This window comes from Rhinichthys klamathensis, unplaced genomic scaffold (assembly GCF_029890125.1).
Source record: "Rhinichthys klamathensis goyatoka isolate OS25496 unplaced genomic scaffold, OSU_Roscu_1.1 h1tg000111l_1, whole genome shotgun sequence".
Classification (NCBI taxonomy): Eukaryota; Metazoa; Chordata; class Actinopteri; order Cypriniformes; family Leuciscidae; genus Rhinichthys; species Rhinichthys klamathensis.
Genome location: NW_026606649.1, coordinates 11,348,879 through 11,637,236, shown reverse-complemented (window position 1 = coordinate 11,637,236; position 288,358 = coordinate 11,348,879). Strand labels below are relative to the sequence as shown.

Sequence of the window (288,358 nt, the reverse complement as noted above, 5' to 3'; positions counted from 1 at the left end):
TCACTATACAGCCTACAAGACAAGGCTACATTATGTTTACAGAAGTCACCCTAGGTCTTATGCTCAACTCATTTAAATCAACCAAGATATTGGGGTATCCCAAATGATCAAATATCAACAGAAAATATGACCCATGTTTACACTAGACAAGATGGACATTTGCACACGTCAATCAGAAAAGCAACATGTAGACGTTCTAACAGTATTCACTTCTAACAGAAAACAAAACTAACTTTCTCATTTAAACTGTGTCTTTCACGAAAGACTCAAGACAACTGCTTGCCTAGTCCGATTTATCAATAAAAGCCATTAATGACTTAAACACATTTCAAATGTTGGGGGAAGGCAGTTGCGACTGGTTGCCATGGTGATGCATTATAAATGCTGTTACTGTTTCTGTCTTGTTAGAGGTTTCATCCATAGCAACATCATGAGTGACATCCACTCAACTACATTCATTAAATCTCAAAATGATTTAAAAAAAAAAAACAAGTCGTGAACTGCAGCTAAAGCAGATAAATCTAAATAAAGATGTTTTTCTTCTCTATATTCATAACAAGATTCTTAATGTGTCAAACACTTAATGTTTATGTCAAAACCACATAAATAGCCTCAAGTATAAACTGAAATTGCCTCCATAGGGCTGGGCGGTATGATGATAAATATCGTTTCCACGGTATAAAATGTCTATCGTTAGAGATTTTGCAATATCGTGGTATGTAAATATATGTGTATTTTTTAAATCCAGGGGAATCATGATCAGACTCTCCTAAAAGAGGCTTAGCCTCCTATCCATTAATCTCTAGTGACAACGACATCCCTGCTAAATTCAATAGAGAAAAACAACAAATGAGTAAAAATGTAATAAACTTAAGTTTATCAAATCTGGAAGAAAAAAAACATTTAGTGGGGGGGAAAGTGAAAGCAAGTGTAAATGCTAAATATGAAAAACAAATGTATATTTTGTACTCTTATAAAATACATTTCTGAAAAACTGTGTTCTATTCAATTGAAAGCAATTTATTTCAAATGTATTGCACAGCTTTTTAATTGGGGCAGCAAGATATTATAGATATGACAGAACAAGACAATAACAAGGTTATTAAAAATAATCTTTCGGTGTGCAAAACTATCATAATATGAAAGGCTCCCACACAGAGCAGCACACATCGCTTATGCGCATCCCAGAAGGACATGTTTAAAGCTGTGACAGTTGCTTTGAAAAGTTTGAAAAGTGCAGGTCCCAAAGAGTCAAGAGAAGAGATATTGTGCACACAGCTCCTAGTGCATCCCTTTATATCTTTATAAGTTCATTAGCTTTATTTCTTCACAGTTTTAAATTCCAGTCACTGCGCGCGTGATGCCAATTCATGGTCCTCTCTACTCCAGTGTTGTGATCTATCAGATACCCGGGAGAGTGAATATCATTTAGAAAGAGCAATAATGCCATTACAAAGTTGGTAAGAGCCAGGATATTATTTTATATAACTTCGATTGTGTTTGGCTGAAAGAAGAAAGTCATATACACCTAGGATCGTTGAGGGTGAGTAAATTATGGGATAACTTTCTTTTTTGGGTCAACTATTCTTTTAAACACCTCACACAAGCACTTGTTAACGCAAGCGTCTTGTTGTTGTGGTCTCCGGTGTTTTGCCATTGTTCCATCTCTTCCATTTATTTTTTGCCTGTGAAACAACAATTGAGCCACTTTGTAGATAAACTAATTACTGTAAATAAGCAATGAGTAGGCCTGCACGCAGTAGGAAAAATCAGACTGAGTGGGTACAGTACGTGCATACTATACTAATGATGAAATTAATTTAAGTCACATGCACTGTTCACATACCATAGCACAAACTGGGGACTGAGGACCCCATGGGAGTTATATGGGGTCCGTGGAAAAGTTTAGAGAAAAGAAGTGTAAAAAATATAAAGAAACTAATATTTAAAAAGATTAAACTAATTAAACAAATAGATTTGATTAAAATAAATATTTTTAACTTAAATAAAAATACATAATTAAAATAAATAACATTATAAAATATAAATTTAAATAAATACATTTTGATTTAAATAATACGTACAATAGTGCAGTACGGATAATTAAAAAAACGCAACATAGCCTAATTTTACTGACAGGTTACAATATTTTTTTTTCCTTCACATTATAAATTAGGTCTTTATACACATAAATATATAGCTGCATTTTTTAATTTTAGGATGGTGTCCCTCGCATGAAGATGAATATATTCGGGGGTCCATAGCCTTTGGAAGATTGAAAACCCCTGCTCTAACATACACATAATACCGAAGTATACTAGTTTAGACTTAAAGTTCTGGCCCATTTACAGGGTTTCTTCTACAGTGTGACATTCAACATAATATATAATGAATAAAAGCCCACAATATAATCATATAAGGTACATTAACATCGCTTACAAAAAAATACCATAACCACTGGTTTGGCCAAAATAAAAGTTACTGGAATATTTAGTATTAGCCACCACTCTCAATATCACCATTATAAATTATTCTTATAATGTTTGTGTAAGCCCATATGTATTTTGTATGATTTTACAATAGTAAGAACATGACTAGTAATATTTGCAAAGGACAACTAAAACAGCATTTTAAAGGCTGTCCAAAAACAAATCCCCACCAACATGAATTTTAAAGAGCACAATCCAATGATTTAGTAAAAAGCACAGTCCTGCTTCTCTGTTTAAAACATTAAAGCCAGAGCAGTGTACTTCACATCAGATGCAGATTAGGGATAGCAGTGATGGCCATTTGGCAAAGCCTGTAAAATAATCTCTACGCAACATGAAGCAACGCTGGCGAACAGGAGCTGCGTAGATTATTTTACACGCTTTGCCAACTGGTCGTGAGGGCACAGAACAGCTCTCCACAAAAACACTAATGTTGTCCATCTAACTATACAAAAGCTCCGGCATCTGATATAAAAAGCGGTGTATTATAAACCCGATGAATGGTCTGTTTTGACTTGTTAACTCGCTGCTTGTAACCGCGGCCTCCATGTTTCGTGTTGGGAGGAGGGGGCAGACATATACATTTCATAATATACATAACTTCACGATTACATATCACATCTGACAAGTGCATTAATCTAGGCATGGATTAGATAAATCGGAATAGGCGACAAACACAAATAGCGAAATAAACTATCCGTATAATTGATGCTGCGGGTTTGACTAAAGGATTTAATAGCGAGAACAAAACAAAATGGCGGCGGCGAAGTGAGGCCAGAGCTACAAGCACATTAGCATCGGGATTTGTGACGATTTAACAACACAGGCTTCTTCTGGAATTCGAGTTCTTGGGTTTTAAAGTGCGACTTAATATATTTCTAACCAAACGAGTCAACCGGATCCTTGTTTCTAAACCAAAACAATGCACTTTTCTGACATGCAGTTTCAGTCAATGCACGTCTTATAACGTTAACGTTACATTTCTTCAACCTAGGCGTAACGTTACTAATCCAACTCAACGTTAAAATAACACTTACTTAAACAGTCTAAATGAAAACTTCACACCCACATAACTTTAAAAACGATATATGGTAAATCTTCAACAGGATGTGTGACACACACAAGCTTGCATGCTAACGTTAGCCGACACCGACCGAGGAAAAGCAGGACAGCTGGACCACACCACTACGACCACAAACACCTCTATAATAAAACCTCTTTAATGCACTCGATTGGTCATTAGACACAGCTACTAACCTGGTCTTGTTCCGACTTGTCTCGAGGTAGTATCGTAGAGTTATTAGCAATAATCGTGTACTAGCTAACGTTAGCACAAGCTCTTACAAAAGCTCAAAACAGGATTATGAGTTGAAGAGATCTGATGAGGATTGCTGAGGACGGATGTGTGCAGTGAATCTTACTTGTACTCCTTTTTCTTTTTTCCACAAAATAAATGAAAAAGGAAAATAAAATAATATTGCGGGGGGTCGATCCGTCACTATTAGAGCCGTCAACGGCTTCTGAGGATGGTAGCGCAGAGAGGGGCGGATGCGCGCATAGTGGGCGGGGTTAAATTAACATAATACGTTCCGAACAGGCCTATTGGCCAATCAAATCATATATGTTAAACTACAATTTACATTTATGTAAGCGCCTCTCTCAATGATAGAGGTGCGCTATGAATGGCTGTGAGGATAAAGCTTGCACGAACAGGTGAAACTTGATATCTTCTTAGTCAATACAATTATATTTATTATATGATTCACTTCGCTCTACACGCTGGAAGCAAAACCTTGCTGTTCATATAGAGGTGTAAACAGTTAGATTAAAAATTATCATGCTTTTGAAAGAGTACCGTGGTAGTACCATGGTATTCGGGTAATTTAGATTACCATTGCTATTGTTTATGACTATGGTAACTGTTCAGTAACATGGTAAATATTAAACTATAGTAGCCTATCACCATGGTACTTTTAAAAATATATTAAAAGAAAAAACAGCATTTATTGAAAATAGAATTATTGCATTGTATATGTCTTTACTGCCACTTTCAATCAGTTTAATGCAGTCTAGCTGAATAAAAGTATTAATTTCTTTCCAAAAAGTTTTACTGGGCCCAAACCTTTGAATGATATTGTAAAAATGCAAATGATCTTAAATGTGTAATCTTGAGTATAACGGTGCTTGAATTGTAATAAATACAGGTGATGATGCATAATGTAAATGGTGTCTAAACACACTAATAAAAGCAAATTGTTTACTTGTTTGTTGTGTGACTCAAACAAATGGTATGAAACATTGCTATGCATTTGGTAATTCATTTAAATATTTGAACAAAAAGCCATTTAAGCCAGTGCTTATGTCCTAATCACAACAAAACACACCTTTGATTTGACATTGAGATCCAGTGCATGCTTCATTGATTTCAGAAAAACCAACACTAATCCACCAAAGACATCAAAAATGCCAGGTGGGTCATACTCAAGCAGCAGTTCTTTCAGCACTGATGAATAACAAGAAAACTTACCAACCAGTCTTTGCAATTAATTTATTCGAAAAGAAGTGTGAGAAAATTTTGTTTACAGATCACATTCTGACACTATGGTCCATACCTTAGCTATCTCATACAATTTATAGTTTATTTAACTAATTTATAAGTCCATATCACAAGATAATGTCATGACATAAGATCAATGGTAGATTATGTAACTGCTCTGTGTCTCTGAGCATCTGCAGTTTAAATTGATTTGTGGCTGTCATCATATTTTCCAGATGTGCATTGTACAATGTTTGCATTGTACAATTTGTACATTGTACAAAATAAACTCTGCTATGAAATTTTGCATTTTTTAGTCACTTCTTTCAACATTACTTTTAAATGACAGTAATTAAGTGCTATTGCTAAGTGCTAAATTCCACTAAAAAGAAAACCTTAAGGGAATATATAGGCTATATACTGCAGTCAAGTTTGGAATAATTAAAATGTTTTGAAAGAAGTCTATTATGCCCACCATGGCTACATTTATTTGAAAACAGTTAAAACAGTAATATTGTGAAATCCTATTACAATTGAAATGACTATTTTCTACTTGAATTAGGGCTGTCAATAGATTACAATTTTTAATCACGATTAATCACACCCTTTTGTGAGATTAATCGCATTATCGTGTAATTAAGCATACATCATTTATCTTGTTTAATGCATTTATTTTGTCATCGTTTGCTATATCCAGAAAAGCAAACTATCATTGAACGGTGATTCTCACAAAACTTTCCAAAAAAAGGACACTTGGAGTATCCAAAAGAACACCAAATAATTGATATAAGGAGTCCATATAATTCATAAATGTATGCACACCAAAGCACCCATGAATTATTATTATGTTTTTTTCAGAATTCAGTACACGTGTACTGTAAACTGTTTAACGGTAAAAAAAAATCTCTAGAGGCAAAGCATGAGAAAAAAATTGTTTGCTTGCTAACAGCATGTGATACCAACCTCAGCAGGTGCCAGATAATCATGTAAATTAACCTAAAATGCTCACAAGGTGACAGATCTGTATCTTTAACAATCATAATATTAGTCATTCTTCTAATAGCCTACAGTAAATCCCTCTATTTATTTTAATGTAGGCCTACCTTATTAATATGGCATTCAATGTCCCGTTTGGGTGAACGTGATTTCACCAAGTACCACATGTTCCTGGATCAACATCTTTGTTGATCCTGGATCAACTTTCCAATCAACCAATCAGATTTGAGGGACAAGCTTACAGTTTATGTCAAGTTTAGGCTTAGAACCAGGGTTAAGTACTTAAACATCAGTGCTAATTCACCTTTCATTACCCTCTGATTTTAGGGAAAAGTTATGGGTAGGGTTAGGTTTAGGGGTAGGGATTGTGTAAGGACTTCATTTTGGGACAGGAATGTTGATCCAGGAGGACCATGTCTTTTACTTGGCAAAATCACGGTGACCGTCATGTTTGACGGCTGTTAGTTCTGGTAGGTATAGGCTATATGTTTCATGAGGTATATATTTATTTAATTGTGAGATTTATTGTAGCTCTATTATGATGTATTAGTATGGCATTTGTCTTCATGTGAAGACAAATGCTTTTATTTTTTCTTATTGAGATGTGCAAAATCGTTGTAACATGGACAACCTGTCACATGCTAGGCTTATCACGATCTGATTTATCCTCTGGCTTATCCACTGATAGTGGAGCGTAAAGTCCAGCTCCCTCTCTCTGGATGTCTAGCTGCCCCTCTAGATGTAATTTGGCTGTAATGGGTGGAGCTAGAAGGTCCTATAACTCTATCTCTCCCCCCATTAGATCCACAGAGGTGGAGCTGGACTAGGTCAAGCTCCACCCAAGACGTCCAGAGAGGGGGAGCTAGACATCATTTGTCTCTGCAGTGAGCACCACTTGTGTAACATTCATGTTATGCAAATGCTTACTGATAGTGGCACCTGGTGGCAGAAGTTGCATGTTTAACATGATAACATGATTTTAGCACATCATGATTTTAGCTGCTTTAAAACAATGTGCACTGTGAAAAACACTGTAAGGACGTTTCATTAAAATTGTTCTCACAATGTTTTATGCAAGCATTCCAAAGACATTCAGCAAATGTCATAAAGAAGTTCCAAGAATGTTGTTCTAAGAACGTTTTCTCTCAGTATTATGAGAATGTTCATCAAGTAAAAAAAAAAAACCCATCAAGACAGTTTTCTCTCAGCATTATACGAGAACGTATATAATGTTATAAGAACGTTCCAAAAACGCTATTTTAAAAAACATTTTGTTCTAAAATTGACATAACACATGTTAGTGAAAGTTGTGGGATCTTCCCTGTAAGGTAAGAAATAAAGGCCAATTAAACTTAAAATATAGGCTATACATCTCATGTGTTCCTTCGCTTTATGTTTTTCATCACAACAACATAATAGGCACAAAAGAGATAATCCAACAATGTCATAAATCAGTAAAAGCAAAAATCCGGTTCTGCAACCTAGAAAAGCTTGTGTGGCTCTATATCTGGCATACAATAAATCTATAAGACAGATAAAAAACAGTCAGGATATGACAGGTGAGTAGAGGCAAGGGAAGACAAATGACAGGGATTTTAGTTTTATTAAAAATCAGCATTTTTTTAGTTAAGAAAAAAAAATTAGCCCATCAATGCCTTTCTTCATTGGTCACTGACACTGTACAAGTCAATTTTCACAAAGGAGATGGACTCAAAATAGTCTTTCTGGCCTTTCTCAAAGATGACATAGATGTATTTCTGATCCTCAGTTTCCTTGCCTTTAAGTGATGTCATACAGGAGTATCCACTTGGCCCGGCCCAGATCTTCAGAGTATCTGTCACCCATGATTTACCGTGATTCAGAGACCAGCGAAGAGTGAGGTTCACTCCTAGAGAAAACAACAATCACAGTTGCTTATAGGCATATTTACAAGCATAAATACACTATCATATATGCTTCTCTCTTATGGCATACACAAAACCACAGACATCAAAACGATAGAAAGAAATATTATAGAATCAATGTATGTGTAAGTATGTAGTGATATATATTGGGGACAGGGAGACTAATTGGCTGATATTCAGCAATTATGAGATCATCATATCAGCCAAAAGCTCTGCCTGATTGACAAATGAACAAAAAGATGATCCATTTCTGCTAATTCTACCAAGTCTTGTCATGGATGGTCCAATTTTGGTCTACAAATGGTCTACATTGAACAATATTCACTTGCTATATAGATGGAGAAAAATCCTAGAATTTAAAAATCCTTAATTTCTTTACGGCTGAGGAAAGAAAGACATATACATCTTGGATTGCTCTGGAGTGGGAAAATAATCAGGATATTTTTTGTATGAACTATTCCTTTAATTTCTGATATCATCATGCTCACTGCTTTTAGAGTTGGCTGGGTTGGTGAAGTAGAGCACTCCTTCCTTCTCTAAAGCTCCAGCTGCAACAGCAGGATCTTCCAGTGTGTGATCAAACACCAGCTCCTCTACCGGCAGAGACTCTCCTCCATCCAGACTGCGGGCAACCATACGACAACGGCAGTGATAGTTTTTATTGTTACGCACATTGATCACGATGCTGCCGTCATCCAGCTCCACTGGCTTTGATGAAACACAAGACAGAAGTTCTTAGAAGATTTTCTAAATTCTTCTGATTCACAGAAGTTTGTATGTAGTTTGTAAGTACATAGTTTACAAGTTCTTCATACCTGACACTCATCTGGGTCAAAGTCAAGGTTTTTCTTGGGCTGGTTGTATGGAATACTCTTCAGTTCAGCTCCGTATCTCCATGTGTTTCCATGATCATCACTCAGGATACAAAACACTCCGTCTCCAGCGATGCTGCCGTGGCCACACACCACCAGACGGCCAATAGCAGGTGGATGATGTTTCTGTTGGCACCATTAACAAAACATGGTAAGAGATCTTAAATAATCATTTAATGAATCTCTATGACTGGAAGAAATGTCAAATTCAGATTTGAATGAGTATTTTCCATAGTCTGTTCATTTGGTATCAGTTATTTTTAATAAACTCACTATTAAGCAGAAAGAAAAAACTAAATAAACAAAACAAAATAGGATGCTTTTTGTCATGTAGACTAGGTGTGGTTCAGTATCTTGGTGTTGATGCTAAATTGATAGTTTGATACAAACAGACCACTGATTTTGCATGATGGATTTGCACAACATGTAATGGAGACATAGATAATAATAATACTAATTGATATAAATATATGCATGATGACATTTGTTGGCAGATAAGGGCCAGCTTTAATCAAGCAGGGATTAACAACAAACTAACAACAAACTATTGATTATATAAATTATATATGTCAAATATATGCAACTGAGCATCTGTTCATGTAATCAGAGATGTCCTCTTCACTTAAATATTAACTTTCACGCATCACTCACACTGCCTCTACTCCCAGGCTGCATTGAATAGCAGCACTTAAACTGAAATAAAAAAAATTACAGCAAAAAATAAATATTATATAAATAAAAATGACAAAAAGCACATAATAAAATTATAATAAAATAATAAAAAGCTATTTAAAAATCATAAATTATATATTATATGAATAGTACTAAAATAACACTGACACATTGTTGTAGATACCAACACTCAAAAAAAGTATTAGTCTGATTTCAAGATTTTCGAACAAGTTGCCATTAAAATTAATTGAGTATTTTTACATGGTGTACATATTATGAATTTAGAATAAATGTAAAGTATTAAATAAAAAAATAAAAAATAATTTCAAGTAAAACTTTTAAGACTTAATGAAATAACTAAATTCACGAGTTTTAAACCACACTTCTTGGTAAATGGCAAAGCGGAAACATGTGCTGGAATCAATTAACTCATTTTATATCTAGCAAAGTTATGCATTTTAAATTAATATTTTTTTATTTAAATATACATTTTTGTTTAAACTATTTTGAGTGTGTTGGTATCATATCGCTTTATATTTTTGGTACTTTTTGTACTGGTATACATCACCACTGAAGTTGCTGCGTCCGAAATCGCACACTGTAGTTTGAAACTTTCTTTGCAACCATTAAAAAATTATATTCTATACAGTATCCGCCCTGTTGTCACTGTCATGGGACTTAACGGCGTCAGTTATGTTGCTTCACTGCCATTCACAAATCTCCTCCTGTGGCCTCATGAGATATTAAAGATATTAAAGTGTGCATTAAAGAAAGCACACTTTAGAATCTCGATAGAAGTAGTCGGTCACCTGGGTACTTTTCGCCTACAGTTTTTTTTTATTCTATGTATTCAGACAAATTACTCTTGTTGGCGTACTGTTTTTCTCATACTATATACTAGGGAAGTATTCGATTTAGGACGCAGTGAGAAGTTATCTGACTAAAGGCCAATTCACACTGCACTGACAGACGCCAAACAATGGCAACAGACACTTCATTTGGTTTGTCCGATCAGCTGCTGACGTTGGTCAAGGCTTGTTTTCATCGACTAAACATGTGTCCAATGTCAGTGTCTGTCGGTGAAGTGTGAATTGGCCTTAAAGGTCACATTAGCGAAGTTTCAGCAAAATTCTGCAGACAAAAATGGTCCATTGTCTATTGTCAATAGTGTAGAGATGCACAAAACACAGCTCACACAGAGGTCACTTTCAAACCAAGCAGCTTTCTGTTGGTCAACATGATGAATTTGAATGACCATCTTAAACCTGATGCGAAATCTGTGAGGGGAAATTTTTCGCACTTACATGAAATTCCAAAGCGTGTAAATTCCTATTGAAATGACTGTTTCCTCGAACAATGATTAATGTGACCACAATTTAAAAGGCCAGCCAAAATATGATGCCGGTAGTCAAAATATGGCTAAAATGTGAGACTATGGGAAGTGTAAGTGAAGAACCCAGAGATGAGTGTACATCTAAGTCAACACCTGTATACCGAAGCCAGGTCCAGGAGCAAAACTCTGGAGCCCCAGTTGAGGGTTGAGGTTTCGTGGGGCGCTCCAGGTGAACCCGTCATCCAGGCTCTGCACCATCATGGTGCTGGAGGGGTTGCAATGGTGACGGTGGAAGCACAACGAGTAGATGAGTATTACAGCACCAGTTTCCTCATCCACAACTACCGAACCTAAGTTCAGCCCATCTGCTAGAGAACCATCGTCCACTATGAATGAGGTTGGAGACCAGGTGGCACCTGAGAAAGTGTCAGTAGAAAGTGATAGTTTGAGAAGAAAAGGAGAATGAAAACCAAAATCTTACATGTCTTTCGGTTCAGATCATCAAGTGAGTTACTAAACTGGATCCTACTGTGAACTCAATGTGACACACCTCTGTCTGTGGACCGTCTTAAAGCTATGAACTTGGCTCCGATGTCTTTGGAGGACATCTTCCGAGCCTCTGCAAAAGCCAGCAGACTCCCCTGAGAAGTGAAGGTGAGCAGGGGAATCCTGTAGGTGTGAACTTCTCCAGTTTGACCACCGACCCAGAGCAGCTGCTCATCAGCGACAGCAGGATTGATCTGTTCATGTAAAAAGAAAAAAACTCAAAAGGAAAAAGGTGAGGCTAGTTGTGGCGCTTTTTACTCCAGTGAACATTTCTCAGTGAAGCTTACTGTTGAAAGACAGGTTCTGTGAAGGCAATGACGTTTGACTAAGATATAGAACCTTTCTACCATTTTTGCTCAGGAAAATATTCAGATCATTGAACATCAGAATTCACAAATATTTCCCTCATTTAAGACAATTTTGAACAAAGTGGTCAACTACACAATACACAAAATCACTGCTAGATAAAACAAATATTTGTGGAAGCTCGTTCCCAACAGGGTTAAATAAATATATACAATAAATAAATAGGCTACATACATACACTAGGCCTACTTACTTTTTATCTCACATTTCTTTCTCGCAATCCCGAGTTTATAACTCGCAACTCGGACTACGTGGACTTTTAACACAGATTTAGTTTTCCATAACATAGATCACAATTAAACTTCCCTTTGTTACAAAACTGTCACAATTGCCAAATTAATCTACATGTGTTGTATTTTGGTTTAATTATTGAAATGTTTGTTCGCGACGCGTGATGTTTTGTCATTAATAATCGTCATTATCATGATAAACAAAATCGTTTACCTTACCTTTTCATTTCGCGCAAATGAACACAGTAACGTTACCGTCAGAAGCAAAATCCGCAAAAGAGTCCGATGCATGACGGCAACTGTTGTCAATGTGCACTATTGTAATTCTATAATAATATTTTACCTTCAGGCTCAGGGTTATAGCCTAAATTACAAGCGCGCGTACGTAGCATACTACGAGTCTGTCAGACCGCCCGATGAATTAAAAGACATGAGAACCGGCTTAACAGACCGGTTCACTTTGCTGAGTGACATGACATTTAAAATCATGACGCAGCCATCACTTGACTAACTTAGCTTGGACACCAGATAGACAGGCCTACTTAATGTCAAAATATGGAAAATATTGGCAAATTTAACCATTTATAACCTTATTTCGCAGATAGGCCTACACAAGTAAACATTGGACCTTTTCTTTTTCTGGTATTAGCTACTAATAGCATAAAATTAGGGAAATTATTATTATTTATCCATGCCATCATGCCTGTGACAGAAAATATGCTGCCTTTTAAGTCAAAATAAATTTTACTGTAGGCTATTTTTAATAAATGTGGCGTTGGTGAGTAAGAGAAATCGTACAGATTTGAAACTTTTGAATGGTATTAAATACCTGTGTATTTTTCTCTTTTTCTTGTGTAACACACACACACACACACACACACACACACACACACACGGCAAGGCAAGTTTATTTATAGCACATTTTTTATACACTAGGAATTTCAAAGAAAGGAAACAGAAAGGAATTAAAATAATCACAAAATAAAAGCAAGGAAAATTAAAACAGTTATAAAATGAATTAAAAGAGTAAAATGATGATACATAGATTAACTTAAACACCGGTGTATCATATTTTCCACAACACCCAGTTTTACTCTGAGATTTTCCCATGGTGATTACACTGTGTCTGTGGTGTTCTTTCGGCGCACCTAAGAAATCTATTGGACGTCTCCGATTTCCCCCTAAAATCGGACATGAGCTCTAGGACTGACTCACGAGTCACGGGGTAACCTCGGGTTCACTGCCTCATCAGTCGCACCCCTAAACCAATTAGTTCGGAAGCTCTAGGAATGGAATCAATCCAGTCCGCACCCCACAGAACCTCGAGTTTAATCACGTCAAACGCACTCCACCAGACCCAGGCCATCATCATGGTTTCATCTCTCTTACCCAATTCTCAGTGCCATTTGAGTTCTGTTTAGAATAAAAAGAAGGAATGCAAAATAAAATACAGGGTAGGCCTAATCAGTCGGACGTAACAGTGGCACAGTACTCATTCAGTAAATGCACAGCTAAACAGATGTGTTTTGAGTCTGGATTTGAATGTGACTACTGTAGGAGCACATCTGATCTCCTCTGGAAACTGGTTCCAGCTGTGGCTCGCACAGTAGCTAAAAGCGGACTCACCATGCGTAGTGTGAACCCTTGGTATTTCTAGCTGATGTGATCCTGATGATCTGAGTGATCTGTTAGGTTTATATTTAGTGAGCATATCTGCAATGTATTGAGGTCCTAGGCCATTGAGTGATTTATATACCAATAATAATACTTTAAAATCAATCCTAAATGTAACTGGGAGCCAATGTAGAGAACTGAGGACTAGTGTGATATGTTCATATTTTCTGGTTCTGCTCAGAATCCTGGCAGCAGCGTTCTGTATGAGCTGCAACTGTCTTATGGTCTTTTCGGGAAGGTCAGTGAGGAGACCATTACAATAGTCCACCCTGCTGGTAATGAAAGCATGAACAAGATTTTCTAAGTCTTGTCTGGAAGAAAAACATCTAATTCTTGCAATATTTTTGAGATAATAGTATGCGGATTTGCTTATTGCTTTGACATGACTACTGAATAAGGTCTCATAAGGTCTGACTCCAGAATCACACAGAGATTCCTGACTTGATTTTTAGTTGTTTGACCCCTAGCGTCAAGGTATGCGTTCACCTTCAGATCTTCATTTTTGTTTCCAAACACACACACACACACACACACACACACACACACACACACACACACACACACACACCCCTCTAGGAGCTGAGGACAGGTGGAGGGAGCAAGGTACCATATAATTAAATGATACATTTGTGTTGAGATTGAGAACATTTTAGCGATCATCTGAATAATTTCAAGGTGGAAATGTTGCTATCTTAAAACATAATGGCAGACAAAGCTGTATTATTATGTGTTTTATATGATGAGAATTACAATTAAACAATGAGTTACTGTATCAAAATAGAAAAATTTATTGAACAATGAAAGATGTCCCTGTGCAATCCAGCAAATCAAGTGAAAAGTCAAATGTGTTAATATCAAATGTAAAACAGCAAAAGCCTTTTGGGTGACTTTCAAAATGTAATATTTGCTTACATTAGGATGTTACCTAAATAAATGGCTTTCATTTAAAAATACATTATCTGGGGCCACAAAAGGGCCAGACTAGGTAAACAAAACCATATAACCGAAATAAAATCAATTACATAGTTAGATATAAAATGGGTTTTCTGACTTCACAGCTGTACAATGTGGAGAAAAAATACTGCTTGCTTAGAGGTTTCTATATCTGTCTCAAACCCTTATCAATTTAAGGAAAACCAGGGACTGGAGAAACAACACATTGTAATTAAATCACATTTCTGTATTTAAAGGTACACTATGTAACTTTTGGCACTCTAGCAGGTTAATAAACAAAACTGCACGCATCTTGTTGAACAACATTGTAGCCGGAGCTACTTCTCTCTGTTTATGTGTATGATGAGTCAAGCAGGTACTGGGCTACTTGTCTGATGTCGTGTCGCCTGGTCTAAAAAGCTCAGACGTTAAACCCTTATTGTAGGAGTACTGCAGGGATACATGATAAGACAAAAACACAGTTTGGAATTTGGATTCACGATGTACTTGCTCATATGAATTTTGAACAAAAAGTTACACAGTGTACCTTTAAAACATTATTTTAAGACTTGCAAATCAATCAGTGTTGAACAGTAGAAAACAACCATTTTAAGATTGTTGTAGCTTCATGAAGATTCACTCCAGTCACATTATTGTAAACCCCATTTAAAACAAATCTTTAAAAGAAGAATACATCATTGTATTGATGATGTATCATCAATAAAATGAAGCAGGATGTCTTGATTCTTTCTGGAGTGGAATTTAAATCAAAGCAGTGAATCTGACAGAATAATCCCAAATGTGATGTAGAGAAATGTAAAAATGATTTTGCATTAGGCTGATATCTTGATTTTCTCAAAAAAGTCCTTTTTAAAAGTCTTAAATATCCCTTTTCTTTCTTCACCTGTAAACTATTTTCCTCCATATAGATGAATTTTGGCAAAAGAGATGGTCTCATAGTAATCTTTATGGCCCTTTTCATAAACAACGAAGATGTATTTGTTGTCTTCTGGAGAATCCCCCTTGAATGACGTCATAGTCGAATAACCGCTTGGCCCCGCCCAGATCTGGACTGCCTCCTTTTCCCATGACTTCCCATCAGTGAAAGACCAGCGAAGAGTTAGATTGACTCCTGTGCAAAAAAACAAACAAACAGAAATTACGGTTCCATAAAGATTTAACTATGATATTTCTAAGTAAGACTTTGTGAACTGCTCTTCCTCACTGTGCTGAGAGTTGGAAGGGTTGGTGAAGTACATCACTCCTTGTTTCTGCAGGGCACCGGCTGCAACGACAGGGTCAATCAGCGTTTTGTCAAATACCAGCTCCTCCACAGGTAGAGACTCTCCTCCGTCCAAACTCCGCACTATTATTCGACAGCGGCAGTGGTAGTTGTTCTGGTTGCGTACATTGATGACTATGCTTCCGTCCTCTAGTTCCACTGGCTGTTAAGGCAGACGTAAGGGAGGGGAATGTGTCAAGTCAAACGAAAGGTCAAGTAGTACAGCTGTTTAATATCAAGCCTACACTGTAAAAAATGTGTGTAAGTTTTACAGAAAAAAAGAATAGAGTACAGTACAGTAAAAACCTGTTAATTGGTTAACTATAAGCTGCAATACCATATACAGTGAAAAACTGTAAATGGTTTAACATTGCATTATATCGTCGCTGTCGGGCAGTAACCTTGTACGTCTAAATCCACTACTTTTCAGGAAATGGAAAAAAAACAACTTTTTTTTTTTTAAACAATTAAACATGGTGTTGTCAAGGTTGATATTGTGGCTTTATATATGGTCCGACACTTGCAAGTGTAATTATATTAATAACATTTGACCAAAATCAAGCTCGAGTGGAGTTACAAGGTTTTTTGACCAGCGAATGTTGGATGTATGCATTCTGTTCATCATTATATAACGTCTCATCTAAAACAATGAGTGCATCGCATTACGTTTTCATCAACTTACAGGTTATATAGTTTATTGTAGCTATGTGGATGTTTTTTTGGTGAAAAACAGTAAAATGACACTCCTCGAAGTCCCTGCTTGACACATCACATATGATTACATTTTATTTAAATAGTTTTTTTTATTTTTTTTATCAGTACATTAGGGTGTTTTTTTGTATTTTTTATTTTTTTTCATTTCAATAATTTGCATTTTAAAATAAACTTCTAGATGTAGTGTAGTCTAATGTAGTTTCTAAATGTTCAGTAGTTGTAACAGATGACACAATGTACAGTAGTAGGCTAATAGTGGTGCTAATTAAATGATAAAAAGCAGTTGAAATGCTGTACAAAAAAAACCCCATTCATCAGTTTAACTACCCAATTATATGTAATATCTAATTAATTTAACTTACAGTGGAATGTTTTCCTCGTCATATCGCGATTTCGGGGCACGTGAGTTCCTGAACATGATGGGATACAATTGGCCTCAAATACTGGCCCGAAGCGATATTCAAGAAAGTGTGGGTTTAGTGTGCGTTAAGGGCACTGAGCTTTGGCATTTTAATGCCTGAGACAGTCTTGGGCACTTACTTCCTGTTTTGTGCATGTGCTCTTAAGTGGCCAAGAACGCAAGTGTAGGTATTTGGACTGGCCCAATATTAGTAGTCAGTCTCACTTTTAATAGCAGCGGTTCTGAACCAGGGGGCCTTAGGAAACTTCCAAGGGGCCTTAAGATGACTTAAAAATATTTAAAACAAGACAAAAATGAGCATTATAATAGGCTAAATCAACTAAAAATCAAGATATTTCTTTAATTTACCTCCCTCAACATAATGAATATAATTTTTTCTAGTTATGCCAAGCTCTAAATATTTAATGGGGTAGAAATTATAAGTACAACATATATTTTTTTAAATCCTTATGCTAAAATCATTATCCAGTAAATCACAAACAACTGGAAAAGTTTTGTTGAAAAAATATTTTTGTGGAACATGGGAGGTCTTGGAGTCAAAAAGCTTAAGAACCACTGACTTTTAGGGCTTCAATGGCTCAAAAAGAGTCATTTAAAAGCAGAAAGTCTGACATTCTCCATTTCTTAACATGCTAGCCAAGAAATGACTCAACAACATTCAAATGGTCGGATTCAATTAAATCCTCTAATTATCATATAGTAACACTTCAGTGATATATATTTATACAGTGTATTGAGATAAAGTAGTGTAATATTACCTGACACTCATCTGGGTTGAAGTCCAGTTCTTGTTTAGGCTGATTGTAAGGGATGCTCTTCAGAGCAGCTCCATATCTCCAGGATTTACCATGATCATCACTCAGGATACAGAAGACCCCATCACCAGCAATGGAACCGTGGCCACACACCACCAGACGGCCCACATTGGGTGGATAACGTTTCTGTGAACACAGGCATGTGATGAACTAAAAGCATATAAACTGCTCTTGGGGAGAAAAAAACAGGAAAAAAGGCCACGTGAGATTATTAGTTTTCCTTTACAAACCAATGAATCCACATACACAATAAAATGTAGTTTTATATAACCTGAGAAGTCATAACCGCATCATAAACAACAGGAAGTCTTAAAGTCATGTTTCGTTTGAAGGAGGAACAGAAAGCAGACAGCGCTAACCACACCTGTATTCCAAAGCCAGGCCCTGGAGCAAAGCTCTTCACCCCCAGCTCAATGGACAGGTTTCGTGGGGCGCTCCAGGTGAACCCGTCATCCAGGCTCTGCACCATCATGGTGCTGGAGGGGTTGCAATGGTAACGGTGAAAACACAGAGCATAGATGAGTATCACAGCACCAGTCTCCTCATCCACAACCACAGAACCAAGACTCAGCCCATCTGCTAGAGAACCATCGTCCACAATGAATGAGGTGGGAGACCAGGTGGCACCTGAGAAATACAAGAAAGAGATTGGAATTCAATTCCATCTAAAGCAATAGCCATTTATCACTCAATTTATAAAGCATTTCAGGAGTGAGCCTGTGAAAGTGGATGATCCACCTCTGTCTGTGGAGCGTCTCAAAGCGATGAACTTCGCCCCGACGTCACTGGAAGACATTTTCCTGGCCTCAGTGAACACCAGCAGACTACCACGTAATGTGAAGGTTAGCAGAGGGATCCTGTAAGTGTTGACCTGACCGGCTCCACCGCCGACCCATAGCAACTGCTCCTCATATATCAGTGGGTCAATCTGTGGGAAGCATGTAGAATTACACAAATAAAGCAAAGGGATGAAGAAATCAGATAAAAACTGATCTTTAAACTTTTTTCACGTGACCTTTTCAGTAACTATTATTTCTAGAAGATTAACAATAATAAATAATTAGAAAATAAATAAAGCCCCTAAAAATGAACTACTTTACTAGTTCGTTCACAGTATCTCTGTAAAGATGTGTATGCAACAAATAAACTAGGTTCATTTGGTAAAATGAGTAGATGTATATATGTGGCTGACTGTTTGTCTGTTTGGGATGTAAAATATTTTTTACATAGATTTCGACTGGGATTAAGATACAAAAATAAAGGAAAGATTTACTAGATCTGTATGAAAAATGTCAATATAACTATGTTTCATGAGTTCTCTTACCTAGCACAACAGGACAGTGCAATTGAAAACACACATTTTTTTCTTAGTGACATTCACAGTGCTTACAGTCATGCACCACTGCAACATAAATCTTAAATTATACTTCAGTCTGCATAATGTAATAGTCGAACAAATGAACAGAGTGTACAGAACAGGACACAATCATGTGACAGTCATGTCATGTACTGTATTTACCTGAGACTTGTCCGCAAGCGCACCGGAAAGCACTGCTATCCCAAGAACAATCCCAAATTGTCGAATAAAATCCATTGAAACGATTAAGGCAGCGACAAGAGCAGATAGCTCATGAAGAGATAATTTCTTGATTATGCTATTTATTTATTTTAATAACGCTTGTGAATCCTGAAGTATCGAAACATGACAACAACGGACTACTCAGTACTCACATCCTCAACCATACAGTCATGTGACTGATCTCAGGGTTGCCAGGTCTGCATAATAAAACCAATCAAAATCGCTTCAGCCCACGGCCGCTGATTTGGCAACACTCCTTCCACTGCGAGACGTCAGAATCACATGCCAGACCTATTTACATAAGGAAAAATAGGACCATGAGCATATTCTATTTGATTACATTTGATCATTCAATGCTATACATGTGTTTGGTTCATTTGGAGCTGAAAACCTATGATTTATATGTAGCATACTGCAGCAGCAGAGAGACCACTTCCGTTGATCATTACAGGATGAAACTTGGGGTAGGATGTTGTTTGGCTGTCTGTACAATTATGATTTGCGTTATAGAATAAATGGCATTAGATGATGAATAAAAAGTAGCCGATACCTTGATCTGTGTTAACAGCATGACAAAAACAGTTGATTCTACTAATTTATGTGTAAGATATCAGAGGTCCTTGGGATTGTTTAAAGAACACATTGCTTTTAAATAATTTAAATAAAATTACATTTTATAATGTCTCCCAGAATATTACTTACAATATTACTACATATTATTAAACAAAAATTTGATTTAATTATAAAGGATTTCTAATAGGAATATTATATTATAACCTATTTATTTTTATTTTCTATTTATCACCTTGTACATTGTTTGTTGTGCTACAAATTTGAATCACGTTTAATATATTATAGAATAATTATTTAATAACCATTATAATGTTACACACATAGATGTAAACTCATGTACATTAGTACACCTGATTTGCTGTGCAAATTTAGATGCAATTTTCAACTAAGCCTGTTGATGGCATTAGTGTGCTGGAAAAATGTATTTTCATGTACAGCCATTACTTAGATTTACATGTTTCCTAAGATGTTTGAGATCAATTTTGTATTAATTGGAATTTCTTTACATTTTTGACTAATTTTAGGGATTTCCCCCCAATTTTATTAAGGTATGAACTGGAATGGTGATCTGGGGAAAGTTGTCACACATTTTACTCCATTGAATATTTCCCAGGGAAGTTTATTTTCTGACCTTAAAGTACTGGCTGAAATAAATAAATGAATTAATAAATAAATACATAACTTCATTGCAATAGCCCCCTAATGGTATAGTATGGTATTTTTACACATGGGGTAAGTTGTCACAAAAGTAAAAAATAGTGTTCACTTAAACAGTTATTACAAAAATATGATAATGTGCTTATTTAGCACAGTTCTGAACCAGGCGTATGAAACCATATAAAACCACTGCTAGAGAACATTGCCAATGGGACTTTGACTCAAAACCGGTTTTGTTTGTTTTCTACAAACTCAATGACCAGCACCAGTTTTGACAGCAGTAAATACATGTGAAAACCACAACATCATTATGGCATGTGTCTTTATTTCCTGGGCTCACTCTTATTCAAGCACAAGCACACACATTTCAGCATCGGCCTGTGAAATTGTGTGTACATTCCTGCAGTCATGTGTTCAGACTGAGCTGAGTCACAAGCTGAGAGAAAAGTAAATGACAGAAAATAGAGAGATAGAGGAAGAGCACAAGGGGGAGGGTTTAAAATCAGTTTTGCATTCACATAAAGAGGAAGACACACTCACAGAGAGTGAAAGAGAAAGAGAGCGGTTAAAAGACTACAAGAGGAGCCTGATAGAAATATTAGGAAGAAGAACAAATTTATATGAAGAGCTAAATAAATGAGTTAAAAACAGTGGGAGGAGCCTAATAAGAAAAAAGAACAAAGGTTGTGGCAACAGCAGGCATGACTGAGAAGAAATAGAGGCAGACACAATGAAGATATGGACTTGCTGTCAGATGCACACTGTTCTTCAGCAGTAAAACGTGTTTGCTGTATTAGATAAGGAGCAAGGGTGAGTGAGAATGAGACGGAGGGATCATTTTCAGGGTAATCTCATTCTGTATAATATCTATTTGTCTTTGCATTTTCTTCAGCTTGTAGGAGTCAGCTACAGTGGAGTCAGCTGTGAACGCTGTTGTGTGTTTACAGGTTTGTTGAAATTGCTGTAAAACCATCTTGATTTGTGTTCCCTAAGTCACAATGGTAAAACATTGACAGCTCTCTGAAGCAGTATCTCTGTAATGTATGCAAAGGTTAATGCACATTGATGCATATTGTGTACATGCATAAAGACACTTCTTGCCATCACTTACAATAACTTAAAAGGACATGCAGAATTTTATGAAACTGGTTAAGAAATGCTATCCGTTTTCTTTAACGTTGAGAAACCCTAACATCTTCCTTACTTTCTTGTATACGAAACTCTAAAAACAGAAGTTGACGGCAAGATTGGAGTTTCCTGTTCTTAAACAGGCAGTGCACTGTGCTAAAAGCATCGACTGAAACAAGCTGCCCTGACTAAAGGTTTGTCATCATGCTCTTTGTCATTTTTTTGGCTTTTTATGAAGTTTGAACACTCCTTTTGAATCTCCTTTCTGAGTGCAAGATCTCATTTGAATGACATCAACTATTTAGAATTATGAAACTACTGAATACATTTACATAACAGTAAACATAATGTAGCTTTTCTTAGTTACATTTCACATTATCTTGACCTTCATTACTAACATTATTAATTTGTGGTGCTTGTGGAGGCAAGCATCACTATTATTACTCCAGATACTAAGAGTTAATTACTGTGATAAAAACCCAAAGATATCGAGGCCACGAAACAAAGTCGGCACCGCATAAAAATTCACCTTATCTGTTTTCTACAGTAAACTCAGGTTTAAGATCTTATTGTGAGCAATTCAAGTGTAAGTTCAATTCGACTGCAATTGTTTCATCAAAATGTCATAGCTGGACCTTACAGTGAAAATGACAGACTTCTCTCTGATGACATAAGCAGGTCTTCTCCAATCATTTAGTCCACTTAAAGACCCACTCCGATGAAAATAATGTTTTTCTAGGAGTTAAAGGGGTCATATAATGCCATTTTTGTACAAGCTAATATGATTCTTTAGGGTCTAAATTAAAAGTTTGTAATATACTTTAATTAAACATTCTCATTAGTATTGTAAGAAAACACTTATTTTACCTGGTCAAAAACAGCTCTGTTTTCAGCACGCCGTTTCAGTGCATATGACTTTAAATGATAATGAGCTTTGCTCACCCCGCCTCTCTGTTCTGCGCATACACCGTTTGTAACACATTAACACAATATCCATAACGCGTTGTTCATTATAAACGTGGGATTATGAATTATATTGAGAACGTTGTACATAGAAAACATGCTGTAATGTACCCTGAGTGTAAACCGACGCATTCATCGTGAAGCGTGCAGCTGGCGATTTGCAAAGATTAATATAAATATTAATATAAAGATTAATAAAATGTTACACTCACTTTAGTTCTTCTGAAGGTTCAGCAGGAAGACGAATAGGTTCCGATCCTTTATTCAGGTGCAGCTTCTCAGCAAAACCAGCTTTACACTGATCCTCGTTTATAAAGCAGTCCACTGAGAAATGATTCGGCAAACATGAGAGCATTGACGTTGCTCGTGGGGAATATTCCCTTCGAAAACAAACACAGCCGCTGCGTCTTCAGCGGTTCGGATTTAGGAACATTAAAATGACTGCTGTGTTCGTTATTGCACCCAAGAACAGAACACCACAATCGCTTAGACGCCATTCTGCTCATAGACAGTGCTCCAGCATATCAACAATGCCGGTCCGCGCCGCGCAGACTATGATTGACAGGACGAGCGAGGGCGGGTCTGTGTTGAAACACTCCAGTCAATCAACAATCGCGGGAGGGGCGTCCGTTTTATTGACGTCACAAAAACGAACGGCTCAATTTGAGGCAGGGGAAAACATATAAGGAGATTAAAACAAAAACACTGGATGGATTTTTATCATTATATGATGGTTGTGTACAGGCACTGCCAACACACATTTCAGTACAATCAACTTGTAAAAGTGCATGTACCATTATATGACCCCTTTAACATGTTCTTGTGGCATTTTTCTGATGTTAGAGGGACATATCTTGAGAAAAATAAGCTCAAAGTTGTATTTCTGAGTATTTCTACATTCAAATGGCTGTGAATCAGTAGCCGGCTAAAATAGACTGGAGTTGTGACGTAGTAACTCCACTGGGCGTCTCCACACGCGACGTCTTGGAGTGAAATAATGATCGGTGATCGGTGATAACTTTGATTAACTTCGGATAATAATAATTAACGTGTATATAATACTGTTGCCCCACCGGTATTGGGGGTGTAAGCTAGCGGGAGAGACAGAGCTCTCAGCAACGGGCAGGGGGAGGGTCATTTTCGTGCCAACGGCTCCGCCCACAACGCAGAGGCGAATTGCTAAAGAGCTACTGCCGCTCTGCTGAAGCGAAGTCCCAGAAAACGGCACAGGTTTTGTGATTTTGGCTAAAAATGGCATAATCATAATTTAAAGACCACTGGGAATGTTTAAAAATAGCTCAAAATATGATCGGAGTGGGACTTTAAAGCAGCACTAAGTAGGAATTCCGTTTTTGTCAAACAGCGACCCCTAGAGTCTCTGTGGAGTACTTGTACTGTCGTGAATAGCACTCACGCAGAGATGGCTCGCACTCACGACCGGATCCCCTCCCCCTGTACACCGGTACCTGTTCAGTAGGATGGACGCTGTAACGAGTGGAAATAAGGTATGGCCCCTTTAAAGTCCCCATGAATTCAAAATTGACCATACTTACTTTGTTTGCCTAAATTGATCGTTTTGTGGTGAACAATTCATCCATGCAAGTCAATCCACACAAAAAAAATTTTTGGCTTCGTAATCTTTAATCAAAATCTGAAATGTCCCCTCCCCTCTGCGTTGGAGGACCTTGCCTGATGACGTAGGTTTCACGGTTTGGGCGTCTTCTTAACATCCATAATCACGCCCCTCCAACTGACAGTAGACAGGCTGAATGAAAACACCTACTTTTCTAGATCCAATCAGGTGCTAGTTGGGAAAAAAGCCACGCCCACCATTTTGCCTCATTTAGTATTCCGTTTCTCTCGGAAATACGTCAAAACACTGGAGAAAAGTCGTTTGCAACTTCCGGTTCACGGGGACTTTAAGAGCTGCGCGCGCCCTGTTTAATTGTTGGCAGTCTGTATTGTATGTGCGCCTCGAACACCACATGTATACGGCGCCGGGTTATTTCAGTTTGATGCTCATTTTATCAGAATTTTATCAGATCTGTTTTTTGCCGTAAAGCAATTCGTGACCTCGCGAAACCTGATATCACACGATACTTCCTAATACTGAGGCCGGCGGCTCGCCGGCCCAAAGTTGCAAGGGTGGTTTTGCGGCTCACAGGCACCAGGGGGGTGCGAGACGACCACCATTCAACATGAAATCAGTAATATAAACATTACAATGACTCCAAAGCTGTTCGGTTAAGGTAAAAAAGTTACTTCCCTAAACTCACAATCATCTGCCTCCACTTTTGAGTGCAACTTTTGAGTTCCTTAAGCGCTCATTTGAAATAGTTAGTCAAATTTTACTTTTATACATTCTAAAATTGATGGTTCCATGAAGAAACTTTAACATCCATGAAACCTTTCCATTCCACAAAAAGTTATTTATGGAAAAAAATTCTTCATATTATTAAAATGTTGTTCACACTAAGTTATTTTAAGAACTGTTCACTGAAAGGTTCTTTGAGGAACCAAAAGTGCAGGTTCTTTTGTAGCATCGCTGAAAACCCCCTTATGGAATCTTTATTTTTAAGAGTGTTTGCAACTTAGATTCGGTTGCTGTGAGAAAGTGTTAATATTTTGGTGCACGTGTTTTCCAGCAGGTTCTGACAGTGACCGTCACCATGGAGGAGAGGGAGCGGCAGTGTAATGTAGAGGAAAGAAGTGATGTTGAATCCCCCACAGGACAGTCAGCCATGGCAGAAGAGCGAAGAAGAACATCCACATGGAGGAATGGTACATATTGCCCTGTTTCTCTCTCTGCCTGTCCTCTTTCAGTATTAATAAAAAAACAGCTAACTGAAATCATCAAACAGTGTGACTGCAGTGTGATTTTTACCATGTGGTTTATTGCCCTGAAGGACACGATGGTGAGATGCTTGGGTAACACTTTATTTTTATGGTCCCTTTTGAACATTCTATACTGACTATAAGTAACTTTGCAACTACTTGTCTAACCCTACCAGTCTACTAATACTCTACTAACGCTCTAATGAGAGTTAGTAGACATGTAGGTGCAACTTTACTTATAGTCAACAGAATGTGTTGAAGGACCAATCAAAATAAAGTGAAACTAATGCTTGTGATGCTCTAATGACTCATAACATGTCATACTGTAGATGCTTCTGTAAGACCACAGGAATTAGAAATATGTTTTCTCCTTTAAATAGGCTACAAAACTTTTTTTTTTCAATTCTTAAATCCAGTGCAAATTGTCCCTGACAAAAAGAGACACTGGAGTATTAAAGACTGGATTTCAGATTTAAACTGTTTAATTGACCTCACTGGATGTCTTTCTGTCAGGTCAGTGTGTGGCATCTGTGTCCACTTCCTCTTGGTTGACTCCCACGTTTGACTTTTCACACTGCAGGAGTCTTTTGGAAACCAATGGCTTTCAGGCTAGTAAATTTCCAGCATGCAAAAAAAAAAAAAAATTCATACGCATTTCTAAATGAATGTACTTATTTCCATGTTGTATTTTGATGTTAAATCTATTCCAGATTCCAGCAGAAGATTTTGAAGGTCCACTTCATTTAGCGCTGGACCATCCGTCCGTCAAAAGATACCTGCTTTTCAACTCCAATTTTTTTAATTTCATCCTGGCACCAGTAAGAAATCCCTTTATAAATCACTGTAGTTCACACTCATTCCACCACCGAGCAAAGTCAATATGGCTAAAACTCACAGAACCTGTTTAGTACAGGCCCGGTTCATATTTCACTCCAAAATCAAAAGAAAAACAGTGAGTTAGACTTTATTTCAAGGTGTCTGTGTTACAGTATAATTATGCATTTAAGTACTGAGTAATAATAATTAACTACATGTACTTACTAGGGTTAGGGTTTGAGGTTGCACTTTATTTTACAGTACAGGTACTTAGTGTACTTACTGGGTAATAAAAGGTAACTACAGGGGTAAGGGTTAGATTTAGGGGTAGGTTCAAGCCAAGGTTAGTTATAACCTAATTATTGCAATTACTATAATAAGTAGCCTATATAGCTAGTATGTATACATGAGGAACAATAAAATAAAGTGCCACTCGGTTTGATTTAGGGTTAGTTGCATGTAATCATGCATAATTTATAGAACAGTAACTACATGTAACGTGTAACAATGACACTGTAAAATAAAGTGCTACCAAACAATGTTATTAGAAATCATATTTTTCTTAAAGAAATTAAGATATATTAGATAAACTACATTTAAATAAATAGCAAACTGTAAATGTTTCGTGAATTGTTAAGCATTATCATTGCGGTATTGTATTATCACACCAATAATAATAACTATAAAGATAACAATAACGAGATAACTATTAGCGTCCACAACAGTTACTGTTCTGTTTTTATGACTGTTCGCATGCTGCAGTTTTGTCAAAGTCATTTGGATTCTGATTGGCTATCAATAGCCGCTTTTACGGTTCCAGTTGTGTTTACACTTGAGCCTGGCACGGCATGGAACGTTTACAAACCGTTTTCGTCTTAGAATTCTCGGCACGGCTGTCTTGACGACTCAGAATTGGTAACTGGTCTATTGCCTGGCTACCCCCTTAAACATTGTTTTTAGATTTTTCAGTTTTTTTAGAAGTAATACTGCAGTTTTTGTTACATGTAGAAAAATACCGTTTTTGGACACAATATTCCAGTATAGCTGGAGTACAACTGCAGTTTTACTGCAATACAACTGAAGTAGTACTTCAATAATACTGCAATATAACTGCAGTATTTCTGATATGAAGTAGTACTACAATAATACTGTAATATAACTGCGGTATTACTGCAATGAAGAATACTACAATAATACTGCAATATAACTGCGGTAGTACTGCAATACATAATACAACTAAAGTACAATTACAATACTACCAAAATGCAATACTAATAAAATGGTGTACAATACCATCGAAATACAACCAGAATATCCAGAATAAGTTTTATTTTCACACATCTGCAATATAATGAATTAAGGTACAAAATAACAGTGAATGTCTCAAACTGCAATGCAAGAAATAATGTGATTTTACTTTCTTTTTTTTTACTTCAAATAACAGGCTGAGAGTAAGACAATGTATTTAAAGTGTTTATTTACAAATCATGCATATATCTTCCCACACATTATTCAGAGAGGTTGCGTTTTTTGAACAGCTTATTCTCATATTCCACTTGGTTCTTTTAACTGCCTTCATCTCAGATGTGGAAACACTATGTTGGATGTAATCTGGAAAAACAAACAAACAAAAAGAATCAGAGACACTCTTGAATCTGCAAATGAATCTCTTAAAATTAAAGGAACACGCCACCGTTTTTTGAAATAGGGGTTATTCTATGGAGTTAATATTGTGCCATAATTAAACAAACAAATCCAGCATTTTGCAAACAAACTCGATCTGCTTTGCAACTCGACTAGCAAACAAACAGAAAGCAATGTGCAAGTACAAAGGTCAATTTGAGCGAGAATTAAACATTTTTATTTTATCTGATTAAACAGTACAGCTTAAAGTCTCTTTAACTGTACCGACCCCCCCAGAAATCATGCTCTTTACAAGCTTGTCATTTACCTGATCACCTTTCACTGTTTTCCACAATTACAAATCAGTAAAGAGATGAAATTACCGGGCAGGAATTTAGGAAACTTAAAGGAAATACTGTTTTGCTTGTTATGTGTCTGTTGCAGTTGTTGTATCTGGTGCTGTGGTGTGCTGTGTACTCGACCCTTCACATGTACCTTGGAGGCAGCACAGCGAACATCTGGGTACTCTGTCTGTGTGTCAGTCTGTTGTCCATAATCCTCACCGCTGCCATCATCCTCATCTTCCACTACAGCAACAAAGAGGTGGGATGTCACATGATAGATCAGGGTCTGATGACATCACTCTTTCTTGTTAGGTCTAATTCAGTCATTTTTGAGAATAAACCTGTATTCTTTTTTTAATGCATATTAACAGGTGTTTGTGTATCTGTTGCAGATCAACATGAACACAGATGTGCGTTTGGTGGGGGTTAATGAGCACATGGTCAGGAACGGGCTGCTGTTGGGAGTGGCCGACTGGGTGCATAAATGCAGAGGAAAACTGCAGGTAATTGATAATCAGTTCCTCTTACCTTCCACAATAAAACTTTTATTGTCACCCAACTCGAAAAGTCAAAGTTTAAAGACAATTCTGATGATCATTCTGACAAGACTTGCAGACAGCATGAGCCTAGATACAGTATACACAGTAGACACGCATTATATTAAGAACAGGAGCAGTGTTGATTGTGCAATGAACTTTGTACACATTTTGTGCTCTGGGGCAGCATGGGAAATTTAAAGCATTAAACGGAAGTTGTGACCTTCTTGCTTATTGTTTATTGTGACACAGTATATCCGTGTGAAATGGCTTCTCGAAAAAAGATAAAATGTCCATCGGTAATTGATTGGATCATTGGATCCTTGGTTTGCTATCGATGTGATGTCGTGTGAGTGACAGGTTGTCCCGTCCTCATGCCAGTAAACACATCATCAGAGAAGAGTTTTTTGCTGTAAGTGGAAGGGGAAGTTATTTTGATTAAAGATAACAAGCGCAAATTAATTAAAAAAAATAATGTGCATGAATCTATTAATAAATACTGCAATATTTCACAAAAAACAAGAATGGTCAGTCTTGATTTTGTGGTGACATTAAAGGGTTCATCAATTTTACTCATCAGTAAAATTCATCATTTACTCACCGCATGTTGTTCCTGTATGTCTTTCTTTCTTTTGCAAAATGTTTTTTTTTTTTTTCTCATACACTGGAAGTCAATGGTGACCAAAATACTTTTGGTTACCAGCATTCTTTGACATATCTTCTTTTATGTTCCACAGAACAATGAAATTCATACAGGTTTAGAACGACATGAGGGTGTATAAATGATGACAGGATTTTTTATTTTTAAATGAACTAAACCTTTAAAATACAATATTAAGAATCAACTCCACAACTACCAGCATCCTTTGCTCTTGATTTTCTCGCACTAGTTTTTGTTTGGAAGTAAAAAAGAAAGAAAAATGAACTTCAAATGAACACTTCCATTAAGTTTTGACCAAAATTATGTAAATGCATATTACATTGTTATTACAATGTTTGAATTTATAAGCAAGATTTTCAGAAATTGGTTATTAATCGTTAACTGTTTATAAGTATGAGAGTATAAGAGACTTTAAGCTGTACTGTTTAATCAGATAACTGAATACCTTCCTGGGTTGCATCTTTATCTTGTTTATTTCCTTCTGTAGTCTATGTGATGGAACTGATAAGGTTTAAAGTCACGAACAAACTTGTTTAACTGCTGTTTTGCTTGATCCTTCTTTCTTTCTCCAGCTCTTCTGTGTATACTGGGACTTGTCCCCGTGTCTGAATTGTCTGGTGGAAGCACTTGATGACATGAGTTTTGTCAGGGATCAAGTACAGGTTGGCTTGCTTTTGTTTATTGATTTGTTATTATGTTGATGCTTCTTGGCCCTACAGAAAGTAATAATCAATAAAAAATAATAATTTGTAATTCAAATATAATGGTAGATCAAACAATTGTAGAGTCAAGATTAAATTCAAATGCTGCAGGATACATATTCACACTGTAAAAATGATATGATCAATAAGTAATAAAAACAATGTTTTTACATTGCTTTAACACATCAAAATAAGTTAAGCAATTTTCAACTGTTTTTTATAAGTTATACAAGATTACAAGATACAAGAAGTCAGTTGAAATGACTTAAACATCCACGTTTATTGTACTTCAACAGTTTATGGGTTGTTTAGTCTAACTCTGATAGGAACAAGGGAATTATGAGAGAACAGGGTTATTATAGAACAAAAACTATTAAAACATTTTAGACACAAAATAAATGTTACCCAAAATAAGATACACAATTTGTAAACATCTTTTATTTCAGATAGACACTAAGTGTATCTCACAAAGTTCCCATTTTACCCTACAGAACAAACTCAAGAAAAGAATGTCCCACCTAGTTCTAGTGACTGAGGTCGCGACCCTGGATCCCGAGGATGGATTACAGGACGAGGAGGTTCCAGAAGAAGAGCGCCCCCTGCTGGTGGAGGGACGAGAGAGAAGTTCATCAACCAGTCAAAGGGAGGACTCTAAACTCACAAAACACTTCAGCTTGATGCCTGATGCCACTCTCTCAAATCAGGTGAAAATAAGTATAATTAATATGAATAATAAATCAGTCAATGTCACTATATTCTTTCCAGTGGCGGTTTGAGAGGGAATTAGGCCGAAAATGGAAATTGATCAAACCTGCTCAACTCACATTTTTACAGTAGAAGATTATAGTATGTTTACTATTTTTAAAATAGAAAATTATATATCGGTAACACTTTACAATAAGGTCTCATTTGTTAACATCAGTTAATGTATTAACTAACATTAACTAACCATATGCAGAACATTTGTTATGGTATTTATTAATCTTTGATAATATTAGTTCATACAAATCCAGCTGTTCATTGTTTGTTCATTTCATGTTAGTTCACAGTGCATTAACTAATGTTAACAAATACAACTTTTGATTTTAATAATGTATTAGTAAATGCTGAAATGAACACTAACTAAGATAAATAAATGCTGTAGAAGTGCAATTCATTGTTAGTTCATGTTAACTAAAGTTGAAACCTTATTGTAAAGTGTTACCCATATATCTATATATTATATATCATATGCTTCCATGTAAGGAAGCACAATAATCTTTCTAATCATCAACCCAGCATAGACTCAGTATAGGAAAATGAATGGGACAAATCATGCAGGTCACCTGCAGTTTGAGAGCCTCCCTCTTATAATGTATTTGATCTTTATTGGTTATTTATAAGAAAATATTCCATCATTTGCATAACCAGTTTGCTCAATTTATGCATCATCGGATACATATAAGACTCCTCTCTCATTCCTGCAGTGATTCAAACTCACCTAAGATATGATTAAAAATACATCGTGATTCATTCTATGCAACTTTATTATTCTGTTATAAAAGTGTATTAATTAGAATAGTATTATATTTAGAAAAAGCTTCTCTTGCCTCCTCTGATGGATCACCATTGAGTATTACTTTGAATCTACAACAATTAAAGTAAAAAATATGTGTAATGGTTTTCTTCAGGATATTGCTTACCAGCTCCTGATGACCTACGGTGCACTTTATGTCAGACTGCTAGTCTCAAACAAGCTTCCTGCTCCTTCCCGGCGGCCTTCAGCTGCAGGGAAAAATCATTGCACATCATCTCTGTGTTTGTGTGAGTATGTGGAGTTAAAGGTCCTGCAGTAGATGGAACATGACAATCAAATCTCACATTAAAAAGTATTAGTCATCTTCTGTGGGATGATTATTTTGCTGTCAATTATGATATAGCCACAGACTGTTCTTGCTGCTCTTGAAACTGTCATGATTTCATCTGTGTATCGAAATATATATTTGTTTCCTGACTTATTGTGGGTCTCTATGTGATTCCATATGCTCATCAGGTGTGAAAGGATGAAGTAAGAATTTATTCCTTTCTCTTCCATGTTAAGTTTTTGTATTAACCAGTCAAACTGATAAGCCATCACACTGGTACAAAATGTAGTACCACATAGTTTTGTATTTTATGTGTATTTTTTATTACTGACTTGCGGTTCTTTATACAGTAAGATTCTGATTATCACTGTCACGACCGGATGCAAAGGAACAAGCGATAAAAGCTTTCTCCTCCACTTTCATCAACATGGATTTCGGAAAAATTTCACGCGGGGGGTCCTGATCACCCTGTCTGAGTTTATTCTGCGATAACAACCGGCTGGATGCACATTATCCCGCTTATTACACAGCTACTTGTCACATAAGTAAATAATTAGACATATGACTCGAAATATTTCATTAGCTCTTTTTAACACAAAGCTTCCGCGAAGAAGACGGTTGCTAGCAAGCTATGCGCAAACTATATGAACATTTAAGGGATTCAGTACAGTCATACCACTTATTACACGGTATTTTACCACATCAATAATTATGGGGATAAGAGATATTGATTTGAGATGAAAATGTTTAAAAATCGTACATGTTTATTATCTTATTATCCATTACAGTGTACAAAACAATCGTCGCAAAATGGCGATAGCTGTGTTTGTATGAAACAAGAGAGAGCGAGTCTGTGATACCGGATGACATAATTAAATAACTGTACACAAAATATTGATTTGAGTTTTAATATTTTATTAGCTCACCAAACGCAAAACTTCCACAAGGAAGTTCTAGCAAGTGTAAAGCACCGTCTTCAGTTACCAGGGGATAACATACCGCTAAATGGCTCGCTTGACCAATCAGAATCAAGTATTCCACAGAACATTAGTTAACTACATTATTTAACATAAACCAACAATGGAAAAACACTTAATCTCAGCTAATGTTAAATTCAACATTCACTAATACAATGTTAAAATAATTCAAATTGAATGGGCCTGAGCTAACATGAATGAACAGTTTTATTTTTTTAACTAACGTTAAAACATATTAAATATTGTAACAAATGTATTGTTCATTGTTAATGCACTAACTATAATGTTATTGTAAAGTGTTACCATTGTATCAATTGATTGGATAGTGAAAAGTGCCTCTATAAGTAGTTGGAGGGGTGGGGCTAGAAATAAGAAGAATTGATGATGTCAGTCACATAGGAAAGTTTAGTTATTACATTCTGATAAAAAATTACAAAGACAAAATTAGTTTTTTTCCACTAATGAACATGTATTTAAGTAAATAGGGTCAGTTTTGATTTCATGTTTATTTTTATCTGAGATTTGCCGTAATCTGTTTTATAGAAATATGTTAAACATGAAATATGCTGTGATTTTGCAGCATTTTCTCTTTCAGTGTAGACAGAGAAATGACTTGTCACTGAAAACTTGTCATGCCTAGTTAGGGCACTGAGTAAAGTGCAGGTCTTACATAAGTCTCTGGTGAGGGGAGGACAGTGAGAGCAGAGAGGAGAGCCACTGTGGAAGAGATAGGAAATGACAGTAATGGTGTCAACATGAATCAACCAGGGAGTCAGTGAATCTACACTGCACAGCTCAAAGCTTGGCACAAGTCCTACATGGGTATGCAATCCTAACCAACAGAGCACAGAGCAGCACTGCACCGTGAGGGACGTGTACATCAGATGTAGTTGTCCAACAGAGGTTGTTAATCAGCCTTGATGGAGCTGTGGAGGTGATTTGTGGGTGAGTACACGGACGCAGTATGGGTGACACAAACACGCCGCGAGGGTCAGAGAAGAAGAGGCAAAACTGTGTGGTGGAAGACGGCAGGCCTGCAGTGTTAAACGATTACTGAAACGATGGGTCTCTTTGGGAGGCTAAACGACCATCTGTGATCCTACCGACACAGTCTGGCCTGCTTCCTTCTAACTTGATTCATCTCTCCTCTCTCCCACCTCTTTCCATTTTGGATGAATCTCGTGAAACCTGTCAAGATATGAATCCAGGTCATATTTCACCCCAAAATTAAAAGAAGGACTTAAAAATCAAGAAGCCTATATTTTTAGGCAGTGTTATTTAGTATTATTGATATGCTTTTGTAATATTTATTTATACTTTGAATTAGTTTTTGTTTTTATATTTTCAGTTTTAATTTTAGTTTAAGTTTTAGTCATTTTGTTATGTACTTTTCTATTTAGGTTTAATGTATTTTTTTTTCAGTTTTACTTTTAGTAATTTTAGTACTTTAACAACTTATTTATTTCAGTTATTTACTAATGTAACATTGCTCATTTCGTTTAAGTTTGTCATCTATCTTATCAGCTTTATTTCAATTAATGAAAAATGATTTTTAACTGTTTTAGTTAACAATAACAACACTGTTTTAGAACCATTAATAATGATGATTAAAAAATATTTTAGACAAAATGAATTAGATGTAATGTATTAGGATCTATATCCATTCGAATATCTAATGAGAATCACCTTTGAGAATAATGGTAAAAACTCAAAATTAAAATTTACATAAAAAACTCATTTTGGTCATACATTCTAAAATATTCGGGGTTGTTTCAACCCATGTTTGGATCAAATATGGGAAAACCCAACCGTTGGGTTTAAATTTTATTTATAAATTTAAACCAATGGTTGGGTAAGTCCATTTTTGATCCAAACATGACGACAACAACAACAAAGAAATAAAAAAGAACTTTAATTATTTCCTCAACAAAAATATTTTTCCCACATTTCCCAAAACATATAAAGTAACATGATAATATAAAGAAGTTATATCAGTAGCCTAATAAGAGCTAGTTTTTTGTTTCGTTTTTTACATGGAGCGGGTCACCTCATGGGAGCTGCCATTTTGAGATCACGTGACCAACCGAATTCTACTCCCTTTTCCCCCCTGCTATTTCATGGAATAAATTAATCCTGAATAAACTAATCGTGGCTGACTGCAAAAAGTACATTTGGCATTGGTAACTGAAAAGCTTTTGATTTTACATTGTGCATCCACACCACCAGGTGTCAGTATAAACCCAGGACGACTGCCATATCGGTCAGTGCTGCATACAAATAATGAGTAAAACTTAAATGAGGGGAAATATGAGTTGGATATGTTTTCATTTAGCACTTTTCTGATCCCTCTCTTGCCCTTTAATTTCTATTATATTATTCTATAATATTTTCTATCCTGTGCAGCCAGGCACAGTCATGCTGATGCTTTCTGATAGCTATCTTCACTCCCTCACTTTGATGGCCGAGCATCATATTGAATTTGATCCACAGAATGACGTCCCCTACAGATTGAGAAGAGCTGCAGCCCCTGGGCAATTATTGCACACCACATAATGGATACAATATGTAAATGAGAGCATTTTATGAGGCACTGGCGCCCTCCTATCAGTTTATCAGTTGTGTGATGTGGAGTTATACTGCAGCTCTAGTGACACAAGGGAAAAAGATTCAGAGATGGAGAGAAAAAACAGGGCAACTATAAATAGCACCTCTGAGACAAAGAGAAAGGCCAAACACGAGAGAGAGAGGGAGAGAAAACGCTACACAATCGATTCTTGCACAACCAGGTATTCCTCTTTAATTCAAATCACTGGATTCATACACTGCAAATCAATGATTGGTCTCATTAAAGAGCAAATCTCACACACAAATAAAAAAAACATGTCTGGGTCACAATTCACACGACTATATCCATATTCAATGGACTAAAAATAAAATAACCTTTTCTTTTTGTTTTGCATAAAGAAAATGAAGCATGATTCAGGGAATATTGAGTTTTTTTTTGCATTGCAACATTATTTTCAATGACAATACAGCTAAGTTTTGCCAAAATTCTGAGGAATTCCCATTATTTTCAATGGTGATTCTCATTAGATTTGCATCTCGGCAAGAATTTTTTTTTTTTTAAATGTTTTTAATTTTTTTTACAGTGATGGGGGAAATGTGTAACTGGCATTAAAATAATGAAAAAAATTAGACTGGTCCTAAATAAGCTTCATTCTATTTATGAGTATTATAATATCATATTTCATTTTGTTGACTTGAGGAGAAATATGACCAGGACATGTTTTTGACAGGATTCGTGAGATTCACAGAAGAATAAACCTCTAGAAGCACACAAATACAAGGTTGCGGCTATTTAAGCTTGAGGCTATTTTGAATAAACCATCTGCCAAATTTACAAGCTTAGAGAAACGGTGTGCAGTAACTATTGGCAATCAGATTTCAGTGGCCATGTTTATAACAATAAAGCATTAGCTTTATATCACAACTGTGAAAAAGCATATTGCTGGTCTAATTATAAACAGGAGCTAGTTTCACATCAACTGTACAGTGTTTGCACAACTTTAAAACACCAAAATAAAATGTTTTGGACAAGCTTGTCTTATTAACAGACAGGATTTCTATTGAAACTATGCTCTCTCTTAGTTAGAAAATGAGGGCCATATTTTTAGACATAGCCCATATAAATATGACCATATGCAATCACACCTCTAACAGGTATAAACGATACATCTGAAGTCATTCAACAAACAGTTCAGCAAAACACTTGCAGTGCTGCAAGGCATTTGTTCAAAAATAGATCAGAAAGATATTAGAAATCGATTAAAGAGAGCAGGAAAAGAAAGATATGATGCAGTTCAAATTACACAAGCAAAAAAAAAAAAATAATAATCTTAAAATTGAGTGGCATGGTAGAAGAGGGCAGAAAGTGCTCAAAATGGATGCAAAATATGATTTCCTTCCGTCTTTCCTAATTAATCATGGGACACATTCATTTATCAAAATTGGCTGTTCTCTTTCTTATATTTCACTGAGACAATAAGCAATTTTTACTCTCGTCACAACTGTCAAGCCTGCAAATGTAGAAATTCTTTATGCACAAATGAAAATACCATACACTGAATCAATCCAAAAAAACGAAAATACTTTTACTTTCACCCTGTTCAAAACCTTTATGATTTTTTTCCCCCATGGAATACAACAGGAGAAATTGATCAGATCCCGGCTACAGGGATGACATTTGTTTTTTTGTAGGCCAACCCGGAAGTTAGCATTACACTGGTTCCTTCGACAAAAACCCAATAGGATTTTCCCATTGGCTTTTGGATTATTGCAGAAAATAAGGCCTTTGACTAACAAAAGTTTATGATTCTTACACGTTCTGTTCATCATGATAATCTTCACAAATAAACACCACTTTTATGAAGTTTGAAGTGTAAATACAATCTGCAGAAATCAAAAGAACTAAACCACAGTCGCATGACTTCAACGTCACCATCACCAAGCTTCCAGTCTCTTTCAGTCTTTGTATGAAAACATTTCTCTGAAAGTTTGAGTTATAATAGTCTGCAAGAGCGCGATTATAAATACAACGAGGCTTTGAAAGTGGACTAGTGAGTAAAATGAGTTCACCTGTTCGGCTGATGACGTTTAATGTCCCCGACAACCTCTGTGGTCCCATTTAGACACTTGTTGGCAACCGCCTTTTACAAGACAAGTAAAAGCTTTAAAAATCACAAGAGGGTTTTACTGATGCATTTTATATCATATAATAAAAGATGAAAACCTCTTGAGCTTGTGTTCACCACAGACCTTATTTCAAGCATTTAACAAAAAATCCATTGACTTCGGGAAGATGGAACCGGAAGTGCTAAAATGCAACTCGTTTCTGGGTTTGGCCTGTCATCCCTGCACCCCTCTATTACAGCAAATGTGGACTGGGGATATCAAGCTCCAAAAAAAAGTCATACAGGTTTTTGGAACAACATGAGGGTGTGTTGTAAATGATGACAGGATTTTCATTTTGGGGGTTTTTCTTGTTTGAAAATAAAGAGTTTGACAGATCACACAGTCAGTCAGTGAATGGCACGAATGGATGCATTTTGAAAGCAGTAAGAGATAAATTCCCATATTAGAGTCTTACAAATCCAAAACATTGCATCCATGTTTCAGTATAATATATGTAGGAACACTCTAGGATTGTTTGATTCTTTTTGTTCAACCAAACCATTGTGCTAAATGTGTTTATCTAACAAACTACAGCTAACTGACAGCAGCATGTGAGGAGTTTCAATGAGGTCAGAATTGAAGCAAGTTACACTTTCATCTACAAAGAAGTGAGACAAACTAGCCACTTGCTTACTGAGCATAAAAGTGCATATTACCACATGCTTCTTTAAAATATGCCAGCTGAGCAATCATCTGTGATGATGATGATTGACTGTTATCTAGGAAAGATAACTAAATATTTCAGCACAACAGTTAGACCTATGATTACATATTTCAATAAATACAGAATTATCAGTTTAATACACAAATTAATAATTTAGTGTTTAAACAATAAATAATACACTGGATCACAACAGAGAAATGTCATGTCTTCCCTAAATGAAGAGCCAGTTTACAAAAGTAAGTAATGAAGCAATAATTTCACCCTATAATACATTCTTTCAACATCTCTGAACTGGATTTCTTGAAGAACGGTTTGCAACAAGACACTTGGGAACACTTAGGCCCGAGGCGTACGCTACGCAAGTACATGAACGCAAATGCTTTTAGCTATTTTCACATGTCGCTGCACTGCAAAATATATCAGCAATTCAAAATGATACATATTGCATTCTCCGTGTTGCCACAAGAGGAGCTATACATGAGCATAAACTGTCTTTTTCTTCGTCAATTTAACAGTTTGAAGAAAGTCCTGCTGAGGCGGTTTATTAAAGTTAGTTATTTTTTTTATGGCGGGCTACCACAATAACACCACATGCGGTAAAACTATTGTCAAAGTTGCAGTGTGTCAATTCTGTGCCATTAGCTGCAATAAAACAGGTACTCTCGTCTCGATAATCGGTTAGTCATGCCCCAAAGTCACACTATTGGTTAAGCCAATGTTGCTATTTAGGGATTCTAAAATGAACAGACTGCATTTCCATTTTGTGCCACTAGTAGAGCAAAGATTTTACCTTGCAGCTTTAAATAGCTATGCAAATTGCAACAACCAATAAAATGGTGGCCTAAACAGGAATAAACTGAATTTTTGGTTACGGCCAAAATAGTTTTGGAGGGCTGAAATCATTGACTGAGAATGAACAGACTGCATTTCCATTTTGTGCCACTATTAGCACAAAAATGTAACATTGCAGCTTTAAATAGCGATGAAATTTTCAACAACCAAAAAATTTGACCTAAACGGCAATAAATATAATTTTTGGTTACGGCCAAAATAGTTTTGGAGGGCTGAAATCATTGACTGAAACATTTAAAGCTTTTCAGATGAAGCGTTTTGACTGTGTCAGCATCTATATTGTGCACACGATGTGGAAAATCTACAACAGGTAACAGTGTAGGCACATTTCACCATGAGCAGAAATTATGCTAGAATAGCAAAATGTAATATGAGTAACAATTACCTAAGTTTAATTGCCCAAACTTTATCTGGATTCCGTTTTTCAGCTAAATGAAAACTTTAATTTAGGTTTTGGTGTTTCGGTGCATCACTAGCTTTAAATATGTACAACAGAACCGCATGCTGCCATGTGTTAGCCAAGCCTTTGCATCTGTGTTTGTGTACTGCGTAGAGTATATTACTGGCCTTAGGTTTAAGAAAAGAAACCACTGAGTGAACAATACTGATATACACTCTTCTGAACTACACCATAGAAGTTCCTTTGGGTAAATGACATCTGAAATTCTAGTTCTATTATATTGGAACTTATTTCCAATAATCAAGTAGTCTTTTTGGATTTGAATTTCAAAACTTAGAGCCAGATTTACTAGACAGGACAAATTAGCATGAGATCGCAATTCCAGAAAAGCGCAGATGGGAGTGGAAAGTTCTTAGCGTGATCTACTGACGACATGCAAATGAAAGAAGATAGATGCAGCCGGATCATTTCCATAATGACCAACGCAATCTACCAAGAGCAGCGCAAATTAGCACCTGGTTTAAGACATGCTTTTTTTTGGGGCCGTTAAATAATGGCGCAAATACCAGTAAATTAACTAGCGCAAACCTTAGTAAATCACCTTGCATGATTAATTTAAATACTCTCCTCCCATAAATGTATCTTCTTAAAAGGGTAACTACTACAAATTCATATACAATTAGGTAAGCCGCAAAAAGAACCCTGCCCATGCCTTTTCAACGCTAATTTTTCACTGCGTGTCTTTAATAAATCCTGACAGTAGATTTTTTAACGCCAAAAGAGGGTTTGCACTGATGCAAGTCGTTAGTAAATCTGGCCCTTAGTTTATAGAAAACACAATTTATTCACATTTTCAGTGACTAAATTAGTCAGTTCAACCTACAAAGTAATATATTATCTTTCTTTTTAAACAGATAAATGGCACAAATAAAATACGGAATGTTTTGAATGTCAAAAAACACAATTAATAATACCAAAATTATGTTCTTGTAATACTTGTTGTGTGTTTCTTTTAAAAAGTAATATTTTTGGCAAATTTTAAGAGCAAACAATAACACATCTGTCCTGACTCAAGTCTTCAGTACACTATATTTTTAAACTACTGATCTAACACAGGCTTTTGTTTAGGAGAAGCAGGAAGTGTTCAGGTAGGTTAATGTGAGTGTGAGCACGCTTACAACATGGTAGACGTTTTGTGTTTCCCATGTTCTGATTTACCATACTGCTGATCTCTCTTGTAACTAATACATGGGCAAATGGCTGTAATGTCGTATTTTTGACTGCAGATTAGGATGTGGTGGCTTGAGAAGTCAGAACTGTGCTGTGTGAGAGAAAAAGCAGAATACCGACTGGAATGTTGGCCAGGGGTCTGTAGGGCAGGTTGAGGGGGTGCGTCCCTGCACTACGGTCTCTAGGGCTCCCAGTCGTCATCATGATGCTGAGAGGCGATGATGACCACAACGGTGAGTATGGTGCACAGCACGATGGAGGCGATTCCCACCGCCAGACTGATGAAGGAGAAGTTACGTGCCTCGCGTGAAGCAATCTCTGCCGTAACCATGTCGCCCCGAGCAACAGCAGTACGCACCTAAACAAAAAAAACAAAAAAAACGTATTTAGTTGATATCTAGATGAAACAGATAAAAGACCTCTTCGTACCAAGTCTGAAATTAATTCGAATTGTTTGATGCTAAAAAAAGGTAACATTTTATTTTAATGTGTCCTTGAAACACATTACATGTATTTACTATAGTAATAACTATAAATTAGGCATAATTACATGCAACCCTAGCCCTATAAGTAGTACATGTAGTTAATTAATATTACTCAGTACTTGTATATAGATATTAGGGTTAGTAGAATAAGTTGACATGTATTTGCAAAGTTACTTATATAGTCAGCAGAATGTCTGTTGAAGGACCATCAAAATAAAGTGTTAGCAGATGTTAAAGGGGTCATGAAATAAGAAATCAAATTTTCTTTGAGTTTTTGACATATAAGAGGTCATCATACTATATGAACATCCTGTAAGTACGTAAACTAAAACCTTCCTTGTCAATCCAAGGCAGCTTGGACTGCTTTTATTGTAACCAAGCCCAGTGTACGACTCGTTGTGAAATGTGCCTATCTAATAAATAGGTGAAAGACCGCCTCTGCAGAAGAAAATCAACGCATACCTCATCATTGCAACTTTGGCCCCGCCCACTGGTGTGTTAGTGAGATAAGAGAGAAGAAAGATGCAGGATCACTCCATTACCTTACAAAGGATCCTAATGCTAGGAATGGGGTTATTTATTTTCAACAATGTTATTGTCTCAGTTGAGCATTATTTAGGCTATTTGTATTCGGTACATTTAACAGGATTATTTGGTAAATCAGTCGCAATTTCGGCACAGGCTTTGCAAACAGACTTTTACAATATGGACTAGACAGTATTGTCACAACATGTAAGTAACTGTTTTAATTCTAATGCCTGATCTGTGACCAGTGATTTCTGATATGTAATGATTCATGTACAGTCAGATCGTCTTTGTCTATGTGTCAATAAATCAAACCAGAGACTAAATGGTCAACTTCACATTGTTTCTCTAAGTAGGATGAAAATAATCTGTTATTTAAACTATTAAATGATACATAGAAAGCAATCAAAGAACGCTCCCTTTACAATCGCTGGAACTGTCAATCAAACAGTGAACTGAGTTCTGGACTCTCGCCAAAACTCCCATTATAAGTTATAACAAAGTCCCTTTTGTCTATAGTATTTGGTTATAATCAACAAATCTCTTATTTACATTGTGTTTGCTCTGTTAGTTATGATGAAAGCTTTCGTGAGAGTGCAGAAATCGAGTTCACTGCATTCATGTGCTCAACGTGTCTGTGATCGGCTACAATGCTCATCACTGCAACCTTTCATGCCACAATCTAAATGCCATAGATCTAAATATAATGCTAATAATCAACACTTTTGTGCTAAAGGTTTTCGATAGAGTTCCACAGGTAATACCAGCTATTTCATATGCAAAGATGTTAGCCAATCACAGCAGTAGGCGTTTACACTGAAGTCTCACAGCAGAGCGTTCAAATCAGAGGGCTAAAATCAGGGTAGGAAAATGCCTTTTATTTCTCAATTATGACAACTTTTGATGTAAAAAACATACTAACATTATAAGTTGCACCCCAGGAAACATTATAAAACAATAAAACAATGCAGTTCATGACTCCTTTAAGCAGACAGTCTACTAATACTCTAATGACTGGTAGTTGACATGTAGTTGTAATGAAAGTGTAATAACATGTTACCTATTATACCAGCTTGGTTCAAACGACAGAGGTGTGGCCACGTTATTACGGTTTCTGGGAAAGAGTCGCGACTAGCTAGTTAATTTCTCCAACGATGCATTTTATTAGTTAAGCAGTGAGTTATGTGAATGGGAAACACACCCCTGTTTAGTTGCATCTTGCTTGTGTGAACATCCAATGCAAAACAGAAATGATATCTTGCCTTACTGTCATCAGAGCTCTGTCCGGGGTCATTTACCTGCACAGCTTTGATGATGGCGATTATTCCTGTGGGCCAGAAGCAGCAGACAGTGGTGAGGACAGCGATGGGCAGATAGTCGTGAGGAGGACGACGAGACTCCATGAGAGCAATGCCATTTGGCATATGCATGGCCATCTGGCCGGGAGCAACACCTGGATGAGGTGCACCGTTAGGCATGTAAGGCTGTGCCTGAGAAGAGGAAACAGACAGGTTACGGAAACTGGTGCACAGTTGAGGTGCATAATTTCTATATTTTCTGATTCAGAAAAAGATCTGATCTCTTTGTAGGTCATGCAGGGTTCATCCACTGGCAGGTGGATTGAAATAATATAAAAAATGTTTGGACCTTGAATATTTTTACTCTATCACAATAGAACTGTGTTGAAATGAGCTGAAATAGGGCTGCAAAATCACACATAGTGTGATTATCAATAGTGTGCAAAAGGCTGACATTTATTTCATAATTGCATAATTACCAATATTTTTGTGGACAGTTGTTAGAATTTCACAAGATTAATCAACTAAACATAAATATTAGTATTATAACTTTACTATTGTAGTGTAAAATAACATTTAGTGTAAAATTATTATAATTATTATATTTTTTATTATTTTTACAGTACAATTGTATTACTACAACAGTAATATATTTCTTGTCTTAATTTTTTTATTATCACATTTTTATTATTAACATTTTGCAGGTCAAAACACAATCGCAATATACAGTATGACAATTTATTTACAATATAATTATTTGGCCAATTTGCAAATTGGCTAAGCTGAAATAATTTATTTGGAGCTAAAATAAGATTGAAATAAGTAACATAATCAAAGTTCATTTGTTCTAAATGCATACAGCAATGTACAGTAAAGAGAGAGTACACTTAAAATAGTATATATTTGCTGTTATCTAGTGAAATCCCTTTATGGTAATACTATATTATTTTACATACACTATATTACATTTTTAAAATTCACACATATTGGCAGACAAACGATATTGTCCTGATATATCTTGCATCTTATCTCTGCTGGTCTTGAATTGAATTTTTACTGCAAAGATTCAAATCCCATTTCACATAATATTAAATATATAAAGATCCAGCTTATGGCTATTAAAATAATGCAAAAAATTTTTACCATAAATAAATAAATTACTCCAATAAATTACCATATTACTGTAAAATTCTTTTTCTTCTGTATTGTGATGTACACCAGACCAGAGTGTAACGGATTATCAAAAAAAGTAGAAATGCAGGAGGGGGACTTGGTGTTCTCTATTTTAAGATGTGGGTTTTGCTCTCAAAAGTGGTGATGAACGTGAGCTTGCAAGGGTTTAACTGGACTTAATGATTGGAAGAGTATGATTGGCATACGTCACCAGAAAGAAGTCTGTCTTTTCACCAGAAATTGAGTAATGACATTTTGATTAAACATTATGATTATGAGGTCAACAATCTTCCAATGCCTGCATTTAGATTGCAATTTTCATTTCATGCCGACTCAAAATAATACCTTATGAGATGAATCCTCACTCACCCCTGTGCCTATGGGATAGACGGGCACGTAGGCCGTGCAGGGCTGCAGTTGTAGGGGGTATCCTGTATGTAAATAGCCCACGGGAGGATGAGGGACGGTGCCTACTGGTCCGTGCGTCTGCACCGGGTATCCGTTTGGAGCTCCCTGGGGCCCGAGGGTGCCGCAGTGGAACTGGGTTTCCTGCAGGTACCCATCTGATCCAGGAGGGGGAGGGGGAGGGGGGTAATTCGGCTGTTGGCCACAGCCAGGTGGAGGAGGATGTGGGGGCATGTTGGGGTCCTGGTTGGGGAGGTAGGGAGGTGGAGCCATCTGCATCATCGGCTGAGACATGGCCTGCCTCCCTGCTGCCTCCTCCAATCCTGAGCCATGACAGATTGACAGTCATGCAACACAAATAAAGAGTGTCAGACAGTAAGATTGCATTCTACGTGTGACATGAATTTAAGTCATATAGTTTCTTTGGATTAAATAATCTGCTAAATGACTAAAGTAAAATTAAAATTTTAATATGAAATCATCCAAACCAAACCGACCAGCTACGTGGTGAATCTCAACATTACAAACTTTGATTTGAAGCAAAAAAAGTATATGAAAAATTGGACTAAAAGACAAAGGTACTGCACTTAAAGGCTTTAATGAGGGAAAAACTACAATCCCATGAAGCATTGTGAATTACATATTAAAATTGAAAACTGAATATAAAAAACTGACAGAGCAATATAGAATTATTCATTTAAAGTCAATGATTATCTCTATAAAAACCAATATATTTAAGTTTATTGCAAAATATACATATATATAAATAGTTAGGTAGCCTATTTTGAGAGCATGGCGAGACTGAGCATGTTTGGCACAATTTGTTCGCCAGGACTCTTTGATTGGTAAAGATTATGCAGAACCATTAATAATGCCAATAATTTCGCCAGGAATTCCACTATTAAACATGATTCTTTAAAAAATTTGTTGAATTAATGCAAACTGATGACTTCAATAAAAATGTATACCATCAGTTAACAACCACCGAGCTCACAACAGGTCTGTCTTATAAGTTATCTTTGAAAATCAATTTCCATATAGAGAAAATGAATACGATTTTTACTTTCTGATGTCAACTGATGCATGCTTTAACTATTTATACTTTCTCCAATTCCTCAAATTGGATTCAACCTGGAATATTCCTTTACAGTAAAGATTGAATAAGATTTACACCAGCTTGTGTCACCCAAGAGAGTTTCCAGTGTGTGTGTTGCTATGCGCGAAATCATTATGTAATCCACAATGCCAGCAGCATATAGTTCAGGTCTTCAGGATGGTATAGGGGGATTTCAGGCATTGCAATTCATATTTAATTAGTTGGAAGAGAGAAAAAAATGCACAAGGATGCATATTTAATGCATCATTTTCTGAGCATATTTAAATATTGTTGTCTGTGTCCTCCTTACTGTCCAACATCCTACAGATTAAGCATACAAAACAATTAATATGAATCATTAATATAATTTCATTCTTTGTCTATGGGTTGACAAAGAGGTGAGACGGATGTAGGCTACAGCTTTTATTAGCTAAGACAGTGATTCAATACCCTGAAATTAGATTTTTGATCGCAAGAAAGATTATTGATAATCCAAAGGTTTTTTTTTATATCTAAACCATAAAATCACGTTACAGTTTTAAGTGAATTTATAACGGCACTCCATCTCACAGCACGGTGTATCACGGACCCAAGGGACCTGCTGACTGAAATAGGGCCCTACAGCCTCATACAACACCCTTTAACAACACTTACTTTGTGCCTATTCTCTCATTTGATTAAACTCAAGAGAGCCTATATTTGTAGCTATATGTGGCCTATATGTTCAACACGACATTATACACCAGCGAATAGCTAACGGACACAACGACTGTTTCAAATAGCGAGCTGCCTACTCAGACAGCATTTATGGGGATCATCCGCTAGGTATAAGTAAGGGTTGATTCGACATTTGATGTCAGAATGTTATAATAACGCTCAGCACATTATTATAATGGGCAAAACTGCAGCACGCGACAAAAGACATTAACGTTTCGCGCTTTTGATGCTTATGTAGGCACCTCACTAGGATTTGACACAGTCTGAATAGCCTATGCATATATGGTATAATAGATTAAATAAGAATTAACAGAAAAAGAATGCATACTATTTATGAATGGTCATTTAATAGCCCTTTAATATGGCATTGTCTCGCACTCATTTTTATAAATAGCCTTTGATTTAAATCAGTATTCCAGCTGCATGAATTCATTTAGTTAGCTGCGATGTGACCAAATACATAAAATAGACATTTTACCGTGTTTTTCCGACGACATCGTGTTTATTTGTCCGTTTCGACGATGTTCAGTTTGTTCCTCCAGTAATAAAAACCCAAATCCAACCAGTAACGTTACTGTCTTTGTGTCAGATCACAACAGACGATGCTGATGATGTCTTTCCAGGCTAATTATAATGCATCTTCAGATGATAGCTAATACTGATGTATGCAGTGTAAAGGCTGGGTTTATCTGGGTGTAAAAGCCTCTGTATGTCTGTTGCTGTTTTTTTTTCCACGGTCACACTGCAACATCCAGAGCATCAGCAGCAGCAGAAAAACAGGTTTCAACTAACGCATCTAGTTACACTGTATTAACCAGAGCGTCTTAAAGAGACAGCAGCAGAACCACACTACACCATCCATGCCGCACACATCATATAATTAACTTCAAGAAAACTAAAACTAATAAAGAGCATTTAAAACAGATGTACAAAAAATAAAAAGAACGCTTTTCGAATAATATTGTTACCATGGTAACGGTTTCCGCCAAACTACCATAATACTATTTGTTACAATAAATCTGTGGTATCTTGGCATTAGCTACCATTGACTTTAAAATAATACAATCTCACATTGTTTAAAGGAGATCCCATATTAATTTATGATGGTTTTACCATTGTATAATAAAAATCTAATCTTTTATGTTTTGTGAAATTTAGCACTAGACTCACAAAAAACTGTTTTATTTGGAATGAAACGTTAAGCTATATTGATTGCTACAGTCACAATTGAGATTTATTTGTGAAATATGCATAATGGCTCTATCATAAACAGTTAATGTATTGAAAGCAGAAGAATACAGAAGTTGATGTAAAATTCTTGAGATAATTTGAAATTCAAAAAGTTATCAAATATTGAGGATTTGGAGGACCGAATGTAAAAGTTTACGAATCATTCATTGGAAAAAAAAAAAAACACATTGATCATTCTCTTATCTGAATATTGGTGTATAAATCCATAAATGTAAAAAATCTTCCATATCTATGGTGGTAACATCCCTGATTCATCTTAAAACTAATCATGAATTTTGTTTATTTATTTTTTTACAATATTCAATGATAAAAGGTGGATGCAGAGGGAGCAAAATGTAGAGCATCAAAAACATATAAAGAAAAGTCCTGCATGACAAAAGTAAAATGAAAAAAAAAATCAGACCAAATCTCAGAATAGCAAAAATAAAAGCAGTCATTTTTAAAATGATCACAAAGCAAAAGTTTCTATTTCTATTTTTCTGACAATATGGATGAAACCAGTGTTTCAGATACAGCTAATTTTATTGCTGTATAATCACTTACAGTTCATAACTGGTGTCAACCTCCATTTCATATTGAGATTACAACTTTGGTCAGGAGTGAGGAGTGTATCACTTCTTCACTCATACATGCATACTCAACTCATTGTAAACATGCACTCAATAATTCAAGTACAGATTCTTAGGTCCATATTCTGTACACTCTCTTTTACATCACACTCATCAACACACAAAAACATTCTGCCTCCTCCTGTCTCTCAGTGTGTGTAGAGTGAGGCAGTGAACACAATGTCTCTGCGTATGGCCAGTGAGGCTCTTTCCATCTTGCTGCCCAGGACGGAGTCGCCTACAATGCGAGCAGCCTGTCTCACTTCCTTCAGGACCTCGTCCAACCTCTGGATACAGCGCACGATCGTCCCCTCCTGCACATCTGTCAGCGCGGCAATCTCAGCAAATGGCTACCAAACAAAAAAAAAACACCATCAAAAAGAGGTATAAAATTGTCTCTGTCTAAATATGAATGAATATAGCTTATCTTTGATCAGACTTTCATATCATTGCATTACATAGATCTACATGTTTGTACAAATTTTTATTATAAGATAGATTACGCTAAATTAATTAGTATGTCTGTATGTTAATGTATGTGTCGGAGTAAAAAAAAAAAAAAAAAACTTTTAATAATATATATATACAGGTATATATATATATGTGTGTGTGTGTGTGTGTGTGTACATGTAGGCCATGTTTGTTTGTGTGGGAGTAAATAAATATCATTTCTTTATTTGTTTTAAGGTCAGTGCTCACCATGCCTCTTGCCCAGCAATACACAACCTCAGTCAGGCCAAACTTGAACTGGGCCACAAAGTCTTCAGCAGTTTGACCTATCCCACAATCCCTCTGCAGCTCCCCAATACGTTGTGCTACACAGAGTACTTGATTGATGCCCTAGAAAAGCAAGATAATAAGAGAATAATGAGATACATTATATTAAATATTATATAATGTTTTATTACATACACTACCATTCAAAAGTTTGGGGTCAGAACGAATTATTATTATTTTTTTCAGGAATTAACACTTTCATTCAGCAAGGACGCATCAATTATTAACCCTATTAATTGATTGAAAGGGCTAAAATGTGTATAGTTTTGTATATTATTCATAGTGAGATCTCTTAGTATAGCACTGCGTCAGTCTGTTTTGTCCTGTGCTCCACTCTTGTCTCCATCTGATGTCTAAGTGCTTACACAACTAGAGCAAGGCAGGCAATGTAGTCATGCAGTCAAACTGTGGCTACATTACCTGTACGCCCTCACCTCACAGCGTTTCAACAGCAAGAGCATTTTCACAGCGGTTTACAAGCCACTGTGAACTATAAAACTCTTGTGTGCTTTCCAGTCTAGTGTCATGACTTATTCACTGTCCCTTTAAAGCAATTCCATGTTTCTGGGCCGTTCGACAACACACACCGGCATGTTCATCTGCGACTGCATCCTTTGCGAAAGGCATAAAGCAAAGAGGCCAGGTCGCATCCATTAGATTCTTATGCACATCTCTTGGGTGTTGAGCTCACAGAGCTGTACAAATTTACATCCATCCATAAACATGATGACAAGCGTATCGGATGCGTTATATTCTAATGGATGTGGGCTCAAATAAAATGCTTGAAGCGTTTTAGATGAGCATAATGAATTAGGTTACTTGTGTGATTCATACAATTTCCTCAGCTTTTAATCTGTGGCTTGAACAAGTTTTAAATGTTACATTGGCTTTCAAGTGCCCCTATTATGCTTTTTCAGATATTACATTTCATGTAGAATGTTATACAGCTGTTTGTGAATGTAAAAGGTCTGCAAAGTTTCAAAAGATCAAAGTGGACAATAAATAAGAGTTTTGCCTCCTAAAAGAAAGAAATGATTCTGAACTGCCAGAAACAAGTCGTAAATAATTCCAGTCTTTCTTCCTGCACAAACCTAAGTAGGTCTTCAACAAATTAGCATAATGCCAGCCAGCCTATGGTCTTCATTAGCTGCATGCGAACAATGTCTACTTTGACCCGCCTTTGAACACTGTAGTTGTAGTTGAGGCCTGCAAAACTTTGGTTTGCGTTGACGACGCTGTCATTACTGTTCGTATCTCTGTATAGAAGTGCTAAGGAAGCCTCTAGAACTGAAATTCATATATGATAATGGGCATTCGTTTCCAACACTTGCTGTAAGTGGTAGACCAATCACAAAAGACTGGGCCATCTGACCAATCAGAGCAGAGTAGGCTCTCAGAAAGGCGGGGTTTAGAGAGACTGAATAAGAAAATGTATGCATTTTTTCAAATCCTTTAAAATAGCATAATATGCTATTAAATGTATTACAATGATATTTTTGATTTAAATTTAGTACATTTATTTTCCAGTCCTGGGATCAAAATGTGAACTATTTCCGGGTTTTTCCTTGACCGTGGGAATGCGGCTGTGAGCAGAGAACTGCATTACCTCCTGTAGCGTGTTGGTGATGTGCGGGTCTATCTGGGTGTTTTGTGTGAAGATGAGGCAGGACAGCAGGGCGGCGCTCTCCTCAGGTGCGAGAGGACTCAGAGTGTTCTCAAACAGGAGTTCAGTCAGTAACAGCTCATGACTGCTGATCTGACACGCCACACGTCCTTTCAGCTGAACCGCCCCAGTGCTGTCCACATACTGCAGAGCTTCCAACACCTGGGAATACAGTGCTATACTGTTATCACTGACTGTTTCAGACATTTAATGGTGATATTTAACACAATAAACCAGGTGAACACAGAATAGCACAAAATTTCAATGACTATCAGTATTGGCTAGTATTAATGTTTTAAATGATCAATTCTAGTCTGATTAAGAATACTGGATGCAAATGATATTAGATTTTTATTTATTTATTATTAAACAGTTTACACAATTCTGTCCCAGGTTTTAAAAGCAATTCGCTGTTATCTTTTTTTTAAATTGTACAAATAATAGGGGTTTATGCCAGATTTAACTTGAAACTTCAAGGTATAGTTCACCCAAAAATGAAAATACGGTAATTTATTTAATCACTCTCTTGTCGTTCTAAAGTTGCAAGACTTTCATTCATATTCAAAAGATATTTTTAATGAAACCTGAGAGATTTCTGTCCCTCCATTGAAAGTGAATCCCATCAAAACTTTGACGCTTCAAAAAAAAAAAAAAAAATCAATAAAGAGAACGTAAAAGTAATCCATAAGGCTCCTGAAGAGACATGATCATTTTATATGATGAACAGATTTAATACAGGTTTTTATTTACATAAAAACTTTGATCAAAGCATATACATCAGGGCTTAACACTAGGGATTTTTTTCTACTGGCCAGTGGTTTGAATTTTTACTTGCCCTGCAAAAATGTTCACTAGCCCTGCCACAAAGTGAGTAATAAATAATTAAAACAATTATTATTGTTTTCATTGTTTTTGACTCATTTAACCTTGTATTCTGATGAATAAGATACAGATACCAGTAAACCTTTACAAATCTCATTTCCAATTTCGATACCAAAGCAAAACTACCTAGCAAAACCCACCTAGCAAAACTAGCCTAACTAATACATTTCAAACATTATTAAAGACAAGTAAACAGTCAGAAAAAGAAAAAAAAACTACAAGCAATAGCACAAAAATTTCAAGTGCAAGAAGATGCGAAAGAGAACGCAATTCAGTATTTACACGCTGTCTGAGAGGCGTGAAAATCACTTAAATACTTTAATTGACGTGACATAAAAATGTGCAAATAATAAACTTTTATGGTGACGCAGCACTGCGCAATCGGGACAGTGACAATTCCTTCTATGTCCCAAGCGTCTTTCACATTGGCCCTGGGGGCATTGGGCACTACCGGGCGGGCAGTCCTTATTGTTGAGCCCTGTACATAGCGCACCACATTATATGTGAATAAAAGCCTAAATTAAATAATATTGATGACAGAATTTAAATTTTTGTGTGAACTATACAGTACTATACAGTTGCTTTAAGCCTAAAATAAATGCTATAAAAAAGGTTATTGGCAGTTATTGCTAATTAATAGACTTTTCATAACTTTTTTTAATTAGTGAAACATGTCTTTATGACTATATATGAAACTCTTGTTAATAATTTCAAAACTGTTTGTAAAAGAATGTATTACTTTGCTACTGAAATCTATACGTAGACATGCAGTAGAACGACTAGGTGGACTGCAGGTGAACTGACCTTGATTCTCTGATGGTACTCAGGCAACAGTGTCAGGGACTGATCAGACACCAGGAACAGAAGCTGATCAAGCTCTTCTTGTACACTCATCCTCTCCTGTACACGCGCAAACTGAGCAAGATATTCACAGAGAGAGAGAATATGAAAACTACTCCATCATCAGCACACTGCAGAAGGTCTTCTGGAAGTGATTACTGAGAGCTAATGAGACACATCCTTATTCCGCCCTACCAGTCACACTCAATAAATGAGAGTCTGTGCACTTGGGAGAGTTGCTGTGCCAAATTACTAAATATGGATGGGAAAATACAGGACACATTTGGATTATAAATGACATTTTTCCTTGTGTCTGCACAGTGGATTTTGACCTAAAACAGCAGGAAAAACACTACCAAACAAAGGTTTGGGGTCTGTGAGATTTTCTTATGTTTTTGAAATTAGTCTCTTATGCTCACCAAAGCTGCATTTATTTGATCGAAAACACAGTAAAAACAGAAATATTGTGAAACATTATTACAATTTAAAAGAACCGTTTTCCGTTTGAAAAGAATATTTCAAAATGTCGTTTTTTTCTGAGTTTACAGCATCATTACTCCAGTCTTCAGTGTCACACGATCCTTCATAAATCATTCTAATATGATGCTTTGCGGCTCAAGAAACATTTGTGAAAATAGTTGTGCTGCTTAATATTTTTATGGAAACCCTGATATTGAACAGAAAGTTCAAACGAACAGCATTCATTTGAAATAGAAACATTTTGTAACATTATAAAAGTCTTTAATGTCACATCAATTTAATGTTTCCTTGCTGAATACAAGTATTCATTTCTTTCAAAAGAAGAAAAAAATCTTGCTGACCCCAAACATTGGAGAGTAGTGTATGAATGTGACGCATAAGTATGATAAACAGACAGACCTGTTCAGTGAAAGTGGGCGAGTGGATACAGTGGAAGTCCTTTAGACAGTCCTGTAACACTCGTTGCCTCATCACTCCCTCCACCACATCCACACCCTTCAGGTGCAGGTCATTCACGGGGTCAAAGGTCGTAATGCCCCTGGGATTGGCTTCCGCCAATCGCAAGAGCTCTTGAGTTGCTGTAGAAATAGCCTGACCTGGTGGATCAAGTCTAGGAAGGGAATTTTCATTTATTCAAAGCCACAGTTCAACAAATGCAAATTCGCTAACAGATTTGAGCCAGACACACACCTGAAGCGTGGCTGCTGTCTTTTATTGTAGTTGTCGATGATTCTCTCTGGAATGACCTTGAGGGTTTTGGTTGTGATGGCAGAGATGTCCTGCAACTTCAGTTTCTGCACCGTATGACTGCAGGGTCCTACACACAGATACACTATATATTAAAAAATTTCAACAAAAGATGTTGAAAAAGTAGGTGTGGTGTTCATGAAGACACCGGTGGTGATTTTTCTGTGTGTGTGATGTGATGCTGTGTGTGTCTGCTTACCCTCTGGAATAAACAGTGCAGTGCTGTAGATGGGAAGTAAGACTTTATTAGACTGATCATCACCCGCCGACTCCTCATTTCCCTTCTCACAGATAATGAGAGCGGTGAATGTACGATTTACTGCATCACTGGACACCTATGGGAGGAGATGCGAGGAAAGTGGAGAGAAAGAGAGAGGAAAAAAAAAATAGGGGAGAGTGAGGTGAGATGTGCAACTTTTGACTTCATTTTTCCTCTCGAAAATACACTACTGTAAGTTTTTTTTTTACTTTAAAGAAATTAATGCTTTTATTCAGCAAGGATGCATTCAATTACTGTCAAAAGTGACAGCAAAGACATTTATAATGTTACAAAAGATTATTATTTTAAGTAAATGCTGTTCTTTTAAACATTCAATTCATCAATGAATCCTGGAAAAAAAAAATCACGATTTAGGCAGCACAACTGTTTCTACTGCCTTTTAAGACTTTATATTAACGTACACATATTCTAACAGAAGAGATTAGAACAGCCCCTACTCTGTGTTTTCAAGTCTCTGTTAAAAACCTACCTGTTTTCTTTAGTATATTGATCTCTTCTCTAAGGTTAGTTTTACCATTTTATATTTAAGTTTGATACTGTTTTGCCACTCCTGTATTTCCATTCTATATTTGAGTCTGATAATGCTTTGCTACTCCTGTTCAACTACTTTATATTTGAATCTGATGCCGTTTTGCCACTCCTGTTTTTACATTCTATATTTGGGTCTGACACTGCTTTGCTACTCCTGTTTTACTATTTTATATTTGAGTCTGATACTGTTTTGTCACTCCGGTTTTAAGGTTTCGCTTAGCTTTGCTGCTCTTATTTGAGCTTTATGTGTTGTTATGCAGGTCTTACTATCTTTTAATCTGGTTGTGCTGTAAAGCAATTTGGTCAGCCTAGTGGCTGTTGTAAATGTGCAATACAAGTAAAGTGAACTTGACCTTGATATTCAATATTAATTAGTTGCTTTTTAGCATGCATATTACTAGCATACTGGCTGTTTATTTGTACGTATAAAGCACATATTAATGCCTTATTCTGTATGATCCTATTCTACAACTAACAGACCATTAACACAGTTTTCCTTCAATAAACTCCTAATTACTGCTTATTGGTAATAAGTAAAGCAGTGTTACCAGAAAATCTTACCCATCGCAAACTTTTGAATGGTAGTGTAAGTAAGTGGCTCATCTTACCCCACTCACCCCTACTGAATACGTGAAAGTGTCAATGGCCATTGCTGCAGATCTGTGTTTATGTTGTTTATGACATTGAGTAAAATGTGTTCATTATGCTATCACACACCTGTAGAATGACTCCCAGGGCATTGTGATGCTGGCTGTTGTTCACCATCACCACCCTCCCCACAGACAGGGCTTTGAGTCCATTTACTGACTCCAGCACAGCTCGCTGCCACACACACACACACACACAGAACGACATGAGTTTGCTGTCAGTAATGTGTATATTACAAACAGAAAAATGATTTACAAGAAATAAATGGTGAAAACTAACATTATTGCCAAACAGTGATAGATAAATTCTGACTAGTTCTGCTGAGAACTGGTAAGGGGAAAATAATCATATTTGCCATAAAAAAAATAAAATAAATACAAATCAAATTTGATAATTCACTAAATAAATAAAATATTTTATAAATGCAACAAATTAATAAAACTTAAAGTGAATTAAATGAATATACTACATGAATAACAAATAATAATTATTATATGAATACATTTTAAATAGTATATAGTTAGAAACAATAATTTGTCAACATTAAAAACAAATTTGGATAATACTTGTAAATCTTTCTTGACTGAAGTGGTCTGTTGGTCCTGAAAGCACTTGATTGGTCTGACTGCTCTTAATTTTTTATAATAAAAAAAATAATATTAATAATAATACAACAAATAAAAAAAGATATAACTTTAATAAATTCTATAAACCTAATACACCACATTTTTATGGCGGCTACAGTGTTATTAATATTTATTTACATTTGTTGTTTAAGCTAGCTAAATATTACCATAATGGCTGTCGTTTGAAAATAAATAAATAAATAAATAAAATGTAAACAATTTACATTTTATAATCTAATCATTTTAATTAAATCATGTAATATACATTTAAATCGTATAATCTTAATTTAACAATTTAACATCATAAATTCACCGAAATGCTGTGAATCTAATATCTGTGTGTGTGCAGCTCTGTGATAGTGTGGTATACAAGTACACTGGTACGTGTGTATGTGTGTGTGTGTGTACCTGCAGGGTCTCTGTGGTGATGCGCAGCTCTGTGATGGTGTGGTAATATGACAGTAAATCAGATAACTGCCCCTCTGTGTCCAGCGGAGGGAGAGAGGAGAGCGCGTTTCTCAGCTCAGTTATTCTCTTCTCATGAGTCTGAGAAACATAAAGACAGAAATTACTTGGCTAACCGAAAGATTTTCAAAACATTTCATCACATATATCAGCCTTTTTGTAAAATTGAATTACTGGGGCATGCAAACCCCACAGACATTTCATCGTCACCCAGGGGCTGGAGGGATATGAGGCCGTTTACCTGCGTATCCCTGTGGTTCTCAGAAAAGCTCCTCCTCATCATGTCGGTAACCCTAAGGGCCTCCACACGCAGCAGATTTAGGATCATTGTGTAGGTCAGTCTGAACTGAGACTGCAGCACTGTCGGTTTCCCCTGACACAGGAAAATAGCATACATTATTGCCATCTCTCTGTGCTCTTGAATATTGAACTAATTATCCATTAGCTTTGATTAATTCATTGACTGCCAATATTTGAGATATTTTTAAAGGGTGTGTCATACAAACAAATAAACTAATAACTGGCTTCAAAATATGACAAATAATAGACCACAATGTAAGGGTGTGTACACATCGTGCCTCTTTGTAAATGGAGTTGACATTCAGAGAAGGTCCAATCACGAGCGGCCCTTGACAACACACAGATTACTGGCCCATCTGAGAAAACCTGCACTGATACTCATCCTGCACAGACTGGGTCAAACTCATTTTGGTTTGTTGTTTTATTAACCCGTTTATTATTTGCTAAACCAACTAGATCATTATATTTTCAGAAGATCTGCCTATGAAAAACTCATCGCCATGATGCAAGGATGATGTTGTTGATTCCCAGGATATACAGAAGCACATAAAAGAACTAAAACTTTAAAATTTAAATGAAAACTGAAAATATACAAATAAAAGTGAATTCAAAATAATAAATACTAGAATATTATATACATAGATTATATTATAATATTTATACTATAGGACTATAATAAAATCACACTGGTTCATAACTTAAAGTATTAAAAAACACTAAAAATCAGCTCTGAAGTCTGTGGGTGCCATGTGGAGAGCAAAATGACAACAGTACTAGTGAACCCTGGTGAGTTTTGTGCTGGAATGACAGTGTATATCGAGTCAATAAACCAGGTTCAGGGGTTAATAGACTGAACAGCAGTGATTGGACACAAAGAGGTTAAAACAGCTCCAGCAGAATGGACACTCTAATGAAGAAGAGCCCATTCACTCACACTCGATCCACAAGAGGATGACAGAAGTGCACTCACAGGCTGCATAACTCTAAAAAAAGACCCAGGACATTTGTATTTGGCTCCAGATTGAACAATCAGACTGCGGTTCACAAAGAGGAGCTGGGATATCTCATCAGATCATAGAAAAACCTAGTGGAATTTTGGGGGTTTTTTAAAGTAAAAAAAAAGGGGGGGAAATTACCAGCTATGGCCAAAATAACATGTGACACTTTACACAGTCTTCTCACATTTTTTTCAGACAAATGTAAAAAGAATCATCAGCAGTGAGGCCTCGGACACGACCTGAAGGTGTTTAATGCAGAGTGCAGTACTGACCAGCATCATGGCGTGGAGGTCTCCCATTTCATGAACTCCAGCCTTACAGAGAATGATGACGGTCCCTGTAGCATCCAAACCTCTTCTGCCAGCACGACCTGCCATCTGAATATACTCACCTACACACACGCACACATTTATATAGATCAACTGGAACCAGTAAGATTTTTGGCATTGTGACAATATTTCTATGACAATTAACCAACAATTAAAACAATCATAAATTTAGTACAACAAATACTATCATTAGAATTTTAGAAGTCAGTAAGATTGTTTTAAAAATAAATTAATACTTTGTTCAGCAAGGATGAATTAAATTGATCAAAAGTGACAGTAAAGTATTTTTTTTTAAAGTTCATTTGAACTTTTTATTCATCAGAGAATCCTGGAAAAAAGTTTCCACAAAAATATTAAAGGGATACTCCACTTTTTTTGGAAATAGGCTCATTTTACAACTCCCCCAGAGTTGAACAGAGCTGAACGTACCATGAGTGCAGCAGGCGTAATGATGACGCAGCGCCTGAAAATAGTTCCGTTGTGTTGACGGAAGGTGGCCTATTTTCAGGCGCTGCGTCATATCATTACGCCTGCTGCACTCATGGTACGACAGTAAAGTTTCTTGATTATTACGCAGGAATGAGAGTATAGTTCCTAGCCATATCAGCCTAGAAAATCGCAACTTTACATTTTCCGTCGGTCTTGGTGCACGATGTAACTACAGAAGAGTCAAAATATCGAAACTCTTTGGTCATTTTTTTTTTTAGAAATGCTAATGGTCTTGTCCACTTCAATGATGTATGCTAAGCTATGCTAAAAGTGGTACCGCCAGAACCGGAGATCGGCTGAATGGATTCAAAAACGGTAAAACTCAACAGTTTAACTCTGGGGGAGTTGTAAAATGAGCCTATTTCCAAAAAAAGTGGAGTATCCCTTTAAGCAGCAATTAGCGGCAGTTCTGGCAGGTCACGTTAGTCAAGCTTGCATCAGCTGACTCTCAGCTGATCCACGTCTACCTATAGGAATACGACGCCTATCACTGTATCCATATATAAGCTCCTTCAGTATTATCAGCAGGTAATTAGCTCAGGAGCTAATTACCCTCCTCCATCTCCAGCTCCTCCTCTCGCCCAGTCAGGATTTGGCATTCTGATTCCCCTTGAATCAGAATAAATTCTCCAATTATGCTGTACTTTAAAATCTTGAATTAATGATGTCTGGCATACATTCATGTTGGTTCTGTTCCGTTTACCCTAAGAGCATGCTGCTCTCCATGCTAGGCATGCAGGGAGTTATTGCCCAGAACAGAACCATACCGCCAATCCAAACTGTATGCTAATTGCCAATCGTATTTGACAAAAGTGGTCTAGACAGAACGGTTTTCGACATTGATAATAATAAGAAATGTTAATATATATTAGAATGATTTCTGAAGGATCATGTGACACTGAAGACTGGAATAATGGCTACTACTAAAATTCAGCTTTGCCATCACAAGAATAAATTACATTTTACAATACATTAAAATAGAAAACTAATATTTCACAATATTACTGATCAAATAAGTATATGCAGCCTTAGTGAGCATTTTACCCTTATTTAAAAAAATTCTGAAGAAATCTCACTGACGCAAAACTTTTGAACGGTAGTGAATCTTTCACAATTAAATAATATATCTTCGTTTTTTGCATTACAGTAATGAGAATGTTTGTTGAACATTACAATAGGTTACTGAGAGGGAGTCATGAACATTACAGTGCAAAACATCTTCATATTCCTAACAAAAGCTTAATTTTCTTTCATTAAAATATAATTAAACAAATTTCTTTCTTTTGATTTGGGGGTGAAACATGACCATGTCCTTGATACGTTTTGTAACATTTTCCCAAATATTTCATGAATATTTTGTGTCTTCGACGCAAACAGGACCATGTACTCTCAAATGTGTGCTTTGACTTTAAAAGAGGCCAGCAATACTCTCTCTCTCTCTTCCCTTTTTTATACACACTATTATTAGAAGAGATTTGAACAAACTCAAGCATCTCTCACACACACATCAAAGGCCTCCTGCTGTGTTTCCCTAGACTCACTGCAGTCCAGTCACATCTGCACTACCTCAGCATAATTAATCTGCTCGTTCATTAGAGATGGCTAACTCATCAAACACCTGGCCATTGGCAGCGCCTGTCTGCCTGTAGAGTCTCTGCCAACAAGTATCTTTTTATAATGTCTATTATTATGATAATACAAAATAATTATCATTTTAAATTAGAATAACTGCAACAGGCATGCCAAGGTGATGCAAGTGAGGGTATATTTGGACATTAACATCTAACGACAGGCACATCATTGTTTATAAGGCAGTAAAGGAGATGTGTTTTTACCGGGTAGCAGGTTTCTGAAACCTGTGCCGTCGTGTTTGCGGATGCTGTCGAACACAACGGTTCTGGCGGGCATGTTCACACCCATGGCAAACGTCTCTGTAGCAAACAGCACCTAAAGAGTGGACAGCTGCAAGTCACCAACTCTCTCCTTAATCTGATTTCTTTAATCAAATAAAGCTTGTATTAAACAAGTCCATAAGACAAACCTTTACTAAACCTTTGGAGAAGAGCATCTCAATAACCTCCTTCAGGATTGGCAGGATGCCGCTGTGATGAACACCAATCCCTCTCTTTAGCAAATCACGCATCAACAGGATCTGTGATGACAAAATTACACTGATATACACCATAACTGTATTAAAATTACTTTGAAGGTTTCATTATACACATAAGTATCATGGTGGATGTTGACAAGGCCAATTCAATTTTTTTTTTATTTAGCAATTTTTTATATCATCTACCTAGTTATTATTAATAACTGCACCACTCTTTTTTTTTAATTTACCAAGAATTTTGTAAAACAGGATAATGCATATTTTTCTGTGAATTTTTCAAATACATTTGAAAAAAATATTCAATTAGAGTTTATATTAGGTGTCTTAATATTTACTTAGAGAAGAAATATTGTTAGGTACAATGTTCTTCATGTGTTAATGTTGTAATGTAAAACACTTTTGCTATTGATCTGGGATCTGGGTAAATTTAGGGACAGGTTTTGTGGTACGGTTAGGTTTAAGGTACAGCTGTAAATACATGCAGGTATTTTTTAAATATAAGTACAATGTAAAACATGTATCTATTAAATGATTCATTTAAATGTTATTACAGCTAAAGACACTTAATATAAAGTGGGTCTAATTAAACATTCAAATTGAAAACAACTAATGATTTCACAATATTGGTGTTTTTACTTAATTTTTTATCAAATCTTCTTTCACAAACATTAAGAAATCTTACCAACACCAAACATTTAAATGCTAGACAAGTACATAATTTATCAGTAATAGGAATGGGATTTTTTACATTGCAGTTTACATGTTACTGAAAGGGTCATGTACAAAACATCTTACGTTTCCTCAAAAAAATAAGCTTGATTTCGTAAAATAAAATGTAATTTTTCATTCAAATCTTTCTTTTGATGTCAGGTTAAACATTTATGTTTAAATTATTTTTTTTTGTGTAAATTAAGTGTCGATTCAATTTCAGCATTTCTTTTTGTTATCAATAAATCAGCATTACATCGACCATTAGCCACCTTGTTTTCCAGATATCTGCATTATCCAATGGAAATCTCTTGGTGGACCGCTACTCTGGACCCAAATCTCATGTACCTGCGGTAACTGCCGATCGGCTCCTCTCAGCCTCGTCAGGCTCTTCTGGAGGAACGAGTGTATCTCGCTCTTCTCTATGGAGCTGGTGAGGTCCAGAGAGTTCAAAGAGCGGGCGTTTTCATCACAGCGTGTCCGAGAGAATGTGAACGCCACAACTGGAGTCTGCTGCCTCTGAGACAGATAGTTCAGCAGCGTCTGCCACACTGATCGATCCTGACGGAGCAATGGGAGGATGCAGAAAACATCATAAAAACACTGTTTTTGGAAATAGAGACCTGTTATGTTAGATAATTGACTTAAAAGGAAATGACTAAAGGTACAGACACTGACCTGACTGGCTGTTGTGTTGTGCTGTGATACGTTCTTTGAGCCAAAAGACTGCGCATGTTTACTTGTGCGTTCCTTCTTGGCGTCCACTGCGGCATAGTAGCTGAAAAACAAAACATTTGTTTCAATTGAAATGAATTCACAGGAGCCCTTTGCTATAATTTTGCAACACTTTCTTCAAAAGTTCATCTAAAATGATAGTCTAAAAACGTTCATCTAAGTTTCTTCAGGTAAAGACAATCATCATTTAGTATTATACACCATATTCAACACTGTTTCTGACTTGTATTTACTAAATAAATACATTTGAGTTGATATTTTATCGTAATTACAGATTAAGATTAAGCTAAAAATAGTCCATTACAATGTAGAAATCAATCAATCAACCAAGCAACTAGATGAACATTCCAAACACATTACAATATTAATTGATTTATTATTATTAATAATAATCTGAAATTGAAGTTTACACTCTCTATTTTAAGTTATCTTTAATGTACTTGAATTTATGACCTCTGCATATCAGCACAGCTTACTGTCTTTTTAATATGGCCAGGCCAAGTTACTGAATAACTGAATATTGGTATTTTTAAATGACCCATTTTTGCAGCCAAGTTTCAATAAATGATCTGGGTAGACTAGGAAAGAAGCTTTGTGTAGTGAAAGTTTAAAAGATTCCAATTTCCAATCAATGCAAATATTTTACTTTCTAAAGAAATCTGAAAATGTATCACAGTTTCTACAAAAATATTAGGCAACACTGCCAGCAAAACTGTTTTCAACACTGATAATAATAAAAAAAGTGTTTCTTGAGTAGCGAATCAACATATTAGAATGATTTCTAGAAGGATCATGTGACACTGAAGACTGGAGTAGTGGCTGCTGAAAATTGATCTTTCCCTTTATTTACAGAAATAAACACTATCAAAATAACCGCCCAGGAATATACCCTTTAGTGAGGAAGTTTCCAGAGGGGTCCAGCAACAGGAAGAGCTCTTTCTGAGTCTTGGTGCTGTTGCCGGTGTAGAGATGGTGCTCTAGAGGAACAGGCCTCTTAATTGTGCTGATCACATAGATGTGCCGTTTCTTGATTCGCCTGAGGAAAGAGAAAGCACACTAAAACTATATGATCTATACAATTTTAAAAGCAGGGTAAAATTCAGTTTCATGGCTTTAAGAATATACACACACCCGATCCATTCACTGAACTCCACTGAGTTAGGCACCGTGGCACTCAGCAGGATGATGCTAACATGTTCTGGCAACATGATGAGCACTTCCTCCCACACCACTCCTCTCTGAGAAACAACAACAGCATATGAGATCTGAATGCAGTAAAGAGAAAAGCAAAACTGAACTAGATTTTTTTTGGTGAATTCATCACCTCTGCATCATTGATATAGTGAACCTCATCAAAAATGACCCATTCCAGATCTCGAATGACCTCTGACCCGTTATAGAGCATAGATCTGTTAGGAGGAAGACATACCGATTGACAAAGATAGTCAAAAAATTCATTCACATGACAAACTAAGAATTATAAGTAACTGACATGAAGGCTTTCTATTGTATAATCACCTCAAAATTTCAGTGGTCATGATGAGACAAGAGGCTTCAGGATTCAGCTGGACATCTCCAGTCAAAAGTCCCACGTCACCGAACGTGTTCTTGAAGTCCCGGAACTTCTGATTGGACAAGGCCTTAATGGGGGATGTGTAAATGGTCCTGTCAGGAGGAACAGCCATATTAGTGAGGGCCATAAATATAATGTCACAGTAAGGCAAGTTTAGATGTAGCACATTTCATACACAAGGGTAATTCAAAAAGAGCTTTATATCAACATGATTAAACAAATTATCACAATTGAAAATAAATGAAAATTGATTTAAAATGTACACTTCCTTTCAAAAGTTTGTAGGTACACTTTTTAAAAAATATATTTTTTTAATGAAATTAATACTTTTATTAACCAAGGGTTCATTTAATTGATCAAAAGTGACTGCAAAAGACATTTATTATGTTGCAAAAGATTTCTATTTCAAACAAATGCTGTTCTTTTGAACTTTCCATTCATCAAAGAATGATGTTTCCACGAAAATATTACACAGCAGATTTCAGAAATGATCAGCAAATCAGAAAAGATTTCTAAAAGCAGCTGGAAATTCAGCTTCGCCATCACATGAATATATTACATTTAAAAATATATTCAAATAGAAAACAGTTATTTTAAATTGTAATAATATTTCACAATATTACTTTTTTTTTTTTTACTGTATTTCAAATCAAATAAATGCAGCCTTGGTCAGCATAAGAGACTTCTTTCAAAAAACATAAAAAAGGAAAGTTATGCAATCAGTAGACATTGGGTCTCACATACACACCTGGTCATGTGTTTCTGGGAAAGTGCAATTGCGTATTCAGCCACCACGGTCTTGCCAGCTGAGGTGTGGGCCGCAACAAAGACTGAGTCATGAGCTTCGAGTCGGAGAATAGCCTGCTTCTGAAACACGTCCAGCTCAAAGGGATACTGAGAATGGGGCAGGAATTGAGAAAAAACAACCCAAATAAACAAACCTTTGTTTCAGTGAAATCTTAAAGGGGTCATATAATGGTAGTATATGCACTTTTTCAAAATGAGTGTTTTCTTACAATACTAATGAGAATTTTTAATTAAAGTATATTACAAACTTTTCATTTAGACCCTAAAGAATCAAATAAACTTGTATGAAAATGGCATTATATGACCCCTTTAAATATCATGTGCATATACTGAGTTCTGACCTTGAAGGCTGGATTAGGGATACGTTTGTAGAAGTCGTCACAGGGTGAGGTGATATCCACAGGAATGGCCCATTTTTTATTGTCTCCCTTGTCTTCCTCCTGAGGTTTCTTCTTTTGTTCAGTCAGACTTACAGTGTTCGCTGGAGGCTGAGAAGGAGTGTTGCTCGAATCCTGAGGAGAACATATCTTTAAAATGACTAAACAAACACAACTATGGGTTGGGTTCTTAAGAATCATTTCTCAAAGTTATACACACTTTAATTCCCAGGTCCTCCAGGCTGTTAGTTCTGGGAAGTTTAACGGTCTCCTCTTTTTGTGACGCTCCTTCTTTCTCCTCTGGCAGAGCGTCAAGGACATCATCAAATGTCGACAGGAGTGACAGCAGGTTCACCTCACTCTTCATGGTTCTGGCTTCTAAAGAGATTAAAAGAGCACAGTTTTGGATTGAAATGCACAACCTAAAGTGGGATGATGACATGGTACTACACATGGGGAGAACAATAATGAAACCAGACCTTTGTCACTGAAGTCCATACCAGCCTTCAGCCCTGGAGGAACCGTCAACAAATCTAAGACAAGAAACAAACACAGTTCACAGTTTATTTTTCTGTCTCTCTCACACTCACAAATGATTGTGTACTGAGAAAAACAAAACAGATGAGATCACCAACCTTTCTCAAAGTCAATGTCTTCTTCCAGCTCTGACTTTTTCTTAATCTGCTCTAACGTTAGTTCCTCCATTCCGCCTGTACAAGGGACAGCAGAGTTTAAAAACAGGATCTTTTTTAAACAGAATTATGAGACATTTATTTAAATATGAACCCCCGCACCTGGCAGAAAAGGATAGTTTGTGTTACTCCCTCTCAGGCTCTCTGACGGAGGTCCGGGCTGTCTTTGTAATGAGAGAGAATTTTTTGCAGACAACCCCGTGTCCTCTAATAACACCTGACATAATGAAAAAACAACAACAACAATTATAATACATTATGAAAAGTTGCAAGAACATTTTCTGTGATTTCGGGCAAACAGCAAAAATAATGATTGCTTTCCATTGACAGCTTTCCATTGGCTGGGCAAACAAATAGCCCCGCCTCAAACTGACACCCCTGGTTGATTGAGAAGATGTTGGGACATTCAAATAAACAAAGTATTATTTTAAAGAAATAAAAATTTCTTTGCAAAATCAACCTAGTGTTATTTTATCAGGATTATTCTGTTCATTTATAAATATATACATTTAGTTTTATTTTAAGTTTAAGTTTTAGTAATTTTGTTAGGTGCTTTTGTGCTTTATAATAGTTTTTGGATTTGTATTAAAATATTTTTTTAATTAGCTTTACAATAAAGTTCCATTTGATAACATTAATTAACCACATTAATGAACATGGACATAAATAAAACACTTCTAAAGCATGTATTAATCTTATTTAATGTTAATTTCAATATTTACTTATACATTATTAAAATAAAAAATGATATCTGCTCATATTATTTAATGGACCTGAGTTCTGTTTTTTTATTAACAAACATTAACAAAGATTAAGGAAAACTGTAACAAATGTTTTGCTCAATGTTCATTAATGTAAGATAAAGAATTATTAAACTAACGTTAAGTAACGAGACTTAATTGTAAAGTGTTACCATTTTATATTTATTTCAGTGTTACCATTTTATATTTATTTCAGTGTTACCATTTTATATTTATTTCAGTTTTAGTAATTTTACTACAACATTACTCATTTTTGTAAGTTTTAAGTTACTAAGTTTTACTTTTTTTATTTCAGCTTTATTTCAATTAACCTAAATTATTTTTATATAGTTTTAGTTGCCAATAACAAACTATCTTTTAATATTAAGCTGGAATAGGAAAATAAACACAATGTAGTAGATGTTTTCCCGTGTTACCTCAGTGAAATCCAGCAGCATACCGGTGGTGGGATCTCTGACCACAGACAGGCCAGAGTGCAGTGGAGACAGGGAGCAGTGCAGGAGAGAGTCCACCTCTTTGTCCCTCTTACTTATCCTAAAGGACACATTTGTAATAGGCAAAACTAATTAAAGATATGAAATACATGTTACAAAGACAAGCGCTATCTTTTGAATACGTCTCATTTCATACTTAAGGAACTTGTGGAAGGCATCATCTACATCATGTACTGGGAGCCAAGCAGGATCTCGCAGAAAACGCTTTTCTACCTCTGTTTTTAAGTCCAGACAAGTAGGAGGAAGCCCATGAGGGAGCTGAAAAAGATTAAAGAATGTAAAACAGCATGAATACAAAAAGTGTTACTTAAATATAAATATTAGCTCACACACATGTGTTATTATTTTAGTATTAATAAATGACTAACTGTGCTGTGTGGAGGCAAGGGTTTGTTTTTGGGCAGTGGGTGTGTGATGAGCTCAAATCTCCCTGAGCAGCCCATCTCAAGCAGAGACAGGGGCAAATCATTAGGACCAACTGGGGGCAAATCTACAGACAGAAGAAAACAGCAGTTCATCAGTACCGCTGCAATTAGAGGCAAATGCAAAGACTACAATCTAGGGCCATATTACTGTCAGATGATGTAGTTTACAATATAGTTGCTGAGCTGGCTGTAATATGAGCGACTTATGACACAAAGCAGGTAAATGCTGAGCTGGCTGCTGGTGATATTATTATACTGCGACAGGAAATCACGCAGAATTACAAATAAAAACAGTACTGTTATATATTTCATACCTATTTTGTCCATGTTACCCTGCAGTTCTTCAGTAAAGTTTCAGTCCTGCAGGAAGCTGCGCAGAACTAAAGGGACGGAAGTTTTTTTTTTTTTATTAATATTATTTCTATTTAGTATTTTTCAACATAACGGTCTATGTGCGTGATATAAAATAAATTTCCGTTTTTAACACATTTAAAATGGGTAAAATAAAAAAATAGGTATGGACATTTTTGTTTTGTTTTGACTGGATCCTCGGAAGATAGTAGATGACGTCACATTCGCGCGCCGAATAAGGAAAACTGCAGACGTTCATTCTTATAAATTCATCCTTCGAATTCACGGTAATTAAATATAAAGTAGCGTCTTTTATGCAGTTTACATTTTTTTAATGAAAACTGTTAAAAGCCTTATGTAACGGAAACATCGATAACGTGTTAAGGTGATGCATTGACTGGAAAGGACATCTGTTGTAACATATTACTGTTGTTATTCTCTCTTCAGATCCATCGAAATGGCGATATTTCCCAGCTCACTAACAGAAGATGAGGAAGCATTGCAGAAGAAATATGCCAAATTAAAGAAAAAGGTGAAAAACTATAGTTACTGTTTTCAATATACCAATTTTCTGTAACCAAAAATTGCTCAAGTCAAGTCACATTGTCACATTTATTTATATAGCGCTTGCTGCGCTTTAGACAATACAAACAGTTTCAAAGTAGATTCACAGTAAAAAAAAAAAAACAGTGTTGTGTTAATGTTGCAAAATGTATCAGTCATGAAGCATTTTCAGCTGTAAAACATCTCTGCAGAGGACAATAATGTAATTTTTTAGCTCAAGTCAGTTGATTCAATGTTGTGTCAATTATACAGTAGTCAACATTTGAAGTGGAACAAAACCTTTCATCAAAGTTACATGATTTTGAACAATATCCGTTCTTGTCTTAGGACAACTTTGATTAACTTTTTTGAACCACTTCAAATGTTGACTACTCTGTGTATATATACAGTCATGTGAAAAAGAAAGAACACCCTTTTGAATTCTATGGTTTTACGTATCAGGGCATATAAAAAAAAATCTGGTATTTAAATGAGGTAAATACAACCTCAGATGAACAGCAGCACATGACATATTACACTTTGTCATTGTTTATTTAAGAAAAATAAAGCCAAAATGGCTCATATAATAATGAGCAAGACAAAATACTACTGAAGTCCAATTTCACCATATAAGAAAAAAAAAACATGCATCGGTAAATCATAGTTATGGCATACTAATTCATAATTATGACGTTTATCACATAAAAAGTCATAACTATGACTCATAATTATGACTTAGGATGTCACCATTTTTTATTACTTTTGTTATAATTATGACTTTTACCAAAGCATGATTATTTTTCTTGCGTTGCGGAAATCGGCTTCCATAAAATACTCATATATGCATGTATGTGATATATAAACTATCCATTTTACATGTTATTTTGTCTACCTTTATTTCACTTTATGTAGAAAAAGGCCCTAATGGCTCTGAAGAAACAGAGCTCCACAAATCAGACGAGTCAGACAGGACTGAAGCGCAGTAAGTAAATCTGTGGATCTCTGGAATTTCCAGATGAAATCAGTGCTCTACGAATGATCTCGCTGTCTCTGTTAAGCTTTGTCAGATCAGCCAGTGGTGGACACAGCGACAGCAACAGAGCAAGCGAAAATGCTGATCAAGTCTGGAGCCATCAGTGCCATCAAATCAGAAAACAAGAACTCAGGCTTCAAGCGCTCCAGAACACTCGAGGGTAAACTTAAAGTAAGATGCTTTTTTTTAACCTCATTAATGTCATACTTTTTCTGTCATACATAGCTATTTATGGAGTTTCTTTATTTCCCAGGATCCTGAGAAAGGTCCTGCTCCAGCATTCCTACCATTTCAAAGGAGCGTCTCTACAGATGAGGAGCCTCCTGATGTAATGTTGGTTTACACTGTAGAAATGATCTACTCACGGCTGTACATTTCAGTGATTTATTAGCCACAGCATCAAGCAGAGCCCCTTTAACTGTGGTAAAATGGCCGTAACGCACTTCCTTATGTGGCTTACAGCTTTTATAAAGTGGTGGCAACAGTTGTTCTAACTCTAATTGATGGACCTATTGATGGAAATAAATGTTGTGATGTTATTTCCACAAGATCTTGCATTGATCTTGTATCTCTGTAAAGTCTCCTCCAGCACGACTTTCAAATAATTTAAGGTCTGGACTCAGAGGTGCCAATTCATGTGTAAAAATGATTCTTCATGCTCTCTCCCAACCATTCTTTCACAGTTTGAGCCTGATGAATCTTGACATTGTCTTCCTGGAATATGGCCATAATGTGTCTTCATACAGTTTAAGAAATTAAAAGCTACACACTAACATCAGTTAGGGTTAGAAGAACTGTTGCCAAACATATGAAATGCTTCAAAGATAATAATCACTGCAGTAATGATCCAATCAAGTCTATGCATTGCTATGTCTTAAGCATTTGCCTATTTAATTCTAAACAGTGACTTTTTTTGCCCGTTGGATGTGTCCGTAAACTTGACTTTACATAATGTTGTTTCTTCTCGCTGTAGTCTGCTAAACGGGCCCACAGGAAATCCCTGTATGAGAGGTGAGACTGTCAGACTCAGTGTAAAGAATAATATAAACCATCATAGAAAGTCGAATATTAGACTGTTTTTTTCTGTCCCACAGTTTTGTTCCTGGAGATCGATCTCGTGATGATGAGGGAGGGATGTTGATTCGAGATCCTGAGCGGGATCGGGAAAGAGAGGTAGACTGGGAGAAAGATCGAGACAGAGACCGGGACAGAGAGAGGGACCGTGAAAGAGGCCGGGAGAGAGATCGGGATAGTGAACGAGACAGGAGCCGGGATAGAGAAAGGGACAGAGACAGGGACAAAGATCGTGACAGGGACAGAGAACGAGACCGAGAACGAGACAGAGAGCGGGACGGACCCTACAGACGTAAGTGAATCTGTGAAACAGTAAGTTGATTTAAAATAATTCATATTGTTGTATTGCAATGTTTATTCATATTTCATGGATATGCGTTTTGTAATACTTAATGATAATAAGCTTTGTTCTGTTGAAAATCTGGAAGTCTAATTATTTTCTGTAATGTTGTTCAGGGTCAGACTCATATCCAGAGCGCAGAGGGGTGCGCAAAGGAAACACAGTGTATGTATACGGCACAGGTTTAGTGGAAGACAGTTTGCGCTCAGCCTTTGCTCAGCATGGCAACATCATCGACCTTTCAATGGACTCACCACGCAAGTACGATTGTTTTCTGATCCTATTGGACATTTGGAAAGGGAGGAACCTACTCACTTGATTGTCTATAGAAAAGCGTATAGGATTGATTTGGTTGAAACAGGAATAAATTGAGCCAGGATCTAGTATATTTTGTAATTTTAGACATCACTAGGAATTAGTGATGTCTAGTGACTTATAATTAAAACTAGGAGTTTTAATTCTAAGTTTTATCTTTTGTAATGGTAGATTTACAGGGATACACAAGAACACTACCATTCAAAAGTTTGGGGTCAGTAAGATTTTTTTTTTAATTTAAGGCTAAAAACACAATTTAAAAAATACAGTAAAAACAATAATTTTGTCAAATATTATTACAATTTAAAAGAACTGTTTTCTATTTGAATATATAGTAAAACGTAATTGATTTCTGTGATGGCAAAGCTGAATTTTCAGCATCATTACTGTCTTCAGTCAAATGATTCTTCAGAAAATTATTCAAATATGCTGATTTACTGCTCAAGAAACATTTTTATTATTATCAATGTTGAAAACAGCTGTGCCTATTAATTCTTTTTGTGGAAACTGATACATTTTTTTCAGGATTTTTGTGACAAATAGAAAGTTCAAAACGGCAATTATTTGAAATAGAAATCTTTTGTATCCTCATAAACGTCTTTACTGTCACTTTTGATCAATTTATTGTATCCTTGCCAAAAGTATAATTTCTTTAAAAAAAAAATCGTACTAACCCCAAACTTGTCTGGGAAAACAAAATATTATTATTATTTTTCCCTCTGTCTCTTACCAGTTGTGCCTTTGTGACCTTTGAGAAGATGGAATCAGCAGACCAAGCTGTGGCAGAGGTCAGTGGTCCAATCTCTTTATGGGGCCACTTTCTACACTATTGTAGCATCATATTTTTATATTTACAATGCATTTTCTCTGACCCTAAATTCAACATGTTTTTGCTGCTTTAAGACTTCCATATGTAAATAACCTCAGTTATGACAGGCTAATCACTTCACATGTAGTCGTTCACTTCGCATGTGGTCAATAAGGACTAGTCGTTATCCATATTTGTTTTGGTAATCCATACTTGATTCTATACTTGCCGTATACAAGGCCATAGCAGAAAAAATATTTTGTCTATCCAAATTGTGACCTTTATATATTACTTTTTTTTTTTAAATATTTCTATTTAGCTTTAATTTGTTTTATTTCAGTTTTAATAATTTTAGTATATCAACTTCTATTTCAGCTTTATTTCAATTACCGAAAATTAATTTGAATAGTTCTGGTACATTCGAAGCCGACCACACAAGTGATACTACTTGTGAGCACTCGCCTACAGTCATGCAAGCTCTAATGGTCAAGGTTTGCAGCTTAGCATCCATAAATAGTCTGATGTGGACTGTGGAGCTTTGTATTGTGTATATTCAAGCTTAGTCTACATTGTACATCAACATTCCTGTATTACAAATGCACAAGGGAAATCCTGTTTTCTGTTATATGACCCTTTACAGGCATTAGGATTTAACACCTTTATTTATTCACTTAAAGAAACCCTTTTTCCACTCTTTCTGCCTCTCAGCTGAATGGCACTACTGTGGGTGACGTCAACATCAAAGTCAGCATTGCCAGGAAGCAGCCCATGCTTGATGCCGCCACAGGGAAATCTGTCTGGGCCTCTCTTGGTAAATGAGGACATTTCACAGGGAAAAACTGTCAAGGAGACTGAGTGTTGCACACTTGACTAACCCATTTCTCCTTTTCTATCTCCATCCTTCACAGCTGTGCAGAACAGTGCCAAGGGCTCGTACAGAGACAAACGGAGCCAGGTCGTCTACAACGAAGATTTCCTTTGAAAACAGTTGTTTAGCACATGCTAAATTTCTAAAGAGGTCCACTTAGATTGTCTACTTAAAGCAGACATTTTGTTTTTCATAGAAGTGACAAAGTAAATCTTACTTTTCTGTCATTTTCTTAAGTAATTATCATGATGTTTGAGCATGTTTACTGCTCAGTGTCTCTGGACATTTAGCTCAGTTATGGTTTATGTTGTTGTGTTCAATAAATCAATCAAACGTCTACGTGTGGAGCGACACTTAACAATCTGAACAAACTAACAAATTATTACCTCAGTGAAACAACAGGCCGACACTATAAGCTTCTTTTCAGTTTTTCAGGTGACATCAAGTGAATCTGTGCTTAGTATGGATAGCTGTGTATATGAATAATAACCGATTTACTGCAGTCCTCTGCTGTGTGGAACAAGCTCTTCCCCGCAACAATCCACAACATTAGATGCTATTGATGAAATGAGCTCTCAGACATTGCAGTGCTCTGGTTTTGCCTAAAGGGAAACAGAATACAAATACAGAGGCATGCACTGTTATATAAACGCTGTTTAGCATTTCACAACTAGTTGGCAGGAACTGAAAAAGGGAATAGCAATGGGTTGTTTCAACTTTCCCATCCTGTTTACGGCAATGTTTAAGATGATCTCAATTGTGACGAGATATGGTGAGATTGCCAGCGTTGGGCGGCTACATGAATGGTATTAGAAATATTTTTTTAGACAGCTGCATATACAAACTGACAAAAACATGGCCTTTCTATTCATAAAGGAGTGGGGAATGACCGGATATCATTCAATGTGGAGGGGGACAGTATCCCAGAAATGGTAGAGAAGCATATTTGAAGCTTAGAGAAAGCCTACACAGTAGATTATTTGGATAAACACATGGCAGGGTTGGTGTTGAAGCAACTGAAAGAGGCCTGGATAAGATAGATCATTGTTTCACACTGTACTGGTTGCTAAAGATGTATGAGGAGGTTAAGACAGTTGCAATGACAAAGATGGATAGCAAGGCTAACAATTACAGCAGAAAGTCGCTTGGCTTACTACGTTGTCTTTCAGACGTAGCACTGTCTAGAAGAAATGTATAACAGTTATCACTTTGGGATACAAACAGGAGAAGTCACATCTGGAGCTACAGAAATCATCAGATCAGTCAGTAAGAGGTGGCCAGGCTTGCATCAGAACTGGACATGCTTTAAAAGCGGAAGGGATTGTGAACCAGTCGGTTTCAAGGCTGAAGTATCAAGAGATTGTTGGAAGAACCCAGATAGGAAGAGCAGGCTGTGAACTGGAATATAGCGTTCAAATGTTGGACAGCAGCCTCTAGGAAGCAGAGGAAACGAATGGTGGTTGACTGGATATACTGAAAAAAAAAGAAGAATATTCTGTTATCATATCCTCATGTCATTCCAAACCTGTATGACTAATTTTATTCTGTGGCACATAAGGTATTTTGAGAAATATCTCGTGTTTTTTTTTTTTTTTTTTCATTCAATGGAAGTCAATGGTGACCAAAGCTGTTTGGTTTTTGTATTCCGCAGATTAAATTCATAGATGTCTGTAATGTAATGAGGGCGAGTAAATAATAAAATTACACACTTCGCCTTTAAGGTGACCGGCAATGTAAAATGAATTCACAGCAAGAGAAAAACAGTTGGAACAAAAGCTTTTTATTAAGGCTTTCATGGATTGGCGACATACAGACACTAAAATTGCACTACAGCAAAAATAACAAACACGTTTTCTTACTTTCCTTATCACGCACAGTACTAATTCATGAACATTTTGTTTGTATTAAACATGTTTATCACTCTTACAAGTAAGAGATATGCTAGACCTTCCCTTGGTGTCCATTATTGTCTGCTCACTTGTAGTAAGTGACCTTTAACCCATAAAGAGAAACAGAAAACCGTAGTATTTGTGCTCTTGTGTGGTATAAACAGATAGTTCACCCAAAAATAGAAATTCTGTCAATATTTCAAAATATAAGAGTGTTGAGGTTCAAACAATATTGGACCTTGTTGATTTTAAATGTTTGGACAAATAAAAAAAACACCAGGACACTTTTCAAAATATCTTCTATGCTTCACAGAAAAAAGTAATTGAGGTTTAGAACATAAGGCAGGGGTCTCCAACACGTCACTCATGGCCTGATTTAAAGGGGTAGTTCACCCAAAAAATTTAAATTCTGTCATCATTTACTCACCCTCAAGTTGTTCCAAACCTGTATGAATTTCTTTCTTCTCCTGAACATAAAAGTTTGAGTAACCAAAGAGTTGATGGGCCCCGTTGACTTTCATAGTATTTTTTTCCTCCATAATATGGAAGTCAATGGAGCCCATCAAACCTGTTTGGTTACAACTTGAGGGTGAGTAAATGATGACAGAATTTTCATTTTTGGGTGAACTATCCCTTTAAGGTAGCTCGCCAAGACGTAGTCCTTTTTATCCAATCAGACTGAGCTAATAGTGTCCCACCCCCTCCAATGGATATGAAGTATTTGACATATCAGCCGTGAAGATTATTTATTTATTTATGAACATGTAATATAAAAGAATAAAAACCAACAAAAGAAATAAACCTTATTGGGACATTGAAGATTCAATCAGCATCATCATGCTCATATGGCAACAAGGCTTGTTTACATCAGGATGAGTAAGAAGAAATCTTCATTCAGAAAAAAACAGAAAAAAACACTATTTTCATGGATTGTTAATTTGAGAGTTATGATACATTCTTTGAGAGATTTAAGTATTGAATAACATGAGTAGCTCTCAGCCACTTTAATTTTTAAAAACTAGCTCTCAAATGAAATAAGGTTGGAGACGCCTGACAAGGAAATTGTAGAATTTCATTTTTGGGTAAACTGTCCCTATAAGTGAATATAAAGGCCAATTCACACTGCACTGATAAGCCCCGTTCACACTACAAGCGACTTTGTCGCTGCATGTCGCCAGTGGCTGGCGATGAGGTCGCTAGTGGGAGTTCCCACTACTGGTTGCCTTTATGAATGACATCCAATGATGTGGAGAAGGATCACACGCGCTCCGCTCCTATTGGTTGTCGCTCCCGAAAGTCGCTCCTCATTTGCATAAAGTTAAACAGATCTCAACTTTGTCGCGTCGCCAGACACGCCCCATCCGGTCGCCAACGGTCGCCGGAAATCGCCCACTCCCCATTGAAATGAATGGTATTGTGTCGCTTTGTCGCTTGTAGTGTGAACGAGGCTATAGACGGCGACCAACACAGGCAATCCCCCAGATGACAGTACGTCCCTTCTCAGACATTCTGCTACCCGACAAATGCTAATTAAACATGCCAAACAAGTGCCGACCAATACCAACAATGGCAAAACCCAGAGAAGTGTCTGTTGCCCTTGGTCAGTGTCAAATGTGCAGTGGCAATTGGTCTTAACAAGGGCACTATCATTTTGTTTCTCCAGGCTAAAGAGCAAATGCTTTGGCAGTGTTTGGCCTGCACAATGACAATTCGAAATCATTTTGAAGCAACCATAAAGTTTTTATATATTGATTACGAAGACAAACATTTTTTTTCTAATGTGCACTGATAAATTATGCACAATAAGCCTACAAACGTGTATTAAGAAACAAAACAAGGTTAATTTTGATTTCATTGTAACAACCCACACTACCGATGATAAAATGTGATCTAAACTCCACCCCCAACACTGCCCTCATTGTTTCGCTGCATCTCCAGGTAGTTTTGGGCTGTGGTCCTTCCGTGTTGCTCCTTTAGGTGGCGGCGTAGAGCAGGCTTGTGGGCAAAGCTGACGTGGCAGTATGCGCACACGTGCGGGCGCTCCCCGCTGTGCAGGTTCATGTGGTCGCACAGTGTTGACTTCTGAGTGAAGGTCTTGTGGCACAGGGGGCAGCAGTGGAGCTTTGAAGAGCCGCGATGGACGATCATGTGGCGGTTGAGGTTACTGGAGTGGCTGAAGTTCTTCCCACAGCATGGACACACATATAGCCTGTGTGTCGACAGGGAATGCATGGCTAAATCCTGTGTTGAGGAAAACGCTAATCCGCAATGCTCACACACTACTGGTCCTGTTACGCATGACGTGGATCCCACCACTGCCACGGACTCGTCAGCAGCTCCACGCTCATTCGAAGGCGCCCCGACTCCCATTGCTTCTTCCCCGCTGGAAGCTTCCACACCGAAATGTGCAGGAGCTCCATCGGAGCCGATCTCTACTCCTTGTCCCTCTCCAGCCCTGTAGTCAACGCGGAGGGTACCGTCGGCAAGATGTTGATTGGACAGGTAATTGGCCCCAAAGTCCGCTCCAAAACTACCCATGATCTCATCTGGGGTTGGAAAGCGCCAAGCTTCCTGATAGTTACCCAAGAGCTTGCGGTCCTTGAAGGTGTACCGCTTTCTGTGTTTAAAGCCTCTTCCTCTGCCTCCCCTGTGCTCTCCGTTGCGTCGTTTCCACATGCGGCCCGGCCCTCGGAGGCCGTTACCTTTGGCTCGCCCCTCCATATTGGGCTCATCTATGCCTGTGTCCAGCTGACAGTGGTCGTCTAATACAACAACAGCTTCTCTGTCTTCCTCCCCAGCACCGGGGGACTTCTCTGGGTCTTGATGTTCATCATTGATGTGCACCTGAAAGATGTCACTTTCATGCCCGTCCTCTCCCTCGAAGTGGACAGATCCATCTGATCCTCTAATCTGTCATGGTGAAAACATAAATTAGTTGAACTTGTTAGACGCAAACGAGCAAGCTGCCAAAATAAGAGCTGATCTTGATTAGGGAAGTTCAAACTGACAGCAATGTAGCAACCAAAAGTAATTAATTTTAGCAATTTGATGCGACATATCTGTTGCAATAAGTCTTTATGCAAATATATGCAACTGAGCAGTTATGCGGCTACCACATATGGCTGAGCTTTATTGTGAACATACACAATTTGTCATGATTTTGCTGGGGCGAGGCAGAATTAAGGAACATTGCAATAATTTTAATGTGGTTTTTATTTAGCCATTAAGTTTTCCAGAAGGCCATTATACAAATGTCAGATTCTTTATTTTCTCAAAACTCTAGTAATATGTGGTTTTAATAGTGTCTCTATTTAAAGCGGACATATTAAGCCCTTAAAGTCTTGGTTTTGTTTTTTGGGGTCTACTAGAATGTCTACTAGTTTTTATGCTTAAACGTTCAAAAAACATTATTTTTCACATATTTTACGTTATTGCAGTACCTCTCTTCCAAGTCTATCAGTAATGCTGTTTAGTTCCCATCTCTATGAAGCCCCTCCATAAGAAAAGCACAATGTGCTCTGATTGGTTGGCTGGACTAGTGTGTTGTGATTAGTTAAGCGCTTCGAGCGTGTTTTGGAAATGTCACGCCCCGTACCATAACCGTGAGTTTAAACACACAACCAACGCAACTCAACCAGATCTTGCTCCTTTTTTGGTATTATTGAAAAATTCTGAAGAATTCCAAAAAAAAACTATTTTTTGCTCAAAAATGTTCACGGAAATCACTGCATGGCATTTTTCAGTGACAAAATCATGGAAACATGTTTCATATTCGACTATCCATCAACAGGGACGAATACTACAAACACCAATATCAATACTTGACAAATTCTAGTAATAGGGCTGTCAATGTGAAAGGTCCCTCTGTATTTTCCTTTGAGATTAAGACGACATCAAATCTACATCTTAAAATCCTAAAATGCAAGCACATGCATTTGATTTGATCTATTAGCTTCTGAATCAAATCCAGCAGATATTTACATGGTGTATGGTCAAATCACTGACATCTTTGAGAGGGATGTTGGAGAGTTCAGCATCTGCAGCCTGGAGCTCCTTTCCTGAACTGTGCGGATGCAGCGATGCAGTATCAGAAGGAGATGAAATAGATCCCAGTGAATGGGTACTTCCACTGACAATCACTGGCATAGACTGAGGGTCTTCTGATTTCACAGTCTAAATAGATTGTAAGAGTAATAGACAATGAATGAACAAGAACAAAGTGGAAATGGAGGGAGGGAGTGAGAAAGAATTTCAATGTTGCACTATGTTTTTGTATTACAATAAGTTTTTATATAGATAGTTCAGCCAAAAATAAAAATTCTGTTATCATTTACTCTCATGTCGACCCTCGTGTCATTCCAATTCTGTTATCATTTACTCTCATGTCGACCCTCATGTCATTCCAATTCTGTTATCATTTACTCTCATGTTGACCCTCATGTCATTCCCTCATGTCAATCCAAACATCTCTAGCAGTTGCCTTTTTTTTATTGAATCAAACAATCACCATGGGCTGTCAAGCTCAAACAAAAAGTATAAAAGTGGTCATTTCAGTTGTATTGTTTGTTGTATTTATTCAGTTGTATGGTTTCAGTTTTCTGACACCATACAAGAACTACTGCAGACAGTAGTTGAAGCTTTTGCACCGGATGAGTATTATAGTTCCTATAATATTGGCGGAAGGACCAGCTTTTTGGCGTGTTCACAGAGCAGGAACTGGGAACGATTTTTTAGCTCCTACCCAGCACAATAGCAACTGACAGTGACGTTGGCCGAACACATGCCATACGAAACGTCGCCGGCACCCGGCGTTTTTGAAAAAGCTGTGAAAACACAGTTTATAATATACTTACTCCACGAACTAACTACACGAACATAGAAAACAGCGATAGATAGCATTTACCTGTCGCCTTTGTCTGCGGCATTGTGTTTTGTTCTCAAGAAATGTAGCACTGTAAGTTGTCGTAGGTTCTCTTACGAGAGTATCTCTCGTACTGCGTAATATCTTACGCTATCGGGAAAACCTCTTTTCCTCGAGATATTGAAGCCAAAAATTATCCTTAATTTTGAATCAATGTAAAACGCGTTGCGACAGCATGCAGACATAGGCAAGGCGGCTCGCGTGCCTATTGGCTGACCTGTGGCAACAGCAGCAGCCTATCGAGAGAGGTGCTTCGCGCCCATTTACGTCACGTCCCGCCAGAATAGGCGTGGCCTTGGCCTATAAATATAGCTCGACAGGCTGATACAAACTGATTTTCATCTCTTCAGCGAAGCTACACGCATCGCTGGATCCGGAGTGAGAAGCCGCGCCGTTGATGCAAGCCTTCAGCGGGACGAGCCCTTGAGCCTGAAGTCGCTGGCCTTCACCTCGCCGCCTTCAGCCGCCGTACCTGCTGCGCTTTCCAGCGTACTATATATCCTTTACTCTGCTCTGTGTGTATGTGTGTGTGTGCTCGCCCCGCGACTCACACATCTATCATCTAAAAGAGGCGCGTCTTTTTAAAGATGCCATCCTCCTGTGGCTCGTGCCGAGCCACACTCAGCGACGGGGACCGCCATGTGATGCGTTCCTGCCTGGGAGAGGATCATGCAGCTCTCGCGCTCGCCGACGGCCGCTGCCCTCACTGCGAGCTATTGCCTACGGTGACTCTGAGGACTCGCCTGGCATCCTTCAGCGAAACTGTACTTCCACCCGCTACAGTGGCACGCCGTAAAACGCCGTACTAAGCGGGTCCCCGAGCCTTCTCCAGCCCGTGAAAGCTCGCCAGTTCGCCCGCCAGCTTCACCAGCTTCACTCGAGTCGCTCACTGACGGATAACGGCCGCCGCGCGCCGCCGCTTCCGCCATTAATGACGACGAGATAGCTGCATCTGTAGAGGAGACCTGCTGCTCTATCCTGGCGTCGGACAGTGAGGACTGGGCGAGCTCTGTGGACCTCCCCCTTCTGTCCACGAGTCGTCAGGGAAACGGGCCAGCATCAAGACCTAAAACCGCGGCTAGCTTTTTTTACGTTATAAGAAATCTACCCCGCCCCCCATGGGCGTGCGTCACCGGCAAAATCATAATAATAATAATAATTCATCACATTTATATAGCGCTTTTCTGGACACTCAAAGCGCTTCACATAGAAGGGGGGAATCTCCTCAACCACCACCAATGTGCAGCATCCACCTGGATGATGCGACGGCAGCCATATTGCGCCAGAACGCCCACCACACACCAGCTTACTGGTGGAGAGGAGACAGAGTGATGAAGCCAATTGGTATATATATATGGGGATGATTAGGAGGCCATGAAGGACAGAGGCCACTGGGCAAATTTGGCAAATTTGGCCAAGATGCCGGGGTTACAGTGAGGACTGGACGAGCTCTGTGGACCTCCCCCTTCTGTCCACGAGTCGTCAGGGAAACGGGCCAGCATCAAGACCTAAAACCGCGGCTAGCTTTCTTTACGTTATAAGAAATCTACCCCGCCCCCCATGGGCGTGCGTCACCGGCAAAATAATAATAATAATAATAATTCATCACATTTATATAGCGCTTTTCTGGACACTCAAAGCGCTTCACATAGAAGGGGGGAATCTCCTCAACCACCACCAATGTGCAGCATCCACCTGGATGATGCGACGGCAGCCATATTGCGCCAGAACACCCACCACACACCAGCTTACTGGTGGAGAGGAGACAGAGTGATGAAGCCAATTGGTATATATATATGGGGATGATTAGGAGGCCATGAAGGACAGAGGCCACTGGGCAAATTTGGCAAATTTGGCCAGGATGCCGGGGTTACAGTGAGGACTGGGCGAGCTCTGTGGACCTCCCCCTTCTGTCCACGAGTCGTCAGGGAAACGGGCCAGCATCAAGACCTAAAACCGCGGCTAGCTTTCTTTACGTTATAAGAAATCTACCCCGCCCCCCATGGGCGTGCGTCACCGGCAAAATAATAATAATAATAATAATTCATCACATTTATATAGCGCTTTTCTGGACACTCAAAGCGCTTCACATAGAAGGGGGGAATCTCCTCAACCACCACCAATGTGCAGCATCCACCTGGATGATGCGACGGCAGCCATATTGCGCCAGAACGCCCACCACACACCAGCTTACTGGTGGAGAGGAGACAGAGTGATGAAGCCAATTGGTATATATATATGGGGATGATTAGGAGGCCATGAAGGACAGAGGCCACTGGGCAAATTTGGCCAGGATGCCGGGGTTACACCCCTACTCTTTCGAAAGACATCCTGGGATTTTTTGTGACCACAGAGAGTCAGGACCTCGGTTTAACGTCTCATCCGAAGGACGGTGCTCAATTTACAGTATAGTGTCCCCGTCACTACACTGGGGCGTTATGACCCACACAGACCACAGGGTGAGCGCCCCCTGCTGGCCTCACTAACACCTCTTCCAGCAGCAACCTGGTTTTCTCAGAAGGTCTCCCATCCAGGTACTAACCAGGCTCAGCCCTGCTTAGCTTCAGTGGGCAACCAGTCTTGGGCTACAGGGTGATATGGCTGCTGGCATATGAGGAAAAAATGAGGAAAGAGTGTGTTTTAGTCCCGCCGAGGCCGGACTAATCTCCATTTCTCAAACATTTCTCAGCTCCTCTTAGTTTGAGCGGCTGAAAATGTCAATATTCCAGCAATTAGCCTGTTGTACAGCACGCACACCTGCAAAGAAACGCCGACACACACAAAACTGTGATGACGTTCTCTTATCTGCTTCGCTAATGTAGTTCTCCCCTGTGGCTCAGTGGCGGAGCCCGAAGCCTTCGCGCGAGAGACCCGTGTTCGATCCCGGCTCTTGCAGCGGATAAAAATCTACTCAGACCCATTTTAGATCTGCGACAGCTGAACAGAGCAATTGTGAAGCGCCAGATCAAAATGCTTACAACCAGGAAAATCCTTGCGCAAGTTCGCCAAGAGGACTGGTTTATGTCAATAGATCTGAAAGACGCCTATTTCCGAATACAAATAGCGTCCCATCACAGGCGATTCTTGAGATTCGCCTTCGAGGACCAGGCATATCAATACAGAGTCCTGCCGTTCGGCCTGTCCCTAGCACCCCGTACATTCACGAAGTGCATGGACGCGGCTCTCGCACCCCTGAGACTTCGGGGCATGCGAGTTTTGAACTACTTGGACGATTGGCTGATTCTAGCTCGATCACACTCAGAGCTCATAGAACACAGGGCCACATTACTTGAACACCTCGAGAATCTGGGCCTCACAGTCAATTGGGCAAAAAGCTTGCTGTCTCCCAGTCAGAAAATTTCTTTTCTGGGAACAGTGCTGGACTCGCTATCCATGACAGCACGCCTGTCACCGGAGCGCGGACTAGACATTCAGCGCGTCGCGAAATCCTTCCACCACGGCTCTATAGTCCCGCTCAAAAGGTTTCAGAAAATGCTGGGCCTAATGATCTTAGCAGCCTCTGTACTTCAGCTGGGCCCACTGCAGATGTGGCTGAAAGCCCGAGTTCCGCCCCGGGCATGGACCACTGGTCTGTTTCGCCTCAGGGTCGATCTAAAGTGCGTTTCAGCTCTGGAACCTTGGAAAGTAACCGACTGGTATCAGTCAGGTGTGAGTCTGGGGACCTCCTCGAGTGTGAAGGTGGTGTCCACGGACGCCTCCACCTCGGGATGGGGAGCGCTGCTCGAGGGCAGACCGTTCGCTGGCCTGTGGTCAGAACGGGAAAAGCTCCTTCACATAAACTGCTTGGAAATGATACCAGTCGACAAAGCGCTACGCCGCTTCTGTCCCCAGATAAAAGGTCACCACGTCTTGGTCCGGTCGGACAACATGTTAGTGGTGGCGTACATAAATCACCAGGGCGGCATCAGGTCCCGAAACCTTTACAGGCTGACGGAACGCCTCCTGGTCTGGGCTCAGCACAACCTGCTCTCGCTGAGAGCAGCGCATGTGCCTGGTCACCTGAATGTGGGACCAGACAGACTGTCCAGAAACAATGTCCCAGCAGGGGAATGGTCGCTGCACCCGCAGACGGTCCAACTGCTGTGGGAAACGTTCGGCAGAGCGCAGGTGGACCTGTTCGCGTCCCAAGAAAACGCTCACTGTCTGAACTTTTTCTCTAAGAGCAGGGATGCGCTGGCCCACGTATGGCCCCGCTGCCCCCTCTATGCTTTTCCGCCCGTTTCGCTCCTGCCTCAAGTGTTGGAACGAATCAGGGAAAACGGATGCCCAGTGCTGCTCGTGGCTCCGCTCTGGACGAACCAGATCTGGTTCCCAGTCCTGATGCGGCTGACCAGCATCCGCCCCGTGGCCTATACCGGTGAGGAGAGACCTCCTCTCTCAGGCAAAGGGCTCGATTTGGCATCCTCGCCCGTATTTGTGGTCCCTACGTGCGTGGGCCATCAATGGGTACCCGCTTACCTCCTGGAAGGAGTGTTAAACACGATCTCGCAGGCCAGAGCCCCGTCTACTAGACGGCTCTATTCCTCGAAATGGTCGGTGTTCTCTGCCTGGTGTCAAGGCTTTTCACCCGTAGACTGCGGGGTTACGGAAGTACTCTCCTTCCTTCAGGAGCTGCTGGATAAGGGCAGGACCCCTTCCACGCTCAAAGTGTACGTGGCGGCCATAGCGGCGTTTGCAAAACCGACGTCTTGCCAGTCACTGGGGAAAAACGACCTGGTCGTGCGATTCCTCAGGGGAGCTCGGAGGCTGAATCCTCCCAGACCCCCTTCAGTCCCTGCGTGGGACCTTTCTACAGTTTTGGAAGCCATGAAAGGTGCCCCATTCGAGCCAATCCATTTGTCAAACATGAAACAGCTGTCTTTCAAAATGGTGTTTCTTATGGCTCTCGGTTCAGTGAAGCGCGTAGGGGACTTACAAGCGCTTTCAGTAAGCGCGTCATGTATGGAGTTTGGGCCCAATGACTCAAAAGTCATACTCAAACCAAGGCACGGATACGTGCCCAAATCCCTCAACACACCGTTCAGGGCCCAGGTTATTTCCCTGTGTGCCCTCCCGGTTCATGATGAGGAGGAGGATGCGAGTCTCCTCTGCCCTGTCAGGGCACTGAGAGCTTACGTGTCCCGCTCGTCTGTCTTCAGACAGACCGAGCAGCTCTTTGTTTTGTTTGGCGGACGCTCCAGGGGACTGGCCGCATCAAAACCGAGACTATCCGGATGGATAGTCGATGCCATAGCGCTGGCTTACACTTCTAAAGGCCTGCAGTGTCCTTTGGGTGTCAGAGCACACTCCACGAGAGGCGTGGCCTCGTCGTGGGCGTGGTCGAGTGGGATTTCCTTACAAGATATCTGTATGGCGGCAGGCTGGGCCTCGCCGTCTACATTTATAAGGTTCTATAACCTAGAGGTTCCCGCCTTACAGGCCAAGCTGCTGTCGGTCTAGAATTCAGTACTATCTGCCCCGCTGTGCTGTTTTTGCTTGTGTATCGTTCACTGATCTATAAAACAGCTCCATGGGTGTTGAATAACCCGTACTGTCACCCAGTTCAGGCTGAACACGTTCACCTTGTCTGTGTGAAACATTGCTAACATAACTAGCTCCTGTAGGATGCTATTTCATGGGGAATGATGCTTGCAGCCTCTCTTCTCCGACTCTCTGTGAGTCTATGGTGATTATGCACTATATGAGCCCAGGGCTACTGCCCTTGGGACTTTGGTGTCGGATCCCAGTAAGCACGGCGTGTTGCATTGTGTTCCCCATAGTGTAAGATATTACGCAGTACGAGAGATACTCTCGTAAGAGAACGTACTCGGTCACTAACGTAACCTCGGTTCTCTCTAGAGAGGGAACGAGTACTGCGTATCTTGCCGTGCATACAACAGCTCTGGTTCGCTTCAGCGATGAAAACCAGTTTGTATCAGCCTGTCGAGCTATATTTATAGGCCAAGGCCACGCCTATTCTGGCGGGCGCGAAGCACCCCCATTGGGTATCACGTCACGCAGGGCCTCTCTCGATAGGCTGCTGCTGTTGCCACAGGTCAGCCAATAGGCACGCGAGCCGCCTTGCCTATGTCTGCATGCTGTCGCAACGCGTTTTACATTGGTTCAAAATTAAGGATAATTTTTGGCTTCAATATCTCGAGGAAAAGAGGTTTTCCTGATAGCGTAAGATATTACGCAGTACTCGTTCCCTCTCTAAAGAGAAGCGAGGTTACGTTAGTAACCGAGTACGATATTTAGTCTCTTAGCCCTCCTTTTTCCTTTTCAATCACATAACTTATACATCTACATTCTATCTCCGATATCACAAAGCCCACAGCACACAACAAAATTACAGCTCAGATCACGTGTCCTCCATTCTCCAGTAGTTGACCTTGAATGGCTTACGGCACTTCAGAGTTCCTACTGCCGGTGCGAATGCAACCAGGAAAATGGAGCTAGGGGAATATTTAGTCATTGGAGGACTTCCCTGGTGGCTAGTTCCTATAACTGAGTTCCTATAACTACCAGGTGCGAAAGCCACTATTGTCAAATACTAACATCCTAAATTTCAGTCAGTTTCTTACACAAAACTAAGACTTAGATAACAAATCTCTATTCGTATGAACCCCTTTTACTAGTCCTTTTTATAGCATGACAGCCTCTGGTCTTTTGCAGAGATTTTGAGAAGCATTTTGTCTGTTAGAGCTCAGAGTGACTCAGCAGATGATCTAGAATGTGACAAAACGTCTGGTCTTCAATCAGCCAAAGAGGATCCACGTCACACCCCTCCTGATCTCACTGCACTGGCTCCCAGTTGAGGCCAGAATCAAATTTAAGGTTTTGGTGCTGGCTTTCAGGACTGCCACTGGAACAACACCTTCCAACCTCAATTCACTGTTGCAAGTGTGTGCACCCACCCGCCAGCTACGGTCACTGAATGAGTGCCGCCTTCTTGTTTCCTGACAACAAGGCACAAAGTCACTCTCCAAAACCTTCACTCTCACTGATCCTCTCTGGTGGAATGAGCTGCAAACCTCCACCCGAGGCACTGAGAACATCACAACTGTCAAGAAACAGCTGAAGACACCTCTTTTACAAGCATTTAACCACTTCACAAACTTTAACCAATGCACTTAGGCCCTGTTTATACCTAATATTAAGATGCGGTTTGGTCGATCAGATCACAAGTGGACGAGGGAGATACATTCCTGTTTACACCTGGTGTTTTAATCCTTCTATTTTGTCCACTTTCGACCACTTCTGTCCTGAGTTGTTCGAGGGGAGGGGTCTTTTATCTTTCGATCTAATGGACAAAATAAGCTGCAGCACTTATCATATGAACGCGAAAGGAGACGACTGAAAAACATACGGAGAGCAGCAGCTTCTGTTTCTGCTCTGAAAGCCGCAAGACCACTGCGCGAATGCGGTGAGTGTGTGTTACAAATCAGGAATGGTGAAGGAAAGATGTTTTTCGTCTTCAAATCAAACTTCAGCCGACAAAGTTTAAATCCCGTTTGGCTAGCGCGCTTCCCATAATGTTAGGTCAGTAGGCAGAAAGTAGGCACAAAAGTCTTTTGTGGAACACATACGACACAATCACCGTCTACACCACGAAAGCAGTCCGGTCAAATGCATTTTCGACTACCACTGGAAGTGGTCGAAAGAAGACAAGATCAAAACTTTTTAGACCCCGTTTACACCTGTATTTAGCGATAGGATTGATGAAAACGCTTCTTAATACCAGGTCTAAATGGGGCCTTGCACACACACAAAAAATTATCTTAGTTTTATTATCTTCTCTGCATTTCTCCCCTGCTCTATCTTGTTTCCTAATCTAGCTTGCTAATAAACCTGGGATTGTATACTTTAAATATTGTTGTCTCTGTGACTAATTGCTTACGTTCCTCTATTGTAAGTTGCTTTGCATAAACGTGTCTTCTATGTAAATGTACAGAAAAGATTGTCTCCTCCAAGCCAGGATTTTTATTTCTGGATGAACTATTTCATTAAGAAGAAACAAGGTCTGTAATAGTGTTTGAGTTTGGAATACTCACAATTGGGCTGCGACTCCGGGGCTGCATGTACTGGCTCAGGGCTCCTCTGCATTTCTCCACCACATGCTCCATCTGCAGGTAGCTGGCAGCGGTCAGGTAGTTCACAATTTCTCTGGCACTGAACTGCAGCATCCCTGTGTAACAGGACTGGAGGAGTTCACATACTACCGTTGAGCTGTGCAACATCGACACCTGCTGAACAGAGAGAGCATTAGTTGACAGGATTGCAAAGAAGCGGTAGTAGCGCCGGATCTTTTCTTCCATATAGTGATCCATATACATCCGAATGGTATGGAAAAAAATGTAAGGCAGGGAGCTGGTTCTATTTATTGTTTGTTGTATGAATGGAGGCAGATCTAAATGTGAGCTTGCAGTCCAGTCGATTGTAAGCAAGGGATGGGTTTAATTGAACTAAATGGTTGAAAAATGTCGGCATACATCACCAGTAAGATGTCTGTTGTTTCCTTGGAAAATCGTGTGCATTTAGAAAATAGATAGGGTGAATTTTCAGTTCATGCCAACTTTAAAGGTGTGTAAATTCTGCATCACTAGCAATGCCAAACGGAATGCGCCTTTGGCTAAGCCACACCCTAGAATGTAGATTGACCAATCACAGCCCAGCCAAGAACGAGCTTCCACATAGGTCCGACACTTTTACACAGCGCTTCATTGACTTTAACACAGGCGTCTCATATTGTTGGTCTCGACAGGCTATTACCGTCGTAGTTTTATCAAAAATATAGTTAAACGTTGTGCCTGGGGCATTTGTAACACAGATACGCGTTTCCCAGAGAGGTTGGAGGGGGGTGTCCGTTTTTTTCCCTTCCCAAAACCGAAGTCAAATCCTGACAAGTGTCGTCTAGCTCACGCTGCTAATAAATACAACTTTATACTCGCGTGGTCCGTTTGCTTTGTAATAACGATTATAGAAGTGAATAGAGACCTACCCAGCTTTGCATGAACAGTGTTGCTCCTTGATATTGTTAGTCCCAGCCTCCGTCTCAATTAGTAGGATATGCGGTGGTTATTTTTTTTACTGTGACCGGTATGCTTTTGCCTCTATTTGGATGCCTTGTTGTTCCTTGCGTTTCACCTGTATGTCGTGATAGCCTTCGAACGTATATTGCAGCCCATTTTGCCTACTTCTATCGGACACTTTATTTGCTGCTTTATAAAAGTTTGATAAAATTTCAGCAGGATGAGCTGTCACAGCATAAGCCATGTTGATACCAGAGCCCAGATGAAGTTTGTTTGTCGGACGTAGCAACAGTTACTAAGGGGGGCGGGGCTTAGCCAAATGCGAATTGCATAAATATAGATTGATTTCAAACATGTTTCCTGACACTTCCCTAGCCCAAAGTCATGCCACTGATTAAGCCAAATTTGCTGTGTTTTGATGCAGTAATGTTTTGATAGCACCTGAGCCAAGAAATATGTACATTTTAGCTTAACCCAACCAGTCTATCAATGAAGCAGCTATTACACCTAAATCAAAATGAAAAAGTATTGAAATAGGTTTAATGAGTAAAGGATATTTTATATTCAGAAATGAGACGTGTCCTTGGATGGGTGGATGGAAAGAATGTCATCAAAATAATTGTATGCTAACTGGTGGCACACTAATTTAGTAGATCCACTACATAAAAAGTAAAATGGATCAAATCAACACTAATGATACAGAAGAAAGATCAAATGGTTCGCTTCTGATGACCCTCTAACTTAGTAATTCTGATCGTATGAGAAGCTGTTCACCTGTAGCTCTGATGAGGGGTTCAGGAGAAACTGGTCCCTGAGAAATGCAGAGCAAGCAGCCAGCACGACCTTATGACCCCTGAACATGCGCCTGCCTCCCGCCACGATGGTGACGTCACAGAAGTGCTGCTGTGCCCGCAGGGAGTTCATGTTACTCAGGGTGTTGTCTCCATGCCCGGGCAAACGGAAACTCACCACATCCACATTCATGTTTTTCTACAGGAAGCTAAAGGGGGAAAAAAAAAACACACATTTACTTGATATGCAGTATTTTATATAAATACAAACAAAACAAATATCCACACTTATAAATGAATTATCACAGTATCCTGTTACTGCTAATAAATTAACTAAGGGATTTCCATCAAACAGTAAAAAGCTTTCTGGATAATTCTGTTATTTTGGTAACACTTTATTTTAAGGTGACGTAGTTACACGTTACTACATGTTCTTACTATAGTATTAACAGTAAGTTATGCATAATTACAAGTCACTAACCCTAAACCAAACATTAGCCCTAACTCTATAGTAAGTACATGTTGTTAATCAATATTACCCAGTAGCTTACTTATTTGTTACTACGTCACCTTAAAATAAAGTTTAACTGTTTTTTTTGTGACACTGAAGTTAAGTTACTATACAAGTAAATATTTAATTTAACATACAAAATACGCATCAGAAACAACATGTCTATGAATATTCTCATAACGCCATTCATTCATATTTAGAACAAAGCAGCAGCACAATTGATCATTGTTATTGCATGTGTATTACATTGTTGTAAAGTAGCTAACACTGTGTATCGTCTTTTGTTCAGACAAACTGTCTAACACAGTCTTCACTACACTACAAACTAATATGATAAATAACATGAACTTACTTGACAGTGATTTATTGAGAAGAAATCAATAATACAGAACACAAACACATTTATGGTGTCTGGTGATCAATCCAGCTTCATCCACATCACTGGAATAGCGAAAACATCAAACTAAAACACTCAAACTGAACTCGTTTACAAAAGTCTGTTGTTTTTCTGTGTCTAAGTTCGGTCATACCTACTATATATTTTCTATTTTGCTCCGTGTGTTTTAAACAGCTAAAACGTTAACACCTAAAATTCGCTGAAATGAAGTCAGAAAACTAAACAGGAAATTTCGCACCCTAAAGACGATTTTCAAAATAAAAGCCCACGTAGACAACAGACACGATCTTGGCGACGTAACGCTTAATATGGCGGCTGTGTTCAAGAGCCAACCGCTTGTTTGTTTACTCTACTACAACGTGCATGCGCATGAGCTTAAATCACATTGTTGTTTATATTTTAGCCATATGTAGTTGGTTTGACGACTTGTATCCTTTGTATTTGAACTTAAAATTCAGTAAGCATTTTCCTGCTGTCTGTGAGTTTAGTATCAAAAGGCCTATCTTTGTTTTACGTGGTAATAATTTGCATACAATGGGTAACCACATGGAGGCGCTATGAATTCAGGATGGACCTTGAAGGGTGGGAAAAAGAGATATTTGCAAACAGACAGAGAAATAATTAAAGTGAATATAAAACAGAAACATTTCAAAGCCACCGGAAAGAATTGGAATCTCAGTATAATGTTTTACATGGATGGAAGAACACGGCTGATTGAAGACTAGAAAACAGAGACCATCTCATAAACTCTGATGTTTGTGTCTCAGCTCTGTTAATAGTAATTGCATTAATAAGAAGCAGAACAAGCACTTTACTAGTAGAATTTATTAAACATGTTTTCATAATGAATCCATCAGTTACAGTGGTTGAATTACACCTCAATGACTCAAAAGCAAACAATACCAAGATTATGAGCAATAGTCTTAAGCAGTGTGGTTTTTCACCAGAACTGTAGATGTTAGAGACTGATAAGGAAAAGATTGATATACTATTAAAGACAACTGATGTAATGTCTCACAAATTGTTCCATTGAAATCATGGGTGCGTAGCTACTGAATATTTCATAATGACCACAGTAATCATAAATCCCACTGTAATGTTGAGGCATATATTCTCTTAATCAAACAAGATGAGAAAGAAGATTAAACAGTATTTAAAACACTGTCAGGAACAAGACCAAAACACAATTAATATTGATAATATGTCATTTAACACACTTCAAACCATCGCACCCTGGAAATACAATGATGCAGTTCATAATCTAGGGTAATGAAATCCATATTCATCCAACCCTGTGATGGAAGAATGTGATTAGTAACATCACTTCGATTGATCAATAACTCAACCAGAAAGTGCTAAAGCTATGATGTTGTAAACTACACTGTACAGTACAATGACACTCATATTTATATATATTCGTAATTTCTTTCCAATGTACAGTTTACACATCAGATTTACACAGGTAAACATCAAACGTACAGGATTTAATTATTAGTGTTGTGTTTCCATCCAGTCATTTTAATTCCAAGTGGTACTGCATATTCTTTTCATCTTCACACACAAAGCAAATGGATAAAATATGCCCCAATTGAATTTGATGAAACTGGCATTTGCAATATCCTGTTGAAATTTTTCCCAAATGACAGTCACTGAAGCTTGTATTATCATTTGCAGAAGATTACAAAACACAGATATAAAGGCATCAAAATCTACATTCTTTTTCTACATTAAACCAAACTGATAACCATTCAGTTCTAAATGTAGTAATGAGTTCAAAAGGAAGACCTTAAAGTAATCCATTTGCCACAAAAAAAAAAAACCTTGCTAAATATGTTTAAGTTTGTCAAAATGAAAGGAAATTGGTGGGTTAAAGGTAAGACATTTCAAAATGCACCATCATGCAAGTGAACATTAAGAAAATGACAATTTTATTCTGATTCTGTTCATGAAGCCACCTGTCTAAATAATTGAATCAAAAGCGAATACCTTTTCAATTGTCAGTATAGTTTAAGTGAATTCAATCAAAAGTGTGAGCCAATTTGACAGGTAATCTGAAGTCTATTTCCGTCTAATGAACTGCCACTGAACTGGTAACATTGAAGAGGAGTGCAATCAAAGAGCCATTAAAGAGTGACTTTTTTCTATACGTGTCATATCTGTTAGTGTTCATTGGTCCACGAAGAGACATAAAGAAGTCATACAGGAAAGTGCTGTTCACATTTTTTTCTGTAAACTCATAAAGAAAGTGCTTAATACTTCTCTCTCCCCCTAGTGTGGCCCCACAGCTGTCTAATTTGATCATTTATGAGGGACACAAAACCATAAACATGCTGGCAGAACAAAAGGAAACCACATTAAAACCCAAACTGCCACTGCAAAGAACAACTAAAAATAACCAATGCATAAGGCTGATTTCGGGACAGATATGAGAGGACAGAAATGGTAATAACCAATTGATGAGCCACTGATGCATCATGTAACATTCACTTGCATAGCAATCTAATCAGAATAGACCTTCATTGGTCTATCAACCCATAGACTGGGCCAATGGGCACAGGTCTGGTGTACAATATCATAAAGCAGAAACTCTAGAGCCAAAACAAGAACTCGAATTTCACAACGAGTCAATTTAGATTGATCTCCAAAAAGTAACAACACAACAGCTTTGAAATAAGATGCTATGTTCACAATGCACTTACAGGCTGGAGATCTTGTGCAACCCATGAGCAATTTTGAACTGATGAAACTAAACTAGTAAGGAAATTTGGACACCATGTCCAATGATTCAATGGAAATTTGTAGTGCGACAGTAAGTGTTGTGAAATTATAAGGTAATACAGGCTGGTAATACAGTTTTTTTATAGGAGCAGGAAACAGGGATACTTGCTCTGCTGAAGAAGTTTAAGGACAGTGTGGAGAGCAGGTTAATAAAAACTTTTGGAGGAAAATGAAGAGGAAACAAGAGAGCAGAAAGAATGAGGTCTGTGTATTCAATCCATCTTCTCTTTTTGGACCAGTTTCGGTGCGTCAACAAACTCTCGTCCATTGACCACGATGACAGCGGCCGTAAGAGCACTGGCCATTCCCCAGAATAACACGTATGCCAGGGTCTCTGTCCAAGTGTCACCTGATAGAGAGTACAGATCCATTATTATTCACAAACTACTTTACTACTGTATTCGAACTCAAACTTTCTGGGAAAATGGTAATTATTTAAATGAGGAATATTGCAACGTGTACATTCCCGGAAGGAAACTCAAGACTATAATCGAGGCGTTTCAGGGAGTTCGGAAACAGTGCTTACTGATATACTGAATAACTCCCCGACCCTTTGCATTGACTTTGTGCTTTGTAACATTGCAGCTCAAACAGTAACATGACACACACGAAAAAAGCACAATAGGACCCCTTTAAAGAGGCTTTTTTATTATTTATGATATCAGCCTGGTTAAAATGAATTTTAATTGAGAAATTAAAAACATGCTCATCACTGAAGAGGCGTATTTAAGTCACTGCATGTATAAATCTTAAATGCATCTTAAATGGATTACCTTTTTGAATAAATTAATGTATCTGGACATAAAACAATTAGGGTCAAGGTCATTGACCCTACTGCTTTATTTCACATTGCATTATAATGACCTTACCAGCCATTAGGAGACAGATGATGCACATGGAGAAAGCCACCACCATAATAACAGGAAGCTGCGGAAGGAATTACAGAGAAATAGCAACATAAAATATGCAGGAAATGACCAGCAGCTGGTGGTGTTGAATTATAAATGTTAGGACTGCCTGAAGCAGCTTGGACTAAATTTTTCTCTTTCTATTCATCATGGTATTGACCTCTTTTAATTCGTATTCTCTTACAAGCAGAATGCACAAAGCACTGACCAAGAGGAACTTCCAGTCCTTCTGCGCGTGCAGAGGCGTCAAGCCATCAGTTTCATCCACTGTATAGTTTCCAAGGAAGAGATCGATGGAGTCCTGTGGGCAAAGTCAATTACTTAAAATTCACCACAGCAAACTGGGTCTGATTGAAAGACATAAAGACAAAGATGTCATACGCACTTGTCTGAACCCGTCTGAGAAATTGTTCTTGTAATAACGGATCATTGAGTTCCAGCCGTCCATTACCAAGCCCCAATGAGTCCTCTTCCCGGTTCTGAGGTCAAAGGTGAAGGTTACAACGGTAGACGTACACAACTGCAGATATTCTAAAAGGAGTCTGGGACGAGTACCTGGTGAAGTCAGTTTTCAGGGCTCCTGTTCCTGCATACTGTTTAGCACAGGCATTGGCATTGTCTGCCCACGCTGAGAGAAAGAGTAAATGAAAAAATAACTTGCTTAATTTACGGTCGATAACAGGAGAATTTGTGTGTATTGAAGTCATTTCTAGAAATATAAACACACCGTTCTTATAAATCTTCTCAAAATCAGCCTGTTCGTCAATCCTCTGGCCTACATGGAGGACACCCATCCTCTGAAATGACATGCAGCTCAAGGTGAGGAGGTACACATAATGACAAACCAATTGTCAACCACATTATGGATCCATTTCACTGATATCTAAATGTTTGCAAGCGATCATGACTGCACAATAGAGCGTTTACACCAGAGTTTCCGCTAGAAAAAAATGGTGCCGGTCAAAGTGACCGGCAGAGGTTTCGTTTAACGGACATTTTGATGATATGCCGGTCAAATATCGCCTCTTAATTAGTCAAGTTGAGGAAAACTGGAGGCAGGCTATGTAACTTAAAAAATGACATAATCAGGCGGTATAGAATGCAACATGTTATTATTAGCCTAACTTTCAAATAGACGAAAAAAACATGAACGTCTGATTGGCGTCAATTAACACCAATTGTTTTTTACTATGGTTTCACACACATTCACTTTTTGAAACATTGAGGCACGGATGTACCTAATACAAATAAATAACTAGCTAACTAGTTAACATCTCGAGTTAACTAGCAGATCATTCATTTAGTTCGCTATTAAATAAGAGATCTAGCGCTAAAATCAGTTGTTTTTTAAATCAAGCTGAGCGCTCGTGTCCGCTGCTATCAGTTGCATGGACGACGCGCTGCGGGAGTTGCGCAATCTTCACTCGGACGCGCGTTTCAATCTATCGCCGTTGCGGAGAGTCTACACAGGCGAAGCACTGCTACTTGGGCGCAGAGATATCACGCAACACCTGAAATAAAGCTTGCCACAAAGAACCGGCGAAAGTAGGCTAATGATTATGCATGAAACATTTAAATTGTTGATAAATTGATAAAGTTGACGATGCAGACTCGCCATCTTCGCAGTAGTGAACGCGCCTAGAGAGAGAAATGCACACTTCATGAATAAATTCTTATTTTTTAATCCAGGCAAATTTGTTGATGAAACATTGATTAAAATGAAGATACAATTTATACAAAACGAAATAAACTTTAAAGAAAGGCTTTCTACAAAACAAAACTAAATAAGTGGTCAAAATCATGTCTGACCAATTCCAAATGTTTTCCGATATATATCTTATGATCCTATCTTACTCATCTCATGCGGTTCCCTTTTCATATAGCCTAATCAACATAGATGAAATAAAAAAATAATGACATTATATTATTTATAAAAATGAAACGTATATTTAAGTTTTTTAACTTATAATAAGCGTCACACCGCTCCGCTTTGCTCACATGCTCTGGTGTGTAGCCTTAATGCATGTGTGCGTGCATGTGGTGGAGGGGTGCGATTTTCGAATAATAATCAACCCAACGATCTTCGAATATTATTTTTGCTTGAAAATTTCGTTTTGTATAAATTGTATATTAATTTTAATCAATGTTTCATCAACAAATTTTCCTGGATTATTAAATAAGAAGCAAATATAGTGGACAATAGGCTAATCAGGACACGGAGGCGTCGGCGCGTGCACACTTCTCTCTATAGGCGCGTTCACTACTGCGAAGATGGCGAGTCTGCATCGTCAACTTTATCAATTTATCAACTTTATCAATAATATCAATGGACCTGGCCATATTTGAAACGTCTCACTCAATCGTTCGTTGTTTAGGTCTAGGCCTATATTACAGCCGTTCTAGGCGTGCGCTTTATTTGAAATGCAGCATGCGATGTTGTTTAATAACTTTCAAACGGTAGAGCCTGTTCCTATAACATAGCCAAAGGTCGGTGTATTTTTTCTTTATACATTTTAGGCTTATTCTCAAATTCATATTGTGTTAGGGGGGCGGGATTATTACGCAATTTTAATCGGACAATTTGACCGGAGAGATTTAATTTTGTCGGACATTTCATTTTTTTCCCGGCCAATGTCCGGTAATTACCGGACAACGGAAACCCTGGTTTACACATCCTCAAAAGACATGACGCATCAAGTTTCTAGTAAGTTTCTTTCACTGACAGAAAATCCTGCACAAAGCCACAAAAATCAGTCAGATTTCTCAAGTGCGTAAGTGTCCTCAATTGCATCACACCTAGTTAGGACGAGGCTATTTGTGATGCGGTCTCTCACCTGTAGCTGGCTCTGAAGGGAGCGTCTGGCCAGCAGGCTCTGAATGACGTTGGTGCGGTCCAGGCAGTCCATACAGTTACTGCGGAAGGTTCCAGACTGCTCGGACGACACCTTCCCGTCTGAGCTCACCATAAAGTACCTGCAGAATCAACATTCAAGAACCAGATCAAAGCGAGCCAGTGACGACATCAGAGACCACAGTCCTGATTAAATGACTTGCATATTTACACATCAGACTTTCCATCCTCTCTTCACAGACATATAGTCTTTATGTCATCTCCAAAAGCTTCTTATGTAATATTTCCTATACAAATTTATAGGAAATGACAGTACAGAAATAAATACAAACCCAAACTCTTCTTGCATATCAGAAACTGCATCAACGAGAATCTGGAGGCGATGCCATCTCATCTTACTGCACTCTTTGTGAAAGTCAAAGGCTATGTACCTCAAATGAAACACAAGTGTCACTACACAGTTAAATACAAGAGGCAAATAGAAAGATCTGATATGATCATAATATATCTGCTTTTAAGTAAAGCTCAGACAAGTAAAAAAGAAGTAAAAACATTTATAAATGTTACAAAAGATTTCTATTTTAAATAAATGCGTTTCTATTAATCAAAGAACCCTGGAAAAAATGTATCAGGGTTTCCACAAAAATATTAAGTAGCACAACTGTTTTCAACATTGATGATAATAAGAAATGTTTCTTGAACAGTAAATCAGCATATTAGAATGATTTCTGAAGCATCATGTAACTGGAGACTGGAGTAATGATGCTGAAAATTCAGTTTTGCCATCACAGGAATACATTAAAGTATATTAAAATAGAAAACAGCTTTTTTTAATTGTAATAATATTCCAAAATACTACTGTTTTTACAGTGTTTTGGTCAAAGAGCACACTTCTCCTCAACAAGATGAATGGTTTGAGGCATGTGATTTGAGTTATCTGACATAGTGTAATACTTAGTTTTAAGGGTTTGTCAAAAACCCAAATCCTAGAATGAGCAATTGCCTTAATTGCCAAACACGACTAAAGATGCATCTGTAGGCATAAAAAAAAAAACTGTTTAAGTACTTGATGAGTCCGTTTTCCATGCCGTTGACCATTTTGGCGAAGGCCTGTTCAAGGGGCAGCTCAGATCCTTTCTGATTCACCTACAGACAAAGCAATTATCTTAAGCTTTGTGACCAATGGCTACAATTTTCTGAAATATTCTACCACAAGAAAAATGTAAGAATTTATTTACCAAATTTAGAATCACTTGTTTGCCATAAATGAGAACCTGTGATTCAAAATGCCTCCTGAATCCATCCATCTGCAACCAGATAAGATAGACACGATAGATAGACACGATAGATAGATAGATAGACACGACAGACAGACAGATAGATGATAGATGTGGTCTCACATGATTGGTTTCGGTGCTTATAGACACGATAGATAGATAGATAGACACGACAGACAGACAGATAGATGATAGATGTGGTCTCACATGATTGGTTTCGGTGCTTATCTGTGGCTTGGGCTTGTACCTCAGGTTGGGTCTTTGAGACCAAAAAAAGGGCATGGAGCCTCGAGTCTGTGTAAGAGGAGAGTGAAAGAGCATAATTGGGGTGAATTTTGAGAGGTCAACAACAAATATCCTTCTAATAGAGGCCAACAGTAATTTCAACCAACCTGCACAAAGGACGCCCTGCCATTATTGTACTGGACTATCTGTTCTGTCTCAACGAAGTTAGCAGCATGTCCTTCAGAGTCAATGCCTGGGGTGCAAGGGAAAATTATAATATCTGCAGTAAAGACAACTGTGTGCATATGTATAAATGCTTGAATATATCTGACCTCTGACATAATATCGGACCCCTGCTCTAAAACAGCTCCGTCTAGAGATGAGGATCCACTGAAACACCTTCCCATTGATGCAGCATGGCTTCATCACAATAACTGAAGCGATGGGTTAAGCCTCAATATCACGTGGTTTTACAACTAATGTGTCATTTAGCTGACAGTTATATCCAAAGCAACTTACAGTGCAAATGACAGGTGCAATCCCCTTGCTAAATAAAATTTATTTGTAGAATATGGATTTTAAACTAATCATGTCCAATTATTTTTCTTTATCCACACAGTCAAGGCAAAATAAAGAGAGCAACTTAACCATGAACAACGTTGTTAAAATGCACCTTAAAGGATACATCCATGGATGACAGGAAATGCAAATTTATGCAGCTGAAAAGGGGAACCAGTGAATAAGCATGTATGGTTTTCTCATATGTTTAATGTTTTATGTATTAGGAACATTTTTATACCTCAGGCTGTGAGACGATTTCTCTTAAAAGGTTTCCATTCCACACGAACCTCTGGTCTGCCTATGTGGAGAGACAAGAGAGAAGACCAAACTAAACAACTTCCAGAGATCATCTGAGAAGTTATTGTCATTTTGCAGGATGTAAGACATGATGAACAATGCAACCAAATATGCTCAGGAAGTTGGAACGCACCAAACTTGAACTTTATCAAAAAATCCAGACACAAAAGCACAAAATCTGGCTTTGAAAACAAAACATGAGGGAAAACAGTGTGTGCCCGCATGTCAGCAAGTGTTCTTGTAAAACAAGAGCTTTGCAAATCTAGTTTACAAAGAGACGGCACATCTCCTGTGACGGCCCTTTATTGTAAATTAGGAATGCGGTTTGAGTCAATGAGCTGACCAGACCACCTGCACCCTGCTGTGCTCTATTTCTCTCTCTGCCACTGAAACCTCAAACAGCTCTGTCTCTCTTCTGCCATCATCACTCGCTCTCATCTGCAGTCTTTCCTCTGCTCACCCTCTCTAACAGGCTCATCTCCTGGAAGTCCGGGCTGGTGTTGGACAGGCGCTGTTGGGTGTGGGTCAGGTCATAGTCCGTGCAGAAGTAGAAACCGTCTGTATTGAGTACACTGCTAATCATAGTCAGAAATGACTTGTTGTCTTGCATCTGTGAGAAGGAAACAGCCATTGAATAAGATTATAGGCAATACATGATACGAACAGAAATAAGACTAGGGTTGTTGTTTTATTATTTAATTAATTGGGGCATTTTGGCAATTTTATTCATGGAAAAAGTAAAGAAATTACAGGACATAATGGAGAGAAGATGGGGGTGAGCAATAATTAACTTGACAATAAAACCTAGCAATATAACCAAAAGTAAACCTTACAATTATGGTAAATAATGATATATAGATTTATGTTATCAAAAAATGTCTGTTAAAATTAACTACTAAAAAGACCTTTTGAAAATGTCCAAATTATTTAAAGGTACACTTTTGAAAATTAATATTATGATTTATAATTGTTTTTCTGTTTGAACAGTTGCAGATGAAACAAAGATAAAGTATAAAGATAAAGTAAATACAAACATAAAGTATTATTTTTATGAATATATTATGCAATAATAATAATTAAATACATTGATAATATTTTAATTCTATTTGTATGTATTTTGATTTTATTATTAAGGCAAGAGACCCCAGGTGAATAGGGTAAAAAAAATATTTATAGATAAATCACCAAACTTCCCCGGTTAATTGATAACATTAAGAATTGCAACAAAAAAATTGTATTACAAGTTTTCTGAAATGTTAAGTTTAAATATGCAAATGAGGCACTCACTATCTGATTAAATATGCACTAATTTGCATACATTTCTAGAACAAAAATCTGAACATTGGATGAAGTCAGGTTAAAAAAATGGACATATTAGACATATTAGAGTAAAGGTTTTTAGAGAGAGGATTTTGGATATCACTTTATATCACAGAAAATACTGTCAACAGCCAGAATTTTTATATATATATATAGGAATAAAATGTTGTATAAAATCAGGAAAATTATATAAACCCCTCTGTAAAAACCTTCAGAATATAGATAGGAAAAAACCTGTAAAGTTTGGTGTTATGTAAGTTCTGCTGAAGTGGAACATTCTGACTCAGATTAGGAGAAAATACTCATTTTGAGAAAACAGCCTTTAAAGATATTGACAGGTCCATGAAAACTGTGTTTTTGCCTGTAGTGTCTCGCCTTAAATTATACATTTAAAAAATCATTATTTATGATACAACTAATAATTATCAATAATACTAATAATAATAAAACAATTGTTTATATTATTAATGTATCATTCATATAATTGAATGATACTATTTTGTCTGTTTCTCTCTTTTCAGCTAATTTTTTTTTTTTTTTTTGCCCAAATTCATGAAAAAAAAAAGATTGTGCTAAATTTATAATAGACAATTGGCAAATTTGTGTCACAATATAATGTGGGACAAATCTGAACTTGCATCTCTCTCATAAACACTTAATGGCCCGGTTTCACAGACAGGGTTTAGATTAAGCCAGGATTAGGCCTTAGTTCAATAAGGATATTTAAGTAGCTTTTATAAACATGCCTTAAAAAGCAAGCAAGAAAAAAACACTACTGGTGTGCATCTAGAGACAAAACAATGGCACTGACATATTTTAAGATATATTATTGCAAGTTGCTTTCAGTTAAAACAGCTCAAACATACATTTTAGTCTTGTCTGTGAAACCGGGGGAATGTGTCTGGAGCAGATCTAACTGCTAAGCCATGACTTTGACAAAGAAAAGGAGTTTGTCATGTTCAAAGTCTGTTGAAAGTTTTGTAGTTGAGGTTTATGCATATATTCAAATCATGCATGTTCACAAGTTAATCTGCTCCAGTGCATAACACAGCACTCACGGCAATATTACTTTGGCACAACTCATTCATTCTTACTGAAAACAAGCTTTGCTAAATGTGCAGGTGCCAAAACTATGCTCTAGGCCAATGGCAAGACTTCAAGTCTGTGCATATCCCTTCTGCGGTCAGTGATCACTAGCCAAAGTTCTGACTCTGGGAATGGGGTGGAATAGGAACGACCTGCATTGAGTCCTCCTCCCAGAAGAACATAGTCAGCAGAACCTTTTGCAGTTATTAAATTCTGCTCATCTCTGTGCCCACAGAGTTAATATTGAAATGCAATTCATTATCAAAATTTCACAATATTTAACATATATCATTATGTAGACAATTCATGCATGGAATAAAAATTAGGGTGAGCAACAGATTAGTAAACGTGTGGCACCTTCATCTCAGTGTCTTATTAGTGAGGCTAGAATCATACTTTGGATGCAAACAACGATGAGAATGCAAAACGTCCTTGCATTTTCTTATTAAATTGTGGTCTGGCACATTTTGAGACAAAACAATGCAATTAAACCGTCGCTAGAAGCATTCACTGCAGACTCAAACTCTCCATTGCCCTTACTTTACTCTCCTGAAGGTTCAGAGGTGTTTGGAGTACTTTATCGGTCTAGTTAGTCCACTTGCAGTCAAGCCTTCCAGGCACTTTTTCAACTCTAGCAGGAAACATTTCCTGTGCCCATTGCTGGTCTACTCACCGGCTGTATCCAAGGCCAGCATTTCAGCCGAAGTCTTAGCCTTGCTAAATAATGCAGCAAGTATACAACACTGTAATGAGATATCACTGAGCTCTGAGCGTGGGCTCAAATGAAAAATTTACTGTACGACTACGAGTACATCCCGCTTTCACAAACTGGGGCTGCATCTGCTGCGTTGTTATCACAGCACTTCTGAGTAAACTATAAATAGAAAAAAGGCTAAAAAATCATAGCAGGAAATCTTTGGTTATGACTTAGAGATGTACTGGGAAACTCATCAAACAACAATTGACATTTAGAGCCCACTTTCTATTCAAGGTGTCACAAACATCAGCATTAGACTGTGAAAGTTGACGTTAGGGACTTTGATGACCTGAATGTCTGTGAGGTGCAAAATGGTCTTCTTATAAGAAATCACATCAAACTCCACCGCTTTCCATACAGTGTGGCCAAACAGGTCGCCCACTTTCCTCTTCCGAGTGATGACTATGAGGTACATCCCTGAAGAAGCCAAAAAAAGTCATGCGTCACGGTAAGCAAACATGTACGTGATACAATTAACGTTCCGAATTCTATGTGGAACATTATAATATGGGACCTACCAGCCACAAGGCGAACAGTTCCCATGATTCCACAAATGGGCCTGGTTACGCCTGATGGGGGGATGTCCTTAATACCTTCAAGAAGAAAAAACATTAATGCACCATACAAATAACAGTAACCCATTTTGCAGATTGGGGAGATTCAAAAAGTCCTATTACGCTTTTTTCAACTTTCTTTAGTGTGTAATGTTGCTGTTTGAGCATGAAAAAGGTCTGCAAAGTTACAAAACACAAAGTCACTCCAAAGGGAGTTATTCAGTATATCAGTAATCACTGTTTCTGAACTCCCTGAAATGACTCGACTGTAGTCTTGAGTTTTTTTCTGGGAATATACATGTCACAATATCCCTGATTTAAATCATTTCCACACAATTCATGCACAAAAATTCAGGCCTGGTTAATTTGCATTAGTAATGAGTTGAAACTCGTGTGTGTGACATTTCCGAAATTCGAAGTGGTTGACCAATCACAACATACATTGCACTTTTCAAAAGAGGGGCTTTATAGAAACAGGAACTAAACAGAGCGTTACAGAGGTGCTGCAACAATGTAAAATATGTGAAAAATAATGGGGGTTTTTAACATTTAAACATGAAAACCTAATCTAATAGACCTCAAAATCAAGACATTGAAATTATAGGCATAATAGGTCCCCTTTAATATACTTCTCTGCTCCAGCATGAGGAAGTAACAGCGCTGTGCTCTGCAATTTCTGGGATACACCTTTAACAAAGCAACTACCTTAAATGTAAAATGTCACAGTGACAGTGATGATAAAAAGTCACTTTGCAGGGAGGTCAAGATTAAAACAGAGAACTATGACAAAATCCAAATAGCTTCCATAACTTTTAATCAATGCCAGTACACTTTGAAAGGTCTGATTCTCTTGCAAGTTGAAGCTCTTCATAAATGTCAGATCACAGCAGCCCATACTATAAATCTTCCACTGTACTTTTTTACATGGTCAGAGAAATGACGTGCTTAACCTTCAGAAAATGTTCATCGCCAACCTCAGGAAGACAATCTACATTTTATATGAGCTGTTTATTTTTGCTATTCACTTTTAGTAATCCTGTTATTGAAATTTGGGACATTTTGAAATATAGTTTAAACACCCTAGTTTGGTAGTTTGCCAATTGTTTAGCAATAGATAATAGTTTGGGGTTGGCAAGATGTTTTTGAAAGAAGTCTCTTATGCTCAGCAAGGCGGCATTTATTTGATCAAAATACAGTAAAAACTGTAATATTGTGAAATAACACTTGACATGTACATAAATTCTGAGACTTTTAGACAATTTTTTGATTTGATATCTAATATGATAATTTCTCATGCTGGGCTAATTTTATATAAGACAAAGTTGATCAAACATTTCCAGTAGTTGTCCAGTAAAACATTTGTGCTTTATGCTTTAAAAAAAAAAGATAGGACACCAAAGAGCCTTATAACACAATGGGTCATTTGTATAAAAAATGTAATGGAATACAAAGTATTTAGACTGGCTTCCAATCCTATTAGTCATCAAACCGTACCTGCAAGGGTCATCTCGGTGGACACCCTATCAATAACCAACACGTCATTAGCTCCATCATCACAAGCCTCAATGTAGAACTTCTCAGGTGTTGCATGCCTATGAAAAGCAGAAAAGACAAGAAAAATCAGCAATCGTGTTCTATTTTTTAAGCGCAACTATTTCTGATTAAACTGAGAGCAGCACGTCTATTCTGAGTCTTTTCTCATTGTGCTGGTAAACACATATATTTTACCTATATAAAATAAGGGGTCAGGGTTTGGCTGGTTAGCATGTGGAAGTTAGCTAGTATCTGCATTCTGGTAGGAAATCGCAAGATTATTGAAAATGTGCTAAACAGTACTGAGTGAAGACAAACAACACTGAGAAGCTTTTGACTGGTGATAATATCAACAAGACGAAACATCGTCGGAAAGATCAAGTTAATCTCATCTCAGACCATCTGGAGAGACCAGATTATCAGCAGTGTCATAAATCAGAAATGAAATACTTTTAAAGAGATGAGATATCTCATCTCTTTATGCAAGTTTCCACAGTGTGATGAGTTTGAGAATCTGTTTCAGTAACACATCCTATGTGTGTGTCCCACTTTTATGGCTGGAGTCTTCCTTCCTTGCCAGAATGCTGAGCAAACAATTTCTGTGCATCACTTAACGTGTCTGCAACGAGGGAGGCATCCTGTGCTTGGACGGTTAACTTCTGCCTTATTAACCATTAGTGCATAATACGACTGAGAAATTTGTCTCAAGTTCAAAACTTAGGCTACTTGATGGCTGGGTTTGTTTAGATGACACATGGTTACACAACAACTTGGTATTTTTATCATTCTCAGAGACAATTGATCAGGTAACGCAAGTAAAAGCAACAGATTTTTTTGTTTGTTTGTTTTTTGTCAGAGTTGCTGAAAAGTTGCATCACTTATAGAACTGTGTCTAGGGTTATACTTTATTTAAAGGTGATGTAGTTACACGGTACTACATGTACTTACTATAGTAATTACAGTAAATTATGCATAATTACAAGCAACTAACCCTAAACCAAACCATAACCCTAGCCGCAACTCTATAGTAAGTACATGTAGTTAATTTATATTACTAATACTAAGTAATTTATACTAAGTATTTGAGAGAGTAGAATGTAACTACATCACCTTAAAATAAAGTGTAACCGTGTCTCGTGTCTGTATATGACAAAACACAGCCATTATGAATCATAGAAAACATTCAATACAAAATATACACAATGAATCCTGTATTGTGTATATTTTGTATTGTGTACATTCTGTATCATGTGTCTATTTTAATTTGTATTGTTTTGTATATTTCATGTACATGTCATGCCTTGTAAAGTGCACTGTCTGAAGTACGTACCAAAGACTTTCACCCACCACTACACTTCTTTGTTTTGGTGGTGAGAGAATAAAGGTGATTTGATTTGATTTGAAGGTGAATCAAAATGGGTAATGAGTCTAAACAGTGATTATGGTGCAAGGGTTAATGTCATTATAATTTTTCTGTAATACCACTGGCAATGTTCTTTTTATTATGCAAGAGGCCATGCATAAGACTCAAAGGCTTACTGTACATCTAAACAAAAGTAGGCTATACAATAATAAGGGCAAATTTCATAATTAAAGCTGATGCAAACAATCATTTATATTTTGGTGTTTAGGACGGATAATGGTGAACCTAAAAGACTGTAAAGAACATGTCTGGGTCACAACAGCAAATAAAATAAATACATTAAATAAATAATTAATAATTAAATCAAATAAATAACTACTATCAATATTTTTTGAACAATACATTTAAATTATTTTGCATTGTAACATTATTATGACAATTAAGCACATTTTATCATTACTATAAAAAATAATTCATTATAAAAGCAATTTTAAAAAGATATATTATTTAAATTGTGAAACATACATAAATACAAATCATGGTAGTATTTTATTATGAAATGTACAGAAATACACATGGTAGTATTTTGTTATCTTAAAATAATATATATATATATATATATATATATATATATATATATATATATATATATATATATATATATATATATATATATGTTATCTTAAAATAATATATATATATATATATTTTTTTTTTAATCGGCATGAAACAAAAGTTGCAATAGTCTTTTCTTTCCTATTGTGACGTGAAACAGCTTCTCAGACAAGAAAAAATGTTTTGTCCGGGACTTAACATTGCCCATCGGGAATTGGTTTGCTATAGCTGTCTCATGTGATTGACAGGCTGTCCCACCCTTGCACCAGTAAACACATCATCAGAGAACTGAAGAGATGTCGTTGTCGGGACTGGAAGGGGAAGTTATTTTGATTAAAGATTATAAGGGCACATGAATTATAATAATAATAATAATAATAATAGTGCATAGATAAATCATTTGATGAATACGGCAATCTTCCATAAATACAGGAATTGTCAAGTTTGATTTCATGGTGACTTTAAAGTACATAGAGACTCTTATGGGCCAAATTATGTTTCTGACATACTGGTTTTATTGAAGGAAAAAAAATCTGTGCCCATATAAGATGATTTTCATTTCAATTGTCATGAAAATAATATCCTTGTGGAAAAAAAGGAAAAACATGTTCAGATACTCAGTAACTCACAATACAGACAGACCACTGTAACTTATATCAGTGTCTGATAACCAACCAACTGTCATGTTGATGTTAAAGGTGTGGGCTAGTGACATTCCATTCAGGTTTACTACCCTTTCAATGGTGCCTGCAGTTTCACCCCTTAAATAAAGCACAATCTTAACAGTGTAGATAAGTCATACTAGATATTTATATACATATCTAATGGTTCTCAATGGCTTTTTCAAATATAATGTAATATTTCAAACAAATAATAGATGTCATACTGTACAAAAAAAAGTGTATAGCAGGAATTGACTGAAAAGGATCAACTGTTCAACAGCAGCTTTACACAAATGCAGCACTGAAACAGATCACTGTGCTTCAGTGCATTTTAAGCAGTCAAAAATGAGCAACGTAGTCTACATCTAACTTGCACTCTCACACATGTATGAGAACAGGTGCTGTCCAGACTCACCACAGTCTCATAATAAAACCAGTGAGCTGCCTAGACAGCATTTGGCGCATCACAGGTGTGTTGAATTGGCTAAATGCAGTGAAAAGGTTCGGCTCGAGCGTTTTGTCTAGACAGGCAGCTCATTGGGTTTTGATACACAGCCAATCTGAACTGTCTCTGAACGGCTTAAGCCTGTACAGCTTCCACAACAACATAAAACTGCCCTGTACAGACAACCACACACACTGACAGCGCACACAGACGCTGTCATTTAACAAGCTGACATTCATTAAAGTGAAACTAAGCACTGTATGGGTTTATATATGTCGCTGTGCTCGAATAAAAGTTTCAACTTACAGGTTGAACCTCTCGTAGGCGGTCGCCATCTTCACTTCCGGGTTTGGTCAATCCGACGTGACGTATATGTGGGAGTGGTGACCGGAAGTTGCGGCTTCCGGTTCAGACGTCACGGTGCAGGTTGCCTCATTTGCACCTAAAGTAAAGATCCTAGAGTTCGTATTGGTCTCATTTTATGTACTATTAGGTATGTATATGAAAGATATATATATATATATCTTTCAGTGCTTAGTTTGTTTTTAAGCTTTTTATTTTGCAGTGAATTCTTCATATTCAAGACTCATACTAAAGTATTGTTAGTTGAAATGTCTCAAACATTCCGAAGCCCATTTCTCCCACACACACACACACGCACAAATTATTCATGAGAAAGCCCTGACATAAAAAGTTGACAGTAGCCAATGAGATACTATAGGCGTCACAGTTATGACAAATTATTAAATAAAAGTAAGAATTATTAGATAAAGCATCATATTTATGGAATAAAAAGTTGACATAATATAGTTTAATATATAATATAATATGACATAAAAAGTCAAAATTATTACATAACCTACTAAATCATAATATGAGAAATTCAAATTTGACATAAAAAGTCGAAACAATTAGATTAAATCATAATTGTGACAAAGTCAACTATCTCATAATTTTGACTTAGTATGTCATTATTTTGACATTTTATCTCATAATTATGACTTTTTATGATAAATTATGTACCAAAACACGATTTGTTTTCTTATGTAGCTTCCATAGTCTCAATAAGCACAACACATATCTAAGACATTGTGATCTCATTTTAGTTTAATTAATTATTTTATTTTTATTTCGAATATAATATTTGTCTTTGTTTTAATGCAGTGCTTACAGTTATGTGTTTAAATAAATAAATAAAATCCAATCCAAACTTAACACAAGTGGACACTTTTAAAAAACACAAAATGGGAAGAACAAAAAAATATATCATAAAAACAGTGTCTCCCACAAGTAAATACACATTTACACACATGTAGTATTGTGCAATGTACTGTATATGAAAATGCAAGTGTAAAGGTGATGATACACGGGGCAACCTTTTGAGCAATGTTGCTGTCAACGGGCTACAATGATCGAATAATTAATAACACAGGGCCCAAGACCGATCTAAAGAATCCAGATAGAAATTTGTTGCCCATCTTCAATGGGAAAGCCCCCAAGGAACATTGCCTGGCAACATTGCTCAAAAAAGTTGTCCCGTGTTCAGCAGACTTTAAGCAGGTGCGGATTGTTGGAAGGTCACCTGTGTGTTGTGTGTGTATGCTTTCCATAGCTATAAAAATTGAACAATCATTAAAAAAAAATCCCAGTCCATGAAATATTTAAGGAGTGTGATTATGCATATGACATAGTCCCCCACCCACAAACCCAACCCAAAGATGAATCAGGAGGCAAGGGTAACCCCCAACTCAGAAAGCTAAGTGTAAAAGAGGAAACCTAGTTTCACCTGCAAAGGAACCCACAACAGGATGTTTCCATCATTGCATCCACTGATTAGCACTTGTATAAGATTACATGATCGAATCAAAGATATATCATGTACAGTGCCGTTTAAAAGTTTTGGGCCAGTAAGATTTTCATACTTTTATTCAGCAAGGCTGCATTATATTCTTTAAAAGTGACAGCAAATGCATTTATAATGTTACAAAAGATGATGTAAAGATGAAAATAAGTGCTATTCTTTTGAACTTTTTACATCAAGAATCCTGAAATAAATGTATCACAGTTTACACAAAATATTAAGTAGCACAACTGTTTTCAACATTGATAATAATAAGAAATGTTTTTGAGCAACAAATCAGTATATTAGAATGATTACTGAAGGATCATGTGTCTTGAGACTTGAGTGCTGACAATTCAGCTTTGACATCACATCACAGGAATAGATTGCATTTTTAAATATATATTAGAATAGAAATCAGTTGTTTTATTTTGTAACAATAGCCTATATCAAACAATTGTTCAATTTAATCAAATAAATGCAGCCTTGGTCAGCAGAGATTTGTTAAAAAACAAAAAAGTCTCACATCATGCAAGACTATACCTCTATATGGAGTTAATTTCGTGCCAAAATTAAACAAACAAATCCAGCATTTTGCAAACAAACTCGACCTGCTTTGGAAAGGAAAACTCGACTTGCAAACAAACAGAAAGCTATAATTAATAATATCTAATTAACCTTTTTGCGGTTTTCTTTTGCAAAATGTTTATTACATATCTAGACAGAAATCAACATTAGCACTTAGTAGCACTTCACTCTCTCTAGGATAAGGGAATCTATAAGCTGAAAGCTCTGCCATCATATGTTGCTTTTTACATTTTCTACATCGGATGCATGCGAAATGACTAAATTAATTAATATGTCTACACTGAATGGGTCTATTTCTTTCGTTCTCCATAAATTAATGAGAACATTTCATTTAATTGATAAGAGGGTTTCATTTGTCTTTCCAAAATAATAATTTGGCCACTGCATACAGTACGTCACAGGCAAGTTAAGAAACAATTGTATATTGTTTGTTTTGTTCATTCATTATTTTATTACATTAACAGTTAAGCTGACTGAATTCCAACTAAATAAATACAAGTAAATAAAGACCCTCCTTTCAATTAAATGAAATGTTCTCAGTCATTTATGGAGAACGAAAGAAATAGACTCGTTCAGTAAATGTAACGTTTTTACAAAAATTTAAAAAAGCAACATATGATGGCAGAGCTTTCAGCTTATAGATTCCCCTATCCTAGAGAGAGTGAAGTGCTACTAAGTGCTAATGTGGATTTCTGTCTAGTAATAAACATTTTGCAAAAGAAGACCTCAAAAAGGTTAATTATAGATAAAGTAAGAGAGAAAAACACCTGTTCACATGTCATTTTCCACAGCTGTAGGCAAAGGCAAGCATGCATTTCAAATCAGTGCTTCTCCTGGGAGACTAGCGCTAAATTAATCCCCAATCTTAGCGCCATCTACTGTTTTAGAAGAGGAAGTTGCTCAACTGCATTTGTGAGAAAATCTGCCTGGACACATTTGTGAGAAAATCGAGCCGAGAGATCTCATAAAAAGCCAAGTGTCTCACAATCATAACAGACAGATATGCATTTATGCACTAGATTTGGTATTTGTTCAAAGGTTACATGCAATTTGTAGGATGGTTTGTATTTATTTGTTAAATATTATCTAGGCTCATTTATTTATATTTGCAAAACACAATGCATATGTGTTACTCCACTGCATTTTCGCTCAAATTGACCTTTGTACTTACACATTGCTTTCTGTTTGTTTGCGAGTCGAGTTTTTCTTTGCAAAGCAGATCGAGTTTGTTTGCAAAATGCTGGATTTGTTTGTTTAATTATGGCACAATATTAACTCCATAAAATTTCCCCGCAATGGCCAACTCCCAGTCTCAATTTCTGATTGAGTCAATCAAGGCTGTTTCTATACAATCAGCGTCGAGTACAAACTCGAGTACAGACGACTTCAAACAATGGTGCTTCTGCAAATGATTAATCAAAACAGAGTCTTTAAAACACCACACATAATCTTATGATCAAGCAAACGCTTTCAGCATAAAATATTAAAACGTACCACATTTTTATTCCCCTGCGCTGTTGAAACGCATTGCTAACTCGCTCAATTGGCTCGACACTCTCCAAATTATGTCACAATATATAGACGACATTGCTGACGATATTGCAACCTGACCTAATCCTTCATTTGCCACAAGAAGAACGGACCCAACCGAAAACAGCATGGCCTCACCTGCTATACTGATGTTATGCCTTGAGCAGAAGCAGCAAAGTCTCGAGGCTCACACCAGCTGATTTCTCTATCTGGTGAGCCTAACGGACTTCCCCGATCGCTCCCTGTGCGCTTTCTTTTTAGCCAGCTTGAATGAGCTTACAAAGCTAGTGGAAATCCTACCCTGCAACAAATTTTATTGGTTAAGGTTACAGTGATGGGTAGGTTTAGGGATCAGTGTTTGGTGTAGGCAATCAGTACAGTGATTGACATGACCAATGAAATCTTTAGATTCGGCTGCAGGGCGGGATTTCCGCCGAACTGGTTTGGGGAAAAAAATTACACGTCGCCACCTCTAGCCTCTGTGCCCATCGCTCCACCTCGGCCTGTTGACACATCGGCTCCACCCTGGCTCCTCCCTCCCTCGGCTCCACCGGAAACCATTGGCCATACGGCTCTACCGGGCTCCCTTGTCCCTCCTGCTCCACCTTGATCAGACATCGTCCTGCTTGCACCTTTGGCTTCGTCTGGCTCCGCCCTCCTCCCCATGGCTCTGCCTCCATCCTCTGTCCCGCTGTCTCTGCCTCTGTCCTCTGGTTATCCGACTCCACCTCGGATGCTCGTCGGCACGGCTACACCTCGGTCTCCAGTGCCATCCGTCTTGCGTGGGCTTATTGGCCGGTCAGCTCCACCAGGGTCTCCATCTGTGGCGTCATCTCCGTCGGTTGTCCCCAGGGTGCCTTCCATCAAGTCGGCACCATGGCTACTCTCGCCCTGGGGCCTCATCCTGGCTGGTCCCTGGCTTAACATCTGGCTCCTGGCTTCCTCTTGGCTCCTCCCACCATCCACTCCTCCATGGACTGTTTTTGTTTTTGCCTTGGAATCTTTGTTTTTTGTCAGCTCCACGCCCTTCTCCAGTCAAGTCAAGTCAAGTCATCTTCATTTATATAGCGCTTTTAACAATGTAGATTGTTCCAAAGCTGCTTTACAGTGATAATAGGAAATTAAAGTAACAGATTGTTTTGGCTTTATGACAGCTCCAGAATAAAGTTATTTTCCAGCTAAAGTTAGTTTTAATTGATTCACTCACGTCGCAACGATCATTAGTTATTAACTTAGGGGCCGCTAACACGACACCGTTTTAACAGAAAACTCTTAAGTTCTCTCTACGCAAACTTTAAAAACACGAACCTGTGAGAACGCTGATGGCGTGCACATGCGTATTAAGAGTTCATTCTATAGGGATGCGCGTTTGAATATATGTGCGCAGGCATGTAGTTCTTCCCTAAAAAACCAACCCTCAACAAACTACTCGTCTGGCCTTAAAATTTATAATACAGAATTTTAGCGCTTCGGCGTAGCCACGTGAACCGGAATTATCCCGACAACGATTATCTGTACAGAGGTAAAGGGAAAGAGGCCTTCACAGAGAGGGACTAGATGACACTTCAGGACTGCGTTGCCATCGCGTCCAGGCGCAGGTCCTTCATCAGATCTGGATACGGCCTGGATCCGGCGGACTGGGGTAAACCTCGGGATAAACAGAGAGACTAATATTAGCGTAGATGCCATTCTTCTTATGATGTAACGACTCGAGTACATCAGGATTTATGGGAAGTGTTCCTGGTTCCGGCTGACCTAATCTATGCAGCCTAACATTGAATTATAGAAGTCTATAGTGTGTTATGTGTATGCTAGGTCAAAGAGATGTGTTTTTAGTCTAGCTTTGAACTAACAGAGTGTGTCTGCTTCCCGGACAATGTTAGGAAGACTGTTCCAAAGTTTTGGTGCTAAATAGGAAAAGGATCTACCGCCTGCAGTCGATTTTGATATTCTAGGTATTATCAACTGGCCGGAATTTTGAGATCGTAATAGACGTGAAGGACTATAATGCATTAAGAGCTCGCTCAAGTACTGGGGAGAAAACATTTAGTGCTTTGTAAGTAATTAGCAATATTTTAAAATTTATACAATGTTTAGGGAGCCAATGCATTGTTGACAGAACCGGGCTATGGTCATACTTCCTGGTTCTGGTAAGAACTCGAGCTGCTGCGTTTTGTTTATTGTAATTTGTTTATTAAGCGTGCAGGGCAACCACCCAGTAGAGCATTACAATAATCTAGCCTTGATGTCATGAACGCATGAACTAATTGTTCCACATTCGTCAATGAGAGCATATGACATAATTCTTTAGATGGAAAAATGCGGTTTTACAGATACTATTCAAGTGACTTTCAAATGAAAGATTGTTATCAAAGATTGCTTCTCCAGAGCCCCCTTCCTCCTCAGTTGGACTATTTACGCTGCGAGGACGCGCCTTTTTAGGAGGGGGCGTACTGTTGCATGTGTGGTCTGTCTCCTATGTTTCATTGTGTTTTTGCTTTAGTCCTATGACCTAGTTTTCCCCGGTCTGTCTAATTATTTCACCAGTGCCCTGTTAATTTGCTAAGTTCCTTTGTTTGCTTTGTATACAACCCCATTTCCAGAAAAGTTGGGACATATTGTAAAATGCAATAAAATTCACAATCTGCAAAGTATACTAGTGCAATGTTTCTTTACAATAATTGGCACTTGATTTAGGTTTAATATTATGTTTAATGCAATGACATGATCAATGATAAAGAGATTTCCGCCAATACCTGTCAGATCAGCATGCAATCTAAGGAAGTTTTATTTTATGAGATTAGTCAGATGAGTGTTAGATTAGTCAGATGTCTGAATTCCCCTTATCTTTCAACACCCCAGCCCATCAGTGTCAGACTCTGCAAACAAATATGTGGGAGTTGCATGAAGAGATGTCAGTTTATCCCATGATGCTGCAAATGGAGGAAGCTGGGGGTCACATTGTGTTGTTACACCAAGCATGGCTTTTTTCATGAAAGCTGCCGTAATGTCGTTATTCCAGGGGTGAGCATGGCATCCCATGACCAAACTTTTTAATCTGTATTTTAATTTCCCAGTTTCACTTCCTTTAAGGAAGCTAACAATATCTTTTAATGTTATAATTGGGGAGAATGTAATTTCAGGGGAATCTTTTATCTTTTATATGTGCTGTGACTGAATCACAAGTTTATTGTAAATATCCCGTTGCCTGAGATGCACTTTTAAATACTGATAGAGAGATCAAATTAAAAGATACACCTATCTGTATATCAATAAATTCATAAATCAAATTAAGAGTTATGTGACCCAGTCCCAGGCCGAAAGAAGAACTGTTTTTTCAGTTCAGTACTTACACTGAAATGTGACCACAGAGATTTAATACACTATTTTTAAACGTCCTACTTTTAAGTTCTCCATATTCAGTAGAAGCCTACGTATCTTTCACATCTTTACACCCTCTCATGCGGTATAAAACTTGCATCATTTTGCCCATCAGAGTCAATACACTGGAAATGAAATACATTTCTTTCTTGACACAAAGTGGTTGGTATTATGGCCTATAGTTTCGCATAATTAAACCCACATACACCTGTATTGTTTGAGTAAAGATGGCAAGGGCCAAAACTTGTTTTAGTGCTCTAAATGCAAAATAGCATATTATTTTTGATGCTGTTCACTTTATTTAAACTATTTATTTTAATTTAACACCATTGTATCAGGTTTCTGATTCAACTGTGATTGCTTCATGTTCAATTGACTTGAAATGGTTACTCTTTGACTTAAAGGGTTAGTTCACCCCAAAATGAAAATGCTGTCAGCAATTACTCACCCTCATGTTGTTCCAACGCCGTAAGACTTTCGTTCATCTTCGGAACACAAATTAAGATATTTTTGATTAAATCAGAGAGCTGGATCACTCCTCCATAGGCTTCTTAAGGGATCGAAACTTGCCAGCCCAGAAAAGTTTAAGACATCGTTAAAATAGTCCAAGTGACTAGTGGCACAATCTTAAGTTTATCAAGCGACGAGAATACTTTTTGTGCGCAAAAAACAAACAAAAATGACGACTTTATTCAACTATTCATTTCATTCTCTGTGGGCCGCGAGATTTCACGTAGTGGAACTGCGCAACGCTTCTGTGTTGTACGTCACAAGTAGACTCACCATTGGCCGACGCTGGTCATGTGTGTGATGCGTGTGACGTACAACCTAGAAGCGCTGCGCAGTTCCACTATGTGAAATCTCACAGCCCAGAGAAGGAAATGAATAGTTGAATAAAGTCGTTATTTTTGTTTGTTTTTTGCGCACAAGCCTATGGAGTTTTGATCCAGCTCTCAGATTTAATCAAAAATATCTTAACTTGTGTTGCGAAGATGAACGAAAGTCTTACGGGGTTGGAACAACATGAGGGTGAGTAATTACTGACAGAATTTTCATTTTGGGGGTGAACTAACCCTTTAACTTGACGTTTACATTTTGAAATAACATGTTTCAATCAAGTAACCCAATCAAAAAGGACTTTCACGTCCCATCAAGCTTTGCACGGAGCTGAATTGGGAGAGTAAATGTTAAATAAAGTGTTATTTTATGCATTTAGCAAGATGAGAAAATTGAGAGACTTGTTAAAGGGATAGTTCACCCAAAAATGAAAATTAGCCCACGATTTATAGTCACCCTGAAGTCATACACTTCGTTACTCTGTTGGTGTAAGTCGACGCGTATGGCTGTCTGCCGGAAGTTAGTTATTTTAGTCGATAAACTTTAAATATGGATATTTTTCTTACACGAACACATCGCTTCGCTTCAGAAGGCCTTTATTAACCCCCCAGAGCCGTTTCAAACACTGATGGACTTCCAAAATCATATACCCATTCACTCCCATTATAAGGTTTGGAAGAGCCAGGACATTTTTTATATAGGCTAACTCCGATTGTATTCGTCTGAAAGAAGAATATCATATACACCTAGGATGGCTTCAGGGTGAGTAAATCATGGGCTAAATTTCATTATTGGCTGAACCATCCCTTTAATGTTTAATGTTCTATTAGGGAATTTAAAAGTGTCTATTGTTTTGGGGGTTAGCATTGTGGTGAAGTGTTGAGCTGTGCTTGGGTTGAGGACCTGCTAACAGGAATTCAGATTGCTTTAATAATACAAATTTCCACTATGGTAGCGTTCTGAATGAATTCAGCATCACTGCCAACACTAAACATCACATGTGTAAAGAAAGGTTAGTAGTTTGTATGACAAAACAAGATGCATTAATTGTAGGATTATTTGAATAATTCAATTTAAATAATTAAAAAAAAAACAGTTATTTAAAGCTGCAGTCCGCAGTTTTTCCTCTTTGTCGCCATCTCTGTTCGAAATCTGCAATTGCAGTTATTGGCGGAATTATCAACTTTACGCGAGTTGTAGTTCGACACCGCACAGCGCGGATGAACACAATGTTTGAGGAGAGTGTGCAGCTGTCAATCACCGCGCCGCTGTCGATACTGTCATTCAGAATCACAGATTATTCTTTTTGGAAGTATGACCAACATAATCATTTTCACCGGAACATGTCATCTGAACAAGTAAGTAACATCAGCTTTTGTTCTGGTTCTGACATTGCAGTAAAACGCGCTGATTAAATCTAACAATCGATCATATCACGTAAACCGTGCAAATTATACTTTGTTCTCAAATTGTTAATGTTAACAACGTCAGCATTGCGTGACTACTACATGCAATGTCCTTCCGATATGTATCCTTGTTTTCGCATGGGTCTGGTTGCAGTGTCTTTTTTTCACTCCGAAGTCCAAACGAAGTCTTTTGCATTTTACAACGGGTGAATCTGTTGTCACCATAGACAGTATAAGAAGTGGACATAGCCATCTCATTGGAACTCAGTTGAGACAGTTGAAGCCCATTTTTAGCGATTTTTGAGCACTTCCGTTCCTGACGCGCAGACTCAAACCGACTCAAACTAAGCTTGATGACGTGAGCAACCTGTCTGACAGACGTTAATCTTCTAATAGCTGTGCGTGAAAATTGCCAACTTTAATCTTGCAGAGACGGGGAACTTGAGCAAAGAGTTCTTTGGCGTGAGTGAGCAGGAGTAAGTATTCCGTTGCTTTTATGGACTCATTATCTATGGGCTTCTCCCTTGACGGGACGTCCCCCCGATTGCCTGCGAGCTTCTCCTCCTGTCTGTACGGTTATTTCTGTACAGCGCGACAGAGAGTCGAGTGGTTATGACGCAATCGTTAGCCTATTTTTACTAAATCTGTTTCTACGGGGCCATAATGTAACATAGAAGGTAATGGAGCCCTTTATACATTGTCGTGTTTCTTTAGAAATAAATAATGGACAAATGGAGTCTTTAAACGCCTCAGATGTAAAGTTATTTGCTGTCAAAGTGACGCCAAAATGAATGGGAGTCAATGGAAATGCTAACGCAAGTGAAGTTCTGCTACAAGATGGCGGCACCCGGCCGGCTTCAACTTCCGGTCGATGGATTACCCCCTTGAGGTTGTCACTGGTGATTGTCGTTTGAAGCTTTCTGGATCCGCCATCAAATTGATAAGTTTAATTATATCAAGTCAAGTGCTTTGAGAAAAGGCTATAAATCTCCACCTCCAACATCCTCACACACAATATAGCTTATACTAGCCGAGGCTCCTTCTTTATGTGTACAGATGTGACGTAATGACGCAAGACATGCTCGAATCTCCCGCGGAAATCCACCAGTACCACTAGAATTAAAAACATTATTACAAGCTTACCGTTTTGAATCGAGCTAAGGCAAGCAGATAGTTTTGAACACATGGCAGGTTATGTATTTTTTCAAAAATGTATTTTGAAAAATGTATTACAGAGTGCAGCTTTAAGTTAAACTAAAACCATTCATTCAAGTTAAATAAACGCCATTGATTTTAGTTCAGCCAAAGAGTTATGAAAAACATGGTTTCTTCATCATTTCCATTTATGTCTAAGCTCAGACAGTATGCTGTAGGCAGCCGTTCAACTGTAATAGTACACTCAAATATGATGTAATCTCGCTGTTTCTGTCTCACACAGTAATGACATTTTAGTAAAAACAATTTGTGATGGAGTGAATAATAAAATTTCATCTGTCAACACAGTCATGCTGCGTCTAAAATCGTGTTCTGAGGTAGGCCTACTACATATGATTTTGAATTTATTTCACTACCATTAAAAAAGTGTTTTGTATGTTGTATAAATTAAGTTCAGACTTATTACATCCACCATGTTGTTACTGTCAAATGACCTACCAGCGTCAGCTGCGTCACTTCACTGCCATTCATAAATCCCCTCCCATGGCCTCATGGGATACTTAAGTGACCATCAAGTGCGCACTTTAGAATCTCGGCGGAAGTAGTAGGTCACCCGGTGATTTTTCGGAAACTTTGTTCCCCCGAATACTATATATTCGAACATACTCTTTTGCATACTATATAGTATAGTAAAGTATTAAATTTCGGACCCAGCGTCTGACTTTGTTTTGTTTGATACAGAGCCCCTTATAGGTGCTCTAAGCAATATCACCCGTTTTTTTTAGAACGAGATGAGAGAATAAATTATCAAAAACATGGTGAAGGGGGGAAAAAACGAGATGAGAGAATAAGTTATCAAAAACATGGTGAAGGGGGGAAAAAACGAGATGAGAGAATAAGTTATCAAAAACATGGTGAAGGGGGGAAAAAACGAGATGAGAGAATAAATTATCAAAAACATGGTGAAGGGGGGAAAAACGAGATGAGAGAATAAATTATCAAAGCTTTTGCGTTCTCTTGCAAATGTTTTGTGTTCCCCTAAAAAACGTTGCATTTGCTTGCAAAATGTTTACGTTCCCCCAAGAAATTTGAAACATTGAAATATATTTTTTTCCACATTTAATTCCATTGCATGTCCCTTTATGGTCTTGTTTGGTTCGTGTTTTTTTTTTGCACATTACTTGCAAGTTATTTTTTTTCTGTAAGAGTTTAAGATTACAAATTATGCATTCAGTAATTATTATTATTAGATAACAAAATCCTCCACTTGACTATTTTTAACTCCACTTGATGAGTTTTCATTTTAGTACAAAATGTGTACATTTATAATAATCATAAATAGGCTATATTAGAAATTGGAGCATTTATATATCTCTAATCCAATCAATCCGACATTATCATTAGCTTATCCCATAACAACTTTTGGGAAATTAAAACAATCCTAAAACACCATTTACAGGCAAAAATAATCTTTTCGCCTCATATTTTCAAATTGGAAGAATTTTTTCCTGTATAGCCTGCTGTGACATACCCTAGTCATAGTTTCTGTTGTTATTCTACAAGAGCAGTGAGCAAAGCTACACTCACTTCTGACTTCTCAAAAGTCATCAAACATTGATGTTGTAAGGCCCGCATGAAAAGTGATCGTCTGAGATAAATGGACAGAATAATTCCTCCTCTATCCCAGGTTCACACTGTGAGGCCCATACAAATGCACTTATTCTTTTGTGCACTTTCAATCATGTCATGATGAATACAAAAAGAGGAAATTGCGATGTTCACCTCTCATTTGCACCGGATTTTTCAGGACTGAGTTTGGAAAAAACAGTGAACAGAGAGCGGAATTTTGCAACAAACAGAAAAATCTCATTCTAAACTTTTTGATTTATTCTTAGTAAGACCTTCTCTCAATTGGCATCAGATTTTTGTAGAATATGTGAAATAAATATGATTAAGAATATATTTATTTAACATAGTAATTATACATTTGGTATAGGCTACATTAGTAATATTAAAGTAATATTAATACATGTTATATAGGGTTAGGTTTTGGTTTAGGGTTAATAAAGTATTATATGCATAATTTATAGTTATTACTCTAGTAACATGTAACAAGGACAAGGACTATACAAATCATTTATATATTAGTGCTGTCAAATCGATTAATCGCAATTAATCGCATCTAACATAAAAGTTTTGTTTACATAATATATGTGCGTGTATAATATTATTATATTTATTTATATTATATATGTCTGTGGTTGGGTGTGTATACTGTATAAACACACACAGATATACAGTATGTGTGCATATGTGTGTACACACGTACACATAATATATACATATAATAATATATATACACACATATATAAACAAAAACGTTTCTGTTAGATGCAATTTTGTATGATATATGGTCACACTCAAACTGTATGTCATGAATGATGTCACACTCAAAACCATAAACATGCCCATAAAACAAGAGCTTTATTTTTAGAGATTGTAATTCCCTTCCTATGTTTAAGTGGGTGTGAGTGTAACTCATGGTTTCTCCCCTCCATCTCATTGTACCACTTACTTTTCTCCACACTACTCTGACATCACTGGAGTTTCCCCTGGTCTTACAGTCTCTGAGCTTTAAAAAGAATGAAGAACCAGTATATTCTGAACACAACAGTGACAGACCAGCCAAGCAAAGCACTGAAGTGATAAACTGCGCTGAGAAGACTTTACAGAATCTTTTAAAAAGCATTTTGGCAGTATCTTGTACATCTTTCGGAGAACTAACACAGTAATGATGGAGCATGACAGTCAAGTATTGTTGGGTCTTGAAGAAGGGACGCTGCCTTTACCAAGGGTGATGGTGTCGAGGAGGAAGGCTAACTCTTCAAAGTCAGGCGTATGGCGGGTGTGTGGGGTTTTTCTGGCTGTGACCCTGTGTGCTGCAGCTGCTGTCTGCTTCACGCTCAACAAGGTCAGAATCTTGATCCGTATACATTACATTATCATAATTGCCTTATTAGATGTTTAATCGTGTCTCTTGTTCTCTCTATAGTCTCAGAGTAATCAGGAAAGTGGAACTGGTGAGTTCAGACACTAACTTTCAGATCCCCTTTGTTCCATTCATACCAGCTTATTTTATTTTCTGTGGAACTTAATAATCTTATACAAGTAATTTTGTGTTTCTCCCCATCAGGGCTCAGGCTTTCAACGAGAGATCATTTTTCACAAGCAAATTTCACTTCCAAGGCTGCCATCCATTTAACAGGTAAGCTTGATTCCAAAGTGCTAAAAGTGGTAAATGGGCTGTGAATAAATAGTACAAAGTCTTGCACACCAAATGTGCTAGTCTATTATAACAGAATGCATTAAAAGTTTAAACTATTTTGCATTATATTATACATTGTAAGTCCTTGGGGCCATATGAAGTCTAAAAGGTGTCTGCAATCTTGAATCATTTGGTTGTGCATCCAAAATTGTAGGATGTGTGTTATGTTTATATTTCACTCCTATATAATTTTTTTCTTAGAACGGCGACTTGAAACTCAAAAATTGGTTGCAGGTCGTTCTGATAGGGTCAGGGATGCATAATTAGCATGCTTTTCATATCTTATGATGTTAAAGTCAAAGGGCAAAGTAAAACTCTTTAATAGGACACAAATTCATCTGTCATTTAGAAATTAAACAATTATAGATGCCAATATGAACGTTGTGGTAATGAACACATGATGCATGCTCTCATCCTTGAAAACCATACAAACTATACAAGTAAAAGAAAATATGACCCTGACTACAGTTTATACAGTTTCACTTACAGCAAACATAAATGTAGTTTTTGCATTTAGTGTGCTAGCTGGCAAGAGCATATTGAAATTAAGAGACATTTAAAAATAAAATAAAAACATTTAATTTGTTTAATTTTAGGAAAAATGTTGTTCAATGTGTTAACATTAATTAATGCATCAAGTATCAATTTAATGTGTCCTCAAATAACAATTTTACAGCACTAATTGATCTAGGCAATTTATAAATTGTTGATTATTAATTCTTATTTGTTCCTATTATAATAACTAATGTTAATTTATGCAGCTTGAAACGTTCAAATATTAGTAGCCTATAGGCCGCCTATGTATAGCTAAATTGCATTAAACAAGACCTTAAAATAATTATGGCAGTCTACTTTGTTGGGATGCACTTGATGTCTAATGTAAAATCTGAATCTGACTTATTCCATGTTTTTTGTATTCTCTTCTATAGGTGGATATGAGACTGAAGACACAACCCTAGATTGGAGAGTGAACCAGGACCAAGCTTTCTCTTCAGGCGGCTTGAAATTAGTAAATAGGGAGATCATCATTCCTTATGACGGCATTTACTTCGTCTACACCCAGGTCTCTTTCCACATCAGGTGCTCGACTGACAGGACTGAGGACGACGACGACACTGTGTATATGAGCCACGTGGTGAATCGCTTTTCCGATTCCTATGGAAGCAGTAAGCCGCTTTTCAGCGCTATCCGCTCCACCTGCGAACACTCGCCTGACACTGAAGAGCTGTCGTACAACACAATTTACCTCGGCGCGGCCTTCCAGTTACGAGCCCGAGACAGACTGAGCACCGAAACCACTTCAAAACTCCTGCCCCGTGTCGACAATGAAAATGGAAAGACCTTCTTTGGGGTGTTTGCTCTATGAACATGGACGTCAAGCAAAACTTGAAAAGTAAGGAAAGAATGGAAACCTGTGAAGAGGAAAGCAATATGCTGAGCTTCCACTGCAATGCCACCATTGCTGAGACTGAAATGACTCCTGGTCAATGTTTTATATTAAAACAGGACAAAACTATAACTCCATGAAACATATGGATCAGAGGAATCCAGATATGATTTTAAGTGAGGGAAATCATGGGCATTTTGTCATGTCCATGAAAGCTGTCCAAGTTATTTATATTGTTTTTGGTAAAATGTTAAAATATTGTGTATTTATTTATTTAACTATTTATTTAACTATTTATTAAAAGAATGAAAAACTACTGCACTGCTACTGTAATGAAATTCAAACATTTAATAAATCTAAAACCAAATGAACACTCAATCCACTTAATCCTATTATTAAATCAATTAATGAAATTCTGATGTGTAATTTGCAGTTTTCCTTTAAAACAGAAGACAATCTTCAACTGTCTTTGGCTCTGATATTATAGGCTACTGAGAGCAAAAGGATGAAACGTTGGTTGTGTAGAGGAAACATTGGTTGTGTGATGAAATTTTTCTGCCAAAAAAGGCCAAACAAACTTTTTATTGTCCTAGTTCGCAAGATATTTGTATTAAAATTTTGAAAGCCGGGACCTAGGAAAACGTCTCGGTTACGTATGTAACCCTAGTTCCCTGATAGGGAACGAGACGCTGCGTCAAACGCTGCGGGAACGCCCCTGCGTTGTGCGCCATGAAGCACGTATGGAATCAGCCCAATGGAGAGATGAAACGTCATAGGCGGGTGACGTCATCGACCAGGAAACTATAAAGCACCCCAAAAACACAAGCGCATTAGCTTCTGATAGGCTTGAAGGAAGCGCTAACGGGAGTGCCGGGAGTATGGCGGAGCGACGCAGCGTCTCGTTCCCTATCAGGGAACTAGGGTTACATACGTAACCGAGACGTTCCCTTTCAAGGGAACTTCGAGCTGCGTCAAATGCTGCGGGAACGCGAATACCCACGTCGCCATAGGACCAAATGACCGTCATGTGAGACTAGCGCACAGAGGACGAGAGCACCTGTGCCCCAGGGGTAGAGCTTAAGTCTAGGTCATAGAACTTAATAAAAGTATGCGGTGAAGACCATCCAGCCGCATCACAAACATCACTCAGGGAAACCCCCGACAGAAGAGCTTTAGAAGCAGCCATACTCCTGGTAGAGTGAGCTCGGACAACCAAAGGTGAAGGCTGGCCAGCCGAGTCATAAGCAAGTGAGATAGCCTCGACCACCCACTTGCTCATTCTCTGTTTAGACGCAGGACACCCTTTCCTGGGTGGCCCGAAACATACAAAAAGTTGTTCTGATTTCCTCCACAGGGCAGCTCTGTGGACATAAGCGTCTAATGCCCTAACAGGGCAGAGTGAATTAAGTTTCTCCTGGTCCGATGACATAAATGGAGGAGGACAGAAAGCCTGCAGAACCGTAGGTCTAACGATATTAGTAGGGACCTTAGGAACGTAACCTGGTCTAGGATGCAGAAAAGCTTTAACCATGCCAGGTGCAAATTCCAGGCACGAGGGTGAAACCGACAGAGCCTGCAAATCTCCGATTCTTTTTAGTGAAGAGATAGCAAGTAAAAAGATAGTCTTAAAAGTGAGAAACTTCTCGGGAACTTCTTCGATAGGTTCAAAAGGAGCTAGGGAAAGACCTTCTAATACAATGGCCAGATCCCAAGTCGGCACCCTCGTACGAACTGCTGGCCTCAGCCTCAAAGTGCCACGGAGGAAACGAGTTATAAGCGGGTGTCTCCCAAGAGAAACTCCACTGAAAGGGACGTGGTAAGCAGCTAGTGCCGCCACATACACCTTTAGTGTGGAGGGGGATAACCCTGTGGAGAAGCGCTCCTGCAGGAATTCCAGCACTGCACCCACTGGGCAGTTAACTGGGTCCTGCAGGTGTTCTCCACACCAAGAAGTGAAAAGTTTCCACTTCAAGGCATAAAGCTTCCTCGTGGATGGAGCTCTGGAGTTAAGAATGGTCTCAACAACCTCGGTTGAGAGACCGGAGTCTATGAGCTGGGCCCCCTCAGAGGCCAAGCCCACAGTTTCCACAATTCTGGGCGGGGGTGAAGTATCGTGCCGCCCGCCTGGGAGAGTAGATCCCTCCTGACCGGGAGCTCCAAAGGAGAACCGTCCAGGAGAGAAATCAGGTCCGCAAACCATACTCGGGCCGGCCAGAACGGGGCTACTAGTAGTAGACTGACCCCGTCCCGGCGGACCCTCTCCAGAACTCCTGGTAACAGAGCAATCGGGGGAAAGACGTACAGACGTGACCTCGGCCACGGCTGCACCATAGCATCCAACCCCAGGGGGGCTGGATGAGTGATGGAGAACCACCGATGACAATGCGTGGTCTCCTTGGAAGCGAATAGGTCCACCTCGGCGCGACCGAAACTCAACCAAAGGAGCTCCACCACCTCGGGGTGGAGTCTCCATTCCCCTGGCCTCGGCCCCTGCCTCGACAGGGAGTCTGCTACCACATTCAAATACCCAGGAAGATACATTGCTCTCAGAGATAGTAGCTTCCCTTGGGACCACAGGAGGATCTGACGGGCCAACTTGTAAAGCCGGCGAGACCGCAGGCCCCCCTGATGATTTATATAAGAGACCACCGACGTGTTGTCTGATTGAACTAACACATGATGGCCTCTCAGGTCTGTTAGGAAGTATTTCAGAGCCTGAAACACAGCCAACATCTCTAGACAATTTATGTGCCACGATAGATGATGATCCTGCCACAGACCTTGGGCTGGGCGACCACTCATGACCGCCCCCCACCCTGTGAGGGAAGCATCCGTCGTTAGCGTTATGCGACGACAAAGAGCCCCCAGCACAGGACCTTTGGATAGGAACCAAGTTTCTCTCCACATGACCAGAGCACGAAGGCAGCGCCGCGTGACTTTGAACGTGCGGAGCGGATTTCCCCTCGGGGAGAATCCCTTGGTCCTGAGCCACCACTGTAGCGGTCTCATGTACAACAGGCCGCAAGGTATAACGTTGGACGCTGCTGCCATCAGACCCAACAGTCTCTGAAACTGCTTCACAGTGAGTAGCTGGCCTAGCTTCACTTGTTTCACAGCTGAGAGAATCGAAGCGATGCGGGTCGGAGAGAGTCGCGCCCGCATCGAGACAGAATCCCAAACAACACCCAGAAAAGTGGTCTTCTGGGAAGGAGATAATACACTTTTCTTTGCGTTCAGCCTCAACCCCAACTTTCTGATATGAGCGAGGACGACATCTCGATGCCGAACCGCCATCTGCTCCGTCTGAGCTAAAATCAACCAATCGTCGATGTAATTGAGAATACGAATGCCCTGAAGCCTCAGAGGCACTAGTGCTGCATCCATGCATTTCGTGAAAGTGCGGGGAGATAAAGCTAGGCCAAACGGAAGAACCCTGTACTGGTACGCCTCGCCCCCGAAGGCGAACCTCAGGAACTTCCTGTGTTGTGGAAGGATGGAAACGTGGAAGTACGCGTCCTTCAGATCTATCGTGACAAACCAGTCCTCGGATCTGATTTGAGACACGATCTGCTTGATAGTGAGCATCTTGAATTTTAGCTTCCCTACTGAGCGATTCAATATGCGCAGGTCTAAAATTGGACGCAACCCCCCATCCTTCTTTGGAACGATGAAATATCGGCTGTAATAACCTGACTCCAAACTGGGAGGAGGAACCCGTTCTATAGCTTCCTTTTGAAGGAGCGTTTTCACCTCTTGTTCCAATACCAGAGCCTGCTCGGGGCCCACCACTGTGTGCAGAACCCCTCTGAATTTTGGTGGACGACACCTGAACTGGATAGCATAACCCTTTTCTACTGTCTGCAGGACCCAATGAGATATTTTTGGAAGGCTTTTCCACTCTGCCAGAAATTCTACTAAGGGTACCAGTCTCTCGAGACTGGCCTCTGGTGTAACTTGAGCAGCAAACGCAGCGCCCTGTAACGGCGCACCGGCAGGGAACAACTGGTTTGACCGCTCTGAGACCCTCCTCAGAGGGAGCGAGCGTCCCTCGGGAAAGCGCTCGCTGGGATCGTCTGTGCCCCGGCATAAAGGCGGGGTTGGCAGAACGAGCCCCTGAGGGCACCGAGGAGGAATGGGCACCGTAAAAAGAGGTGAACACCTTTCCGCCTCGGTGGGGACCACCCTCAGTATCCTGAACGCCTTGGCGTCAGGACTTCTTCTTAGCCGAAGCCTTCTTAGCCAATATAACTGTCCTCAGATCAGTTCTATTGCTAGAAGGCTTCGGCTGAGAGTGTCGCGGCTGAGCCCACTGTCCAGCAGGGGGAGCACGAGACGCGACACTCTGCCTCTGCTGCGCTCTATGTGATGAGCTCATAGACGGCCGGGGCTGCTCCCGCCCAGCAGCCCCAGGGACGTGAACTTTAAGGGGAAGAAACTTTTTAAAAGCTGCAGTTTGTTTCTTTTCTTCCTGGAATTTATCGATAACTGAATTTACAGCATCACCAAACAAACCCAGGGGAGAGAGAGGAGCATCTAAAAGAAAAGCTTTTTCTTTCTCTTTAATATTGGTTTGATTTAACCACAAATGTCTTTCTGCGGCCACCAGAGCTGCCATAGAACGACCCACTAGCTTGGCCGATTCTCTGGTGGCACGCAGGGATAAATCAGCAGCCTGACGCAGTTCGCGAACTACGTCAGTACTGACCTCCTCACTCTCACTCACGTCCCTTAGCAGATCAGCCTGGTATGCCTGCAAGATTGACATAGTATGCAGGCATGACGCAGCCTGACCTGCTGCCGAATATGCTTTACCCACCAAAGCCGAGGTGTTTCTTAATGGCTTGGTGGGTAATGCCGGTGCCTTAAAAGATGATGCTGCTTCGGGGGAGAGATGGCTCGCAAGCGTCTTTTCCACACGAGGCAAAGCACCATAACCATGAGCCTTGGCTCCCATTATATTTGCATATGTTGAAGTCTGGGGACTAAACACTCTATATGACACCGGTTTTCTCCATGATTTCGACACCTCGGTGTGGAGATCATGGAAAAACGGCAGGCACCGGCGTGGAGGCTGCACACGTGACGGCAAAAATCTCTCATCCAACTTTGATTTAGAAACAGACTCCTGTCTAGTCACTGGCCATTCAATATTAAGTTTTTCAACAGCTCTTGTTAAAACCTCCATAAGCTCATCACTTTCGGGAGTGTGGGGTGGCGAATCCTCCACATCTCCCTCAACACTGACAACATCCAGCTCCTCAGAACTGGATAGCTGCAGCATTGGTGCCTCAGCCCGAGCGGAAGAAACCGCAGCGCGTGCTTCCGAACCCGGGACTGAGGCACTGGATCTCACAGGTGAAGGGAGAGATAAGGCAGAGCCCGTCTCAAACCCCGCTGTGAGATCCATCTGCGATCCCCACGATAAGCGCCGCCGCTCTGCCTCGGCAGAAGCGGGACCCGAACCGCGGGGAGCGCGCACCGAACCGCTCTCCTCAAAGAGCGCTCGGCGGGAGCGGAGCGTCCTTAACGGCAGACGCTCGCAATGCTCACAGTCTGCCCCCTCGAGAGCAGACTGGGCATGCTGAACTCCCAAACAAACAACACAAAGATCATGTCTATCCCCGCTCGTTAAATAACGCGAGCAGGGAGGAACACACTTCCTAAACTGTTGTTCGTCCGCCATATCTCTCAATATAAGGATAAATTGTTTGTGTGGTGCAGGGTATGTAAAGACAGACAATATCACACAGGGACAGATTCACATGTAGCGCGACTGAAAGCACAGAAGCTAATGCGCTTGTGTTTTTGGGGTGCTTTATAGTTTCCTGGTCGATGACGTCACCCGCCTATGACGTTTCATCTCTCCATTGGGCTGATTCCATACGTGCTTCATGACGCACAACGCAGGGGCGTTCCCGCAGCGTTTGACGCAGCTCGAAGTTCCCTTGAAAGGGAAATGCATTTCACTTGTGCATTTACAAACCCCTCTGCAACCATGTTTCCGCTGACATTATTTCCTTATCAGAGACTGTGGTTTCAGTGAGGGGAAACTCCCTTGCATGCACCATTATATCAGGCTCACGTAGAGTAGGCATATTTGTGGTTACTCCAAGCCTGTCTGTGAATCTATCTGATGTTTGAATAATTTAAAGCAGTGATGTTCATGTGGTAAGATGCTGCTGTTAATGAAACTTACACAGAATGACCGTGGGATTTAAAGCCACCAGTGTGTGACTATAAAGTAGATGTTTTTGAGACAATACTGTGGAAAAACTCTTGCTTGAGGCATTGAGGGATAATGTATTATGATAGAGGTAATTCTCTAATTTGCCTACAGCTATAATCTGCCATGAAATACCAATTTATGCTCTTCTAAGTTATAGTAACATTAATGGTTATAATATATTTTGTGTGCTTTAAAAATCAATCTGTGTCCTTGGAAGAGTGTTATGCTGCTTAGCTAAAACTTTGAATAAATAAATAAATAATCTGTTCAGCTTTCCCCCACAGGCGGCGCGAACTAAATGATTATCTGGCAATCATAGCTGAGCTTGCGCTGTCCTACGGGGAGGGCACTTCTACACGTACCATAAACTGTTTTCAGCCAAAAGTGCCGTGCAAGTCGCACAGTGGAACCAGTGCACATACTGGGGCGCGCTCGACCCGGATCTCCACAGCAGGGTGTTCTTAGGCTGTAAAAACATTTCTTGCGCGGTCTGCAGATCAGTGGCGCACTCAACAGCATCATGCCCGCAGAATAACCCTTCCTCTCTTTCGTGCCCGGGAACAAGCAACGCAAAATCCACTAGCTACGTGCCTCGCGCAGCAACCAGTGCAAACCACGACTTCGAAAGGAGAGTCTCCTCTTTTGTTGAAAGCAGACAACCCTGTAACCATTTCAACTCAGGTAAATGTAGCAGACCGCGCTGCCGGTTCTTGCACATTTGTAGCTTCTGTGGCGGCGCCCATGCCCGCATTGTATGCCCAGTGTATAAATATCCCATGGAACCCCTGTTCATTGACGATTCCAATAAACCCGTGACACGCTTTTAGTTACAGAAACACCTCAAATCCGTTCTCCAACAGTCAGGCATTCCATCAAAGGATTTTTCAAGTCACTCCTTCCGTATCAGGGCAGCAACTTCAGCAGCCCAAAAAGGCCTCTCCCAACAGCAGATCCAAGCTCTGGGGAGATGGTCCTCAGATACTTTCCAAAGCTATATCAGGACCAACCGGTTCCACATTAAAAAAGCCCACCAAACAATCATCGGATAAAAATAAAAACATTTCCGGTAGAGCACTCACGTTTTCTCTTTCGTCCAGTGACGCAGCGTGAGAAAATCTCCCGGTTGAGTACCCATTTTTCTCTTTTCCCGTGTCTTCTTTCTGTCCAGTGAGCTTTGGTCCCACAGCGGACACAGTGAGAACTTTCCCGGTAGAGCACTTACGTTTTCTCTTTCGCCCAATGACGCAGTGTGAGAAAATCTCCCGGTTGAGTACCCATTTTTCTCTTTTCCCGTTTCCTCTTTCTGTCCAGTGAGCTCTGGTCCCACAGCGGACACAATGAGAACTTTCCCGGTAGAGCACTTACGTTTTTTCTTTCGTCCAGCGACGCAGTGTGAGAATCTCCCGGTTGAGTACTCATTTCCTCTTTTCCCGTTTCCTCTTTCTGTCCAGCGAGCTTTTGGTCCTACAGCGGATGCAGTGAGAACTTTCCCGGTAGAGCACTTACGTTTTCTCTTTCGTCCAGCGACGCGGTGTGAGAAAATCTCCCGGTTGAGTACTCATTTTTCTCTCTTCTGATTTCTCTTTCTGTCCAGCGAGCATTGGTCTCACAGCGGACGCAACGAGAACTTTCCCGGTAGAGCACTTACGTTTTCTCTCTCGTCCAGCGAGCATTAGTCTCACAGCGGACGCAGCGTGAGAAGGGTATTTAGTCCGGCGGCTGTCCTCTGCTCTTTAGCCTTTTGGGGGGAGTACTCTGGGTTCGGGCCAAACTCCGAGCTCGGAGCCCTCCCCCAGACAGCACGCCAAATACACATTAAACCTTATCCACTCTAATTGTATGTAAGTGTGAACTCGTGAAAGTGCTTTTCTTTTATAATAGTGCTTAAAAAATACATAAAAACACAAAATGAAGTATGATCATATTAGTCCATTATTAAAATGCATTAGCAATAAAGTGCATAGAGTTCTGAGAAGTCAGACGGTCCATAGTCCATACAAGTAGAGATTATCATATATAGTGCATTGTTGAGGTGTATTGTTAAAGTGCATAATGATCAGAGGTAGTCAGACAGTCTATAATCCAAGTGCAAAAGGAAAAGGAGAGGGAGAGGGGGCGGAGCAGCAAAGGGACAGCGGCTAGTGTTAGGGCTTGGTGTTGGGGCTTGGTGTTGAGCAGCGTTCTGGTGAAAAAAACGCTCCTGTAACGTCTCCCAGACGGGAGGATGGAGAACAGTCCATGAATGGGGTGTGTGTTGTCCGCGATGATATTGTGTCCGCGTCGCAGACATCGTGAGTGATGAAGATCAGTGATGGCCGGGAGTGATGTGCCAATGATTTTTTGAGCAGTTTTCACCACTCGCTGTAGGGCTTTTCTGTCGTCCATTGTGCAGTTCTCATACCACACCTTGAAGCAATTAGTGAGGATGCTCTCAACTGTGCAGCGATAGAAGTCACAGAGGATCTGAGGGGACAGTTCAGCTTTTTTCAGTTTTCTGAAGAAGAAGAGGCGCTGTTGAGCTTTCTTGATCAGAGTGGAGGTATTAAGTGACCAGGAGAGGTCTTGTGAAATGTGGACACCCAGGAGCTTGAAGCTAGTGACCCGCTCTACTTCAGCCCCATTGATGTGAATGGGTGTGTGGGTGCCTGCCTTTGCTTTCCGGAAGTCAACAATGAGTTCTTTGGTTGAGCGCAAGGTTGTTATTTGCACACCATGCAGCCAAGCGCTGCACTTCCTCCCTGTAGGCTGATTCATCATTGTTCCTGATCAAGCCAAGCACCGTTATATCGTCTGCAAATTTGATGATGGAGTTAGTGTTATGAATGGAGGAGCTGTCATGGGTGAAGAGGGTGTACAGTAATGGACTGAGCACACACCCTTGTGTAGTAGAGAAGAGGTTATTTAACCTCACCACCTGGGGTCTGTTGATCAGAAAGTCCAATATCCAGTTGCAGATGGATATGCTGATGCCAAGCCTGTGCAATTTCGTGATCAGATCAGATGGTATGACTGTATTGAAAGCTGAAGTCGACAAATAGCATCCTTGCATAGGAATATCAGTAAATACTCCAGACAGTTGCTCGGCACATGTTCTCCACACGCGCCCAGGGATGCCATCCGGGCCAGCTGCCTTCCGTACTTTCATCTTGCTCAGTACTGACTGCACGGCAGAGACAGTGAGTCTGAGGGGTTGGTCATCAGGTGGAGGGGTAGTTTTGACAGGCGTAGTGTTGTTGTCCCGGTCAAAGCGGGCTTAAAAGTTGTTAAGCTCATTAGCAAAGGAGGTAGTGGTAGTAGGGGGGGTTGAATTTGCTCTTCTGTAGACTGTGATGGCCGGTATCCCTTGCCACATACGTCGGGGGTCGAAGTGCTCTTCGATCCGCTGTTTGTGTCTATGTTGGGCGTTTCGTATTGCCCTTTTCAGGTTAGCCCTGGATGTGCTATAGGCTTCTACGTTGTAGGATCGAAAAGCAAGGTCTCGGGCCTTTAGCAATAGACGAACGTCCTTATTCATCCAAGGCTTCTGATTGGGGTATATATTGATCTGCTTGTGAGTTGTGACATCATTGACGCTTGTATTGATGTATTCCAGAACAGAGGAAGTGTTTGTGTCAATGTCCAGCTGGGAGTCAGAGGTGGCATTCGTGGCGAACAGACTCCAGTCCGTGCGCTGAAACCCAAGCTGTAGTGCAGCCTCTGCACCCTTAGGCCAGATCTTTACAGTCCTCACTGTGGGTTTCACCCGGCTGCTGAGGGGTGTGTATCTGGGAAGCAGCAGCAGGGAGAGATGGTCAGATTGACCCAAGTGGGGGAGAGATGTAGCCTTGTAGGTGTAAGACTGGAAAACTGGTTATAGGGAACGACCACTTCTTGAGAAGACAAAGAACCCACTGCATAGTAGCATTTGGGCTCACTCTTGTGAAGGCCCCATCCGAGACTAGAGGTCTCACCTCTGAATCATCCTAATCTACATTTCTTCCCCTCATCCCCCACTCCTTCCCCTTCATGCAGATCACCTGAAACTCACATAAGAATATATGTATGGTTTGATGTGAATGATTATCATTGAGTATTATGTTTGGTATCATTTGAAATGTCTCAAGAATGAGTGGTACAAATGTCTCATTCCCAAAGTATAAAACAAAAGGTAATAAGGTTTTTTAGAAGTTTAGAGAAACTGACACACAAAGGAAGGTGGACTCTATGCAAATGGCCTTTCTCCCCTACCCCCAAAATAAGGTGTAACCTGAATGCAAAATACCATTGAAAAGAAGTTCTGGCTATTTAATGGAATGCAGCAAGGAATCGTGGCTCTTTCTGTATTTCAGACAGCCCGTGAGGATTAGCTCATGTAGTTCTTAAATGTTGGGTTTGCATCTATTTCTCTTATCCTAAAGCATTTGATGTTTTGTATTGATGATCTTTGAACTGATTATGAAATTGGCACAATACCTTTACCTGACATATTAAATTGTTATATTTGATTATTCTAACAGACTTTGACTTTATTTTCATTGGAGTTAAAAGGAATAGTCGAACATTAACGTTTATTTAATGATGCACAGATATCATTGAAAAACTTTTTCATTTTATGGAGTCAGATGAAACGAGTTAATACATAAGATAAAATGTATTGTATTAAATTAAAAATCTCCTTGCCATGGGAAAAGACGGAACACGCGTTGAGACCTTCACCGCTAATTTGAATGCCGCCATTGGATCAAATTAGACGGACTTACATAGGCTTCTGGGATGTTTGTGTACACCTTGTCCAAGGTTCTGTCACCTCTGGTCAGGCAGGAGACATGTTGGTAGAACTTGGGGAGTACAGACTTAAGATTTGAATGATTAAAATCCCCTGCAGCAATAAACGCCCCTTCTGGGTGTGCCGTTTGCTGTTTGCTAATGGCAGCATGTAGTTCTTTCATTGCTTGCTTAGCATTAGCATCAGGGGGTACATAAACAGCCATGATAACAGTACATATGAATTCTCTGGGTAGGTAAAAAGGCCGACATTTAACAGACAGATATTCCAGATTCTCAGAACAGTGACTCCCGGTCATGACAGCGTTCGTACACCATGCATTGTTGACATAAATGCACAAACCACCGCCTCTGGTTTTACCAGAGTCTTCAATTGTTCTGTCAGCTCTGAACATAGTCCGCCCCTCCAGTTTGATTGCAACGTCCGGTACACGGCCATCCAACCAGGTTTCCGTGAAAAACATGATATTACAGTCCATAATCCGTCAGGTAATATAGAGTCGTATTTCATCTAGTTTATTCGCCAGTGACCGTACATTGGCTAGGAATAAGCTTGGTAGTGGTAGCTTATATGGGGTTAGCCTTAGCCTAGCTCGTAGGCCACCATGCTTTTCCCGCTTCTATTTGGTCTTGACGCCGCCTCCGGGCCCTCCTTCCTGGGAGAGCTGGTAAGCTAGACCCCGGCATCCTGGCTATCTCTGGTGGAAGTTGAAGATTTTGAAAAACGTTACTCGTGCAGAGCGCATGGATGCCAAAAAGTTCTTGTCTACTGTACAATATATTCCCATGGTTGTATCGAGGTAAAAACGCTGATAATAATAAACAAACACTCACTAATTCGCAAAAACTGGGGAGATGCAGAGCCTCGTGCTGTACTCGCGACGCCATTTTTTTTGTCATATCCATAAATAGATAAATGTTGCTCTAGCTAATTTGGTGCATGTGTCTAGTGTGTCATTGGCATAGGTTAGTTGTCTTGTCAATTAATGAGAAAGGTTGACTTTTAGCAGCTAAATCTCAAACCTCAGGGGAATCACCTGCTTTAAAACAAACGTTGAACAGAGGAGAGTCTGCTGGCAAAAAGACAGCTTGTAATAAAACAAGAATCAACATTGGCTTGGTTTATTGGGAGATGGCGTGAACTGAGTAAAAGTAATGTGGAGATGGTGTTTTTATTACTCAAGTAGGTGAGTAATTAAACAGATAAAGTGCTATATGTAGGTTCATTGTAAAGTATTCACAGTCACACAGAGCCAAAGCACAATCAAAACAATGTTCTTCCGCAAAATTCATGTAGTTTGGTTTTTTAACCGCTAGAGGGCCAAAATGGCCTTTAAACATTACTGTAGTAAAATATGTAAATCTATAACATTAAGTTTGCTTTGACTAAAAATGTTTTGTAATTACCTGGAACATTGATGGATATTTCAAAGTGCTTTCCGTAATTTTGACAGACAACAAATAACTATATTTCATGATTAGTTCACTGGAATGTACTAAGAGTCTCTCTTTTTCCCAAATTCTTACTCACATGGTACTTTAATACATAGATTAAAGGAAATAGTTGTCTATTTCCATGCTTTAGAAACATTCCAGTACACACTGCCAATATGCTAAAAAGAAATAGAAGTAAGAAAGGGGAGGAAATCTATGTATTAAAGTACCATGTGAGTAAGAATTTGGGGAAAAGAGAGACTCTTAGTACATTCCAGTGAACTAATCATGAAATATAGTTAATTAAAGAAGGAGAGCAGACCATAAAAGAGCAGTGTCTGTTGTCTTAATTGTTACGATGGAAAAGAAAAGAGCTCTTGACACAGAGATATTCTTGTGATACCAATGTCACATTAAAAAACCAAGTGTTACATCATTTTCCTGACAAAATAAAATACAGCATGATGGAAAATATACAGCTAATTTAGTCTCATACTAATCATATTTAACATAGACTTATTATTTGGAATGATTTGTTTATTTATTTACCTAAAATGGAAGTGCCATCTGTATTTTAAAATGCAGTAGACTCACTTGGTCGTTATGGCAAAAGAAAAATCATTAAATAATGCTCTTAATATTGTCACGTTTTGGTTTCGTTTCATGTTCTTGTTTCATGTCTGTCATGTGATCCCCTGTTCTTGTCATGTGATCCTGCCAAGTGTTTCCCATGTGAATGTTGTCATTGGTTAATTGTCTTGATTGTTCACAGGTGTCCCTTGTCTAGTCATTAGTCTTGAGTGTATTTAAGCCTTAATGTTTGCCATGTGTTTTTGTCATGTATTGTTTGTGTAACCATTGTTGGTAAGGGTTCTAGTCTTGTCCATGTTTTGAGTTCATGTCATGCCATGGTTTTATGTTTGATCATATTTTGATTATTTGTAAATACACTGCACTTGGGTTCTTAAAACTTGTAATTAATCATTACAAATATATCTCAGATGTGTAAATGGAAATTGCACCAACTCTAAAAGTCCCCTATACTTCCACTGAAATTCCATTAGATACCATATACTATTTGTTTATGTTAGTATTCTCATATTCACACAGTCAGTGGGGAGGGTGGCTAAAGTGCTCCAAAATAATGAACCGACAAGCCTTACAGTGTACCTGAGGATAATAAAGCAGTTCCAATTATAAAGTAAAATAGCCTATCTGAGTGCAACGTGACTCATCAAACAGAAAACAGAAGAACAGTTTTAAAAAATGTAGCAAAAACAACGTCTTTATTTCACCAGACACCAGTCCAATTGCGTTGTACAGAATCTATCATAGTACAAATACAAATATATTTTCAATACCACATACGAATACCTTTGACTGTATATACTTTGTGCAAGAGAATACATTTATCATTTACACAATTGACATTTGTGCATATCATTGTCTGCATGAACATCACTATCATGATTATTACTGAACCACCATTTGATGAGAAATGATGAATACAATATTACAGTAGACTGATAATAAACACCATGGTGGGGTTTGTTCACAACATTCCCCCAGGATTCCTGAAGTCATCCTGTGTCAGCGTTTATGTAAATCCCCAGAGCACCATTTAGCCAATCACAAGTGCTTATGACACACCAAATCTAAGACATCATGATGCAGTTCAGTGTCTGTTTGGAATGGAATACTAGCACACTGCAAACTGTCAGTATATACTGTATTCTGCCTTATTTATTAAAAAACAGTATCTCGAACTCTATGCATTCTGCTCACCAAACCTTTCAAACAGTAGTATGGTTCTCCTGTGGTTACCATTCAGCAAATGGCATCCAGTTACCATTCCATAAATAAATAAGCTTATATGCAGTTTAATAGTTTGTATAAAATCAATTCACTTTTAGGAGCTTAATATTATCTAGTTCACAGAGTGCACAACTTGCCAACTTTTCAGCGGCCTTGGTTCTGGAAGTATTTTTCCCATTCACAGAAGCACTGTGAATGACACAAACTAAAAACGATGGAGCAATATCAAACTATTGATTTAAATTTGTCGATTATGTATATAGGAATATGTTTATATGTATATACATAAATGTATATACAATATATTTTACGTTTATTGCAAAATATGCATATATATACAAATATTTAAGCAGTTTGAGAGTGCAGGGAGACTGACCCTATTTGCAATGCTGCATGGGATTGTAGTTCTTTCCCTCATTAAAGTCATTAAGTACAGTCTTGTGTTGGAAACTGATTCTACATCATTCACAGTGCATCATGGGAGTCTTAAGTCTTTTTTTGGCGATTTACTTATCGTGATTCTCTGTTTGGTCAGCAGAATCATGGGTAATATAGTTGCTGATGGCAAAAGATTAACAACCTCTTACCTCACAAAATAACTTTCTTTGAAGGTTTGGAAGTCATTGTTAAAAATCAATTCTCCCATGAAGAAAATTAATTCCGGAACCCGACTGTTGCACTCTATTGCAGTTCAAGTCAAGAGCATTGTATTGTGGTATATGGTACCCTGCCATATACTGTCCACATTATACATACCAAATACTGCAGTAGGGTAGTATGCTAGTATGCTATCCCGAAGACAACCTCTGTTTGTTTACGAAATCAGCAGCAACATTTCAAGTATGAGGTAATAACAGGTCTCTAAAATAATGAGCAATGTGCTATTGTCACAAGCACTTATGAATAGACAAATGACTCTCATAGTCCCTGTAGGGATTTTTTTCTGTACATCCCATCCCTCCAAATGAGAGAGAGGCTTTGCCGCCGCAAAAAAACGAAATGAGGCAGGTAAAACAAACCATTAACAGTCCGGCTGAAACCGGGGAAACTTTGCCGTACAGGCGCGCTGATGAATCCAAGCCACGCACACTGAGAAAAAGCAAGAGAGTTTACGAGCTTCACTGCGGCAAACAGACGAACAGCTGTTGGGAAAAGCTGCCATTGAAGACTGTCATTTCAAGGGGCTCCGCAGACAGGAAACTGCCATTATGCATGATGAGGTAACCAAGAATTCATTTGAACAAGGAACAGTTCCTCTGTCCTCGGCTTAGAAAGCATGTATACTGTACAGAAGGGTCTCAGTATTTGTTTCAATCAGGAATGTACCGTGGTTTGAGTGATGACTACACACAGCAGCTGATGAGTGTGTGAATGTGTGTGTTGTTGAAGTAAAGTACCGTATTGCACGCTCATCTGAGTTCTGTTTAATGAACTAATTTCCCTTTATCGTTGCTTGGTATTAAACGCACATGACAAAGATGGCTGCGCTATGCATTTTTAATGTTATTTGCATTTCAAAGTAGCAGCATCCTGTGACGGCTCCAATATGGCAGGTGCCATTTAGAAGCAAACTGCATTACAATGCTGGGAGATTCAATCTGCAGCTCTCAGCTACACAGGGGATCTAATAAAAACAAACCCCCCAAATCTGAGATGAAATTACGTCTCTTCTGTACAAAGCCTTCAAACGCCTTCAACAGCTTGTGAGTTCTAATACATTATCCCAGCATGCTCTGGGAAAAAAGCTGACTATAAGCAAACCAACATCATTTCATTAGCGATATCATTGCAGCTTATTGTGAAGCTAGACTTTTTTTAAATGAAGGAATTATGAGTGATTTTTGTCCATTGGCAGGGCGTAGCAGTTGCTAAGGTGTTCTGGTTGGTTGCTTACAAAAAAGTCCCTCCTTCAATGTACAGTAAATTTATAGGATTTTTACTTAACGTTTGCCTGGTGAAAATCATAAGTCTAATCATTTAGAAATGTAACAGCACACCTCTCTTCAACAAGCTGCACGATTTGAGGCAACATTTCTCTGATTCAGGATAAAAAATCCTTAAAATTTCTTTCAAAATTAGGCAATGGGCTAATAAAACAGGAAGGAAGGAATTTGTTGACGTTGGTCACAAGAAATTGTGTAATACTGTCAGCTGCACGTCAGGGAAAGAATGTTTATGAGGTCATGGTGAAATTGGAAAATGTGTAGATAAACAATAGGATATGAAGTTTTCAGATGAGAAATGCAGTTCAAGTATGGTGTCGGCAACACCAAGGTCAAGGGTTTGACTCCCAGGGAACACATACTGGTAAAATGTCAACTTTAAATGTACTGTAAAATGCACTGGATAAAAGCGTTTGCTAAATGAATAAATGTATCTTATTGTTACCACACTGACTAGCTATTGCATTTCGACCACTACTGAGAACTGTGGGATATTACTAAGGCTGGGTATTGGCAGCGTCCTCGCTATACAATACATATCGTGATACATGTCGCAATTAAATATATCACAATAGTCTATGATATCAAAATTGAATTGCGATTGACACTGCACTAAAGGTGTGTGAATCGGTCAGTCTCTCTAATGAGGTTTCAGAGACTTATTTATATGACCTGTTTGAACTGTAGGAAATATGAATGCACAAAATAAATAAAAAGATTGATGCAAGATAAGAAAGTATCGAAAAATTGCGGTATTGTAGAGTCCTAAAACACATTTGATGAGAATAATGGGAAATAATACATGATTTTCTGTTAGGATGTTTTTAGCATGTCATTCTTCGTACACAATTTTCCGAAGTTAAAATCAGCTGAGGGTTACTCATTTGAACTGTGTAATGGTTCACAGCATGTGTGGTTTTCAAATATGGTGACACATCAAGTGATGCAATCAAAACCAGACTCACAAGCCTCCTGTGTATAACATCCTATGAATCACAGCCAGTGTCGGAAACAAAGGAAACAAACAAAGAAAAACAAAGGCTGCCTGCTGGGCGAGATGGAGAAAACTGTGGCCCGCGAATCAAGGTAGCTTATTTTTCTTCCTGCTTTCCACTTCACTGTGTCCCCGCTTGCATTTCGTACCAGTTCCTCCAGCGTCCCGGGACTCACTTGTAGAGGAGCTGCAGTCGTCCAGGGTGACAGTTGTTGCGGTTGATCTTGCCGTCGGGCTGGTACAGGGTGGAGGAGTTGGAAAAGGTGGGAGGGAGGGAGTGGTTGTCAGAAGCAGGAAGGGGGTATCCTGGTGGCGGGCGGAGAGATTTGGGATCATTCAGAGGAGTGGGAATGGAAGGTGAGCTGTGGTTCTGATTGGAGGAGGTGGGGCGTTTTCTGGAGCGCAGGGCCTGTCGCTCTGACAGCTGATTTCTCAGCTCTGATACACGTTCCTCTTTCTGTTGGAATGAAAACACGAAACTAAATTAGAAACTAGGCCTAAAAATATTAAACATATCTGTGCAGTTTTGAAAACCACTAAGAAAAGGAAGCTGAAAGTAAACTTGACAATCTGCCACAGCTCTCATGACATCTATTGTATCAGACAGGATAGGGCCAAATTCAGAATTTAAGAACGAGCGCCTCTTTGACGTCGGAATTTGAATTGGATTGGCCTCATGACATGACGAGGAGGATTTTACAAAAAATTCCAATTCAAAGAAATTCAACACAATCACCCAAATGGGGAATTTCATTTTAGTGTTGTTATTGTTAGCTAAAACTAAAATGAAAAACTCTTGTAAATTGAAATAAAGCTTAATTAGAATCAAATATGAATATTACATGAAAACTGAAAACATCAGATGGCAACTAAAGGTTACTAATTACACTATGTTAATTACTGCAAAAACAATAGCATCGACACTGATAGTTAGCACAAAATATCCTCCACATTGTTTTAAGATCACTTAATAAAATGAATACTGGTCAAATTTGGAATCTATTTATTATATCACTTATTGAGCGTTTACTGCTCAAAGCCGTGTACTTATATGTTAACATTTTGATGATCTCATTGAATTCTCCACCCGCAAAATCTAATTTATCACATCATTATATGTATTACCCTTTTTCAGATCTCAGGAGTGTTCAAATCCTGAGGCTGAGAATATAATTGAAAATTTTGTTCGATATTTTTACTTTTTTAGATTAAGGCAGCCGGGAATCATATTTCCTGGTTCTTAGTGGAATACATTATACTGAATTCTAAATTCTAAACAAATATAAAAAAGGCATTCTCAATTCAGTTTTGAAATATGTTCAATCCTGGTATCAGACATTCCGAACAGTGTGCTGGAAAAATTGAATGTGACAGAACCTCCTGGATGATCTTCTGCAGCTCTTTGTTCTCTCTCTCCAGCTGGCGGGATTTCTCCTCATCGTTGTTGTTTGTGGATGAGCCGGTCTTCATGGTCTCCTGCTGGTCCGACTGCCACTCACCACGAGTGATAAGCCTCCGCATCTACACCCACAAACACACACCACACTAGGTATAACAACAGACCAGATTCATGTCGACAGAATATTAATGTACTGCAAGCTGGACAACAAATACGGTCTACTACTACCTACTATTTATTAAAAATAGAGTGCAAACCGATGAGCAGCAGGCAACAATAGAAATAATAATAGTAATAAAAAATAATTAATGTAAAAAAAGAGTGAACAAATATGAGTTTGATTAAAGCTGCAGTCGGCAAGTCTGGCAGATTGAGTGGACTTAGGCAAAATTTTTAATGTTTACAACTCTCATGCCCCTCCCCCACTATCAACGGACACCCTCCCACCGAGTTCGTGCTCGTCAGTGCGTGCGCACCAGGTTATCTGTGAACGCGCCCGTCTCATCAGCATCCATCAACACCATGGAGTATTTGGAGGTATGCTGCGCTGGCTAATCTACCGATAGATTGCAATTGCTAATGTCATTTATACTCTAATGAGCTTACTTGATTTGTTAGTGTTTTGAAAGCGAGATACATCCGCCATCACTCTTCGTTACTGCGCGAACTTCCGGCGTGTGCATGTGATTGTAACGTGCGCGAGTGGTGGCGTGTGCCCGATCTGTGATTGACAGTCAGATCTCACACCCCCCTGCGCTGATTGGACCCGATGATCCGGGAGCTGTGGATTTTTGCTAAACAAATAACACGCTCCAGGTGGAGTTAGAGGCTCGGGTTTTTTTCTAAAACCACTTTATTTATGTTGTTCTGTCGGATTATAGTGTCGATTTCACTGAATATGATCAAAAAAATGTTGCCGACGGCAGCTTTAAAATGTAACTACTCGTCGAGTCATAGGGTCTTGATTATGTGTAGATCATTAGACAAGAAAATATAAAAATAAAATAATAGTATAAAAACGAGCACTGGTCTCGAGGTTTGTAATTCTGTAAATACTTAAGAGACTTTTCTTGTTTAGACCTTAAGGCCTGTTCACACCGGGACGAATTTCGCGCGTGTTATTCGCCGACGTTTAACGCCTCGTGACTAAACAAAGGGCGCCTATGCGAGTGTGCACACCGACGCGTAAAACGGCACGCGTAAAAGCATCATTTTTTAAAAAACGCCTCGGGTTCGTTTTTTTGGTTTGATGCGCCGCGTCAAAAACTATCCGACTAATGAGATTGGCGCTTTTGCTCACGTGTCTGGAGCTTCTGAAGTTACAGTAAAACACAACTTGGGGGCGCTCAAACACAAAACGGTCTTGCTGAGCACACATACGTAATGGCGATGGAAGATATACAGCGTCTACACTCTGCCGGGAAGAAATAAGACGAGGAAGATGCAAGGCTAGATGAATGTAGAGCTGCTGGTCTTGTTGGTGTCTTTATAAAGAGACACCAACGACAATAAAGAACTATATGACAAACGCGACAAACTTGCTCTCTTCTTCTGAGTGACAAGCGAGTGTCAGAAGCGTAGTTGCGCAGCGCCACTTTGTGGACCGGGGTATTTCTGTTTTACATTAAGCGCCATCTAATGTCAGGGAATGAATTTGCGTGTTCACTCGGCTCATCGTCAGCGAAAATCGCTTGGGTGTGAACACAAAAAACGCGTTGAAAAACGCTGACGAATAACGCGAGCCGATATTCGTCCCGGTGTGTACAGGCCTTTATGCAGCACTTTCAGCACTCGTTGTGTTCTTTCTTCCAGGTTTGTAATTCCACAGCATGAAGGTAAGATTTTACGGATTTATGAATGAACCGCTCATGACATCCGCTTCAAATATCACAATGCTCATTATAACTTTCGTTACTGTACAAAAAGTAAAACCACTTCACCTGCTAATTACTCTTCGACAGCGATGCCATAGAAATATACAGAGCTACCGAAAAATTCACAAAATTCTAAAGATGGCTGCACGCTTGTTTCTCTGGTGCATAAGGTCTATATAACGTGAATAAAGGGTTCCTTTATTTGTGTATATAACTGCTTCTATTGGCTGTTGTATAATTGCAGTGTCTTCACTTTTCTCTCTTTCCTGTTCTTTTGAGATGTCTAATAACACCTTTCCTCCGATGACACTGATTACACCACATCTCCATAGCATCATCATTCAGCGCGCTTTAAGATTTCATGAGAAGACTGCTGAGAGAGATCCATATGTCACACAGTAACCACTCTTTGATCACTCCTTCCTTTGCTCTAGTTATCCAGCATTAATATTCATCACTGTAATACAATATTTACATTAGCTCTCCTTCTTGTTTTGAGAAAATGATCTTCTGTTGTACCTTGGGGACGAAGAGGACAACTAGAGTTATGTAGACGGAGAAGATGATGGCCAGCGAGGCGAAGGCGAATGAGGCGTCCTGCTTAGACGATAGAATCATGGTGACAGGAGCGGTAATCATACACAACACCTGAAAGAGAGAGAAACAGTTACATATACAGGTGTTTTTTAACTATGGGCCCTCTCAGTACATTAATTGGTCTACTCTGGAAGCTTGTTTCCACCACAGAATAAAACATTTCAAAAGATATTTGCGACTTTATATCACGCAATTCTGACTTTTTAGAGATATAAACTCGCAATTGTGAGAAACAAGTCAGAATTGTGAGATAAAAAGTCGCAATTACCTTTTTTATTTTTTATTCTGTGGCGGAAACAAGCTTCCATAGTCTTCTGTCAAAGTCCAAGACAATGTTATTATCGTTCACTAAAACTACAATTCTTAAAAATAGTTTTCGTTAATGACAATAAAGCTGAAATCAAATAAAATATTACATGTTAAATATAAAAAACTACATGTGCTGTTTTGACAACTAACTTGAATAAAATAAAATAAGTTTAAATTGAAGTACTAAAATCACTACAACTAAAACTGAAATAAAAACAAATGAAAGCAAAACAGAAATATTAAAAAAAGCTAATAACAAGGATAACAAATAACAAAGCATATAACAAAATGACAAAAATGTATACTAAAATTAAAGTGAAAATATAAAAAAGCTAATTTAAATTATGAATAAACACTGTAATATAGTAATAATAACGTCTCGGTTACGGATGTAACCCTCGTTCCTCGTTCGTACTCAGGGAACGAGGGTTACATCCGTAACCGAGACGTTCCCTTCCGTTGTCACTTCGAGTTACGTCGAATGACGACGAATGGGGTTCCCAGTCCAATCACGCCACCTCGGCTGTCTTCCACGTAAGTCTGAGCTCCCTGTCGTGAGAATAGCACGGACGAAGGACTCCTACTTAGCACATGAATACCAAGGTACACTGGGAAGCATATCTCAGTGGAAATATGCATTAGTGCCTGCCCGAAGGGAGGACTTACAGAATACACATATGACCCGGAAAGGGGGGTGCATATTGGGGAACACTGGGGTGTCCAGCCCGAAGGGTGGAATATTTCAACCCCAGGGGTGGCAGAGTGGCTTGCCAAGGGAAAGACACATGCTCAGAGAGGCTTACAGTGGAAATACACATGTGGGGGTCACCCAGAGGGGGAACCATGCACATGGCGGCACCTAGCCAATCGCGAAAGCTGCCAGAGGCATAACTCTGGAGTTGACGTCAACAGCGCTGGAGGAACTCAGGGCTTGTGAGGCTTACCTGAGGAGAATATCACACGTATCCAGTCCGTGGAGTGGAATGGCGAGCAAGCGAAGACACCTGAGCGGGTCCTAGTACCGGCTGGTTGAAGCGAGTACACGAGAAGATACTGGCTCCACTCGCAGATTGTAGAATCTGGCGAATGTGTTGGGTGTCGCCCAGCCTGCAGCTCTGCAGATGTCTGTTAGCGAGGCGTCATGCGCTAGAGCCCAAGAGGAAGCCACACTCCGGGTGGAGCGTGCTGTCACACCAAAGGGGCATCGTCGACTTTGCTGCTGGTATGCCAAAGCAATGGCGTCCACTATCCAGTGAGACAGCCTTTGCTTGGAGAGAGCCTTTCCCTTCAGCTTCCCACCATAACAGGCAAAGAGCTGGTCTGAGGTCCAGAAACACTGCGTTCTGTCTACATAGGTGCGGAGAGCACGTACTGGACAGAGCAATGCCGCGCTTGCAGGTTCACCAACTGGTCCTGGAAGGGAGTGGTGGGAACCTTGGGCACATATCCAGGCCGGGGTCTCAGGATCACGTAAGAAAAGGCCAGCCCGAATTCCAGGCACGCTTCGTCTACAGAAAATGCGTGCAGGTCCTCCACCCTCTTAATGGAGGCCAATGCAACCAGGAGCGCTGTCTTAATTGACAGGAACTTAAGCTCCACTGATTGCAGAGACTCAAAAGGTGCATAAAGGACAAAAGCTTAGGCCGCGCCACAGGGGCCTATATGTATTGTAATGGTGCAAAAAGTCAAACTTTAGAGGCATGTTATCAATAACCTTTATTGGAATATAAATGTACATAAGCTTAGCTGCAGGAATCTGTGAGGGCAACGGACAAGAAAATTGGTATACTCAGGGCTGGCTTAGTAACAAATACCCTTGTATGGCTGTCTTGTCTATATACACTAAACATTAGTGCTGTCAAAATAAATGATTAATCCAAGTGATTAATCAAAAAATCAAAAATCAAAATAACTCATAATCCTGATTGATACCTTCCTGGTATGTACTATGCTCAATTATATAGCAGGGCTCTCAAGTTTTGAAGACAGGCAGCAGGAGTGACAGAATCACAATTCCAGGATATGCTTTTTTTCTTTGGTTGTTGCGTTAAATCTTACACAGATACAATAGTGCTATTTTCTGATTGGCTATTGTGTAGCCCTTTCTTTTTTTGATTGGCTGATAAGTGGCAGGCTGACTGCGGAACTCCAGGGGAGACACGCTTGATTCCTGCCGGTTCCATAGTGAGAGCGGCGCGGCCAGAGACATTTGGCGCTGCGGCATAAATATATTATAAACAGTTTTTCCGCGAGAGAAATACAAAAGACCGAAATGAGTGACCTTGATGCTCAATGCGTGACACTTGAGAGCTCTGATATAGCTAATGGCAACAATATTGCAGGTGCGATGCACCGCGTACAAACCGGAATGGTATATGTTTATACTTCTCATCCAACCACAATCAAATGCACTCTATCCGGATGGCGCGATTTATCTGGATAGTTTTTTTTTTTACGATGACAAGCAGAAATGAAAACAAGCCGAAATGAAATAGCAGTAACGAGGCTATTTTTAAAATGTAAGGAGTAGAAAGTAGCCTACAGATAATTGCGTGAAAATGTAAGGAGTAGAAGTAAAAAGTCGGCTGAAAAATAATTACTCCAGTAAAGTATAGATACCCAAAATGTGTGTTTGGACAGAATACGAGACAGAGTTCTTTATTAAATTCATAAAAGACTAAATACAGGAATACTGGCTTCTAAACCTCAAAGAAATGCCACAATCAAGACCTCGGAGCAGAAATAAATGAGAAAACACCTCACATGTGCCGCTCACAGTATAAGGGTCTTTCCTTGCCATTAATGCTTGGATAACACGCTTAGGCCTACGTCTCTTTACATTAATAATAATAATAATGTCTAGTGCGGTGGCTGTGATTTATATATAAACCAACCAACGTCCGTTGCCATGATTTTTGGAATGACTGATCGAGAGAGGAAAAAAAGATGTTTTAGTCGCATAACATCGTTTAATGGAAACGCCGTCATTTCGCAATAGTTTTTTATCGATATTTAGAAAGAAAAAAAGTGCGAATCTGTAATGGAAACGCGACAGCATTTAACATAGACTAACTTCTCAGAGTTATAGTGTTCATTATACTAACCATTCAACTCCGGATTGATTCTGGAGGAATAAGCACCGGCAACAATCCGTCCTCCAACGCAAGCTCATGTTTTGATTCAGATCGTGCTCGAAGAGGAGGGGCTATTCGCGTCTCCGTTGTCAGTTTGTGAGAGTGGGAGGGAGTGAGCAAGCTGCGCGCAGCTCTACAATAAAATAAAATTTTACCCATATTAAATAGTTAAAAAATCTGAAAATCAATCCGTGGCGGTCAGCGTTGATATTGTGGCGGGCCGCCACAAATTAATGAATGTATGGGAAACCCTGTATAGGGTGCCCCGTCCCTGAGAAAGGAGGTCCTTCCTCAGAGGAATTGACCAGGGAGGTGCTGTCGCGAGGAGTACAAGTTCGGAAAACCACGTCCGGTTGGGCCAATGAGGCGCAACCAAGATGACCTGCTCCTCGTCCTCCCTGATCTTGCACAGGGTTTGTGCAAGAAGGCTCACTGGGGGAAACGCATACTTGCGGAGGCCCCGCGGCCATCTGTGCGCCAGTGCATCCGTGCTGAGTGTGCCCTCGGTCAGGGAGTAAAACAGGTCGCAATGGGACGAGTCGTGGGAGGCAAACAGGTCCACCTGTGCGTCCTAGGGGTGACCCCGAATAGTCGAAGATTCGATGCTTCGATAGGAGGAGCCTGATTCGACTACCAATCTCACGGTCGAATCTTCGCAGATGTGTTATTAAACGAGGATTATGTCATTTTGGCTATATGAGTGCTCAATGTCTGATTTCACATAGAACTACTGGTTTTCTGTCAATACGTTAATATACAGCCTATAATGATAATGCTGTCAATAAAAATGTGCAAAGAAATAAGCTTTTAATAAATATTTTTTAACGTGCGTGCAGCGTGAATAAATCCAAACACCCCGTGACAGATTTAAGTTTCACTTTCGATCCGTGACCGACAGAGGAGCGTCTTGTCGGCAGGGATTTAAATCTTTAAAAATGTCTGGGATAAGAAAATCTAAAGATGCACACCGTCAGAAAGGATATTCTCCAAGGCTGGATTTAGCATCAGGAAAACCATGATCGCACTTCTGCCGGCCAACGTTAACAGGTTGGTTTTCCTCAGGACGTTCTAAAACGCTTAACGTGAAAAAAGCTTTTAAAACGCTTAAATGGCACTTTTACGTGCTTATGTACACAGTAGGCTACACACCTTAAGAAACCATTCTATGTGCAGATAAGCAGATGAACCCAGAATATGAACACAACGCGTTTCTCCAATAGAAAGTCACGTAAAGCTTTTTCTTTAACGGTTTTCTATGGGAGGAAAATGCTTAACGCAGCCTATAATAAAACGCGTTGCGTTCATATTCTGGGCTCATCTGCTTTTCTGTAGGCTATATAGTATGCTTTATTAATACGGTGTGTACAGAATTTGATCTTTTAATATAACAGTTTTAGGACAAAGCCATTATAAGCGTTTTTCACGTTGAGCATTTTAGAATGTATTTTATCCGCGCACACAATTTGAAAAGACTCAAACGGACACAGGCCGAGTGAAAGACTGGATTTTGTTTTCTCGATCAGGTATGGGTACAAGTGATTTCAAAACATTTCAGCCGGTTCCAATTTGATTTTTGGATACTGTGAACACGTTTAGCTAAAAAGACTGCCGCTCCAGTTTTGCGTTTATTGTTGTTTCTGCAGTTAAAAAGACAAAGTTGACAATCCTGGCCATACTTTCGTTATTTTAATAATTTCTTTATTTTTATTTTATTAATTGATCACTCATGGTGATCTAATTGAACTATTTGTGACTTGTGTTTTTAATTTGTTCCCCTGCAATTTAGGCATTTTGCGCATTTGTTCTGCTTCTTGTGACTTAATTCTGACTTATTTCGTTTTGTATTTTTATTTATTACAAATGTATATTGTGTTCTTAATTGTTGATTATGTTTCAGTGCATCGATGTTGAGCTGTAGGCCTAATAGAGCATGCTCGTACAGGCAATTCAGCCGATTTAATTTGATTTGCATGTGAAATGCAAATCCTATCTGCAGTGTGGCCTTTCTGCAGTTATTTATGTTATTTCTTAGTTTTATTGATCCAAAATGTTTTTATACATTTTCTTCTATATCTTTGTGTGATGTTCTGTACATCGCCGCTTTAAAATGTTAAAGCCCCGCCCCGCCCCTTCCCCTCCCCAACACCACACACATGATTCGACTATTAGTCGACTATAGGCAGGACTTGACGAATCTGATTCGACTATGAAAATACTTAGTCGGGGACACCCCTAGTGCGTCCCCGAACTGACTCCAAATCAGCTGGACCGACTGGGGATGGAGTCTCCATTCTCCAGGAAGAGGCTGAAGCCGTGAGAGCTCGTCGGCTGCACAGTTCTCACAGGATATAAATGGCTCGAAGCGACCTCAGATGCTTCTGACTCCATAAGAGGAGGTTGTGACATGCGGCGGGAGCGTAGACCACCTTGTCGGTTGATGTACGCTACTGCCGCAGTATTGTCTGATCGGACTAGTACGTGCTGGTTCTTGAGCAACGCATGGAAGCGGTGCAGAGCGAGACGTACTGCCAGCAACTCGAGGCAATTGACATGCCATAGGCGCTGGGGTCCTGTCCAGGAGCCCTCGGCAGCATGTCCATTGCACATGGCACCCCAGCCCATGGTGGAGGCATCTGTTGAGACGACAACATGCCTGGAAACTCGGTCTAAGGGCACTCCTGCCCGTAGAAAGCTGAGGTTCGTCCACGGGGTGAAGGTCTGACGGCAGGTCGGAGTAATTGGTACTCGGAGCGTGCATTGTTGCCATGCCCATCTCGGGACTCGATCGTGCAGCCAGTGCTGAAGCGGCCTCATATGAAGCAAACCAAGCGTCGTTGCCGTGGCTGCGGATGCCATATGCCCGAGGAGCCTCTGAAAAAGTTTCAGTGGATCCGCACTCTTGCCCTCGAACTGTCTCAGGCAAGTCAGCAGTGACTACGCGCTCTCGCTCGTAAGCTGCGCGCACATGGCGACCGAGTCGATTTCCATACCGAGAAAAGAGATCCTCTGCACGGGGCAAAGTTTGCTCTTTTCCCAGTTGACCCGAAGGCCCAGACGAGCTAGGTGCCGGAGCACTAGGTCCCTGTGTTCGCAAACCTGGTCTCGAGAGTGAGCTAGGATCAGTCAGTCGTCGAGATAGTTCAGGATGCGAACCCCGTGTTGCCGAAGCGGCACAAGGGCTGCCTCGACGACCTTCGTGAAGACGTGAGGAGACAGGGCTAGCCCGAATGGGAGAACCGCGTACTGGTATGCCTGCCCCTCGAAAGCAAACCGTAGGAACGGTCTGTGTCGAGGGAGAATGGAGACATGGAAGTAGGCATCCTTCAGGTCGATCGCTGTAAACCAATCCTGGGGCCGCACACATTCAAAAATGCGTTTGGCTGTGAGCATCTTGAACGGCAGCCTGTGAAGGGAGCGGTTCAGGACGCGCAGGTCCAGGATTGGCCGTAACCCACCGGATTTCTTCGGGACAATGAAGTAGGGGCTGTAGAAGCCGGACCTCATTTCGGCTGGAGGGACAGTCTCGATCGCACCCTTCGCCAGTAGGGTGGCGACCTCCGCTCTCATGACAGGGGCATTGCCACCGACCATAGTGAAGCGGACTCCCCTGAAGCGGGGAGGAGACCGTGCAAACTGAATCGCATAGCCGAGCCTGATGGTTTGCCTGACCCAGCGGGACAGGTTGGGAAGCTCTAGCCAGGCTCCCAAGGACTGTACCAGCAGGGTCATGCGAACCACAGACGTCCCCTCAATGGTGCAGCGAGGCGGAATGACCAGCTCAGACATGGGTGGCATAGCGGCCCGGTGCAGGGGCACTGTCATTAGCCGCGTCCTGACAGAGGAGGCCAGGGAAGGACCAGCGTTCCACGGGGGCCGGCTCTGCCAGGGGTCTGGTGACAGAGGGGGACGAGAGTGGCGAGGCCCGTGGGCGGCGCACACTGTCATCCGAGAACTCTGTGACAGAGGGGGACGAGAGTGTCGAGGCTTGTAAGCGGCGCGCACTGCCATCCACGCCCTCTGGGGGCTCAGAGATGGGATGCAGCTCTTTGGAGAAGAGATTCTCCCCTGACCCTCCACCGGGGGAAGGAGTGGCCCTGCAACCACTTCCTGAAAGAACTGCAACCCACGTCTGAGCTGCCCGTAACGGGAGCGCCGCATCGCCCGGCGTTCAGCAGGCTGCGGGGCTGGTACGGGCAGGAGGGCGCATTCGGCGGCAAGTGGACTGAGTCGTTCCCCCGTCTGAGCCGGCGGCTGGGTGGCAGCAGCTGGCCGCGGGGTCAGAACATGTTTGGTAGCCTCAGTCTGCTTCTGGGCAGCCGAGAACTGTTGGGCAGAGTCCTCGACCGCACCGCCAAAGAGGCCAGCCTGGGATATGGGGGAGTTGAGGAAGCATATCGCGCATATCACCAGGTTAAGCCAGAGATGTCTGACCAAACATGTGGACATCACCTGACTCAGGGAGCGTGCGGTTACCTTCGTCGCTCGTAGAGCAAGGTCGGTGACGGCAGGGAGCTTTTGAATGAGCCCTGAATCAACCCTACCCTCGTGCATGTCATTGAGCACCCAGAAGGATGGCAATAACATGCAGTGAGGCGACAGCCTGCCCCGCAGCTCTATAGGTCTCTGCCACCGGAGTAGACAGAAAACCTACAGGCATTGGAGGGATGCTTAGGGTCGCCACGCCAGGTGGAGGCGCTGTGGGACACAGATGTGTTGCCACAGAACACTCCACGGGGGGAACCCCAGTATACCCTTGGGCGCGGCCTCTGCGAGGGCAGAGAAGGCGGAAGAGGCCGCTGAGAAGTCGCGAAAAGTCAAAGGAGACTCCCACGATCTCATGACCTCTTCATGCACGCCCGGGTAGAAAGGATTTGGGTTCGCCTCCTCCAAAAACCAATCATCAGCCTTAAGTGCTCGGGACATGGCGGATGGTTCCACACAAGCCCGATACTCGCGGCGGCCCGGGAAAGCATAGATGTCAGACTCGTTATGCTAGCGCACCCGAGGGTGGCAGCACAGACGAGCCATCACCTCCAGAGGACTCCAGCTCACCTTGTGATGCGGCGATATACATGATTTCATCAGCCGGGGGACCGAATGAGATCGCGCGACTCATTCAGAACCACGCGGGTTGCAATGTGAAAGACGGGGTGTGGACCGAGGATATTTCGTCGGTTTAGTTCCAGACCTGCCGTCTTAGGTCACCCTGGCCACCAGCCGAAGTATTATCTCGCGTGGAGAAAATAGATCGGGGTGTGGATGAGGGGACTCTCGCTCTATTGAGCTCATCGAGTCTCGACCGTTACATTGCGATGGTCATGTTACCGCTGGAGAGAACGTGACGCATCCACAAACGCTGTCTGAACGTGATTGAAGCCCAAACACGTCAAAACAGCGCTCGTGCCCATCAGCTGAATCTATCAGAATACCGCACTCAGAAATACACGGGCAGATCGTCTTTAGAAAGACGTGCCGCGTGCACGCTCTTTTTGTGAGAGAAAAGCTCGCAGCAGTGCTGAAGCGCCCAGGGAGAAACACACACGCTGTTCAGTTCAGCAGGCAGGAATGAGAAACTCGCTGGATCTCGCCATCACACCAACACCGACTGGAAGCTGCTCGTCTAGAAGATTCTCGAAGATAGTCAGAGAATAGGCTGCAGGAGTGAAGAGAACTTCTTGGCTCCGAAGCGAAAACATATCTGCATATTGCCAGCGTTCTCTTTTTATACCCACGCGGTGGGGCGGAGTTACGCCATGCAAATTCCGCAGACCCATGGCATTTCCTTGCCATTGGCTCGTTTTATTTCTTTCGAAGATGAGAGGCTTCTAAGCGAACCCCATTCGTCGTCATTCGACGTAACTCGAAGTGACACCGAAAGGGAACACTGGTCTATCAGTGGATATACATGCATCACAAGAGGGTTCTCTAATTTTTTTCTGAATTATGTTTCTGAGCCAACAAATGTCCCAAATTCTTACATAATGACAGAATGACAGGTATAAATACGTTTATAATAAAATGGCACAGTCCTTTGTCTTGTTAAGGCTAATTTCATACAGTAGCTAGCATTCGATATTATCTAAATACAAGTAATATTTGTACACTTTTTGCATAATTTGACTAAATGTTATGATTGGAAATTTTCCTTATTTACATTTTTTACACAATAAATATTGAAATGGGGAATGACTCTTTGTTTCGAATAGCATAACATGTAAGAATTGTTTTTTTAATAATTGATTTTCATTATTTATGATGGAAAGTGTGGGTGTGGGCCAACATTTAGCAATATTTTCATAAAAGACTTCTGAAATGTAGCAACAATAAATGATGAAGGAATTATAATATGTTTACAAGAACCTTTTTAATGTCACGTTCATATAACAAAATGTGGAAAAAAATACTTCTTTTGAAGGCATAGGAGTGGAGAACAGAAACCAAGAGAGAAAGAAGTGAATCAATAAATATTGATCACCAGTCAGTCGTTTCTCACACAACAAGTAAAATCTCATCCAGGCTAGCAAAAAGAAAATGTTGCCTGGCATCAACAGAGGTGATCTTTTTTTGCAGGGTCATTAGTTATTTGGACAGGGCAAAAAGTGCAAAGCAGTCTCTATAAATCGAAGCAGTTTATAGCTGGAGTAACAGCAGTAGCCAGCAGCCTTCACACTTGAATCACACCACGGCAGAGCATTAATGATGCAACAAAATCAGTATGGTTTTAGTTTAAAATGCACAGCCATGCTAAATAATGTAGTGAATCCTCATTCACTGTCATTAAATGGAAAAGAACAACCAGGGCATTCTTCAAAATATCTTGTTTCGTGTTCCACAGGAGGATAGAAGCAATGCACCATGACCTAACAAGACATGACACGACACATTGACACGCGATAAAAGGTATCTTTTCCATGTTCAGAGTTTTTGTTTATTGATGGTGATACGCCACAGGGGATTCTATTTTAGAAATGGTTTCTATTTCTACAACATTGCGGCTGGAACAACAACAATGATAATCTCAGGTATTGATTATGTGCTTTATTTAATGTTAAAAGCATCTAATTTGAGTTTGAAAATCCTTTTGCGTGACATTTATAGCCAAACTGAAGGTGACAATGGATAAATAACCTCAGATCTTGAAAATAAATTAATGGAAATAAGAACATTCAAACTGTCAACTCAGTTTGAACAAACAAGTGTATCCTATGACAAAGTTTATTTCAGTCACTGAGTATGTATTTAATGATGTTAAAATAGTGTAATATTTATGAATTTGATTATTTATTTATCCATTTCATTGCGAATGCAGTGTGCTTGCAGAGAGAATTCGTCCACACACTATTCCAATTGGCTGTGATTTTTGATTGATTTGTTGTGTCTTGTAGTTTTGTCGCATCTGGTGTGGACAGACAAATTGCTTGTCGCTGGAATCTTATTGCATCGCGTATGGTTAGGACACGGTGATATGGCTTTGGAACAACATAAGGGTGAGTAAATGATGACACAATTTACAGTATGTCAGTATTTATTCATCCTCATGTCGTTTCAAATCCATTTGACTATAATTTATTTTGTGGAAAAGAATCTCTGCAGATCTTTTCCATATAATGACAGTTAATAGTGATCACAACTGTCAAAATCCAAAAAGAAGGAAAATAAATACCATAAAAGCACCATAACAGCTATCTTGTAAATATATATATATAACTCTATTGTACATTCGATTTCTTGATTTGGGAGTCAAACAAGTCAAAATGTGAGTTTAATAAGTATTATCAGTTTCCTGTGAAAGAGGTGAGCTCTTATTGTCTTTATTGTTGTCCTCCAAGCAGCTGAAATTCTAAAAAGTGATGGAGTTTGTAATGACATGACAGATGGCATCTGAAATCATTTCTTTAGCAGAATGGGCATTCGCTAAGGGCCAGGAGTCAGCCTGCGACTTGGAAAAAAAGAGAGAGAGAAAAGATTAAAATGCAAAATTTGGCCCCTTGCTGATCTACAGTCTCTCCCTCAATTTGAGCCTAAATTGGGTTCAGTGTATAATGGGTAATCCTTGGAGGCCGAGATGGAGAGAAACACACTGCTTCAAATTAAAAGCCTACAATGAAATAGCTGATTGACAAAAGCTTTGTGCTTCATTTCCAATCAGCCTTCGCCATAGAAAACAGACCAGAAGTCTTTATGGTAAATGAAAAGAGATTCCCATGTATTTATTTACCCTCAATATTGAGGGTGTTATCAGCATGGTACGTGCTTCTTTCGTGACTCGCGAGCCTTAGGGCCGCACTGAAACGCTAAAGTGGAACAGATGAGATGGGCAAAAACAAACAACTTTCAACATTACTGTGGGACCACTTTACTTGAGTTTTCTAACTACTTTAGAGCTCCAGTCCCGTCAAACTGACATGCAAGCTTATTCCCGATGATGAGGGGAAGCTCTTTTCCCTCCCTTTCCCTGTCCTCTGGAAAGCTCTGCGTCCCTGGACAGCATTCGAGATGGCAGGCTCAGACACTTCACTTCCATCAAATCTAGCAGAGCCACACTGAAATGCTCCAGGCATGTTCTTCCTGCTTATGATTGTGTTGTGACACCCAACAGCTCCAGAAGGATGCTGCGTCCAATTCACACGCCAACTCCCAACTAAACTTGAGCAACGAAAGGAAAAAAAAAAACCCTCTGTGGTGCTATTTCAGTCACGTCAGCTGAACGGTTCTACCTTTTAATTGGACAATATTTTGGGTGACAACTGACATTTCAAATGTCATACAAGGGAAGCGATCCTTAAAATTTCTACAGGGATGTTTGAAAAGTTTGAAAAGATGAACAGACTCACCGAGACATTGTAGATGGCCATCCCAACAGCCCGATGATCGTTTATTTTTTCAGTGGACACAGATTTGGTTTCATAAGCCAGAAAAATACCCAGAAGCAGCAGCAAACCCTTATAGCCATATACGACACCTAAAAGTCAAAACAGAGACAAATATAACGAACAGGTTTCCCAAACATCCATATTGTTTAGTCCCAAATCCAAGGCCGCCGGAGCAACGGGTGAGCTGGCTTTTGACCCGGCACTTTTCAAAAGCCCAAGCACATGCGATAAAGGGTTGAAACGCGTTTTGTCGCTCACTGCCGTTTAAGTGTGTGTTGAATCAGTATGGCTAACATTTCTACATTTTCATTTAATGTAAGTGAGTTATGCTTCTGATTGTAATTTTGGCCACCCTTGTAATGGATCATACCATTGACAATACCTGTGCAGCTAGCATAGTATGGGGTTAGAATTGTTGCATTATTCCAAATAAATAGATTGAAATTCACAAACAAATGTATCAAATTCACAAATAAATAGATTAAGTTCCACAAATAAATGTAAAGAGTTCCACAAAAATGCATAAAACTCACAAATAAATAAAATGAGATTTGCAAAAAAATAATAATAATTACAAATGTGTTCTATGTCACAAACACAACTCTGCCTGGCTTTTACTTGTGAACCGCAGTCTGTGCATTTGTAAATCACTGCACGCATTTGTAAATTGCTTCTTGTGCATTTGTAAATCCCCTCACGCATCTGTGGATTATAAACACTTCTAGCGTCGACGTGCAGACAAATCCACAAATAAGTGGACTCCACCCACCGTTTCCTCAAGCCAATCAGATAACGGCCACATTGAGCTGACCAATCGTAGCACGTTCTCGCTACAACCAATCACGTTAGGATTTACACTCGGGCTGGGAACTGAATCGGATTCATTTTGAAGATATTTGCACCCTTGAAATGGAGCTGTAATCTATGGGCGCTTCATTCAAATTGAGCTGTTTGTGTGGTTAAAACACCCTGTTTTCAAAAGATTGTAGGAGTTTAAGGCTTCTTTATATTTCCATCAGGATAAACTCAGGATTACACACAAATCATGATCATCAAGCGGACTCAAGCGGCACGACACAGCGCGTCAAAAGCAAATAGCCCATTATCTTCCCTGCTGCCGTAGCAGTTTCAATAATGTAAAACGAATCGGTTACCTAACGTAACCTCGGTTCTCTCTAGATGAGGGAACGAGTATTGCGTAAGCTAGCTTACGCTACGGGAAAGATTCATCTTTTCTGAGAAATTGAAGCCAAAAATTATCCTATAATTTTGTATCTATTGTCAACGCAGTTCAGCTGCATGAGCAGGCTAGCTAGCAGCTCATTGGCTCGCTCACAGGGAACTGCTTAAGCCTATGAGGAGACACGAATGAACTCTCGGCCAATGAGAGTCTGACCTGCTCTCATTGGGACCCCGGGGAACCCTTATGAGTGGGAATAAAATATGTACATGAGACAAAGGCCAGCGGAGCGGGCCGGGGATTTGTGAAGTACATAAGCACATGATAAGGAGGGACAGAACGAGACCGGTCTGCGTGAATAACTCCCTATAGTGCAGCTCAACCAGAAGAGCTGTAACATACTAGACTGCTAGTAGTTTAGCCTGCAAGGCGGGAACTTCCAGATTGTAAAATCTGATAAAGGTGGAGGGGGAAGCCCATCCCGCTGCCACACAAATATCATGAATGGAAATTCCGCTGGACCAAGCCCACGATGAGGCCATGCCTCTAGTGGAATGGGCCCTGATGCCCAGAGGGCATGGCAGGTCTTTTGACGCGTATGCGGCTGCAATGGCATTGACTATACATCTGGACAGAGTCTGTTTCGAGGTGGCCAACCCTTTGGTGCGCCCACCGAACGAAACAAAAAGCTGCTCAGCTCGTCTGACCGGAGCAGTGCGAGTAAAGTATAATCTCAGGGCCCTGACCGGACACAGGAGATTAGAGTCAGATTCGCTATCGGATGCAGGCAGAGCCGATAGAGAAATAACTTGTGCCCTGAATGGGGTACCAATCGCTTTTGGGACATAACCATGTCTAGGTTTGAGAACGACTAAGGAGTCATTGGGCCCAAACTCCAGACAGGAAGCGCTGCTGGACAGCGCGTGAAGGTCCCCCACACGCTTCACTGACGCGAGCGCGAGCAGGAAGATAGTCTTGAGCGAAAGGTATTTGAGCTCCACGGTGTTTAACGGTTCGAATGGGGGGGCTTTCATAGCTTCGAGAACTCATAGCTCCGGTTCATCCTTCTAGCTCCCCTGAGGAAGCGGATGACTAAGCCATCTTTGCCCAGTGACTGGCCGCGCCGGGGTTCAGCGAACGCTGCGACGGCTGCCACATACACCTTGAGAGTGGAAGGGGACCTGCCCTTATCCAGCATCTCTTGGAGAAAAACTAGCAAGGAAGGAACCTCGCATGATCGTGGGTCCAAGTTTCTGTCGGTGCACCACTTAGAGAACACAGACCATTTAGACGCATAGAGCCTTCTAGTAGAAGCCGCTCTAGCCTGCATGATCGTGTTTAACACTCCTTCTGGCAAAGCAACGGGTAGTCGTTGATCACCCACGCATGAAGCGCCCAGCGCTCTGGGTGGGGATGCCAGATCGTGCCGCGAGCTTGGGAGAGGAGATCTGTTCTGACTGGAATGGGCCACGGGGCTGTCTGTGACAGCTGAGTGAGCTCCGGAAACCAAGTCTGACCTTCCCAACGCGGGGCTATGAGGAGCACCGAGTGGCGTGTTTCCCTGATTCTCTGAAGCACCTGTGGTAGCAGAGACACCGGAGGGAATGCATAAAGCGGGCGGCTGGGCCAGGTCTGGGCTAGCGCGTCCTCGCGTTTTGAGAAAAATATTGGGCAGTGGGTGTTTTCTTCTGAGGCGAAGAGGTCCACCTCTGTTCTGCCGAATATTCGCCACAGCTTTTGGACTGTAAGAGTGTGCAGGGACCATTCGCCAGGGGGAATGGGGTTCCTGGACAGACTGTCTGGACCGTCGTTCAGATGGCCCGGCACGTGCGTCGCTCTGAGCGAGAGCAGGTGACACTGGGACCAAACTAGGATGCGTTCTGTCAGCCGGAAGAGAATTCTGGATCTGACACCGCCCTGACGGTTTAGATAGGAGACCACAGCCATATTGTCCGAACGGATCAGCACATGGTGACCGTGAATGCGCGGCAGAAAGCGCGTGAGCGGGCTCGTGGGCGCGCTTATGTACTCTGACACTCGAGCGGGTAGGAACCGCTTTATGAGAGTGGGCTCTGTGAGACACACGGGAACTGAAATGCTTTTGTGTATGAGTGAACACAGTGTTGTGGGCACATTTTCTACACGTGAGGCTTTTATGCTCTTTTTGAGATTTCTCTGGGTCGCCGTGAAAACGGCGTTTGTGCTCATGCAAGCGGGAAAGGGAACCGGCTTGGTAATGGCGGGGTACACTGCTGTAGTAGCCGCGTGAGCGGGGACCAACAGAGGGCGAAACTTTGACGGCGGTCCGGCCTCGGCGGGAGAGCGCCGTCTTTTTCTCAGCTGTGCTAGGCAGACTTAGAGTGATCGGGTTTCAGCGTGATCCTGGACCGAGGCCCACGGGGAGGCGGCGGTCTGTGGCGGCTGTCGGAGCGAGAACGAGGGCGGCCGCCCTGGCGTCGCTGAGAAGTCTGACTGTGCTGAGCTGGGCGCTGGGGTGGGGCTCGTGCAGGAGGCTGGTCACGTGAGCGGCCTGCAGAGGAGCTAGCGCGACGAGGCAGAAAAAGATTCATGGCCTGGGAGGCTTTCTGCACTTCGGAGAAACGGTCAACGATACCCGTGACAGCAGATCCGAAGAGGCCGGACGGAGAGAGCGGGGCGTTGAGAAAAGCGGCGCGCTCGGAATCTCCCATGTCGGCGAGCGTGAGCCACAAATGTCTTTCAGACACACAAATGGCGGCCATACATTTCCCCAGGGCTTGAGCAGCAGACTTTGTAGCGCGAAGGGCAATGTCCGTAGCGCTCCTCAAATCCGCGACTGATGGGGGATTTTTTCCGCTCTCGTCCCACTCACGCAGTAAATCACCCTGTAGAATCTGGAGGACGGTCATGGAGTGAAGTGCAGAGGCTGCTTGGCCGGCGGCTGAGTAAGCGCGCGCGTGGAAGCTCGAAGTCACTCTGCAGGCTTTAGAAGGAAGCACAGGTGATGAGCGCCATCTCGTGGAGGGCGGGCACAGATGTGCGGCGACCAGGTCCTCTACAGGGGGAATGGAAAGATAGCCCTTTTCTGCGGCTCCGTCCACAACGCGAAGCGGGGCGGAAGAGTCGGAGCGAGTTCTGGCAGAGAGCGGGGCATTCCAGGACATTGTGAGGTCCGCGTGCAGTTCGGGCAAGAAGGGCGCGGCCCGTTTAGTGACGGGAGTCGAGTGCTGGCGGAAATAGCTGCCGTCCATGCGGTTGATGGTCTGCTCGGGGGGAGGAGACCAATCGAGCCCGAGGCGTTCTACGGCCTGTGAGAGGAGGCGCACTAATTCCTCCTCAATTCCAGCGCAGGTCCTAGAGGATTCTCGGGCCGAAGAGGCGTGAGAACCGGACCAATCCTCACTGTCTGAAGCGAGAAGCGAACATGTCTCCTTGATGTCCGCGGCGTCGTCGGAGGCGACAGAGCGGCCACTCGGCGGCAACTGTATGTCCGGAAGCGGCGGAGAAGGAGAGCGGGAGGCGACAGGCTCCGGCGGGATGAACGCTTCTGGCTGGGGTTCCGGCGGCCTTTGCGAGCGGCGTTTCTTCTTACGCGGCGAAGTCGAAGGCGGCGCGGAAGCAGCTTTTGTGGACTGAAGTCGAGCCCGCAGGGTCGATAACGGCATCTCCTCGCAGAGATTGCAGCCGCCATCGGCGAGGGCGAGCTCGGCGTGCTCCAATCCGAGGCAGAGAGCGCAGATGACGTGGCGGTCTCCAGTCTCGAGGGGAGCACGGCAAGAACCGCAGGAGGAAAAACGAGACATCTTTACAAAGACGCTCGGCTCTTTTAGATACACACACACATAAAACAAGAAGCTTTTGATTAAAGGATATGAATCCGTCGGATGGCGCTAGCTTGCAGGACGGCTGAAGGTGGCGAAGACGGCCGGCTTCCTCAGTCTCCCAGATGCTCGCTAGAAGGTGCCTTTTCTACGACGGCGGCTTCTCTCAGGATCAGCAGATGCGTGTAGCCTCGCTGAAGAGATGAAAATCGGAATTTACAGCCTGAGAGGCGAATTTATACTCTCTGACCACGCCCGTTTCGGCGGGCTCTGATGCAATGAGAGCAGGTCAGACTCTCATTGGCCGAGAGTTCATTCGTGTCTCCTCATAGGCTTAAGCAGTTCCCTGTGAGCGAGCCAATGAGCTGCTAGCTAGCCTGCTCATGCTCTGCTGCAGCTGAACTGCGTTGACAATAGATACAAAATTATAGGATAATTTTTGGCTTCAATTTCTCAGAAAAGATGAATCTTTCCCGTAGCGTAAGCTAGCTTACGCAATACGAGAGAACCTCTCGTAAGAGAACTAAAATATTTGCAATGTTAATACATTTTGCCCATGACATCTGTTTTCTTATCTGCAGATATATGACGTGTCTATAATCTTCCTAATTGACTAGTGCTGGCTACATGCATAATTCGTGATAATGTATAGCCTACACTGGACGTTGACGTGGCGCAGCGCGACACGATGATTCATTGATAGTAAACGGATGCCCGTTCTTCTTCTGAAGTAGGGGCTACTACACGTAGACAGCCTTGCACGGGGTAGACAGACACGATATAAGAAATGACAAAACGGATGATTTTGTCTTTTAAAGCACAATCGTGGTGACAAATAGCTAGCTATAGGACATAAATATTATGTAGAATACCAAATATCAGCCCAAATGACCATAATTGAAGATGTAACAGCATGAACTGGAGTTTGAGTGGATAATGTAATGCTGAAAAAATAGTAACTTTTAGCTAGTAACTTTTACAATAAAATATTATTAAGTCTGATTCATATGAAATATTAATTGTGTGATCAAGTGTTTTAACTGATAAATAAATACAAATCGCTTGTCTGCTGGGCATTTCACTTTTAAATGCATGATACATATTTCATGCTCTATGGATCATTAGATCATTAGATCCACGGACCTGCTGCGTATTTAAAACTTGACTGAAGAAGTGGGAAAAGCTGTTGTGACACAGTAAAATCACCTATATTACTCAAACTCGTGTATTCATCACGAGATTGAATCCAGTTATTAATTAGTCACCAACTTATTGATGCTTTTCTGTTTTATCATGAATAACATGACGCTTCCATAACGGTTGTTCCCATAACAGAGATGTTTCTCTGGCATTTTCAAAAGCTCATAAAAAATGTCTTGGCTTGATACAGAGTCGAATGGTCTAAATAACGAATTCCAAATTTTAAACATATTTTACTGAAGCAATATTATGGGCCTTAGCCTTACACTTCCTATTTGAGCCAATGCAGATGAATGAGCAAAGTTATTTCAGGGCAAGACCACCCTATTTGTAAAGCCTAACGTGATTGGTTGTAGCGAGAACGAGCTACGATTGGTCAGCTCAATGTGGCCGTTATCTGATTGGCTTGAGGAAACGGTGGGTGGAGTCCACTTATTTGTGGATTTGTCTGCACGTCGACGCTAGAAGTGTTTCAAAATCCCCAGATGCGTGAGGGGATTTACAAATGCACAAGAAGAGATTCACAAATGCGTGCAGTGATTTACAAATGCACAGAAAGCGCTTCACAAATAAATGCCAGGCAGAGTTGTGTTTGTGTCAAAACACATTTGTAAATATAATTTTTTTTATTTGTGAATTTTTTGTGAAACTCTTTACATTTATTTGTGGATCTTAATCAATTTATTTGTGAATTTGATAAATTTTTGTGAATCTCTTTACACTTGTTTGTGAATCTAAATCTATTTATTTGGAATAATGCAACAATTCTGACCCCATAGTATAGCCCCGCTCATTCAAAAACGTGCATTTATTGCATAGATAGACGGAGCAAGCGCATAACGTAAGTGTCTAAAATGTATGAGATTTTGCCCTCTTTATATAAATGCTGTGAAACTGAATGTACAAAGCAAACTGTTAGCTGAAATAACCACTGCACTGTACAGTAATAAGAGCGTACAGTTTATGTCAATCAGATGCCCCTGACAGTTGCGTTTGTTAGTATAAAAACAGTAGCACATTAAGGACTCACTAGCATGTCAGCTTAGCATAGCGTAAAAACGTCAATTTATGAGATCAATACCTTGTTTTTGATCTGTCGAGTTTTTGAAACAACTTCTTTCTGTGACCTGATGTGGCTTCTTTTCATAGAATGAGAGAAAATATTATTTTATAGTATTCTGTGATAGGCTATGTCGATTAGCATTGCGTTATAAAAATAGGTCTAATAAACTGAGGTCAAAATGGACATTTCTAATGATGAGTTGTATGTCAAGATAAAAAATGTCATTATGCAGTAAAAAAAAAATTGGAGTCAGTAAGATTAAAACAAAGAAAAAAGAAATTAACACTTTTATTCAGCAAGGACACCTCACTGGTCAAAAGTGACAGTAACATTGATAATAAATGGTTCTTGAGCAGCAAATCAGCATAATAGAATGATTTCTGAAGGATAATGTGCTACTGAAGACTGGAGTAATGATGCTGAAAATTCAGCTTTGCTATCACAGGAATAAATAACATTTTAAAATACATTCAAATAGAAAACAGTTATTTAAAATTTTAATAATATTTCAAAATATGTGTGATCAAAATGCAGCCTTAGTGAACATCTTTCACAGTCTTACTAACACCAAACTTTTGAAATGTATTGTAAATGATCATACTATTTATTAAATCAAGCCAAAAGCTCTCTTAAAAAAGATTTTTAAACATTTATAAAGTGCTTTAAAAACAATATCTACAACAATGCCAAGCATATACTGTATCAGTTATCTTTTATTTGTTACTACTGGCAGTTGCTTGTGTATTATTTATAGTCACCTTCTTCTCTGACCATTAAATCCTCGGTAAACACTGGCGATGTAATGAAGGTCGCAGACAGGGGGTGCAGATTCAATTTAATTGAGTGCTTGCTAAAAAAACGGCTCACTCTCAGATTATCATTTCAAATCCATTTGGATTTGGATGTGAGCAAAAATGGTGCTATCTAGAGTGTGTGAGAGCTGTTTACTAAGTAATTAGTCCATCCTTTTCCACCAGTTTGATGCATTCAGGCCGATGCAAACATGATAGGTGGACATTATCACACTGACAGGGTAATCAGTCAGTCACAGGTGCTGCCTGCTCTCATGACTTTTGCCTGGATCTAGCCATTCATCCCTCACAGTCACAACACACTATACAATGAGAAAAAAAAAATGGTGTAGGATTTACTTTTAAGCAATTTTCACTCCCAAAATTGCTAGTAAATTTCACAATTGATTACAAAGAAACGGCAAGTAACATTGAATTAAAATGAAAATTTAAAGAAGGAAAATTGAAATTGTGTTTTCTTGTAAATAGTACTCCAATAATCTTTGTTTTATTTACAACTTTGATCTTAATGAGAACTTTGCCTTGTTTGTTTTTGTTTGGTTCTGTGCAAATCAGTTATTTTTCTCATCCAGATGTTGTGAAAGGAAGCTGCCTTCCATGCATCTTTGAACCAAATGCCCCATGAAGTCAACCTACTAATGGTTTACTTGGAGAAACTGTAATGGCAGATTTGTATCATACAAGTATTTGTATGACAGGCCTGTTTACGGGCAGCTGTGCTCATTTCTCAAGGACTCTGTCTGAAGAACACACTGAAGGCTCATTTTAATGACCGTAACTAAAAGAGCAAGGCCGCTCCAATTTGTCTCATAAAGGTAGCAATTAATTTGTTTAATTACTTAAACACTTACAAGAAGGAAACACCTGAGGAGAGAGGCTGAAGGTCAAAACCATCGGGGTTCCTTCATTAAATCACTTTCACACAGACACAGGCTCATGGGCTTTATTTCAGACAGTGACTATTTTTTTGAGCCCGACACCATGATGAGATGTCATGATGAACAAGAGAAGAGACATTGTGGCCACTGTTAACGTCCTTTATTTGCATGCACTGTCTGCGTTTTAATATCCGATTCATTATAGGAATTATGCAAATCAGGAAATGATGCAAACATGGCCTAAAAATAATGCTGACCACAGTTTGCACGCTGTAATTCCCCATCTTATGGGTCGGTTCTGAGCGGAGGAACAGTGTCAAAAATAAGTACACTTAGGCATAATTAAAAAAAATGTCCTTATTATGGAAATCTAAAATATACTTTGTCATTTCTATTAAAACTTGTATATCATGAATTACATTTTTAATTACACATTTTTAATGATGATGTTACAGTTTAGTACATTGTACTAACTTGTATATCATATTGGGTAACGCTTCCTTTTACAGTCCTGTTACCCATGTACATACTATGTACTTATTATAGTAATTACAATTACTGGGTAATAACTAGGTACTAACCCTGAACCTACCCCTAAACCTACCTGTAACCCATGTACTTACCTTATATTAGCCAGTACTTTCTAGGTAAGTACACTGTAAGTACACGTAAGTACTGTACTGTAAAAGGAAGCGTTACCTAATAGTGAATAACACACAACAGTTAAAATTTGAATCAAGTACAAAACGTTGACATGCTTTAGTCAACAATAAGTGTACTTTAAAGCATGACAAAGGATTTTAAAAAAGATTTTATTATATGTATATTATTATTTTATATGTAGTTTAAAATAAAACTTTTAATTTGACATTATTACAAAGTATACTTAAGTGTTAAGAAACAGCCATGCATTCATATTTTACTATCTGAAAGTAAAGTTTTTGTTTTTAAAATATACTTATTTACTTAAAATATACCTTGAAATATTTAAAGTACACTACAAGTGCACATTCAGTACAATTAAACGGTTCTCTTTTTTTATAAGGGAATCTTCATACTTTACTGAAAATACACTGCATCAGTCCTCCAGTGTGATCAAGACACTTCAATTGGCACAAAGTGTCCTTGACTACACTGCACATCTGGAGATACTGTATGCTAGTTATAACATCACTTAAACATCATTTGATGAATATCTGCCAGTATTATCACTAGAAAATGTACACAAACATCTCTTTTGAAGAAAATTCTGTTTGCCGCCTTCTTTCCACAACAATGACTTCATTTAAATATGCCTGCTGCAGTCCTAAGTCAGCACAGAGAGTGCTGGTTTAAACTGGATTACGGGTGGTCTGTGAATCAATTTTTGCATTTAAATACTGCACTGTAAAGTCAGGGAATATATTAACTGATAAAATGTAACGTTTGCATTTTACAAAAAAAAAATCAAATCAGATTTTTGGGTGTAGTGTGAAAAGATTCAGAGTCAAACCCAGAACGATTCTTACCAAGCCATGTATTCATCTTCTCTGAACTGCAGTGCTGCAGAAGAGGCTCAATCAACTGATCCACGTCTCCTTTAGGTGCTTCTTTAGTGAACTTCTGCTCAGAAAGAAAGAGAAACGGTTAATTCAAGATTTTGTTCATATGCACCTTGTGGCAAAACACATTAAATCCAACTGTGTCATGTTTGTAAAAACACAGTCCCTGATAGGACGGAGGGCTGCCTTACCTCCACTGTGATGTGCAAGGGGTCCACAATCTGCCAAATCATAAGGGACAGGATGTCGATAACCAGCAGGACCCCCACGGTGGCATAGAGCTTCCAGGGCTCCAGGTGCTGCTGGGATATAAAAACACCACCAATCAACTTTCCATCCAGGCCAGTGAAAGAAACAACTTCTGTGGTGATTCATGACATCATAAGGAGCGTAAGTGCAGAGAGCTTGAAGGGAAAACAATGGCCCATTACCAGGATGCCAATTCAATCCGCCACACGGTGGCTGCTCTTTATGGTTTAAGTAAGGAAAGTGTCTTTAATGGATTTCAACAAAATCAATACTCGTTCTTTTTTTGTAGCGAGGATGTTTGTGAGCAATTAAACATAAAAAGCATTTATTTAAAGAGCAACATAAAAAGCATATGTTCTCTGTGACTCGTATTGTTTATCCTCACTTTTGAGAGCTCATAAACCTCAAACACACCTTCACAACGACGAGGATGAAAGAACTCGCACATAGCCAGACAATTGATTCAAGGAATTTTCTGGGTTCAAAACAAGTTAAGCTCTATATATGGCCTGCTACTGATTGCAAGAGAACTTTGACTCATGTCTCTGTTTGTAAAAATGAACAGGAATGTACTTTGAAAATTTTTATGGGACATTCCAGTGCTTATATTAAACTCTAAAGATGCCTTGATCATCCTTTAAGTGGTGGAACTTCTTTTCTACGTGGATGAACTTCTGGTTTTGCATTGATGTAATTTGTGGGTGTATTTTTCTCTTTGTGAACAGACTTTTTCTGGTGTCCTTGCATATATCATATGAAAGTTACAGGGTTTACTGCTTGGGCACTTTTTATTAAAAGCAACATGGTCAAAACAGAAATTGAAATACTGAATATAATTTTGCACAGACAAGATTAGTTATCAATCACATTCAGTTTCTAACACACTACTGTTATACTCATACAAAGGCACTCAATTGTAAGTATATTTTACAAACTGAGGGACAAGTCTAAATTATTTACTGTTTTGTTTTTGTCATTATTTCTGACATCATCTGAGGTACTTGTGCTGAATCATAACATTCCTTTAATGTCTTGCATGAACTTAAAACTCAAATTATGTATTGTTTTGTGCAGGTGACTTTTTCATGACAATTCATACAATAAAACATATCATCATACCAGTTAACGAGTTTCTCTTTGCTAAAAATAGAATCTTTGTCCCAAATCTTTCTTTCCATGTTATGGTTTTTAATAAATGCTGAAACCATTCTTTATTCCAACATTTCCCTTTTGTATCCCTGACAATGACTTTGAATAATCTACTTCAAACAAACGTACTGATGCTCGTTTTGTGTTTGCTTTTAACTTTTAAAAAAAAATCTCAATAGTGACGCACCAGTCAAAGAAGCACATTTGAAAATGACAAAGCCGTCAATTCAATGCCCCACTGCACATCATAGATCGTTTCTCAATTTTTGAATCCTTTCTTTGTGTAGAGAGAGAGAGAGAGAGAGAGAGAGAGAGAGAGAGCTCTCCACAGGGAACATGACAAGCTCCTCTCCACCACTAGATGAACGCTCATGAATACTCAATAATAGGCATTATGTACTTATCCTGAATCCCCCCCCCCTTTATCTCCTCCTTTGACTCTACTTTTAGTTATAATGGTTACTTTTGGCAGTGAAAAATATCATTTGTGTCGGGTACGTTTACTCAACAACGATGCACTAAAAACAGAAAAGTGTACAGACAACAACGTTGTCAAAACGATCCCCGTTCAGACGGATCTGCGAAAACAACTAAAAACTTTGTATTCTGCTGTCAGGCCAGTAGTTGGCGATCTCACTTTGTAAAGAAACACTAAGCGCCTATAGACTGAACACGTAATACGCATTCGCATGACGTCACCATTTTCACAAATTCGCGTTTTTGTAGTTTACACGGAGACAATAATGGTTTTGTTTTAAAATACTTGTACTTTGAATCCCGTTTTTTAAAAGTTTGCGTTTTCAGGCCCCCAAAACGCTCTTGTCGTGTAAATGAACGACCAAAACACATCAAAATGTTTTGTGTTTTTAGTTGAAAATGTTGTCGTCTAAACGGTCTTCCTTTCCAGTAAAAATATCTAAACATCCCTAAAGTGATACATTACCAAAAATAAAATATTAAGAAGATTTTTAAAGAAGTTGTTTTAAGCATAAATCGAACAAAATTTAATAAGGTTTATGCACAGAACAATAAAAATGTAAGATTTTTTTTATTTTATTCAAGATACTGTCACGCTGGGTTTGAAACAAAGACAAAAATAAAAGTGCTGGATCTTTTTGCAAGCAGTCTCTTTAAATATACAAACTCAAAATAACACTATCAGGGTAACAGGAAACAAAAACACCAGAACAACCACAGCGTAGCGACGAGATCAGACAAAGACTGAACCAAAAACAGGGCTATAAATATACTGGGAGTCTGGGACACACTGGCCCTGGGTCCCAATGTCCATACTATCCATCCTAAATAGTATGTGAGATTAAAATAAGTGTGTCCCAAAGCATAGTATGATGAAAAGAGTATGTCAAAAAGTTCCAGGATGGTCTACTATTTCTAATATATTTTCGAAGTGTGGATCCCTGCTCACTATAACGGCTAATATTGCCCACAACCCATTGCGCAATGGAGGAGGATTCAGTTCAGAACTACGAGTTAAAAGTGTTAAAAAACTACAAAACATGGCGGATATGTGCGACCAGAAAGGTGAGAGGTTTACATAAAGGTTTGAGTGACTAATCAAAGTTTAACCTGATAAAAAATATTTATTTAATGTTATCCATGTTATATTTCATCTGCAATAACAATGTGGACTTTTATAAAGATCCGTTTGGCCATTTACTTTTAAATGCATCATTATGCATTAATATGAGAAGAGTGCTCCGCATGAAAGGCCTGCGACTGTTGATCAACTGCATTTCTCACCGATACGGTAGGAAATGAAATGTGGAGGATTTTAACTGTGACAAGATGATTGACAGGCCCGTTCACAGTGTCAGGATGCGACAGAGAGCAACCGTTAAAGATGCAATTTTATGATGTGATAGTATGTCCCAGAGCTTGTGTACTCTTTTGCTACACACTCAAAAGTATGTTTTTCTTCACAAAAACAGTACATACTTTTAGGGCGTAGTATAAGTAGGTGAATTGGGACGCAGCATGGGACTAAACAAAATAATTAACAAGACACAGGTGGAACACATTATAATAGGGCAAATCATAAACTGTGGAAACAGAAGAGCATGAACAAATAAAACACTGGAAACTGAACTGAGAACAGTGCAAGACTAACTCAAAGTCCAACTGAAGCAAAACACAAACACAGATCAGACGTGACAGATGCACTACCATGTAAAGTTTTGGGGTTGGTAAGATTTTTAATACTTTTGAAAGTCTCGCCCCAAGGCTGCATTTATAGCTGTTTAACTGTTAATTTCAACATTTACTAATACATTTTAAAATGAAAAGTTGTATCTTCCAAAGCTTCCAGAGGAGATCAGATGTGCTCCCACAGTAGTCACATTCAAATCCAGACTCAAAACACATCTGTTTAGCTGTGGATTTACTGAATGAGCACTGTGGCACTGTTCGTCCGACTGTTTTTACTGTTTTTTTATTTTTATTTTTTATTCTAAACTGTTTTTAATAATTCTTATTTCTTTTGATTATTTTAATTTCTTCTATGTAAAGCACTTTGAATTACCATTGTGTATGAAATGTGCTATTTAAACAAACCTGCCTTGCCTATCTGTTAACATTAAATTAATGGACTATGTGAACTAACATGAACAATAAACAATTGTATATGCATTAACTAAGACGAATAAATGCTGCAAAAATATAATGCTTATTGTTAGTTCATGTTAGATAATACAGTAACTAACAAATGAGACTTTATTGTGTTACCAAAAAATCCAACATACTGATTGAAAGTGATCTTGCGCAGCGTGAGAGAATCTGTGGTGATGGAGTGACTGCTGGTTCATGGGGCTGTAAGGAGAGCTCACCGAGATGGGTTCTATGATAAATGTGCTGTTTAAGGATGCTCAAGGACAACAGGGGACCCATCTCTATGAGATCAGACACAGAGAAACAGTGGCCAAGCCAGAGAGGCAGTGGAAGTGAGATGGAGATCCAAAGATAATAACAGAAAGAGGAACAAGATATATTTTTTATAAAAGATAATAATTCCACTATGATATATTGATCATTCCAGCAGTGTACTGGAAGACCTTGACACAAGTCAGCAGAGTAAATTCTTATGAGGCTTTAAAAGACCAGATAGTTTGTCTTGAAACACCTCATATTAACCTCACACCAGTTATTTTACAATAATTTTTCTGCTTAATTTTAAATTTAGTTTATTTAATTTTAAATTTTATTAATTGATTTTGTCTTTTTTTTTTTTTTTTACGGGTTTAATTCATTTTATTTCAGGTGTAGTTTGAGTTATTTTGATATAAGTTAACTTAAAATGTTGCCTTGGCAACTAGCCAACTGAACGTTTTTATATATATTATTTCAGTTACAGTTTATTTCAAGTTCCAAAAATAATTTAAGGTTTTAGTTTTAATAACTATAATTGTAACGTGTAGTTCACTGAAGGCAAGTCGAGTTGAAGTGAACTCAAGTGCAGTTATATTCAACAATGGTGACAGAGTAAACAGAATAAAATGATGACTTGACTTGAACTTAAAGCCCGGGACACACCAAGTCAACGTCAAAGAACTAGCGGAGACGAAAGCTCACTGTGTTGTCGCCTCGCATCGGCTGCGTCTCGGCCAAAAAGAACAAACCAAAAGGACTACTGGCGACCGTCAACTAGCACATGCGTTCTCCGCCTGCTAATATCAGAAGATATTAATAGTCTATATTTGCCATTCAAAAGGGGAAACCGAAACTACGACTGCAGATATACAACCGTAAACAAAGCAGCGCTAGCTTACCATTTTGAATATCAATCTTGCCGATCACTTTCTTCATTCCACTCGGCTTATGTTATTATGAAAATATTTTGTGCATTTGAATGCTCAGGTAAGATGACGTACAATTATAACAGCCTTCTGTCTGTACTGTCTTGACTGCTTTGATCGCTTTCATCACTTTCGCTTTTATTCTCGTCCACTGACTCGCTAAGCTGAACAGCCAATCAGAGTTCTCACTCTCACCAATGGCCCGACAACGATTCAACATGCTGAATCGGCCCAAAAAACCCAGACGGCATGCGACTAGAGCCAACGGTGAACACACCGTAAAAACTAAGCCAACAGACACTCAAAAACGGCCCGACATTGCCCGATGGCCGATTTGGTTTGTCCCGGCCTTAACATGACTTGACTAGAACAGACTTGGACATGAGCTATAAACAGAAACTCACCAACAACAGGTTACGTTAAACAAATCTAGACCCGAGACAATGGAAACGTGAGAGCTAAATGCACAAGGACTAACGACATAAGACACATGAAGCAATGAACACAATAAACCAATCAAAACATGACACACGAGACAAAGGAACCACATGACAAGATCGCATGAGGTACACATGAAAAGCTAAACGTAGTTCAAAACTCAAAACCAAACATGACAATAAAAACATCTAGGTTACTAATGTGAAGGAGGGAAAAGAGATGTTTACGTCTAGCCTGAGAGCCCAATCAGCTTCGAGTGGTAACAGAACAAGCCAATGCTCACTGGTGAGTGAAATTTGCATCGCAAGCTGCTCCCCCGCTTTCGGGTATACAAGGCAGCGTGCGAATACTCACATTAAGTGTTTTTGCTTAGGAGCAGAGATGGTATGCTGGCTACCAGCGGAGGTACAGGGGTTGTAGCGACGGGCGTTAAAATCTCCGTTCCCTCCTTCAGGGAACGGGCGTTACATTAGTAACCTAGATATTCCCTATCAATCAGTCACATTCGACGTTAACCCTCTGGGGTCGGTGGTATCACCGGCGATACCAGCTCACTTTTTTTCTTATAAGTGCAAAAGAGACTCAAAATACTTTGCTGATTTTGATCTTACATATAAGTGTTATACATCATTCGATCCTGTTAAGTGTCGATTTTTTTTGTGTATACTCACAATTAGGGATGCACCGATCCACATTTTTTCACTTCCGATCCGATCCCGATACCTGAATTTGGATATCGGCCGATACCGATACTTTTCCGATACCAGAGCTGTGTTTGCTTTAATATTATTATTATCATTATTGTTGATTTTATATGATGCTGAAATAAACTCCTCTCTACAGGCAAGTATGATATGTACGTATGTATGCATGTATGTCAATATATATATATACACTCACCGGCCACTTTATTAGGTACACCTGTCCAACTGCTCGTTAACACTTAATTTCTAAGCAGCCAATCACATGGCGGCAACTACGTGCATTTAGGCATGTAGACATGCTCAAGACAATCTCCTGCAGTTCAAACCGAGCATCAGTATGGGGAAGAAAGGTGATTTGAGTGACTTTGAACGTGGCATGATTGTTGGTGCCAGAAGGGCTGGTCTGAGTATTTCAGAAACTGCTAATCTACTGGGATTTTCACGCACAACCATCTCTATGGTTTACAGAGAATGGTCCGAAAAAGAAAAAACATCCAGTGAGCGGCAGTTCTGTGGGCGGAAATGCCTTGTTGATGCCAGAGGTCAGAGGAGAATGGCCAGACTGGTTCGAGCTGATAGAAGGGCAACAGTGACTGAAATAACCACTCGTTACAACCGAGGTATGCAGCATCTCCACTACAAATAGGAAAAAGAGGCTACAATTTGCAAGAGCTCACCAAAATTGAACAGTTGAAGACTGGAAAAATGTTGCCTGGTCTGATGAGTCTCGATTTCTGTTGAGACATTCAGATGTTAGAGTCAGAATTTGGCGTAAACAGAATGAGAACATGGAACCATCATGCCTTGTTACCACTGTGCAGGCTGGTGGTGGTGGTGTAATGGTGTGGGGGATGTTTTCCTGGCACACTTTAGGCCCCTTAGTGCCAATTGGGCATCGTTTAAATGCCACGGCCTACCTGAGCATTGTTTCTGACCATGTCCATCCCTTTATGGCCACCATGTACCCATCCTCTGATGGCTACTTCCACCATGTCACAAAGCTCTAATCATTTCAAATTGGTTTCTTGAACATGACAATGAGTTCACTGTACTAAAATGGCCTCCACAGTCACCAGATCTAAACCCAATAGAGCATCTTTGGGATGTGGTGGAACGGGAGATTCGCATCATGGATGTGCAGCCGACAAATCTGCGGCAACTGTGTGATGCCATCATGTCAATATGGACCAAACTCCCTGAGGAATGCTTCCAGCACCTTGTTGAATCTATGCCACGAAGAATTGAGGCAGTTCTGAAGGCAAAAGGGGGTCCAACCCGTTACTAGCATGGGGTACCTAATAAAGTGGCCGGTGAGTGTATATATATATTTATATATAGTCCTTGCATTCTTTCTTGTGTGACACACCTGAATGAAAGGCTCATTATGCGGGTCTTTGTCTTCTCAGGTGAGAACCACCTAATTATTCATGAGGGGGTTGGGCCGTTTCCAAACAAACATTTTTTTCACAATTTAAAACAATCTATTGTTTTATGTGAATGATTAGGCAGGATGATTTTCAGATCAATTTGAAGCAAAAACTCTATGCGACAACATCCATTAGTCAAAAGTCTTGTGGACACATTTAGTATGTGTTTTGTGGCCTTATTTCAGAAACTTTAATTTTTAGTTTTTTCAATAACCATGCATAAACAATATTCTCTCAAAAATACAAACATGTACATATATGTTGCTCACATGTTATGGTAGCCCTGTTTGTGCTAAATAGAGTGTAATTTCACCTGTGCCATTAATATGTTTATAAGCAACTGAAAAAAAGCACAAATGTCAGGGCATGTCAAAACATCTCAAGGACCCCAAAAACACCTTAAACCCCAGAGGGTTAACGTTAGTGACAGACGAATTGAAATCTCTAGACGCCACAATAGCTGCCCCTTTCCAGTGCCCTGAGCAAGCCAGCTGGTCACCCCCGACCTGTTTGGGGCGGAAGTAGGACAGGACTGTGCACAGACAATGTCAATCAATGATGTTCCATTCACCCTGAACAGTGAAACTATTGGATAACACTGGGAAAGCATGCCTATTCCAACTGGAAAGGAATGCTACGGAGACCACATCCTGCCCGTAGGGAGGTAACATGTGGAGTTACACATATGGACTGACCGACAGGGCAGTGCTATGTAAGATCTCTTTGGTAGATCCCACCTTGTTCAGGGGTGGAGGCAATACCGGTACAGAGATGGCAGAGTGGACTCTGCCAAGGGAAAGACAAGACCTCGCCAACAGGGGAGCCATACCGTGGAAGAATACACATATGGGATCACCTAAAGAGAGAAATCACAACATAGGGGCATCTAGTCTTGTATAGGGGCTAACCAACCGGGCATACACACCAGTACTAGACCTGGCGTTAGATGCCTCCACAGTATCTGACTGCCGAGGATGCTGGAGGAACTCCACCAGGGTTCACCAGCAGGGGAACTCAACTGAGGAGCAAAATAAGCACCCAAATCCCATCCTCAGAGGGGATTGGCGCAGCAAGCGAGACACCGAGCCATCCCTCCTGCATATCACCTGTTTGTAGAAAATACATGGAAAGACACCGGCTCCACTTGGAGATTACAAAATCTTGCGAATGGGTTAGGTGTCTGCATATGTCTGCCAGAGAGGCTCCCAGGAGGAAGCAACACTCTGTGTTAAGTGAGCTGTCACTCCCAGGGGGCACGGCTCGTCTTGGAAATGGTATGCTAAGACGATGGCATCCACTATCCAGTGGGCCAACCTCTGTTTGGAGACAGCTTTCCCTTCTGTTGTCCTCCACAGCAGACAAAAAGCTGTTGTGAGGTTATGAAGCTCTGTGTGTGGTCCACATACAAACTCAATGTGCGACCAAGACACAGCAACGCAAGGGCTGGGTCTGCCTCCTCCGGGGGCAGCGCTTGCAAGTTTACCACCTGGTCCCTGAAAGGAGTGGTGGGAACTTTGGGCACGTATCCAGGCCGGGGTCTCAGGAGTTAGCCCGAATTCAAGGCACACTTCTTCAACCGAAAATGCCTGCAGGTCCCCCACCCTCTTAATGGATGTGAGCACGGTCAGGAGCACTGTCTTAAAAGAGGATTTTAATCTCTACTGACTGCAAGGGTTCAAAGCGTTCTCTCTGTAAGGCCATCAGGACCAAGGAGAGGTCCAAAGACAGGATGAGGCATGGCAGAGGAGAATCCAACCTCCTGGTGCCTCTAAGGAACCTAATGATCAAGTCGTATTTCCAGAGGGACTTACAGTCAACTGCATCATGGTGTGCGGCAATAGCGGCAACATACAGTTTCAGGGTGGAGGGAGACAGCCTCTGCTCAACCCCGTCTTGCAGGAAAGAAAGCATGACACTGACATGCATCTACGGGGGCCTTCCCTGCGGGAAGAACACTAATCAACAAATTAGAGGGGGCCTCGTAGAGGGGGCTCTAGCTGAAGTGATAGTGTCTACTATCGTTGGAGGTAAGCCATTTAAGTCCACTTAAGTCGGGTGCCACCTGGTGCCCCGTCCCTGAGAAAGCAGATCGTTCCTCAGGGGAATCCACCAGGGAGGGGCTGTCAAGACGAGCATGAGTTCTGGGAACCAGATCCGGTTGGGCCAGTACGGCTCAACCATCAAGACCTGCTCCTTGTCCTCCCTGACCAGTGCGAGCAGGCTCACTAGAGGAAACGCATACTTGCATAGGCGCCAGGGCCAGCTGTGTGCCAGTGCTTCTGTGCCAAGGGTCCCCCTTGGTCAGGGAATAGAACCACTGGCAGTGGGTTGTCTCTGAGGTCACGAACAAGTCTACCTGAGTGACCCCGAAGAGTTCCCAATTCAGCTGGACTGCCTGGGGTTGAGTCGCCACTCCTCCCTAGACGTATGCTGTCGTGAGAGCTCATCGGCCACACAATTGAGCTCGCCCGGGATGTAGATGGCACGAAGCGACCTGAGTCTCTTGTGACTCCACAGGAGGAGATGGCTGGCGAGTTGAGACATACAACGGAAGTGTAGACCACCCTTGCGGTTGATGTACGCAACTCTCAATGTGTTGTCCGTCCAGACCAGCACATGCCTGCCCCGCAGCGACGGCAGAAACTGGCGCAGGGCAAGGTGTACTGCAAGCAACTCGAGGCAATTGATATGCCACTTCAGGTGGGGTCCTGTCCATCGCATTTAACACCCCAGCCCGTGCTGGAGGCCTCTGTTGAGACAACATGCCTGGACACTTGTACAAGGGGAACACCTGCCTGTAGAAAAACGAGGTCCGACCATGGGCTGAAACTCCCACGACAAACAGGAGTTATTTCCACTCTGTGTGTGCCACGGTGCCATGCCAATCTCGGGACCCGGTCCTGAAGCCAGAGCTGAAGCGGTCTCATATGAAGCAATCCGAGCGGCTTGACAGCGGCTGCGGATGCCATATGCCCCAGGAACAGGGCTTGACATTAACACACGCCAACCCGCCAAATGCGGGTGGATTTCAGCGTTGGCGTGTAACGCAGTCACTCCTACTAACTAGTTTGGCGGGTTGAATTTTATATAATATACATTTTTCAATTGTAGTCTTTTAAAAAGGCATCTAAATAAACTAAGTGCAATCTAGTGTTGGCATTAATATTGATTTTTCGATACATATTGATACTGAAATATCTGAAACTCTTCCGCAGAATATATTCAAAAGATACCAGCTGCGTGTTCTCGCTCTCTAATCTCTCCGACAGCGAGTTGACACACCAACCCGTTTACTCACTTGTTTTATTTGCTCCGGATGAATATTGTTGGTGGTACAGGACTTGAATTCTGGCGAGGGATTGCGCGTATTGAGCACAATTTTACTCATTCCTGCAGATTTTGTGCTCACACCCAAAGTGTGTGCACATAAAGTATATTGGCTATATAAAACAGTATAATGGGTCCGTACGTCAGGTCTTAAAGTGACAGTAGCCTAATATACCAGCTGCCAAATTATGAGATGCTATTAAAAATATCTATATGGTAGTTATTCCCCTATTGTGTCCAAATTGTGGCCAGTGAAAATGCTGAGTGGCTAGTAACTTTGGAAAACCACTAGCCACAGTGGCTGGTGAGCAAAAAAGTTAAAGGGTTAGTTCGCCCATTTAAGACATGAAGTTGTATGCAATCCTTACCAGCACTATAGTGCATACACACTGACCCACTCTGTTGTCACCTCCCTGGTCAGAGTTCTGGCCGCTGGAAGTTTTTCAATAAAGTACTCCCGGTTATTTTCCGGGGTCACAAAACTGTGCGTTTTTACGTGAAAAAATGCTTTGCGTTTCAAAGCTTGATTAATTTACCACACAAAAAACACGCTGGTCAAAATTCATACCGGCACTATTTTCGATCCATTTCTATCAATCCGCGCTGCTGTCAACGTCAACAGTGCGCACGTTCCGATCGCGTGATTTTTTTCCCCCCAAACCACTTCAGCGGAAATCCCGCCCTGCAGCTGATTCTAAAGTTGTCATTGGTCATGTCAATCACTGTACAGATTGCCTACACCAAACACTGATCCCTAAACCTACCCGTCACTGTAACCTAAACCAATGAAATCGGCTGCAGGGCGGGATTTCGTGGTTTGGGAGAAAAAAAAATCACGCGTTCCGATCAGCTGTTCCATAGTGTTTACACAATCGATTGACAACGACGTAAAAAGTATTAAATTAACAATGGTGCGAACTTGTAAATTCCCAGGCTGTGACCACAACGATGTGCCGGGATCAAAGTTCAGATTCCATCGTTTTCCTGTTTCGAATATAACTATGAGACAGCTTTGGCTGGTTGCCATCGGCTACTCTGCGGGAGCTAAAATATCCAGAATAAAGGATTTTTTCGTGTGTGTAGTGCTCACTTCAGCGAAGACGATTACATCCCCAACCAAGGAGGAAAGGGAAATTAAAGAGTTTTGCTGTACCAGTACCACGGGTAAGCTCTATTTACTAACTTTATGATCCCATGTCTAAACTGTACGGTAAACAAGCTGATGTTTAGACTCTATTATAAAACACGTGAAAAGATGTCTAATATAAAAACAGTATACAGGGATATTGGTACAATTTGCTGAGAAAACTATTTGATTGAACACACACACAATTGAGGTTTTGTGTTGCAATCAATAACATTGTCGTTGTGCTAAAATTACTTTCATCATCTGATCCGTCTGACATTGTGCTAAAATTGGTTTCATCATCAGAAGTTTCGCAGTCAGACATGTTGTCAGCGAGTCGCGCTATCAACAGCTGATCTGAACGTGCGCAATGTTGACGTTGACAGCAGCGCGGATTGATAGAAATGGATCGAAAATAGTGCCGATTAAAACTGAGGTATGAATTTTGACCGGCGTGTTTTTTGTGTGGTAAATTAATCAAGCTTTGAAACGCAAATCATTTTTTCACGTAAAAACGCACAGTTTTGTGGCCCCGGAAAATAACCGGGAGTACTTCATTGAAAAACTTCCAGCGGCCAGAACTCTGACCAGGGAGGTGACAACAGAGTGGGTCAGTGTGTATGCACTTTAGTGCTGGTAAGGATTGCATACAACTTCATGTCTTAAATGGGCGAACTAACCCTTTAATGTCAAGCCCTGCCCAGGAGCCTCTGAAATAATTTCAGTGGAACCGCTGTCCTGCTCCTGAACAAATTCAAGGGCTCTTTGAGGCACGCTGTCATGTCGAACAGGTCCAACTCCATAACGAGAAAAGAGATTCTCTGCACAGGGGAGAGTTTGCTCTTTTCCCAGATGACCCGAAGCCCCAAACGGCTGAGATGTGTGAGCACCAAGTCCCTGTGTTCGCATAACTGATCTTGCGACTGGGCCAATATGTGCCAGTCGTCGAGATAGTTGAGGATGCGAATGCCCACCTCCTTCAACGGAGTGAGGGCGGCCTCCTTTATCTTCGTAAAGACGCAGGGTGACAAGGAAAGGCCGAAGAGGAGGGTCTTGTACTGGTATGCCCGTCCCTCAAACGCAAATCGTAGAAAAGGTCTGTGCCGCAGCTCCTGCATCAACCCTGGGTCAGAACTACCCTTGTGCAGCTCTTTTAGTGACTTGGCCTGGTATACTTGCAGGAGGGCCATGGTGTGCAGGGCAGAGGCGGCCTATCCAGCGGCGCTGTAAGCCTTGGCTGCAAGTGCAGCCGAGAACTTACAGGCCTTGGATGGGAGATGCGGACGACCCTGCCAGATGGCAGCATTTTGAGGGCACAGCTGCACTGAAAAAAAAGCATGCTCCACCTGAGCGATCTCCACGTACCCTTTGACCGCTCCACCATCGAGGGAAGGGCTTCTGGCTGAAAAAGGCGCCTTCCACGAATTTGTGACCTCCTCGTGTACTTCCGGGAAGAAAGGCACTGGAGCAGGAGGCTGCTGTTCAGCATGCCCCGTCACGAGAAACCAATCGTCCAGCCACGATCTTTCGGGACACAGTAGAGGGTTCCACTCGAGCCCAATGCTCGTGGTGGCCCAGGAAATCATGGCAGTCAGCTCAGGGTCGGACTCGAACAACGCTACTCTCCCTGAAGGGGGCAACGCAGCCGAGCCTTCATCCCCAGAGAACTCTAGCCCGCCCTCTGATGCAGCAATCGCCATCCAGTCCTCCGCAGGAGCCCCGAATGATATGCTGGGACCTCCGTGAGAAGGCCCAGCAACCCCAGCAGGAAGCTCCACAGCCTCCGATGGATAAGAGGAGTGGGGGGCCGCGGTGACTCACCCAGCAAACAAACCCTAATCCTCAGATCACCCTGTGTATTAACCAAAGTGGCCCTGTGCGCATCAAAGCCAGATTGGGGAATAGCAGAGGGGACTCCACCTGTTTCCCGGTATCTTAGTCTTGATCTTAACATCGCGATGGTAATCTTTCCACAGCTCATCAACGAATGCCACCTCAGCATGCTTATAGCCCAGACACGTGAAGCAAAGATCGTGGCTGACACACGGGTGGAATGATTTTAAAAAGACGTTACGTCACACCTGTGTTGACACCGAGACAGGAACAGACTCTCGTTCTGATACTCTCTCGAGAAATGATTGAAGTGCAGAGTGAAAACCAGGTCCACTCAGCTCCTTAGCAAAAAAACGTAATGTGAGTATTCGCACGCTGCCTTATAACCCGGAAGCGGGGGAGCGGCTTACGATGCAAATCGCACTCGCCAATGTGCATTGGCTTGTTCTGTTACCACTCAAAGGTTATTCGGTTATTTTAATTCATCAGTCACTGACCTTAATGACTAACTTGACCGACTGATGTGGAACCTTGGTTCTGTACTCACCTTTCTCTTGTCTTTCTTCTCATCCTTCTTTGTGAACACAGTGTGAACCCACCAGATCTTCGTGAACATACTTCCATAGGCCAAACTGAAGCCAAGTCCAAGCAGCCACAAACGGAACTAGAAAAACAACAACAATAATAATAATAATTAAAAAAAGCAATTTAGCCAATATTTCATTGTATATTATGGATATAAGGATGCAGCAATATTAAAATTCTGGCCAGTATCGATAAGCTTATCATTATTCTAATGTTATGGTAGATAAATAATTGATAAATGACTGATATTAAAATTATATACTATTTTATCAAAATACATTAAAAGAAAGGCAATTTAAATGAATTAATGAATTTAAGCATCACAACATTATAATGTAAAACATTAACAATTCATTTTGAGGTTTGCTAAATATTATATTTAACAATGTTATTAAAATAGTAATGTTTCTAATGATTAACTTTGAATGAGTGTTATATGATGGCAAATGTAAATTAAATGTAAAAATAGCAGAAATGAGCAAGCACAATAAATATCCAATAAAAACAACTAATATCTAATATCTATTATAGCTGATAACCGTTTTTGTTCTGATATATAATGTGTATCCCTAAATGTAAACACACTGTAACTTGTTAGATCTCAAACTTCCTCCCCTGTCCAAAAATGCATTTATTAAAATTAAGTTGCAAAAACAAATCGTTCTGATCTTAGGCTTTGCTAAGATGCTGTTACTGAAGGAAGGGGAAGTGCAAACTAAATTGGACCTGACGGCAAGCCTGGGACCTATAAGTAAATGTAAGCGAAGAGGGCATATATATAGATGTCTGAAAGCAAGGAGGCAAAACAAGTGTGTTTAATACTTAAGGGTCTGAGAGTGGGTGAAAAAGGGTTGTGAAAAAACGAAATAATTCATATTTTTTGATACAAGAAACCCTGACTAACATTATGAGTGGGCCTCAGGAAAAAAAATTAAATCAAGCAAAAAAATTGATACGGCTCCTTATAGCCCTTCTGAAGAAAAGTGTCTGAGGAGGTTTTAAAAATTCAATTACTACTACTACAAATAACATCAATGACAAAACAGCATTACCCAGATTGCCTGAGCTCTTACCTGACAGACCACGGGAAACTGGGAGTTCCGTACATGCAGTCCATCAATTCCCAGAGGAAAAACAGCAGCCAGAGCCATCATACAGCCGACTGCCGTCATGTTATTCAGGTAAGGCTGGGAGTTTTGAATGTACCTTCAACATATGGACATACATATTGCTGAATCTGCAAAATGCAGAAGTTTGCAAAGACATGTACAGGTATGATCAAACAATAGGTTCATACATGGAACAGATATTTCCAAAGACATGTAATGTGGTAGTGCCATCACTCTAAGAAAAAAAGGTTCAATGGGGTTCTATATAGAACCCTAGGATTATTGACTCAATTTGAAAGAACTCTTTATGCCAAAAAGGTTCTATAATAAGGAGAAATGTCTTAAATGATTGCATAATGCTTTCATGTTTAACAGGTTATTAATTATTAAGTATGTTTACGAGCTGTTTAATTCATAAAATGTAATCAAAACAAATAATGAATTAAAACACAATTAATTCATTAAAACTAAATCCATAAAATTATCTCATGATGGGAATCCCTAAAAGGTTCTATTTACAACCTTTTGCTCTATGTGTGGTACGGATACCATACATAGAAGATACTGATATATATAGTCTAAATTTTTTTTTTTTTTTTATTTAATATTAATATTCTAAATGAATATTTTATATAATATGGTGTTCCAAGATACTTAAAATAATATCATGGTACTTTTTTGGTAATTTTTGCTAGTGTAGTGAACTCGCATTCAGCTAATTTAGTTAGTCTCTCACAGTGGAATAGGACTTACACTCCTGTGTCTTATCATCACACAAAGAAACATGCAGATTCATAGACGCACTCACACATTTACCCACATGAACGACAAGATTTGTAAGTGTTCAGGGTATTAGCTTAAGCTGTCTGCTGAGAAAATCTAGTTGAAAGTTTCAATGTCAATAAGATAAAAAGACTGAAACACACACACAAATTAGTCCAAATATATCTGTGCAATGCTATTGCTATTCGTAATGCATCAGAATGTTTGAACCCGACGTGTCTCTACACACACAGAATGTGTGAATGTGACCCATGATACTTGTATGCATGTAGCATGCTGTCCTCTGCACTGAACTCAAATGTGGTTATGCAATATAAATGCACACACACCTGCAAGCAGGAGTATACAGCTAAACATACCTGACATTGCTGTTGTAAATGTTAAAGGTGAGACAAACGATCCCCATTAAAATGCCCAAGCCAGCGAAAACAGAAACTGAGACGAAGAGTTTTTGTGACAAATATCTGAACTTCTGAATCACCACAGTCTGATCAGCAGGTGGGCCAGAACCTGGAGAGAAAAATTTGGCTTTTTAGTAGACTATTATTTTATATTATACTAAAATAACTTTCATAAATAAAATTTAAAAAACGTAAGAGGTTGTTGCTATTTAGTCTTTCTACATAAGGTTTTTGCCCTTATTAAACAGATCCAGTAGAGAAAGAACAAGAATAAAAGAATTTTTCTGTGAATAAAAGTATAACTAAAAATGTTATGTAATAATCATGTATATTTAATAATGAAACAATTGAGCAAGAGACAGAAAAGGAAAGCAGCTCTGAACTGTTGTTCTCTGAGCCAGTTATGACTAGTCACTTTACCTCCCTCTCGGTCTCTCTCTCTCTCTCTCTCCCTCTCTCTATCTCATGATAAACTGACTGGATTGAAGTCTGCAGAGAGAGCGATATCTATCGAATTTCACCTCACTGCCATTTGACTACAGCTTCTCCCCCTCTGGTCTCTGTGAAGCGATACCATCACAGACGGTTTCACAGCCTCCAGATGGGTAATCGGCTGGCCATTTGGCAACAACAAAGGACAACAGGGTGCATTTGTGGTCAGCTTCCTTCAATGGGTGGGCTGCACACATGAGGTATAGCGTCACATTCTTTTGCGAGTGACAAATTGGCTGGGGACAATATAGCTTGTTACATCTATCTCTAGATCTGATGGTTTTTTAGGAAGCCCAGGTCCTCAAGCTCGACAGGACTCATACTGCCCATGCGGCCCCACCGGAACCCCTCGCCAGAGCATCTGATGAGCGCAGCGGCTGTCAGTCTTAATTAGAGGTTCACGTAAGGCCATCTCCCTCGTGGATCTCGCTGATATTGATTAAAGGAGAGTGGGAGATCCTACTGAACATGACCGCTCGGGGCAGAAGATGGCCAACTGGCGGATTCTGGGATGCTGGGAAACAGCGTGGAGCACCACTGATGCTGGAACAATCTTAAAAGATACTGTAGACCACAAGATGTGATATGGCACGACACATGAGTTTAAGTGGTTTGTGGAAATAGAAAGTGGTTGCTATGGTGTTTCAGGTCAGAATGTTAACGTTGCAGTTGCTATGGTGTTAAAATTAACTTGCGATCTGTGTGGAGCTGCCTTGTGGAGCTGAGCGAACTCATTTACTGACAGCTCAATGTTTTCAATGATCATAGATATTACCAGTCAGTTGGGTTTCGATTGTACATGAAAAGGGTTTGGCAACCCATTTACAGCCATAAAGAGGCATATTTCTGGTAAAACTCTGAAATTGTAATTGATTAGATTGTAAAAGATGGTTTGAGGCTGAAAAACAAAAGGGCTTGGTGAAAGGGGAAGTCATATTAGAACCGGTGCAAGATTATAAAAATGACAATTTTTTACATGCACTGATAAATCTTGTAAAATAAGACCAGGAATCAAGTTGGTAAATTTTAGATTTTTGAAGATGTCTCTAAAGCAATTAAGGTCAACAATGAATGTGTGTGTGTGCGTGACGAATGTAAATGGTTGTAAATGTGCGAGTACGTATGTATTCAGCCGGCTAGAGAGCTCATTCTGTTTAATACCTCTCCCTGTCCTTGATGGTGGAATCGGGACAGTATGTTGCCATGGCAACCAATATCCATAATGGTTGCTACAGCGATAAGAGAGCAAGGCGCAGATGTAGTGGTTGTCAGGGGCGACCAGGGAGAGCGAGAGAGAACGAGAGAGATCAGTAAAGTGGATGGGTAACAGCAAGAAACAATTGAACATAAAGATTCAAACCGATCCCATTCAGCCGGGAGATGAAGGGATGCAACCTTCACTTTGCAGAGGGTACAGACGAGAGATGTAGACAGAGAGCGAGAAAATCGCAAGTGATCGGTCAACACGTGGCATCCAATCTGGAGCAAAGTCACCCTCTCCTTCAAGAGGCCTTTATTTCAGCACATCGCAGCACTGATTATTTTTAGGTCTACACCGCTGCCGTCTCCCTGGAATAGGCTGTCCGTGAGCGCCAGTGACCATGACGGCAAGGTTAAAAGTTGGGTGGCAATTGTGCGTACATTTCCAGATGGTACAGCACCGCCTCAAGGGTCATCTGTCGCCATTTAACAAACCTTTCTAACTTCGATGATCTTGCATTCCTGTTCGCCTTGTCACGATCAAAGGGGCAGGATGACCTTTCAACTCACCGGCAGACTCGCAGCATCTCCCAGTCTGGCACAGTCAAGGGTTGCTGTTAAAGAGATGACCTCTAAAGAGATCTATCATCGACAACTAATGCAGAAGTTAAAGGTGCCAGACTGTGCGAGCCACCTGGGGTATACGACAATGCTGTGGGCACTATTCCCAGTTGCAAGCTGGGTAAATAAATGAAAAACAGGTTCCATCACAAGGCCCCCGATACGCCTTGTGAAAATGGCAATTAGCGCATTTCGCAATGTCTACGTGCTTCAGTTGCCATGGTGCTCGCTGCTTCAGTGAGTTTTTAATAAGCTAATAAGCAAGTTCAAAACCGAGTAAGCCCACAGAGAGCACATCTAGGGAAATGTCTAGGCATAGAAATGGTCACATAATGAGCACGGTGATGTGGCATCATGCCCCCAATATTATAAACCAACAAACCCAGGCTGCTATCACAAAGCTCAAGAATCAACATCTCTGTTCGGAGCCTACGAGGGTTTAAATAACAGGCAAAGGCAATCAGCTGAGGCACGCGGTGTCGCCCGTGCTGATTGGATGATTTGTACTCGTCCAGTCAAGGTTAGCATGTGCTGGAAGGCAGCTGGGGAACAGCCTGGGCTGCGTCTGATTTGTGTTGTTTTCAGCTGTCAGTTGACATCTTCTCAGTGCACCGTCAGCAACACTGAGCGTGAACTGGTCATCAAATACAATTAAAAAGATTAAATGAAACCATCACTCATTCTAAATTGCACGCAATTTTTATCAGTGCGCTTGCTCAATTTATGATTGGAATTAACTCCTGGCGGTTTTCTAATGGCATTCATTTGTCTTTTTTTGGTAGAGCCGTGCAGAGCTTCCGCAGCGCGGCTGCCCTCATGGCCAGAATGCTAAACAGAATTTGACTGACTGATTGATTAATGCCCTGTAGCAGTCTGTCGTCCGCGGTTCTCGTCGTTTTGGGGGCGGGGCCTAGAATGTGCGGCTGTGACACTGGGAGAGATGTAGAGGAATGGTGAGAGTAATAATGTGAGTGATTTTGTGAAAGGGGGTTTAAAACAGAGAAGAGTGCTTCAGACAATGATAAACAAGAGCATATATGGGAGATGAGAGAGACAAATGTGTACTCACCTATCCACCTGTCATTCCCATACCAAGAGAGATTGCCTTTGGTCATATCATAGTATCCAATCTTTTTGTAGCTTCCTCCTGCCAAAAGAAAGGGAGAGAGGGCAATTGAGAAACAGTTTAAAGTCAACATCAGATGGCATTCGTAAAGCATTTTTCCTCTATAATATGACATGTTTTTGAAACAGGATATTTAATGAGAGAAAATGTTATTGACTTGATTTTATGCATTGTGAATTTTTATGCAAATGAGCAGAGATGCGAAGTGGTGACTACCAGTGGGAGTGCAGGTTGACCCCGTTAACATGCACTTAAGAAAACGGTTTATTTCAGTTTTTGAAAAACATCATGTAAATATGAACAACATTTTACTTGTCGCTTAGTATACCTCAAAAAAGATATTTTTAATATTCTCTGATCATCCAACAACAAGAGCGGTTTATTCCCAGTCTTCTGAAGAGACACAGTCATGAACAGATTTAATTTAGCCTTTTATTCACATATAAACATTGATCAACACATGTGTAAAGAGCACATTAAATATGGTAAAAAGAAGTTTGTGCAATGAGGTTTGGTTCATGAGTTATACAAGCATGTTTGAGCTTCTTTTTACCATATTTGATGTGCTCTATGCATGTGTGTTGATTAATAATTATATCTAAATAAAGACTAAGTTAAACCTGTTCATCATACAAAGCGATCATGTCTCTGCAGAAGACTTGGGTTTATATGGATTACTTTTACATGCTCTTTATACATTTTTTGAAGCTTGAAAAATCTGATTGCGTGGATTTTCAATGGATGAACAAAAATGATGAGAGAATATTAAAAATACCTTCATTTGTGTTCCGAAGATGAACAAAAGTCTTATGGGTTTGGAACGACATGAGGGTGAGTGAGAGAAAATTAAACATTCATCATGACCGTGCTGTCAGTGTAAATATGGCTTCACTCTTCTCTTCATTTTGAGTTAATCTTCTGGATCGGTGTTTAAGTCAGGTGTCAAGAACTTCTTTGACCAGTGGAGTCCGATTCACAATAATAACTCATTTGTTAAAGTCTGATTTGTGAATATTTTTCACTGTTGACAAAGAACTCTTTAAAGTCATGAATCATTTGTTTGCAAATCAGACTACATTGGTCATGCTAAATTTTTGTTGTTGCATGAAGATGTACAATTCAAAAGAAAGCTGTCTATTTTTATCTTTATTTATTGCTTCTCTTTAATTACTTTAAGTTCAAAGTGTAAATTCACAGCTGAGCTAAAATATTATTTCATTGGCCACAACGCTGTAGTTGTCACATTCACGTTAGTTTGGACTCGCTATGTTTTGTCATCACCTGCCTACGTCACTCATTTGTTGTCACGGACACTAATCACATTCAGCTGTGCACTCATCAGTCACCATCATTAACAGCTGTATATATGTTCAGTTCTGTTTCAGTTCAGTGTCCGGTATTGTCTATGTTCAGTGTGTATTGCTATCTGTTTGCCTTCCTGTTATATCTTTAGAGAATAAACCTTTTGAATTGAATCATCTACGTCTTCCTCATCTGTCTTCCAGGAACCACCCGTGTCAGAATACCGGACCAAACAAGTGAAAGCGTTTGTAGAATTTTCTTTTTATTCCCCTGTTTTCGTGTTCAGTGTTTTTGTTCCGTTTTCACCCCTGCTTGCACCATGGACTTTCCAGCAGTAAAACTCATGTGCCTTGAGCAGGGAGAAAGCTCTCTCGAGGAACATTTAGAAGAATTTTTGGATCTCGCCGATCAGACCACCTTCCTGGACAACTGCCTGTGCATGTCGGACTCAACGCTGCCACACGTGCACAGTTGTCCGGGGAGGTTCCTTGAGGGAGCTTCGCATCATAGGTGGAGTGGGTGCTGGCGCCCTGCGGATCTGCGTTCACCGTCGATGATGCCGCCAGCCCCACTCCACATCCAGTGCCCAGCCAGAACCACCCAGACAGAGAGGATCGACGACCTAAGCCCACCGCAGGTAGCGCGACGGAGATCGCGGCGATGAATGAGCCCACGCCAACAAGAGCGACCGAGGACCACGGAGCCCGAGCAGTGTGCGCCTGACCAGGTGTGTGAGCCGGCCGAGCCATCCATCGCAGAGGGAGTGCTGGTGGACTTCGAGGGTTCGGAAGTGAGCCCTAGCCACAACCACAATCCCTTTGCCAGCCCCCTTAACCATCCCTTCGCCATCCCCTCATCCTCTTCATCTGCCTGTCTTTGCCATCCCTTTGCCAGCCCCCTTAACCATCCCTTCACCATCCTCTTCATCTTCTCTTCACGGCGCGAGGTCACGCCTACCAGGAGGGGGCGTTCTGTCACATTCATGTTAGTTTGGACTTGTTATGTTTTGTCATCACATACCTGTCACTCATTTGTTGTCACGGACACTAATCTCGTTCAGCTGTGCACTCATCAGTCACCATCATGAACACCTGTATATATATTCTGTTCTGTTTCAGTTCAGAGTTCCTGTTAGTATTGTCTATGTTCAGTGTGTTGCTATCCGTTTGCCTTCCTTTAGATCTTTAGAGAATAAACGGTAACACTTTACTTGAAGGGGTGTGCATAGGACTGACATGACACCTTCATAATCATGACATGACACATGTTATGAATATGAAGGAAGTTGTATGCATGTTTGTGACAACTGTCATTAAGTGTCATTCGCTCAGTTATGACATTTTTAATGCAAATATGACATTGTTTGAGATGTCTTTGTTATGACACCTTGACATAAACCAATACATCATAACCTGCCAGTGTCTTTGTCATGACAACTTGACATTACTAAAACAACACAACCTGTCATAAACATGACCTAGCAGATTAATTATCAAACTTAAGAAACCACTTAGCTTTATTGGTTAACATTACATTAAACTGTCAGGTGGTTGGTTTTGACATTGGCTGTCATGAAGCCATTATAACTGTTTAATGACAAATTCAATTTGTACCACTGTAGTTGAGGTCACGAAAAATATTCATGACACAGTTATAATAGACCGATGACAGCCAATGTCAAAACCAACCACATGACAGTTTAATTGAATTTAATGTAAAGTTGTCATGACAAAGACACTGACAGGTTATGATGTTATGGTTTATGTCAAGATGTCATAACAAAGACATCTTAAACAATGTCATATTTGCATTCAAAATGTCATTATTGAGCGAAAGACACTTAATGACAGTTGTCATAAACATGCCTAAACCCTACTTCATATCCATGACATATGTCATGTCATGGTTATGAAGGTGTCATGTCAGTCTTATGTACACCCCTTCAAGTAAAGTGTTACCGAATAAACCTTTTGAATTGAATGTTTGAAATTAGATGTTCAGAAACCGTTAAAGGAACAGTTCAACATATACATAATATTCAACACTTAAATATGCTTCTTTAATCGATTGTTATTTACTATTTTTTCTGTAACCTTTAATACATTAAAATGACCAAGTATTAAATTACTGCGTTAACTATATTGGGAAGATTTTATAAAAACTAGGTTGACTACAACAATAGCCTAAAATAGTTATTTAGCTGTTGATTAACATTAACTAGTCTACACTGGTGAATTAAAACAAAAAAGGAAGCCATGATGTGTAAAATGTAATATATTTTGAAACATTCGCAAAAAGACCAGGAATATGTAATACAAACGTAAACAGGGAAACATTTGATTTCACATTGGCTTTAAGAGATGAAGGAAAGGAGTAGAAAACAGATCAAATGAAAGTCTGAGAGGGAGGAACAAAGGAAAGAGAAATGTCACTACACATTGCTGTAAATCAATACTGTGAGGCTGAATCAGATTTTGGGCAGGCCTTTAGTGACCAAACAACACTTGGATTAGACAAACAGACTGAAAACAGATCTATCATCAATCCTTATTTTCCAGCAGGCATATCAGCTGAGCTTTAAATGAGAATGCACAACAGGGTTGCTCTCCCCTAAAATCAGCTTTATAGAGAGCGCTGTAATTGCATACCACCGTATCAGCAGTGCTTGAGTGAGAACCGTAAGACAGAGGAATTTATCTTCTATTACGTTCTCTCCCTCTTGCTACATTTCTCCATTTTCTTTCATGCATACCCTTCCTCTCCTTCTCAAACGCACACTGGCAGGCAACAGAGATCTGCGCAGGGCTATGCAGCTCTGGGCCTTCATCCCCCAAACACAACGAGAAATTAGCTTAAGTGAGAACTATTATAATTATCAGGTAATCATTAAGCTTAATCACTCCAGGCAGCTTGGGCTTCCCCCTGGGAGACTTGAAAAAGAGGGAAAGAAGACAGAGGAAGAAAGAAAGGCTCTGGAAGCGCTTTATGATACAGGCATGAGAATGAACGCCTAAAAGACTAATTTCCACAGTTTATAGTATCCTCTTAGCTTGCTTTTGTCTCTGCCTGTAGATCTTCCAGCTGTTTCATTTTGAACCCAATTTTAAAGGACTCAACGTTCTCAACATTAATAAAAGTAGAGTGAAGTGACGTGAAGGCTAAGTATGGCAACCAATACTGAGAATTTATCCTCTGTATTTATCCCATCCAAGTTAGTGCACAGACATTAGGAGTAATGAGTAGCAAACACACAAACACACAGGGCCGTGACCTTCGGGTTACAAGTCCGACTCTCTAACCATTAGGCCACAACTGCCCCATAAGCCTGATGCTAAACTCATGATAAAGGCAACAAGCTCCTTTTTAATGGTGGGTCCAACAAAACCACATTTAGTGGTGCTTGTAAAGGACCTTTCTCCAAACTTCACCATTACCATTGCATAATTTGAACATCTAGGAAACTATAGCAACAACAGAACAACCTGGCAAACACCAAAATTAGCATAGCATTGTGAAGGTAGCTTTCACATTGGCTTGGCAATGTCTTAGCAACTGCCTAGCAACACCAATTTATGCATGGGCAAGCATCATTCATATTTTGGTGGGCTTTTTTATATGGGAAAGTAAATCACCTAGCAATACCCTAGCAAGCACCTCGCAACACCTTAGCAACAGCATAACAATGCCCTGACAACCACCCACATCAACCTAAAATTTTGGAGGTGGCTTTTAATGGGTAAGCACAACTCACATATTGGTGGGTTTTTGGCAGAAAATAACCACCTGGAAATGTCCTAGCAACCGCACAACAATGCCCAAGCAACTTCCTACAGTAACCTAGCACTGTGGAGGTAACTTTTGCATGGGTAAGCATCACTATTTTTGGTGGACTCTTTTGACTTGGACCAGTAAACAACAAACTAGCGACAATTTAGCAACATCACAACAATGCCCTTGCAACCCCCCTTTTCATGGGCAGGCTTCAGTCACATTTTGGAGAGATTTTTTGATTTGGTCCAGGAAGTAACAACCTAGAAACCACACAAAACACCCAAGCAACCGCATAGCAACACCTTAGCATTTTACACTTCAACAGGAGCAACCTAGAACACTGTAGTAGAGTGGCAGGGTTCTGGAGTTCTGGAGTTCTGAAGGGGCAACCACTCTAAAAACACTAAAGTCTAGTTCTATTTTTTACTGTGTCAAACAAAGAGGGATTGACGTAGGATCTGGGCACCGGCAGAGGCACAAAGCAATGTGACAGATTGAACAGGGGAACACAGGCGCACTGATCAAAAAGACAGCTTCTGAAATGACGCCAATAAAAAGATCGAAAACAAACGACAGGAGAGAGAAAAGGATCCAATCTACGTGAGATAGCAGAGGTTGAAGTCACAATGCACTTGTCACTCGAAGAGGTTAATAAGCAAATGAAAAGGAGAGATGCCCCTGTGTGTGTGAAGTTCAAATGGAATATTTAAGTCTGGAAATACGGCTGTATGGAACATGTGGCTTTGATTGGTATCCAAGATGCTGGTTATATAAACATTTCTTTCCAAAAGACAGTATTGAAAATGACCAGTCATTCTTACAATGCTTGCCTTGTTAGAGTTCCAATCCCACAACACTGATCTTTTCAAAGAAGCTCTAAATATCTGTGAGTAAGGCCTTGGATTCTTGTTAACCTGCCTGACCTTTGCCAGACTAGGCCAAATGACCAATCTGGCCAAACTGCCATATTCATGAAGAGTTGTAGTAGCTTCAAACCTCTTTTTATTTAGCAATAATGGAGTTCACTGAGCTCCTGTGAACCTTTAATACCATCAGTTTTTTGCACTGGCATCCACATTTATACATCGACACAACACTATATCAGAGGTTTATGGAGAGATGTTTGGACCCAGTGCAGACTGTGCTCTGTCATGCAGTGAACTCTAGGACTTTATATAGTCAATGTCCATAGGAAGCTATGTTTGTGACCAGTCAGTCAAAGGTAGCGTTTCATGTATGAGGGCACCACCTAAGGAAACTGGTTTCATACAGTCACCATAATGCCATTTAATGACTACAGTGCTTATGTCTCAGTAGAAAATCATACGTTGCCATTTATAAATTAATTTACTTCTTTATTTCTAATTTACTCAATTCATTTACTTCTTTCAACAGTACCATCAGACCTGCACACACAGGATTGTGGTAAATTGCATGGTGAAAAACGTTGCCTACACAGAGGTAAGAAGCCAGCCATGCACTTCCGAATCCAATTTTTGCATAACATCCTGCCTACTAACATGCTTTCATCTGGTTGGCTTTTGAAGCCAGAATAGATGTATTCCTTCTTTAATATCCCACTATTCTGTGCATGAGCAGTTAGTGGAAAGAATAAAAATGGCATCTTAAGGAGATTATTATTAACTAGAATTATTTATAAATGCTCATTTTATTACCATATGACTCAATTTCTACTTACAAATAAGAGATTAAATATTTTCTTGGTTATGTTTAAAACTCACTAGATCAGAAGTTCCCAACCGGGGCCCACTGTATTAGAGATGGTGTGGATTTAGTGTCTGTTAAGTGTACTGTGCTTTGGCTTTTTTTTTTTAGACCTGGGACAGTCTAAAACAGTCACATATGTATATATGTGTATAATAGTTATAGTTAAATGGTAAGAGGAAATTATATTATGTAGGGGGCCTTCAAATACTGTGTTGGAAAATGGGGGGCCTTCGAGTCAAAAGGGTTGAAAACCACAGTTCTAGATCCTTAGACATGACGTCATGTTAAAATTGCTTTGACTGCTTTGATAAAAAGACCCTCGTAGCAACTGTAAAGTGTGCTGGTGGAAGCTTTTTTGGTTTTGGGTTACTTTCTGCCTCAGGGCCTGTCAGCTTGGCATCACAGGGTAAACCATGAATCCCACGTTGTACCAGAGGACTAGACCACGTGAGACCATCTGTCAAAATGCAAAAGCTGAAATGTAGACATGTACAAAGCAGATCTTACAATAAAATGACTCAAACCCCCTTAAGCAAAACCACAAAAATAGTCACAAAAAAAAGAAAATGTTGGGCTATCGATTGGAAAAGCGAAATCCAAGACCTCATATTAAGTGGTGAGGGACTTGAAACAGAATGTGCAAGCAAAAAACACACAGTCAAAGGCTCTGCATGGAATATAAAGCAACCATTGTTAATGTAAGACACATATACACCTTAAACACTTACAACAAGTGACTTCTGCCATAAGTAACTCTTGCTTCTTTTTGAATCCTAACTTTTGTTCAGGGTGAACTAAGTGTGCATTTATCCTCTTTGAAAAGTTTTACACCTAAAGAGATCCATGGCTTTTTTGAAAAATATGTTAAAAATGATAGACTCATTTGTGATGAAGAATTATTCAATCATAAAAGTGACCAAGAAAAGTTTTAAAGATTGGTGCCATGTTAAGATCAAATTAACAGCAGATAACTACAGCTGTGGTCAGAATTAATGGCACCCATAAATATGATCAAAAATGGCAGTAAAAAAAATAAATCTGCATTGTTTATCCTTTTGATCTTTCATTCCAAAAATTGGACAATTGACAATTACACCCATAATGGCATCGGAAACTGAAACTTTTCACTTTTGCATGACACTGCATCTGGTGTCTGTATAAAGCCAAAGACCAATGTTGTATCAGCAAGTGAAACGTAAAAAAAAAAATACTAAGTGCACCATTAAGAATAAATATCCAAAAAAAAAACACCTTAGTCCCAAAAAGGGCAGTCGTGGCCTAATGGTTGGAGAGTTGGACGTTTGATTCTCAATAGTATTACCAGCAGTAGCAGGAAATGACTGAGGTGCCCTTGAGCAAAGCACCTAACCCCCAATTGACCTATCACTAAGCCCCGCCCCCTTTAGTTACTGTTGCGAACTCTGACAAACAAACAGAGTTACTAACTGTCTTACAATGACAGCTGTCAGTGTGAAAACCTTGTCCCAAGATGTTTTTGATAAATTTCACCTCTCATCGAGGATCATTCATGTGGTACTTAAATATGCCATGGAGGGATATATAAAATATTTTAAAATAAAAATGGTGGGTAACAAGATTGATTTGGAAGCAAGGGTTTAGACAGATCACAATGCAAGCGGGAGAAGCCTCATGTTACGGTCGTCACGATCGCAGATGAACAACATCCAGGATCAACACTGTTCATGTACCGCAGGGTGAGATTAAATTAATTTACATTTAACTAGTTTAATATGGAGAGGCACTGAATTGTAGACCTTCATTTATGTGTTTTTGACCTACTCTGTACAGTTAAAGTTAGCTATTTATGTTTGTACGTTAACATGGACTCGCTGATTTTAATTGTAACTTAATGAGAGTATGACAACCAGAAAATGAACGTTTTCTCTTTATTGGGATTGGGGTTGAATCCTTAGGGAACCAGGGTACTGCGCACACATCAGTGATAAATTAACTGAGCTTCAGTCACAGATAATTGGTCCGTTCACATAAATACAGGTCCTTCTCAAAAAATTAGCATATTGTGATAAAGTTCATTATTTTCCATAATGTAATGATAAAAATTAAACTTTCATATATTTTAGATTCATTGCACACGAACTGAAATATTTCAGGTCTATTATTGTTTTAATACTGATGATTTTGGCATACAGCTCAGGAAAACCCAAAATTCCTGTCTCAAAAAATTAGCATATCATGAAAAGGGTCTCTAAACAAGCTATTAACCTAATCATCTGAATCAACTAATTAACTCTAAACACCTGCAAAAGATTCCTGAGGCTTTTAAAAACTCCCAGCCTGTTTCATTACTCAAAACCGCAATCATGGGTAAGACTGCCGACCTGACTGCTGTCCAGAAGGCCATCATTGACACCCTCAAGCAAGAGGGTAAGACACAGAAAGAAATTTCTGAACAAATAGGCTGTTCCCAGAGTGCTGTATCAAGGCACCTCTGTGGGAAGCAAAAAGTGTGGCAAAAAACGCTGCACAACGAGAAGAGGTGACCGGAGCCTGAGGAAGATTGTGGAGAAGGACCGATTCCAGACCTTGGGGGACCTGCGGAAGCAGTGGACTGAGTCTGGAGTAGAAACATCCAGAGCCACCGTGCACAGGCGTGTGCAGGAAATGGGCTACAGGTGCCGCATTCCCCAGGTCAAGCCATTTTTGAACCAGAAACAGCGGCAGAAGCGCCTGACCTGGGCTACAGAGAAGCAGCACTAGACTGTTGCTCAGTTTTGCATGTCATTCGGAAATCAAGGTGCCAGAGTCTGGAGGAAGACTGGGGAGAAGCGAATGCCAAAATGCCTGAAGTCCAGTGTCAAGTACCCACAGTCAGTGATGGTCTGGGGTGCCATGTTAGCTGCTGGTGTTGGTGCACTGTGTTTTATCAAGGGCAGGGTCAATGCAGCTAGCCATCAGGAGATTTTGGAGCACTTCATGCTTCCATCTGCTGAAAAGCTTTATGGAGATGAAGATTTCATTTTTCAGCACGACCTGGCACCTGCTCACAGTGCCAAAACCACTGGTAAATGGTTTACTGACCATGGTATTACTGTGCTCAATTGGCCTGCCAACTCTCCTGACCTGAACCCCATAAAGAATCTGTGGGATATTGTGAAGAGAAAGTTGAGAGACGCAAGACCCAACACTCTGGATGAGCTTAAGGCCACAAATCGAAGCATCCTGGCCCTCCATAACACCTCAGCAGTGCCACAGGCTGATTGCCTCCATGCCATGCCGCATTGAAGCAGTCAAAAGGATTCCCGACCAAGTATTGACTATTGAGTGCATATCTGAACATAATTATTTGAAGGTTGACTTTTTTTTTTGTATTAAAAACACTTATTTTATTGGTCGGATGAAATATGCTAATTTTTTGAGACAGGAATTTTGGGTTTTCATGAGCTGTATGCCAAAATCATCAGTATTAAAACAATAAAAGACCTGAAATATTTCAGTTGGTGTGCAATGAATCTAAAATATATGAAAGTTTAATTTTTATCATTACAGTATGGAAAATAATGAACTATCACAATATGCTAATTTTTTGAGAAGGACCTGTATTATCTTTTGAAACGCTCTGGTGAACACGCGCACATTACGGTGATTCAAAACATGCCCATCCTCTTGGGATACCGGGAATCAGTGTTACAAGTACCCCAGGCACATCGTTTTACCATTTTTGTAGCATAAACACCATCAAAACGATGAAAGCATCGGATCTTCCAATATTTCTCTATGGCACTGGAACCTAAAGACGTCCAAGTTTTGGTCCCCGTGAAACTGATCCTCAACTGCCATTGGCTCATCTGCGTTCGAGTGGAGGGGCTTACCGATAGAGACAGAGCGTATTTAGGCCATGCCCACACCGGGGGTGGGGGGGGTGGGGGGGGCGGGGGTTTTGGGGGTGGACAATCCAACCGTCTCCATTGACTTTGCATTGCGAGAGGCTGCCTCCTTGTCATTTATGACTTACAACAAAAAACAAAACAATGTCTAAAAGCTGCTATGTGACAAGGTGTACACCAAACAAGCTAAATAACCAAGAAATAAATTTGCCACCGCAAAATGGCTGCCCACTGCTCCGTGTGTGTGTGTCACAGTTTTCAGTTTTCAGTGTGTGTGTTCACTACTCACTAATGTGTCCTAATGTGTTTGCACTAACTTGGATGGGTTAAATACAGAGGGCAAATTTCGAGTATGGGTTGCCATACTTGGCCTTCACGTCACTTCACTTCAAATTGATTGATCTTAAAAGTAAAAACTGACAAAAAGTAATGGGTTTAAAAAAAAAATGTTTAGCTTGGATACGAGAATGGCTTCTTCTGAACCACCATGTCTACTGAAATATTCAGTGAATTTTATTACGTTTTCATGCACATGTAATTTTTGTCTCTTTAATAATTTTTGGAGTGTGCATGAGAGCTGAGGGAAAAAAGATACCTCAAGCTTCGGTTCTCTGGCTTTTGCAAAATGATTACAGCTCTGGAGTGTTTGAACCCAGGAAAAACAGTGTTTTACCTGGCACCTGTGCTACTCTCCAAATGGAGCGAGAACACTGATCGCAGAGTCGTTCATCATTTCAGAATTGAGCAGAGGCAACCATGCATACGGACTACATCTGCTGTCCACACTCACTCTAAGTTACCCTTTATTTTCTGTACCTTACATTTTTCAAGGGAAAGTAAATGATAAAATTACTTTTATTTTGCTCACCTTGCAGTTGCTCAATGAGGGTCCATGCCATTCTGGAGCCCTGGGCGTCAAACACCACATGACCCTGAGAGAGAACAAAAAAATTTGTATAGCTCTGTGTATACTTCTCTCTTAAATTGAGTTTGTTAGCATCAGTGTTATTTTAGTATTATTTATATGCTATTATGGTATTTTTTTTATATATATTAAATTAGCTTTTATTTTTATATATTCAGTTTTCATTTCATTTTTACTTTAACCCTGTAAAACCTGACATATGAAATAATAGTCATAAAATAATCTTTTTTAAACGTTTACTGAACCTTTAGACAAAATATAAAGAAAATCTAAGAAAGAAAGAAACATTTGCATGTGTGTGTTCAGTATCATATTTGATATCCCAGGTTTTTATGGCTCATACAGTATGATATAGGAGAATATGGAGCTTATATTTGAGGAGGAAAAAACAGAGGCCCAAACTGAGCAAAAATTACAATTTGGTGCAATTATTTTTTAAACTGCAAGTATTTATACAGTTTGAGTATAGAATACTACTTACATAAAATCCTATAAACATCAGTTGTCACTCTATATCTCCCAATGATATGTAATATAAGAATATAAAAAAATATTGAAATGCTTAGTTTTATAATCAAAGCTCTGTAGTTTTATTGGGGGGGGTTTATTGGTAGTTGGTAGTTTTTTCTATTTAAAAAAAATAATAATTTACATATTATTTAATGCAATACATACAACGATGATTGAGAGATGTACTTTAAACTTTCCTCAAAAGTATGTTTTATAATATTTTATATAATATTACTACGGTTATAAAAATCAATAAAGATTTCATTACAAAAAGACATGTCTATAATGACCTAAGAATAATACAAAAAGGCCTTTTACTTGCTAAAAAAGTCATAAGATCACAATTCATGTAGTAGATTGTGTTCAACAGTTTTAATCATGTTGATAATTTAGAGGCCACATAGATGGGCATATCAAATGTGATTTTGTGTATTTATAGGGTTAAGTTTTAGTACTTTTTTTAAGCTTAAGTTCTTCATCTAATATTTATATTTTATTTTATGTCTGCTTTATTTTAATTTATTATTATTACTATTATTATTCGTTATTTTTTTATTAACAATAACAACACCGGTTAATATTTTGGTTTTTGCTGTGGTATCACAATTGCATATGACAATTGCGTATCATTAAATTTAACTGCCACAGACTACTGAACCTTTGGTATCATGACGACTTTAGTACCTTCATATCCAATTATTATTTAGCCAGTGCTGTCACTCACCGAAACCCCCTCGAAGGAGCTAGTGTTGAGGGCTCTGTAGATCTCTGCCGTGATGTCCTTGTTATTGTAATTAAAGTCTTCCAATCTGCGGCCTTTTGCCTTCAAGGGACCCACTGTCTTATTGAGCGCCAGAGCCAGGGCCCATACTGCATCATACGCCAGAGGAGCTTCCTGAAACCCTCCAGTTTCCTCTGGATTTTTCCCACCCAGCTTGGACATCAGCTGCGCTAGGAACTCCTGTGAGGTCTGGATCAAAAGAGCGGACATACGGTATCATCTGGCATGCATATGGATGCGTACAAACATGGCAAAAATGTAGTGCACTAACAAGGGCTTATGCTTGATGGATTTTAAGCATGACATCATTGTCATTATAAAAGCACTGAATTGAAAAAAGCGCCAGGCTTCCGGCAGCAAGAAAGCGAGAGAGAGAGAGGTCAAGGTAAGTTACAGTACAGTTCATCACCATGGGAGTGCATCATATAGACGGAGGTACTTTTCTCCTGGGTGTGAAATCTTCATTCACACACACCATGACCTGAGGCGCCAAAAATAAACTCCCGCTTTCACACACACTCTGAAGATGTTCCATGTCATTAAGGGGGTACTGGGAAAAGAAATAGAGTTGGCGCGCTCTTATCGTGGCGGCATACAAAAAACGATTTCCTTGACATTTTTCACACCTTATAGAAACAGCTGAGGCACCTCCCTTGCTTCAAACAGGTGCATTTTAGGAAATGAGCCAAGCTGCAGATGGGCATCTGGTGATTGCTTGATGCAAATGGACAGTGGAGAACAGTGTGTGTGTGTATAGAAACTACGGCGTAAAGATGCATTTCAGCTTTCTTGAAATTACAGCCTCAAAGTGAGGGACAGTAAACCAAGGATGAGGGGAACAAATTATGGTGGTGTTGAGGCAATCTAGCATGGGCATTTTATCACAAATTGTCCTGTCCAACATGACTGTCTTTTTACGTCAGATTTGAAGCATAGGTGTCTGGATAAGTGCCCAGATTGAGCCGGATCCAGGAAAACAGCAGGGACATATGCATGCGAGCCAATTCCCAGCACAGAGCACCGGAGTTGGGTGGGCTCCAGACAGCACCCCCCTGGAGCTCACACCTGTCCATCCAGCGCTCCCAGGGGTACAACAGTTGGACCTGAATGCTCTGACCCCTACGGGACTCTTCGGATTTACAGATCTGAGAATAGCTAAAGTTATAACGGTAGGTTATGGGCTATTCCCAGTGGGAAAACGTTATCTAACTTGGTTATCTAAACAGAATTAAGCTTGTCTACGCCACACTTATCTGAGGATGATGTCATTGTAAACAGTGCAGCATATAGGAACACGCAGGACACTGTTGGTTAATTTTGATGGATTTTTCAATGGTCGATGAGGACATTAAGAGTAGGATGGCTGATGGCCAATAGATACAGTCAGAACAGAATTCATTGATGCCAAATAAGAATATATAAAGAAATAAAGATTTTACAAAGAAAATTCAAGTTGCTGAAGTGTTTTGTGGTTATTAGCATGTTGCTATGCGGTTGCAAATATGGCTTATGTTTGTTAATATGCCCCCCCCCATCATACACTAGGCGCAATGCAGCGCCTGTGACGCAAGTGTTTTTTGCTAGTATCAGCCCGACGCAGTTATCATTTTCACATCCTGTGCCACGTTGTTTAAATAGCAAATGCATTTGCGCCCATCTGTGCTGGTGCTGGTCTGAAAACGAGGTGTGTTCAGGCGCATTGTTGGCGCATTGCTATTTTGAGGCAACTGAAATATTGAAACGCAATATTGTTTTGTTATTTAAAGAGCGCGTTAGTAATATGCACCTTTAACCACGCGCACGAGCAGATCCGTTTCCTCGCTAGAGAAGCGTTTCGTTTTTTCCGCTTGCAAATTCCTCCATGTAAATTGCGCATCTGCTATGGCACAAGCGCAACTGGCTTTTAAAGGGAATGGGAGATGAGACTCTGATTGGTTTATTGCACGTTACACACGAAACATACCCATTACTCATTAAGAGAACAGAACAACCCTTTTAGACCATGCAACCTTTTTCCCCGTCGTTAAACTAGCAAAACTGATGCCTACAGAGAAGAGGTTCAGCACCTGGTAGAGTGGTGTGCAACCAATAATCTTATACTCAATACCCAGAAAACCAAGGAGCTGATTATGGACTATCGGCGGACTAAGAAAGGCTACACACACACTCCCATTTATATTAATGGGTTTCAAGTGGAACGAGTGACTAGTTTCAAATTTCTAGGTGTTCATATTTCTGAGGATTTTACCTGGACCATCAACACTTCTAGTCTCATTAAAAAGGCACAACAGCGCCTCTACTTCCTTAGGAAATTAAAGAAAGCCCATCTGTCCCCTACTATACTGCAGAACTTCAACCTATGCGTAATTCAAAGCATCCTAACAAACTGCATCACAGTGTGGTATGGCAACTGCACTGTCTCAGACCAGAAATCCCTCCAGCGTGTGGTCAAAACGGCCCAAAATATTATTGGTGCTAAATTGCCCTTGATGCAAGACATTTATCTTAAGCGATGCCTACGAAGGGTAAGATGCATTATCAAAGACACATCTCATCCCACCCATGGACTATTCACTCTTCTCCCATCTGGGAGACGATATAGGAGCTTTCGCTGTCGCATGAGCAGATTCAGGAACAGTTTCTGCCCATCTGCGGTCAAGATACTAAACACTACACTAAATATGAGAAACACTACATCCAACTCAGACCTTGTCTAAAAGGGAAAAGGGAGGCAATAATTTTTTCTCCTGTATTTTACCATCTGATGCCATCTTGCACTGCTGTGGTCACTGGCCAGTTACATATACTCCAACCTCCAATTTTGAGACATTGCATTGAGCTGGTCTCTGCAACTGTACTTTATTAGCTTTTTTAGAAATGTTTCTTTTTAAATTATTACTACTGTTCCTGGTCAGATGCTAACTATGTTTCATTGGCTCTGTACTTGTATTTTGTCAATGACAATAAAGTGAATCTGAATCTGAATCTGAAAAGGGGATTCGGACACGCCCTATATGCACTTGCGCCGTGATCGTTAAAATAGGGCCCTTTAAGTCTGATTGCTTCAAAAAGTAATGCTTCATGATTTGAGATACCATTCAAGCCAACAGCACAAATGTGCCAAGGTCTGGGCCTAGCCACAGGAGATTCTTAAGGAATTCTTATATTTAGGATCAATGAGAGCCAGGAAATAAAACATTATTCAGGCCCACTTACCAGGTTAGAGGCCCCTCGCACCGTCTCTGGATTGAGCATGACTATCTCAGTGGTCACATGGCCCTCCACAGCTTCTGTCATCTGTTCCACTGTGCAGTTGATGGATGGGTCTTTGATCTTGAACCAGTTGTCAGCATACCAGCCAATCAGAAACCACACATATTTTTTCCCATACAGTTTCTCCTTATAGACCTGCAGTTGGGTTGTGTGAAACAGGTTGGGTTAGGGAACGACTTGAATGAAAAGAATGAAAAATGAACAGAAACTCCATGTTTCCCCTTTGACATTGACATAGATTAATCATGATCAGCTGGATGGCTGATTACCGACCTCACAAAAAACTTTCCTGGCTTCCGTTTCGTAAAACAGTCCCACAATGATGCGCGCATCTTGCCGCTGTAGGAGCAGAGCAAGAATTGATGATTAGAACAAAGAAATGAATGCAACAAATTTGCAAAAGTCAGTGAATTAGCATGAGAGGGAGGTCCCCTTAGTATTTGAGAGTGCTACTATGCATAACACTGCAGTAATTTTGGTTTGGACAAGCAGTCCAATCAGTGCTACTTTCCCCTCTCAGCAGTGTGCTATTCCAGGTTACCATGGTTCCTCTGCTGGTACTCCATTAATCTTGTGCGCCAAAACTAGGGCGGCACACATGGCAGGCCTTTGCTAAACAGGCAGCCAGGGGCCCAGGCGTCACTGGAGAGAGCAGGATGGGGAAGCGGTAGGGCTTGGGGGGAACAGATCATCTGACCCATGTTCCAATTAAAATGATTCTCCTCAAGAATAAGATCAGATTCCCACACTGTTGTATTTTTCTCCCGGACTTAAATGATGTCCTTTGGCGTGACAGTCCCAGAGCTAGCCAATCACAATAAAGGTGCATATTCCTGTGTTTATATCTGGAAGTGTTTATGGGGGGCACAAAAAGAAAAAGAAAGAAAAAAAAATTTGCTTAAAGAAAAATATTAGGTTATTCTTAACAAATATTGAGAATAGGTTTTTGTTAATGTTAAATATACCTAACTGTCATGGAATTAATTAAAGGTAATGTGTTGTGTCAATATAATTTCTTGTATTTTTTACATCTGATTTTGGGTTGAGATGTGACCTGGTGTTTTAGTGAGATTCACCATTAAAGACTTTTGAGTCTATGTGTGTTTCGCATCTGAGAATCATAGGATGCTGTTGAGGAGGGTGCTGATCTGATTGCTCTACCGTAGCACTGACGGGAACACCTGTACTTTGCCGTGGCAGTGAGGTCATAAATGAAATGAGTGAAAGTGAAAGCACCTTGAGGTTCTTGACGGCCACAGCAGGATCCGTGAGGAAACTTTGCCTCACACTGATCTCAATGCCTGCCTCCTTCACCCTCTGCTCTAGATCATCCAGAGTCTGTGAGAGAGAGAGAGATTAAAGGAGAATTGAGAAAGAGAGGGAGGGAAAGTAAAGAGCATGGAGACAAGAAAAAACATTCGCAGATGAGTGAGGGAGGTGATGTCGGGTAGAAAAAGCAAGAGACGGGAGAGAATATTATTGTGGCAGAAAGGCAGAGATAAGACAGGAATGGAGAAAGAAAACGAGGAAAAAAGGAAAATTAGAAAGAGACTGGCGGATTTAATTTCTTTTGTTGGGGCTTGTTTACTGTCCTGTGTGTACCAATAAAACAAGCGTGTACATTTTAATACAGTCTGTGTAACCTCAGGCTGCAGAGTGCAGGAGGAAACAAAGGAATAGAGCCATGCCTACATCAGCTACAGCCCACAATCCCAGATGTTATCTTATACAGCACACAAGTACACTTTACCTACATAGCATACAAAAATACATGCTATACACTGAAGTAAACGATGTGCTTCTGAAACTCTCAATTACATAAACACAGCTTGTCTGAGTTGCACAACCAGGCATCAGGCATTCACTGCATATTGTTTTACAACTTCCAGGGACAAGGACAAGGTTTCTGTCCACACTAGAAGAAAAACACTGAGTATAATTTGATACAATCTAGCCAAGATGACAGCATAGATCAAAATAGACCCTTTTTACTTCCCTTTAAAATAATGTTCCTTGTATCTTATTGTGCGCAATTTATTCAAAATATGGCAGTTTCAATGTGAAGTGGGTTTTAATTTTATTCAAAAAGCATTTTTTGTTTATTCAGAATTATTCGATTAGATTCAATAGTACTTTGTATAATTTAATTTAAATATATTTTATATAAATATAAATAATTTGAATCAATCACAAAATGATTCGATTTCATCAACAAACATTTCATTTAGTATTTTTTAATATGCATGTATAGAATTCTTTAAAAACTTCCCTTAAAGCATCTTAGTAAGGGAAAAGAAGGCAATCTACTTCAGACTGTTTAGTGCACCAAAAGCTCAAGGACACATGATAATAAATGAGAGAAGCAATAGATGACTCAATTATTTTAAACTTAAATGTTTTCTGCACAAAAAGTCACCAACTAAACAATAATACAAGTAAAATGTAGAAAATAGAATTTAAAGAAAATAATGCAGTCAAGTTTTCATGCAATGAAAGCATTTTATTTCAGTTGAGGTCATGTAATTGAGATGGCATTTTTAGTCATATTTCATGACCGATGCTAATTGATTTTTTAATGAGAAACAGTGTGAATCGTTACATATGGAGCCCGTATGTATTACATTTCTGTACTTGTGTGAATAAACTCAATTAATTAATGCATAGTATCTTGGGGGAACACAATAGTTTTGCCAGTGTGAATATTTTGTAAAAGAATTTCAATGCATTGAAATATAATTTTTCTTTCCATCTCAGAATTGTATCCATTACCATACAGGGTCCCTCAGACCTGTAGGGTCTCTGTAGTTGCACGCCATTTTCAAAGAATGTTTTCATAAGTCAAGCTCTGAAACAACTTTCCTTTTTTTTGCTGATGTAAATAAGACTTATTTATATTTTGAACAAAGAGTGCCACACTATTGACTGCAAACTCTGATATGAAATGCCCACCTGACATGAATTCCGAATGGATGAAAATCAAGTCCTGCCCTACACTTTTTGTCCTCAATGAATATTTGGGTTCACTTGGAAATATACTTTTACAATTAAAATTGGTCACATTATATAAGTTAACTTGGTTGTGAATACCATTTAATGCTTTAATAAGACTTTGATGTATGCAGAGCAGGATTATGGACCAATAGGATTCCACAGTGGGTGGGGTTACTTAGGACAACATACAATAAACAAGCAACAATCCTCGCTTGTAGCAGCTGATTAGGACACCTCCTCCTAAACACTGGTCAAAGTATGGAAAATAATTTCGGTTTGACCCCTGTTGTGCAATAGTCTGCAAGCTTATCATTGAATAATTATTGCTTTTAAACATCTTTAAACATCTCACTCACAGAGGTGAAGACCTCAGTGGTCTGCTGGATGGTGGCGATCTTGGTCCACTTCCACTTCTGGAAGAGCTGCACGCGGGTGGGGTTGTGCAATGTGGCTGAGGGGTGCGTGCGGAAGAAGGTGGGGAAACGCTGGCGGTTGGAGAGAGCTGGTGAACTGGATCCATAGGACAACTGCAAGCAAATGAGAAATGCATAAGAGAAAGACATAAACACACTGTACAGACACTGAGACTTTTGAAGGAAAATTAGAAACAAGCGAGTCAAGAAAACTGTGCGATAAAATCACCTGCAGGAAAACCAGTGCCCAAGGGGCTAAATTATCTCCTGCACAGTTCACTCGGAACAGCTTTATTTAACATTGGGGACCGTAGTGTGTGAGACAGGCGTAAAAAGCTGTGATAAAAAAAATTAAATGCAAAACAGAGGTGTAAAATAAAATATTTCCTGTTTTAAGTGCAGCACCGACATCAGTCAAAAACTGATGACAGCAGAGGGTTTTTTTAGATATTTTGCCAATAACTCAATGTCATTCCCAGATGCAGCTAGATGTCGTTGAGTGACAGGTCTGCTGAGGGGGTGGAAAAAGGGAGGGTTTCAAGGCCAGCGGGGGGATATATAGGTCAAAACTCATATGTGAAGAGAAAAAGCTCTCAACAGATATAAAAATAGAGCAGAGCATGAAAAATAAAGAGACTGATTTTCAAAAAGAAAAAAGAAGATGAGGCATTGGGAGTGCACTTCAAAGACGTGCCAAAAGCGAAATAAAATTACATAAATATCTGATCCAAATTGTCTGGAAGCCATTTCACTGATTTTGGGTATTTGTACGAAGTGCTGCATGTTCTGAAATGGGAGCGCATTTAGGTAGCTCATCTTAACTGTGGTATTACACTTTCAGTGATCCGACCTGCTGGAGAGTTCGGTTTGTGATGCACAGTGTCATACTGAAGCCATCAATACCAAATGCAGGGGACTAGAGGTATGTTCCCCCCCTTTAATGCAATTAATCCTGCCTCCTGATGAGTACATTCAATTTGTACACGTCCTGTCTGATCGGCCTCAGAGAGACTGACAAACGTAACTAAATTAATTGCTGTGGGCTGTAAGTCAGTGATTGGAGATTGGTTTATGTTCAGTAATATGAAATTAAACAAACAATACATTTGAATGTCTTCTAAGCAAATATTTATATAGCCTATGCAATTAATTCAACAAATTAATCTGAATATCATTCAGTTAATTTGATTGAAATACGTAATCGATTGACAACCAATCAGTAAGAATTTTATTTTTTTAAGAAGTCTCATATGTTCACCCAGGCTGAATTTATTTGATCAAAAATACAATAAAAACAGTTATATTGTTAAAGATTATTACAATTTAAAACAACTATTAGAATTCTATTGTAAAATAGAACAATTTGGATGCTTTGATAAATATAGTTGAAAAAAATAGCATTTATTTGAAATATAATTTTTTGTGTAACATTATAAATGTCTTTACTGCCCCTTTTGATCAATTAATGCATCTTTGCTGAATAAAAGTAGCCTATTATTTCTTTCATAAAAAAACGTCTCGGGTTACAAATGTAACCATGGTTCCCTGAGAAGGGGAACGAGACTGGGGAATGCCTCCGGCATGACCAGTGTCTAAAGCATGTGTCAAAACACAACAATAACATTGGCCAGCGACAGCCTATGACGTCACTACTGGTGGGACTAGAGTATAAATAGGGCGCCTGTAGTACATAAATACAATTCTTGTCTGAAGCAGACCTGGGCAGGCACACCTGAAGCATGGCAATGAGACGCAGTGTCTCGTTCCCCTTCTCAGGGAACCATTGTTACATTCATAAACCGAAACGTTCCCTTTCGAATGGGAAGTTGCACTGCATCCTAGGACGCTAATAGGGAACAAATGCCCACTCCGCCATGCTGAAGGAATGAGTGTCGGCAGTGTCTCGTTCCCCTTCTCAGGGAACCATGGTTACATTCATAAACCGAAACGTTCCCTTTCGAATGGGAAGTTGCACTGCATCCTAGGACGCTAATAGGGAACAAATGCCCACTCCGCCATGCTGAAGGAATGAGTGTCGTATGGCTGACATAAGTCAGTGACTTCAGAGGAACTGATCCGGAGTCACAGTTCCCCTTCCTAACAGTACGTACCAGCAGTAGTCGTGACTCTATTCCCTAGGGCCAGAAACTCTGGCTACATCGGGCAGCTTAGCTCAGGTATTCAAAGAATACCTTAAAGGGAATATGGCCAAGGATATAAATATACCCTGCCAGTCGCCACAGGAGACACACCCCTGACGACACATCCTTTCGACAAACAAACCATTGGAATAAGTGAATTCACAGCCATTTTGTCATCAGTATAAACCTTGTTTTTCAACATTCCTCAACATTCTTTCAATGACAGCTTATCTCTAAACATTCAAAGTGAACCCACCACTATAAGGTTCCACATACGAGCAGCCTCGGCCACCAGTGTGGACACAGAGCTGCAGCCAGGCATCAAAACGATTTTTATGGGCTCCGTGTACAGCAGGTCATACAGCAGCTTTGTGGCCTCTCCAGGATCACACTGAAAGCAGAGAGAGAGAGAAAAACATTGAAATATATAATCTATATTCAGATTTGAAGTACAGCTGTCACTATTCATGAGGCATTCTGTCACTTCATGCACAAAACTGCAGACTTCAACAAAAAAAAAAAAACAACAACACATTTCACACTGTATATACATTTTCTGCAACAGTATAAGAACCCCCATAGGGAGAGAGACTTCATTTCATACTGAATCACATAAGTAGAGATAAATATGCATTGGAAAGCAGAATAAAAAGGAGCAGAGACAGATAAAGCAATAAATATGCATACTGTAGAGGGGAAAGCTGCAGTCTTCCAAGGACACATGCATTTGCCCATATATACACACACCAAGAAACAATGTTTGTTTGCTGGACATGTACCCTCATCAGTCTTTAACCCGACATTGACAATCAGCATCTTTTTTTCCCCCATTTGTCTTAAAATTACTGTCTATGAAAGATCAATATCTCCTTTAAATGATAATAGTAGGTTAAGGCCACAATTGATCATGTGTTGAGAGTAAACCGGGTTGCAGCCAGTGGCCTTGAGCACAGCCAGAATTTCTAAAGCTGAGCTTTTGTTTAGTTTCTGTTGTTCTGGGAACAGAGAGCAGCTTAAACAGGAGCAAAACCTATAAAGAATAAAAATGATTCAAGGCTTGATTGGTGCAATCACAAATTCAATTGGCAGGACCATGTGGCGACTGACTGCTCTTTACTTATTGGCGTCTAATCTGGCATCCTTATCCTGAGACACATCTCTATTTCTGTTTCTCCCGATGATTTTAATTTCTTCTAAACATACAGCTAAATCACTCCAATTATTTCCGTTACAACAAAAGAAGCGTTTTAGTGAGAAACTGCTTTTCTTGTCTGAATTACAATGACTGCCTGTGAAAAGCATGAAATGAATGTGACATTCCATACAGTTATGTGAGTTACATCAACTGCCTCCACTGCAGACACATGCCTACACATTCTTTTTAATAAAGTAAATAAAATGAGCCAGATTGCACATAATATGTTCAGGGACACAGTACGTCCTCAGGAGTCTGTGGTGAGAATGCTACCGTAGACTCTCTCCAGACTCCCAGGGGGTCATCAGCAAAATCGTACCCACAGAATGGGGATCTAGTTTGGGCTCTAAATCTCCCCCTGCCCTGACTTTCTAACCCTGAGGGAAGCCAAGCGTGAGCCTAATTTTTTAAATGCACCTGGGCTCCACCTAATCAAAACAACTGTAAGAACTGGATTCTGAATTTTTGAAAACACAGACGGTAGATTATCCTGAAAATAGAAGGAGCATTCTTTCTGAAGGAACTGATCCATCTGAACTGAACCGAACCATCAAACAGATATGATGATAGTTTGTTTTGACTTATTATTATGTATAAGTTCCTCCTAACTACTTAGAAAACAAATTTTAAAATACCAGTTGTTACTACAAAACACTTTTGAGAATGTGTATCTTAAAATTATATGTATAATTGTATTTATCAACTAATTATAATAGTAGTTTTGGGTCGGTAAGATTTTAATAAGATAAATTTATAATTTTACTCAGCAATGATGGATTAAGTAATAGTAAAGACATTCAAAATGAAAAAAGATCTATTTAAAAAAACTTCTGTTCTTTTGAACTTTTCATTCATCAAAGTATCCTGTAAAAAGATTTATCATGGTTTCCACAAAAATATTAAGCAGCACAACTGTTTTAAACATTGATAATAATAAAAAATGTTTCTTGAGCACCAAAATACCATATTAGAATGGTTTCTGAAGGATCATGTGACACTGAAGACTGGAGTAATGATACTGAAAATTCAGGTTTGCATCACAGGAATATTTTAAACTGAAAATAATTTTTCACAATATTTTTTTTTTTTACTGTATTTTTTAAACAAATAAATGCAACCTTGATGAGCATAAGAGACTTCTTTCAAAAACATTAAAAAAAAATTACCGACCCCAAACTTTTGAACGGTATTTTATAAATATTAACAAAATATTATATAAATATCCATTTAGTGAGTGAGTCGGATGTTTACTGCTCTGATGGTTTCAGCAGATTCAGTTCATTAGATGCAAACTTTCTGACCGATTCCTTAAAAGAAGTGTTCTTAAATATGACTACACTCGTTGGACTGTATGTTTGTTTTTGCCTGCAGTCAGTGAAGACAACACAATAGAAAGACATTTTCCCAGTCAGCAAAAACATTTTTTTTTTGCCGTGGTGCTGTAGAAAAGTTTCCCCACCCTGTTCCTGGAGGCACACCAACAGAACACATTTTCAAACTCTTCCTAATCAAACAAACCTTATTCAACTCATTAATTGAGACTCCACGGAATGAAATGGATGGGTCAGATACGATAAGATCCAAATGTGCACTGTTGATGTGCCTCCAGGAACAGGTTTGGGAAACTCTGCTGTAGAACAGAAGTGCATCAAATGTTAGTATAAGAGCATATTGGGACTATGGTTGAGTTTGATTAAATTCACTAAATATGAATCCAACTTATCAGCAAGATGCTATTAAAACATCTGTCTCAAAACTCACAAGTTGGAGGACAAGAAAGGATTGCAAAACTAGTCTAATGATGCACTCTTTAGGAAACTTAATTGCCTAATTAAAAGCACATAAAATAATCATGATACTCACACTATTTGTATAATACAGCATTCCTGCAGCTCAAACAGTAGCACAAGGTCATGGGTTCGATTCCCAGGGATATGCATGATAAAACATATACCTTGAATGTAAGTACCTTTTGAGCGTCTGCCAAATGAACAAGTAATGTCAGGATACTCTCTAGCTCTCTAGCACTGACAACACCTAGAACAAGGGATTTCAGCGTCCCCGTTCTCCTCCATCATTCAAATCAGTGGAAGAACAAACCCCAAATACACATTAAAGACCCCACGACACAAGTATTAAGGCCAAGGGATCTCACATCGGGTCTCTGGGGAAATCAGGCACAGGTCCAGTCCATGCTAATAAGCCCTTTTACCATCCCTGTCGTCCCACGGAGAGCGCCGCCCTCAGCTCCAATCAGAACGCCCGAGAACCACGCTGGGCGCAGGTTTAATGAGACTGCTCTTTCTGTTACTCAGGAGGGAACATTTGGGTCTGAATATCTAAAACCCAACTCCTGCCTGCCTTATACCTCCTGATGACACAGCGCTTTTCTGCTCTCTAAATGTAGCTGTCCATGGTGCTGAATCCTAATCAGTGGCGGCTCTCTGCATGTGTGTGATTCTGTGTGCATGTATTCATTCAGATCCGCAGGGGTCCAGAGTACATCAACCTACCGCGGGGCTACAGAAATGATGCTTTCAATATGTAGAGTTCAGATTGCCTTGAACTGCACTTCATTTGTCTGGTTAACCGTATAGTCTTACACCAGCCAGCTAATTTCTTCCATTTATCCTTCTGCCTCTGTTTATGCAATAATGGTAAAGAGGCATGCTTTTTTCTTTTGTCAGAGCAATCTGTGGCCTTATGTGTTTGTTTGAACAGCAGTGGTCTTGGTAACAGTTGTCATGCCAACCTCCGCCCCCAGTCTTTCCTTCTTCTCCTGTATCTTTGAAGCGGGGTTCCAATGCAGACCCATTCCGACCAATCACGGCAAAGCTCTTAGCAACACGGAGTAGTCACAGGGAATTAACTGTTTGCACTCTGCGTGTATCTATATGTCTTCTCCGTCAAAAACTCTGGCTTGCACTCTGCATGTGTGTGTCTGTGTGTGTGTGTGTGCGAGAGGGAGTATGCATTGGCATCTCCTGTGCGGGGGAGGAGGGACGCAGGTGGGAAAGATGGAGAGAAGTAGAGGGAGAGAGAGTCAAGCAAATGGAAAGATACGGACAGGGAAAGCGGAAGGTATACAGAGTTGCTATGAATAGATTTTTGCAGGCAAATCTCAGGTGACAGCGTAACTGATGAATAATATGATGCTGTAAAACATTCCTCTGTGCAGCTTTAATGAAGTCATACTGAATCAAGTACAAATTCCCATTTTAAGAACATTATGTTCATTAGTATCCACCAAACCCCTATTAGCATACTACAGCAGTACAGCTGACCCAATATGCTGTAGTAAAATGTAAATTTGCTCAGAAATCTCCAGTGAACACAAATCTTCAGAAAGCAAACTGATAATGACACTCAACACTGTTTGAATAAATAACATCAATTGCAAGCAAACACTCTTATGGAATGACTAGTTCAGTGCACACTCAAGTGCATGCTATCTTAACAGTTCAAATAATGGAAAGTAATTAAAGAGGTTCACATGCAGTGCTCACTTACCATACTGTCATAGTGGATTAATTCAAGCTCATAATCCGGAAGAATATCCGTTCTCTTGTTCACCAAATCCAGGGCCATTTGGGCAGCAGGGAGACATGCTTGGCCACCTGGCCATCCGCCGCTCATAGGGAACAGGGCTCCGATGTAGAGTTTCTTCTTGCCTAGAACCGGGCAAGACCAGGAGAACAGTAAAGTAAGGGTGGCCAAAATAAAGTAGGAAGTTGAAACCAAGCGCCGTCCTCTGCTGTGATGCTGCCAGGATAGTTTGGCCATAGTGAGCAAGAGTGTGTACCAACACAGTTTCTGTCCTTGATATTATTTTACATGAAAAGCAAAGCTGCAGTTGTTTGACAATAATTTTACTTTCATAGAAATATTTTAGGAAGTATAAATTTCATTCCCACTCAGTGTTGAAATTATTCAAAATCTCAAGTGATACCGCACTGTCAATTACCCTAAAGTTCTATAGACCTGTAATAGGCCTATACTTTTAGATGCACTAAAATACACTTTTACATTTTCAACTTGTTTGCGTTCAGGACGAAAACACAACCACGACATCGATGACGATTCAACGGAAAGTGGTTTCGTTTCCCAACTAAATTAAAATAGATGTGCGCAGAGGAAATTGCGTTAAAATTAGAAGCGTTAACAAAGGTAATCAAGACAGAAAAGTACTGAATTATTGCGTTCGCAAGCGGGTGTTTTACATGAACTGTTTTAAAATATACGAAGTTTCTAAGATTCACAAAAGTTTTAAGCATACAAAATTAGAACCGCGAAGTCAATTGATAATAAAATGACATTGAAAAATAACGTAGCTAACAACAGTCTAAAAGGCGGTCTAATATGTAACAACAGAAAACATTTACGCGGAATAACTAGCGCTGAAAAACAATAACAATCTGTCGTTGCCTCAATAGTTTTTAGTGCTGTATTCTTATACTCACGCTTTTCCTGAACCAAGAACAAATATAGCGGAAAATAATAATTATAACGTTTCAGGAAAGCGCAATGTTTACAAACGGTCGACTGGAATCCTCTGTGTGCGTCTTTAGAAAACGATACGTTTCGAAGTGATAACCGATTAGCGCTGAAAACCGGAGGACTAATGTCGTCGTGGTTGATTGGTATAAAATCCAGTACGGAAACAAAAGAAACGAATAAACGAAGTCACAGCAGTGAGTGTGTATGTGTTCGTTGGATGCAGCAGGAGACTGAGAGAGAGGGAGAATGTGCTGGGTTTATAGAGAGAGACAGCGCGCGCGCGCGCGTGAGAGAGGATGTGTATGTTCGTGTGAGAGAGAGATTGAGATAAACTGTGAGAGAAAAAGAGCTAGAAAGGAGTGTATGTGAGAGAGAGTCGTATATGTGTGGGGCTCATTTTCGCTCTCCGTTTCACAGAGCACTTTGAATTTGCAATCCCTTTAACACAACCACTCTGTTTTATTACCCACCCGTCTCCCACCTTCTTCTCCCCCAACTACACCCAAACCATCCGCCTCCGATCCACATTTTCCTTTCTATCACTGTCTCTTCCTCAGAAGTTAATTACAAAAACATTTTAATTTAATCAAGGTGGACCATGATGATAGCACTCCATATATGCAATAACGACTTCCTTCTGGCACACAATTGAATCCTGACAGCGTCACAATTTAGTCTCTGTTTTCATGTCACTCACTTTTTGTGTTGTTTTTCAATCAATATAAGGATTGAATGTATCCTGAATCATTTCAGACAGAAGCTGCTGTACACTACATTATGAATCACATGCTCCATTCCTCTCTCCCACACACCTTCATCTCCACTGCACCATCTATTTCCAAACTCCCAGCCACTGCTCACACTAATCCTGCACCTTACAGCAGATACATCGTGATAAACAGGATCCACAGGGGAATGTCTGTGTGCGCCTGACTGTAGTCTTCAATAATGTATCTCCAAACTGATGGGCTGACACGATCCTTCTCTTCCTCACCTTCCCCAGAACCCAATGTTTTTCCTCCAAGTGGAGTGCCATTTTTCTACTTGTTCAGTGGCTTCGGTAACACGTTCACCCTCTTACAAATCTTTAGAGTTGATGAGAATTCGCTACAGTTATCTATCTCGTTTCTCTTGCTCTGTTTATTCCCAGCACACTCTTGATTGATCTTGCAACTTCTCTCGCTTGCAAAAACTCAGCACAAGCCCAGTTACATCACATCGATACTCAAAGTTAGGCGTGACATGGGCCATGATCAAGCAGACTTTGAAATGAATAATGAAACTCCAGGCAGAAACATGAAATATGGCTTTCACTAGGTGCCTTGGGTAATTCAGATCGTTACAGCAATATATTTTTGCTGACATTCTGTCTCAAAGCTGATTAGCAATTCTGGAATCTACATGTTTTAAACAACAAGAGCTGCTTTTGTAAGCGAAGCACTTTAAGCCGAGTGAACTGAGAAATTTTAGGCCACCTTTCACCTTTCCGCTGTTTCTCTCTCTTGAACTGTTTCGATTTCCTCATTCTCATCAACATCAAAACCCAAAGGCGCTGGTTATATATCAGAGAACTTGTATTAGTGGCCTGGGGTTGTGCCACAAATGAAATACACCCATGTATGTGTGGTGCACGCAGAGAGGCGATTAGCCTCCAGGGCGGCGCTAGCGCTAAATTCTAGGCCAGTTTACCCAAAAGCCATTAATTCCTAAACAAAATGTCAAAACTTCATGAAATTAGGTAACCACATGCGACATGATTCTAAAAAAACATCCACGCTTTTATGGAGATCGCCGATAGGTGGCGCTATAACAGTAATAAAGGTGAAAATGCTGTATTTCAATGATACATTTTTAGAAATCTGAACTATGCAAATGTACTTTTTTTTTAATGGTTAACACACACATACACACACACTTTACTTAACATACACATAAATTGTAATGTCATTTAACACTGATGGATAAACAATATAAGGTAATGCTATTAAATAGCAGTCTCAAACTAGTATTTGTTATTACATTAATGTTAGTAAGTTGGTATGAATCACAGTCATCATCAACATAGAAAATAGCACAAAGTGAAAATAAAGTGGTATTTTGGGTTAAGGTTACAGAAACTACAGTTACCACAAATACAACAATTTACTGGTACGTTTTGGTAATTTCATGACTTACTAATTGACAATGTACTGTAACTTTAACGTTGCATGCTCGCTATTTCATATAGTGCGACTTTGCATTTGCGCACGCAATTGAAGAGCGTGTGCTACGAACACACGATAAAGTCTGACAGTACTGTAAAATTAGTTTGTCTGAGATAGAGACCTTTTTATTTAGTAACAAGTTAGTATTGTTAGCCAACAAGTTAGAAACTAAAATAATGTTAGAATAATGATACTAACATATAGACTGACAACATCTCATCTGACAGAAGATACTGAATCAGGCAACGTGTTTTTCTCAGCCAAGAGTTAACACCTTTCACGCAAGACTTTCTAAATAAAAGCATTGCATTAGAAAAACATTTAGATTTTTTTTTTTTTCTACGGTTGTTGTTGTTGTTTCTTTGACACTCCGCGACCCACTCAAAACAGTCTTGCGACCCACCAGTTGAGAAACACTTATCATCCTTGCCTCAATGTGTACAACTTTAATTTTATTTCCGTCATGAAAATTTTTCCCCCAAAATGGATTTTTGCGAAACCTACTTTTTTAGTCCAAGGTTTTTCGCCGGATTAGAACCAAACCAGTGCAAAAAGATTCCCTGTAATAAATAATTATCTAAAAAAGTCAAAACATTCGAAGTTGTCGAGGCTACTTTTGCTTTAGCCTATGGAGTGAGGGAGTTGGTGATAGTCTGAAATCACAGTCCATATGCTGTTAACTCGCCTCTTCTTTCGCTAATCAACACTGTGGTTGTTAATTTATTATTCACACTTGTTCTTATGGAATGGATTCTGATCTAATTGGTATGCTAATATTAATGTTGCTGCCTCTGGCAGAGCTTCAGTTGCCAACCAACCAGACGGACCAGTGATATTATCTAGGAAAAAAAAAACCTTAGCTAAATAAATATGTCATTAACTATTCTGGGCCATTTTCTATCGATTTCCTCTTGGATATATGATAGGGGTTTCCAATATTCCTGGAGGGCCACCATCCCGCAAAGTCCCTTGAGGTTTGTTGTAATCCTGAAGACCCTGATTAGCTGTTTTAGAAGGAGATATTGGCGTGCACCTAACCCAGGTTTTCTTACTTGTCCTAACATATTGAAAAGCCAGCTCTGCTGCAGCATACTATTGTTTCTCTAGTGTATAGACCTTATGTAGCCCCGCCGCTTTTCAGCGCTGCGCTCGTTGTCTTTTGTCTTCCGGTCTGTATTTTCACAGTGATCTTGCGTATTCATGAATGAACGGCTCATTTTAAAATCTTCCCGGTCCAATGACATTTGGTAAGACATCTGCTCTAACATTACAATCCTCATGATAACTTTTGTTAACTTTACATTAAGTAAATCCACTTCAAAAGCGAATTACTCCTGGACAGCGATGCCATAGAGATATACAGAGCGGCCGCAAAAACGGAAGTTCAAAGACAATATTCTAAAGATGGCAGCGCCCTTGTTTCTCTGGCGCATAAGGTCTTTAGTATGTAAAATAAGTTTTTCTCTGTTTTTTTTATTTCAATGGCACTTTTATCTCAATGGCACAAAAAGTCAATTTCATGGTTTAAGTGCCCTCCAAAACTGAAAATAAATACCTATTATATTTAAATTAAATATTTCTTATTTAAATGTTGCTTAATTGCAAAAAAAAAAAAACTTTGTCAGAATGCACACATATATTTGAATGCGCACTGCCCACAGCAACATAGTGTCAGCCCAGATGTGGCCCACATCTGGTACATGTCTTATGGGTTTGGAGCACATAACGAGGGTGAGTAAATTATGACAATTTTCTGTAATTTTTGGGTAATTACAACGGGAATGTTTGCAAGAGTCAGTGATTTTGTAGATCAAAATTAAAAGAAATAATCACAATTGTGATTTTTTCATTACCATGCAGCTCCAGTTAGTATACAGTATATTTACTGTGCAGTAAGCACTACGCTGGTATTCCATCTTTGCCAAAATCGAGAGAGAACTCTTCTTTTTCACTGTCCTTCTATTGCTGTCTTTATCTCCCTGTCTTTCTCCACGCTTGCATTAAGGGGAGTGAGCTGCATGTCCCAGGCTGCTTGGAACAGGATCACGACACAGCAGACTGGATGTCACCGGAATTAGTATGGATATCCGCACATGCTTTTCGAAAAGAATGTCAAGGTTGAAGGCGACTGGGGGAATATCAGGCAAAACTGCCTCTCGAGAGAAATCTCGCCGCTGTCATGCACAGCCCCGCAAAGCTGAAACACGTGGAGGTCAGTATCTCTACCCCACACTCCCTCTGCATACAGAAAAAGTTGGCAGCAGGTTACCGACGTCCCTGTGGGCCACCTTTCACTATCTTTGCCAGTAATTCAGACACCTGATGCACTCCATTGCTGCCTTAATGGGATCAATTAAACCACTCTCTTCAGATCTAAAGGCATGGATCATTTTAAGATACAGCCATATCCACACTGTCTGCAGGTGGGTGGGAGTCAAATGGGACTGATGCTGAGATAACCGCGTAATTCGACATCTAATTCAAGTTTAAATGGACCTGCAGCCAGATCTCCTGTGTTTGATGGGCTCACACTCACAGTTGGAGGAATGATCTAAATCCTTGTTATTGTGTTCCTGTTCTCTGAACCTCAAAACTACAGATGGGAATTGTAAAGAATTAAACGATGCTGCTGCGTTTCTGATTCCTGAATGGTTCCATTAATGGTTCTTTTAATACATTTAAGGAATATTTGGGGGGAAAAGAAGTGCACATTTTCAATTGATGCTGAATTTAAAACAATTTTTGGAATCAGGAATCTGGAGTTTTTGATTTACTAAAAATAACTGGCTCATAAGGTTAATTTATTCAGGAATCGAAATACACAAGTTGTACTGAGAGTCTGTCTAGAAGTATAGTTTTGATTCACTAAAAATAAATATCTCAGAGTTATTTGTGACTACACTGGTTGAGCAGTATTTTATACACTCTTAGAAGAAAAGGTTCTATACAAAACCTTAAAGGGTTCTGTTAAGCACTTCATATATAGAACATCTTAGGGGTTCCCATCATGGGATCACTTTATGGATTTATTTTTAATACATTTCTTATTCATTTTTAATTTAAATAGAATTTTAGCTTGTGGACATACTTTATCTCTAGAAAAAAATTACATAACTTGAAAGTATTACACAATCATTGAAGACATTTCTCCTTATATAGAAACATTTTGAACAAAACAAAACAAAACAAAACTGAACAAAACTGAATCTTTTTTCTAAAGTGTAGATTCACTAAATCAAAGTCATTCATTTGAGAGTTGGACTACGCTAGTTGTGCTGTATGGGTTTGATTCACTAAAAAGAGCTGGCAGAAAACTCTGTTCATTCTGTATTTTTTTTTTTTTTAAATGAACCAGTTCTTCGATATCCAAATGCACTTAAAGGGTTAGTTTACACAAAAATGAAAATCATGACATCAATTACTCACCCTAATGTCATTCCACACCCGTAAGACTTTCGTTCATCTTCAAAACACACATGAAGATATTTTAGATTAAATCTGAGAGATTTCTGTCCCTCCATTGACAGCCCACGCAACTACCACTTTGTTGCTTCAAAAAGTTCATAAAGAGATTGTAAAACGAGTCCTTATGATTCGAGCGGTTTATATGATGAACAGTTTGAATTTAAGCTTTGATTCACATATAAACATTGATCAGCGAATATAAACAGAAGCTCAACTGTACTTGATTGACGCATGAGAACAAACCTCACTGGTTCTTGTGGAAGCTCAAACGTGCTGCGTAACACAAGAATAATCCTCATTGGTTCTCACATGTCAAGCAAGCATGCTTGAGATTCTGTTTACCATATCTAATGTGTGCGTTGATGAATGCTTATATGTGAATAAAAGCCTAAATTAAATCGGTTTATCATATAAAGCGATTGTGCCTCTTCCGAAAAATTTGACTAAACCGATCAATTCATATGTATTAGATTTACGACCTCTTTATGAACATTAAATGGAGGAACAGAAATCTCACAGATTTCATCTAAAATATTTTCAATATATTTTCGAAGATGAACAAATGTCTTACAGGTTTGAACAACATGAGGATGACTTTTTTAATTTTTGGAAGAACTAACCCTTTAAAACCCATGGATACAATAACATCCATATGTGTTCATTCTGCCACAGTGAATTTGGATCCTTTTGCTAGAGAAATCTGAAACTATTCCTCAAGTGAAGGACAGCAGCTCCGAAGCCATTTAACTAATATTGCATAACTAATATGCTATGGGCTTGGAATTACAACCTAGCCTTAATTACAGGATTGTGTTGCAGGAATGTACACATGCATTATAGAATAGCCTACTGTACATTAATATCCTACCCTCAAAACACCTAAAAATCAACTGTCAGATTTTATTTGGTCATTAAATTGTGGGGAAATTTCAGAACACCCAGAGAGGTTCTAGGTACAGAAGCAGACAAATTAGCTCTGCTGTAACCCACCATCAAGACACAACGTGTCAAAGAAAATGACACCCCATCGAAATGATATTCATAAGAGAGAGAATATAATTTTCCGAAGAAAGACATCCTCTGCAATTACAATCGATTCTTTGACCTCCACAGACAAGCAGAAATAAGCAACATGACAGGTGGTTGCTGGCTAATGATCATGGTTGCACAAGTTGCTGTGCCATGCCACAGCTGCAAGGTCACAGCAGGACACTGTGATTGGCTGTTCTAGTTGCCAGGTCACAGCTGGGCAGCTTGATTGGTTCTTGAGGTTGCCAGGTCACCAAACACATGCAGGCATTTGTGGGGAACAAGGCGCCACTGATATGCCTCACGTTCTCAGAAGTGCACAAAGGATGAACAAAGGTATCTTCTCTTATTTTTCACAAGGCATAATCCAATAACGAAAGACCTCGACTCAATATGCGGTGGAGAATCAAAACCAGACATGTAAATATTGCATGACTATGAGTAAATGAATAGAAAATCCCCTACAGACGGTCTGGGGTGTGATCTCAGCATCCAGCCAAAGACTTCCCTCTCATCACCCCAGTAATCTTTTTATTTTCCCGCTGCAGAGCGCGCTCTCCAAACAGATTTGTTAGATTTGACACAAAATTTCATTTACTGCTAAATGCTAGAGTTCAGAATTGCATCGTAGCACATTCCCCAGGCCTCTCAGAATTAAATGAATCGCAGAATATTAGGAGACAGATCACTCAGCCGTCAGAGATGACTGAGGCGTGCTCAAACATGGAGGAAAAAGCACAGCTCGCCACTCTCTTCCATGACTGAGAAGTATTAAATCGTGTCTGTGTGTTTGTCGCTTTGATAACAAAGCAACGGAAGAATCTATCCATGTCGGGATTGCGGCAGAGTGAGTGAGCCGCAACCACAGCTCTCGGCTGCTCTGCTGAATTGGAGTGTGAAATATGACCAGGCGCTGCTTAATAACACACCTGCTGTTTTGAACGTCTGTCCCTCTAAATCCTCCGCTAGCCCACTGACGGTTAACGCTCCTGGCCAAAATGTGCCAAGAAGCGGAGTGCTCTAAAGCATGCAGTTCTCATAAATTACTGTTGAGCTCAGTCTGTTCGATTCGTTCAATTGCATGCGATGACGTTTGCCATATCAGAGCGTAATTATGCAATTCCATTATTTTCAACGGAAACACGCTATGTAGCGGACAGCAGGTAACGCCAGTTTCCAAATGACCTCTGTTAAGTCTTGCTGAGAAAATATTCCAGCGCTCCATTGCTGTCATCACCTTTGTTGCGCTTTGGTGGAGCTAGTTTGCATTCTTTTTCTTCAACTCGCTGTATAATGTCGAGAGGAATGACAATAAAACTACTTGATGTGAATGCCTGTTAGATTAAACTATGTGGTTTACAGAATTTGGTTGATCTCCAAACTGTCTCCAACTCCACCTTCTCCTTCTGTTTTTGGATTTAGTTTCTTTGGCTGCATTTACACTGCAAGGCCTAATGCACAATTTCTGTTTACATTCCTTTTGGACATAATCGACGAATAAATAATAGCCAACAATATGTATAAAACCGATCTATACTGTTATATAAACTGATCTATACTCTGTTTTATAAATAGATATTGGTCAGCTCTGTGTGGTTCATTGAGGTTTTGTCCCTTTTCAGGACAGTTCGGCTTAAGTGCATAAAAAATTAAACAGAATGAATGCTACGAGGAAGGTTAATATTTAATTTGACATGCAGATGTGAGGGACTACAATATTTCTAACATATACAACTAAATAAATATCAGTCATTCTCGCTCTTATTGCTCGGCTGAACGCATTTACTCATTCCATTTATAATAATTCCCATACATTCAGTAACTTAAGTCTGTCATGTCACAATAGCAATGTATATTCATTTTAATGCATGGTTTACTGTTGCTTACATTGCTTCCTTCAACTTAAGATCTCCCTTTGGTCATTTTTATAATTATGTAATATAAGCCCCCATATTGTACCAAACAAATATGGATTATTAAAGATACACATTATATAGAGCAGCACAACTTGGCAGTGGTCAAAAATAATTTTTCAAAATGACTTGGATTCATTCCTGCTTTTAAATTCACAGATGTGGTTTTGAACTGGAATTAAGCTACCACAAAACCCCTGTTTGTCAAAAAAAAGAAAAAGAAAAGAAAAAGAGGGCATTTGGAATGCAATAAAATCACTAATCCCTGTAAATGCTGAAATGACCTCACTGAATAAGGATAAGGACAAAAGCCCAGGATTTAAAGAAGAATCAAACAAATTTACAAATAGGTCAGTATGACCAGATAGATATCATATCTAGACACTAAAAAGTTCGGTAAAATGTAATAAAGATGAGGTTTAAGGCTAGTCCCAGATTAAAATGCATGTTTGAGCTGTATTAACTGAAAGCTACTTGCATTGACATATCTTAAACGGCACCTATTATGCCCCTTTTCACAAGATGTAAAATAAGTGTGTTATTGAGAAGCCCTGACACCCCAGAGTGTGTATATGAAGTTTTAGCTCAAAATACACAACAGATAATTTTTTACAGCATGTTTAAATTGTCACTTTTTGGGGCTCAGAAAAACGCACCGTTTTAATGTGTATCCCTTTAAATGCAAATCAGCTGTTGCTGTCGGCACACAGGTCGGAGCCTCACGAGCTCGAGCTCTGTCAGGACAATCTCATCTGAAAATATCAAAACACAAACCCTCAGTAGAAACTGCAGGAGCAGAAACTGTTTATTTTCGTACGCAGTACGAGAGATACTCTCGTAAGAGAACTTATTTTTCCATCTTGCTTTTATCCAGTACAAGCCTGTTGTAGCGGACCACGTCCGAATGATGGCCAAAAAATATACCGATGAGTTCAATGAAGTTTATGTACATCACACAAAAGATGAAGCGTCTGTTTTACTCCAGAAAATCACTGTAAGAGCTGAATAAACACAGTATAAGAAGTGCTCATTAAAGTCTTATCCATAAACTCTCTCTCCTTTTCATTATCATCAACATACACAGCGAATTACTGTTACACAAAACACTTGTTACAACAGTAAACAAATAAATACACACCTTTTCAGTGGGTGCTTACTGCTGCTTAATAAACTGGTAAACTTTATATCCGTAAAACGGCTCAATGAGCTGTAATAAAGTGCGCGCTCGATCACTTTCATTTCCGCCGTGATCACTGATCAGTAACGTTAGGCCTATCGCTCCGGAGACTGTAAGCTGGATCACGAATAGTTGGTACAGATCCATCCTCGAGTAACAACGAGAGTAAATGAAGACTGCTATGTAGACTCAATATAGTTATCGTAATAGTTATTTTTTTATAGTTATCATTCTTGGTGTGAACAGGCCTTTATGCTCAGTAAGGCAGCATTTATTTGATCAAAATTGCTGTGAAACAATAATATTGTGAAATATTACACTTTAAAATAGCAGTTTTCTATTTGAATATATTTAAAAGGTAAGGCCTGGTTTCACAGACAGGGCTCGGGATAAATATTCTGAATGTTCCGATCCAATCTGACTTCTGACCCGTAATGCTGCCTGAATCATTCATAATCATACACTGTTCGTTCGTTGGCCAGAGGAGAACTGGCTGAGCCTGGGTACTCCCAAGGTTTTTTCTATCCATTCTGTCACCTGATGGAGTTTTGGTTCCTTGCCACTGTCGCCGTTTGCCTTTTGGCTTGCTTAGTTGGGGACACTTAATATTGAGCAATATTATTGATCTGCCTGCATTGACACCATTGTATGAGAACTGAACTGAGCTGGACACAAATGACATCACTGTTTTCTCCAGAGCGGCTATATATATAAATGAACTAAATTGATAACTTTTTTTCCAACAAAAATGAACCATCACTGAACTTACTTAAGATAGACCATGATGCTATTTTCTTCTAGATCTGCTGTCCAGCAGAAACTAACTTTGTTGCATTATTTTCCTGTTTTCACTTTAAAGCTGCTTTGACACAATCTGTATTGTAAAAAGCGCTATATAAATAAAGGTGACTTGACTTGACTTAGATTAAGCCAGGATTAGGCCTTAGTTCAATTAGGACATTTAAGTAGCTTTTATAAACATGCCAGAAAAAACATTACTGGTGTGCATCTTGAGGCTAGACAATGGCATTGACATACTGTATTTAAAGGGCACCTATTATGCAAAATTCACTTTTACATGGCGTTTGAACATATGTGTGTTGGCAGTGTGTGTACACAACCACCCTATAATTGTAAAAATTCACTCAGTGCTATTTTTTAAATCCCCATAAATAGGGTGACCAGACGTCCCAAAATCTAAGCTGTTGTCCCGAATCCCGAATCCGGCCCTAATTGATGATACTAAAGTCAAATCTTGAGTAGTTATTGTCTGATAAAACATTAAAAACTGTCCGTGGAGGTTGTGTGTGTTTGCAGGCAGCCAGTCGTAAAGGAGTGATTGATTGCTCGCGGCACTGTGTGCAAAAAAAATACTTCGGCCTAATGTCTGATGTCGGGTTACACAAAGCAAATCATCTACACAATTATTTCGTTTTCTTATTTAATGGCTGACAATTTACTTGTAGCCTAATAATAATTTTTGGCATAAGGCTTATTAGCGTTAGGCTATAGCCTGAAAGGTCTGGTTTACGCACCGTTACAACAGTCATTGTTTTTTCTTTCTTTCACAATGACATTTGAGTTTGACATTTGAGTTCATGATTTTAATGTTGTTTCTTTGTGGCAGACTAAAGACTAATGACAGACTGTTGATCTTTGAATAAAAATATGTTTGGTTCAGGTTTGAAATTTATTATCTTTTATTATAGGCTATGTAGTCTAATATCAAAGTAGGCCTACACATAAATCATAAGCACTGTCTCAGAACAAGCCGTTCTCAGATTCGGGGCAATGTGACATACTTTTGCACAAGCCCCTCCTATGACTGTTGACTGACACTGCAGTTTTAGCATAGACCCGCCCTGAGTGAGCTAAACACAGTCGGCCATTGTTTCCACACCACGGCAGCTGTAGACAAGAATGTCTCCTAAGCGATTGAGGTGTTTTGTTGTTGGTTGTAAGAATGAACATACCAACAGCGGACGATATTGTTCTGTTTATTCTAAGCACACACTGCAGTTTTGTTGTCGGTCGCTTTAAATACTCAAGCACTTTAAAGCAGGATGGGTTCTGATTGGCTCATAAGTGTTTTTGTAATTGTGGCCTTCACCATCTCTCCAAAGTTTCACCTCTGCAGCCATCATTAATCCTTTACTTTCAACCAACCTGCCCATTTATCTCCTCTCCTCCTGCTTCTCATTTGGCTGGATGCAGTAGCGTTAATGTGATCTGCCATGCTTCAGTAAAACACACTCTAATCTCCGTGGCTCTATGGGTTGAGTTGGACCCTTTCTGCTATTCCTGGCTCTGCCATCCCTCATGTTTATGGTCCATCTCTTATGATGCGCTCATTGTTCGAGAACCCTTGTGCTTTTGCACCTTCACGGGGCTCGATGAATAGGCAGAAAAGGAATAAGTGGGATTGATGCCAAGGTATTTTCAGGGTCTCCAAAAGGAAAGCAAGAATTCGAGGGAGGGAAGACATTGATAAACCATGTAACAAGTCAGATGTGATTGCATCAGCATCTTCCCCTCACATACAGTTGTGGTTGGATGCACGGAGCATACTGAGCATTATGAATCAGCTTGTAAAGAAAGTCCTCTCATTGGTTCTATTACACACATGCGACAGGGATAATTGGAAAAGGAAATGCACATAAATGGCATAGTAAACCTGCTTAAGCCACGTTTTAATGCAATCATTTCTCTTGCAGCCATACGATCAGCAAGGTACAACTCATTATTTTTTTAAATATAGCCTTCAGAGCCAAGAGAATACTTGAATTCAAATCAATGGTCACATTATTAAGCGTACACAAGAACTTTGCATGGTAATCAAGGTGCGTGAGTGGGATACGTAGAGAAGGAAAGAGGAAGGAGGGAAAAAAGAAACGGCAGCTGAGCTGGTCCGCTGGATTAGGATGCTACGTGGATCGTTTCTCTCAAACGCTGCCCACAGGTGAGCCACTTAACCTAGGAAGTGCTGATGATTAGCTGGTATGATGGAGGTCAATGGATACGCTGATAAATCACAGAGCTGATAAAAGCGGCTTTACCACTTACAGCCCTGGGATCACAATCTGGGATCACTGTGAGACATTCATGAGGACATGTGGAGGTGAGTGGATCTGATTTCAGGCTTTCCATGCTACTGTTAATCCTGGGAAATTTTTGAACCCCAGTTTAGGGACACTTTTAACCCTGGGTTAAACAATGTTTCACACTAATTTTGTTGTTAGCATCACTTTAACCCTGGGTTAAGCACTTTTGTGGCATTAACCCTGAACTGCAATGCCAAGGTTTACAGTACAAAACAACAACTAGAATGTTAATGTGTGGTAGTTTAGCAACAGACAACCGGCCTTCAGTTTCGGTATCGAACAGTCCTGAAAACGTTAACTAGGGATTTAACAGGGATTAAAGTCTGCATGAAATGGAAGTTAAAGTAGGCCGGGTCTTGATATCGTCTGTTGGGAATTGACTGGATCGTTGTCGTTTGCTGCGATCTCATGTGAGTGACAGGTTGTTGGAGGGAAGAGGTTATTGTCCCACCCTCGCACCAGTGAACGTGTCATCAGAGAGATCTGAGACCACCCAGAACCCCCAGCAACCGCCAAGCCACACCCTAGAAACCACTCTGTAATTTAATCTCTAAAAGAGAAGGAAGCATTTTAACATTTAATAAAAAATTACACACACTTCAAGGGATAGTTCAGCCAAAAATGAAAATTAGCCCATGATTTACTCACCCTCAAGTCATCCTAGGCATTTAAGAAATTCTTCTTTCAGACGAATACAATCGAAGTTATATAAAAAAAATTCCTGGCTCTTCCAAGCTTTATAATGCCGGGGGGGGGGGGGGGGGGTAATAAAGGCCTTCTGAAGTGGGTATTTTAAATCCATATTTAAAACTTTCTAAAGTAAAATAACTAGCTTATATCTTGTATATAACTATACACGATAACCCAAGGGTTAAAAATCCAGTGTGGTTTACTAAGCCTGTGTGCTGTCCTGAGGGAAGCAGCTGTGACGAATGCTGCATCTTGTTGAACGTCACCTGCTAGGTGTTACAGATGTGTCATTTTCTGGAAGTCAATGTGGCAGGTGTCTTGTGACAAGTCAGTAGCTGTGGTTGTTTTATTTAGTGATATCTGCGGTTGCAGGTGCAGGAGGTAACATGGACTAGAAAAAAACTGCAAATAGGACAGTTTTTTGACACGCTGTGCTGGAGGTGTAAACCATTTCTGCAATTCCAGGTTGTAACATTCTGCGATTGTTCCTGAATAATTTATCAACACTTTTAAATAAAAGACTCAGAAAATGAGGAGAGCTCCAGCTAACCCTTGTTTATTCTCTGCGGTCTGACTCTCCCACTCGACGGACTTCTCTTTTGAGAATGAGATTAGGTCTGCGGATGGAGAAACTGGTTCCAGGTTTGAGTGGGCACTGCGGAATGTCATGTAAATGCCATAGGGGAAATCGATCCAGAGGGAGACCTTTTCTTGGCTACCCATGAAATGATCACACACAGAGATGACAAAACAGACATTCAAAGGTGCATAGAAACATACACAGGATAAATTAAAACGGACTCGAACAAGCATGGCGCTTTCATTCACACGGACACTGAAACTCTTTCATATGATGACCTTTTGCATGCTGTGAGCTCCATCGATAGGCGAAGAAGAGAGAGAGAGCGAGATCACACTGGCGCTGTGTGCATCCTCTCTTAATTAAAATCTCTAATGCGGCATGCTGCATGTTGAGAGTGGACCAATCACAGAGCTTCATTCTCAACACACCAATATTGAACAGCAGCATCTCTTAAAGTCCTCTCTCCGGGGGGCAGCAGTGTGCTTGTCTAATGACTAAAAGCCATAACAAACACAAAGCCTTCATTACACTCATTCTTAGCCACCTATTTCATCAATCAATACACCACATCATCCTGTGTCAGCCACTAAAGCCTAATGATATCCACAGACAGAGCCTTCTGTGGATATTCTGTATTCTTTTTTAAACGATTAGATGGTGTATTCAATGCCAGAGATTTCAATACTCCCTAGTCTAATGCAGTACGCTGTCATTGTTTAGATCTATAAGCAGCTAATTAGCCATGCTTGTTAAGGTAAGTATTATTATTACTCCTACTTAGTTAGTTAAAGGTATTGTAGGTAGGATTTAAAAAAAAACTTTTTGCCAAATTTGTTTAAACTTTCTATATATATCAATGCATAATTAAAATGTAAGTACTCTGGAAAAGAGAGTATAAAAATCGAGTGTCTGTAGTCCTCTCAGGGCTGTAATAAACACAGCTACTTATCTCCATTCACTTCCACCCCCTCCATTCTGGGCTCCTTCCAAAACCACGCCCCCAAAACACATGAACGCGCGATGCCGACAGCTCACAGCTGGAGGACGCGCTTACCAGCGCCGAGCAGAGAGGAGCAGTGCATGTAGTGACATCATGTCAGACTCGCATGTAATAAAATACCTAACTTTATCATTATGAATATAAACAACTAACATGGCTGTTAGTACTCACTATCAAGCTAGCATATCGATACTGGTAAAGTTTAAAATATATTGAGTTTGATTCGTTAACGAGCTAGTAACATAAAGCAAAGCTAAAAACAGGTTGCATTGATACACGTTTTCCCATTACAATCAGTTACACTGTGATGAAGGTGAATTTCGTGTAAGATTCATAACATATACGCCGTGTTTTGCATGTAGTTGTGTCTCTTACTAGTCTCTTACCCTCCACCTCGAGTCAAACGAGTGCGCGCATGTGGGCAGCGCATGTAGCAGCGGGGGTGTTGCCATGGTTGCGAGAGAGTGACAGTCGCCTAAGCCAATCCTTTGTTTCGTCCCGGCAGGAAATAATGAGCTGTGTTTAGTGCAGATTAAACTGTCTAGAGTCACTCGATTTTTATACTCTTTTTATCAGAGTACTTACATTTTAATTATGCATTGATATATATAGAAAGTTTAAACAAATTTGGGAAAAAGTTTTTTAGACCAAAAACGACCTACCCTACCTTTAATGGGGTTAGTGGTTTGAACAACCCCATTTTACATTTACATCTATGTCCATGTGATTTCAAACTAGAAAAAGATGGGAAGTTATATAGGGCTGAATGATTGCTAGGCATTTATTTATACATTTAGGTGTTGCTAGGGTGTCGTAGTTGCTTGCTATGGTGTCATATCTACAGTATTTATATATCTACTCAGCAATTGCGGTCAGCATCATTAACATTTTGTGTCATTTGACCTCTTGGATGGATCGGCTCATTATTTGTGTCCAAAGCAGCCTTAAATGGGATAGTTCACTCTAAAATGAAAATGAAGTCATGATTTACTCACCCTGGTGTTGTTCTAATGCCATATGCCCTTCTTTCTTTCACTCGTCCATATAATGGCAGTGAATAGCAAACAGCATCGTGCTTTTTAAAAAAGACGCAAAAGTATCAAATGAACTCATGAGTCACGTGTCGAATATTCCAAGTGTTATGGGGGTATACAATATGAAATATTCTGAGTTGAATATATCCATTGTGTTCATCGTAAAAAATATGTTATCGAGTTCATATCTGTCAACTGTCATTCTGACTGTCACGTACGCAGATACATTTTTGGGACTTCTAGGCATTGTATTTCGTGTTGCGCTTTTGTTAATCTTGATATCTCACTACTTGTGTGGGTTTTTTTTGTGGGAGAACTGCGGCGCTAACAGAGTCACATGAACGCGCACATTGCGTAGCTGTGCACCGAAGACCAACGGCCAAGGTCAAGATTTGTAAACCCCCAGAACACTTATATGAATATATGACATGTGTCAAATGGGATCATTCTGTGATACTTGTGTCTTTTTTAAAAAGCATGATGCTGGTCGCTATTCACTGCCATTATATGGATGAGCTCAAAAATTCTCCTTTTGTGGTCCATAAAAGAAAGAAGGGCATACGGCATTAGAAAAACACTGGGGTGAGTAATCTATGACTTAAATGTTCATTTTAGGGTGAACTATCCCTTTAAGTTCACAACTGTAATGACACATTAGATTAGACAGTACAAATGTGATCGGTAAAGGTTGAAGGTACATATAGATCCGTATATAGCCACTGGTGTGCTGATTATCATGGATGTTAGCAGAAGCAGGTGGCGTCAGAATGCATGTAATAACCTGGGAGTGTATTTCCTGCCAGGTAAAACTGTGAGAAAACACCATTTACTAAGTAGCTGTAGCGCATAAATCATCTCCTCCCAAATTGCTTTTTCTCTACCATCCTACTCTGTCTATCTCTCTTTTCCCACAGCCCCCTATACTTTTGTGCCCCCTCTCCATCTTTTTTTCCTCACCCCCCTCTCTCCATCTCATTTCCCCTCCTTCATTTTCATCCTTCTCTCCTCTCTCATTTCCTGCTGGCCGGCCCTCCATCACCCTCTCTCTCAGTGTGCAGACATCACTGCCATATTGGGACAGTGACACCTCCATTAATCAATTTAGCAAACACCACGGGCTGATCTGCACACAGTGTCATGCTCACGTGCACATGCCAAAACATGGAGGACGAGTATCTACAATTCATTCACCTCAATCTGGCCCTGTGGAAGTCAAGGTCATGCAGTCCATTGGGGAATCCGTACGCAATATAAACTGAGGTTGTGGTATGTTGGATTATGCACCACTGGATGGTACAGTCCCGCTTCCTTTGTGGTTATTAAATATTTTTTTATATATACCATATGCATGGCATGAAGGGGATCTCATTGGTGAGGACTAGAGGTCTGCTACCCGACCCGAGCCCGACGGGTCCCGAAAAATTTGCGGGTTTCGGGTCGGGTTCGGGTTAATGTTAATGAACAGCCTCGGGTTCGGGTCGGGTTCGGGTTTAACTAAGAAAAACTAAATAGGCTATATAGTTTGCGTGCCGTGTGCTTTGCCTGCTTGCTGTGTTGTGGTGACCGGCACGCGCGAGAGAGAAAGTATAGGCTACGTCCGCAGATGTGCAATATGTGCATACAGGCTCTCTCTCTCAAATATAATGATATATAAATATAATTTTTTTAATTATTTGTTTTATTTTATCATATCATTTATATCACAAAACTGTTTTGCGCATGTGCTACCGCTCTCGCGCGCTATTTCAGTCACAATTCAAACAGCCGACGACAACAAGCAAACCATGAGTCTGATAAAGCTAAAAATTACTTGGTAAGTTTTTTCTCTTACTGCTGTGCTGCCTGCTGATAGGGCCGCTGCGCCTACATGTATTTGTTTAATATGTCAAGCAATCATTAAATCCAACATTGCATATTTGCAAAAATTCTATTGCTGTGAGAAACAGAATGGACCTCGGGTTCGGGTCGGGTTCGGGCTTAATATGTAAATGTAATTGTCGGGTCGGGTCGGGCCGGGTTCGGGCTTCAGTTTAAAGCCCGTGCAGACCTCTAGTGAGGACTGAATAGCAGTCTTAAAAGGATGTACAGCTCGCTGTGCACTCAATACTGCCATCTTCTGACATGATTCTGGTATTGCATCACCAATGTTAACTTGTCTAATGCTGCCCCCTACAGGTTAGCAAGTGACTCACTAACTGCTGAATGAAATACTGCCCCCTTTTGACAGGAGTGTAGAATTTCAATTTACTCTTATTTGATTGGGGAACTTCAAGGTACTCAGTTCAGACTACTTATAGACTATTTTCTATTGTAAAATACACGATGCTCATTTAAGATTCAAAACCAGAGGAAGTTTCAGTCCCCCCCAAAAAATATATTATACAAATATTATTATAATTCAAAATAAAGAATAAAGAATAAAATAAAGAAAGTCAGTCACATACTGTTAAAATGATTATGCTTTTTGCGCTTATTTGCATTTTAATTGCAATTAAATGAAAAAGTATTATAGTTAAAATGTATATTAAATGCAAGCAGCTGCATTTTGTGTGCTTTTTTGACCCACTTGATTAGGACTTGAGTATATCTTTATATAATTTCATAATTTCTATTTTCTTTGAAATATGGTTAAAGTGTACTGCCGAATGTACTGACAAGCATTTATAGTCAACCAAAATATAATTTAATGTAATTTCTGTTGAAACTTGTACATCATGTATTTAAATATATTTGTATAACAGTTTTGCAATGATGAAATGCAATGTAGTATGTTTTAATATATCAACTTTAAATGTAACATCAAATAACATACTACAGTTAAAATTATAATCAAGTACGTTACATGTGCTTTAGTTGGTTAGTGAACACATAAAAACGTATTTCTTTAAAAAGTGTACTTTTCTTTGCAAAACAAAAGATTATTAAAACATAATAATTTAAAATGTACTTTGAAGTAAAAAATTAAATTTGACATTTAAAGGGTACATTAAATTGTACTAGTGTATTAAAGGGATAGTTCACCCAAAAATGAAAATTATACCATAATTTACTCACCCTCAAGCCATCCAAGGTGTATATGACTATCTTCTTTCAGATACCTAGCTTCCTAGTATGCGTAGGTTCATCTGCAGGAAGCTGGTTATTATAGCTAATAAAGTTTTAAATATGGATATTTTACTTAAACAAACGGATCGCTTCGCTTCAGAAGGCCTTTATTAATCGATTACTTTTATGATGGATGGGTGCATTTTTTTGGGCCCCCCCCCCCTAGACACTAGATATGTATCCACCCAAGTAGCAAATTTAATTTATGTGAAAAATCAGAGCAGTGCAAAAACTATATATGAATAAACCTGTGTCCATGTCTCCTTAATAAGTACAATATTGGTCTTATCATACTGTACAATGGAAAGAATACAAAATCATTCTTACCTGTATAATGTCTGTCATCTGCATTAGAAGCAAAACACAGGAAAAAGAGAATAACAGAATTAATAAGGAATGATTATAAAATTTATTCTGTAATTGAAAGTACAAAAGAGTACTCACAGTGGCAGACGGGTTTGGGTGAGTCCCACTTGCCCAGCTTAGTGCAATGTGTGCTGTTTCTGCCCACCAGGATGAAACCCTCCAGACAGCTGTAGTGAAGTATTGTGTCCTCCACAGCTGGGCCTGGAGGGTGCACCGTCACACGGCCGTTCTCCAGAGACGTCCACACCCGCGGACACGGCAGCACTGAGGCGCAAACAGAACAGCGAAGGGTCAGTTATACAAGTGTACGCCTTTTAAGATCCTTCAAAATCTGATTGAACTATCATATTGACTTGTGTCACGATCAGGTCCCAAGGGATGGATGAGGATGGAACAGGATGAGGATGGTGAAAAAGGTCCAAACAGGTTCCAACAAACAAAAGGTTCTTTGATAAAACAAACTCAAGCAATCCATAAAGCTAAAAGCTTCGTAACAGCGTGTATAGGATAAACAAATGATCATACGTTTACACGTTCAATACGAGACACTAACTGAATGAAAACTTGTTGCTTATAGGTGGTTTATATTCATTTAAGATCTATGTTTCTTGTGAGCAGGCTCAAATTTCCCTTATGGGATTAATAAAGTTTTTACCTTTCATTACCTTACCTAACCTTTATGAGGCATAGCACTGTTATAATTAATCTGTCTAAAGCAGTGAAAAGATAAATGATGGCAAAAACCAAACAAATCATTCAGAGAGACTAATTATATAACACACAATATGCTGTTATAACTTATACGTCATATTTCTGCCCGGTAGTGACCACGTCAAACACATCTTTCTGTCAACACCATCTGTCTGATTTTAAAACAGCACAGGACAGTCTGAAGGTTTTGTAAAAGTTATAGTGTGTGTGTGTGTGTGTGTGCGCGCACTTGTCATAGCTTCCTTTTGGAGACAATATTGCCAAAAAAGACAATAGATAAATTTGACAAAACCTCCATTTTGGGGATGTACTCAAAAGGAAAAAGAATAGCATTCTCTTGCTGTAATGTACATTATGCACAGTGTACACTGATGTTCAAAAGTTTGAGGACAGAAATATATTTTGCAAGGATGCAAAATTGATTAGTAAAGTGAGACTAATCTTCAAAATTAATTTTATCTGATTTCAGATTCTGAAAGTTCTGTTTATTTGAACCCTATACTTTGCAATCTGAATCATATATTCATTTACATGTACATTACATGTATTCCAAACAAAACCTCAGAATCAGCGCACACACAATGCATCAGTTCAGAACAGGAGAAAGTCACCAGAGCCACCGTGAGTATACAGTAATTGTCATTTTTGTATTGTTGACATTTCTAAAAAGAAAGCTTACATATGTCTGGAAAGCTTTTTGAACAAATACTTGGTACATTTTCAATCTCCTCCACTGACCAGTTTGTATAAATATATTAAGAAGAAATGTTTCCTGATCATGTGACATTGAAGACTGGAGAAAATTCAGCTTTGCCATCACAGTTATAAATTAGCCTACCTTTAAAATGTATTCAGTTGCAATTTTAAATTCTAATAATATTTCACAATATTACCATTTCTGTATTTTTGATCAAATAAATGCAGCTTTGGTGAGTATATTTTTTATATTTAAATTTCTTTTAAAATGACTTTTGAACGCTACTGTATCATATTAGTTTAACATACAGGTAGATGGTGAAACCTGCTGGGCATTTCTGCCTGTCGCACCTCCACCGGTGCCTAAGAGATTAAGGTGTACCGAAGGTGTACATGTTGGGGAACACTACAGAGGGCATTTATGGGTCATCAGCTGGGGACCACCAGTCACGGATGTTTCGCTCCTTTAACCCCAGTACATCTCATGGTGGCGGAGCGATGGCAGGGATTTCTCCCTGCCACCCCCTGCTGATGCCCTAGGTGGATACTGGACCCCAACTCTTTGCCTTCCTTCTCAGCCACAGCCAGAAACTGCCTCTTTCAGCCTCTTCTGCCAGCTCTTTCATGGCTTTCCGGTGCCTTATGCCTGTTGCACCCATGTCGCGGAGCAGACGAGAGGTTGAGGAGCCCACAAACCCCCGGCACCCCACCTCCACAGGGTAAATGACTGCCCTCCAACCAGCCTCCCTGCACTCAGCAGCCAGATCAGAATATTTGGCTCACTTCCGCTCATGGGCAGCTTCAAGTCCTCCTTCCCATGGGACTGTGAGCTCCACCATCAGGACAACCTTGCAAGCAGCAGACCACATCACCAGATCTGGACGCAAAGACGTTTCCACTATCTCCCTGGGAAAATGGAGCTGCTTCCCAAGGTCGACTGCTAGCGTCCACCCCTTCCCTGGTGTGAGGAGTCTTCCTGTGTCCTTCTGGTGGTGGGTGTTACCTCTCTCCCCAGCCCTTGCAAACTGGATGGAATGTGCGGTTAGGGCCGGGGGCCTGCTATTCGCTTCCTGCCTGCATGTTTCCACTACCTCAGCAAGCTTCTTCAGCACCAGGTCATGCCTCCACCTGTAGCGCCCTTGTGCCAACGCTGTCTTGCAGCCAGACATGAGGTGTTGGAAGCTTGCATTAGCAGTGTTACACAGGTGGCAAGATTCCTCGTTGCCAAACCATCGGTGGAGGTTGCGGGGGCAAGGTAAGGTGTCATATGCTGCTCTGACGAGAAAACTTAGCCTGGCCTGTGGAATCTTCCATACGTCAGACCAAGCCAGCTGCCTGTCTAGAACGCCTTCCCACGACAGCCAGCCTCCCTGTTGGCCCTGGGACACCGCTTTGATGGTAAGTCTCTCGTTTTCAGCTCTCATCACCTCTGCTGCCACCATGGCCTTCCTCTCTTCTTTGGATGCATTCGACCAGAAGAGGGGGGCCTGTCCCCAACCGAGGCCTGCCCGGCCGTCCTGTACTCTACCAACCACCTCCCTGTGTCGCAGCCTACTTATTGCCAGGTCAACTTCCTCCTTGGCCTTCCATTTTCTCCCAGTTACAACTTGGGCATCCGCGGCTCTCACCAGATGGTCAGTGGACTCTCTTAGCTCCATGATCAACCGCGCCTTCTCCTGCTTATATCCCCCGCTGATGGAACGCAGGGGCAGCTGGAGCTTGGTCTTGCCAAAGAGACCTACATCAGAAAGGCATCTTGGTAGCCCGAGCCATTTCCTGATGTACGAGTTTGCCAAGCTATCCAACTTGCTCACTGTGGAGGAGGGAACTTCGCTCATCTTGAGTGGCCACATTATCCTCTGGTACAGCGTGAATTGGTAACACCACACCTTGTATTTGCCTGGGAGCTGACTGAGGTTGATCCTGGCAAGGCCACCTGCCAGCTGCTTCTTCACCACGCTCCCCATCTGTTTATCCGTGAGGTCTGCAGAGTAGATTCGGCCGAGGCTCCGGACAGGCTGGCTAGACAACAAGGGGATTTCCTCACCGCCAGCACTAAAGATGGAGCGGTCACTCCTGACCCCTTTCTGAAGGGACAAGCTTCGTGACTTTGAGGGTTTGATTCTCATTCTTGCCCACTCCACAAGTTCATCAAACCTCTTAAGCAGTCTCACGGTGCATGGAGCTGTCTGGAGTATGCTGGTAACGTCATCCATGTACCCTCTCAGTGGAGGTAGCCTTTGGCCTGATGGCAACTTCACTCCTCCGACCACCTGCCTTGCCCCAATGAGGATGATCTCAAACGCTGCTACAAACAAAATTGGGGAGATAGAACACCCCATGGCAATGCCAACTTCAAGTCGTTGCCACTTTGTAGTGAAATCTTCATGCGTGCAGCATATCTGGATGTCCTCAAAGTATCTGGATATCAATCCTTTACAGGGATCAGGGATATAGAAGAAGTCCAGGGCGAATGTAATAAGTTGGTGGGGGACAGACCCATAGGCGTTGGCAAGATCCAACCAGACGACATGCAGATCGCCCTTCTCCCTCTTTGCCCTCTGAATCTGTTCCCATATCACTGAGGAATGTTCAACACACCCTGGAAAGCCTGGTATGCCAGCCTTCTGGCAGCTGGTATCTATGAACCCGTTTCGCGTAAGGAACGAGGTCATCCTCTTGGCCATGATGGAAAAGAATATCTTTCCTTCTACGTTCAGAAGGGCTATGTTCCTAAACTGGTTGATATCCTTTGAGTCTTGCTGCTTGGGAATGAGGACAGACAGGGCTCTCCTCCACTCTACAGGGACAACTTCTTTTTTCCATGCTGCTCCTAGGAGTTTCCACAGGATCCTCTGGACGCCGGGACAATGCTTGTACAGCTTGTAAGGTATCCCATTGGGGCCTGGTGCTGAGGCTCCTCTGGCCTTCCGAACGATATCTGCGACCTCGCTGAGTTTAGGGGGTGCAGTATTAAAGGGCACGGCTGGGGGGGCTGGGCGAGGAACATACCCCGGGGAACCCAGAGGAGTCAGTCTACCAGCATCACTGAACTGCTGACTGAAGTGTCGTTCCAGCTCATCCTTTGTTGCCTCCAACTTCCCGCTCCTCCTATCCTCCAGCAGCTGCCTTGCATGTTTGAAGGGATTCTTGAAGAAATCACTCCTCTCTTTCTCCTTTCGTTTCCTGCGCTTACGGATGCGCTCAGCCCTTCGCAAGCCAGCCAGGCTTTCCTTCACGTCCTTCCACAGTGACTTCAGACCTTCCTTCTCCTCTTCCCCTGCTTTCCTCCACTGCTTTCGGAGCTGGCGCCGCCTCTTCACCAACTGCTCGATCTGTTGTTCCCTCCTTCCTTTCAGCCTTGGGCCTGCGCATTTCTTCCCCGAGATTGTTCCGAGCCTGCCTCTACACTCCTCATACAAGATGTCTCCTATGAAATTGAGCTTGGCCTCAACGTTGCCACGAAGTGAGTGTTCCAGAATGGTACTGAGATCCGCGTCCAGACGTTGCCACACTGCCACTTCCTTGGCTTTTGGCCACTTGATTGCTTGTCTCCGCCCTGGCTCTCTTCTTTCTCCTCTACGGACTGGCCCTTGGTTGTCCGGCCCAATTGATGTGCTCTCCACAAGACCACCCTCAACAGGATTACTCTCCACGATTAGATCTCCTCCCTCTACTTCCTGCTCGCTCTCCTCAGCTGTGGATCCCTCAGCACTGTGGTGTGTAACCTGGCTCTGGGGTCCACTTTTCTTACCTGCAGCTTGTGCTGCAGTGCAACGCTGCTGGAGACTCTCTTCTCCACACTTCATCTTTCCCTGATGGATCCGTAATCCTCTGAACGTGGTCTTTTTCTCCCACCCACACCTGCATTTCCTCAACCTCTTAGTCTCATTGTCTATATTCGATCCAGTCGTTACCGAGAAATCCGTCCGATTTGGCCCTTCTTCCCTCCCGCCTCTCGGAGGGCCGCCGGGTTGTTTTTCTTTATTCGTTTTCGTAGTCAGGTCAGGGGTGTCCCCACGGGGACAAGTGGATTGGGTGACTAGCCTTCCACTCCCAGTGCAGACTTTCCTGCCGTCAGCCAGTCTTTCCTGGCCGCCAACTGCACTTTCACAGCAGTCACTGGAAACCAGATATTAGTTTAACATACAGGTAGATGGTGAAACCTGCTGGGCATTTCTGCCTGTCGCACCTCCACCGGTGCCTAAGAGATTAAGGTGTACCGAAGGTGTACATGTTGGGGAACACTACAGAGGGCATTTATGGGTCATCAGCTGGGGACCACCAGTCACGGATTTTTCGCTCCTTTAACCCCAGTACATCTCATGGTGGCGGAGCGATGGCAGGGATTTCTCCCTGCCACCCCCTGCTGATGCCCTAGGTGGATACTGGACCCCAACTCTTTGCCTTCCTTCTCAGCCACAGACAGAAACTGCCTCTTTCAGCCTCTTCTGCCAGCTCTTTCATGGCTTTCCGGTGCCTTATGCCTGTTGCACCCATGTCGCGGAGCAGACGAGAGGTTGAGGAGCCCACAAACCCCCGGCACCCCACCTCCACAGGGTAAATGACTGCCCTCCAACCAGCCTCCCTGCACTCAGCAGCCAGATCAGAATATTTGGCCCGCTTCCGCTCATGGGCAGCTTCAAGACCTCCTTCCCATGGGACTGTGAGCTCCACCATCAGGACAACCTTGCAAGCAGCAGACCACATCACCAGATCTGGACGCAAAGAAGTTTCCACTATCTCCCTGGGAAAATGGAGCTACTTCCCAAGGTCGACTGCTAGCGTCCACCCCTTCCCTGGTGTGAGGAGTCTTCCTGTGTCCTTCTGGTGGTGGGTGTTACCTCTCTCCCCAGCCCTTGCAAACTGGATAAATAGTGTACAGATGAAATACCTGAAATAAATATAAATAGTGTACAGATGAAATACCTGGATGATTTACAGTACTCCATTTGCCAATATGTGCAATACACAACAGATAACACGGAATACATGGAATACTAGAATGCGATGCTGCTTGACTTAACCATCCATTTCAAGTGTGATTAATCAAATTAAAAAAAGTCAAGGAGGTGTGCAAAATTGCAGCTGATTTGACAAGGTTTTTTTAATAACTGAAATAGACACTGAATTGATGAGGTCATGTGACAGCAATGTAGCATACTAATGTCTGAAATGCTTATCATTGTGGACTGCGACCGCGTACCATTTCAATGAATTCCACTGTACAGTGTATACTATGCACTACTATGCACTAATTGTTACGGGTGTGCACGGAGATGAACCCAAACGCAGACGGTGTACAATGAACTCAGGGTTTATTGGGACAAAACAGGAAAACAAAACCCACGAGGGGGCAAAACAGACGAAACAAGGGATATAAGACTGGCAAGACTAGACTAGATAATGACTAAACAAGAAACAAACAACACTTAGTATAATACTAACAATGACTACTAACTACGACATTCAATAACAAGACTTTCCACAGAATACTCACAGGTAACATTTGGCAATGAACCGACACAAGACAGCAAACACAAGGGGATGAAATAAGGAGACTAATCAAGACATAACAGGTGACACGGGTAAAGCAATAATGACTGAATCAGGATAACAAGGGGGCGGGTCTAAGAGACGAGACAACACAAGCACATGACCAAAACACAAGGCCATGTGCTTGCACACAGAACATGGGTCTGTCATGATCCTGCCGCAATACTAAGAGAATCACGGACATGATGGCAGAATCATGACAGAACCCCCTCAAGGAGCGGCTACCAGACGCTCCCCAAGGAGACATCAAACACGGGACAAGACTGACTGAGACATAGACAAGACCCAACAAAACATGACAAATAATAACAAGGGCATACAAGAGTAAACAATGACAGGGTTGGGGTGGAACATCAAAAATAATAAACAAGGAAGGGGAGGCAGAGGGACAACAAAGTCTTTGAGCGAGGGTCCAGGGTGGGTAGGCGGGACGGTGCTCTTGGGACTACGGGGTGTGGGCTTAGGATGGGGGGTCCGAACGGACTTGGGTGGAGTGGTGTGGGTAGAGGGAGAAACAGTCCTGGGTTGAGCCATGACGGGGGAAACAAATGGGAGTCCGGGGGCAGTGGAGACAGCAGCAGCGGGAGACGAAACGGAGACACGGGAACTGACAGGGGAAGAGGAAGCAGGAACGGGAACAGAGTTACTTGAGTCAAGGCTTCCCCAAGAAGAGGTGAGACTCATCACCTCCGACTCTGGAGAGGCGTTGACTGTTGCGCTCTCGGCGACAGGCGTGGGTGCTGCGCTCTCGGCGACAGGTGCTGCGCTCTCGGCAGCGGGTTCGGGTGCCGCGCTCTCGGCGGCGGATACTGGGACTGAGGGCAAGACAGGACGGACAGGGACATCAAGGATCTTGATGAGACGAGACAAGTATTCTGACAAGGTCCTTGCAGCAATAACGACCGGCATCTCTTGCTCTGCTGAAACTGAGCGTACGACAGCCTCAGCAGCTGAATCGGCCGCTTCTCTCTCTGCATCACTCACGGCTGTAGGCTTGGGAACAACCCTTACCGCTGCATAATCTGGAGCCGCGCCCTCAGCGACCGATTCAGGAACGGTACCTTCGGCTGTAGCGGGCTCTGGGACAGTGCCAGCAGTAACGGGCTCTGGGAAAGTGCTTAAAGTAGTGGGCTCTGGGGCAGCGCTTGCAGACACAGGGGACGAAAACAGACCAGAGACTCCCCTCCTCCTCTTCTTAGGTCGGGGAGCAGACGCCTTAGCTGGGCTCGTGGCCGGTTGGGGAAGCTCCACAGGAACCGTAACTGGTCCAGGAAGGGCAGTCTCAGACAGAGCTGACTCCGCAGCGGAGGACTCCGAAGCGGACTCCCACGAGACACGTCTTCCCCGTTTGCCGCAGAGACTCGTGGGCGGAGATGATGTCTCAGGAACTGAAGCGGTGTGGGCCTGGTCCCCAAGTGTGACCACAGCTAGTACAGGACCCTCCGGGATCACGGGCAGCTTGGCGGATGATGAGCTCGTGGGTATCTGTGACTCTCTCCGAGACAAGCAATCCACCAAATCAGTGAACGGATAGGTCACCAGCTCCTCCCGTTCAGCCAGGGGTGGAAGAGAGTTGAGACCTGCAACGAGGTAGCAGTTTAGGAGGAACTCCGGGATGAAAAACCCCCTCTCGTTCGCAACCCGGGCATACTCCCTTATCGATAGCCGTCCCTGAGCGGGAATCGGGAGTTTGCCTCTCCTCGAGTCAGCGATGGTCTTGAACCACCAATCCTTAAGTTCATCGGAGTCATGCTTGACAAGGAAGGACATACCGTCAGCTGGGTTCGATGTTGGTCGGTTCATTCTGTTACGGGTGTGCACGGAGATGAACCCAAACGCAGACGGTGTACAATGAACTCAGGGTTTATTGGGACAAAACAGGAAAACAAAACCCACGAGGGGGCAAAACAGACGAAACGAGGGATATAAGACTGGCAAGACTAGACTAGATAATGACTAAACAAGAAACAAACAACACTTAGTATAATACTAACAATGACTACTAACTACGACATTCAATGACAAGAATTTCCACAGAATACTCACAGGTAACATTTGGCAATGAACCGACACAAGACAGCAAACACAAGGGGATGAAATAAGGAGACTAATCAAGACATAACAGGTGACACGGGTAAAGCAATAATGACTGAATCAGGATAACAAGGGGGCGGGTCTAAGAGACGAGACAACACAAGCACATGACCAAAACACAAGGCCATGTGCTTGCACACAGAACATGGGTCTGTCATGATCCTGCCGCAATACTAAGAGAATCACGGACATGATGGCAGAATCATGACACTAATGATCATCCTTAATTGTGCAAGGGAACCCCACCCTTATTTATTTTTTAAATAGGCACTTATATATATTTGTATGAATAAAGACCCAATTAATATGGTGAAAATTTATATAATAAATTAGTGTAAAATATCATTTGGGAAATACAGTATTTAGACTTTATTACATTACCTTATTACGTTTTATTTCACTATAGTACTTTACTGCTAGATGTATTTATTTATTTAATAAATAAAAAAATATGTACTCATTTTCATTGATCTTGTTTAAGCTAGTTGAAGCTTATTTTTTATTATTTACTTATACACTGCTTTTCACTGAACTTTTCCACGGACCCAAAGTCGTCTTTAGTTACTTAAAGCTGCAGTCCGTAGCTTTTTCTGGGTTAAAAATGATCCAAAATACATATTTGAGAAAATACATAACCAGTCAGTGTTCAACGCTATCTGCTTGCCTTAGCTCGATTCAAAGCGGTAAGCTTGTAATAATGTTTTTTAACTACAGTGGTACTGGTGGATTTCCGCGGGAGATTCGAGCATGTCTTTGCGTCATATCTGTCAAATCTGTACACATAAAGAAGGAGCCTCGGCTAGTATGAGCCTCTGGTATAAGCTATATTGTGTGTGAGGATGTTGGAGGTGGAGATTTATAGCCTTTTCTCAAAGCACTTGACTTGATATAATTAAACTTATCAATTTGATGGCGGATCCAGAAAGGTTCCAACGACAATCACCAGTGACAACAGATTCACCCGTTGTAAAATGCAAAAGACTTTTTTCGGACTTCGGAGTGGCTAACTTACAGAAAAAAAGAGACTGCAACCGGACCCATGCGAAAACAAGGATACATATCGGAAGGACATTACATGTAGTCACGCAATGCTGACGTTGTTAACATTAACAAGTTGAGAACAAAGTATAATTTGCACGGTTTTGCGTGATGATAAGCGATTGTTAGATTTAATCAGCGCGATTTACTGCAATGTCAGAACCAGAACAAAAGTGGATGTTACTTACTTGTTCAGATGACATTTTCCGGTGAAAATGATTATGTTAGTCATACTTCCGAAAAGAATAATCTGTGATTCTGAATGCCAGTATCGACACCGGCGTGGTGATTGACAGCTGCACACTCTCCTCAATGTGTTCATCCGCGCTGTGCGGTGTCGAACTACAACTCACGTAAAGTTGATAATTCCGTGAATGACTGCAATTGCAGATTTCGATCAGAGATGGCGACAAAGGAAAAAATGCGGACTGCAGCTTTAATTTTGGGGCACAGTTAGTCTGTGGTAATTACAATAAGCTTAATTTAAGAATAACAGATGTCAAAGAGAAGTTAGCTATCATTTAGTAAAAATACACGTTTGACTTACTTTAGGGGAAAAAAGTGAAAGAGAGATGGAAACAAGAGAAAGTTTTCAGACTGAATCATCTGCGCTGTTGTCCTGACTGCTGGTCTAGCAAACCAGATCTATGTGTTTCCCTGATAAACAGGTTTACTAGCGAATTATAAAGAACCTAACACTTGTATTAATCTATCATAAATTCATTTAGTACATTTGCAGGTGTTACATGTATGTCCTGTGTTTCCCCCGTTCTTTGTGTATTTGGTTCAGTCCTGTTTCCAGTTTCCCGCTCCTCGTTAGTGTTTAGTTTATTCACCTGTGTCTAGTTCATTTGCCCCAGCTGTGCCTTGTTTCCCTAATCTGTTCTCTGTGTATGTAAACCCTGTGTTCTCCCTCACTCCTTGTCGGTTCTCGTTCGTATGTACGTTTGTGTTTGGTGTGTAAAGTTACAGTGTTGTCCTGAGTTTGGAATTAAATCCTGTTTACTTCTATTCTTCGTCTCCTTGTGCTTCCTACCACCGTGTACCGTAACAGAAGAACCGACCAAAAAGGAAAAGGAAAAAAAGAAGAGGAAGATGGAGATCTGGGAGCTCGCGGGACAGATCACGGCTTTGGCGCTGGATAGCCGTGATCTGTTCCACTTTACCTGGGGCTTTGTTCCACTCGCTGCCTCCTGCTCGCTGGGCGATGAGATAATCAAGGCGTGTTACCGGCGAGGGGCCAAGGTGGTCGACCCAAGGGAACTTCCAGATCTCTCTGGTCTGGACTGGAGAGAGGCACTCTCCAGATGTCTGGAGAGCTTTCTCCCATGGCACGCCGTGTCCGCACCGCTGGTTCCGTCCAGCCCAGCCAAGCCCGCACCGCTGGTTCCGTCCAGCCCAGCCAAGCCCTCATCGCTGGTTCCGTCCAGCCCAGCCAAGCCCGCACCGCTGGTTCCGTCCAGCCCAGCCGAGCCTTCACAGCTAGTTCCGTCCAGCCCAGCCGAGCCTTCACAGCTGGTCACGTCCAGCCCTGCCGAGCCTGAGCTTCCCTGCAGCCCTGCCGAGCCAGAGCTTCCCTGCAGCCCTGCCGAGCCTGAGCTTCCCTGCAGCCCTGCCGAGCCTGAGCTTCCCTGCAGCCCTGCCGAGCCTGAGCTTCCCTGCAGCCCTGCCGAGCCTGAGCTTCCCTGCACGCCTGCCGAGCCAGAGCTTCCCTGCACGCCTGCCGAGCCGGAGCTTCCCCGCACGCCTGCCGAGCCGGAGCTTCCCTGCGCGCCTGCCGAGCCAGAGCCTTCTCCGCTGGTCCCGTCCAGTCCTCCCGAGCCTTCTCCGCTGGTCCCGTCCAGTCCTCCCGAGCCTTCTCTGCTGGTCCCGTCCAGTCCTCCCGAGCCTTCTCCGCTGGTCCCGTCCAGTCCTCCCGTGCCTTCTCCGCTGGTCCCTTCCAGTTCCCCCAAGCCTGTCTCTGAACCCGTCACTCCCCCCAAGAAAATTTTGGGGGGGGGATATAAGCCACCCGAGGGACAGTTACCACCCTGGCCACCTGAAGTGGCCTCTCCACCCTGGCCACCTGAAGTGGCCTCTCCACCCTGGCCACCTGAAGTGGCCTCTCCACCCTGGCCACCTGAAGTGGCCTCTCCACCCTGGCCACCTGAAGTGGCCTCTCCACCCTGGCCACCTGAAGTGGCCTCTCCACCCTGGCCACCCGAGGGAAAGTCTCCACCCTGGCCACCCGAGGGAAAGTCTCCGCCCTGGCCTCCTGCACGTCCTGCTCCGCCCTGGCCTCCTGCACGTCCTGCTCCGCCCTGGCCTCCTGCACGTCCTGCTCCGCCCTGGCCTCCTGCATGTCCTGCTCCGCCCTGGAGGCTTCCTGCTCCGGGTAGGCCACTCCCTCGTCAGCCTCCAGGGCGCCCACCCCCCCACCCTTATTGATGTTACTCGGCGCGAGGACGCGCCTTGCAGGAGGGGGAGCTAATGTTACATGTATGTCCTGTGTTTCCCCCGTTCTTTGTGTATTTGGTTCAGTCCTGTTTCCAGTTTCCCGCTCCTCGTTAGTGTTTAGTTTATTCACCTGTGTCTAGTTCATTTGCCCCAGCTGTGCCTTGTTTCCCTAATCTGTTCTCTGTGTATGTAAACCCTGTGTTCTCCCTCACTCCTTGTCGGTTCTCGTTCGTATGTACGTTTGTGTTTGGTGTGTAAAGTTACAGTGTTGTCCTGAGTTTGGAATTAAATCCTGTTTACTTCTATTCTTCGTCTCCTCGTGCTTCCTACCACCGTGTACCGTAACAGCAGGTCATCGTGATGTAAATCTTTCCTCTTTTTTACTGAGCTTGTAAGACCTTCCAGATTTACGTTTATATAGCATTAAAACACATTCACTGACCTCAAGCAATATGTTTTATAATTTTGTTTCTGAAGATGGATGAAATTGTCATGTAAAGTTGCTGTAACAAAATATCTCAATCAAAAAGTAAGTCAAAAGCCCAAAAATTATAAATGTGGAAACTATTCATGCTTCTACTGAAGATATGTTTTATCTAGAAACATTTTAGACCTAAAACAAAAGGAGTTGAACATACAGCATTTGCTGCGCTGGTTCAGGTCAGTCCAAGTGCCGTCAGGGAGACACTTCCTAACCTTTGGTCCCACAATCACTCTGCTCCCTCTGCAGATGTACTCGATTTCATAATCCACCGGCAACACCTGAACACTACGAATCTGCATCCAGAAAGAGAATCACATAATCACTGTTAAAAAGTGTGGGTCGGGTCAGTAACATGAATTTGGACTTAAATTAAATTCACCAAAAGTGACAGTACAGACATTTATAATTTTTCAAAAGATTTGTATATCAAATAAATGCTGTCCTTTTGGACTTTCTATTCATCAAAGAATCCTAATATATATATATGTATATATGGTTCCCACAAAAATATTAAGCAGCACAAATGTTTTTAACTTGAGAAATGTTTCTTGAGCAGCAAATAAGTATATTAGAATTATAATTTTGAAGGATATTATGACACTGTAGACTGGAGTAATGATGCTGAAAATTCAGCTTTGCATCACAGGAAAAAATAGCATTTTAAACTATATTAAAATAGAAAACATGTTTTTTAAGTTGTAAAAATATTTCACTGTATTACTATACTGTATTAATATAATATATACTGTACTGTATTTTTGATCAAACAAATGCCCCATGGTCAGCATAAAATACTTTTTAATTTTAAAATAATTAAAAAAAAAATATATTACCGAGCCCAACATTTTCAACAGTAGCATAAACTTGTCCATCTATCCTCCAAACTCACACAGATACACATATTTAATATAATAAATTAATAATAAATTAAATACTTCACACCTGTTCCTGGGTCAGGCCCCTGTATCTGATCCCTCCATCTCTTGGCGGACGAATGATAGCACAACCTGATGGAAAAAATATGTAGATAATGAAAGATAATCATGTTCTCTGAAGGATGTCTGGGAAATCCTACTTACCGGTATTACATTTACATTTATCACAATCTGCAATGCTCATTTTGTCCGTTAGATGGCAGTCTCTCCTTTCTGAACATCTAAGGGAGCTTAGAGATAGCAGAAGCAATGGCGACAGCCATGATGGAAGCTCCTGTGACGGCCTGAGTCGTTTGTTTGAATTCGCCATTCTTGCCACATTTAATAGGATGCTATAGGCCTATATATGTATATATATATTATATATATTATCTTCCACTTGACAAGAAACTCCCACAAAAATTTTAATGGTTTCACTAGCAGAGCCTATTGTACAGACTACAAATATAGACATATCTAGTAGGCTACTAGTACTCCTCAACACATAATTTTCCATTATATTTGAGTCATTCATGTCTCTGCGTAAATGTCTGCGTGTCCCCTGGGCTCAAGGCTCTGCCGGGGATTTGCTGTCAGAATGAAAGAGCGCTGTAGCTGTAGCCTGTTATTACAGCCTGGTTCACCTATACAGTGTCAGCAGCTAATTACAGTCATCACCAAACCCAGTGCCCAGGGGCAAGACAGACCAGCATGACTGTGTGCACTAGTGTGTTCACACGTGCCTGTGTGTATTAGTCATTTTGTGTGTAAGGGTATTTTTAGGGACAAAAACATGAGCAGCATTATCAAAATCAAATGCTTCCCATTGGCTCGCTGTTTGCAGCTTTGAATAGACTGTAGAGTAGTTTAAAAAGTCTACTCTGAACAACATGTATTCTGGCATTTTGTGTGACTGCACACTGTATTCAAGAAGACCACGTACACACTGCAGATGAATAGGCCTACAGCTTTCACTCTTCGACTGAATGCTTAATCTCATTCTGTATATGGAACGGGTCAGGATGGCCGACTGGTCGTCAATAACGGCACTTTGTTAGCTTTAATTTTTTAGCAGTGTGGTTTAACCCCTTAACTGTCACCGTCCCACTAGAAGGAAGCTTGGCGCTCTATTTATTTATTGCCTTATTTTCGTATAACATATTTTTAGTAATCATGATAAATTAGGTAGCTATCATTTGAAAGCTTACGTACTCAAAATTCATCCTGTGAAAACCATTTTGAAAATGGACATTGCGTTACCATGGAAACGGTACAGTAAATTCTTTTAGCAGGCTCCTCCCCCAGTGGGCGGTGTCAGGTTTCATATTACAAAATGTATAGTATATTATAATATAATATAAAATGTATATATTTTTTTTCCTATATGAAAGTCAACTGTCAGGTTTCTGTAATTCTGTCATTCTTCAAAATATCTTCCTTTGTGTTCAGCAGAAGAAAGAAACTCATACAGGTTTTAAAAAACTTGAGGGTGAGTAAATGATGACAGAATTTTCATTTTTAAGTGAACTATTCCTTTAAGGTAACAAGGTAGGCTACATACAAAATACTTCTGTAGACAGAGTGGTTTATTAAAAAATTACTCGATATTAATAAATCTCCATCGCTAATATTAATCTGGTCAAAAAATGGTTAACATCAAAAATGGTTAAACTGTTGGCTTCCATGTTTTTATGTTTGCCAACATGTTGTTGTTTTTTACTTCCATGTTTCTTGTTTACAAGACACAAAACATTGGCAATGGCTTTTTCATTAATGGCTATTATAAATGGCAGTCAACACTCATCTGACAGGCGATATAGTGTATAGTGTGACAAGGGGGGGGGGGGGATTATATACGTGAGGATTTATGTACTTATTATAGCTGTCAGACATCTAATAGGGTTGATATTGTGTTTCATTAGTCGTTCAGCTTGGGCAAAGGAGACTAGCTAAGCTTGTAATATCTGAGATAGGAAGGAAGCAATTAGAGCTGGATGGAGAAGACGTGAGAAAAAATTCAATTCTAGATGCTGACTGATGCGACCAGTGAATAAGACTATTTTACACACCCGGAATATCAACACACTACATAGCAAACAGAAACAATTAAACAAATAGATGCACACAAAAACTGACACACAAATCCCTTGAAATGCTCTCTCCCTCACACATACACATATGTTGGGTTTTTGTGCTGTACAAACTTTACATGTTACCTTAACCCTACCTAAACCTTACAGAAGATGATGTTTTTACAAAAAATAAAATAAAATAAAATAAAAAACATAATTTAGTATGATTTATAAGCTGTTTTCTTCGTGGGAACCAAAATGATGTCTCCACAACATAAAAAAATGTTTTCCTATCCTTGTCCCCACAACAATACCTGGACCACACACACACACACACACACACACACACAATTAAAGTTGGGGGCCAATACCTTTTCCTTATTAAAAAATAATAATTTATTTGTAATTGAAATAAAGCTAACAAAAAATTAAATGTAAATATTTGATTATTTAAATTAATATTTAAACAAATTAAAACAAAATTTGTGTTGCCTTGGCAATTAACTGAAATCAAATAAGTTGAAGTACTAAAATTAAAACTGAAGTAAAAAAAAAAAATATTATACTACTTTGAAGCAAAAATAGGGAAAAAAAACTAATAAAAATTGACAAAGAAATTACAAAACTTAAACTAAAATGAACTGAAAGTGACCTGAAAATACAATAAGTAAAATCTAATTCAAATTTTAAATATTAATAAATACTAGTATATAAATAAAACTAAAATAACCAGTTTCATTCAATAAAAATACTGGAAACACTGCTCTGAAATGTATGAAATGAGAAGTCATATTGAGTGCTGAATCTATTGTGAATCAATAGTGAAATTATGTTTTGGCTGAGTTCTGAACTTTGCAGTTTGTGAATGAAAGAAAAACTTTTATTTTATGTGATACATCCACGCCACAAGGTGTCAGTATAAGTCCAAGACAACCATATCGGCCAGTACAAAACAAACACCATATTACTGAGTGCACATTTAAACACAAATAGTATTGTTTAGTATTTTTCTTAAGTATATAATTTGTACTGAATTACAGTTCCCATCCTTATAAATAAAGTAAAAAAACAAAAAAACAAATTACAACTGAAAACAGGAAATAGAAAAGTTACACAAATCCATATGTAAGAAAAAAAAAGTGCAAACACATCTCCATTACCTGTGGTCGTATTACGTGAGGCTATGGTGAGGGAGAAAGACCCGAGGAGAAACGAAAGAACAAACGTGAGGGCCATTCTTCCACCTGCAGAACAAGAGAAAGAGAGAGTCGATGCATTATCAGAAGAGGAACGGGTGAGTGTGAAAACCCTTAGAGAGTGATGGCGAGTGATTGTCTAAGGGTGTGAGATGAGTGTGAGAGAGGGCCCCTGAAGGACGAGAGGAAAGGAGGAAGTACAGTAGAGTAGGGAAGAGACAGGAAAGTGGTGGAGGTTGAGAGAAGGAGGCATGTGGCGAGGAGAGAAGCAGAAGGGTAGTGAAGACAGACGGATCTGAACAGCTGATCTCCTCTTCTAGATTCACAGTTAGTCTACCACGACTAACCAAATGAATCACTCACGGCAGGGTGCCTTCCCTTACTCAGCCTACAGATCTGCTTAATATCTGCATCAAGGTGCAAGCCATCCCCCATCAATATTCCCTTTCCGCCTAGCTGCTTTCTGACTCAGACGTGCCAACAAGCGCCACTGTTGGTGTAGATGGGGGTGGACAAGATGAATGATAGCTGTTGTTTCAGTCAATGGCTATTGTGTATTTATTGGTGTTGTTTTTGACATCAAGGGTCCCATTTTGTTAGTATTAGCATATGCATAGCAATTGAGATTCATATGCAGTAGACACTAAAGTCTTGAATTTGACTGGCTGAGCAGCATTCCTAAAATGATAACATAGTAACAATGATAACAGCGTATGAAAACATCACAATGATAACAGCACTGTACATTAGTGAAGGGGATTTTTCAGTGACTTTTTCTGCAGATTGCACTTATGGCAGGAGACGATGACAAGTGACTGTTTTTATAAGTGAATCACTGAGTCATTGCCTCAACCAATTAATTCAACAACACTAATTCATTGAGAAATTAAACAAGTGACCGTCTTTTTGCACAAGTTATTGAATGAATGACTCAACCGATTCATTCCACAACACTGATTCTTTCAGGAATGAAACAAGGTGCTGTTTTTAAGAATGAGACATTGAATTATTTGCTCAGCCAATTCATTCAAGGTACGAATGAAGTGACTGTCTTTATGAGTGAGTGATTGAATTATTGACTCAACCAATTCATTCAACAACACTGATTTATGTAGGAACAAAACAAATGACTGTCTTTATGAGTAAAATATTTAATGGCTGACTCAATTGACTTATTTAAGAACACTAACTCATTCAGGAATGAAAAGGTGACTGTATTTATGAGTGAGTCAATGAATCTTTATCTTAATCGATTAAAAACACTGATTCATTCAGGAACAAAACAATTGACTGTCTTTAAATCACTTACATCGAGAAGCATCCGACTGTGCATGAATCTTACAATTTGACTTAAAGGGGCTATATGTAGAATTCAGTAACCATTGTTATTAGCGACACCAGTGGCCGTTAAGTGAACTGCAGCAAGCAACTTATTGCTTGTGCTCGCACTCATACACACATTTCATAGTGAGGCGAGCGAGCCTGAGCCAAATCAGTGACGTAATGTACAAGAGACTGAACGTCATTCAAGGCCATGATATACTCACGACAAAGTTCCTTTTCGTTATTTGCTTAGAAGTAAAAAAAAAAGTTGGAAATACCTTTGCTGCGATATACTATTAACGAATATCGTGATGCCATCCATGCTGATGAGAGGGACGTTTAGATGAATGGGCTATGTTAAAGGATTAGTTCACTTTAAAAAAAACTTTTGCTGATAATTTACTCACCCCCATGTCATCCAAGATGTCCATGTCTTTCTTTCTTCAGTCGAAAAGAAATTAAGGTTTTCGATGAAAACATTCCAGGATTTTTCTCCATATAATGCACTTTACTGGGTACCAAACGGTCCAAGGTCCAAAAGACAGTTTCAGTGCAAACTGCAAACTGTTCAAAGGGCTTTAAACGATTCCAGACGGTGAATAAGGGTCTTATCAAGCGAAACGATCGGTCATTTAAGAAATAAATAACAAAGTTTAAGTTTTATAAGCTCACATGCTCGCGTCGCTTTGTTCTGTGTGACTCTCCTGTTCGAACTCGTTCATCAAAATGAACAAATCTTTTTACGAGTCATTTGATTCATTAACGACCGAAATGAACGAATTGACTCTGAAAAAGATTTGTTCATTTTGATGAACGATCAAAATGAACAAATCTTTTTCAGAGTCAATTCGTTCATTTCGGTCGTTAAATGAATCAAATGACTCGTAAAAAGATTTGTTTCGTTTGGTACCCAGTAAAGTGCATTATATGGAGAAAAATCCTGGAATGTTTTCATCGTAAACCTTAATTTCTTTTCGACTGAAGAAAGAAAGACATGGACATATTGGATGACATGGGGGTGAGTAAATTATCAGCAAAAGTTTTTTTAAAAGTGAACTAATCCTTTAATATGCACTGGACGCTTTCCTCTCAATAATAAAATAAATACACTGACAGCAGTGAGAAAACAGCAGTTATGAAAGCATCCATAGCGATATGGATATGTTTGCACCAGCTCTGCAATTTACTGGCATGATGTCGAAAGATGAGGTAATTAAAATTACATTGTTATGACTATAAAGTATATTTGAGACTAGACCATACAGTATAGATCTGGCTATGTGGGACTATAGTTTGAATTAATCCCTTTTCTTTGTATCACACATTGACATTACAGTACAGAATGGCTCTTTCGACATTATCCTAAACATTGTATAAGTATTCATTAATGTGTCATTGTAGTTGACCTTGTTGAATCATTACAGATTAACTTTGTTTATGTCAATGTTACCGTGGTGAAACAGCAAAGTTTTTTATTTTGTTGGAGTCTGTGTTGTGCTGTGCATTTGTTGACATTAGTGGACTCCATCTGGAATAGAATGGAAGGCTCTCGGGAGCACGCGTAAACATCACATCCTTTTGATTTTCCCAGCAAAAACGTCCTTCACATAAAAATCACTGTGCATGCTTTCATAGACAACCTAGGAAGGTCTCGTTTTTTTTTTTTTAAGTTCCATCACAAGCTGTTTACACATTAGCAATAAAAATTATTTCATGTAGCCCTTTTAAACCATGTATTATGTTGCAGCTCCTAATAACGTTACTGGCCAACTGGCGAGTAACTCACTAAAGCCAATTTCTACTTGCATTTGGAGCTTGGCGAGTGTTTATTTTGAACCTTGTTGACAACGCCGAAGTAAATGGGAACATAGAAAGGAAGATGTATACTGTAATAGCAGGGCATGTTCATAAGTCCCTATAATGAGTGTGGAATTGCAGGGAAGCAAAAGAAAAACATGCTTCAAAGAGCTGAAAAACCACAGAGAGACAAATCTGGGACATAGAGCACGTAAACCACCAGCTTCGTTCGCGGAACTGGGGCCAATGCACACACACGCTCACGTTCACTCACACACAATCTGATTAGACAGCCAACAATCAACCAGGACTAATCTACATAAATTAATTTCACCCAAATGATATGCTAATTTAAAATACAGGTAGCAAAGCAGGAAGTCTCAACTCCACCAGAATGCTTTACACTTCCTTGCGCTGTAATCACAATGGAAGCAATTTCTAGAGATTATTCACGGCTTCTAACTGTTCTCAAAGGAGTATGAACGAGTATATGAGCCATAACACATTTCATCCCACACTATAAAAGCAGACAAGGTTTTCCGCCGTGGGAGAGCAGTGTGCTGTAAAGGCGGTCTTTGCATGAAAGGCAGGTTAGGATTAACTTTAGCTGGAGAGGAAAGATTTTCATGAATGCAATGAACATATGGAACTGCCGTACAGCCTTGACAGGAAAAAAGAGAACGAAAGGGAGAAATAGACAGAAGCTAGCATACTGCCTTGCTGTCTACATTGGCAGCTGTCTTCTAAGGGGCTGTGCACACAGGACATGTTCTTGCGTTCTGTCTGCGCTAATTGTTGGTCTATGGTAAATATGGACTAGACAAACATCTTTGTCCGTTACGGAACGTCTCACACCACAAGTGTGTTGTTCTTACGATTCTATGCCATGTTAAAAATAGTTTATAACATGCAGTGCAGTAAATCAATGTCAGTTTTAAACAATGGACCAATGAGGGCTTCTCGGATGAACCTGAGGACTTCTTATTTACACATGTTCAAGAATATTGAGTGTTAAAGATAGTTGCATGCATGTCCATACGCTTTTTGTAATTAACATAGATATTTTTGGTTACAATTTAAACAAATCTATATGGAAATTTCTTCCCCCCCCATAGTTTTATTTTATGCTCCTGCAGTCTTTCAAATTATATGAGCTCATTAAAGCAGCACATATAATAATTAGCAAAATGCCATGACAACAAATTTCCAAAAGTATTTAATGTCAAGCAGGCTACCCATTAGCAAAGGTGTATAGGAGTTAATGCCGCTATAAACATGCCTTCTGTTCAATTCTGTTACGCTCCATCAAGCTGTTTTTTTTATGCTAGGATGTGTCCTGTGTGAATGTGCCTGAAGGAATCATCATAATAGAAATGTAGCCACATAAGAGACTGATTTAGAATGCTAAATAAACACTGTGCAACACAAGCACTACATATATTAGTGCTCCTCACATGAAGCACACAAGAGTTGTGTCCCAAATAACATACTATACATATGCACTTATACTATACACTATACTCAACCATCAAGTGTATGAGGTATGAGGTGTACCAATGGCCACGTACACGCTGCAAAGTTTTGGGAATTACATCCGCATTTATGCGGGATTCACTCTTGAAATAGCAATGATTGACATTGATAGCCATAGCATTGTTTGTTCCTGAATAAAGCAGCCTTTTTCACTGAAATGTTTGAATAGTCTGCTGACCGACTTACTCACTCATAACAGTCCTTTGTCGCCACCTACTGGACGTAACTATGTAAAAAACGCGTGTACTGAAATCGTTGAAAAATCCCCACCAACACACAGACTGACAGCCTGTTTTGTCACAATTTATAAGTTTAATATCTAATAAACTAGTTTTCTGCATTTGATTAAGTCTTTTGGAACAAACATTATTATCACAGTGTCACATCAATCATCCAGTTATTTTTAGGGTAAATACTACATTGGTAAATAAAGCTAGAATCATTCTGTTGGATGTACACTACTGTTTAAAAGTATCTTCTGCTCACCAAGCCTGCATTGATTTGATCCAAAATGCAGTAAAAACAGTAATATTATGAAATATTATTACAATTTTAAATAATAATACAATAAAATATAATTTATTTCTGTGATTAAAGCTGAATTTACACCATCATTACTCCAGTCTTCATCACATGATCCTTCAGAGATCATTCTAATATGATGATTTGATGCTCAACAAACATTTATGATTATTATCAATGTTGAAAACAGTTGTGTACACGATGAATAGAAAATTCAAAAGAAGAAAAAATGTATCTGAAATAAAAATAGAAACTTTTTGTAGCATTATACACTACCATTCAAAAGTTTGCGGTTAGTAAGAATTTATAAAAAAAAATGTTGAGAAAGAAATGAATACTTTTATTCAGTAAGGTTGCATTAAATTGATCAAAAGTGACAGTAAAGACATTTATAATGTAACAAAAGATTCTATTTCAAATAAATGCTGTTCTTTTGAACTTTCTATTCATCAAATAATCCTGAAAAAAAAAAGTATGATGGTTTCCACTTTCCACACAAATATGAACTGTTTCCAACATTGATAATAATCATAAATGTTTGTTGATCATCAAATCATCATATTAGAATGATTTCTAAAGGATCATGTGACACTGAAGACTGGAGTAATAATGCTGACAAACTTTTGAGAATCTCCTGGACATGCCTATGTTAAACAAAGACTGTATCCTGTTTGCCCTTGTCCTGCACTCTTTGAGTAAAGCTCCCGCACCTGGGTTCATACCTAATCTCATCTCTACAGTATCATTACAGCCTGATAGTATTTTTCCATCCTTGCTACTGTGTGTTTAAGTAATAAAACAGTTGTGAAGATAGATATCCTTTTGAAGTTACCGACTGCTCCTTTATCACTGCTTTCTGAAATAATAATTCCTGTGCCACTGTTGAATCTGACAGTGCCATCCAGTGAGTCTGGAAGCCATCTGATTATTTTCTACTGTTTTTGAGACATTTCAATGTATTTTGAAGTCATGCTTTTACGGGTCTTCAAGTGCCTTATATGTAGTGCCCTGGTATATTTGCCATAGTTGCCCTTTTGGGTCTGCTGCTTTTTCACCCTCTAAATCCAGTATTACTTTAGAAAGTAATTTAAAAGAAGAATAGTAGTTTATCTCTCTTTGTTATATAACATTGGACTGAAATTATGTATATATTATGATCAAATATATTGTATATTTTGGATAAAGTGTATACTGCGAGACTAACCAACTAAACAATCCCCCGCCCAGAAAAATGTTTTATGGTGAATTTTTTTTTTATGGTTGGGACTTGATTCAATTCGAGCACTGGTTACAGTAGCATGTTGCTAAGCTAATTAGGTGATACTGTAATAATCATAAAAAGCACATACATTTTATTTAACTTTTTTTTATCAAAACTTTGCCATTCTGAATTAAATAAGTGTTTCATACTTTTTACTCCACTGCATTTCATAAAACATAATTCCTAGTTATTTTGAACTGAAGAAATCACCACTCACTGCAAGACTAAATGGAGTTTAATATGTGAACAAGCTGATTTTTTTATTATTATTTTTTTAATTAACCTGTTTAATCGGTTGGCAAATTGAATTGAACGATTCATTCGTGAATTGGACCGATCTGATTGGATCTGTTCTTGAGTCAGCAACTTACTGATTCAAATGATCCGGTCTCCACTTAACAATTCACGGAGTTCACAAGTAAAAAAAAAGAAAAGAAAAAGAAGTAAGTTACTAATGCCGAATTTTAGGATTTATCATTTTTAAATGAAAATCAAATTTAGGTCGACTGTCAGTGACAGTGTGAACTAAATCTGCTGTAAAAGGGCGAGCTGTTTAAGCCCATTGTATGAAATGGCTGAATGTCGACATGTCCACATTTGTGTATCATCACAGATCAATACAAGTGTCTGCCTAATCTTCTACTTGACAATTCATTATAATTCATAATTATGTCAGACATAGGGGCCGTTTACACGACACCATTTCAATTATAAACGAAAGACTTTTTATGCATTTTGGCCGTTCATTTACACGACAACGACGTTTTGCATACGGACATCATCACAAGTCGTTAAAAGAATTACACAAATCAACACAATATAACATTTTGGCATCATGAAAAATTAAAGCTTTTTTACAACAGACTCAAGGATGTTTTCGAAGCGTTTGTGTTCAAATGTTTTGAAATTTTCTTAAAGGAAGAAAAACAGGACTTTATATCAGAGGAGAACATTCCAAAATTGGGATTACAGTGAATGTTTCTGGCTTTGTGAAGATGAAATTTACCCAGAAGACAAAGTAATAATACAGTATTATCAAGATTAACATCCTTAGAATGAAAGTCAGACAAATTTTTTTATAAATTATGTAGTTTTGTGTCTATAGGCATGTGCTTTCTGCTCGAGTGCACTGTAGTAAAAGATTGTGTATAGTCTTTCTTTACAAAGTGACATCGCCAACTTGTCTGGCATGCACAATACAGCGTTATTAGTCGTTTCCGCGGATCCGTTTTGATAGCATTGTCATCTGTACAAAAGAAAAAAAACGTTTATGTTTTTAGCACGTTGTCGTGTAAACGTACCCTAAGCTGTAACATATTTAAGCTCTATCTGTGTGTCTAGTTCTGTATATAGAGGGAATGCATTAACGTCACTTCCCCGCCGGAACACGCCCCCCTCAGCGGGACTGAGTGGCAGAAGAGCTGCTGCGTGACTGGAGTTAATAGGGGAAACTGCATTAACGCGAGTAAAACAAACTATTATCAGTTTAAACTAAAAGTTGGACTCGATATAGTGTTCCTTACAACTTATCAAAGATCCAGTGATCCATGGATATTGACATGCAGCCAGGAATCGTGTTTCCTGACATTTATATGTGCCTGATTTCGACGCCGGGGAAATAAATGAAGACAATTTGCCTGTAAACGTTTTATATAAATACAATATAGATAGGTCTAAATCCGAGTGATCACTTACATTAATGTTATACTGTATATCATCATATCGTCCAGCCCTAAAACTTGTATAGTTTTTTGTCAGTGTTTATTTAAAAACATCCAATTATGCAGAATATAGTCTGTTCTGTAGCTTTTTGCAGTCTGTAAAAATATACAGTACCTCAGATTTCTGGTCAAATCTAGTTGTACAGTCGATCACAAAGCTCTTTCCCGTTTTAGATGTGTTTTGTGTGATTTTCACGGCGTTCACGCTGAAAACAAATGCTGCCGCTCAGTCTTTTTGCCACTTGTGGGCGTGACCGCATTCACTCCGGCCGACGGTGACGTCATACGCATACCCTCTATTATAGCCCCCCCCCCCCCCCACCCCCACCCTCTCACACACACACACACGCGCACACACACACACACACACACACATTTTGAGCACTAGGATGGAGTATATTGCTAAATAAATAACCAATTAATCAGTTCTTTTTGCCTTTAAGACCATTAGTACATTAAGTAATCAATTACTTTTTTATTTTTACTCAAGTAAAATGGAAAAGGAGTACTTAATACATAATACTTTTACTGGAGTATTATTTCATTAGGGTATCTGAACTTTTACTCAAGGACTTGATTTGTACACTTGATCCACCACTGCTTAAAATGATGTCTAGGTAGACAGCTTGCTAGGTTCTGCTATTGTCAGAGTAAGGCTCTGATGCTAGGTATAGTAAAGAGGAGATTGTGACTGCTGCTTTGTTATGTGAAAATTAAGCTAATGAAATGCACTTGCTGCAGTGCAGGGTGAATGTACACACACAATCTGACAGTGGCATGAAGACAGGGCTCCACCTGAGGCGTAAAAAACTGACCTCTTGGTAGCAAGCTCTCTTGTCTCTCTCTCCTTCTCTCTCTAACATGTTCTCTCTCTCTCTGGTTTGCTTTTTTCCAGGGCACAATTGTTTTCTTTATTTTATCCTTCCAAAACCATTGCTGTCTTTCTCTTTCCTCCCTATTCAGTCTTCTTTTATCTCTCTACAGAGCAATTACGCTCAATCTTTCTCCCTTCCATCTTTCTAACTGGCTTGTCTCACGAAAACAACATTTCACTCAAACGGTTTCTCACACCATATACTCATTATACGCAGTCTGATTGCAATACACAGCACTGAAATCGCCGCCATAATCTCTGCATATTTTTGATTTACGCCACCCTGGTTGAAACACCTGAATATTCAAGATTGGGTTCATTCAAAAGTACCATTTTAAGAATCGGTCATTGAAAAACATACATGCCCACTACTCCGAAAACGTCCCCTGAAGTGTTTATGTTGGATACAGCCCTGGCACGCACACATTTATGCACATTCACTTGGTAAATGACAGGTGACAATCTCTGTATGGACAGTGAAAGCAAAGCACGTCTCTTTTTGACTGGAAACCAAAGCTGAAAACTGCCTAATTCTGTTGCCAGGCAACCATTCATATACCCTCCTTCTGTTTGCTCTTTGACTGCTGTCAGACTTTCTTGATGTTGTAACCCCCGGTGACACGCTGTCTCCACCACGCCTCTGTAAACGAACCCTCTCCCCCATCTGACTGCAGAGGTGATGAGTGAACTCGATGGTTTCACCGCAGTGTCTTATCAGCACCTCATCTAGCGTGAATATGTGGATTAGCAGTTTGCACCTGGGCAGCTAATATTATCCAGCATAGAAATAGCATTAGCATGGAACGAGGACCTAAAATGAGCAGGGTTTACAGTGTCATTTAACCTTTTGGGGGTACAACAGCTTGTCACTTGGGAAGCACCCATAAAAGAACAACTTTGTACCTTATCTACTGCTAAAATTAGCATAGCAGTACCTAACAGTAATACTACTACTATGAACGTTTTTATAATGTGCAAAGATGTGCCTTTAATAGTACTGTCCCAGTGAATAGTAGCTAGCTACTGCCCTCCAAAAGGTAAAAAATTTGCATTCTGCAATGGGCATTCTAATTGGTCAGTTATGATTGGATTAATGTGGTTTTTAGTGTTTTTAGCAAATTGCTATGTGGTTACTAAGGGGTTCTAGCTGGTTTCTTGAACATTTTGGGTGGTTGGTGGTTGCTTAGTGGTCCAAGTTAAAAGAGCCCACCTTAAACCCAGAGTATACTGTATTTCCTTTGTTCGTGTTCCACTTTGGCTAACCGACAGTCAACGTGACATAATTTTCATCATCAGCACAGTCTACTGATCTCCCCAAACGGAGAACAAAGGTGATTTTTACCAAGTACAACATGTCCCTAGATCAACATCTTTGTTGATTCTGGAACAACATTCCAATCAACCAATCAGATATGAGGGATGTCAAGGTTAGGACTACATTTTCGGACCGGAATGTTGTTCCAGGATCTTCCTTGGCAAAATCACGGTGACCGTCCACAAACACAGTCTGCATTCAGCGAGTGATTTCAGTGCTTGAAAACAAAGGTCTACTAGTGTAGAGTATACTCTGAAAGGCTTATGTGCTCAACCGTGAGAGAGTGCACCTGGTCCTTTAGGTCTCTGTGATATTTTGATCTCTACATAGCTTGCTGAAAAAGCTGGTTTGTTGTTGGTTGCATGTCCCAGCCTGGCCAAGCAGGTGTTTAGCTGGTTTAACTGGGTGAAAATAGCTGAAAACTGCCCATAACCCCTTGGAAATCAGCCAACAGACTAGCCTGACCTGGCTGGGAGACCAGCAAACCAGGTTTGGTTGATTAAGATGTTTGTTTTTTGTTTTTCCCACAGGTTATGGTTTGGGTCTTTTCATCAATGTAAGTGTAACTGGTCCTACTCACACAGCTTTGAGTCGGATTCGAACCAGCGTCAACTGAAATGGAGGCGGGAGGCTAACAACTATGCCAAAGATTTGGAGCCTCTAGCCTCATTTGCTTGAGGTCAGGGGAGAAAGATTTATGTGCACAGCTCTAACCAGCTGGCTTCTGTTAGACTGTTACACTCACCCCCCTAAACCTCACTCCCATCCGGGTCACTAGCTAGTAAAGGGAACATTTTGGCCCAGAGCTAATTTGATTGGTCAACTCAATCACACAGTCTCCTTTCAAGAAAAGGTCAGACTTCATGGATTCAGTTTAGAGTTATCATAGAGGCATCTGATCACGACAAACAATAATGCTATCTATCAGGATGTGCAACCCACACCACAACGACATTAAGGTTAGGGTTAGAGGTTAGTATTTGTTATAGCATTATAGGCAATCAGCACTGTGATTGGCATGACCAATGAAATCTTTAGAATCAGCTGTGGGCGAGGGGAACCATTTTTTTCACCCATGACCAATAGTAATTATGATTACTGCCTTAGAAAGCACCAATTATACTTTCTAGAGCCCAAAGGTCTCCAATAAAACAAATAGGGGGCTATCAAGTGCCCCTCTTGGGGACGACCCCTTTGGAAAAGGATATTAGGATATTAGTTACTGTACTTTGCGACAATTGCTCCCCAGTGTGTTGCTACCGCACACTCTACTGTCACTTCCTGTGAAATGCACACTGAATAATGAAAAACTGTCACTGACCTCCTCGACATCGACCTGTCTGCTAACTGATAAGGGCGATGAACGCCTGACAACCTGACTGATGTAAATCTGGGTGGGAGGATCACGGACTATTAGAAAGTAAGTGTGTGCAGATCTCTTAACAAAGGACACACATTCTCCTAGGGAATTCTGCTATGCATAGTCATTTTCATTTAGTAAAAACCAAATGGAAGGTGTCCGAAGTGAGGTAAACTCTTTATTCTACAATGACACATCTCAGCGTAAGCCAACTTCCTCCTCTGTTAATACGCCTAAATCTGCAGGATTCAAAAGGAAGTTCAAAGATGTCAATTCTAATTCCTCCAAAATCACAGGAGATGTCTGAGTTTGGAAACTCGGCTGGTGGAGTACGTGACCAGACGTTGAGGGATGTAATTCAAGCTGGCAGAACGTGAAACCAATAAGCCACAGCACATAACACAGTCAATAATTATGGGGTGAGAGAGAAGCTTTGCTGCTGTATCCTTCCACTCTGGACTCTCCTTCTTGGACCTGGATCTATAGCACATACGCAAATAGACTGTGATGACCTCACAACTTCACTATAAGCACACAAAAACAAATGCACTGGTAAATACTCATTAAAAATACCTAAATAAGATTTAACTAAACAGAGACATGCCATACTGTATGTGCCTGCTGAAAAGACAAGCATAATACAACACCAGTGAATGTTGGGTATCAGATGCTGGTCCCCAGGATGGTTTGCCAGTCTCATCAGGTTTCTTAAGGGATATTTCACCCTAAAATTCTGTCATCATGTACTCACTCTCATGTCATAAAAAATACTTTATTTTCTTCCACAAAAGGAGATATTTTTCAAAGTGTTCACAGTGATCTTTACATCGAATGAAAGAAAATAGTGACCAGAGCTGCCATAAAATGTAAAAAAAAAAAAGGATCATAAAGTCACAAAAAGGCCATATTCAAATGGTTTGACAGGTTTGACATCAATGATGCCAAAGGCCATTGGTTTCAGTGTTGTTATTGTTACGTTTGTTAATTGAAATAAAGCTAAAATAAAATAAGTTTAAGTTTAAGTACTAAAATTACTCAAATTTAAAAATTAAATAAATTAAAATGTTTAAAATATTTTTAAATAAATTCAAAATATGAATAAAAACTATGGTATATACTAAAATAACTGATTGGTTCTCATATGTTTTGTAACTAAATTTGAATATGTGTTCAATTGAATTCTTGTCACAGAGCTAATGTAACTTAGAATATGGACAGTTAATTTTATGAATAAGTGATGACAATGTTTACTTTAATTAATTTAACCGGTTTAATCAAGAAGACAATGCTGGTTGACTAGTTTCACACTAGATAAATTTCACAAGTTTGGTTATGCATGTCCACAGGATAGACAAGCACCAAAACAAAAAAGGCCATCATAATACATCCTTCGAAAATTCTTGCTGATTATGCAGATTATGTTCCAAGCATCAAAACCTAAGAAATGTTTTAGCATATTCAATACATTGCTCTAAATTAGAAAAGGATGCTTAACCTTATTAAGGTCATTTGCTCAAAGCATCTGATCTTCACAAATTTCAGATCCACTGCTCATTTCTTTGAGCTCCCCATGCCATTTGTTTTCTGTATGGAATATATGATGAGAGTATCTAATTAAAGTAAATAATGTACTATCACAAACGTATAGGCTTATTTTTAGAAACCTTCTGACTGAGTCATCATAAAATTGAAAGTACATTATGGCTAAGATGGTTGGGGGATATGCTTCCACATGGTGCAACTCACACAGTGCCAAAAAACAAAAAGGAAAAAACTTGCTTGGAAAGCCATGAAGCACAAAGACACTCTAGGAAACAGCGAGACACAAACATACACTGACTCCCATCGAGTCGCACGAGTGAAACGCAACAGGACACATGCAAACCCATGCTGTGATACACGCCTACATGGATCAGAGACGCAGGCCACCGGCAGCAAAGAGAAAGAGAGAGAGAGAAGAAGCAGAGCTGTAATTCCTCAATCAATGCCATAAGGCATGAGTGTGAGGTGTAACAGACAGCTTATTGACAGTGTGTCTCATAAAAGACTAAAGCCTGAAGCCTCATGACACCACACACATATTAACACAGGGGCGAGACAGTTCCCTGCTTTCCTTCTGACATTTCTGGTAACTCATTTATTCTACAACAACTGCACTCTGAAATTTCAACAAGAGTTTCTTTATTGTGCTACCATGCATAGAAAACACAATCTAGAGTGCTGTTTGCTGCCTATTCTAAAGCTATTCTAACTGCCATTTACATTAGCTTTGTGACTGACTTGACTGAACGCTCAACATATGCAGTAACTCGACACGTGAAGTCACTAGGCCCTTTTTAGGATCATGACTGTTTCTTAAGTATACTTTTTTTTAAAGTCTACTTTGTAATAATGTCAAATAAAAAAAAATTCCATTAAAAACGTTTTAAACCATTACGTTTTAATAATCTTTTGTCACACTTTAAAGAATTACACTTATTCTGATGTGTTGACAAACATGCTAAAACATGTAAAGTAGGCTACTTGATTATACATTTTAAGTAACCTGCATTGAAGAGTTTGGTTCCAAAACGCGATAAACGCCATTTTTAAAAAAAATTAGTTACTGCAAAAATCAGTATTGTATCTGGTTGGTATTGAAAAGTCAATGTTTAATTTTAAGTAAAATGCGATATCCGCCGTGTTATTCTGTCATGTTTTCTCCCTTTCTTTCCAAACCGCGACAAACGCCAGTCTCCCTTCTCTGCAGAATGCGATATGTCCGCTCTCAACCAATCACAACGCACCATTCCACTCTCAACCAATCACAACGCACCATTCCACGCAATGTAAACAGTAACGGCAGCGTCTTAAATACACCCGGCTTCCTAGTTTTTCTTATCTATTTTGTACTTTTCGATCAACAAACAAACAAAAAATGAATAATTTTGACGGCATTGATGAACCTGTGGTTGTTTCTGCGGTGGGTGAGAAACGTAAGGCATCGAAATCGAATCATTTACGTGAGGAGATTAAGAAGATGAGGCACTCGGGAGGAGGAAAAATGTTTTCAATCTTCTTTACAGTTCTTAATAAAAATATTATACTATTAAACTTACGTTGTTGTCTATTTTCAACAGTTTCAATATGAAAAAAAAAAACTTTTATATTGATTCAATGGATTAATTGCATTTTGATTTAAAAAAAAAACATGGATTTATTGCATTTTGGGGAAAAAAATAATCCGTTTTTATAATAAATCTTTGAAAATCAAAACCTGGATTTAATTTTTTTTTGTTATTATGACCTACAAATGCAATGTGAAAGTTTGAAACAGAAAATAGTGGTTTTCATCTTTTTACTTTCTTGGTAAAGAAAACACATTTTTACTCAAATTAATCTAAATGGATTTATTGCGTTTTGGAACCAAACTCTTCATTGTTTCATTATTTTGAGTTTAATAAACTTGTTTCTTTTAGTTTTAATTTTGCATTGCTATTGCACTCGAAAGGGAGAGTACGGTAAATGCTAAAATTAAGTGTTACATAATGTTTTTTTTTTTTGTGCAAGATTAATGTCAACTCTTTCCCCGCCAGCGTGTTTTTTTTTTTTTTTTTTTTTTTTTTTTTAAGTTGCCAGCCACTGCCAGCGATTTTGGTCATTTCACAAAAGTTTCATGGGCCCCAGAATATTTTGTTGTCTGAATATCTGAAAATGCAATATATAAAAAGAAAGTACAGAGCCTCTTTTAAACCAAAAAACAACTATTTTATTCTAGCTTAATGCATTTTTTTTTTAATCAACACTTGAATGTGGGTAAGTTTCATAAAAAAAGCAACATTTTGCAGCAAAAAGCTGTGAAAATCGCGTTTTTGTCAAATACTAAATCGGATTCAGAACGATGATCAAAACATAGATGGAGTAGATCGAGTCCATCAGCACCCCCAAAGCTTGCACAGTTCTAAACCTTGTCCTGGGTCGACATTTCATTCAGTAACATTAGGCAGTTTTTATTTATGCTGTTTAATGTTGATGATCGCATTATTTTACATATGCATCTTACATATGCTATCGCTTGTTTCTGCTTCTTTCTTCTACATGTCTTTTGATAAGGAGATTCAGTACTCTTTCAGAAAACGTGCCATAGCACCCCCTACCATATAACAGTGAAAACACAGAGAGACGGAAATTTCCGTCAATGTCGGGTAAAGAGTTAAGTGGGAGATTTAGGGCCCTATCTTGCACTCGGCGCAAATGACTTTGTACACTGACGCATGTATCATTCCTATTTTGCACCCGCGCAAAGCGGGCTTTTCCCTCCACAGACACACGTCGGTTAACTAAGAAATACACTTGCGCTCCCCGGGGCGGTTCAGCGCAAAGAGGAGGCGTGTTCCGGCGCAAACTTTCCCTCATGCTATTTTGCTGTTCTATAAAACAAATGCGCCACTGACCAGAAAAACCTAGTCTAAAGTCAGTGGCGCGTTGCGCGTTGTTCATTATGCTATTTTAAGGGCACATGCTTGGCCATAATCAATGTAGCGTGTGCACAACGCGCATACACTCTGATTATCTCATCTAAGCAGCAGTTTTCATTTTTGCAAATCATACATTATTTAGATAGATAGATAGATAGATAGATAGATAGATAGATAGATAGATAGATAGATAGATAGATAGATAGATAGATAGATAGATAGATAGATAGATAGATAGATAGATAGATAGAAATGCATGCATGTAAAGCATACATGTAGCTTACACATTTACCCAAATTATCATACGCCTGTTTAACAGAAGTTAATTTGGGTGGGTTTCTCCATCCCCAATGTCACTTCTCTGTGTTTTACGGCCCTGACGAGAACGTTGCTCTCCTCGGCTGTGAACCGCTCCTGGCGCGCGCCTGGCAAATCCGCTGTTATAATAGGAATCCGCTTTAGAACAAGCGCGCCTGCTCTTAAAGGGAATGTGAGATGACGCTCTGATTGGTTTATTTCACGTTACGCCCAAACCACACCTATGAATAATGAAGCTACTTCAGACCAACCCCTTTTAGATTTGCGCCAGGCGCAAGAGGCATTTATCCCGCCGGGAAAATAGCAACAGCGCCGGGATCCGCCCACAAAGTTACTTGCGCTTTGACACTTGCGTTTCAGATCGTTAAAATAGGGCCCTTAGTGTTTAATGTTTTGCAATGCTAATTTAGAAGAGTTTCTTTTATGTTTTTTCCCCCAGGGGGTTACCATCATAGTGACAAGTGGAGCATGAGGTTAGTTTGTGATTTGATAAGGAGATTCTGTACTATTTCATAGGATGCGTAATAGCGCCCCCTATGAAAACATGGATAGTCAGAAAATTCAGTCAGTGGCGGGAATTCGGGGAAAGTATAAAGTGGAAATGAAGTCAATTCCTATGTATACACTCGCGTGGACTAGCCTATACAACATTTCAGATACTAATAATTAGGAACATCTGCACAATTTAGGAACAATTTCTTTAGAAATCAATATTTTAAAACAATGTCAATTTATATAACAGTATGTGATGTAAGTTTATATGACAGTATGTAAAACTATGTGAAATAGGACTCAATCAAAAGAGTAAACACAACTACCAGCCAAATTTACTTAGAATACTTAAAGGTTCTCTAAGCGATCCTGGGTGACGTCACTTCTTGTTGACGTTCGAACTATTGTCAAACAAAACGGAGGCTAGCTAGACCCTCCCTCCTCCTCATCCGCACACTAACCCCCCAAACCACACCCCCAAACCCTTCTTGTCGGTCATTGGCTGGAATAGTTTATTATGTTTCAGGGAGCGGGTCGCTGCAGTTTGCTTTTGTTGCTGTTTGTGGAGCCTGGGCTGTCTACAGAGATCGCGTTTCTTTACAGTGTGTTCAGGGGGCAGGCAGCCAGCGGTTAGTGAGGAGATGTTTGCTGTATGTGACAAAAAATTTTTTGCCCTAAAAAACGCGTGACATCGCTTACAGCACCTTTAATTATACTTTAAGTATATCTTGATCAAAAGATTTAATACAAGTATAGGCCAAATATACTTAGACTTGTCAGTATAAGTCAAGTATACTTAAAGTGCATAAAGTACATTTCTTATTTAGAAGTACAAAAAAAGTAGACTTAAAGTATTTTCTTATTTTTAGTTTAAAAGCAGTATACTAATAGCACACTTGAATAAACATCTTTTCGTAAGGGGTGCTCTGTGTCCTTCCCTCTATAGTGTCTCTTTTCGGAAAAAAAAACACACAAAAAAACAAGTCTGGTGTCAGCATGTTGACCATTATCTGCTAAGCACAAACATGTATAACACACAAATAATGGATAGGCAAATTTCTAATTAGAAATAAGTACAGTACATTAGTCAACATCTTTCTCTTTTTGTCCTCCATCTTGTATGATTTTTTTCAATGAGCTAATCACAATGCATTCTGGGATAAAATTATCAATGAAGGATAAAATGTTGCCTAGATGAAGTGCCTTAGAGTTCTTTGCATCAGAAGAATGTCTAGGTTGGCAGTAAAATGTTAATTCTGTAGTAGAATGGATGTGATGAACAGATGGTTATATTTTGGTTATTCTTTATTTAGTCTCAGCCTCAGACGGCACACCCACAGTCCACTCAAATGATTTTCTGATGAATACTGCACACAAAACTAAGTCTGATTAGCTGGTATCTACACCATTTCTGTGAGTAAATGCACCCACATTTTTAGGCCATTTGGATACAGAGTTGTGTTAAGATTCAGAAGGTACTAAGTCGTTTAAGGGGGAAAACAATCAATAAGCCATTAGAGGCATCAAATCTTTATGCCTGATATTTTATTTAAACCCTAAAGTAGTCAATAATCTAGATATCTACAGAATGGTATATAACTATTTGTTTTCTAAGTGATGCATGTTAAATAATCAGTACTTGTGGATAGACAACATTTCTGATCACTAAGTCCATCTGTCATTCTGTCAGGCGGTGTCTTCCTTTCTAAGTGGGCGGTTCTTGGCTAGAAAAAGCTGCAAACTGGATTAGACTTTCAAAAGTCTATGCAAGAGACTATTCTTTACTAAGCAGATGTAGTGAATGGCTTAAATTTCAGTATGTTTCTCACACAAAGCTATCGTATGGCTTCAGAAAACTTGGACTATACAGCACACAAGTCGCAAAGGCCACTTTTATTATACTTTTATGGTGCTTTTGTGTCCTTTTTGAAGCCTAAAAACCTCCATTCATTGTGAATGCATGGAAAAGAGCGACGAGTCACGGGGGAATTAAGAATGTGAAACTGTGAAATACTGTGCCCACTGATAGCATTGTTTATTTGCATGTGCTGCATTGTGTTGCCATCCGATTTACTGAAGGAATTATGCAAATGATGTGATGCCACAAACACACCCACAAAATTAGGCCTGATCGCAGTTTGTACCGGACAATTGTGCCCTATGCAAAGAAATGCACCCAGACAATGGCTGAATGGTAAAGTTTTTCACTCCAGGAGTTGAGGTTTTTACACAGGATGTTTGAAAGACTTCAAAAAAAAAAAAAACCTTCGCCTGGCTTACAATTACTGCTGCCATGATTACAAGAAAATTTACTCAAACATACCTTCCAAAAAAGCCGCATTTACAGTAAAATAGTGCTGATGTTTGTGAATCAGGCACATTCTATAATGAGCCTAATTTGCATCGAAAGAAAGGATATTTGGAGAGAAAAGAATGGCAATGACTTCATTTAAATGTGCAGGCTGCAGTGTATACCTGGTTAAGTTGAATTCGTTACTTGACAATGACGATGACTTATAATTTGAAAACGTAGCAGCACTGCTACTAATAGAAGAGGATGCCGGTGTTAATTGTTTTTAAGTTTTTTAAGTTAATTGTTGTTAAGTTTTTGTTTTAATTACAATATTAAACAAGATGGAAAGACAAATTCTAATGAGGCATTGTGTGTATTATGACTTGCTGGGACCCTATGTGAGATCCACCAATCTTTTAATTATTTTTTTTTATTATTGAGGAATATCTCTGCCATTCCTATAGGTGCTCAAGCCCCTTGGTCTATCGTGAAGGTTTACTGGAGTTATCTTGTTGTATGTACAATGCAACCTGATCTCTTGAGAAAACATAATATACTTACACTCACCTAAAGGAACATCTGTTCAATTTCTCATTAATGCAATTATCTAATCAACCAATCACATGGCAGTTGCTTCAATGCATTTAGGGGTGTGGTCCTGGTCAAGACAATCTCCTGAACTCCAAACTGAATGTCAGAATGGGAAAGAAAGGTTATTTAAGCAATTTTGAGCGTGGCATGGTTGTTGGTGCCAGACAGCGGTCTGAGTATTTCACAATCTGCTCAGTTACTGGGATTTTCACGCACAACCATTTCTAGGGTTTACAAAGAATGGTGTGAAATGGGAAAAACATCCAGTATGCGGCAGTCCTGTGGGCGAAAATGCCTTGTTGATGCTAGAGGTCAGAGGAGAATGGGCCAACTGATTCAAGCCGATAGAAGAGCTGACTGAAATAACCACTCGTTACAACCGAGGTATGCAGCAAAGCATTTGTGAAGCCACAACACGCACAACCTTGAGGCGGATGGGCTACAACAGCAGAAGACCCCACCGGGTACCACTCATCTCCACTACAAATAGGAAAAAGAGGCTACAATTTGCAAGAGCTCACCAAAATTGGACAGTTGAAGACTGGAAAAATGTTGCCTGGTCTGATGAGTCTCGATTTCTGTTGAGACATTCAGATGGTAGAGTCAGAATTTGGCGTAAACAGAATGAGAACATGGATCCATCATGCCTTGTTACCACTGTGCAGGCTGGTGGTGGTGGTGGTGGTGTAATGGTGTGGGGGATGTTTTCTTGGCACACTTTAGGCCCCTTAGTGCCAATTGGGCATCGTTTAAATGCCACGGCCTACCTGAGCATTGTTTCTGACCATGTCCATCCCTTTATGGCCACTATGTACCCATCCTCTGATGGCTACTTCCAGCAGGATAATGAACCATGTCACAAAGCTCGAATCATTTCAAATTGGTTTCTTGAATATGACAATGAGTTCACTGTACTAAAATGGCCCCCACAGTCACCAGATCTCAACCCAATAGAGCATCTTTGGGATGTGGTGGAACGGGAGCTTCGTGCCCTGGATGTGGATCCCACAAATCTCCATCAACTGCAAGATGCTATCTTATCAATATGGGCCAACATTTCTAAAGTATGCTTTCAGCACCTTGTTGAATCAATGCCACGTAGAATTAAGGCAGTTCTGAAGGCGAAAGAGGGTCAAACACAGTGTTAGTATGGTGTTCCTAATAATCCTTTAGGTGAGTGTATATATACATATTTTACGAGTTGGTGATTTTGTCTGAATTTGTCCGTTTTGATTTGATTTGATCATAAAAATGTATCATTTAAAAAACAAACAAACACTAAGCATGAAGGTCCACCCCAATCCTAACCGTCTGTGGGGCGTAAGCAGATCGTATGAAAATATATGAATGAGATTATACAAATTCATACGATTTTCCCACCAATTCGCTAAAATAGTTAAGAATTGCAATGAGAGTGTTTTGGTACAATAGCTTGACAAACAAGCCTTGGGTTGCCTTGAATCACATACAGACTGAACCCCTGAAAAGTTCAGCTAGTCACTTTGGTCCCAGAACACGACTCTTATGAAAATATTCCACTACATCCCAACTCCCAAGTCCGTCAAATATTTTGCTTGGGCTGTGTGACATCACCAGTGGTTCTGGATATCCTCCTGAAGGACCTTAACATTAGGAAAGAGCGGTCAAAGTTTACTTTTAACAAGATAGTGATCATTTCAATCTGACCTTTACAGTTTGAACGGCACATTCCGGCTCAGATTGTTTTATGATCCTGTCACTATGATACATGCTTTGCAAAGAGGGTGGGATGGGGGAGTCAAAAACTATATTGTACTTGACAGCTAACTCACAGCTCAGCCGAAGCTCTATTGCTTATTTCACATGTGAAGGAGGAATTTCTTAAAGGCACAGCAGCAAACAAATGGACCGTTTAATTCAGGGGTCTCCAATCCTGCTCCTGGAGGGCTACTATCCTACTGAGTTCAGCTTCAATCCTAATTAAACACACCCGAAACAGGTGGATGTCAAGGGATGTGTCCGGAATTGCATACTTTTGAAAACTGAGGTACTTCTTTTGAATACGTAGCTAGAACGATGTTCTATTTAGTACAAATGTGTGTAGCATGACTGTAATCCAGACATACTACACTACATCATGTTGTCATTGTCATGGGACGTATCAGAGTCAGTTGCTTCGTTTCACTGCCATTCAAAAATACTCCCCTGTGGCCTCATGGGATAGTAAAGTGTCCACTGGATGCGCACTTCAGAATCTCGGTGAAAGTAGTAGGTCATTCGTGTACAGTATGTTTCGCCTACTGTTTTATTATTCAGACATACTACTCATTTCACACACTGTTTTTCACCTACTTTAAGTATGAAGTATGCGATTTTGGATGCAGCCTAGGTCATTGGTCCAAGGTCAACCTCCAGGCAACAGTGATGGGGTAAGTTTGAACTAAAATCTGCAGGAAAATGGAACTCCACAAGCAGAATTGGTCAACCAAGGCTTTAGAGAAGATTGAAGACGCTAATGAGAAACAAAAGTATCACATTAACATGGACAAATAACGGTTCCTGCTGTCCTTGACCTGTCTTTGAGAGTTTTAAGTTAAATGGTTCAACCTGGTTAAAACAGAGGTTCTGGTCATACATGAAATCCCTCATCCCTGACCCTACTGTTCCCTCCACCAATCCTTCCTCTAGCCGAGTGAGTCCGAATAAAAGCAACAGTCCTCTTCACTTCTCTCTTCAGCAGGCGGCAAGTCCTTCAAGGAGGCCTTTTGAAGGAACTCCACAATCCGCTGGAGCCCCTGCTGCCTAAGTTAAAAGACCTGAGGCCAAATGTGAGGAAGACTATCTCCTCCACCACTGGGATTTAAAAGGCCACCTGGAATGAATTGTACCTCAGCTTGATCCCTTGAGGGCCAGAAAGGCTTTGGGCGGGCAGCACCGTATTCAGAATGCTGCGGCAGAAAGTGCACAGATGCACACAAAGGCATGAATGCAGCAGCTCCAGTTGGTTTTAAACACCACTGCTATGCCATCAGGGCTATTGTGTGCGATGGAAATGAGAAGCGGGAGCCACTCAAATGCATGCCGTTGTGTGGATTGGAGAGAACGGTGGCATGCAGAGACCTTATGGTGACACATTTACGTGTACACACAAACACGATCCAACAACAAAACCTGTGATAAGGGGGAAAAGTACTCACTCAAAGCAAACAGCAAACTAGGTTTAATGCATTCTGGGTCAAATTAGGCATCTAGCCAATGATAATAAGAATTTGGAGAGTGCATCAAATGCGGTCTTAAATTAATTCCCTTCAGACGATTAAAGCAAACCCAGGCAGCAGCTTGACAGAAGCACCTGTGGGCTTTTTTGGGGATATAAAGTATGAAATGTTCCTACAACCTGACAGATATGACTAAAATACGTGTTCTGGGAAACTGCAAATGCTCAAATATAAACATGTTTGAAAGTACACCCACAAAACTAAAACATTTATACATGACATGTTAACACAATAAGTGTTAAATAACAGCTTACGAATGTCTATACAAAGTTATATTCAATACTTCAATACAAACTTTTGTCATGTCCATGTAAGGCCGGTAAATGGTACACACTGATACACTCAAGGATACCACAAATAGACGTGCAAAGAACATCAGTAACATAAAACTAGAGGTTCATCTGGATTGGTTTGTAATCTAAATGATTTTCATGAAAGAAAAACTTGCAAATTGTAGTTTGGTTCTGTTGTTACACTGAAAATGGCTGCAAAGCTTATATTTGCAGTGCTGTGTTTAACACTTAAACCAGGCTAATAAATCTTCCTATTAGCTCAGTGGCTGATTTGTTTAGTGCTGGATTTATTAGCTTAGTCACTTCCTCCCTCACTTCCTCCTTTTCTTATCCTCAGCCGGTCTATCACACCCACAGTCATTTGAGCCAACTATTGAAACGATTAAATAGGAAGTTCATTCAGACTACAAAGTACCTAATATATGAGGTTGCTGCAACAATCTATATCCTCTAAAGGTGATGATACACAGGGCAACTTTTTGAGCAATGTTGCTGGGCAATGTTGCCGTCAACGGGCAACCAGATGAGACACAAAGCACACAACCAATCTAAATTATCCAGATAGAAATGTATTGCCCATTTTCAATGGGAAAGTGCCCAAGCAACAATCGCTGGGCAAGATTGCCCAGCAACATTGCTCAAAAAGTTGCCCTGTGTATCATCACCTTAACTTCACGGTTGGTCAATACATGGGCGAAAAGCCATAGAAAAATAAAGCAAAAAGTTTTAGTCAGCAGTGTTTAAAGTGTCCCTTTTGTATAAGCTTGACCAAACCTGTCAGTTATATCCCTCTTTCATGCACACACATTTTTTTTATTTTTTTTTAGAAGACTTTCCATTGACTTCTGTTGGTTTAATCTTGAGCTACTCTACAATTGAATTTTTCTTTACTTTTCTTTAAGAAATTAATACTTTTATTCAGCGAGGACGCATTAATCAAAAGTGACAGTAAAGACATTTATAATGTTACAAAAGATTTCTATTTCAAATAAATATTGTTCTTTTGAACTTTCTGCTGATGTATTACGTATTCCACAAAAAATATTAAGCACAAAAAGAATACATCACAGGAATAAAAAACATTTTAAAATATATTCAAATAGAAAACAGATATTTTAAATTGTAACAATATTTCACAATATTACTGTTTTTACTTTACTTTTGATCAAATAAATGCAGCCTTGGTGAGCATGAGACTTCTTTCAGAAACAACTTTTGAATGGTAGTGTACGATAATATTTTCTACCACTAACCTGAAACATCACACAAACTTTTAAGCATTTTTACATATTCATTAATACTGTTTTTAAGCTGTTTACCAGTACTATACATTGCAGGTGATTTCAGGTTTTACTATCCTTTCATTTTTTTAATGTAGCCTAAATCTGATCCACAAACAGAGTGATTCTCTCTCTCTCTCTCTCTCTCTCTCTGCTCCTTGTCTCCATCTGGTCTTGGGTTTACAGTCAGTTGCCAGCTTGCTGCTCTCTCTCTCTCTCTCTCTCTCTCTCTCTCTCTCTCTCTCTCTCTCTCTCTCTCTCTCTCTCTCTCTCTCTCTCTCTCTCTCTCTCTCTTCTCTCTCTCTCTCCTTCCCTCTTGTGCAAATCTGGCTTAGGACACAAACACCATTATCTTTGCAAAATGCACCCATATCTAAAGCTTGAATACCATAATGTTAGAGAAAACCTGGCCACAGAGTCAACGTCCAATGCAACAGCTGGCCATTAATCATACCGTATTTTTACAAAGCACACCGAGGCCTATTATCAGCCATTTTAAAGGAATAATGCTGAACAAACGTTAGCATCCCTGTGTAAAGGCATGATAAGAGACCACATCACCTCAGTACGTGTCTCACGGGCTAAGCATACTAATGAAAGACACCAAACAAGCAGCAGGGCCCTGGTAATATGTCATTAGCTGTGTTTGCTAAGGAAAGCATCACTATTACAATTGCTCATTTAACAAACCAAGATGCCAAAAATATGGATATTAATATGCAAATTATAAAAAACTCTTATTTTAAGTTTTAAATCTGAATAAATGTAATGATAATTGTGAGATATATGAGATCTATGGGAAATAATAAATTGCAAATAGCTAAGCAACCAACCAGCAATTGCCCAGAAGACCCTAAGAAATCAAATAGCAACATGCTAAAGCACCCAGAACACTGCATATTAACATAGTAATGTCTTGGCAACCCCTAGAATACACTAGCAAAACCGTATCAACCACCCAAAACACCTTAGCACTGCATAGAAACATGGCAATGCCTTGGCAACCAACCAAAACAGTAGTAACACCATAGAAAACTGCACAGCAATGCACAAAATCATTCATAGTACATTAGCAACTGGATAGCAACAAAATAATGTCTATCAAAAAAATGACTATCAAAAAGTAGCTAGCTAAAAAAAAAAAAGTACAATGACAATTGTAATGTTATTTGTTAATGAAGAATGTTTTAAGTAAAATATTTGGGGTTTAAAACAACGTAATGAAATACAATTATTATTTTAAAGAGTACTGTTTTATTTTGTAAACTACATCCAAAGACACACACAATACTCACAATATACACTCACCTAAAGGATTATTAGGAACACCTGTTCAATTTCTCATTAATGCAATTATCTAATCAACCAATCACATGGCAGTTGCTTCAATGGCAGGCAGTCCTGTGGGCGAAAATGCCTTGTTGATGCTAGAAGTCAGAGGAGAATGGGCCGACTGATTCAAGCTGATAGAAGAGCAACTTTGACTGAAATAACCACTCGTTACAACCGAGGTATGCAGCAAAGCATTTGTGAAGCCACAACACGCACAACCTTGAGGCGGATGGGCTACAACAGCAGAAGACCCCACCGGGTACCACTCATCTCCACTACAAATAGGAAAAAGAGGCTACAATTTGCAAGAGCTCACCAAAATTGGACAGTTGAAGACTGGAAAAATGTTGCCTGGTCTGATGAGTCTCGATTTCTGTTGAGACATTCAGATGGTAGAGTCAGAATTTGGCGTAAACAGAATGAGAACATGGATCCATCATGCCTTGTTACCACTGTGCAGGCTGGTGGTGGTGGTGGTGGTGTAATGGTGTGGGGGATGTTTTCTTGGCACACTTTAGGCCCCTTAGTGCCAATTGGGCATCGTTTAAATGCCACGGCCTACCTGAGCATTGTTTCTGACCATGTCCATCCCTTTATGGCTACCATGTACCCATCCTCTGATGGCTACTTCCAGCAGGATAATGCACCATGTCACAAAGCTCGAATCATTTCAAATTGGTTTCTTGAATATGACAATGAGTTCACTGTACTAAAATGGCCCCCACAGTCACCAGATCTCAACCCAATAGAGCATCTTTGGGATGTGGTGGAACGGGAGCTTCATGCCTTGGATGTGCATCCCACAAATCTCCATCAACTGCAAGATGCTATCCTATCAATATGGGCCAACATTTCTAAAGAATGCTTTCAGCACCTTGTTGAATCAATGCCACGTAGAATTAAGGCAGTTCTGAGGGCGAAAGGGGGTCAAACACAGTATTAGTATGGTGTTCCTAATAATCCTTTAGGTGAGTGTATATCTGGCAGTCATAGTGCAAAATTGCTACAAATGTAACATCAATGCAAGAACAAAATATATGCAACTTATACACAGGAGTCATCAAAAACTCACGTTAAACTCACAGCACATGCACTGATGACTGATGAGGCTCATTTACTGTGAACGGAGGTGCTCTGAGACACGAATCATGAGCTTCTTCCGTGAACACAGTGCGCTTATATTTACAATGTTATCTCATATTCCGCTCTTAATAGTCTATTTATAAACGCATTATATCTCTTTAACCAGAACTATCGTTACAATCATGACCGAAAACAAAAACAGCATTTAATCTTCATCCCTCAGTCCCTCAGCTAAAATGAAATAATACTAAAATTGCAAATAGGTGGCAGCAAATCATTGTCTTAACCAGTTAGTCATTGAATCGTTCAGTCAAACGATTCATTCAAAATGGCTGCTTCATTCAGAGACAAATCAGAACGAGTCGTCGTCGAGAACGATTCGCAAACTGAAACTGTGTTGCTTGGAGACACGCAATAGCTCTATGGTTTGGATCTATTTTCGTTCAAATGTGTCACCTAATAGCCTGTTAACTTTTTTTTTAATTATTGAATTGTTGTTTAAAATCAATATCACAATTGCAAATGTGCTGATATTCGGGAAAACAGCCGTTTTTCTTGAGTGATATTGCTTATATAAAATATTTTTTTAAAAGAACTTATACGGAGACCTTTTTTGCACCATATCTTGTTTTTTGGTATTTTTATTAATTTTGGTGCCATTTTTACCGCAAGCCCCTGTAAATTTCCGACCCTGGTGTGTGCGCACTGTGTGATGGTGGGGGGCAGGGCTCTTTTTCAAGCGCAAGCGGAGGCCCCTTCAGTTGCAAGGCCCATTTCAAGTGAGACGGGGGCCGCTATTGCAGAGGAACCATGTTTGATCAACTCCTGATGTGACAAAGTGCTCTCACTATGGCAGTTCCTAGAACGCCGCTAGAGTAAAGGTTCAGCACTGATGGACAGTTCCCTAACCACATCCTCTTTTCCACTCTCAGAGAATAGCCAAAATTGAGCTGAAATGGCTTTCTCTGACCTGTGCACCAGAAGCGGCTCCATCGCTTTAAACTGACCAAGCACTGAATACAGTTGATAGACTCCAATCAATTCTTCCACTAAAGCTGTTCCTTGCCATTGATTTTCTTAATTTAATATTATAGAGTGCTTACTTTCCTTCTATTTCCTATTTATAACATATTTTGATCGTTTTAGTCCAAAACCTCGTACTGAAGCCAAAATTCACAAGCTTGTATAAAGACTTTGCTTGTTTTTGACAAGAACAAATGTATCATATAAAAAGAGCACTGCTTTTATGTGCACACACTGTCCATCTTTTAAAAAAATCAATATGCCATATTGAAATAGATTTCTGAAAGACTATTTTTTGCAGTCACTATCTACAAATCCCAGACGCCGGGTCTGGAGAAAGACATGGAGAGGAAGGAAATAGGGAATGGAATCGGGACGCGAGAGATAGTGGAAAAGGAAATAGAGATGGAGGTAGATCATGAGGGATGGGATTAGAGCATTGATATGAATCATATTAGCGTCTCAATAGAGTGTTCGTGTCAAGCTCGTAATACAAATTACCGCTGGGAAAGGCTAAGAAAGGGCTTAGGAAGTTGACCCTCCGGATTTCAAAGCACCATTGATGCATTAAGTTGCTCCTCCTCCCTGCGGCAGGCAGGTTCAACACTGGTGCGATAGTGAGAGCAGTTTACAGCCTTATCGGCAGTGTCAAGCCTCCAAACATCACACTGAGTCTGAGAGCTCACACTGAACAACAGGAAAACAAAATTCAACTGAATTCTCCTGCAGGGCTTCCTAAAAGCACATCTAGTGATATAAGCAGAGTTGAGGTTGCCCTGTTGGGCATCAATCTGAACAGATGCAAACCTGGAGGTATCAGTCAATCTGATAGTGATAGAACAGAGCAAGAAATCGAAAACGAGAAAGCACATCAAGATGAGGCATTAGAGTCTGTGTCAGTGAGTCAGAGTGGGCGGGCAAGGAGGTACAAAGGTGTAGGACTCACCGCGCCACTGTCTGTTCCTCATCCTCTCTAGGCTCTTTGTCCTGACCTCACATGTCACTCAAGGAAGTGCATTTACCTGCCGACTATGTGCAGCAACCAATAACGCAATTCAATCTGTCAGGCCTCCAGCAATTTAAACGCTCGCAGCACCTCTCTGCAATGGTTACAAACCTCAAACCAAATAGGTGAGGAACAAGTTAATTAACATGTCCATCAGGGAGGCTTTCTTCACTGTTAAAGCGCCACTGTAATGGCCATGTTAGCTGAATAGCTCTTGATACGGGGAGTTATTTCAGCCTTTCTTCACCTGGCTTTAGTCAGCCATCAAGCAGCGTGGATGGCCTCGCGAAATGTCCTCTTCCAGTGATCTATCTTGTCAGTCAGCATAGCATGCCTACCGCAGGAGTTGGCCAATCACTCTCTGTGTAAATCTGCATGTAAGTGAAGAGCATATAAGAGAGTCACTAGAAGTAATACCTATGCTGAAGTTTATGCTTGGAATACTACTCAAGCAGTTCTAAGTGATTTCTATAAAATGTCATTGTTTGAGATGTCCTAAAATATCACTCAGACATCCCTATCCTTTACAAAAAAGTGTGGTTGGAATCTTTGTTTAGCCAGTCAGAAGACTTCGAGATGCTTTCTGCCTGTCAGTCATTCATCACATTGCTTTTGAAAACTTTTTTAACTTTGAAGAAGATGTGCTGCTGTTTTCTGACTACAAAGTCTGTTCAGGCAGGGTTTGGGACAGATTTGAGTGTCTATTTCAGTGGCTAAAAACCTGTTCACACCAAGGATGATAATATAAGGTTTTAATAATCGTTATAATTCATTATAATAATAATAAGAACATTGTTGAAGTCCACACTACAACGATAAAGAAGCAGCAGATTGATATCATTGTAATCCCTTTGAGAATATCTTTTTTCCAGCTAATGAACAAAAAGTGGTAGATGACAAAACTGCAGCACGCTTATAATAAACAGAACATTATCATCCATTGGTTTGGATGCTAATAGTTATTGTTATAGTTATCTTCGTAATGTTTAATCAAAATGGAATAACTTGCAGCACTTCTGAAATTACTTTCCATTTCAGCTGACATCATCAAGGCAGTATGAGCGGGGAAAACGGTCAAACACACATTGAACCATTCAAAAACACATTATTACAATTAGGCTGCCGATAAATAGGGGGGGGGGGGGGGGCAAATGGACCTTTTGTCCTAGGCTCAATTTTGACTGAGCAAAACTAGTGCTGCAAACTAGGGAAGCAGACAGAGATGGTGCAGGTGTGAGTTTTTAGCCGTTTTCCTCCTAAAACCCTTTTCCCCTACCTAAAATTAACCTAGAGCTGGCCTGCTGGCTTCAGTGTTTGCACTTTGAAGAAGGGTGAATATTTGAGAGGTCACGGTTGTGGTGGTGGCATTTCACTTGTGAACGCTTCCAAAATTCGAGGCAACATAAAATGGGGTTTGCTGAAGCGATGTCCTTAAAGTCAAGACAAAATCAAAATGGATGCTATTTACTTTTTAATGCACATTCTTCTTATTGTGCATGATTCACTGGTGCACATTACTCCAAATAAAAATGTTTTGCCTTCGTAAACTTCTATCAAAATGTAATAACTTGCCCTTCTGCCTCTGAATCAGAAATTACTTCCCTTTTCAGATGATGCTACGAATCCCTCTTACTTTCAACCCCTCGCCTACAGTCGCCGGAATTACTACGTAATTCACACTTTTAAATGATCCAGCCTATGAATGTCCGAACACCGTTTTACGTTCACATTAATTGCAGACACTGTGTAAATGCTTCTACAGGCCATGATCTTATTCACAAACTATCTGTGAATCCAAACAAAAATATTTGACCAATGGGCAAATACACTGTGGACACTTCAAACAATTGCAGTAATTAACATGCGGAGCTGCATCTCCTTGTTTAAACTGATTGTATAATGAACCACAAAGCATTCAGTGTGCGTTCCAATCAATCAGATCAGTCAATCTATCTATCTAATGCAAGTTTCATTTTTGTGTCTGTGTATATAATCATTGCTGTGAGTCTCTTGATCTAGATGCATAAATATAGCATTCCATCAGCAGATCCACATGGACATGATAAAAACTTTATTATTCATCATTCCTCTAATTAAGAGAGTTCGTTAACTCACTCTCTGGACCCAGCGGGGTTTATTTTGCTGATGAACACATAAGTAGTACGCAACGGAAATGCCAATTAACCCCATTTACGCTTCTAGGCATTCCACACCTGCAAAAAGACAGACTGCAATAAAAAAATACCTCCACAAAGAAACAGATGCCTAATATGACCAGAAAGACATACCGTCAAAACACAAATGCAAGAAAAAAATCCACTCTCGTGCACATATATATGCATGAAATACTGTATACTGTAGCCTACATGTAACAGTTGAAATGGATACAAGCATGGTCATTTAACGCTGAAAACCTAAATCGCTATTTCAAATGCAGCTGCAAAGGTGAGTCACACACACTAGGTTGATTGTCACTTTGCAGTATGTGTCAGCTATAAAGGAGATCTGACAGTTAGCACTCCGATATGTGAGTCTTCAAAGCAACATGAGGCTCCTAACACAGTATCAGTGAGTCTGAATAACCTATGCTTAAATTACAGGTGCATCTGTCACAAAGCTATCAAATGACTTAAAATGTCAAGGAGAACATCTCAGAAATAACAACAATATGCCAGACAATGCACAAACGGCATCAGTGAAATGGAATAGTGGCTAAAAGTTGGCACTTACAGACAGAGGCAGCCTTCACAGCATAATTGCTAAATGCCACAAAAGTATGGCTTAAATAAAACTCACAGGATTGAATCGACACCTCTGTGACCCAGAATAATACAAAGCTTCACATAAGCTATGCTTCACAAAGGAGGATTTTACAGAGCTATAGCTCAAAAAATGCTTGTTAAGCCAGCACACAAGGAGCACGAACCCTACAAAAAGAAATGTGGCTTGATGAGTGACCTTTAAACCTATTACCTACATCCAGACAGGCTTATGTTTGGAGAAAGCCAAAAACCACTTTTTAAACTTGCGGTGGATGTCTAATTGTTTATGGGATACTATACCTCATTGAGGTCATTAGGTCTCACGATCCCCCATGATTGTTGTATAACAGTCCAAAAATAGTTCCTGAAGGTAAAAACTACACATTTGTGTGAAACACAGACTGATACTCATGCCAAAACCTCTCAACCGCCACCTTCCCTTCAGGACCCTCACCAGTGCAAAATTTGTTTGACACACTCATTTCACTTCATAGAGCATATTACAGATGAACTGATCAGTGAAAAAAATGTGTTTTAAATACGGGAGACATTCGAACTGTGCAGTAATCAGGAAATATGGATCTATATATTATGTGCAACCCTGTCCCTGAAGGGCCTCCAGCAATACATATTTTGAATGGCTTTCTTGTCTCCCTTATAACCTCAACATAAAAATACAGTGCGGAAGTTGTAAGCATTACATATATAATTTTGGGTAGTCTGTCACTTACAGTTGCTAACAATATGTTGTTGATTTTTATACTGTTACTACACACCAACCTATTTGAGCTATTAAAATATTTGTGTTACTGCAAAACGTACTGATAATAACACTGCTGGTACAATGGAAGCCCACATGATGACCGACACAAACTCAGAACTGAACACAATCAGTGTAACAATTTAATTTTTTACAATATTTCACTGCAAAATATGCATGACGCATTAATATGTATCTTTTTAATTCCCTTGAAATCATGTTTTTTATTTTATTTTACATTATTTAATAGTAAAATTATATGTATTATCTTTTAAAACAATAACAATATGACATTTATCAAATGGTGGTAACTTTTACCGATTTGTACTTTTTTTAAATGACTTTTTTCAGGTCTTGGAGCATTAGCTGATGAGTTTAATCAGATGTGTGTATATATAACAGAAAACATACAAAATGTGCAGTGCTGGGGCACCTCCAGGACCCGGATCGAGAAACACTGATCTACATCAGCCGTCATCTGTTTCAGCACCACGGACAGCGACTATTCAATAAGACTCGAGTACAAGCATTCAAAAACACTTCAGGTCAACTTGCCCCTCAGTTATGCTGCAGGGCCCATTGAAATTATGTTTACAGCATCTGTGTGGTGGCTCAAAACAGAAAAGAAACCTCATAATGACACACATTCAATTAAATTGTTTCACTGTAAGGTGAATGAGACCCCTGGCGCGAACAATTATTGCACAAAGTTATATTACTTACTGCGTCGTGCAGGCTCTTTAGGGAACGGTCTGTGGAGATGGTCCTTGAGGGATGCTTGATATAACCACCGTGTGTGTACGTGTGCGTAGTAAAACGACAGGTAAATAAATATGGTCTTTTAATTGCTCGTGCTAGGCGTTCACTACGCACAGCTTCGTATTAAACTTCAACCACCAACTGTCTCTGTGCGCGTGCAATTGCTCTTGTACGATATTGCGTGCGTCGCGATTCGACATGTGCGAGATTGCTTTCAAATATTCGGGGGATTAAATAACAGTCGAATGTTTCTAAATAAAAAAATACTAATTTAAAAACAAGGTATATAGTTGTGCTTCGCGTAAATGTATTGCTCGATTACAACGACTGACAACAAATAAGATAAAGCGCACAAGCAAAAAGAAGCGATTACGAGTTGTATTGGACGCAAACGTTTACACACTACTGTTTACAAACGTCGGACGGACTGTCGTTTTTTCGGAAATCGTACGAATATCAGACGCTAGTGTACTTGCCATGATTCCGTCGTCTTAAAGACTTGCAGGTAAAAAATAAATACCAAATATCGATGGGAATTAAACGGCTCATGAGAGTATCCTCTGCGGACACTAGTCAGTAATTAATGTATATGATGTAACATCGGCAAAAAAGAAACACGGTAGCTACACACGGACGACGACAGCTCGCGGAGCCTCCCTCTCCTTTCCTCGCGCTCTCTGTACTGTCGCTCGCTCACTTACGACGTCACACAGGGCAGTGCTCCTCTCTCTCTTCTGCAGTCTGTAGTGTGCAGTCTGCTCACTACATGAAGACACCGCCGGTGAATAGAGTGGGAATTAAAGCGTTCATTGGCTGACGGAAAGACAGATGGTGCGCTCATATCCCAGATAAATAGTGCAGACCTCCTCCCTGCGCAGTGTGGATGAGCCAATGGAAACCCGCCGTCTCCAGATCTCCTCTTCTAGTGAAGTGTCACTTTGATGTATGTAGTCATTCTGTCACTGTATTATATTTATCCGTCGAATGGAGCATCTTGATTCTTTTCTGAGCTGAATGAAGCTGGAAAAACATGGCTTGTTGGCCTCTCAGCCTATAGTCTGTTGGCTGGTTTTATGGTGCTTGGTCTATAGCTGCTCCAGACGGGGAAACCAGCTGGCAGACCAGTTGAACACTATAGACTTGTCCAGGTTGGAAGACCATCTTAAATCAGTTAAGACTATAGCAAACCACTTAGGCTGTTATAAGATGTGTGTGTTTTTTTTTTAGCAGAGTTAATATTAAAGGTAATTTACTGGCATTGACGGTTCCACGAAGAACCTTTAACATCTATGAAACCTTTGCATTCCATAAAATGTTCTTTACAGAGAAAAAAAGTTCTTTAGATTTTATAAACGTTCTTTACACTAAGAAAAAAGGGTTTCAGAACTGTTCACCTTCTTTCGGGAATCAAAAATGTTTTTTTCCGCGCCATTGCTGCGAAAACCCCCTTTTGGAACCTTTATTTCTAAGAGTGTGGCTACTCTTTTTTATTACAGTGCTTTTAAGGCAGCACTGTATTGATATTCCTTAATCATGTTTTACTTCTGCTGCTGCTGCATGATTTTAAAGCTCAAATTACTTAACATGCCATTTAATACAATAGAAATCAAATATCCCATTGACATTGATATATTTGCATGCAGATTTGCGACAGGTCTTTTTTCAATGATTTATTTTCATATTGATTTATGACTGATTATTTTTTGCCAAGGGTGTGTTATGTGTCACAAGAACAGCAAAGCATCAGCACCAAAGCCTATAAACCTAAGCTTACCTAAAACTAAAGCCGTTTAGTTTGTTGTCCTATTACCCAGTTGGGAATAAGTATATTTTTTTAGCAATGGATTCCCTTAGGAATTGTAAATGGGTTTTCAGAATGGGAAATTCACAATTTATTAATAAAATGAGGGATGTGGTTAATATTACTTAAAGAGATGACTTTACAATAAGGTTCATTAGTTAACTACCTGAACTAACAATGAACAATAATTCTTCAGCATTAAAAATCTTATTTAATATTAATTTCAACATTTACTAATACGTTATTAAAATCAAAAGGTTGTATTTTAAAGCTGCCGTCGGCAACATTTTTTTGATCATATTCAGTGAAATCGACACTATAATCTGACAGAACAACATAAATAAAGTGGTTTTAGAAAAACACCCGAGCTTCTAACTCCACCTGGAGCGTGTTATTTGTTTTGCAAAAATCCACAGCTCCCGGATCATCGGGTCCAATCAGCGCAGGGGGGTGTGAGATCTGACTGTCAATCACAGATCGGGCACACGCCACCCCTCGCGCACGTTACAATCACATGCACACGCCTGAAGTTCGCGCAGTAACGAAGAGTGATGGCGGAAAATCAAGTAAGCTCATTTAGAGTATAAATGACGTTAGCAATTGCAATCTATCGGTAGATTAGCCAGGACAGCATACCTCCAAATACTCCATGGTGTTGATTGATGCTGATGAGACGGGCGCGTTCCAGGGCTCTCAAGTTTTGAAGACAGGTAAGAGTGACACCCAGCCGACGGGGGGTTGGATATATTTTTGTCATTGGTTGTTGCGTTAAATCTTACCCAGATACAATAGTGCTATTTTCTGATTGGCTATTGTGTAGCTCGACGAACAACACCAGAGGAAACGCGCTTGATTCATGCCGGTTCCACAGTGAGAGCGGCGCGGCCAGAGTTTTGGGCGCTGCGGCATATTAAATATATTACAAATAGTTTTTCAGCGTGAGAAATACAATCTGTGGCGGGAGAGCGTGACAAAAGACCGAAATGAGTGACTGTTCCGCTCAATGCGTGACACTTGAGAGCCCTGGCGTTCACTGAAAATCTGGTGCACACGCACTGACGAGCATGAACTCGGTGGGAGGGTATCTGTTGATAGTGGGGGAGGGGCATGAGAGTTGTAAACTTTCAAAATTTTCCTAAATCCACCCAATCTGCCAGACTTGCCGACTCCAGCTTTAACATTAGTTAATGTGTGAACATAAATAACATGAACAAACAATGAGCAGCTTTATTTTAATTAAGTAATATTAACAAAGATTAATAAATACTGTAACAAATATTGTTCATTGTCAGTTCAGGTTAGTTAATACATTAACTTACGTTAACTAATGAACCTTATTGTAAAGTGTTACCAAGAGATGTTTTGTTCAACAACATCAGTTATACGTAATCATAACTAACATGCATTTTTAGACATCGTTGTTTTTTTTACGTAACATGTTGTAGTCTTGTTACAGTCTGTAAAAAACAAAGGGCTTCAAAAAAAGAAAAAAACATCTTTAAGAAATGTCATCACACCTTTTTTTCTTCAATTTTCAAAAACTATTATTCTAAAAGCCTATAGAAAATTCCCAAGGGGACCCATGGTGAATTATTATTTTCCAGATTGGCCTGTGAATTGACGTTATGCCCAACAGCTGTGCTCTTTCCACATTTCCTTGAAGAAACATAAACCAAGTTCCCAGTTTCTTGTTTTGAGCTTGGGAATGGAAGGGTTCCTCTGTCAGAGCAATGCTCTAAATCCTGTGGCTCTGTTCTTGGCAGTGGAAGCCGAGAGGATGAGTCATGCTGGTTGAAAATGATATCTCACTACTCGATGAGAGCAGCATTTATCATGTGAGTGAGGGTGCATGCAAACATTTAATTATAGACCTAGTCCATTAGGATGTCAACACCTCAGCAGTCTCTTTCCCACAAAGTCAATAATG

The 288,358-nt window shown here is 39.9% G+C and overlaps 11 protein-coding genes across 17 annotated transcripts in view; 3 read left to right on the top strand and 8 right to left on the bottom strand.

Annotated features, from left to right (window-relative positions):
• prrc2a (proline-rich coiled-coil 2A) overlaps window positions 1-4,049 on the bottom strand; it is a 29,343-nt gene extending 25,294 nt beyond the window's left edge. The window contains exon 1 of one of the 2 annotated variants that reach the window (XM_056254503.1): window positions 3,911-4,049. The gene's annotated coding sequence lies outside the window, so the exon portion shown is untranslated. Of the gene's footprint in view, window positions 1-3,746 lie in introns of both variants that reach the window. The other variant, XM_056254502.1, reaches the window with a different exon arrangement.
• Window positions 4,050-7,321: 3,272 nt separating this feature from the next.
• Window positions 7,322-12,258, bottom strand: LOC130087762 (sialidase-1-like). Its single transcript, XM_056254243.1, has 6 exons — window positions 12,164-12,258; window positions 11,353-11,542; window positions 10,956-11,218; window positions 8,741-8,923; window positions 8,414-8,633; window positions 7,322-7,909 (listed from the first exon to the last, which is right to left on the bottom strand). The coding sequence occupies exons 1-6, from the start codon at window positions 12,233-12,235 to the stop codon at window positions 7,683-7,685; spliced, it is 1,155 nt and encodes a 384-aa protein (XP_056110218.1). The 5' UTR covers window positions 12,236-12,258; the 3' UTR covers window positions 7,322-7,682.
• Window positions 12,259-15,374: 3,116 nt separating this feature from the next.
• Window positions 15,375-19,534, bottom strand: neu1 (neuraminidase 1). Its single transcript, XM_056254498.1, has 6 exons — window positions 19,303-19,534; window positions 18,522-18,711; window positions 18,148-18,410; window positions 17,727-17,909; window positions 15,777-15,996; window positions 15,375-15,683 (listed from the first exon to the last, which is right to left on the bottom strand). The coding sequence occupies exons 1-6, from the start codon at window positions 19,375-19,377 to the stop codon at window positions 15,463-15,465; spliced, it is 1,152 nt and encodes a 383-aa protein (XP_056110473.1). The 5' UTR covers window positions 19,378-19,534; the 3' UTR covers window positions 15,375-15,462.
• Window positions 19,535-21,137: 1,603 nt separating this feature from the next.
• On the top strand, window positions 21,138-32,192 carry LOC130087937 (transmembrane protein 268). Of its 3 annotated transcripts, none has more exons than XM_056254501.1 (11): window positions 21,138-21,402; window positions 21,485-21,539; window positions 21,825-21,914; window positions 25,332-25,464; window positions 26,032-26,126; window positions 26,229-26,336; window positions 28,402-28,560; window positions 28,694-28,804; window positions 30,071-30,160; window positions 30,691-30,903; window positions 31,870-32,192. In XM_056254501.1, the coding sequence occupies exons 4-11, from the start codon at window positions 25,353-25,355 to the stop codon at window positions 32,032-32,034; spliced, it is 1,053 nt and encodes a 350-aa protein (XP_056110476.1). In that variant the 5' UTR covers window positions 21,138-21,402; window positions 21,485-21,539; window positions 21,825-21,914; window positions 25,332-25,352; the 3' UTR covers window positions 32,035-32,192. The 3 variants fall into 3 exon arrangements, with proteins under 3 accessions (XP_056110476.1, XP_056110474.1, XP_056110475.1); XM_056254499.1 differs by having other exon boundaries at window positions 25,329-25,464; XM_056254500.1 differs by lacking the exon at window positions 21,485-21,539 and having other exon boundaries at window positions 25,329-25,464.
• Window positions 32,193-40,298: 8,106 nt separating this feature from the next.
• On the bottom strand, window positions 40,299-47,255 carry prrt1 (proline-rich transmembrane protein 1). Its single transcript, XM_056254497.1, has 4 exons — window positions 47,075-47,255; window positions 44,748-45,106; window positions 43,206-43,397; window positions 40,299-41,255 (listed from the first exon to the last, which is right to left on the bottom strand). Exons 1-4 carry the CDS (start codon window positions 47,091-47,093, stop codon window positions 41,079-41,081), a joined length of 747 nt encoding a protein of 248 aa, XP_056110472.1. The 5' UTR covers window positions 47,094-47,255; the 3' UTR covers window positions 40,299-41,078.
• A 1,095-nt stretch (window positions 47,256-48,350) lies between these two features.
• On the bottom strand, window positions 48,351-67,573 carry skic2 (SKI2 subunit of superkiller complex). Its single transcript, XM_056254496.1, has 29 exons — window positions 67,507-67,573; window positions 67,136-67,257; window positions 66,904-67,025; window positions 66,690-66,807; window positions 65,615-65,729; window positions 65,456-65,530; window positions 65,300-65,353; window positions 65,041-65,198; window positions 64,785-64,955; window positions 64,385-64,530; window positions 63,582-63,728; window positions 63,388-63,472; window positions 63,195-63,301; window positions 62,953-63,099; window positions 62,007-62,106; window positions 61,677-61,889; window positions 60,552-60,662; window positions 60,346-60,457; window positions 57,965-58,083; window positions 56,636-56,767; window positions 56,338-56,475; window positions 55,373-55,477; window positions 54,044-54,179; window positions 53,788-53,914; window positions 53,497-53,707; window positions 52,582-52,692; window positions 50,839-51,057; window positions 49,155-49,295; window positions 48,351-48,805 (listed from the first exon to the last, which is right to left on the bottom strand). The coding sequence occupies exons 1-29, from the start codon at window positions 67,517-67,519 to the stop codon at window positions 48,605-48,607; spliced, it is 3,756 nt and encodes a 1,251-aa protein (XP_056110471.1). The 5' UTR covers window positions 67,520-67,573; the 3' UTR covers window positions 48,351-48,604.
• A 150-nt stretch (window positions 67,574-67,723) lies between these two features.
• On the top strand, window positions 67,724-72,861 carry nelfe (negative elongation factor complex member E). Its single transcript, XM_056254495.1, has 11 exons — window positions 67,724-67,830; window positions 67,991-68,075; window positions 68,999-69,068; window positions 69,145-69,290; window positions 69,373-69,447; window positions 70,093-70,130; window positions 70,214-70,485; window positions 70,650-70,794; window positions 71,582-71,636; window positions 72,365-72,467; window positions 72,565-72,861. The coding sequence occupies exons 2-11, from the start codon at window positions 68,001-68,003 to the stop codon at window positions 72,636-72,638; spliced, it is 1,053 nt and encodes a 350-aa protein (XP_056110470.1). The 5' UTR covers window positions 67,724-67,830; window positions 67,991-68,000; the 3' UTR covers window positions 72,639-72,861.
• Window positions 72,862-75,873: 3,012 nt separating this feature from the next.
• LOC130087932 (zinc finger and BTB domain-containing protein 12-like) lies at window positions 75,874-90,232 on the bottom strand. 3 transcript variants are annotated; one of them, XM_056254490.1, is made up of 5 exons: window positions 90,021-90,232; window positions 89,141-89,366; window positions 87,389-87,583; window positions 78,395-78,586; window positions 75,874-77,323 (listed from the first exon to the last, which is right to left on the bottom strand). In XM_056254490.1, exons 2-5 carry the CDS (start codon window positions 89,348-89,350, stop codon window positions 76,304-76,306), a joined length of 1,617 nt encoding a protein of 538 aa, XP_056110465.1. In that variant the 5' UTR covers window positions 89,351-89,366; window positions 90,021-90,232; the 3' UTR covers window positions 75,874-76,303. The 3 variants fall into 3 exon arrangements, with proteins under 3 accessions (XP_056110465.1, XP_056110466.1, XP_056110467.1); XM_056254491.1 differs by having other exon boundaries at window positions 87,389-87,580; XM_056254492.1 differs by lacking the exon at window positions 78,395-78,586.
• A 1,981-nt stretch (window positions 90,233-92,213) lies between these two features.
• sacm1la (SAC1 like phosphatidylinositide phosphatase a) lies at window positions 92,214-107,727 on the bottom strand. The gene is made up of 20 exons (XM_056254489.1): window positions 107,604-107,727; window positions 104,174-104,271; window positions 102,644-102,718; window positions 102,415-102,542; window positions 99,423-99,572; window positions 98,904-98,963; window positions 98,790-98,823; window positions 98,437-98,538; window positions 98,272-98,357; window positions 98,087-98,173; window positions 97,841-97,909; window positions 97,669-97,748; window positions 96,935-97,033; window positions 96,586-96,724; window positions 94,479-94,548; window positions 94,307-94,379; window positions 94,137-94,230; window positions 93,960-94,052; window positions 93,713-93,770; window positions 92,214-93,192 (listed from the first exon to the last, which is right to left on the bottom strand). The coding sequence occupies exons 1-20, from the start codon at window positions 107,630-107,632 to the stop codon at window positions 93,056-93,058; spliced, it is 1,761 nt and encodes a 586-aa protein (XP_056110464.1). The 5' UTR covers window positions 107,633-107,727; the 3' UTR covers window positions 92,214-93,055.
• Window positions 107,728-120,577: 12,850 nt separating this feature from the next.
• On the top strand, window positions 120,578-122,817 carry tnfa (tumor necrosis factor a (TNF superfamily, member 2)). The gene is made up of 4 exons (XM_056254486.1): window positions 120,578-121,005; window positions 121,087-121,118; window positions 121,235-121,299; window positions 122,289-122,817. Exons 1-4 carry the CDS (start codon window positions 120,826-120,828, stop codon window positions 122,723-122,725), a joined length of 714 nt encoding a protein of 237 aa, XP_056110461.1. The 5' UTR covers window positions 120,578-120,825; the 3' UTR covers window positions 122,726-122,817.
• Window positions 122,818-139,939: 17,122 nt separating this feature from the next.
• Window positions 139,940-284,964, bottom strand: gabbr1b (gamma-aminobutyric acid (GABA) B receptor, 1b). 2 transcript variants are annotated; one of them, XM_056254479.1, is made up of 24 exons: window positions 284,595-284,964; window positions 251,183-251,266; window positions 247,979-248,043; window positions 247,191-247,329; window positions 234,100-234,285; window positions 233,983-234,000; window positions 213,368-213,528; window positions 208,919-209,053; window positions 206,465-206,635; window positions 204,354-204,455; window positions 203,391-203,456; window positions 203,061-203,252; window positions 199,788-200,033; window positions 198,497-198,560; window positions 186,905-186,982; window positions 183,481-183,631; window positions 182,303-182,435; window positions 181,192-181,308; window positions 166,774-166,884; window positions 166,550-166,643; window positions 156,070-156,197; window positions 143,715-143,843; window positions 141,300-141,443; window positions 139,940-140,379 (listed from the first exon to the last, which is right to left on the bottom strand). In XM_056254479.1, exons 2-24 carry the CDS (start codon window positions 251,256-251,258, stop codon window positions 140,095-140,097), a joined length of 2,991 nt encoding a protein of 996 aa, XP_056110454.1. In that variant the 5' UTR covers window positions 251,259-251,266; window positions 284,595-284,964; the 3' UTR covers window positions 139,940-140,094. The 2 variants fall into 2 exon arrangements, with proteins under 2 accessions (XP_056110454.1, XP_056110455.1); XM_056254480.1 differs by having other exon boundaries at window positions 166,774-166,881.
• Window positions 284,965-288,358: the final 3,394 nt, after the last annotated feature.

Coding starts and splice junctions, on each gene's coding strand:
- LOC130087932 (XM_056254490.1), bottom strand. CDS start 89,350: ATGAATGTGGATGTGGTGAGTTTCCGTTTGCCCGGGCATGGAGACAAC. Junction 78,587..87,388: donor CCCGGAGTCGCAGCCCAATT/GTGAGTATTCCA, acceptor CAATCTATTTAG/ACTGTGAAATCAGAAGACCC. Junction 77,324..78,394: donor GTGATTTGACCATACACCAT/GTAAATATCTGC, acceptor TCACCATGACAG/ATTAGAGGATCAGATGGATC.
- LOC130087762 (XM_056254243.1), bottom strand. CDS start 12,235: ATGCATCGGACTCTTTTGCGGATTTTGCTTCTGACGGTAACGTTACTG. Junction 11,543..12,163: donor CATTTGCGCGAAATGAAAAG/GTAAGGTAAACG, acceptor TTACATGAACAG/ATCAATCCTGCTGTCGCTGA. Junction 8,924..10,955: donor GACCTGGCTTCGGTATACAG/GTGTTGACTTAG, acceptor TGGTGCCAACAG/AAACATCATCCACCTGCTAT.
- sacm1la (XM_056254489.1), bottom strand. CDS start 107,632: ATGGCGACCGCCTACGAGAGGTTCAACCT. Junction 98,174..98,271: donor GCAGGGCGTCCTTTGTGCAG/GTTGGTTGAAAT, acceptor CCTCTTACACAG/ACTCGAGGCTCCATGCCCTT. Junction 97,749..97,840: donor AACAAGTGATTCTAAATTTG/GTAAATAAATTC, acceptor CTTTGTCTGTAG/GTGAATCAGAAAGGATCTGA.
- prrt1 (XM_056254497.1), bottom strand. Junction 43,398..44,747: donor TCTATCCCATAGGCACAGGG/GTGAGTGAGGAT, acceptor TCCTCTTCTCAG/GCACAGCCTTACATGCCTAA. Junction 41,256..43,205: donor CCATCATCAAAGCTGTGCAG/GTAAATGACCCC, acceptor TTTTTTGTTTAG/GTGCGTACTGCTGTTGCTCG.
- tnfa (XM_056254486.1), top strand. CDS start 120,826: ATGATGGAGCATGACAGTCAAGTATTGTTGGGTCTTGAAGAAGGGACG. Junction 121,006..121,086: donor TCTGCTTCACGCTCAACAAG/GTCAGAATCTTG, acceptor TTCTCTCTATAG/TCTCAGAGTAATCAGGAAAG. Junction 121,300..122,288: donor GGCTGCCATCCATTTAACAG/GTAAGCTTGATT, acceptor TCTCTTCTATAG/GTGGATATGAGACTGAAGAC.
- gabbr1b (XM_056254479.1), bottom strand. CDS start 251,258: ATGGCCCTCACGTTTGTTCTTTCGTTTCTCCTCGGGTCTTTCTCCCTC. Junction 206,636..208,918: donor GTATGTGGAACCTTATAGTG/GTGGGTTCACTT, acceptor ATTTGCTTGCAG/TTGTCCTATGGATCCAGTTC. Junction 183,632..186,904: donor TGGGAATGACAGGTGGATAG/GTGAGTACACAT, acceptor TTTTCTCTCCAG/GTTCTGGCCCACCTGCTGAT.
- LOC130087937 (XM_056254500.1), top strand. CDS start 25,353: ATGGAGGAGAGGGAGCGGCAGTGTAATGTAGAGGAAAGAAGTGATGTT. Junction 28,561..28,693: donor TCCACTACAGCAACAAAGAG/GTGGGATGTCAC, acceptor TATCTGTTGCAG/ATCAACATGAACACAGATGT. Junction 30,904..31,869: donor ATGCCACTCTCTCAAATCAG/GTGAAAATAAGT, acceptor GGTTTTCTTCAG/GATATTGCTTACCAGCTCCT.
- nelfe (XM_056254495.1), top strand. CDS start 68,001: ATGGCGATATTTCCCAGCTCACTAACAGAAGATGAGGAAGCATTGCAG. Junction 69,291..69,372: donor CACTCGAGGGTAAACTTAAA/GTAAGATGCTTT, acceptor TTTATTTCCCAG/GATCCTGAGAAAGGTCCTGC. Junction 72,468..72,564: donor ATCTGTCTGGGCCTCTCTTG/GTAAATGAGGAC, acceptor CATCCTTCACAG/CTGTGCAGAACAGTGCCAAG.
- skic2 (XM_056254496.1), bottom strand. Junction 66,808..66,903: donor GCCTTCCACAAGTTCCTTAA/GTATGAAATGAG, acceptor TGTGTCCTTTAG/GATAAGTAAGAGGGACAAAG. Junction 60,663..61,676: donor CCGATCGGCAGTTACCGCAG/GTACATGAGATT, acceptor TTGTCATCACAG/ATCCTGTTGATGCGTGATTT.
- neu1 (XM_056254498.1), bottom strand. CDS start 19,377: ATGGATTTTATTCGACAATTTGGGATTGTTCTTGGGATAGCAGTGCTT. Junction 17,910..18,147: donor GGCCTGGCTTTGGAATACAG/GTGTGGTTAGCG, acceptor CTGTGTTCACAG/AAACGTTATCCACCCAATGT. Junction 15,997..17,726: donor TCAACCCAGATGAGTGTCAG/GTAATATTACAC, acceptor CTGCCTTAACAG/CCAGTGGAACTAGAGGACGG.